Consider the following 288358-nt stretch of genomic DNA (forward strand, 5'->3'; position numbering starts at 1 on the left):
TTTAGGTGTAAATTAGCAGGACAATACTGTATTATATAGAATAAAATTGCAATTATTTAGAATGAATTGGTGATTACTGTTTCACCATGTGTTCAAAACTTTCTAGATGCTGTTGTTTTTAAGGAAAATTGGTATAAATGTAAAAATTCAATATATTGGTGAGATCAATAATTGTGATCCCTTTCAATATTTAAAAATCCATTTTCTGGGGCACCTGGGTGGCTCAGTGGGTTAAAGCCTCTGCCTTCGGCTCAGGTCATGTTCCCAGGGTCCTTGGATTGAGCCCCGCATTGGGCTGTCTGCTCAGTGGGGAGTCTGCTTCCCTTCCTCTCTCTCACCCTGTCTGTCTGCCTACTTGTGATCTCTGCCTGTCAAATAAATAAATAAATAAATATGAAAAAAAAATCCATTTTCTCATTAAATGAAAAAGGGCTGTAATTAAAGAAGAAGAAACCAGGATGATTTATATCATTAATTTTATTATTTACATTTTTTCATATTAAAAGTTAATGTTAATATCTGTAATGATAACATAGTCTTTTTCAAAAAGTCTGACTCCCACAATTACTTTTAATAAAAGCAAAGATAATAGGAAAGAAGTGAACAATGTTATGTAATTTTGTGAAAACAGAAAATATTGAAATTGTCAGACTTTTTTGTTTGGGACCATTATCTCTTTATTAATGTAATGAAAATAGTAAAAAAAAAAAAAGAAAGAAAAGAAGATAGTAGATCATCTTCTCAGAAGATCCACATGTACATACACACTAATTCTCCAATCCTTAATCAATTAAAACCAGTTTAATGTATGCAGCAGTAGTATGAAATACAGAATCCACAGATTTATGATGACCCAACATCGTATAATTATTCATTCCCTATAGTCTTCATGCTTACTCCCAAGGACTCCAAACCCCCCTTACCCTCCACTATTTGTTTTCCCTAGCACTTTCACCATCCAACATACTATTTAATTTACTTGTGTATTGAGTATTCATTGTCTGTTCCACTTCCTACAATGCAGCTTTCATCAGAACAAAGGGCTTTGTCTGTTATAATCAACAGTGCACCTAGAGCAGTTTCTGACACAAATCAGTCTCTCACTATTTCCTGAACCAATAAATAGATTCATGGAGACTGGATATCTTATACGAAGACTTGCAGTCTGAAATTTGAATTTTCAGAACCTTTCATTGAATTGTTGATCCAAATGTCCCTAACTTTATCTTTTCAAAAGTAATAGATGATACATACTTTCATAATGTTTTTAGGATGAAATAGCAAACATATAATTTTATAATAACCATATATTACTTATATGACTCCACAGATTATTCCCTGATTTAGCTACAGAACGTGGAGGCCAAAGCCAGCACTTCCCAGAAGATTATCAAATATCAGTATTAAGTGTCAGTTTGGATTGAAAGTCTCTTTAAGGGCAAATTGATTTTTACAACCTCATAATGACTAGAAAAATTTTATCAAAATAATCGTAACTCATGTATTATTATGGCAAGTAAATTATTAAATTCTGAATTACACACACACACACAATTAGATCTTTGTTCCCAGAGTATTACCCTGGTTGTTACCTAAGCTTTTTCTTTGATTTATTGACTGGTTTTCACAGTTTTATTTTGTTTTCCAGCATTGTGCCCTTTCTCTCATATTTTTGGGCCATTTCTCAAACAGAATATCCAGGTTTCATTACCAATGGTAAGATGAAACCATGGACTTAAAAAGTCACCTTAATAACCAAACATATCATGAAACATACAAGTAGGGAAAAAAAGTCTGTGGGATCACTAGCCAATATATCTTTATCACAGCTGCTATTGAGAAGACAGACTGATAAAATGTGAGAAAATAATTCAGATTGTGTGAGGAAGGAAAAAATCTTACACTTAGAGACTATTCATTAAATTTTAGTACAATGGAAATTTGTTATATAGCTGAGTTATCAGCCAGTGAGTGAAAACAGAAGGATGAAGAGTTCTGCTATAATTGTTGTAGAATACTACCCAAGACCTGTGAGATTTGGCCTGAGGATAAGTGGGAAAGAAAGAACAGTTAAAGGGAGCTCATCAAACAGTTGATATTCTTTTTGGCAGCAGGACTCTTGGTTGTCAGATAGGAGGAAGCAGGCAGATGTCAAAACTGTGTTCATCCCTCCTTCCTCTACAGTGACACAGATCCTGTTAGACACTTCTCACACTGAAATAAATGACTCTGTTCACATGCCAGTATCTTAGACTAGAACATTTATTCTCCAAGATATGACTAAACCTTAAAACCAGGGCCAACTGGCAAACAATGAGTGAAAGAATGAATGAACGAATGAGATCTCTCAGTGGCATCCACAGAGAATGAGAGTTTATTACATTTTTCTAGATAAGGGACATACTGGGATGTAAGTTTAGTTTGTTTGTTTGTTTGTTTGACCTAAACTTGTCAATTATACTCATTCACTTTCGGCTTAAATTTCATTATTATCTTCTCAAATAATTTGTTATAAACACTTAGCCAGCAAGTAACTTTGTTCCTGTGTTTTCTTGTACCACTGTGATATCATTTTTTGTTTGCTTGACCAGTCTGTGTACCCCACACACATGAGAACACAGCAGTTGAGATATTAACAATGTTAAATAATCATTTTCATTAATAGGATATATATCTTCATTGATTCAGGTCTCTTTTTTCCTTTCATAGTTTCACCATTTGCTGCATGAAGTCTGTAAATATTCTGCACCCAAATAACGACTATGTATTTTATAGCATTTTCTTCATTGTGAACGGTAGCGTATACTCTACTGTGTTTTCTGACTTGTTATTGCTATGTAGAGAAACGTGCTGATGTTTTTAAGTTTACAGAAGGCCTTGAAATGCTGATTATAACAACTGGAATTTTAGAAATATGGGTTAAAACATAGAGAAAAACAAAGAGAAAAATAGTAAATTAGACAATAAGTTTGATGAAATTACTCAGAATGAAGTGCAGAGAATTAAAGATAAAAATATAAAAAGAGATTGAGAAAACTGGAAGAGAGAGTGAGGAGAACCAGTCTATGCTAAAAAGTTCTAGAAGGGGAGATTTGAAATTGGTGGAAAATCCATATTGAAATAGTGCCCAGGAGAGCCCGGGCCTGTGCTGGTGGGACTTGGACAAGTCCAAAAGGGCATGAAGCATGGTTAATGGCACAGACTTAGGTTTGAATTAATATCAGTTAAAGTCACAACTCAGACATTTACTAAAAGAGTGAGTGGCCTTGTATAAAATACGTGTTTTCTCTAAAGCTCAGTCTGCTCATCATCCTAATGAGCATTGTGTGAGCTCCTAATTTATGATATTGTCATGGGACTCAGAAAGATACTACAAAGGTACTACTCAGTATTTTGCCTGACATATAAGCACTGAAAGAGTATCACCTGTTTTATAGGATTCTAAAAGTGTAATGTTACTTATATTAATATAAAACACTAATATATATAATAAATTAATGTAATAATATATATAATTCTATATTAATTGTTAATGTCTTAATAATATAATGATTCATATACTACATGTATTATATTAATATTAATTGTACAGAGGTACTAAATGATATTTTTAAAACCTATCATGTGGTTAAATGCAATGTTCTTGGGAGATGAGACCATTTATTGTGCATATCTAGCACACTATCTATCATCCTGGTAGTAGTATAGTCTTCTCATTTGTCAGCTCAAAAGGCTCCACTTTGGGGGTTTAGGAACTAAGGAGCTAATGTCAGGCAAGGGGGCACTTTAGATTAAAAAAATAATAAAGCTTAGATCATTTTTTCAGAATTACACAGCTGAGAGTGATAAAGCCAAGATTCAAACCTATGTCCACATCTATACACATTTCTTTCCAATAAGCCACTATGAGAGGAGGAACTGAGTCACTGAAATGCAGAATAAGTGATGGGGGAAGCCTTAAAAAATATGTTTACCAATAATGTAAGAAAGAAAGAAGGAAGGGAGGAAGAAAAAAAGAAAGGAAGGGAAGTAGGTAGAAAGTAAGGAAGGAAAAATATACTATGAATGAATTTTAAATAGAATAAGAATCTGGACATCACTTGTAACAAAAAAAAAAAAAGACTTTTTCTTTCTAAATAGATGTTTTAAAACATCTGGGAAAGAGTTAAATCAAAAGATTTATATTAGTTTCCTCTAAAAAATTCTTTATAACTTTCCATACTTTTTACCATGAAAATTTTATTACTTTTTAATAATTTCATAAAAGTGACTTTCTTAAACAAAATGCAGTAGTCAAGGTTCAGAAGAGCAAGAAACTGCATTTGGAGTTAGGATTTTGAAGAAAAGCAATAGTGTCTTATTATAATGAAATCAGAATATTTAAAAAAAAAAAAAAAAGGAAAGGACAGACTCCCACCTCCTTTCCTTCCTTTCATACTCCCCTCAGCCTTTTTCCCTTAGATTTTTCCTACAAATATGGTAGTTCAGAGTGTGTACTATATAAGGGATCCAGATTTTTTTTTTTTTTAAGATTTTATTTATTTATTTGACAGAAAGCGAGAGAGAGATTTCAAGTAGGCAGAAAGGGAGGCAGAGGAAGTTGGGGAAGCAGGTTCCCCGCTAAACAGAGAGCCTGATGCCCTGCTTGATCCCAGGACCCTGAGACCATGACCTGAGCTGAAGGCAGAGGCTTAACCCACTGACCACCCAGGCGCCCCAGGACCCAGACTTTAATGCAGTGCCAAGATAGCATTGCATCCACCAGGAGAAGATAGTTAATTCTTATTTGGTAACCTTTCTCCTCATATTTTTGCATGTTGGTGCTATGGTGGAAGCAAGAGTCTTAGTTGTGAGGCTCTCAGTACTGAGGATGTAGTGGGGACAGTGGGAGTAAAAACATGAACCATCAGCTCGTTCCCTAAGCCAAGTGGCCGCTGAAGTCCTGCATGTGTGGCAGAATATCATCTGATCTTTCTCCTTTCCTCTACTGATAATCATACCATGGACTATTCTTGTACTGAATCAGCAATTGGACAAAATACTCAAGGGTGGGGGATATTAAGCTTCCCTTTTTTTTTTTTTTTTTAGATTTCATTTTATTTGAGAGAGAGAGGTAGTGAGCAGAAATGGAGGGTGGAGGGGAATAAGAGAGGGAGAGGGAAAAACAGACTCCCTGCTGGGTCAGGCTCTGTGCTCAGTGGGAAGTCTGCTGGAGATTTTCTCTTTCTCCCTCTGCCCTTCCCCCTGCCCCTGTGTGCTCTTTCTCTCTCTCTCTCAAACAAATAAATAAACTTAAAAAAAAGAAAAGAAAAGAAAAAACACAAGATGCTAACAAAAAATATTTGTTATGGTATCAAGGAAAATTAAGGTAGGATTGTGCTCTTTATCAACACTGCTAATTTGTATTTGGCATAATATATTCTATTTAACATTCTGGTATTTCCTTATTTTAATGCCAATTTTTTTCAAATATCTCTAAATCTTTCCATCTGTTTCTTGTTCACTTGCCTGTTCTGTCCATTTGTAGTACTGAACTGAAACTACTTTCTCCACCATCATCCATGACACATCTTTCTCTCTCTCTTTTTTTTTTTCACAAACCATTGATGTTTTTTATTGTTCCTATCTCTTCAATTTCTGGCACTGTTGACTTCCTCTAGTTTTATAAAATTTTTCCCACTTTTGTTTTTGCACTTCTACAGTATTTTTGTTTTTGAATAGTTCTCTAAGGATGCATATTTCTGTAATTATCAGTTTGAACAATCAGTACTCCAAAGGGTATCATCCTAAAGCAATTTTAGGTTTTTTCCTTTCCTTTCTTGATTAATCTATGAGATTACTTCTTTATTCCTAAATGGAATTTAAGACTTCCATTGCTCTTTACTCACTTTCATATATAAAATGTTGTGAAATCAGTGTGGTTAATATGCCATTGTCAACTATAGTGATAAGCATTTTTAACTTTGTTTAAGGTTATGACTTTTTTCCTTTTTACTTGAATGGGCTGATAGCCTGCAATGGGTGTGGTCACTTTTGTTTGTCTTTGTCCACTTTTTGATTTTAACTATAATTTTGATCCTCCTCCTTTCCCTCCTCCCCTCTCCATATCAGAGCTCCTGCAGATGTTTAAGGCCTCTTCCCTCTCTCTTATTATTTGCCTTAGTTTCTCAGACACTGGGAGCTTCCCATCTATAGCTTGTTTGACACCTGTCAATGCATCTTCATTCCTGCTAAATACTTCTTTCTCAGTCCCAAAACCTGCTTTCTCTGACCCTTCCAGTTTCTTCACAGTAGAATAGTCTTGTCAAAAAATGGATCCCAATTTTATTCATGATAAAGTTTATATACTGACTTGTGTGATTTGTGAATAACTATATATATATATACATATATATATATAGCACATATATACATATATATCTATATATACTATATATATATCTTGTATTTCTGAAAGACATCTTAAATTAAGGGCCAGGTGTTTTTTGTATTTCCTTTTACCCAAATATTTAGAATGAATTTAAGTTAATAATAGTTCAGTGTATTGTCCAATTCACATACATAATCCTATTAGGTTATTTATTTATTTATTTATTTATCCACTTTTATTTTTTTATTTTTTTACCTTTTTTTAAAGTTTAAATTCTTTTCAGTGTAACACAATTCATTGTTTATGCACCACACCCAGTGCTCCATGTAATAAGTGCCCTCCTTAATACCCACCACCAGGCTCACCTAACTTCCCACCCCCCACCCCTTCAAAACCCTCAGATTGTTTTTCAGTCCATAGTCTCTCATGGTTCATCTCCCCCTCCAATTTCCCTCAACTCCCTTCTCCTCTCCACTTATTAGGTTATTTAGATACTGGTTTAAAGAATATGACCTGGTGCATACGCTAAAGTCTTATTCTTTAACCGCATCCTAGACTACATTATTTCAGCTTTTTGTTTGTTGCTGTAGCATCTGAAAGAAAACTTGTAATCAATCATTCCTTCTACATTTTGTTAGTATTTGAAAAATGAGGCTACCATCATAAATGATATATGAGGTGATTTTTTTTAATGAGGTGATGTTTTAAAACTATTTCTGTATATTAACAATAACAGTTGACCTCTCTAAATTTAAAAAAATAATGATGCTCTTTATAAAGTAAACAATGGAAAAATACAGTATGATATCATTCTTCCAAGAACCATTAAGGAAATACAAAAGGTGCCTCTGAATACTTTGTTGAATATGTAAAGGTGTTTACATGTGATACTTGCATAACGTGTAGAACACTCAGACAAGAATTATTCTGTTGGCATGCTGTTTATTTTTTATGGCCTTTATGATCAAAAGATACTCACTAAAGAAACCTTTACTAGTTCCTATTTCTAACTCATGATTATGACTGAAACATTAGAATAAGCACTATATAAATCAATACCTATTTAAGTGTAATGATAAACAATGTACACATGCCTATTCTTTTGCCCATGAATAAATATATGTACTATGGTTATTCTTAATTACATATATTTTTCCTAGTTAAATACAAACTTTTCCAAAGAGTGTGTGTGTTCATAAGATAATGAACACTCCAAAGAGAAAAATTATTTGCACTAGATGATAATAAGAATAGTGTTTTGCATTAATTCCATTATAAAGCCTATCTTGAGAACTGACAAAATACTTTAACATTGGTATCTAAGGAAATGTATCTCATTCATTTATCTTTCTATGTTTGTCTTTTTTGTTGTTGTTGTTCTGTTTTATTATGTTCTTCCTTTGTGTTCTAAAATAATCCAAACTAAACTGACAGTTTTAATGCAACAGGGATACTAAAAAATTGCAATAACTGCATCATTAGCTACTATCATTTATGTACAGATACTACAGTGCTATCCGACACTATCATGCCAATAGATAGCCAAGACTCCAAACACCTTTACTCAGGCGACAGATGTCCTAGGTCTTGGGAAGCCCATGTCTTCCTCGGTTAAGGAAAAGCATGCTGAGGTCATCAAGATGTCACTCTTTCTGTACAGTTGGTGGATGGGTGCTGTGCTGTGTTGAGGAAGGGATGAGTTGTCTAGCTGATAATTCATACCTTCAACAAAGGCTAAAGATCAGAGGAAAATGACTAAACTTCCTCGATGACCTTAATCTTGGCTCTCCCCTAGTTTTACTTCCAGGACAGAGCATCCTCTCACTTAGGAAGATTATCTCAGCTCTTGGAGGTGCTCTCTGGGAAAGTCCCCATGCTCAATCTCTTGGTATTTAGTCTCCACCTTCTTGCAATCTGGAGTGACTCCCTCCCACATCCTCAACCTTTCCGTCAAAGGTACTGCCTCTTGCCTCAAATCCTGTTCATCATATTCTCTCACAGGTGTGTTAAATAAACTATTTAAATACAAGCAACAACAACAAAACCATGTTTCCTGTTCTTTAAGGAGAAACACTGTCCAATATTCAAACCACTACAGAAGTGAGTACAGATATAATATCAGATATACATACATGTGTGCATGTACATATTTGTATTCCTCACCCTTTCTGCAGTAGAGAAAAGGAAGCTAATGTTTTTCTGTAGTCATGTTTATGAAAATGGGTGATTATACCACCACTACTACTGTGCATTCTCCAAGTGTTAATTATAGAAGTAAAAATGAAAAGAGAAAACCTTAGTTACAGTGGCTACATAGATTTATTTTATATGTATATTAATCTTTTGTGTATTTGATAAAGAGAGAGCATGAGAAGGGGGAGGGGCAAAGGGATAAGCAGACTCCCAGCTGAGCAGGGAGCCCAGCACAGGGCTTGATCCCAGATCCTGAGATCATGACCTGAGCCAAAGGCAGATGCTTAACTCACTGAGCCACCCAGGTGTCCTATTTTCTAAATATTTTAATTATCAGCATCATCATCATAGCTAATATTTGGTGAATAGTTACTATGAGTTAGAACTTTTCTGACACTTTACATACATTTTATCAGTTAATCTTTGTAATCAAGTATAAACTTTTTGTATCTCCATTTGGAGGAATTGAGTCTTAAGAGAATTTCAATATTATTTTGCAAAAGGCATATGTTCAATTTTAAGACAAAAATTTATCAATTTTAGTTTTTAGGTGTTACTAGTAAAGGTGACCATTTTATGATGCTTATTTGTCATTTGAAGCAATCCATGCCATCTCCTCTTTCTTAGGTCATTGGAGTAATATTTACTCCTAAAGATTAAAAGTGTTGAAAATTATCTAATAGTGAGAAAAAAAATACAGCTATAGTTTTATCTGATATGTGTTTAGTTTTTGATTTTTCGAGAGTAAAAACAGCACACTGTGGCAGCATATGACAGATAAACTCAGAAAAGTCTTTTTAAAGATTTTATATATTTCTTCCATGGAAAAATTAGAGATTTTTGATTACAGATATATTCACTTTTTTTGCTTATCTCCTAATATGTTTTCTTTTACAAATGTTTTCTGTTAATTTAAACCCAGTGCCATATTCTCCTTTTCTCTTATCTCTTTAAAATATAGGACAAGTAATACTGAGTTGTAGCAATTAAGACAGGTCATCAGTTTCTGATTCGTCAGTAAACCCATGGAAAATAGGATATTTCTTATGTAGTTAATCAGAGCTCTAAGACAGCATTTAGCACATAGTGTTCCAGTGATATTTCAAAATGTTTAACAGTATTAGATAGCTTTTGAGGTAATTATGACTAGTATTCACAAATACAGTACCAAGATTTATGTGTCACTGGAATTTTCTTTTTTGAATCTAAAATGCCATGAGCTATAAGACAAATCATTATTTTTATAGAACTCTACAAAGGGAAGAAAAAAAGCTAAATTATTCCATTGGGCATGCATCTTGATTTTAGGGATGTTAAAATTTGAAAAGCAACATATGGTAAACACATGTAGCAGTAATTGTTACTATTTGCAGCTATATGAAGTCGTGTTTATGAACAACGGAAATAGCACAAGCACACAGCCCTGGTGGGAGCAGAAGCTGGTGCATTCTTCCTGGAGGTCATTTTGCTAATACCAATCTGGAGCTGTAAAACCATTCATATCTTTTGACTCTGTAATTCCTCTTAACCGAAAAAATTAGTGAGTGATGTGGAGATATTTAGAAACACCTTCTACATGTTAGGTTCTGTCCTAAGCATTTGGGATTTGTCAAATAAGGGAATAAAGATCCTTGTCTACATTTTTATTTATTTTTTGAAGATTTTATTTATTTGAAAGAGACACACAGAGAGAGAGAGGATGAGAAAGGGAGAGCACATGTGGAGGGAGGGGTACAGGGAGAAGCAGACTCCCTCTGAGCAGGGAAACTGCTGCAGAGCTCCATCTCAGGACCCTGGGATCATGACCTGAGTAGAAGGCAGATGCTTAATCCACTGAGCCACCCAGGTGCCCCAAGATTCTTGCCCTTATGAAACTCACATTCTTAAAGAATATAGAAAAATGATCATGATATAGTGCACCTTGAGTAATATATATATATATATAAATATATATAATATATAATAATATATAATTACATATATCTATATATAACATATGCAATATTATATATAATTATATATAATATAAATGCTTTATAGAACAGTATTTGCTGTATGAGCCTATTTGTTAAAATACGTATTTTAACAAATAGAAACATTACAAATGCTCCACAGTGACTGGCAGAATGTATTTAACCAACTGAGTTTTATTTGCATTTGGGTTTTATTTTATAAATCTTAACCAGATTTGATTATTAAAAAATTAAATAACTTCAATGGGCATGTTTCTCTTTTACTAACCAATCTGTATGTATCCTATTTTTGTTCTGTTTGTGTAATCTAAAGTTCTCAAAACAGAGTCTTTATGGAATTCTGAGCCTTGAGAGGCAAGACTACATAACTGGGATTCCCTTTAGTAAGCACTGACTCAGTGATTCTTAAAGTGGGGTTTCTGGATCAGCATCAACAGCCATTAATAACTTTTTGAAATGCAAATTTGGGGATTTCACTCCTCACCTAATGAATAAGAAACTGTGGAGCCCTGGCCCAGATATCTGTGGATAACAAAACCATTCTGATGTGTTTGAGAGGCACTGTAGTAACTCATACTCAATTAGAAGGAAGCAAAGTGATGTTTGTTGGGCGGCTACCAAGAATCAGTCACTATAGTTGGTGCCTCAACTAAATTATCGCATATAAATTCTAACAACACACAAGAATGTATCATTAGCAGAGTCTTCTCCTAACTAGAACTATGCCCTTGAGGGAGTTACTTAGCTGCTCAGTTCCTCAGTGAATTTATCTATAAAATAGATATAATAGAAGTGCCCTATTATTTAGGGTTGTTAGGAGAATTAATTAAATTGACTAGTGTATGAAAATTCTAGAACACCTGTAATTCTTACGTGTTTGTGATCATCATTACTATCATGGTCCATTGTAGTCATTACTATTGCAGCCTCAGTAAGGAATGACTCACCAGATGCCCTACAACTAAAAGTTAATGCTAGGTTTGATACAGCCTGAAACTGTTTCTGGTTTGTATTCCTCTAAAGGAAGGCCCATTTTTCCTCCTTTTTCCTACCAGGTACAACAATTCTATTTGTACCATATATTTTGCATCCTATGTTCACATATATTTCCCTCTCCTTTGTTGTTTAACATTGATATGATAGACTGGTCTCTGTAACTGAACATCATTAGTGAGGGCTAATGCTTTATATTTCCCAAAATCTGATATTGTGTTTAGACATGTAATAAATATATACTTAATAAACACTTGTTAATTGATGACGAAGAGCAAGTCAATGGCTAAATCTTTCTTCAGATGTTAGTAAAATGGAATAAATCTGCTATGCTAGTGAAATCAGAGATTAAAGAATCATATTAAAGAAAAACATTTTCTCTCCATTGTTGATAGGTGTATATCGGAATAGCCTACATATGTAAACAAGGTTATAAACTTACATAGTATCTCACTAGTCCCTGTCATTTATCAATGTTCAACCTATCTAGTAGAAGTGATAGATAAATATGCAAATGTTCATGGATTTTTCTATTAAAAAAATAAAAGAAAAAAGAAATGGGGTATTAAGTAGTTGAAACAAAGGTGTTTTACCTCATAGAATTGTGGAAAATATGTATCTTGAGACTAATTATCTTTAATATAGTTTGCATACATTTCATATGGACAGTTGACAACTAGAAGAAATAAGAATGTTTAATAAAATATTTTCAACATTAAAATAACAAATGCTTTGGTACACAAGACTCAATCCATAAAATTACAACTTTACTACATACTCATAAGCACGTAATAATTCCCACTATGCCAATCATATTAGATTTTTTATTGTGTTAAACGTTCACTGAACCAATATACTTCTCAAATATTATATTCTTCTTTGGTGATGGGAAGCTGAGACAATCTGCCCTCAAGGCTACATAATGCAGTAAAAATGTAATTAGCAGGGTGCCTGGGTGGTTCAGTTGGTTAAGCCGCTACCTTCAGCTCAGGTCATGATCCCAGGTCCTGGGATGGAGTCCTGCATTAGGCACTCTGCTTGGTGGGGACTCTGCCTCTGCTTCTCCCTCTGCCTGCAGCTCCCCTGCTTATGCTCTCTCTTTCTCTTTCTGTCAAATAAATAAATAAAAACTTTATTTATTTATTTTTTTAATGTAACTAGTGGCTGAGTTGAGGGGTGCTCCTGCAATTGGAGTGGAAAAATGAAAAATAAGATACGTGAGACTAATAAACAAATGGACAACAGCCAGACCATATATAACAATAGAACTCTAACCAGCAAGCCGAGGAAGACAAACCACAACCTCTACAGCAACTGGCTCAGAATGGTCAGGAAAGTCCAGGAAATACAGGACATTTTCAGGAGGATAACAGCCAATTCCCTTAATTTTTACTATTCACCCTTCACTTTACGTTTCCAACTCCTAACAAACTGGAGAAAGCCAAATATGTTCCCTAAACCAATCTCATAGGATATTCTCCTTGTAATTAGTCCACTCCAGCTTTTCTATGCTAACAGGCTCCATTCAGAGCATACCTGAAGCTTTCCCTTTTATTCACTGCAAAGCTCTTTCAGCCTGGTCTTGGCAACTATTTTTTGAATAAGGACACCCAAAGCAAAAACAATAAAGGCAAAAACATAAACAAATGGGACTACATCAAACTAAAAAGCTTCTGCACAGCAAAGGAAGCCATTAGCAAAATGAAAGAGGCAGCCTACATAATGGGCAAAGTATTTGCAAACCGTTTATTTGATAAGAGGTTAATAATCCATATATACAAAGAATTCATATAGCTTCATAATCATAACTTTAAAAATCTGACTTAAAAATAGGCAGAAAAGCTGAATAGACATTTTTCTTATAAATGGCCGACAGGTACATGAAAAGATGCTCAACATTACTAATGAAAACCAAGCTACACTGAGGTATCACCTCTTATCTGTTAGAATGGCTGTATTCAAAAAGACTAGAGATAATATCTAGAGATATCTAGATAATACTAGAGATAATTTTGTGTTGACAAAAATGCAGAGTAAAGGGGATACTTGTGTGCTATTGGTGGGAATGTAAATTGATACAGCCATGACGAAAAATAATACAGGAGTTTCTCAAAAAATTGAAAATGCAATGACCATCTAATCCAACAGCCCCACTTCTGGGTATATATCCAAAGAATATAGAACTGAATGAAGCTCCAAAGCCTATTTGAGCTCCTGCAACAGTTGAAGTGAGATGAAAATTAACGTTGCTATAGTAACCAATTAATTCACTTAAAGGTTAAGCCAATCCTGTGAACTTTCACTCATTCTTACAGATTTTCCAGTATAATCATTTCCAGTAACTAAAGAACCATCATATTGTGCTGGGATTTAAATTTAATTTACATTTCTTCTCAAATGTATAGAGATATCTGTAGCATGACCACATTTTTTTTTCATTTTTTTAAAAAATTAATTTTATTTTAAATTCCAGTATAGTTAACAACACTGTTCTATTAGTTTCAGGTGTATCGTATAGTAAATGCATGACAACTTTTATGATGACATTATTATTTTTGAAGCTTTATCAATTAGTGTGGCTGAATGTTAACTTAGCAAAATTATGGTGAAATCACTCATGAAAAATTTGGAGGATTTCTTTATTATGTAACCATTTATAATTTGAGGTTATTGTTGCCAATCATATCCACATAACAGGAAACTTTTTTTTTTTTAAGAGTTTTATTTATTTAAGTAATCTCTATACCCCACATGGGGCTTCAGCTCATAACCTCAAGATCAAGAGTCGTATGCTCCTCTGAGTCAGCCAGGTGCCCCCAAAGGAAACATTTTCCATAAAAGTTCAGTGTTTTGAATAGTTTAGAGACATTTTTCAGAATAGTGATATTTGATTCAGAATATCACACATAAGGATCCACACATTTTAGATTAAAAGATTTAAGTCCCTACCGCCAAAACGGATTGTTTAATGTTGTTTCTTTAACTATTTGACACCAGAAATATTTGTAATCATTGCTTTTATACTTTATTTAGTGGTTTTTAACATTTTTGTTTTTTGTAAGCACAATGTCAAAACAGATACTCATTTAGATACAAAGTAATTAAAGGCACAGTTACCAACAGGCTAAATCATGGATTCCAGCCTAACGTATATGATCCATGTTTATTGGCAACTTTCTGTTTTTCTAATCATGAATTTTGTTATTTAGTAGTTTTCAAGTGACTCCCTCTCATGTGATAAAATCCTCACAAAAGCCCTGGATGGTTAATATCAGGTCTTGGTGTTAGTTAATTTATGAATAGCCTCTTTCCTCAGTAGACTGTAGATTATGGAAGACAGAGATTGTTTTTTGTTGCTATTGTTTCATTTTTTATTTTTTTGAAGATTATATTTATTTTTTTTGACAGAGAGAGAGACAGTGAGAGAAGGAACACAAGCAGGGGCAGTGGGAGAGGGAGAAGCAGGCCTTTCTCTGAGCAGGGAGCCGGATGTGGGGCTGGATCCCAGGACCCTGGACCATGACCTCAAGCAAAGGCAGACGCTTAACGATTGAGCCACCCAGGTGCCCCTGCTGTTGTTATTTTTAATTCCCCTAATTTCTTCAAACATGCTAATGCATAGTAGGAAATTAATAAATTCAAACAAATTTGAGTTCCAAAATATGCTACACAATATGCTATACAGTTTTCTAGCACAGTAAAATGTTTCCAAATTATTAAGAGCAAATTAGACTAATAGGGCAAATAAGGCAAACATGTTTTAAATAATACTTTATTGAGGTATAATTCACATACCGTAAAATTCATTTTTGTATAATTTTTTAAAGTGCACACTTTAGTGGATTTAGTATATTTGGCATTGCACAAACAGTAACTAATTTTAGAATGTTTTTCTTATCCAAAAAGAAATTCTGTACCCATCAGCAGTCATTCCCATTTTTTTCACTCCTTGGTGCCTCTAATCTATTTCCTGTTTCTATATAATTTATTTCTTGCTCACATTCAAGAGATAATCCTTCCAAGTCTGAGATGACACTCACTGCTGTTCAGGATCCAGTTCAGGATCCAGTCTCCTCCTATTTTAGTACTCTGCTTGGGAGTTTAACAGAACAAGGAGGTGAGGGTCATCTGTCATGATACAAAATGACTGCGGGCGCTCCAGGCACTTATTCTGCATTCTAGTGAGAAATTAATGGGAGAAAGGTCAAGGATACTCTCTACATATTTTCTACATTCAGTGACACTTTCTAGAAGTCACTCATTCTACTTCCACATATGTATTTTGCAAGAACTTGGTCTTATGGCACCAAGTCTAAGGATCATAGTCTTATTCCCATGAACCCAGCTAAAATCAGAGGTTCTCTTATTAAAAACAACATTATATGGATAGGGGAATAACTGGAATGTTCTGCCATAATATTAAACCCTCTTGAACTTAATAAAGCTTACTATGTTGGTATTTGAAAATTCTAAAGACCAATCCTTACTAAAGTGTGTAGACTCTTATGACAGTCTGTATCTAGTGGCTCTTGAGAGTGGCAACAAAACATTGTATCATTAAATATAATATCAGTAACCAGGGTATAACATCTGTGAGAATAGACCATCTTTGTATTGTTCATCACTTTAACCTCACATTCTGTTAAAATAGAGATTGACACATTGTTATTCAGTAAATATAGATATATGCATTACTAAACCTATACCACATAGTTATATATGTTATATATAGTTATGGTTAAACAACAGATTTACATAGATTATCTAATCATGGGATGAGTTGATAGTCCCAAAATCCATCATTGCCTGTTACTCCAACTTACCCAAGGTTTAAAATCTACATTGAAAGAAATGATCTAGGTACTGAAAAATACATTGAGAAAGTATGGATACTGAGCTAAGGTAAAATCTAGCACCTAAATACAGGATAGCTTTCTTCCTAAGGGCCTATCTGGGGAACATTTGTTTATTGGAGCATTTAGGTTTTCATTAGTTATTTATTGAGAGTTTAAAATATGCCAGTTTTCACTGAAACAACCTATTTTTTCCTCAAACATTTCCCCTATAATTATAACAGGAGTATGTTTCTGAGATGATAAGCTTGGCAGTCTTGAAAGAAATGAGAGTTCAAAGTGTTTTTTTTATACATTATTTGCATTTTCATAAATGAATAGAAAACTATCTGGTTCTCCAAGTAACTGTTTCTGATAACCTATACCAAATTATGCATTTATTACATGAAATTTACATATTTTGTAAAATCTTATGTATTCTCTCTAATTTATTGGCAGAAAATTTTAGAAATTGGCATGTCTAATAAATAATGCATAGTTTCAGTTTAACATTTAATGAATTAGACACTGAGAGGCTGTCACTATCTATAATTAATTATAATATATTGGCATTATAAGACTGGAAAGATTTTAATTTATTTGCTATTATTATAGATTTGTTTTTTTTTTTTAATTAGGGTGTAGTCAGAGCTCTGATTTAAGAAGTTGAAGTTTTAATTTTTTTTCTAAGTGATCTAAAATGGGAGCCTCTAACCTCTTTCAAACTTCCTCCCTATTGGAAGACAGAATCTTTATGCTGCATCACACTAATAAAGTTGAGAGAGTTTGTGTTTGAAACTTAGCTGTGCCTTTTACTTACTCTGTGCTCTTGGGGATATTTATCTTTTTAGTCAATTTTCCTATCTATGTGATGAGGGTGACCATAATACCTGTTAGGACTACTATAGGAATTAAATGAGATGAATTTACAGCACCTAACATACTTCCTGACATGAATATATTCACTAAATACTATCATTGTTATTACTTAGGATCAACCAACCAAAATGATCATCACATAATGAATGTGCAATTATATGTACATGATGCCCCAACTTGAAAAAAAAATGTAAACATGCACACTGAAATACCTCTTCTGAGAACACTCATGACGATTAAGTATCAGGTAGACTATGATGTAATACTTCACAGCACAGTCTCTGAAGCCAGAATCTCTGTGTTTAAAAAATAAATAAAAGAAAGTATAAAAAAGGGCAGCTCACTTCATCTCTAGAGATACAGTTGTAAGAATTAAATGAGTTAATACCCACAAAATACCTGACATATGGTATGTATTCAGTAAATGCTATTCATTAATATGATTCTACCCTGGTATATGAATTAATCGGGATTTTGAATGTGATTATGCTTGGGTTGAGTTTTTACTCCATAATGTACTAGCAATAAGACATTTTGCCGTTTACTCATGCAACTGTTAGCTTCCAACGTCTTTTCTGAGAATGTGGAAAATAATTGTTTTTTAAATAATAGTATTAAAAGAGAATTTAGTGATATCAATGTAGGATACATGACATAGAGTGTGGAAATATTAGCGTTGTTCTACTTATCCATTGCTGATTAACTATGATTTTCCTAAGCCCATCAAACTATCTTTAAATTTATTCACTATCATATACTATTTTTTATAATTACTTAAAATGACTTCACAACCTTTAGGTTTCCAAATCATTTTAAAATTCTGCTTCCTAACAAATAGCATGGAGGACAAGGGGAGTTAGAGAGGAGAAGGGAGTTGAGGGAAATTGGAAGGGGAGGTGAACCATGAGAGACTATGGACTCTGAAAAACAATCTGAGGGTTTTGAAGGGGCAGGGGGTGGGGAGGTTGGGGGAACCAGATGGTGGGTATTGGAGAGGGCACAGATTGCATGCAGCACTGAGTGTGGTGCAAAAACAATGAATACTGCTACGCTGAAAATAAATTTAAAAAATTTTTTTAAAATCTTAAAAAAAATAAAAAAAATAAAAATTCTGCTTCCTTCTCCTCCTCCAAAATATTGAACTCCCCTGTAAAAGTGAGCCAAGAAGAGATAAAACAGTCTAATTCTTTTTAGCATCAGAGAAAATCACCATCTGAAATACTGATTCCATGAATTTCTTCAAAAGCTGAGTCACATATCTGATAGGCACATTCATTAATAGCATTAATTAATTTATAGAAATACTAATTCAAGTACAACTGCTCAAGATTTTTGCAATACTTTGACAGCTATGGAGATTTCTGATAGGTTTAGGATATTAGAATTTCAGAATTACCCAAATTGCAATTTTGCTGAAGTCTGCTTACTTTGCTCAGCATAAATTCTTTCTGAATGGCTACCCCCACATGGACAAGAAGTACAAGTGAAAGGAGAGTATCTGATCAAATCTATTTACTAGATTCTTATCTATGAAGTAAAACTTCCTCAAATGCATCAATGATAAAACTCTAACATAGTACCAGTGTCACTGACAGTTTAATTACTGATCCTTCACTACAAGTCTTTCCCCTAAAATAGTTTTCTTATCTACATCATGTTAAGATTATTTTATCTCCTTTAATTGTGTCCCAATAGTCAGTATACTTGCCTGAGTCAGGCCATGCAAATCATTTTAAGAAAGTAGATTAAAATTGGGGTGAGCCACACTTCTGCTTTGGCTTTCTTATATGCCTAAAATCACCTCTCTGGTTTGGCTTTTGCTTTGAAGACCAACTAGCCAAATGTGTTGAATATGATTTGGAATCCCTGAATTTACTCATGGGTCATGACGTACAGTCTTGAGTGTATAATGTATCTACTCAGTATAACAATGCCCATAATACAAACAAGGATGTCTACTGGATTTACTGTTATTACCTGAATATTCACTTTCAGATATAGATAAGCATTCTAGATATAAGTGGAGGACATAAATTCTCTTATGTGTTTGTTATGTTGAAATTCTATTATTCAGTTAAAACTGTCCATTTAATATCACAAATATGCAACGTAGTACTTGTAGGAGTGGTCTAGCATCTGATAGTGCTACAAAAAATTATTATTCCTGTTTTATAATGTCAAACCTTAGATTTTGTTTGACTTTAAATCTTTAATTAAAAAATAATAATAATAACTACAAACTTTTATATATATATATATATATATATATATATATATATATATCTCCAAGGAGTTCATTTTACAATGGTGATACTTTGCTTCAGCCAAATGTAAATTTTAACACTTAACCCTTTAACATTTACTTCATATTTAACTTGATGCATCTCTTGGTAAAAAAGGAAGAGGGGGCAGGACATTATGTAATTTCCTGATTGACTTGTTGAAGTATAAGTAATCAGATTACACTAGATTCTTGGGAATGGCTTCCTTTTTATTGAGTGTCAGTAGGAAATGGATCTTTTGAAGTCATCTTCTCACTCCTTGTTCCTGCAGGGGAAATAAAAGCAGAACACAGTAGAGAATGAATAGCAGGTTCACAAGGTTAATCCCTGTGCACTGGAATTTGTAAAAGGAACGCACAGGAGACACATCTGTGGAAGACTAAGAAATAGCATCTCCAACTCAGAAACAAGGAGACCTGAAGTAACGGTCAATAACTGCAGGGAAATACAACAGGATGAGAATCAAAGACTCAGAAAGCAGTCAAGTCCTTGCCACCAGTTAGCCAATGACTTTGACCAAGAGGTCTGAGCATTCATTATTGAAAATTTTACTCCACACATGCATTTCAATTGGCAGAAAAATAAATTTTAATGTGAACGTTCACAACTCAGAGATAGTGATGTTTTGATTTCTGCTAACATATCATCAGAAGGGTATTAGAAACATTTTATTTCACTACTCAAGTAGTTCCTTTAGTGTCAGAGTCATTTTCACATATGATAATTCCTTCTAAGAGTTAAATATCATTTCTTTGGCAGACAAACTATGTCATATGTTTCCTTCAATTACAGTAGAAACTAGTTGGAATAATTTAATTCACAGTCCTTTGAGAAAAACATATCCTTAACAACAACACTACTCATTAAGGCATTACATAATAGATCCAATCTATTGTGGTTTCTCTCTTCTATTATCTTAAATTGTAAGATTGTCATACAGTGGACACCTGCTTATATACCAGTCATTCATAGTTTTCTAAAGGGTTTATAAAGGTTACTAATTTCTTCACTGATGGAAAAGATTAAATCTTCAATCTATTCTTTTGTTCATATAGAACAGAATCTACCTAGAAGGAAACAAATTCAAGGATTTAATATATATGTGTAATTGGTAGGTTACCACTGCATCAAAATATTAAAACTATTGCAAAGCACATTAACTATTAAATAATGATCACATATAATGGTAACTAAATGGCTCAATTCAAAGATGATACTAATAACCAATATGATATAGTGTCACTGCTTAATCAAATATCTTAAACAATTTAAGGTGTGCAACAAACTATGGAGTACTATGCAGCCTTTGTATTATGATAGACAATATTTATATTCATGCAAAGTTATATATTCTCCACTGATTTAAACAGATAAAGCAAAGATAAATATAGGATTGCAGTATGATAACATTTGCATTTGCATATGCATATGTGTACACCCACGTGCATAGCAACTGTGTATGTGTATGAGTGTGCATACATTTGAAACTGTTAAATGAAGGTAACTGAGAATCAGGTTCTGTAATATATGCAAAATAAATTTTGCTCGCAAATATGCCCGACACCCAGAGGTCTAGAGGAAACAAAGGAGACAGTAAAATTTCTCTACTTGTTTGTCATCCCTGCATTAAAGAGCTCAACTTAGAGTAATTAATCTTAAATCACAATAGTTTGATGTAAGCTGAGTAATGATAATGCTATTTTAGAAGAATATTGTAGTCAAAATTGCTTGTCAAATTATGTGTATACTAATTACTCATACAATGAAAAATTTTCATAATATTGAATCACTATTTAACATTTTGTAATGCTTAAATTAGAATATGATGCCAGTACTGATAGAAAATATTTTTGCTTATACTTTTCTAGGTCTCGGGGTGGTGAACTTTTGTCTGAATTCCTAACCGGTGAGCTTATGGTAAGAGTATAATTAATAAAAGTTCTTTATCCTCTTTATTATCCCTGCTTGATAATATATCAGTAAATATACCTGTAAATATAAAGGTAATTTGCATAGTTTTCTTGACACTTTATCATACTTTTACATAAATGTTGAAGAAAATGTGTGATATTTTCTATTAAATGTTTATGTTCTTGGGTAGATTATAATAACGATCATTTGAAATAGTCTTTGATAGGCTCTAAGTGAATTTGAAGGCATTGTTCAGAAAGGTAAGATTTATACTACTGAAAAAGTTCTTTGGACATGAATGACAATTTTATATATTAAAATTTTTTATAATGAGGTCCATTTGATGGCAATGAATAGAGGCAATGAGTTATTGAAAGGAAAACTTATTTCATCACCTGTCAAGACTTATCAAAATTGGATTCCTCTATGAAAGCTTAATATTGGAGCTTTAGGAAGTTGAAAGTAAAATATGTAATGATGGAAAAAGAAATGATAAGAAGTAATCAGTGACTTCTAAGGTGATATTATGGGCCTTATTAATTTGTCAGTTTCTTTGGTTAATGTATTCAATTACACATGTGAATCTGGATTCCACTTATAATTAATTACTACAGAATGTTAAGTAAACAATTTCACTTTTGTTGTTTTAGTAAGATAATTTTCAGTTTATGTCTTCTTTAATAGTAAACATAATAAAGATTTAGCTTTCAACTGATAAAAATAAAATGCAGATAATACGGGCAATTGTGTCATACATTTTATATTTCTGGGTAAATGATATCTTCAGAAACACAAAGGTGATTGAATAAACTTGTTAATTTGACATACAACCTTATCAAAATGTATCTTGAAGAAGTTTTTTTAAGAGTCTGTAGGGAATAACCACCTTGGGGCATTCTAAGGTATATGCTTTGGTTACATTTTTTTGAGACACTCAACATATGATTATTGAAGACAAGTGTCAAATAGAAGCAAGGGAAAATTCCACTGCTCTACCAAGTGGACTCTGTTAATAATGAAATAATTTTTTTATGAAATACATTATTTGGATGTGTAAAGAGCAATAATTTTAATCCAAATAGGTATTGTTAAATTGTATTTATATTTTACAAATATACCTAAATGAACTTTCCTCACAAGTTAATTCAACTTATAAAATATGTCAAAATATTTTTAAAAATTACACTTATCATTATTTATCATCTCTAATCTTGCTCATATCTTAAGTATACAGTTTCAGTAAATTTTAACGAAATAAACACACCCATCCATATAACCAGCTCTCACATTAAAAAAAAAAAGAACATTAGTATACTTTGAAACCCATTGCATAGTACTCTCTTGGTAATTATCCATGGAAAATAATCACTATATTGACTTCTAGAAGGATAGATTATTCCGTTTTACATCCTACAAATGAAGTCATACAGTAGTTACTACTTTGCCTCTTTTGCTTAGCATTACATTTGTAAGATTTTATGCAGTGATTAATCACTCATTTTTATTGCTGCTTAGTATTCAGCTGTGTGGATGTACCAAATTATGATCCTCTCTCCCATTTATAAGCATTCAGGTAGCTTCCATTCTTTGGTTCTTATGAATAGTGGTTATGTGGACATCTGGAACATGTCTTTTAGGAAATGCATGCATGTATTTTGTTGGATATACAGGATATGCATATGTTCTACTTTAGTAGAGACTGAAAGTTTGCCAAAGTGATTGTATTGATTTTTGGGAGCAGGATGTGAGATTTCTGTTGCTCCAAATATTAACTAACATTGTAGAATTTTTTATCCTTCTATTTTAGCCAAATCGGCGTGTTTATAGAAATGTAAAATAGAAATATTTCAATTTGAATACCTGGAAGATTGATGGCACTTTTATGATTATCGTATTTGTGATGATTATTTGTCATATGAATATTCTCCTTTTTGAAGTGTTAAGACTTGCCCCTTTTCTACTATACTGTGAATCCTTTTTCATTTTGTGTGTAGTGGGTATTGAACCCTCTGTGATGGAGCTAGCTCAAACTGATGCACAAGAGCGAACCATTAAAGTGTCAGGAATTTAGAGAGCTGCTTGGTAGTTTGAAAATCTGCCATGGTAGAAATTTTTATACTACACATATTGGCAAACACTAAAAAACAGGAAAGTTAGTTGTTAAACATTTTCTGGCATACGACTGGATATTTATATTTTATATTAAAGCACTTGGAGGATTATCTTAGTACTCTCCTAGTGGTGTCTTTTGGTGAATAGAAATTCTCAATTAGGTTTATTTCTTATGTGATTAGGGCTTTTTGTGACCTAGTTAAGAAATGTTAAAAAAAAAAAAAGAGAAATATCTGCCTTTGCCATGGTTGCTAAGATATTTTCCTACAGTTTCTCTAAAAGCTTTATTATTTAAACTTTTATACCTAATAATTTCCAGGTTTTAAGGATATTATTCTACTGTTAAATTGTAAGGATAGTGCTACTGTCTTGTATATTTAAAATAGTTTTCTGGTGCTCGCTTCAGCAGCACATATAAAACTAAAATAGTTTTCTGGATAGCTTCTCATAGAATAGTAATTGCTCTGTGTATTTTAACTCTTACTGTAATATGCTTAAATAAATATAAAGGTGTTGGTATTTGTTTAATAATTTAATGTTGCTATTTATAAGCAATTTGTAGGTTTTTATAATATTTAGATATGTATTTACATATTGTCTGCTCTGTGTGACACACAGTTACAATTTTGAAATAAATATTCAGCGGCATACCAAAATTAATATTTGACTTTAACCCTCAGTGTATTATGATAATTTATTTCCAGCATATATTAAGTGAAGCAGTCTACAAAATAATCTACAGAATCATTAAAAAAACTTAGAAATTAGTCTGTTCAGTATTCAAATAAAATTATTAAAATGTATTTAGTTGTCTCCAAAATATTATATTTAATAAATTGCATAAACACATAACAACCATGGTAAATACTGCCAGAAGGATTAGCTACAGAATACTATTGTATGTACTACATTGAAATATTATTTGTTTTGAGGTTTAATAAAATGTATATATGTATAACATTTTCCATGACAAACACAGAAGTGCATCACATACCCATTTTGTGTTTGATAAAAATCAGTATTATGTCTTCCTTAAAATTCTGAGTCAATTATGCAAATGTGTATATGCTTGCCACAGATTGTATTGTCCTATTATGCATGATTTTGAATTGGATGTGTTTTTCTCTTGAAGTATTCATCTTTATTTAAATATTTTCAATTGTCTCCAGAACAGTTGAAATACTCAAGGGATGTAATGAAACATAATGGAATTAAATAATTACTTAAAACAGAAAGTTCAATAATTTCATTAATTCATATATTAATTCATATATCCAATTTTGACCATTTCTTTTTAAATCTCTGGCTCCATAATACAAACTATTTCATTAACTTTGGAGTAACTCCTAACTCAAACAACAGAAGTACAAAAGCAAACCACATAATAGGTTGTTTTTAACAATCAGTTATTATTTTTAAATCTTTATAATAGTGAAAGATCTGATACGAATGTAGGGTTCATGGGTTAAAAATCCTTGAAGCTAAAGATAGTATTTAATTTATATTCAAAAATTTGGAGGGCGTGGAGTTTGCATCAGAACTGTTTAAAAAAAAAGATCATTTTTCTTTTGGGCTTCCTTGTCTGTTTTAGGTAGCCAAAGATGATGAAATATGAAGCATGTACTAATTAAAAGCTAATTAGGTGATTTTCACTTTTACTAAATTACTGATCTCCTTGGGGCAATTAGAGCAGGAAGAACAGCGGTGAAACACAGAAAGGTATCTTGAAGATTGGTACAAAGACTTTATGTAGCATTAATATGCCTGATCCTTCACGAAACATTTCAAATAGCTAAATAACAAGTTTATTAATGAGTTTATCGGTGAAAATACACAAAGTTTACACAAACACTTCAGGATTTAATATTTGAAGGCGTCCCTGGTGGTAAGTGATAGGTAAAGGGAAAAAAATGCACTTGAGACATATCACAGATAAAAGTAATTGATGCTAATTAAATATACTTGACTTCATTTTCACAGAGATGACAGAGTTTGGGGACAAATAAAGTTCAAAGACATGTAATTAATGTGCTACATGAAGGAAAATGTACAAATTGAAGAGTTATAAAAATGTAGACTGCTTTATTATGCACAGTTTGAACCCAAAATTAAAAGATTGAATAATGCAATAAAATTATAATCTGAGAGCAGGAACACTTATTAAAAAGGCCAAAAAAAGAGAGAGAATCAGAAAAAATTATATAGCTAAGTTTTGGTAACATAAATGAAGATTGAACTTGAGAATAACGTGATTAGGTGCACAAAATACTCTATTTTTTCTTTTTTGTTGACCTATTAAATGATACATTTTGTTTAACTGTTAAAGTAATACTAGGGTCCCCCCTGAAAAATATAAGTATTTTCTAGTTCCTGGGAGTATCTTGCAGTAGCAGACTTTTCTAAATTTTTGCTATATAGAAAAACCAATTGTGTATGAGCTAAACAGATTAGTGGGTTGTTTTTATTTTTGTTTTGTTTTGTTTTTACTAAATCAAACATTTGTTTCTCCACATATTCCTTTTCCAACCATTCTTCTCTCTTTCTTCCTTCCTCCTCCCTCTTTTTTCTCTCTCTTTCTTTCCATTAACTTATGAAGAACTTACTATGTGCTAGGAAAATGGCTAACTCATGTCACAATGGCAGAGTTGACAAAGTTTTTATCTTATTGATTACCTAGTTGAATGGGGAAAAAAAGAATTAAACATGAAAAATAAATCTCAACTTTGATAAATGTCCTGAAGAAAAATACTCTCAAATATAGAATAATGAGGACAGGCATTGGTATTTAAGCTAATAATTTTAAATGAAAGATGAGTTCAAGACATGAAGAATTGGAGAAAGAAAGGGGCTATAATGGGATTTCTTGGCTCTGAATTGAAGAGAAGCTTGGAATGTTCAAGAAAATAAGTTAATGTTAGTGTAGCTGGAGCACAGTAAGTAAAAAAGGAGAGGGGTTTGGAATGAGGTAAGCTTTGTAGTCCATGACAAGTATATTTGATCTCATTGTAAATGCAATTGGAAACCATCGAGTGCTTTTAAATAAAAGTGTGTGGTAATTCCATTTATGTTTTAAGATAAGTGATTGTGGAGAATGAATTAGTGGGAAGGAAGTCTGGAAGTAGGAAGATCATTTAGGAGGAGACACTTGAAGATTTCTGAGAGAGAAAGATGTGATGTCCTAGATCAGGATGGGATCACTGAGATGGATTTGCAGTCTATTGGGGGCAGAACACAAAGGAATTAATTACTTATTGGATGTAGTGGGTAAGAGAAAAAGAGACAACAAGCATGAGTCCTTGGTTAGAGCAATTGGTTGTATAACAAAACATTCACAACAAAGTTGGTCAAGATGAAATTGGGAGACAGGCTCTAGCAAAAGAATCAATAACTCCATTTGGGATTGATAATCTATTATCCTATCTTATTCAACTCAGAGTGTGATATTTATGTTACTTTAGATGAAAACTAAACTAGAAGTAAGGAATAAGGATTTAATACTGGACATTCTAAGGATTCATTCAATTCATTGGTCTAGCAACCCAGACTATTCTAGCTAATTGTTCTGGGTTGATGCGTGTAGGAGTATGTATGAATTGACACTGCAAAGACATATGGTAAACATTGGGGCCTAAGCATTGTATGGGATAAGGTTGAGGTTAAATATATTTTTAAAACAACAGACTTCAACAATATTTGGGATTATAAAATAAATCTACAGTATGATCAGGACAGTGATAAATGGAAAGGAGTAGCAATGGCTGGGATTCTTTAAAGAAACAAGTTGGCCGCAGCAACATCTTCCTAGGAACAGCGCCAAAGGCAAGGGAAGCAAGGGCAAAAATGAACTATTGGGATTTTATCAAGATCAAAAGCTTTTGCACAGCAAAGGAAACAGTTCACAAAACCAAAAGACAACTGACAGAATGGGAGAAGATATTTGCAAACGACATATCAGATAAAGGGCTAGTGTCCAAAATCTAGAAAGAACTTAGCAAACTCAACACCCAAAGAACAAATAATCCAATCAAGAAATGGGCAGAGGACATGAACAGACATTTCTGCAAAGAAGACATCCAGATGGCCAACAGACACATGAAAAAGTGCTCCACATCACTCGGCATCAGGGAAATACAAATCAAAACCACAATGAGATGTCATCTCACACCAGTCAGAATGGCTAAAATTAACAAGTCAGGAAATGACAGATGCTGGCGAGGATGCGGAGAAAGGGGAACCCTCCCACACTGTTGATGGGAATGCAAGCTGGTGCAACCACTCTGGAAAACAGCATGGAGGTTCCTCAAAATGTTGAAAATAGAACTACCCTATGACCCAGCAATTGCACTACTGGGTATTTACCCTAAAGATACAAACGTAGTGATCCGAAGGGGCACGTGCACTCGAATGTTTATAGCAGCAATGTCTACAATAGCCAAACTATGGAAAGAACCTAGATGTCCATCAAGGGACGAATGGATAAAGAAGATGTGGTATATATACACAATGGAATACTATGCAGCCATCAAAAGAAATGAAATCTTGCCATTTGCGACGACGTGGATGGAACTAGAGGGTATCATGCTTAGTGAAATAAGTCAATCGGAGAAAGACAACTATCATATGATCTCCCTGATATGAGGGAGAGGAGATGCAACATGGGGGGCTAAGGGGGTAGGAGAAGAGTAAATGAAACAAGATGGGATTGGGAGGGAGACAAACCATAAGTGACTCTTAATCTCACAAAACAAACTGAGGGTTGATAGGGGGAGGGGGGTTGGGGGGGGTTATGGACATTGGGGAGGGTATGTGCTATGGTGAGTGCTGTGAAATGTGTAAACTTGGCGATTCACAGACCTGTACCCCTGGGGATAAAAATATATTATATGTTCAAAAAAAAATAAAATTAATAAAAATAAATAAATAAATAAATAAAATTTAAAAAAAAAGAAACAAGTTGGGGGAAAGAATAGGTAAGGTTGTTTTATTAAGCAAAGAATTTCTAACTTTAACATGTCCTCTCACAGTTGAATATAAATACAAGTCAGAACAGTATGGAAGGAGGAATTCACTAGAATAAGTGGAAACTGAAAGATCTCTATAAACTTCTGTCATCATCATTATCTTCTCTGGAAAATCACATCTCTAAACTTGAGGGAATCTGATAGAGGAGAGATGAAAATGGAGCATTTTCCCTCATTAACTTGCAAAGAGGTTTCTGTACATTTGTATCTGCCTCTTTGGCAAAAGTTGAAAACATTGGAACAAAAACTTTCCTGTCATTCCTTATACCTGTTTGTCTGTGAAGGTAGGGACAGCTGATTGTCTTACAATTGTGTTTGTAGCATGTGGTCCCTGATACTTCATTTCATTTATTTAATAATAAGTAAATAATTTATTTATTTAATAGCTTAAGTATATCATAATTTATATCTATCCACACTATCATAAACTGACCCTGTATTTTCACACATTTTACCTGAAATCTTGACCTCGGAATTTTTTAGCATTTACTCCAGACTGTCCCACTCCATTTTAGTCCAACATATCCATAATTATAATCCTGAGAACAGCATATGATACTTAGCCATGATCAATAAATGCAGAAAAATTTGGCATTTAAGCATATGACTTCTCATTCAAATAGCTTGCTTTTACACATAGTAAGCATAATTTATGTCTGCAAAAGAAGAAGAATGATATGGTAAAATTAAAACCTTAATTATCTCAGAAATTTTATAAATTAATTATATGTACAAATGATCCCCTACTTATAATGGTGTGAACGCTATACACACTGAGTAGGAACCATACTTCAAATTTTGAATTTGAATCTTTCCCCAGGCTAGAAATATGTAACACAATCCTATTCCACAACCCAGGCAGCGGTGGTGAGCCACAGCTCCTGGTCAGTAATGCCATGAAAAGGGTAAACAACCAATACACTCACAACAATTCCGTAGCCACACAACCATTCCCTCTCACTCTGAGTACACTATTCAATAAATTACAAGAGATATTCAACATTATTTAAGGATTTTGTCTAACTACAGTCTAATGTAAGTGTTCTGAGCACATTTAAAGTGGGCTAAACTAAGTTATGATGTTCAGTAGGTTAGGTGTACTAAGTGCATTTCAACTCATGATATGTTCAATTTATGATGGGTTAATCAAGATATAACCCCATCGTAAATCAAGAAAATCTGTGTTGAATTTTTGTATTATGTTATGTTAGTCATGATACAGTGCATCATTGGTTTTTGCTGTAGTGTTCCAAGATTCATTGTTTGCATATGACACCCAGTTCTTTATGCAATACATGCCCTCCTTAATACCCACCATCAGACTCACCCATTTCCCAACTCCCCCCACCCTCTAAAACCTTCAGTTGGTTTCCCAGAGTCCATAGTCTTTCATGGTTTGTCTCCCCCTCTGATTTCCCCACCCTCCTTTTTCCCTTCCTTCTCCTAATGTCCTCCATGTGATACCTTATGTTCCACAAATAAATTTCAGATTCAAATAAATAAGCTAAGCATACTTATTTGAAATCCATTGCTATTTGTTATAATCATTCACTGGATAGTGAGTTTATTTCAATGTATAACTATTATACAATGCAAATATACTATCTTTAATTAAAAAAAACACTTCAGAATATGCATTCATCTCAACTATGACATCTTATTCCAATCTTGTGGGCTAAAAAGAAAGATAAGAATACCTTGTTATCTTAAAATAGGCTTAAGAGTAAAGGTTTTTTATTTATTTTGTTGTATTCAGAGAGGTAAATATATATTTTAAGTTAAATTGATAAATCTCTATTATCTACTTAAAGTAAGGTCAGAAGTTTTTTAGCTCATAAGTGAAGTGTTGTAAGAAATCACAGTAGTATCAGTAAAAACTCGGCATAGCATTTCTGTTGGCTATCTGACATTCTTGCCAAGTGCCCTGAGATGGACAATAATCTGCACCAGCGTAAAAGGGAATGGAACAAGATGGCGGGTGGGGAAAGGCTGAGGAGGTTGAGGAAATCTATTACTGAAAACTATATGTCAACTTTTAAATTAATTATTATTATTATTCTGTTGATACTTCTATTGTGCTAGATATATAGATTTATAGGAAGTAATTGTGTGTGTGTGTATGTGTGTGTTTGAGAGAGAGAGAGAGAGAGAAAGGAAGAGAGAGAGATAAAATACAGATACCCTAAATATTTTGAAGTAGCATAAATGGAATCCACCTCCCCACCACCCTTTCCTCCAAATTATAAAAACATCATTCAATAATATCTGAATTAATAGAGAAATCATAAGCTATGAACATCTGTAATTTAAGGGCAATGCTAATTTTCTTTTCCAAAAATAGATCTTTAAAATTAGCTTTTTGCCCCCTTCTATAAAATCTATAATATGAACTTAAGTAAGGTAGATTCTCTCCCTGAAAGTTTTGTATGAAATATATTAGCTAAGAGGGTCTTTTTTTATTTTGATAAGTCTCTGAAGCCAAGAAGTAAGATACTTGAGTTTATTCTCTCTTACTATAAATGATAACATTTATAATCAAGCAAAAATCTTTGAGAGGTTTGTTTCTAACCTGAAGAGGTTCTAGCATGTCTCTTATTAATAGCACTGCTTCCCCATGTTCACAGAATCTGTAGGACTACCTGGATATAAATTTGTGATAGAGATGGGTTTCCTATGGCATCACAATTTTACAATGAGTCTTTTTCCAATAGCAGAGTAAACATGTTTATCATTGTGAACATTGATTTTTTCTCACTTCATAGATTTTTTTTTCAAAATTGAAAATAATTATAACACACATATATATTTATTATATTTAAGTATGCATTTATCTATTAAGTAATCATTAAAGTAAGATTCTTTATTTCAAATAACTCATAAAATATAATTTTATTCATGAATTTTCAAAGTTCCTTAAAAGTATCATTAAGTAAGGAAGTCAATTGTTCTTCTAATGTAAATTTCAAGCATGACAGATAAAATGTTATATAAAAAGCTTACCATGCAAAATTGTTTTGAATACTATTGCTAGAGCATTTGCCCACGCATGAAATAGAGATATAACTTCAAAATTTTCAGGTCAAACTACAGCATCAGGGAAAAGGTTGAATATAAATTAAGGATGAAATTCAATATATTTGGGTGGGACTACATTTTCTTCTTGAGAAATCATAGAAGGACACAATTATTATACTTGGTATGAAATTTCTCAAGTAAAACAAAAAATCCTGACTTTGCTAAGGACACACATAACAAAAACATTGGCTTATTCAGTGTTTTATTTTAAAACTTCTGGAAATAATTTTGATTAAGGGATTGTGCCTAGTCTGAAGGATACATAATGGAGAAGGGATTTTACCAGGGACCAAGCATGTGAGATTATTCACTCCTTAACATGTTCAACGCAGACTTCTTGAAGGTAAAGTGTGCGCAATCCAGTGCTAGTCACTGAGCTACTGACTGAATTAGAGCTCTTTTTGGAACTCCCCAATAGTGAAAGGGAAGGGTGTGTGGATACATGAATTAAATTAGCTCAACAACAGTAAGATTTTTTGAGCATGCATGGTATGCCAGGAAATGTGCTAAATCACTTACAATGATTATTTCTTTTAATTGTTTCAATATCCTTGAGAGAGAAAGGGATTGTTGCTTATTCCAATAAAATTGAGATTAAAAGAAGATTCGAAACTTGCTGAAGGCTTCACAGCCTGAGAGAGGTTTACCAGAGATGATAGATCCTATTAGAAGGATATGAAATAAATGTTATAGGAGAGGCTAAAAGAAGAATAAATTCCTACAGGAGTCTGTGAAGGTATCCTACCTCACAGATGCAAAATTTGAGCTAGATCTGATAGAAAGAATGTGAGGTTTTCTAGTAGTAAAGGCAGATAAGGGGAATGTTTTCATCTAATAAGATTTTCTAGGAGCATAGCCTTTTGGCCTTCATTTTATCATTTATAATATGTGATAGTGGGACAACACGATTTCTAAGGTTTTTTGAGTTCCGGAATTTTTTGATTATATATTTGTTTACATAAAAATAAAAGAAGAGGCTTCTGAGTAAATGCTGGAGCATCAGAGACTTTTGACAATATATCACTGTTTCTCCAAAAGAAGAAAGATTTCTTTTATCCTGTGCATGGATAAAACATCATCTGTTTTCTTCAAAGACAGCTAGTTATACTTAGAACTTTTCCCCCTAAAGGAGATGGGAGAAAGTATGATAGTGACATAAGGGGGGACAGGATAGCCAGTCTGTGGTAGCCGAGAGTTTAGGTTTCTGTATTCTGTAAACCCAATTACTTCTGGTTTAGGGCTTTCTTACCTTTTTTCTAGTTACTTTGGGAAAACTTCATGTTTTAGACTTCAAAGGATTTCCTTTTGTTGTGTGAGAAAAGCCACAGTGTTTATAGCCTCTAGAGAGGTGCTGCACAGTGCTGGTGGTGACAGCCACTTAGACTCCCAGTAAAAGCCAATGGAGATGGGATGATAGCAAAGGAAACAAATACAAAAATGGCTATAATTGTATGTTCTCTTCACCTTGGCCATTTTCCTTATGGAACACTGGGCAAACAAGGTCAGGAAGATTCCTTTGTTAGGAAGGTTTACCAAATGTTTTGCAGTATCATCCATGTTTACAATATGTTAGTATAATTTATTGATGAAAAAGCAATCAGAAAACCTCTGTTCTCATTTTAGGGAGAATGTAATAAACTTACAGAAGTTAGCCCGGTGAATCAGAGCTTTCAGGACCTAAGTAACTGGAAAGACTAATAATTAATAGGGTGTCCCTATTAATATAAATACATCTGCATTTATATGTACATTAGATATCTAAAATAATTAGAATCACATACATTAAAGCAATGAAAGTGCATGGTAGTAAGTGAGAATGTTTCTGTGTTGAGAATTATTGCCAGAGTCAAAGGGACATTCTTAGACATGTATAAGTATGCTTGGTGTACAGAACTAAATATGTGCAGGTGGAATTCATGACTTTGAGTGTGGTGTTTGGAATCCTGTTAATGAATAACTATCATTATTTTTATTTTATTTTATTAAATTATTTTAATTTTAAGTATTCTCTACATCCAACATGGGGTTCAAACCCATGACTCCAAGATCAAGAGTCACATACTCTACAGACTGAGCCAGACTAGTGTCCTTAAAATCATTATAGAATGAAGAAATTTCATAAAGCTTAAACATTGGAGGAGAAATAGAAGAGCACAATATCAGAGAAATAAAAAGGAAAAAAAGTAGTTTTGCAGGTCATGGGGTCTGTGTTCAGATCCTGGTTTACCCTCTTTATCAACCAAGAGGGTTATAATAATCTTAAATGACTGTTGAGTGAATCACAAATTATACTCACAACAATCATAACATCAGGAAAAGACATTGGATTTGGCCAAGAGAAAGTCATTGCAGTCTTAGCAATTCATTTATCATATTGAGATCTTTTCTTAAATGAGTGTTTTGACAAACCGACCTATTGCCTATATGAATGTTTGTGATTATGAGGTTAGTTTTGTAGTTGTGTAATAAAGATTATTTACATGAGTATTCTATCTCTTAGCTGCTAATGATAGTACCAACAATAATACATATATAAATACTTTCTTGAGTCCCATGTACCAAGCCAAAATAATTTGAAGAAAATGTCACCTACATGTTTTTGCATTAAGTAGAAGTAGCAGTAAAAACAGTGAGAAAACCCTTGAATTCTTTTTAAGAGCTTCTGATGTTCTAATTTCAATGTTATCTGACAGATAGCATAGTTTTAAATTTGGGCCTTAAATAGTATAATTATATCAGAAAAGAAACCTGAAAAGATTTTTAGCTATATAATTTAAAAATATGAATGAGTTCAAAGGAGAAATTACATTTGGAACCAAATCATCAGAAAATAAAGCAGGAAAATAGTGAAGGAGAATGCCAGTAATTGCCTGCCCAGTTTTGGAATAGTGTAGGTTTTGCTATTTGATGCTGATGGACCACGTTTCTAATCAAAAAGCACAGCACTAATGATATCTAGTGCATTTTGGTAGATACAATACCAGAATAATAAGAACAATTCAAGACCTTTTTATGGTTTGCCTTTAACTTTTATCTTTAATCCAGGAATGGTCTAGTTAATATAATCATTATTGCTCCCTAGAACTACATTTTAAAGAAACATAATTATTTATTCTGTTATTAAAACATGTTACTGACCACTTATCAAAAAAATCAAGGTTGTATAACATTTTCTGAGAGGAGCAATCTAGAAAATTAACAGGTAATATACATTTTTGTGGTCAGCATCAATTAATTTAACTGAAACAAAAATTATTTTAAATACTGCTTAGCCAAGTGCATTTCACTCATTCATTCTAAGTTCTGTGAGCTTCCTAAAGAAAATAATTATGTAACTGAATACCCAAACAATATTCTGACACAATCTTAAAAATTTATCCTTATGGAACTAGACTCAGTATATCCATGTGTTTTCATCCACTAATAATTGAACTTGAGAGGTGCCTGGGTGGCTCAGTTGGTTAAGCAACTGCCTTGGGGTCAGGTCATGATCCCAGAGTCCTGGAATCGAGCCCTGCATTGAGCTCTCAGGTCTATGGGGAATCTGCTTCTCCCTCTGACCTTCTCCCCTCTCTTGCTCTCTCTCTCACTCTCTCTCTCTCAAATAAATAAATAAAATCTTAAAAAAAAAAAATGAACTTGTGGTTTGAAATGAGTGGCTCTTACATCAAATGAATGCTGTATTAATTCTACTATATTAAGCTGTTTTATCTCTTCTATAAAAATTAACAATGACAAGTATTCAGGAAGATCTTTTACAAATTCAAAGAAATATAAAAATATTTATTTTATTAATTTACTGGCGCCATCATTTAAATGCTCAAGTTTTCAGAGAAGAGTGACAAAATTGTCTTCTTACCCATAAATTTTGTCATTTATAATTTCTGCACTATATTAAGATTTTTTTTTTCTTTTAACATTAGGATGTAAAAAGAAAAGAAAAGATGAATAACCAATACGTTTATTAGTATTTAGTGAAAAGGAACACAAGGAATTCAGAATATAAGTCAAAAAAAAATCACAAAAGGCAGAGTCAACCATAAGTTGCTGGTGAGTACTTGAATGGATATAGTACTCTCACTACCATCTCTGCTCAGGCTGAGTTGTGAAGAGCAATTAATTCCATTTCCCACTTTCCGTTTTTCTTATGTTAAATTTAGAAATCAGCCTGCCAGCTGTGATTAAGATTTACCAGAGAAGAGGTGCTAGAACATAATAGAAGACATTTAAAACCATTGTGTAAGCATAATGGCTTAAATCAATTGTATGCAAATTTAGTGTGCACATTTCTCAGAGCAAGCTTGTTAAAACACACATTTTCAGGTATTCATGCCATCCAGGATGTCTGATTTGGTTAGATCTGGAGTAAAGCCTGGGAAGTGACATTTTCATCAAGCATCCCAAGGTGATTCTGACACAGGTTGTTTTTAGAACACCTTTTGGGAAATTGTTTTGGAAAGGAATGAAGAGCAGAGTATATTTTTATATGAAAGCACAATAGGGAGAAAACAAGGAATTAAAAATGTGAAAAAGGGGCAGTAATAAGGAGAAAAAAGGGACTCTCATATTAAAATACTTAGTTAAAATAAATCAGTTTCTATTTTATTTAATCTTCATAAAATTTCTGTGAGAGTCATTACTACCTCCATCAAATATAATGAAAGTCTGTAACTCTAAGATACCCATAACTTTTCCATATGTTACCAGCAAGATAGCCCTCAAAGCTCATGTTATTTTCACTATACCAAATGAAACTGAGGGGGTGAGTGAGATTGGAAAAAAAGAAATCATTTAAGCAACAACTCAGGGAAAAGCTAATGAGTTTTTGTATTTGTTACCTTCCTAAAAGGCAAGTGCTAGTAATATGTTAAGGACCAAGAAAGGGAAAAAAAAAAAAAAAAAAAAAAAAAGTACTATCCTTGTAACCCATTGATCATATGTATACACAAACATACCACAACTCTCCAGCCCCTGGAAGCTAATGGCTATAGATTTGTTTACAATCTTCATTATGCCGTGAATTCTCCCAGAAGGTTTTCCTAAATCCAATGCTATGTACTTTTCTTTAACACTTTGAGCATACATACTGCCAATAAATCCAGCTCCACAGGAAGTGCTCACCTTGATCTTCAGAATGTTTTATAGAAAAGACACTTTTATGTTGATCAAATTTTCCATTTATATTTACATTGTGAGTAACTTTCAACCACCTAGCTAATTATCATGAGTCAGTTAGTTTATGGAAATTCCATTAAAATTGTCTCTTTTTGAACTATGAAAGTTTAAAAACTGTCACTTCCCATACCTGAATTTAGAATGGGGAAAACTGAGGCTTGTACTCTTCTACTTCTCTTCTACTCTTCTTTTGAACTTCTAAAGTTCTTCTCTTTAGAAATTTATTAACGAGTACTAGTGTATGATGTTTTCTCCAATGAATGAGAAACACACACACACACATTCTCTTTCATTTCTGTTATCAATGGCAAAATTTTATCTCAGGTAATATACCTATTTCCTATTATCCCCCTTTTCCCTTTCCCTCCTCTCATGCAATCTTATCTGCTAGTAGGTGTTTAAATATTGCTACCTGATGATTAATATTTTAAATGAAAGAATTTAAGTTTGATATCTTTCAGAGATTTATATTTTAAGTGTGAAATTTTAAAAACAGACAAAAATTCTCAAGTATCATTTGAAAAAAGTTTTAATCATGGAATAAAGAAAAGTGAATCTGAGATTATGGCCTTGAGATTTAGTAATAAGAATACTTTTAACTATCTGATGGATGAAAACTAGTATTCTAACAACATATTTATAGTACAAAGTGTTACCTATTTCTTTACTGATTGCCATGCCAAATCTTACATCAAAATCTCTGAACTCTGTTCATTTGTTTAATTGTGTTTCAATTTTTAATCTTTCTACAACTGGAGTAGCTCATATGCCTTTTAGCCCATCTTCCCTCAAATCCTCATAGCACACATTTGGAAGCCTGAGACCAACAGAGGTCATGTAAAATATGTTAGGTAACTGGTGGTGATGTAATCCTGCATAGCCAAATTGAGCAATACATAGAAAAAAATGAAGTTCAACTCTGATTACTATTTATGAAAATCTGGTTCATTGATGTTTACTTATAAAATGACTTATCTAAATCCTTTAGTCTGAATACATATGAACTATCACCTCCTTACACCTTTGAATAGATTGTTTCTATCTGGCTAGCTCACACCTAACTCTGATTAATAAATTATCCATTTGTGAATTCTCTGGACTTAACTTTTAATACTTATCCTATATTATTTCCACACTAAATCTAGCCTTCTCCCTGCTCCCAACATGTCAGAAACAAGTAATTTAGTTGCTAAGACTTTTCCATTTGTCTAAAGGCAAACTTATCAACCTCTATAAACATGTGTGTTTTATCTTGCTCCCTATTTGGTATACCATGGATATCCAGGAAAATCAAGATTAGACTTTTGTCGATTTGACTTATTGATAATGAGGTAGTAGGAAAAGCAGTAAAGGTATTGAAGAAAAGAGCTTTAAATCATATTTAAGCTTTCTAAAGCCTTGCAACAGAACACATTTAATTCTGGTAGTAATAAAATGGATGGGATTTCATTGTAAAGCTGAGCAGAATTCGGCTTATAATATGTCAGCTTAACATGACAGATTATTAATAAACTGCCACTGTTATCACTTGATACCAATCTCTGGTGACGGCCTTTTTTAAACTTGAAACTCAAATGTATTTTTTAAAGTAATCTTACTTTGTGAACCAGTTTCTTCTTTTAAATACTTTTTTTCCTTTTGCTCTATAGAAATTATTGTGTCATTCAATTAATGGTTTCAATTTCATTATACTAATATATTCTAAAAATCACTAGGGTGTTATATGACTTCACATAGATCAAGTTTTGTATTTACTTATTTATTTATTTTTACTTGATGAAGATGAAGACAAGGCAGAGTAAAATTGAGAAAGAGGATTTACTTTAAACTTGGTACATCACAAAATGAGAAAATTGGAAGAATTCATTTTCCCGACTAACTTTCCCCAGCTTGTTTGCCTTTTTCTCTCTTTTGTTCACCTATCCCTATTCTAGATACACATTTTCTATTGTCCAGTAATTCAACAAAACACATTAAATATTTGTATGAAATAGGCATTTTATTAAAGTTGGAAAACTCTTCAGCAGTGGGGCACACCTGCAGGAAATTGACTGTTCAGAAGAGCTTACTTTAGAAAAAGTTGCAATCACTGGGTTAAAGGACAGAACATTCAATGGTGTTAGAGAAAGTGTGTATAAGGTCACAGAACAAAGAAAGTAGAAGAACTTGAAGGTGTGACCCACTGAGTTTAATCTAAGTAGTACATATCATCCTCATTGCCATAATTGGATGGTTAATGTCAAAACTGTTGGACAAAGCTGAAAATAAAGACTCGTAGTTAGTAAGGGACTCATCAGTAATTTCTGAGCACTTAGTTATTACATACCTCACTCTGCTGGATGATTTTATACAAATGAAAGAGTACTATTTTTGAAATAAAACTGAAGTATAGGTTAGTAGAATATTTGTGGACCTTAGGAAGCCTGACTCTGCTTATAATTAATTGAATGAAATCACACAAGTCATTTATTGTCTCAGGTCTTCCCCTTGTTCAACTATCAGCCAAGGTAGAGGAACACTGCAAATTTTTAACCATTTCAAGCTTTCCAATTAGTTATTCTTATCGTATATTTGGGGGGGGGCGGTGCTTTTGGCTACAAGTAATAGGAAACTAACTGTTTAAACTCTAAAAAAAAAAATAGGGCTTATCATACATCATAAGAAATTGAGCAGTTGTAATAGTTCCACAAATGATTAATTCAGTGATTCATTGACATCATTAAGGACTTAGGTTTTTCCATCTTTGCACTCTGCCTCTTGTCATAAGGTTGTTCTTGGCCAGCTTCCTTCAACAGTGAAAGATGTTGGTCAGAGTTTCAGGGTTCACACCCAGGCATAAGTTACCCAGTAAAGAAAAAGGGACTTTGCCTTCTTTCTTTGTCTTTTAAGATTAAGGAAGCTATTTTGAGACATCCCACCTGACTGCCGCCTGCTGCAAAAATCTCTTCACATATCATTGATCAAATGTGTCATATGCCCCAGTCTAAAAGAACCAAGTACAGCATGCTTAGACCAGTCATGTTTACCGTCTGCATCTGAAAATATGTCCTGCTTCCTGAAGAGCTCATGGCTGCGCAAAGGAGGAAAGAGCTTAAAAAAAAAAAACAATCACTTTAGAAAGGTGGAATGGTTCTTAGTCAGCCATGCAGTGGTATCTGTTATGCTAATTATGCTTTGTTGGTATACTTCATTCTTCCTAGATTAAATTTTTTATTTTCTCTGAGGACAAAACAGATAAACTGTGGCTCCACTTTAGAATGAAAAGTCTCCAGGAATACACAAATCAAATTGAATAGTAGATTGCCTACTAAGTAGATGATTGAAAATGACCAGATAACCCTCCTAGCTGCTGTTTGCCCATGTGGTTCTCTCAACACCACAACAATCACACCCTTAGCAGTGCCAACCCCAGCAACCAATCCTACTTGTAATTTTCTCTTGTACCTGACCAGCTCATGTATATTTATGTGCCTGACTAAAGAGGAGTTGTTCTTCCATCATCCCTTCATATTTTAGTGATATACTTCCCTTCCTCTGTGAAATATTTCACAAGTCCTCAGGTGACCTATTGCTCCTTCATTTACCCATTAATCTTGGACCATATTCCTATTAGATTGATTATTTTATTGCTTTACATTTACTTGGATGATTTCTCCCTGCACTGAACTTTACACTTCTGGAGGATAAAGCTGGTGGCCTTGCTGCTTTTGTATTTGAGTCTGTAATAACTGGCATAAGGCAAGTTATTATGTGTTTGCTAGAGTTTGTGCCTGGGCAACAGATGGTGTTAGAGTCAGTGTACATAAACCAAGCAAACAGTTGGGCTTTTTTTTTTTTTTTCTCTTTTTCCATGACAAGGAAATAGAAAATAGAAAAGTGTTTCTCAAAAATTTCCACAAATGTCAAAATGTTTTCTTACCCCAAAACTTGAACTATAACAGACAATCTATAAAATATAATTAATAACGACCTACTGTAAGTGTAAACTTTCTTTAAATAGGGTGTTTAGGGGCGCCTGGGTGGCTCAGTTGGTTAAGCAACTGGCTTTGGCTCAGGTCAGGATCCCGGACTTCCAGGAGGCTCCCAGCTCCATGGGGAGTCTGCTTCTCCCTCTGACTTTTTGCCCCTCTCATGCTCTTGCTCTCTCTCTTTCTCTCAAATAAATAAATAAAATCTTTAAAAACATAAAATAAAATAAAATAAAATAAAATAGGGTGTTTAATCTTTTAAAACCATACTGATTTTTTATTTTATAATATTTAGTCTTTAAATTCTTGATATATCTATATTTAGATCATATAATTTCCAGGATTTGTTTAGCATAAAATAATGTTTACATATTATTATGTTAAATCAATATCCAGGGAGAATCACCTTGTTTATTTATCTTAATATCCCAGGAAAATGGTTAGATATTCTCCAAACACTTGAATTCTATAATCAAGAAGCATGGATATAAGGCAATAGAGATAGAACATTTTGTCCACCATACGACTGATAATTGCTGTGTAGGAGTAACTACTTTGAACTCTATACAAATGAATAAGATCCTTATGGTTGTATTACTGTAATTTGCCTTGATATATAAAACAGTTTTGAACAGGTTAACATATGCAGATTATGTTCATTTCCTGGAATTCAAGGTTTCTAAAAGTAATTCTTTAAGACATAAAAATATCTTGATTTGTGGTATTTACTTATAAATATAAGTACTAGTAAATTATGATTATTTTAGACAAGAATTCAAAAATCCTAAGATGAAGCCACTGGGGAAGGAAAAAAATCTGCAGGGAAAAAAAAAAAAAAAAAAAAAAAAAAAAAGCCGGTCCTAACAGTGTAGTGTCTGAGTTGTCACAAATGAGGAGGCAGCCAATAAATGATTCATTCTTTGTCTATCATAGCATATTTAAAAATCCCTCTGACATGTTTGGCCTATCAGAAGGCCGAAAAATGAAATTATAGATTTCCTACTATAGATGACACCATCAATGAAGGGGTTTAGGGAGGGTTATTTGGTCATTTTCATTTATCTCATTTCTCTCTGTCCCATGCCTGACAGCTCTAAAACATACATCTTCAAAATCCCAGGAAGCAGGGCCAAAGTTTAATCCCTTTTTTTGTTTTTACCGAGGACATTTGGTTGTTTTTATAATCACACAAAAATATAAATAATATGTACAATTCTGGGAATATATTATGGTTGAAAAAAATGTAAAAGTGATTGTAAAAACAGAAAGACCCATAGTTTGTTATTGACTTCTATAATAGTTGAATCATACTTCTTTTATTTCTTCTATCTAAAAATGTTTTCATATCCTCACAAAAGCAGTTTGCAATATTAAGAACCAGTTTAAAAAATTCAGGAAAAAAGAGAACAACAAAAGGAAAGAATCCTCCTTAAATCTGTCAGCCAAGGATGCAGATTCTGAAGTATTGAGATAAACAAAATTGCATGCTTTTTGGTCCAATCCTTGTACATGCAGATAACATCATTCAAAACAAGAATTTTTTCCCAATTTAAACTCAATATTTTTACTCTTAATAAATGTATCCCTATATCTACATACTCTTAACAATTATAAATTTGAAATACTGCATATTATTTTAGTTCAGAAAAATTCCTATCAAAACAGATCAAGGCATCATTTAGTGGGCTTAAACATGTATGGTTAGAGTGGCAAAGAGAGAGGGAAATTAACAGAATATCTTTTATTTCACAGTTACCAACTTAGGCAATCCTTCCCAGTTTATAAGACTATTAATAATACTAGTAAATTTTAATCTTTGAATATTATGTCTTCATTAAACTTCTTTTTATTAGATTACATAAGGTTGAGATAGTTAACAGGAAACAGCAGAAATGAGATAAAAGCAACTTGAAAAACAGGATGTTGTTCTTTAATACTTTTAAAACACTGCTATATGTTCTTTTTTTAATTGAAACATAATTGACATATAACATTATATTAGTTTCAGGTGGAAAACATAATGATTTGATGTTTGTATATATTGCAAAATGATCTACCACAGTAAGCCTAGTTGACAGGAATTGCTATATATAGTTACAATTTGTGTGTTGGTGGGGAGAGGGTGAGAACTTTTAAGATCTATCCATCCCTCACTCTGTGCCTCTTGTAACCACCGTATCTATAAGTTTAGCTTGGGGTGTTTCATTTTATTTTTTCAGATTGAACATGCGAGTGAGATTTTATGGTATTTGTCTCTCTCTTCCTGACTTACCTCACTTAAGCATAATGCCCTCAAGGTTCATCCATTTTTGTCACAAACAGCAGATTTCCCTTTTCATGGGTGAATAATATTCATATATGTGTATTTTCTTTATCCATTCACCCATTTATGGATACTACATTGTTTCCATGTCTTAGCTATTCTAAATAATGTTGCAATAAACATGGGAATGCAGAAATCTCTTTCAGATATTGATTTTGTTTTATTTTGGATATATAACCACAAGCGTATTCCTGGATCATACGGTAGTTCTATTTTTAATTGTTTGAGGAGCCTCCATATTATCTTCCATAGTACCTATATCAAATTACATTCCCACCAACATTGCACAAGGATTCCCTTTTCTCCACACCCTTGCCACATTTGTTAAGGCTTCCTCTTCCTAATAGCCATTCTAATAAGTATGAGGCAATACACCATTGTGGTTTTGATTTGCATTCACCTGATCCTTAGTAATGTTAAGGACATTTTCATGTACCTATTTGCGTATCTTCTTTGGGGGGAAAACCTACTCAGGTCTTTTACCCATTGTAAATCAGATTATTTGTTTTTTGCTGTAGAATTTAATGTTTTTTATATATTTTATTTTTTTAAAGATTTTATTTATTTGAGAAAGAGAGTGAAAGAAAGCATGAGGAGGATGAGGGGCAGTGGGAGAAGCAGACTCCCTGCTGAGCAGGGAGCAGAATGCATGGCTTGATCCTGGATTTCCAGGATCATGACCTGAACCAAAGACAGACACTTAACTGACTGAGCCACCCAGGCACCCCTAATGTTTCTTATATGTTTTAGATGTTAACTGTTGTGTGCAAATATTTTCTCCTTGTCATGGGTTGCTTTTCATTTTGTTGAACGTTGTGCAGAAGCATTTTAATTTAATATTATCTCACTTTTTTTTTGCTTTTATTGCTTATAATTTTGCTGTCGTATATAATGTATCATTGCAAAGACTGATATCAAGGATTATTTTCCCCAAATTCCACTACATTTTCTTCTAAAAGTGTTATGGTTTTAAGTCTTCATGTAAATGTTAATCCATTTTGAGTTAATTTTGTAAATGAAGTAAAATTCAGTTTCATGTGAATACCAGTTTTCTAAAAACCATTTATTGAGGAGACTATGTTTTCCAAAATGAGTATTCTTGGCTCCTTTATCAAATAATAGTTAACCATATATGTGTGGGTTTATTTCTGGGCTCTCAGTTTTCTTTCATTGATCTATGCGTCTTTTATACCAGCACCATACTGTTTGTTTGTTTGTTTTTCAATACCAAACTGTTTTGATTACTATAGCTACGCAGTATCCTTTGAAATCAGGGAGTGTGATGACTCCACCTTTGTTCTTTCTTCAAATTGCTTTGGCTATCACATTTTAGATTAATAATTATTTTAATACATGAGCATGGGTTATCTTTCCAATTTTGTGTTTTCTTCTATTTCTTTTATCAATGTCTTGCAATTTTTAGGACACAGACTTTTATCTCCCCCGTTAAATTTTTTAAAGTAAATTTACTATTTTTGATGTTGTTGTGAATGGATTTTCTTCTCTTTTTTTCAGGTAGTTCTTTGTTAGTGGATAGCAGTACAATTGATATCTGTATGTTGACCTTATATCTTGCTACTTTACTGAATTCATTTATAAGTTTTAACAGTTTTTGGAAATTTTTTTTAGAATTTTCTATAAGCCATTTATCAGCAAATGGAACAATGTTACTTTTTTTTTTTTTTTTGTCAAATATGAAGGTCTTTTATTTCTTCTTCTGGCCTGGTTGCTCTGACTAGGACAACCATACTATTCACTATGGTGAATAGGCATAGTGAGACTAGGCACCCTTGTCTTGTTTGTGATCTTAGGGGAAAAAATCCATTAACCTGTCACTGTTGAGTATGTTATTATCTGTGGTTTATCACATGGCCTTTATTATGATGAGGCTCATTCCTTCTATATCCAACTTATTGGGAGTTTTTATCATGAAATTACATTTTATTTTGTCATAGATCTTTCAGCATCAATTGAGGTAATCATATGATTTAAAAATGTTTTTCATTCTACGACTGTGATGGGACCACCTTAATTGATTTATATATGTTGAGCCATAACAGGGATGCACCCCAGGGAGTAATCCCAACTTATTGTAGTGTATGATTTCTTTGAATGCCCTGTTGAATTTGGTTTGTTAGACTTTTGTTGAGATTTGCCTCTATATTCATCAAGAATATTGACCTGTAGTTTTCTTTCTTGGTGTTTTGATTTGGCTTTGGTGTGAGGGTCATGCTGGCCTCTTGAGTGAGTTGAGAGTATTCCCTCCGTTTCAATTTTTGGAAGATTTTGAGAAGGATTGACATTAATTCTTCCTTAAATGTTTAGTAGAATTCATCAGTGAAACCATCTGATACTGGGCTTTTGTTGCTGTTGTTGGAAGGTTTTTGATTACTGCTTCTATTTCCTTAGTCATTATTAGTCTGTGAAGGTTTCCTATTTCTTCATCATTCAGTCTTTATAGTAATATATTTCTAGCAAGTTGTCCATTTCTTCTGGATTATCCAATTTTCTGGCATATTATTTTTCATAGCTATCTCTTGTATTTCTGTGGTATCACTTGTGATGTCTCCTCTTTCATATACAGTTTGATTTTAGTCTTCTCTCCTTTTTTCTTGGTTAGTCTAGCTAAAGATTTCTCTATTTTATCTTTTCAAAGAAACAGATACTTTCTATTGTTTTCCTGTCTTTATTTCATTTATTTCTGCTCTAATCTTTGTTATTTTCTTCCTTCTCTTAAATCTGAGTTTAGTTAGGTTTTTTTTTTCTCATTCCTTGAGGCATTAAGTTGTTTCTTGAGATTTCTTTTTTCTTGATTTATGCATTTATTACTATAAACTTCCATCTTATTATTCTTTTTGCTGCATCCCATAAGTTTTAGCATGTTGTGTTTTCATTTTCATTTGTCTAAAGATATATATTTTTTAAGTTTCCTTTTTATTTATTTATTTATTTTTCAGAGAGAGAGAACAAAGTAGGGCAAACGGCAGGCAGAGGGAGAAGCAGGCTTCCCATTGAGCAGGGAGCCTGATGATAGAGTTTATCTCAGGACCCCCGGGATCATGACCTGAGCTGAAGGCAGACGCTTAACTGACTGAGCCATCGAGGTGTCCCTAAAGTTTCCTTTTGATTTCTTTTTGATCCATTGGTTGTTCAGGAGTATGCTATTTCATTTCCACATATTTGTGAATTTTTAGCTTTCCTTCTGTTGCTGATTTCTAATTTCAAACTTCGTATTCACTAAAGGTACTTGATATAATTCAAAACATATGCATTAGTTTAGACTTGTTTTGTGGTCTAACATATAATCTATCCTGGAGAATGTTCAATGCACAATTAACAAGAATATGTATGATGTTAGTTCTGTTGAATGGAATATTCTGTATCTATCTCTTAGGTCAGTTTGCTCTAAAGTGTTGTTCAAATATGCTATTTTCTTTTTTATTCTGTCTAGATGATTGGTATTCATTATAAAAAGTAGACTATTAAGTCCCCAAATATCGTACTGCTATTTATTTCTCCTTCTAGCTATGTTAGTGTAGTGTCTAAATGAGGTGTCCCTCCAGATCAGATGAGGGTCCCCAAATGTGGGATGACTATTGGGTGGAGGTCAGTGGCCTGGGCAGTGAAAGAATTCCCCTGAGGTGGAACAAAAGAGATAGAAGAAAATCAACACAGATATTTTATACATTAGTAACCTCCCTCTTTTGAAAACAATGGAATATTGTATTTTAGTTAAGGCATGGACTAAGTATCTTTCCCCTTCCACATTTCCCACTGTAGTTATGAAAATAGAAAAAAGGTACTCTCTTTTATTACTTGAGTATTATGTCATTTGACTGTGAAAGTGCTATTTCCCCCAAAATACTATGATGAAAAATTAATGACCACTTATTGAATGGCAGTGAAGATCAGACAATGTGCTGGAAAGATACTCCATCTTTCACTTGTGGACATCATCATATCTTACACTCACAACCATCATTCAGTCAACGTTTTGTGGATAAAGAACAGAGTCTCAGAGAGGTTAGGTATATTATCTAAGGTACTCGAGTAAGGAGCCAGTGCAATCACCAAGTACATCTTAGTTCAAGCCTTTGCTTTTCTTGTAGTAGAATTGAATATTTCATCTGAAGTTAGAATAGAGTTCTAGTTGCTTAGCTTTTTCTGGTAGCTGAGAGACCTTCAAGGCATTAAGCGTATCTAAGGCTTTACTCCCCCATTATCAAGATGGTAAAGTAGAGAATTCTCAGTTTCTTGCCAGGAATCATATTCTGAGGCTTGGATTTAGTCTGACATGCTCATCATCTAAGTTATGATAGTCTCAGGTTTTGTTAGCTCTCAGAGAAATAAAGATAAAACTATATACTATCTATTCATCTAATACAAGTCCCCAGCAACAATAACTAAATAAAAAATACAGATTATTTACAATATGGCAAGGCACTGGGCAAGAAAATTGGGGGCAGGTTAGATTCAAAGGGTGAAACATAATTTTTAGCCCTTCAAGAGTTTGCAGTTTACCCACAATTTTTGTGAACAAACATAATATAAGGCTATATAAAGGAATAGTTTAGGATAAAAATAATAAAGTAGAAGACAGAATTTTTGTTCATTTAGTTTTCTATATGTAAACTTTTCAGGCATTTGTTAGTTTTGCATTTGTCTTTATTTTTTAATATTATCAATGTTAAATGTCATACAGCAATCACATTTGGGTTTATTATTTTCTCATACAATGCAATGAAAAATATCATTTTATACCTAAAATTTTCTCAAGTTTTATCTGTGTACTTGAAAACATATGGATTTGGGATATATTTTGTAACCTACATAACAAATGCAAAAGACAATTCCTTATGTATACTAGGACCATAAGATATTGAATTTAGCCTGTTCCTAAAATAGAAAGCAAACAGGGAAGTAATTAGTTGATAAAGATGTTTCCATCTCACAGTGTTGCTGAGCTATTGTTATAGATACTACTTGAAATAACATGTAATATTGTGTGTGTATATGTGTGTGTGTGTGTGTTAGCAAAATTGATGGGACCACAATACATTGAAGTCAAACTTAACGATTTCCCTATAGGGTTGTTCAAGATTTGTACCAATCTGTGACTGCCAACTTTCTCCCTCATCCTAGTAAGCCCACTCAATAATGTGTAGTACTGCTCAAAAGGTGAACTGGATCAATGAGAAAAGGGAAAATTTAGGTTCACGTACGTAAATAATGCAGGAGACACAGTCATATATCTGCTCTAATAAAATATTTTACTATATTAAAAATTATTCTAGATGTATAAGAAATCGATATTTCACACATTGAATGTCTTATAGAGTATGAACACAATATATTTATGAAACATTTATGTTGGCCGTGTTACATATAGTTTCTCTTTAAAATTTACACTCAAAACTGTGAAATACAGCATAAGTATATAGAAGTATGTTCCTTTTTACAGAAACACTAAAAATCTCAACCCATGTTTGACCGGGTTATAGATACAAAGTAAATTTGTAAAATACAGAAAGTACAAGCTATAAGCAAGGAAGTTAAATTAAAATCCATATTTTCTGACTGGTTTTATTTCATTGAACAATTAAATATACATTTTTCTTTGGCTTGAAATTTATGACCTTATTGGCCTGTACTCATACCTTCATACTGCATGTGTTATGGAGCAAATTCCATTAAATCTAAGTTTCCTGCAGTTAAGAAGCGCTGTTGTTTCCTCAGCGCTTCTTTTTATCTGTATTTCTCAGTATCTGTGTAGAGATTCTTATTCATTTGAAGACAGTGGAGCTGAATTCTAATGAGTCAAGCCCCAAGTGTTCATTTCATGGGTAATTTCTTCAGGTGCCAAATATCGACCAACGTTTTCAGGTGCCAGAGTGGGTATGATTGTTCATTTTCTCTTGGGTGGTGCCAGAATGCATTTTTTTCAAGATATTTAACCCTACACTATTTACTTGACATGCCCCCTTAAAACTCATGATTTTTTTTTCTAAATAGCTACCAGTGTAATCTAAAAAATGAGTGACTTGGATCAAAGAAAAAAAATTAAAACAGAATCATTTGTCACCGTGTGCTCTAGTAAATAAGTACTCTGGTCTCAATAATGTTGGGGAAGGAGAATATATTAGCCTCTATCCATTAGTCACACACTCATCCATAAAATGCTCAAATATCATTCGGATGGACATTCTCTGGCATGTGGACTAGAAGAAACCACATCCTTATTGGCATGGCATTGAAGATAAATTATTTGGTAGTGTTTCCTGAATTTCACACACCCACATGAGCAAGTTAATGGCATTTGCAATTAATATTTTTGGATTTTTGCCCACTTTTCTTTTGAAATCTTGTAATATGAGAAAGTGGAAGTTGACTTTAGTTTTACTACCTAGTCTATACAGAATGTTAAAAAATGACATTAATCCCAGATGTCATGTTCCTATTAGGGTCTAGTTTATGCCTTTAAAAAGTCATAGAATCAGAAACAGGCAAAATTCCCATGTGTAAGCTCTGTTTTTTGAAGTTATGTGACTAAAGCTGTCAATTATCCTTCCTCGCTCCCACAGGGGTCAATAATCATCAATCACATAATTGATACATGTTGAGAAGTTGTGAGCATTATTTAAACTTTTTAGTCTAGCTGTAATTATTGAATTTTGAAACATATTAAGCTTTGCCTCATTTTTCTAAAAAATACTCTGGGTACTAATGGGTCACACCATGAATATTTTGGTAGAAAGATCCTTATATTATTTGGTAATATTATTTGGTATATTTGAATTTACTTGATAGCAAAAGGTATTGTATGCTCTCTTGTCCAACCTCATAAGTTCAGCAAACTAAGAGTATCCACAATCTCATTTAGAAGTCTTAGAGCACTGTAGAAGGAGCATGATCTTTGAAATTCCAGCCTGGGAAAAAATACCAGTTTTCCACTTCTTATTTATGGCACTTGAACAATTGTCTTAGTTCTTTGAGTCTAAATAGCTTCATCTGTTAAGTGGGAATGAAGTCATTTGCTACCACATGGCAGAATGTTTCTGGAAATTAAATGACATTATTTTCTCCAATATTTGCAGAATGGTGTGTTTAGAAAGTGTTGTTTAATAAGGTGTCTTTAATAAGATGTGTTAACAATGACTATTATTCTTAAATAAGAAATTTGAAAAGAATTAATTTACCCACTCAGTAAATTTTAAATGCTTAGCAGTTGTTAGGTATTGTTGTCTATGTGCAAATCAGTAAAAGAATTTCCCAGAAGCAGACTTCTAAGAATTAGATATTAAGTTTTGTCTATCAATCCAGTGGTTTCAAATTGTCAAAGAAGATCCTGGGCAAAGCAAAAAGTTGCAATGATCTATTTTATAAACTCTCTTCCCAGATATTAGAAGTGTTGGTATAGTTTGTGGCCTTAATAAATACATAACTTAATAAATAAGAAACCTAAGAAATTGTTGTACTACCACAATGCAAATTTGGCCCCAGTGTTATTTTATTTTCTGAGATGGGAGAAGGCAGTCCTCTCAAATTGGCTTTTGAAATCAGACCAAATGCTCCAGATGTTCTAGCCCTGCCAGCAGAGCTTGCCTGTGATCCATGTCAGAACTACAGCTGTCAACACAAAAGCACACCTGCCACTGGTTTACTGTCAGCAAATGACTTTTCAATTGTGTTAGGAAGTGAAGCAAACTGCCGAATGAAGCATTCACCTTTGAAAAGAATCTGTGTCATAGTATGATTTTGCTCCATAAAAAATGCAGAATCTCTAGAGCCTTCTCAGGCACAAACCTTGAGCCTGGGCAACATCAGAAAATCAGTAGATAAATCTGAGTGTTCTTAGGTCATTAGATAGAAGAAGCTTGTCGTAGGCTCATTGCAGAGAAGCAAGAATTTGCACATTAATTAAGGAAACCCTACTACAGATTGGCACAATTCACTTCATAAGCAGAACTAAATTGTAAAGTAGAACTGAGTAAGACTCTCACTGTTTGGAGTAACAAGATTTTAAACATTTTTAGGTTTTAGTTATGTTTTGAGATATAAATAAACTTGGAAAATGGCAAATGACAATGAAGCCCATTCCCAAGTGCAAGTGCAGGAGCAATGACTCTTTGACTTCAGATTAAAATCAGCTCCCTGTTTTTGCATGCTCCCCATATATTGTTTCCCTTCCATTTTATTTTGTTTTTGAGGTTTCCTGGAGCAATGGAGAGGTCATGTGTTTTGGAGTCAGACTAGGCAAATGAAATAAACTGTTTGAGTGTCAGTTTCTTTTTTTATAAAAATGAGACACTTGGCTTACATGAAGAGTAAATGAAATTCTAAATATTGATGATTCTGAGACTTAGAGGAGATTCTGAGGTGGGGCATATAGATCTATGCACTTAGAAACCCTTGCAGGTCATGGTGATGAGAAGTTAAACTTATGCATCTTTATAATTTCTGTGTATTTGCTGCTTCTTCTGACTCATGGTTTCAGTTTACTTTCTCTCTCCACTTCCTGCCTTTGCTACAATGACAGCCATCTTTCTGCCTGTCTTAAATTCAATTTTCTTGAAGGATGATCCCAATGTTCCACTTAGTTCCTCGTCCCCTTTTGATTATCATCTTGCAATACCAACTTACAGGGCAAAGGCAAATATATAAATTGGCCTGAAGCATTGTGCCTCAGCCTGGTCGAGGCTGGTGTTTGGTGTGGTTGGTGTGGTTGCATGGTCAACTTTCTTAACGACAGCTTTATTCAGTAGGATGGTATTCACTGACCATTAAAATAGGGGCTACAGCTAAATTTCAAAAAATCTTAATGAAAGGAGGGCAGAGGGTACAGTGAAAAGTCTATAAGGGCCAAACATGAATATAATACTCTCAGCCTGTTTCTTATATCTTCATGTATCTTCATATCTAGTTTCAGAGAACAATGCCTCAGAATTCCAAAAGGTGGATGTAGAGTGAATTTCCTTACCTGATATACTTTTGTAAATGTTTTTAAAAAGATTTTATTTCTTTATTTATTTATTTGAGAGAGTGAGAGAGAAAGAGAGAGAGAGTGAGAGCACAAGTGGGGGGAGGGGCAGAGGGAAAGGGAGAAGAAGACTCCCCACTGAGCACTGACCCCCCCCCCCCAATGAGAATTGTTGCTAATACATAACTGTATCTATGCCGGACTAGTCCGCTTACATATTATCGTGTGTAGAAGAAAGTACTTGTGTTGATGGAGGACTAAAGACAAATAGTGCTGCTAATTACTACTATTGGAAAACTGGAAGTGCACTAGCTTATTGAATAATTACATACCCTTATTTTGAATACTATATTTCTAAAGGTTATTAAGTTTTGATCTCAAATTGTCAGCTTTATGAAATTTTACAATTAAACATTTAGTGCTTTTTCTATTGTAATTTTATAAAGTTTATGAAAGGTCAGCTTGGTTATCATTACAAATGATAACCTCTACCTTATTCCCATTCCTTGAAATACCATCAGATTAGACATATAAAGAATACTGACTTGAGGCTCTACTCAAAGATAACTTACACTTTAGAGCATGTGTCTATAGCCACTCAGGGAGCTAACACTATGTACATTTTACCAAAACTAATACCCTCTGGGGACATTGCCATTTACACTCTCTATTGTCCATTTTGTTATGTGCCAAGGAAGGGAAATGGGGCTGCTGAGTATAGGCTGGTTAAAAAGAAGCTATTTTCAAAAACATTATGAAATCCATAACATTATTTGAAATCCTAAAATGAATCATTTTGAAGAAAGTCTAGAAATTGACTAACTTTAGAATCTTTGACCTACCATGAATTGGAAGAAAAGATTCTTTTCCAATCCATATGACTTGTTTTCTCTAAAGCTGTACCACCTTTCTCAGGAGAAAGACAAAGATAAATTTAAATATAATTACAGTTGAAATGAGAAAATGAGAGTTAACACACACAGACATACATGACTCCAAGCTTTTGGATATTGTCTTTCTGCCTAATACATTTTTAACTTATTTTTTAAATATTATTATGAATTATACAAATATCAGTTTTTGTATGCTTTTAAATCTAGAAATAATTTAAACACAGTGAAATCTTCATATTTTAAGTACACAGATGAGTTTTGTCAAGTGTGTATACCTGTTTATTTCACATTCTTGTCAAAATATAGACCATTTCCATCAATCTGGAAAACTTCTTCATTTCACTTCCCAGGTAATCTCTGCTCCTCCAAGAAACAACCACTGTTATCCTTTGTATCATCAAAGATTAGTGTTATCTGTGAATGAACTTTAAATGAATTGAATCATTCAACAGGTACTCCTTTGTGACTGGCTTTAGTTGTTCAACATAAAGGTTTTATGATTTAAACATGTTTTACATGTATTATTAGTGTATTCTCTTTCATTGTATGAATATATACAATTTGTATATCAATTGTGTCCAGTTTTTTACATATTATGAGGAAATCTCTTGTGGTCATTCTTGTATGTACATTTATTATTGAAACTTTTGTTGAAATAATTGTAGATTCCGCATACGGGTGCAAGAAATAATTCAAGTTTCCTTGTACACTTTGCTAAGCTTCCTCCAATATCCTCCTATATTTGCAAAAATATACCATAATATCACAACCAAGGTGTCAGCCTTGACACAATCTACCTACTATTCTCAGATTTTTGCAGTTTTATATGTACTCACATTGTGTGCAAGTGTGTGTATTAAGTTATGTGCAATTTTATCACCTGTGTAGGTTAGTGTATCTACCACCATATTCAAAATACTCAGCAGTTCCAACACCACAAGCAACATCCCATGTTGCTCTTATATAACCAGACCTACATCCTTCCTCAACCTACCCTCTATCACTTATTAATACATCCTTCACTACTAACTTTTGGCAATCATTGATCTGTCCTCCATTTCTAAAATTTTGTCTTTTCAAATGTGAGATAAATGGAACCATAACATTTTAAGATTGGCCTTTTTCATTCAACACAATTTTCAGGAAATTCGTTCAAGTGATTTTGCATATCAGGGATTCATTCCTTTTTATTGCTCAGTAGTGCTACGGATGTTTTTAAAACAATGTTTTTAACCATTCACCTGTTGAAAGATATCTAGGCACATTCCAGTTTGGCACCATTTCAGATAAAGCTGCTGTGAAACATGCAAAGTTTTATGTGAATATAAGTTTCGTTTTTTTATTTTTTTTTGTTTTGTTTTGTTTGTTTGTTTGTTTGTTTCTGGGATGTACAAGGATTTATATATTTAGTATAATTGCTAGGTCTTTTATATTTGTATGATTCATTTAAAAGAAACTGCCAAACTAATATGTAGATGATTGTAGCATTTTACATTCGTATTAGCACTCATTTATGAGTGGTTCAATTTTTCAGGTTCCTTGCAGTATTTGGTATTGTCACTAACTTTTACTTTAGCCACTTTGATTAGTGTGTAATGGTATTTCATCATGGTTATAATTTACATTTCCCTGATAGCTAATGATAGTGAACATCTTTTCATGTGCTTATTTACCATCTCTGAATCCTCTTGGGTGAAATGTTTGTCTTTTGCTCAATTTCTAATTAGATTTTTTTTTTTTACTGTTGATTTTGAACAGTATCTAAATTACATTCAATAACAGTCCTTTGTCAGATATGTGACTTGAAAACAGTTTCCTCCAGGATGTCACTTACCTTTACATCCTCTTCATGTAAACATTCAGGGAAAAACTTTTAATATTTATGAGATGTGTATAAGTCAAGAGTCTCTAGAGAAGTTAAACTATTAGAAAATATATTATGCATGTGTGTATATACACTTATGTATATATACATATTTATAATATATAAATGTATTTCATAATATATATGTGTATGCATATGTACACTTATGTATATACATACATATACACACATATATGTATGTGTGTGTGTGTGTGTGTGTGTGTATATATATATGCAAAGAGAAATTTTAAGGAATTGGCTTATGTGATTGTGGGGCTGGCAAGTCTGAAATCCGTAAGGCAAGCTGGCAAGCTGGAGTTTAAGGGAAGAGTTGATATTATAGTCTTGATTCTGAATACTTAGACTGTTGTTTGACCAAACAACTGGTTACCAGACTTTAGTCATGTTCACACCAAGAGTTAACCATCACAGGTTCAATTTATCATTTATTTCCTTATATCAGTCATGCTTTTGTTGTCATATCTAAGAAATCTTTGTCTAGTTATAGATCCCCATTCTGTGTTTTTTTGTTTTTGTTTTTTTTTACTTGAAAGTTCTATACTTTGTTTTATACCTAGGTCTATGCTGCACTTTGAGATAGTTTTTGTATATAATATGAGGCTTAAGTTGAATTTGTATTCTTTACCTATCGATGTCTGATTGCTCCAGTGCCATTTGTTGAATAATTCCAAATTGAATTTATTTGATACCTTTGTCCAAAATCAGTGGAGCATATTAATTTGGGTTTATTTTCCAAAAGCATTTTTGCTTCATGTTTTTATCCTTTTTGGGTGAACACCATGGCATGGAACATGCTGGAACATGCTAGATCATCATTGGTATTTAACACATTGTCACAGCAGTTGGTCATATCAGTCTTAAAGTGTTTGTTCATTCACATTGGATGTTTAGTGGCGTTTCATTATGACTCCAACTTGCATTTCCCTGAGGATGAATGGTCTTGAACACTTTTTATATATTTGTTGGCTTTTTGAGTTATCTGCTCAGCTTTTACTCATCTTAAAAATTGGGCTGTTTGTACTTTGAATAGATTGTAGGAGATGTTTATATATTCTGAATGTAAGCAGAATTTTTAAAAATTGATGCTTTTTTTCCCCAGATTTCTTTCTTTTAAAATTTCGTAATTTCTGTGTAACATTTTTTTTTTTTTTGCCTGCCCCAAAGATATTCTAAAGTTATTTGGTATAGTGTTCTAAAAATATCAAGTATGTCAAATTGTTTCATAGTATTGATCAAATTGTTTATATTTCAATTAATTTTTCTGTTAAGTACTGAAAATTGGCATAAAAATAAGTTCCATGAGTATGGTATTTTTTTTTTCTCCATCTACTGTTGTCAATTTTTGCTTCATTTATATTTAAAGCTCTTTCTTTTTTTTTTTTTTAAGATTTCATTTATTTATTTGACTGACAGATCACAAGTAGGCAAGAGGCAGGCAGAGAGAGAGGAGGAAGCAGGCTTACTGGTGAGCAGAGAGCCCAATATGGTGCTCGATCCTAGTACCCTGGGATCATGACATGACCCAAAAGGCTGAGGCTTTAACTCACTGAGCCACCCCGGCACCCCATTAAAGCTCTCTTTTTGAGTGCATATACATTTAAGATTTTTGATATCTAACCATTTTATTATTGCAAAACATCCTTCTTTACCCTTGGCAATGTTTATTGTTTTGAAATCAGCTTTGTCTTATACATCACCTCCAGATTTCTTATGAATAGGTCCTGCAAGGTGTAATTTTTTTCCATTGTTTGCTTTTAACCTATTGGAGTCTTTATGTAACAGTGTGTGTTTAAACAGTAAATAGTTGCAACTTGATCTGTCACACACTGATACTTTTTGACTTTTAACCAAGAGTGCAGCCTACATTTTAGTCCATTTTCATTTAATATAATCATTGACAAATGTGAGTTTAAGTGGATAGTTTTGCTATTTGTTTTCAGTTTGTCCTATAACTTGTTTATTATTTGCAGCCCTTATCTTCACACATATAGATTCTAATTTTAATCTAGCATCATTTCTATTCATCATGAAGAATTCCTTTTATCATTCTTTGATGTACATAGCAGCTAATGACAAATTATCTTATATTTTATTGCTCAGCAAATGCCTTTATTTTACTTTTATTTGGCTAGATAAAGTAATCTTGGATGACAGTGGTTCTCTTTTTTCCTTTGTCATTTTAAAGATGTATCCTTGTCCTCTGGCTTGTTTTGTTTTTGAGAAAAAGTCAGGAAAAAAGTCTTATCATAGTTGTTTGCTACTGTAATAAACCTTTTTCTTGAGTTACATTGAAATTTTTCTCATTATCTTTCAGTTTGAGCAATTTGTTTATGATATATCTTGGGCTGTTTCTCAATATGCGTGCACATACATGTGCATAAGTGCATGTGTGTTTATCCTGCTTAAGGTTCCCTCAGCTTTCTTGGATTGGTGGTTTTATAGTTTTCTTCAAATTGGGAAAACAGGAAAGTTTTGGACAGTATTCTTCAAATATTGTTTTTTGTTCTAACCTCTTCTTTTTTCTTGTACTTTAACTGAATGTTTCTTATGTCACATGTTATGATCTTATGTGTATCTGAGACTCATGTCAACCATTGCTTCTCTGTCTTCAGTTTGGACATTTTCTATTACTTTGCTAATGTGTGGGTGTATATGTTGTATTATTATATGATATGATGTGATATTTTTATATTACATTACAGCTATATGTATTATTCCCAACTTTTCATTTATTTATTTTTAAAGATTTTGTTTATTTATTTGACAGACAGAGATCACAAGTAGGCAGGGAGACAGGCAGAGAGAGAGAGATCAGGAAGCAGACTCCCTGCGAAGCAGAGAGCCCAATGCGGGGCTCCATCCCTGCACCCTGGGATCATGACCTGAGCTGAAGTCAGTGGCTTTAACCCACTGAGCCACCCAGGCACTCCATCATTTATTTATTCTTTATAGTCATTTCTTGGTGAGAATCCCCAACTATCCATTTGTTAAATGCACTTTTCCTTAAAATCATCGATCACATAATATCTGTTTTAGAATCCTTTTCTGACGATTCCAACATGGCTATTCTTACTGACTTTTTTTTTTTTTTTCCTGGATACAAGACATATTCTTCTGCTTCTATATATGTCTAGCAGTTTTTATTTACTTGCCTATTATTTCAGAAAGTGATATGATTTGGAGGACACAGATTATGTTATCTTTTTAAAGATTATTTAATCCCATCAGTTAATTTCTTGGTGGCTCCCTATGATTTTGTGGGTGTAGAGTTTAGAATTTATACAGTGGGTAGACAGTACTTCTTTCTCTAAAGCAGAGTAGTTTTACTCTTAAGTCCTTGTCTTTCAGGAATCTCTGTTAAATGCTGTCTTGTTCACAGTGGTGTCTGCACTCTGAGTGATCAGAATTCTACTTCCTCTCAGTGTGTGACCTAATGAATCTCTATGCAGTTCATAACTCCAACATAGCTATTCTTGGCTTTCCATTTTCTAACTGTGCATAATTCATTTCTATACCCATTTTTCTTTCTTTTCAAGGATTATTCATTTTTCAAGTAAGTCAGGTAAATAAATGGAATGCTATGTGAGTTTACTGGAAACAAGCCCTATTTATCAACTGTAGTATTTTTTAAACACCAAATTGGAATTTTTAACTGGCCCATGAATGTTTAAATACTTCATCTAAGCCAGCAAATAAATATCTTTACTTGACTTAGTTCTTGATGTTGTATCTTAAAGAAATTTCAAAATTGCAAAGAAAAAAAAAATAAAGTAACAATTAGGAGAAAAAAGATAGTTATTTTTCTTAGGTCGTTCTGGGATTCCTCATTGGAAATGAAAAATAATGTAGCTATCTAATTCTAGTCATTAAATCAAAAGAGAAAAATTCAAACTAAGAGCAGTTCTTTAGGTCACCAAAAGGATTAAATAAGCTAAAACACAAGGTGAATATTTTTGTCATGTAGATACTCCAGAGCATGCCATTCTAAGGCTGTAACAACTTTTACTTACTGAGCCCTTACTGGTTGAGTGTCAGTCACTGCACCAAGCATTTTACCTGTGTTTAATCCTCAAAACAGTTTAAAGTAGACTCTGTTATTATTCATGTTTTAAAGATGAGGTTTCTGAGAGTTTAACCTAGTTTTAGGGCTAATTAAGCCCTGGAATAGGGTCCAAATGTAAAATTCATTGAATCCAGATCATGGGCTATTACCAACCATTAGCTCATTACTTTTTAAATAAGATTCCCTTATTTATTTGGTGTTTTCAATGTTTTTTCACTGAGAAACAATGTTTTCAAATATCTCAAATATCATACTTACTCAGATTATAAATATTCTATGAATCTCAAGGATTTTAATCTTTCATTACAGATATATGATAATACATGCAAAGCACTTAGCAGAGTAATAATAGAAGTAGCAATAGAAGTAATTGTTATTATAGACTTAAAGATAGAATCTAGTGCTAAAAGGAAGAGCACATTCAAATTTAGACATTGCTGTCAGCATTTTAAATATAAAGGAAATAATCTTTAAAAATAATCAGCAATTGGGAATACCAAAGAGCTAAAAAGTAATACTGAAAGTTAATATAGAATAAACAAAGAAAAAGGACAACAATGAAATTAAATAAATGAAAGAGATTATTTCAAAACTGTCTAAGGAAACTATAAAAGGACATTAACTAGAGAAATTTAGAACTATAAAATGACATTAATTAGAGAAACTTAAAACATGAATTAAATAAAAATTTAAAGCAGATAAAAAATAAAATAAGTGAAAAATAGAGAAGAATCTGCAACAAATGAAAGAGCTGGCATTTGATTTTGCTTTAAATAGCATGAGATTCAGGTTAGCTGAAGCTTCCAAACTTATTCAGGGCTAGTCAAAAACCTCCCCTAATTAGAAATGTGAACTGTGGGCTAGAATTTGCTTCAGGGTCCCACTTTTTAATTTCCTATCATAATTAACCTATGATAAAGTGATAAAATAAAATACTTAAAATAAAAATTTTAAATAAAATTATAATAAAATGTCTAAAGATAAGTCCTATTGGACTTTCCTGTACACTAAATATTTTGAAGTGGATGATCCAAAGTATGTTTTATTAAAATGCATAGAAAATAGTCATTTCAATCTAATTTGCATAAATGTTAAGGGTGCACCAAGATATTAAAATTATATTTTTGATTAAAGTAAATTATTATAAAACAAGGTTATTAATATTCGTTGTGCTTCAAAATAGATCTAAAGGCAATTTCAAGATAAGTTCCCAAAACATTCTAGACTTAGTTGGGTTAAGTGTATACCAAATAAAGAGAATATTTTGAAAGAAATATTTCCTTTAAAGATTTTATTTATTTATTTGACACAGAGAGACAAAGCGAGAGAGGGAACACAAGCAGGGGGAGTGAGAGAGGGAGAAGCAGGCTTCCTGCTGAGCAGGGAGCCAGATGTGGGGCTCAATCCCAGGACCCTGGGATCATGACCTAAGCCGAAGGCAGACACTTAACCACTAAGCCACCCTGGTACCCCTGAAAGAAATATTTCTTAATGGGGTATATAAACCTTAATAAATCAAGAAATTTAGTCCTTTTGGAAAATTTTATAGAATAAAAGGCATTTTCAGATAAGAGCTTTAAAAAAAAAAGCACATTTAATCTAATCAATTAAAATGTCATAAACATTTGTTTTAGACATAGCCAATAATACTTGCTTCTCATATATTTGATTTTTATGACTTTTTATATGATAAAAGTTTTAGGGAAAAAAGTTTAGGGAAAAATAAAATCTGCAAGTTTAATGAAATAAGATGAAGTACTGTTTTATAAGAGACAGTTTGGTATTGGTTTGGTATTAAATAGGCTTTCTAAATGTTTCCCATTTATCAGTAAGCTTAATTCAAACCAAGGTTATTTTGAAGTATGTCACAGAGATACGGGCAGTAGCTTAGATGCATTTCCTACAAGAGAACAGATTAAGTCCAGTTTTTTGAAATTTGGAATAGCTTACAAAATTGAAGGCACAGGTTCTAATCTGACAGTTTCCTGATAAAATGTGGACTCAAAGCAAATTTTGCTAAGAGCTCTGAAAAATGGTAGTTTCTAATAATATGCATTTAATAAACACAAATTATTCCAAAATATTTGAATACATATCCTTCTGATTCCATTATAGCAAGTACTTTCAAGTTTTAAGGCAATAACCCTCTAGCAAAGTTAAGCATACAGTACAATAAAAGGGACTGGATTACAAAGAAGAAGCCCCAAACCAAAATCCTCTTATCTGACTTATTCCTTTTTGTTTTTCCCCTGTAATACTCATCCTGGCTCTATCTATGACCTAAAATGAACTCTGGTACTTGGAAAATTCTCGGCAAGTTATTTGTATATCTTTTATCCATCACCAAAGAAGTGTATGATTAAATATACACTTACATGGAAAAACAATGGAATTGTTTGTCAATTAAATTTTTAGGCAGTTAGCTAATCTTTATTAGAACATAATTTGTTTAAAATAAAATTTAATTATATGAACAGTTCTGTATTGATATAATATTAAGTCCAATTAATTTGGTAATTGTATATTCCCTTGGGATTGCTACCTAAAGCAAAACATAGAACATTTGCAACCCTCCAGAAAGTTGTTTTTTACAAATTTCCAGTCAATTCTACATCTCTAGTACCCACCATTGGCAAACTTTTTCTGCTTTCTATTGCCATAATTAGTTTTGCCTGTTCCTAAAATCCATGTACATGAAATCTTTTGTGCCTTTTTTTTTTTTTTTTGCTCAGATTAATATTTTTGAATTTCATTCAAAGATTGTGTTTATCAGTAACCCATTCCTTTTTATTCCTGGGTAATGATATATCACTATATGGATTCATCACAATTAGTTTATCTATCTTGTCTTTAGTGTGAAGAATATTGTCATACAAATCCTCTTGTAGACACATGTTTTCATGTATTGGGGATAAATGCCTATTAGTGGGATTGCTCGATGTTAAGACAGGTTTATCTTGAGCTTTATTACTTCTCCAAAATAATTGCATAAATTTATACTGCTGCCAACGTAATCCTTAGCATTGTATATGAATTCCAGTTATTCCTGGGGCACCTGGGTAGCTCAGTCAGGTAGATGTTTGACTCTTGATTTTGGCTCAGGTGATGATCTCAGGGTCATGAGATGGAGTTCTGCCTTGGGCTCTGCAGTGGGCATGGAGCCTGCTTAAGATTCTCTCCTTCTCCCTCTGCACCCCTCCCCCACATTCTCAATCCCTCTCTCCCTCTATAAAAAATGAAGGAAGGAAAGAAGGAAGGAAGGAAGGAAGGAAGGAAGGAAGGAAGGAAGGAAGGAGAAAGAAAGAAAAAGAAAGAAAGGGAAAGAAAATGAGGGAAGGAAGGAAGAAAGGAAGGAAGGAAGGAAAGAAAGAAAGAAAGAAAGAAAAGAATTCCAGTTATTCCACTTTCTTGGTAACATTTGGAATTGTCTATATTGCTGATTTTTAGCCATTCTAGTAAACTGAACTGGTATCACATTGGTTCTACTTATATCTTTCTAATGTCAAATGATATTAAGTACCTTTTCATATATCTTCTTTTATGAAGTGTCTATTCAAGTCTTTTGTCCATATTTAATTGGGTTGTTTGTCTCTGTAGTGTTGGTTTGTCTGTGCTCTCTGTATATTCTGTATATAAATCTTTATCAGATATAAGCACTACTAATATTTACTCCCACTCTGTAGCTTCACTGGCTTGTTTACTTTCTTAATGATGTATTTTGATGGGTTGGTTTTTTTTTTTTAAAGATTTTATTTATTGATTTGACAGAGAGAGATCACAAGTAGACAGAGAGGCAGGCAGAGAGAGAGAGAGGGAAGCAGGCTCCCTGCTGAGCAGAGAGCCCGATGCGGGACTCGACCCCAGGACCCTGAGATCATGACCTGAGCCGAAGGCAGCAGCTTAACCCACTGAGCCACCCAGGCGCCCAGATGGGTTGGTATTTTTAATGTTGATGAACTTCACTTTAATATTATAACCTAATATGTTTTTATGGTTAGTATTTTTATGTGCAGGGTAAAAGAAATGTGTGTTCTGTATAAGAAATATTTGACTAATACAAGTTTTAAAGATATCATCCTATATACTTGTAGCTTTTACATTTATGTATGATCTACCACAAATTAATTTTTGGTGTTAAATGAGAAGAGTCATGCAATTTTTAAAGCAATCTGTTCATTTTATCTGAGCTATCCAAATTGTTGACATAAAGTTGTACACGATATTCTCTCATTCTTTTAATGTCTATAGATTTGATGTGATATCTACTCTTTCATACCTGATCGTAGTAAATTGTATTAATCTCCTTTTCTCATTCTGTTTTAGTATTTCCTTTTTCTTGCTTAGCATAACTCAGACTTTATCAATTTTGTTGATCTTTTCTAAATTTTCTACTAATTTGTCATTTTTCTATTTTGTTGACCTCTCCTATTATCTATATTATTTCTTTACTTTGCTCTTTTTAATCTGTTGTGGTTGTTTCTTTTAACAGAAACTTAGCTCGTTAATTTTAGATGCTTCCTTTTTCAGAGATTCCTTTTTCTGCCCCACCCAACCTTAGCTTGACACTGATTTACACTCACTCAGAGCCCTGAATTCATCGAGTATTGCATCATCCCTGCACTATTGTCATTCCTCAGCTGGCATCAGCTTCCATTTGGGAAATACTCCACTTGCCTCAGGGGGACGCCCTGTAGCCATCAGCCTACCACTTCTCCATACTTGGTGAATGCCCTTCACCAAGTGTGTGGCTGGATTCACACTTGTTCTGAAATAAGCCACCCTGTCAATGTAATTCAGCAAACCTGCCACAGTAGCAATGTGAAAGTTTGTTAAATTTGAAAGTTTGTTAAAAGTTTAACTGGTTTATCAGTGATTTATTCCTGTTTAACAAACTACTCCAAAATGGTAGTTTAAACGTCAACATTCTTGGGTGCCTGGGTGGCTCTGTTGGTTAAGCATCTGCCTTTAGCTCAGGTCATGATCCCAAACAAAAGCTATACATGCAAAGGGTCCTGGGATTGAGCCCCGCATGGCTCCCTTCTCAGCAGGGAGCCTGCTTCTCCTTCTCCCTCTGCTTTCCACTCCCCCTGCTCTCTCTGTCTCTGTCAAATAAATTAATTAATTTTTAAAAAATCTTAAACCTTAACATTCTTTATGATTCTGCTTGGTGAGGCGGTTCTACTCCCCATGCTCATTTAGATCACTCATGTGGCCTCAATGAGCTGGTAGCTAGGCTAGGCTAGAAGTTTCAAGATGGCCTCTCTCCTGTTTCTGAAGTCTTGGTACAAAGACAATTGTCAGTCTGTGCCTCAGTTCTTGACGTGGCTGCTGTATTCACATGGCGTTTTATCTTCCTGGGCCTCTCCGTATGACCTCTCAGCAGTATAACCTGGATTTCCTTCTGTCATGGCAGACAGATTCAAATAAGGAACATTTTAAAAGGAGAAGCAACAGTATGCAAGCACCTTTCAAGGTTGCTTGTGTGACAATTCTAACTTCCTCAACCAAAGCAAGAGCTGAGGAAGATTGGCTCATCTAGACCACCATGGCCATGTGTTCCTTATTCCTGATGATCTGTGGCAAGTAGATCCTCCCACCACTCAGCAGGGAATGAAAACAAATAAAGGGAAATATCTTTATTTTCTTATTTCATCTTTTCAGGTTTCTTTGTATCCTCAGCTATCTGAGGAGTTAAACAAAAATAAAAGGTATGATTCTGTAGATTATATATTTGTCTTTAGAGTTAACTTGGAAGTAAAAATTTCCTGCAACTTTGTACATCCAAACTCTGAGTGCAACCAGTGCCCACTGTTTGTATTTCAAACTTTCTCGCTGTCCTTAGTACTTCAGGACCCTGTAGCTTTCCCCCTTAAGCTAAGTAGATAATCTTATCTACTGATGGCACATCAGAGGAAACAGAAGCCAGTAGAGAAGGTTTTTACCTCATCTTTCTCTCACCAGGACTGTAAATGCAACTAATATAATATAAATAAGTTAATAGAACTTATTTTCTCACCACCAAGGCTTTTTCTTACACTGTACCTAGGAATCTTTTTTTTCTCAAGTTCCATTTTATCTGCCTTATTGCTAACTTTGCTTTATTGCGTTATTGCTGCCTTGTTGCCTCTGATTTTTAAATATGTATAGGTACCATTCCTTGCTGTTTCTATTGCACTCAATTCTTCTTCTGGCCCAGATACTATCACTGCATAATGCCACTTGACTACTGGCCTGTCTGCAAACCCTTCCATGGCTCCACATATACATACCATCCTAGACCATGACCTTTGGAAGGTAGAAATTGTATCTCTTTACCTCCTGATTGTACACCCAGTTCAGTGCAGTGCCCAGCACTAAATGTGTACACAATAAGAATGCGTTCAATACATGGATGTGTGAATAATGTATCTCTCAACTGATCATGTGACACTAGCATGTTGCAAAACCCTGGCTGGGAGATACTGGCCTAATGATAAAGCAGTAAGCGGTCAAAGCTTTAAAAACAAAAGCTATACATGCAATAGCAGAAAGTAAGGAACTTTCTTTAAGTTAATGACTTTTATTTAGTATAATTAGTAACTTTAGAAGAATGATTCTTGTGGAAGGAGAACAAAAAGGAGTCATATTCCCCGAAGAGGAATCGTATACCAAAAGGATAGCAAATTATTCAAATGCCTTCATGGGGTAATTCCCATTTCACCTTTAGGAATATTACTAATAGGGATATATATGAGACTGGCATGACATTTTGGAAAAGACTAAAAAACATTGATTCAAAAAAATGGATTCCTAAATGTAAATTGATTCTCTATATTCTATATATGCCTCAAGTTTAGCTAACTGGAGATGCTTTTTCTAGTCACTGAAGCAAAACAACAATTTACTAAGTAGCATCCTAACATCCTAAAAGAGTTTAATGCAATTTCCAAAAATGGACAACACTCCCAGTTAATGGCAGTGAGCACTTTGGGAGAACTGATTTTACAAATACATTTTTATCTAGTGCTTTAAAAACATTCAGTGCATTACCAGCACAGATAGAGGCTTTAACTCTTTTAGACAAGAAGTGTATGTTTCTAAATGCCAGCAATGGTTAATGTGAGTGAATTACCAAAGAATACCTAGCCCTCTGGAAGTATTTCAACAGAATATTTTTGATGTGAAGGGACTCCAAAGATCAGCTCATGATTTATGAGAAACATAAGACCCAAATCAGTTAAGTTTTGCCTGTACAAGAAACAAAAGTAGTTTACAGCGGAAGCCTTTCATCTTGTCAGGATGTCTGTCTTCTTTCCACTATCACCTTCCCTTTCTACTCTCCATGTTCGAGATACAAAAGCTTGCTTTCTGCAGTCGAATATTCTAAGGTTATTCCTATTTAAGGGCCTTTGTACTTGCTCATGATTCTGCAAGGGGTGTTCTTTCCCCATATTTTTTCATGTGACACTTCTCCATTCAGGTCTCAACAAAATAGGTCACCATGAGTACTCTGCTTCAAGTAACTCCTTTCACTCCCCTCATTATTTTATTATATCACTCTGGATTGTTTTCTTCATAGTACTTATCTGAAGTTATCTTATGCATTAATTTAATTGCATTCTTTCTCCCCTATCTTGAATCAAAACTCCATAGAGTAACATAGCTGTCTTACCTGCTATAATGTCATCAAAGCGTAGAACAGCACCTGGTACTGGAGAGCATTCAATAAATATTTGCAGAGTGATTGAATTATTTAGCCATATATCTGTGATGCCGGTCTGGTTACAGTGTTTCAAAAGGAAAGTAAAGTAAAGAGTAAAATAAGAATATGCATTTAAATGTGTGTTCAATTCCAGTTGACTTTTTAAATCAAACCTTTTTAAATAATCTCTCTTCAGGGCATTTGTTTAGAAAATGAAAATGATTCTGTAACTTTTCATTGACATACATGTATCAATATCAATTTAAAAGTGCATCAATATTCTTATTCAGGTCTCCCTGCATTAGTTCATACACCACTACTCATTCTGCTTCTTGGCATCTGCTGATTCCAGATTTTCTATTTTGCAGCATAACATCATTGAGTTTTGTGCCATATGGCTGCCCTTCTTTGGTCCAAGTTTTGATCAATCAAGTGATGGCAGACTGACTCATGCCATTTTGAAGAAGAGAGGGATTTGATCTGGAGGAAGTCCACTAAAAGATTTCTTATAGAAAACTGTGTTCTAAGCATCAAGCTTGTGGGGGAGGAATAAGCTCTGATATTATATATAAGTATATAATATCACATATATATGCATAAAATCATATTACATAATATATATAATATTACATATTATACGTATAATGTACATATATGTATAAGAACACTTTGTACTTAATGGTTGTTATATATTTATAAATGGAATCACTTTGTACTTAATGGCTATCTCATAGACAAATTGCCAGAAAACTTGTTTTATCTCTAAAAGGAAATGCTCCTTCCAAAATTCTAACTGGTACTGTGCTCACGTGTGTGACTAAAATTATTCTTTATCAACAGTACTAAGGGCTTTTATCCCCAGAAGTTGGGTAGTCTATTCTTTTCCTGATAGCAATCTGAAAACCCAATGTTGCGGTTTAGTGATTTGAAACGCCACCAACAAATACTTTGAAAGACAAGGAAATACTTTGAAAGACGTTCTGATTTATGATCTAATGGTATAAAAAAATGTATCAAGAAGTCTGGTCCACATTCTTCCTCTGGCTCCAGTCCAAATTCTGCTTAGTTATTTATTGATAACATATCTTATTCTCAAAAATGATAGAGGCAACTATAATATGTTCATAATGACATGGAATAAATGTTGAAGGGATGGAGAAATTTTTAAAAACATTAAAATAAAACCAAGGGTAAAATTAAGATTAAAAAATAATTTCCAGAAGTTTGTAAAACTGGATAGTAAACTTGGCCTTGATATTATTAGTGGCTAAAGTAGAAATGACAAAAGGTTTTTCAGTACCTATGAGATACATAGTTTTTAAATACCAATTATTTAAGAAAAATAAAACTTCTAATTAGCACCGATATTTGAGGAAAAAAAAATATTTGTTCTATGGCAAAGAAGACACTCTTCTTGACTGAATGTAATATGCCTAATGACAATTATCAGGTCAATAGTGGGAATTCTTTTGAACTATGCCACACAATAAGAGGCACTAGTGCAATTCTGAAAAACAGATTTTAAAATGTAGTATACTTTTGTGTTAGAAATTTGCAATACGCTGAAGTTTTCTGAATTGGTTTTAAGTGCAGGGTGTTGGATGAAAGTGTTGGATGTAAGTAAAGTGTACACCTGAAACTAATATTACATTGCACATTAACTAACTGGAATTTAAGTATAAGCTTTAAGATAAGATACCTAAAAACAAATTGGTCTTAAGATAAAAGACAATTGGCTATATAAGTTTCACAAACTTCATTTGAGGAAAGTGCAAGGGAGAAGCGCCATTAATTATGTCAGTATGTTGATGTTATCCGTAATTCCCCCCTTTTAAATTTTAGCAACATTGTAGCTATAAACAAGGTAAGCAGGGCGTATTCGAGCTCTGCCCCTCAAGAGCTATGTGACCATACAGAAGTTACTTAATTTCTTTACTCATGCATTTCTTGTTCTGTATAAACAAAACATGAGAATAGTCATATCTGTATTATATGTCTTAATGGAAATGAAATAGCACATGTAATATTTACATGAAATAACAAGGATAAGAGTTCCCCATCCCCATCCCTCTACTGATAGTCCCTGGCCCAGGCAGGTACTTGGTAATTGATACATTATTCCCCCTTTGCCTTCTTAGACCATGTATCAGAAACACACACACACACACACACACACACACAACCACACATTAATCAAATAAGAGTTGTATTGAGAGAAAGGATCTTTTCAGCAACGTGAGTTTTAGGTAAGAGTTTGTTGAACTGTAGGAACCGCAATTAGTGTATGAAAATGGCTGATATGTACTTAGCTGTGACTAGGCCATCTCTACACTGTACTACTGTCTTTTCCATGCGATTCCATAACTGACTCAAAAAAAGAAAGAATATACCAACTTTTCTCTCGCTACAACAAAGTTTTAATTGAAAACCAGAGTGCTGGGCTGAATACAGCTTCAGCAGGTTCTCAGTTAAATTAGAAGGGGCTTTTCATTTAAGTCCTAGTGTTGATATGTCACTATGCTCTGTCACTTTGAAAAGTGATAGTGCTTTGTTATCAGCATGGAGCCCTGGCAGCCTTCTGATGTAGACTTAGACTAAAATAGAATGCCAGAATGATGAAGGCGCTGCTTACCTTCGAACACCTCCAGGCTCTGGATGTGGGCAAAGGTGCTGACATACTGCTCTGTCCAGCTCAGTGGGTTTGAATAATCTCCAACTGATCATTCTCACATTTCAGATTGTAATATGAAATTTTATAAGGGTTGATAGGTTTTCAACAGAAGCGCAAATGTTACTGATAGTATGTGATTTATGCCATCTAGAGACTTAATTTCTTAGGCAAATTATTAATAATTAATTCTTGCCCTTTAACTTGTAAATTCTATTTAGAAAGTCTTTAAAGAAAGAAAACTGTACTTGGTGAGTTATAGAGGAAGTTGGCCTGACAATAAACATAGTCATTTCTTAAACATTGTGTGCCAACCTTCTGCCAAGCACCAAGGTAGATGCTGGAAACAGAAGGACAATTAAGAGTACCCATCCTCAAGCACGGAGACATGTACAGCGATAGGTAATTATAAGATAATGCAGCAAGTGAAATATTATGCATAGAATATTACTGAAGCACAAAAAGCAATTATCTTGATATCTCTCAGGAAACAAGTAACAGAAATAGTGCATGTCTAACCAGTATCCTTGTTCCTAATTACTAGATCAGCAAATTCAATGTATGGCTGAATATTTATATTGATATGACATTACCGTTCCTGGCTAGGAACAAGATTTCTCTTAGGAACAGCTGAACACACATATTCAAATTGAATATGTTATAGGAAAAGTGGAAAGGTTTTAGAGGGCTTAGAATTAGTATTCCTCCTCCCTTTTGCCACCCCGCCCCCAAACACACACACAGTTTAACTGTCTATACACTGAAGTGTCCCATGCCTTTTTGGTTTTGACTGCATAGAAAGGAAGTCCTTTCTGGAAAAACTTTGCTCTAGCACTTCCTGGCTCCTTTCTATGGGTTCACTTTTCTACTCAGCATGTTTCTCCACATTCAACTCTAATAGATATAAGACACTTGTATAGCTAAAGGGCATTTGAAAAAGTTTACTTTGTGAAAGGAAAAATAGAGGTTTTTGCAACATTTATTGCTTTTTAAAAAGTAAACCTCTTTTTGAATGTATTTGTATAGGATTTTCAGAGCCCTCTCCTCTGGAGTAATGTTTTAGCAACACAGCAGTGCAACTCTGAGCTTTAATCACTGGGTATTTGTTTTTTCACACTAATTTCAAACCACAAACTAACATTCAAATTGAAAACGGTAATAGGTTCACAGCCTTTCAATTGACTTTCAAGTGTCATGCTATCTTTTCAGAGCATCTGATCAAGCTTAACACTTTTGAATAGTTTAAAACTCGGTTATAATAATCTACAGCCTCAGAAATATTTGACTTCTACCTAAAAGCAAATAAAGGCAAAGAGTCTCTTATGTCCTCAATAAAAGTTTTCAAAAATGAATCGGCCACAAGTTTGAGTCCCATCTCTGTGAGCAAATTCCCAGAGTAAGTCATTTCTGGGCTTGGCTGAATTCCAGAGTGGTGTATGTCTCAGTCCAGAGGGCTGCATGTATGCAAATTGGCCATTCAAAGTTAAGGAAATACCTATTTTCCGTATTTATAGATGTTGCCTAGTATATTTTGCATTTTATTTGATCATTTCCTTGTCCACCTTAATCTATTAAGTTTGTGAGGGAGGGGATTTATTCATTCTATTATTCACAGCTGCCGCTCAGTACCTACAGACCAACCGTAGGCATTCAACAAATACCAGGGAATAATCAGGTACCTGTCTTTAGGGGACTGAGTGAAAAGCCGGACTAGAGTTGTACCCAGATGTTAAAGATCATTTCATATATACTGATCCCTATCTCTGAAGGCAAAAATAAAAACGATAAGGAGGGCATGAATCACTAAAGGTGATCCTAGATGAGTATGGCAAAGATTCTAGGGCATTTCATGGACACCTTCCTCTACCTTATTTATTAACTGGCATTAAGGTGGGAATGCATAACACAGTGCTTTCTTTAAGCAACAAACTTTCAGAAGTATTGCTCTAAGACAAAACTCAGATAGTAAATAAAACGTAATGTCTTAGAATGTTCTTTAGGACCTGCATTTAAAATAGGGCTCTGGTATCTAACTTGTTCCTAACTAATAACATACACACACACACACACACACACACACACACACACACACATGTATTAGCATGTATGTATGCATAGTTATATATATAAGATAAATCAATATGTCTATATACAATTGATACGTATATATATATATGGGTATACACATATATCATGAAGTAATACATTATACATGTTTATAAATATATATTATATAAGTGATACATATATAAAATACAAACTTATTTATTATGCAAGTCATAACTATCTTATTAGCTATTACCCCCTGTGACAGTAAATATCATCTCACTTGGTCTGGCTTACTCTCTATTTCCCAGCTGGGATTTGGGGCACTTGGTGAGGGAATGAGTTGATTTTACCTCTCTAAACAAAGCCAAATGAAAAATGGCTTTGATGCCACTGTGGAGGTAATTGAGGATGCCCAATTTCGGTAAATAAAGAACATGTGACTATTTTGCTGTGTCCTCATTCTTTCAGTATTGTATAAATAATATTCTTAAAATGTCAAACAGATCGTAAGAATATCTTACAATATTTCTAGTCCAATTTTATAGAGAAACACTAACAAGTTGTAGCTGTCAGAATGATCCTCCTTTCTAGGCAAAACAACTAACATAGCAACAAGATGTATGAGGAGATCAACAATTTATAAGAGAACTACCTTTTGCTTCTATTTTTAAATTCTCTGCTGGTTCAAACTATGACTTCATGGCCATTTATTTAATGTGTGTCTGTGTGCATAGGTCTAGGTTTTCTTTCTTGTTATGTTATGAGTTTATTCAGCAATTTTATTACCATTTGACAAAAGTTAAGAATTTAAGATATTTTATAACAGAATTCTTTATTATTAATAAAGTTTCATCTTAAATAAAGACAGTAGAAAACTATGAGTATAGACAAATACATTTTAATTTTTTCAAGATATATTAATCAAAAATATTCTGAATCTGTTTTCATTCTTCCTTTTTTGTACGCTTCTTCCCTGCAAAAAAAAATGCACATATATACAATTATTTTATGTAATTATTAAGACAAAATTAATATCATTTTATCAGAGTTCAAGTATGACATTTGTTAATTTATATGGTTGGTGGCTGAATGGTAACATCATCATTAATACAAATGCAGTTTCTTAGGGCAAAGGAACAAAAAAAATTGAATTAAATATGACAAATAATATGGAATTAAGTATTGTTTCAAACATAGTTTTGTTTTGTTTTTGGTAAAATCTGAAGGTCATTCTGCATTATTCACTCTGTTGAAAGGAAAAGCAACCTTGAATAGTGTATTTTAAAAATAAGCAACATTAATTAGAGGAAAATTTTTAAACAAACATAATAAAACAAAACACCCGGAGTATGAAAATCAGAATAGGAAATTATAACACAATAAAAGATAATCAAATAATTCCTTTAATCATTCTGATAAAAAAAACTAATGTCAGTGTGGTAAGAATGAGCCCATTATAAATAGCATATTGTCTGAAAATGGAAAGAAAAGTTGATACATGGCCTGAAAATCAGCACTAGAAACATTAAGACACCCAGAAATTTCATCTTAATTCATTCATTCTTAATTAATCTTTATCTCTCACCAGTAGGTTGGACTTCTGTGGTGTTTGGGTTAAAAAAAAAAATGAATAAAACACAAGACCTCCTTAAGGATCTTTCATTCTATCAAGAGAAAGAAAAAATAAAAATAAGTAATAGCAATGCTATCTATCTGAATACAAAATGCTCATAGATATTACCTATTCATTATATACCCATGTCAAAGTTTGTACCCATAAACCATGCCAGGGATGCTGGCCACCTCTTTGCAGTTCTTCACGATTTTCACCCAGCTCTTCATTCTTATTTGATAGTTATTAAACAACTGAAGGGAAGAATGTAGTAAAAGAAAATGTCTTAAGTAGTCACACAGTGGCCATTTTGAAAGAGATTTTGCTAGTTCATAAGCCAGTCATATAAATTGTACCAAGTTATTTTGCAGCTGATTATAGAGCTGTAAGTACTTTTTCAGTAACTGCACCAAGAATGCTAATATGTACTTCTGGGTTGGAGGATTGGGATGCAGTATTGAAATGGAAGGCATATTTAAAATCCATCTGCCATGGGTTTCAACTCCACCAGTCTGTAAAATGATCTGAACCACATAATCTACTCTAATATCCTCTCCCAATTTCATAGGGAACAGTAGCAGAGAACCAAAGTTGCAATGAATTGGAAAACCTTTTGATGTAGCTTTCCTGAATCATAAGGAAATTGAGCCTCTTAGTTTGAAAAGAATCTTCCAGCCACTACTACCTCTGTGCTTCCGTCTGGGTGGGGACCTAACAGAAGCATGACTCCATGTTGGAAACCAGCAGCTAGAAAGGCCATTTCTTAGCTTCAGAGGGGATTAGGCAGGACACTAGTTTGGATCTAAGTTCAGTAAGGACAATTTGCTAGTTTACTTCTAGGTTCCAAAGCAATCCATCTTTCACTTGCCCCAGGTCTTGATTTTTTTGGAAACTTGGCAATAGAATGATCTAATTGCATAGATCCTCTCCTCATATAAGTCTCTTCAGATCTGAAGACCGCATAGATTTTGTCTTTTAATTCTAAACACATAAAAACTTTTTATCTATCCCATTATGGATCAGACTCATCTTTTGTTTCTCCCTAGCTCGCCTGTATTTTTTTCTGTATTTATTTAAATTGATTTTTTAAGGCAAGACCACATATAAGGTTGCCTTATTTATGTTCAAAGCCTTAGTGCTTAATACAAAATCTGGCATATAGTGATTAATACCACTAATAGTTGATTAATACATATTAATGGAAAAATATTTGCTACTAACATAGATTACTTTTCAGTCCTATCATGTTATACATCTATATACACGAGTATACATAAATATGATACAGATATCTCTTTATGTCTATACAATCTCTATCAGTTTCACTAAACATAATATAAACACAGCAAAGAATATTTCTTAATAAAAAGACTTATGATCAGTAAATTAAACAGAATGACAATACGACCCAGCAATTTCACTCCTCGGTATCTGCCCCCCCAAAATTGAAAATGGTTACTCAAACAAAAACTTGTACATAAATGTTCATAGCACACTTCACAAGAGCCAAAGAAACAATGCAAATGTCCCCCAACTAAAGAACAGGTAAACAGAATGTGAAGTAATATGTATAAAGAATATTATTCAGCCATAGAAATAATGAAGTCCTAACACATGCCACAACACTGATGAAGCTTGAAAACTTTATAATAAGTGAAAGAAGCCAGACACAAAGATAACATGCTTGTACAAACATGTGTTTTCATTTTGGTTAGGTAAATGCCTGTAAGAGGAATTGATGAATCGTGAGGGCAGTTATGTTTAATTTTATGAAAAACTGTCAAACTATTTTCCAAAGTGGCAGTGGCATTTTTCATTTCTAACAGCCATGAGTTCCAGTTCCTCATCTTCAGCAAAACTTAGTATTATTGATCTTTTTAATTTCAGCCATTCTCCTGAGCACGTAGTGCTATCTTATTGTGATTTGGTTTGCATTTTCTTAATGACAAATGATTTTGAGCATTCTTTCTTATTTTCCATTCATATATCTTCTATGGTGATATGTGTAAAAAATCAAAACACCATTTAATTAAGTTACTTGGTTTCATATTAATGAGTTGAAGATTATTTAGATGTTCAAAATACATGCCCTTTATCACATCTATATATTTCAAATATTTTCACTCAGTCATAGGCTTATCTTTTATTACTAGTGTCTTTTGAAGACTAAATATTTTTAATCTTGAAGAGTATTACTTTTTAATGTATGGAGCTTTGCTGTCCAGTCTAAGAAACTGTCTAATCTATGCTCACAAAAATTGTCAAAATTTCTTAGGTGACAGATCTTTTTTTTTTTTTTTTTTTTTTTCTGAAATTATAAAGATGTCTTCTCATGGTCTTCTAGTTTGGATAGTTTCTGATGAGACACGTTCTTTCCCTTCCTTCCTCCCTCCCTTGCTTGCTTCCTTCCTTCTCTTTCTCCTTTTCTTATTTGCTTTCTTCCTGCCTTTAATCTGTATTCAGTGTTTCTTTTTTTCTCATCCTACTTTAATATTTTATCTCTTATCACTGACTCCAATAGTCTCATTATGCTATTTCTTGGTCTGCTTTATTTATTTTAAAAGATTTTAAGTAATCTCTACACCCAGTGGGGGGCTTGAATTTATAACCTCAAGATCACTTCCACTCATTCCACCAACTGAGCCAGCCAGCCTCCCCAGACTGCTTTATTTTTTTACACTGCTTGGGGCTTCCTCCCCCCCCCCCCTTGAATATGTGTGTGTATACTTTTCAGCAACTTGGAAAAATCTTGACTATTAGTTACCCAAATATTTTGTTCTTACCTCGTGTCCTCCATCTTCTAGCAATCCAATTACATAAGTGTATGCTCTGTTAATATATTAAGTCCTTTGTTCTTAAGCTTTGGTAAGGAAGGTCTTGAGATATTTTTATTCTTAAGCTAATTTAGCTTCAAAACTAAGGCAATATTCCGAAGACTCTATCTGATGTCCTCCCTATGTATCATTCAGTCTTTCCATGCTGACAAGTTGAAACATGAATTATCTTCATCCCTGTGATAGTTCCAGGAACTTTTCTAGTCCTTTTTATGGCTCTTTCCATGGCCTCTGATGGTTTCCTTTCATGAAATATACTCAGTGACAGAACTGGGGGATTCCCTGAGATTTTACACAGTTGTCTGTCTCCTCAGCTCCCTAATCCTCTCTTTTATTCTGACCTGACAAATTTAGTTTCCCCAAGTTCCACAGAATTTTATCTCTATCTCTGCACCTTGGCAAGATGGCTTGATTTTGTTACAGCTAACCCTCCTGTTTTGTTTGGTACAATTGAAAAGATCATCTTTTTTTTGTTCTCTTATGCCAGGGGTCATAGTTCTGTGCTGCTTGCTGTCCAGTGTTTGAAAAAATGTTACCTATATTTTGTCTGCTGTCTAGTTGTTTAATTCAGAAAGTTTTTGTTATTTTATCCTAGCCAGAGGTCAAAGTTCTAGTTTGATTCAACATGCTGAGTTTAAGGGACTGGTTGAACATATAGCAAGAAGTCAAAAAAGGTAAACATGGTCCTTAAGGGGGAGCTTATTTTTTATATGAAATTTACCAATTATTTCTGTAAGTATAAAATTGAAAGTAGAGAAGTAAGTGATTCATTGGGAATTACTATATATTATATCTGAAAAGCAAAAGACTAAAGATGTAATTCTTGGGGAGTTATACATAAGAGAAGAAAGATTTATAAAAAGAAAATTATACGTGAAATAAAAACTGGTACAATTTTAAGAAATTTGGAGTTATTCTGAAAATTGGTTGGTACTTAAAAGAAGAAATTTGTCCTGATGTTTTTCCCTAAAAATTCAGCAAGTTCTTGATTGAAAAATTTTAAAAGGGATATTATTTTTCAATGAAGTAACAGTTGGTATCAGACATTTGTGCCTGCTGACAAGACAGAGACTTGGTACCACAAGTGCCTACGATTCAAATGGTGTCTAGACAGGAGGGATCATTTTGAACTTTTTATTTTTCACTGTCATTGAGTCTGTATCATGAAATACACTTTCTTTTATGCACAGTGATTAGGCATAGATTTCACACAAAGGAGCCTAGAGGGGATAATATGGTAGCATACTATAAATAATCAGAGAAGTCAGTTTATTTAAGTAGATCAGATGTTCAAGAGAATAATCTACAGTTCTTTCATAAGGGTAGACTCAAAACTTTGTACTGTGATTTAATTCTTTGAATATATACATACACACACATATGCATGTATGAAATGATTGAAATATGATACTAAATGAAAACATCTGTCAATCGAAAAAGAATTTTAATGGAGTAATTTATTGAATATTCTATTTCACTTAGCTAGGTAAAAATATTGTTAAAGAGATGTGAAATGGAGAACTTTTAGTTTTTATACATACATTAAAATACATCCTTGATGCAATTTTTGATTGATAGTTCACTGGAAGATGAAAGAATTTTATGGTAAAAATATAAATGAACATCTGAGTTTTAAAAAAAAATGTAGCTTTCTGGAGCATTGTAAATTATACTTAAATTGCCAAATTTTAAGTGATCGGAAATCATATAGAGCTAATCATGTTAATTATTCTTGAAAAGTTGAATAATTATCTAGTTAAGCTCATTTGGAAATGCTGCAGAGAAAAAATTTTAAATGCTCTAAATAATTTATTACATCTTTTTAGAAGAAAATTTCTTGCGAAAGTATATTTCAAAGATATAAGAATAAAACCATCAAGTCCTTACTAATTTATTATGGCATTAAAGCCATGTCCAATTATAGACTAACTTTGTTTACACACTCCTGAGAATTATTCATCATCCCTCAAATTTAGATTAACTTATAGCAAAATATCTGCAAAGAAAACTGTAGTCTGTATTTTAAAATATTTTCCCTAAACTTATAGTAATTTTATGAAGCAAAAATAAAACATTTAACTTTAGTTTATATAATGCTATGAAACCAACACTTTGGAAAGCACTTTGGTCTTAATCTATGTAAGATTGGAATAGACATAAACTGTGACATACTCTATTTAAATGCCCTTGAGAAAACCATGTCCACATGCACCCAAATGTCTGTATACCAATTTTCATAAAAGCATTGTTAATAATAGTTTGGAAATAAAGGGTAATGTCCAAACATTCATCAACAATAGAATGCATATATTGAGGGTTTATCATTATAATATTATATTATAGACTTTTAAAAATAATTTAACCATGATCACACTCAAGAACTATATCTTACAGATATAAATTGTAATAGAGATGTAAGACATAAAAATACATATAGTGTGATTTATTTTTAAGTTTTAAGAACAGGCAAATCTAAACTTCATTCTTTCAGATGCACACCTAGGTAGTAAACAAAAAGAAGGGGATAAGGAATTATTACTAAGATTGGGTTCTTGCAAGGTGAAAGGAGGGTTTCCAGAAGTTTTTCTAGGGCTTTTTATTCTTTTTATTGACCTACATGTTGTTTATGTGATCACATACATTTTAATTATTAAACAATTGCTTGTTAAATCTGTGTTTGACGTACTTGTTTCTATGTTTGTTTTTCACAATAACAAAAATTTTTCAAAATATAAAATTTCACCAATGACTGACCTAGCAATATTTGGTATATAACAGGTTTTCAAGGTCTTTACAAGTTTCTGTCTAATTGACTTTTTCCTCTACGTCAGTTTTATCATTTGCTTTGTAAATATTAAGCATCTTCTTCATATTTCTAAGCAGATTAATCTGTGATTTAATCTTTTTTATTTGAACAAAATTTGTTTAACAAATGCAGCCTTGTCAATTTCCCCATATGTTGCTTTCATATTTCGCTATGAATAATTTATCCCTTTCAAATTAATATGGAAAAACATGAATTTTATTGATGATAAATCTTCTGATTAATTTGAGAAACATCACTGTGATTTATGACAGTTGTGTTTTTTGTTATTTACTTGTAATTTATTAAGATTTGCCTTTTGAAAGGGGCAAGTAGAACACATTATATTGTTGCTAACAATATCTGATAATCACTAATCATTCTCTGATTAAAATATAAGAATCAGGAATGGGATACTTATATCTTTTGTGAGTAAGGCAGGAATATAGGCTGAAGAAAGAAGGACAGAGAATTCAGGCCTATTAGATACTTAAAGATGAATGTCTGAAAGAGGTCCAGATACCCATATATTACAAAAAACTGTGACATGAGGATTTTGTGCCATACGTAACTTCTGTGAGAATTCCTATCCACCAAGTAACAATCCAAAAAGCTGTAAATGATGGATAGGATTGAAGTTCTTTTAGTTGCCTTCTTAAAATATAGATGGCATAAAATCTAAAATCATTAAAATAGCAACAAAATATCAAAGATATGTCAAGGAAGAAGAATGAAGACAAAAATACGAATAGTAGTTATCCTCACATATCAGAGACCAATTTGGTCTCAGATTTAGTTTCTAGGAAAGCCATCTAGTAATCTAGCAGTTTCCAGTGAACAAGTAGGCTTGCTAGTTGATCTTGGATAATTTGTAATAAATCATGCAAAATCAATAGGATTTTTGTGCAATTAAATGTGTAGTTTATGAAAAGCATCTAAAACAGTGATTGCTGCATTGTAAAACAGAGTAAATATTGGTGTAATTAATAATATTAGTTCCACTATAATTTTCACTGGAGTATCTTGAAATTGGCTTCCTAACTTATTTCTATGATGATCAAAAAATTTTTGAATTCTAATTTGATTTCTTCCATCTAAATCAGGAAGCAAAGAAATGCACTGGTTAGGAATTCAAATGCTTAAGTTAATATTTCTGGCCAGGAAAGAGAGTAGATCGTCAAAGAAAGCCCAGAAGTTGAGTGTATTGTGGAGAAGAAGGGAAACTCACATTACTTTGGGTTAAGTTACTTTCAGAGACGTGTGATAGATCCAGCTAGAGACGTTGGATAGATAGGGATATACCTAAAGGACAAATATGACAGAAAAGTTAAGTTATCAGTGTTAAACAGTAATCTCTGGGAATTATGGGGAATATTTAAATAAAAAAATAGAACTTGAGAAGCAAATGGCTAAGGGTCAAACACAGGCATGTTTGTTGGACTACTTTGATTTTTGAGATTGGGAGAAAAGAAATGGGGAGAGGGCACAGAGGGAGACAGAGAGGAAGGAAAGAAACTATTGGTAAGTGAAAAACTTGGCACAGCTTTCAAACACAGCTGGATTTGAGGGCTTTTATATGAACTTCTGGAAACTGACTCCCGCTCCTGCCCCCCATCCCCCTCCCATCTTCCAGTCAGACTTTTCTTTTGCTGGGTCTTTCCAAATTGTTTCTTTTCTCCTGCTGACATACAGCAGATCCTTCTTGGCTCATGTTCAGAGGAACCAACAGTTCAGACAAATACCCTGATCCTGTTTCACATTCACTGTCCTGGATCATTGGTCCATCCATGAATGACTGATGATTGTGATGAAGGAGATTCAGTGCTCTGGCTGGCTCATCTTGGGTCACCTGCTCACTCCTGAAGTCAACCCCTCTAAAGCACATGGACTTTAGACAAGTTCAGTTGAGATGGTTGCTAAAGAAAGGGCCATTGCCCATGCCTTGTTGAGAAATAACAGAACGGAAATGTAGACATCAGAGAACAGATAGAAGGAAACTAAGAGATAAGCTGTCTCCAAAGTTGAAGAAGAAAATCTGAAGGAGAGGGCAGTCAAGGGTGTCAAGCGCCTCAGGTAAATGAGTCCAACTGAAAGGAGTTGTTCCAAGTTTGCTTTGGAAAGTCAAGTACTTTAACAAGAGCAGTTTAAGTGACGGCAGAAGCCAGAATATTATGAAAACAAGGAAAAGTCCTAAGAATTGTAGATAAGCAAAAGAGATAAATAGTAGTTAGATAAATACGTTGTGTCAAGGAAAGATTAAACACAGTAAATATATATTTATTTGCTACTAAAATGCCCTTAGCAAATTGCATTTAATTCATGAAACTAATGTTTGTTCTTGAATCAAATCAAACATCTCCTTTACAATTCACAGGAGACATAAATATTTAGCAACTGTGACTCTTCATATGCATGTGCTAACTGCTTTTTTTTTTCAATAGCATATAAGAGAATATCAAGCAGGAGATAATAAAAATTAGTAATTAAATATACTCCTTGCCTAAAGTAACAATTATCCACATATGTTATTTTATTATAATATATTGTCCTAAAAAAGAGTGCATGTACCTCTTTAAGATCATAAAATTCTAGCCCCCAAACTTAATTGTTTTTCTGGATATTTGCCTATTTCAGGATGTTGTGGAAAGATTTGTGAGAGGTCTGTTTTTAACAACACGAATAAATTGTAGCTAATTCAGGCCAATTTAAAAAAAATAGTGAGTAGGAGCGTTATTTTCCATATGCACCCTATCTTCCGTTGACCGAAGTTGTGCGCTTAAGTTCCTCTCCTTCCTTATCAAATGTTCCTTTGTCCAGTACTGAACTTTGTCCAGTAGCTAAGTTTCTAAAGTTCTAAGTGTCAGGGAACATGCTTGTTGGAGGAAGATGCACAGCTGGACTAGTCTCTGCTCCACAAGTATTTTGCTGCAGTTCACTCTAGCAAAATCTTCAAAAATCTGAGGAATCTCTAGTTTCAGAATTCAAAACTCTCAGCTGAGTTCCCTTATTTTAAGGCATTCACTATCCAGTGAAAGTTGTTTTTCTTTTCTATGAGTTAGGAGGGCAGGAAATTAGACCGACGGGGAAGATGGGTTTCCCTCTGCTTTTTTCTTTCTTGTTGCTCAGGCACTAGCATAGAATTCAGATTCTTTTGCTTTTGTAGATACTTATTCTTCAGAATCTATTATTATTTGATAGTAAAATATGAAGCCATTTGGGTTGCCTGGCAACACAATCAGCAATGTCCTTTTAAGCACTTACTGTAGCTGGACTTACCAGTTTTCCTTCTGTCTGTTTAAATGGGTTCTGCTTCTATCACACAGGTGTATTTCCCTTCAGAAATGATTCTTGAAAGCTCCCTTCCAACACACACACACACACACACACTGCACACCCTCCCACATATTACGTGTTTTCGCTAAAAATTGAACTTTACCTTTATCTCATTTGTATACTAGTCAAACTTACAACAATATTTGAAATGAAATAACAAAGATCTAACTCAGAGATTATTGAGTTTGGGCTTAGCATGCAACATTATTTGGAATAGACAGACTTTGCTTTTCGTGAAAATAAGCCTCAAAACAACACAAGACAAGCTGGTGACAGTTATAATGCCACAAAATAGCAACAGTTTAGTACCATAGAATAGCTATGTTCGGGACGCCTGGGTGGCTCAGTGGGTTAAGTGTCTGCCTTTAGATTAAGTCATGATTCCGGGGATCTGGGATGGAGTTCTGCATAGGGTTTCTTGCTTAGCAGGGAGTCTGCTTCTCCCTCTGCCTGCCACTCCCCCTGCTTGTGCTTTCTCTCTATCTAGTTTTCTGACAAAGAAATAAAATCTAAAAAAAAAAAAAAGAAAGAAAGAAAGAAAGAAAGAAAGAAAGAAAAAGGAAAGTCATGTCCCAGTAGCTATAGAAATGATTGTACTATTCACTTTGCTAAGCTTCCTATTTGAGTAGAATGATTTATATGCTTCTCTGTCACTTATAAGGGATAGATCTCTCATTTTTAAAAGAACTATGCTTTTCCTTTGCCCCTTACAGTACCTCTTTTCAGGCAAGTGGTGATTTCATGCACAGATCCTTGCTTTTAACAAAAGTGCATTCCTGGGAAGAATGCTAAGGTTTCTCCCAGCTTCAAGATGCAGATGGCATAACTGGGAAATTTTGAAGCAACAATGTGAAAGTTTCTCTTGCCTTTGCCTTTTCAGAGTCTTTATCATTGACAAAAAGTGGTTAAATGGATGACGGATGACCTATAAATGTTGACAAGGAAGCACCAAAAGAGTAGAGATGGAATGTGGAGTAAAAAGAGACTGAAATATGCTGGAATTTAGGCTATGATTTGAATGTGAAGAGGTAAGGCATCTCTCAGACCTGGTCACCCATTGCTATGGCAGGCTTCTTATTTTGGCAAAACCACTTTAATCAGAAACGTCTCTCAGGCAGCCAGAGCACAGATTTTGGGTTTTTGGATTCTCGAGTAGTTATGAAGAAATTCTACATCTCCTCTTAAAAGGTAAACTGAGACATATTAAAACTTTTAAGAGTTTATTTAAGCAAAAATAATTGGTTCTAATTGAGAAGATCAAACTGGAAATGGTTTAGGTCCATTTCCACAAACAGGAACAAGGTGAACAACTCTAATAAAGTACAGAAGCAGAGAGGAAATCATTTGATTGGCTTAAAATCTAGTCAGCTGTTTGTGATTGGTGGGCCTTCGAAGTTGAATTTCATAACCTTGAGGTATTTGCAGGCTTAGATTTTGGTTTGGTTACTGAGGCTGCTACAGCATTAGAGCCAACTCAGTCTAATGGTGTCCTTATTTAACTAATTTAACACTCCCAAACAAAAGGTTAGAGACTGGATTCTGAAAAATTAGTGTGTCAAAAAATCAACTACGAAGCTTTTTCTTTTTTATTTCCTAATTTTTTTTAATATATAAACATATAATGTATTATTAGCCCCAGGGGTCCACGTCTGTGAATCGCCAGGTTTACACACTTCACAGCACTCACCATAGCACATACCCTCCCCAATGTCCATAACCCCACCACCCTCTCCCTACCCCCCAACTAGGAAGCTTTTTAAAGGGATTTTTTAAAGATTGCAGTTCACCATCTAATTTAGATGTGAGCTATACTTTTCCAAGCTTCCCAGTTGGTCTGAGACTACACTTTGAGAAACACTGGCAGAGGACCTCACAGATTCTTTTTTTTAGGTCAGAGACAGAGCTTGCCACCTGCTGATAATTGTTTAAATAGTACCAAATCCCTGACTCTCTGACTTGTACAATGCTTTAATGAAATTCATTTTTTCCCCCCTAATACATGCTGATGTTGGAAGTTTTATTGACGTTCAATTAAAAGGAGAGAAATTGTTTGCCTATAAAAAGTTTTTCCAGCTGCCAATTACTTTAAGAGAGTAGACTACACCAAAAAACAAAAAAATAATTTCTATCTTGATAACTTGGGGCCAGATTTTTTTTTCAAAATTAGTCTTTGAAAGTTATTGTGGAACAGATAAGCATGAAATGATAAACAGCTGAGTTGAAAAGACACTATTTCTTTGAGTCAGGAAAATACAAAAGATGCAGTATGCATGGGAAAATGTAAATTAACCTGAAAAATATCCTCCTCAGCTTAATGGAAATGTATTTTCCATATGTTGTTAACTATTCATGTGCTGTTCTCGAATAGGTTTAAATACATATAAAATCCTATATATAAATACATAATTTAAATATGTATAGAATTCTATAATAGTATTTGTATATGTACAAAATTCCCAGGTAATGATTTATTTTGTAATATGCATCATTCTTAGAAATTTGTACATTTAAGTATAAAAAGGTCTGTGCTCTGGGGCAGAGGACATTATATTAAAAATAAATGTGAAGCATTAAATTTCAACAGAAACCATAGCTGTATTATAAAGTAGATTGAAGTGAGAACAGACACGTTTGCTTCAGTTTTCTCTCTTGTATGGTTAGGTACAAAAAGTAAATACTTAAAAAAATTTGTTGAATGTCTGTTATCTTGAATAAGGAGAAATCAGTTGCATTTAGGAAATCAAAGGTACACAAAATGCATAGCTTTTTGCCAATAATAAAAGTAACTGCATATTTGAGAACTTGGATAAGCCCCAGTATCATGATATGTATTTTATATTCTTGATTTCATTTAATCTTTATAGGAAAACTATGAGATGAGTGGAATAATTTTTCTCTTGTAGATATTGAAACTGTAATAAAGTTTGCATAAGTGACCCAGGATCATGTCACTGAAAAGTAGCAGTACTAAATTCAAGTTCAAGAATTTCTTTTTAAGATTTTATTTACTTATTTATTTATTTTAGAGAGAGAGAGAGAACATGCACCCACAAACACATGAGCGGGGTAGGGGTGAGGAACGGGGGTTGGGGGAAGAATCTCAAGCAGATTCTGCACTGAGCAGGTAGCCAATGTGGATCTCAATCCCATGACCCTAAGACCACCACCCCAAGACCACAACCTCAACCAACCACGGGTTGGTCATTCAACCAACTGAGCCACCCAGGCACCCCAAATTCAAGTATTTCTAACTAAATATGACTGCTACAATGTGTTTCTAATAAATCTAATTATTATTTGTTTCAATTCTGCCTTGAATGTGTTTGCATCTGTCTTGTTTTGAGCACTTGCCCACATTTCTGTTTGGGAAGGATTACTCAATTACTCGGTCATAGGCTATGCATATGTTTGTTTCAGTAGATAAAGTAGATAAAGTTTTCCAAAATGGTTGAACCAGTTGTGTAGGTGTGTTCTTATGGCACCACACATTGAGCAACTGGAAATTGTTTTGTTTTAAAAATTGAAACATTCCTGTGGGCAAATAGTTGTATATTAATGTGATTTTAATTTGCAGTTTTCTGACTTATAGAAAGATTAGATACATTTTAATTTATTTATTGGCTATTTGGATATCTTCTTTTATGAAGTATTTGTATTTTTCCCATTTCTTATATGCAATACCTATTTTTATTATATATTATTTTCTAGGCACAAATTTTGTTATGGTTATAGTGTAAATAGCTTTTCTTTTCACTTTTATTGTTGCATCTTTTGAAACACAGAGTATCTGAATTTTGTTGTAACCCAATGTACCATTTTTTCTTTAGTTATTTTGCTTTTTAAGAAATTATTACACCAAAGTCATGAAGATATTTTATGTGATGGCCTAGAAGAGGTTTTTTTTTTTTTTACCGTTTTTATTTACATCTACTACAATTTGTAATTAATTTTACTTGTGATGACATAGGCATTACATTTCTTTATTTTTTAAGGTGGATATGCATTTGCTTCAACATTGCTGTTCCCTTGTCTACCTACTTTTCTGCAGGGTCAACTTTTAAATAAAGTGTCTGTATATACATAGGTTTATTATAAAGCTATGTATCTTTTCTTTACTTGATCTATTTTTGAGCCAATATATCCTTCTAATTACAGTAACTTAATAGTAAGATACTATTATCGGTAGAGCAAATCCTCCTCCAGCTCTTTTCCATTTCCATTTAAATTATAGATTCTATTGTTTAGTTTCAGAAAGTTATTTCTTAGGATTTTGGTTATGTTTTATTGAATGTATAGATAAGTTTGGGGTAAATAAACATTTTTGTATTGTTGAATCCTTCAAGCCATGAAGCATCTTATTTAACTTCATCAATTACGTATTTTTAAATTCTTCTCAGTGTTGGGGCTACTGAGTGGTACAGTTGGTTGAGTGTGACTCTTGGTCTTGGCTCAGGTTGTGATCTCAGGGTCATGATCTCAGGGTGGTGAGTTAGAGCCCCACCTCAGGCTTTGGACTCAGCATGCAGTCTGCTTAAGATTCTTCCTCTGCCCCTCCAACTCGTGCTCTCTCTCTCTCTCTCTCTCTCAAATAAATAAATAAATCTTTAAAAAAAATAAATTCCTCCCCATCTTGTATAGTCTTATATGTCTTGATTTTTATTCCTTTTGTAATACTTATTCCAGTTTTTCTTAGTCTGGTATGTTGTGACTTTTCTAGGAATTTATTTATTTCACCTAAGTTTTCCAATTTCTTTGAATATGTTTCCTCATTACTTAGATTGTGCTCTTCTCAATGTCTGCAGTCTCAATAACTAGGTCTCTGTTTCATCCTGGATATTGATTATTTTTGCTTTTATTCTTTTTTCTTTTCTTTGGCCAGCTTTGAAGGGTTTTATCAGTTTTGTAAGTCTTTTCAGTAAATCAATCTATAGCTTTGTCATTTCTTTCTATCTTTGGTCTGTTTTTTTACTTGATTTATTTCTGCTCTTCATTGTTTTTCTTCTACTTTCTTTAAGTTTACTATGTGGTTTTTTTTGTCCTTTTTTTTTTGAGATGCTTTATTTTCAGCCCTTTTATGTATGGATTTAAGGCTCAAAATACCCAATAAGCCTGATTTAACTACATTTCACACACCTACGTAGGTATTATTTAAGTATCGTATGATTAAAATATTTTTAAATTCTCAGTTTTTTTTTTTACATCATAGTTATTTAGAACTATCTTAATTTGCATACACATCGGGACCTTTTTTTTTGGTCTATGTCTAGACTAACTACACTGCAGTTGTAGTTTATACGATTCCAATCTTTTGAAATTTGTTGAGAGATGATTAATGGTATATATAGAAATAACGGTTCATGATAGAATATACATGCATATATTTATTTCAAGCATAGATAAGACAGCAAATTAGGCAAGGGAGGGACACATTGGATAGACCTCTTTTTTGCTGTAACATATAAACTAGAAGATAGAATAGGAAGCTACTCCCTAACTTCCAGGTGCATCTTTCTTACCTGACAGTCTTCGATTGAATAGTATTTTTGTTATGCTTTCTTTCCTCTTTAGAACTCTGCTCTTCTGTCATGTCTATGCTAGTAAACTGACACACAATATGCTAAATATCTATTATACAAATCTGCCTTATTTAATTTTTTATAATGGAGAATTATGTCTTATCTGATGAAAGTATTTAATATCCCTTCAATTTCCTAATCTTTACTATTCCATCATGTTGGAGACAGGGAAGTCAATGATACACTATTTTTCACTCTTGACTGTATTGACAGAATATCAGTTTCCATGTTAACCAATCCTACCATGCCTTATAAAGTTGCTCTGTGAACTTTTACACATTTCATTATATAACTAAAATTATAAGGCATTTATCTCCTATTCATGTACATCTATATTATTATATCCACTTAAAATTCTGGACAATGTTGCTATACTTTCACCAATATGAATAAAATCTTCCCCTATGTTATCTATGTTAAAAAGAAATACTTATCTCATCATTTTAAGGATAAAGTTCAAACCTTATAACAGTACGTAAATAGACTTTTGTGATTAGCTTTGTCCCTAACTTATATCTATAATTCCACATTAGAAACAGACAGGAGATGCCAATTGCCACCTAATTTGATACTGTAAGGTAAAAAATCTCAGATCAAGCTCTTGTGGGAAAATTTTAATTCTCTGTAAGCAGAGTCATTAATTTCACAATATCTAATTCATAATTATGAAAGTATCAACCTTTATAAAAATAACAAATATAGAGAGATATTTAGTATAAAAAGGAATACTTTGTAAATATTAAAATTTAGTAAAAGTGATCTTAAAGCATTTATATATATACATAACAAGTTAAAATTTGTATAACTGTTTAAAAACATTGTATTGAAGTCTTATTTTTGGGGTAAATCTTTCTATAACAAGCATAAGCATTGTCTATTGACCTCCAGTGCTTTCATTTACTCTTTCTATTACATGTGTAGGGTCACATGTCCTGAAATTTGTGATTAGCAATTAATATGAAACCATGCTTACAGAAATATTTGTATAGTAAATTCCAGGGAAAAATTAAAAGGTGATTTTTTTCAGTCATTGCTTGCTCCTTATTTTCAGTAATATCCTTGCTATGCTTTGTAAACGGGATTCTAAAATTTCAATGGAACTATCAAGCTACAAGTGTTTCTAGTATTTCAGGTGTTTTCAGTATTACTGTGGGTGTTGGAATAACTTTTATGAAGTTTGTTCATTAAAGTGGGGGTTAAAAAAGTTGGAGTTGTGAATACTGAATCATTATTTAAAAGGGTCACATTTAGTCAACTCAAACTTTTCTTTATCTCAGTGGTTTTGCATAGGTTTTTTGCTCTATCTAGAATTTCCACAGTACATTCTCTCACCTCTACACAGAAAGTTTATTCCTTTATAAAAGTTTTTAAAAGTTTATAAAGTTTATTTCTTTAGTAAATATTAAAATTAGGCACCACTATTTCTGGAGACTCTCCTACTGCATACAAACAGAATTATGTGGTAAGCATACTTTATTGTCCCTGTTTCCTCAACTATACAGTTAGGTAGCAGCTCTCCTTAGGAATCTATTTTTCCCTTCACCTAGTACAATGTCTCACAAATTATGTGAATAAATTATAAATTTTGATGTATTTCATAATTTTCGTAATAGCATAAATTAGTATTCTTCTAATGTGTAACATATTAATATCTAATTATTGAACTAATATTTTTGTCTACTTTAAATGCTTTTAGATTATATTCATTGTGTTGTTTTGTGTTATTGCAACTTATTTCAAGTTACAGCATTTACTTATTTGCATCCTTTACTTTTTTTTAATTTATATTTTGACCATCTTGGTTGATGGAGTGATTATAAAGCTTGCTCTTTAATTTTGTCTGACACTGTAACTGTTCTCATTTGTTAGTGGAGTATAAATAGACTGAAATAATTTAATTTTCAGGGTCCTAGAAGAATATACTTATTGAAAGAGGTTTATAACCTTATAGATGATATCCCCCATACAGTTTGCTTCCATTAGATATTTTTAAAATCTTTTACATAAATTGTTTGACTACATACTGTTCTTTATAAGGTTTATGCAAAGGAGTGATCATCATAACTGTCTGTGTGTTTAGAATAATGGGTCATTTTTTGCAAAAGGACAAAAGCTGGACAATGTTATACCCCAAATTGGAACATCTCATTTTGGCTGAAGTTAATTATTTTTTTTTAAAGATTTTATTTATTTATTTGACAGACAGAGATCACAAGTATACAGAGAGGCAGGCAGAGAGAGAGGAAGGAAAGCAGGCTCCCTGCTGAGCAGAGAGTCCCGTGTGGACTCTATCCCAGGATGCTGAGATCATGACCTGAGCCTAAGGCAGAGGCTTAACCCACTGAGCCACCCAGGTGCCCCGGCTGAAGTTAATTATAAGTAAAAGTTAAAGAAAAAAAAAAAATAGGGGCTCCTGGTGGCTCAGTCGTTGGGTGTCTGCCTTTGGCTCGGGTCATGATCCCAGGGTCCTGGAATCGAGCCCTGCATTGGGCTCTCTGCTCAGCAGGAATCCTGCTTCTCTTTCACTCACTCCCCCTGCTTGTGTTCTCTCTCTCGCTGTCTGTATCAAATAAATAAATAAAATCTTCAAAAACAACAAAAAAAAGTTTAAAAAAATAGATTGAGTATGAACATATTTAAATGAGCCATAAAATTAACTTTTCTGTTTATAGTTGGGTACTCTTTTATTTATTTTTTCCCCCCTTTGGAACAAACTAAATGATAAGGTGCAGTGGTGCAAGGAAACTGAGAGGGAAAATCAATTTTAATTTTAAAAGATTAGAGGTGGAGTATTGTCAAATTATCCCAGGAGCCATGAAGGCCAAGCAGAAAGCTAAAATGTTGTATATGACAGTTGAGTGTTTGCATTTGAGTACAGATAAATTAATTCTCCCTTTTCAGCATTCAACTAATTATTTGGAATTTAGTCTTCCAAAAGTCAAAAATAGTAAGTATCCTCATAATAATTAGCTGAAGGCAATACTTAATTTACTTGTATTTATCATTTTGTTTTTACTAATTCTTTTTTTCTTTAATTTTTAATTACCTCACAAATAAAATTATAACAAAAACAGAGGTCATATAAGGAGCAAAATAACCCTTTTTTCCACTCTAGAATATCAAACTTTTTCTTTTCTGTTTTCTCTCAGTCCTTGATAAATATGTGTACCTGTTTGTATAACTATTAACTAAGTATAGACGTAATTTTATTTTGCATTATGGTTTTTAAGATTTACTGTTACCTGATGCAGTTCTTCATATTGTTCTTAAATTTTTTTTTAAAGATTTTATTTATTTATTTGACAGAGAGAAATCACAAGTAGGCAGAGAAGCAGGCAGAGAGAAAGAAGCAGGCTCCCTGCTGAGCAGAAAGCCAGATGCCTGGCTGGATCCCAGGACCCTGGGATCATGACCTTAGCTGAAGGCAGAGGCTTAACCCACTGAGCCACCCAGGTGCCCCTGTTCTTTAATTTCTAATTACAGATGTTGAGCCTGTTTAATTTATTTTGCAACCTGCTCAAGAGAACACTCTTCCATCACCACCATTCTCTCAGATAGAGACAACACAGAACAATTCTGTGCAGATAGATTCCCCCCCCCAACCATAATGCATTTTGAAGGCCTGCTTATGGAGGGAAGACAAGTCTGGAAACTAAAAATTAGTTATATTCATGCTTTGCTTGGGCATTCCACACTCTTAAGATTAAAATTGAATTGAATTTGTACATTTATTCTTTTTTTTCCCTTTTTTTTTCTTTCATTCTTTTTTTTTTTTTGATGAACTTTTAAGGTTTTATTAATTTTATGAGTTAGGCATTTTTAAAATCCTACAGACATTCAACCATATAGACTAAACAAATGGAAAGTAAGACATGACATTGCACATAAACAGAGGGATGAACGGTGTTAATATGGTAGAATGTGAGGAGGTACTTACTCATAAGAGCAGCAGGTACAGTTAAAATTGAAATGTTTAGAAAATACTTCTGTACCTGCCCCTCTACCACAAACAATAACAACTCACCAAATTGGTTAATTGAGATTGTGGAAGTGGGGGGATTTCAGTAGCTTTCTGTACGAGAGAAAGAAAGCTGACCAGACTTTGGCTTTGATAAGAATTACCCAATGTATGTAGGCAATGTTGGAGTGGAAGTCAATAAATGATATAGTGGTTATGACCACTTGTACAGAAGAAGGTTTAGGCTGATAAAAGTGCCTCCAAAATAGACCGTGTTTGGATAGTTTACAAATAAGTATTTGTTTAAGTGTTAGGCAAAGCAATTTACTGGGAAGCCACCAGTAGGAGACAACTGGGCACAGTGGAGTTCATTCAGAGGTGGGGTCATTTCTTATGGATATGCAAAGGCCATTAGAACTTCAGAGTTAGGATTGTGAGGAACAGATTAAGAAAATCCTTAGAGAAATTTACCAGTGATAGACTGAGGAAGGCCTTAATATTTAAATTGTGTGTGTCAGTTGAAAAATGAAAATTGAAGTACCTAATTATATCTCATTTCTCCTTAAGAATATGATTTGGCAATTTTTGCTAAAAATAGAATATATGAAGGTTAATGGGATTTAGCGATTTTGACTTGGGCATTTATCATTTGAGAACTTCTCAGATGGCAGAAATTTTCTCCTGTGTTGAATTTTGGCCCTTTTGGTCCACTTAAACAGCAGTTAATCACAGTGTGTGTGATTGCAAGTAGTTGTATTTTAGTATTTTAGATACTATCTCCAAACAGACAACCTCCCCAGTCATTTGTAGCTATCCATAACCCATGTGTATCCAGGCTTCCTGTATGCCGTAAAATGTTTCATCTATGTGTGTCATTGGGCCTCAACCTAATCAAATGTATAATCAGTCATGCTGAAATTTAATGAGACTGATGTGGCACACTTCTCAGGACATAATTTTTATTCCTGACAGGAACAGTACTTTGCTAATCCAAAAAGGAAATCTCTATTCTCTCAACTACCTAAAGAAGGATAAGAGAAGCTTTGGGGACTTTTCATAATATCCAAAACACACATACAAGGGACTTTCTGTTTTGGGTCCTTATTACTGACTCTGACTTGACAAAGAGCTCCAAAGTAAGCTAGTTTGTTTACATGGCATAGATGGCCACAGCTGCATTCAGGGCCTGAAATTGCTAAGAACTTGACTCCCATCATATGCTTTATCCGCAAGATTTTGTTTCTACAGTCTTCTGCCTTCAGCACTCATCTGCCTTTAACACTCCATCTTAATTTGACAAGGAGACACTAATGAAACTGACAGGTGTAAATCCTTAAAGGAAAAAAAAAAAAGGAAAGAAAAGAAAAAAGAGAGTGTAGTTTGCTTTTCCCTATCAGTAAGATCTTGCTATTCCTTAACTTAATTGTAGATCATCTTCTCTTACAGATTTTTGGTATTATGTATAGGATAATCGTGTTTATTTACTTCAATTCTATGTGTCCCCATGTGTTTCATTAAAGACTAGGGAGAGAGATACAGCAACTTCAGGAGAAATCTTAACCTTTAAGAAATAAAACCATGAGTCCTTTGCATTATTTTAGCTTTGACTTTTTTGTTATACATCTTTATCAGGTTATTACTGAGTACTTGGAGATTAAATGCAATATATCTGAATAGTTTTTGCACTTTTAAGAAAAAATGAAATGTCAGCTATATTAACATAGCTGATAGGTTACATATAGCAAATATGTAATTTATATTATGATTGTTTTCCAGAAAACACTTTGAGTAATAATATCTTCTTTTTCTTTTGGTGGTCTTAATATAGTCACATAAATCATAATATATAGGAAAATAATCAATTTAGCAATGTACAGAAGTAAAAGAAAAGTTAACTATTAACATAAACTGTGGACATTTAATTTATCAAACTATGTAAGATATTTTAGTACTTACATATTTTTATCTATAAATGTCATCACTTTGTTTTATAGTTATTTGAAGCTGGTTGAATTTTATGTAGAGTTATATATCTTGGCCATTTACTGATACTGTTTAATAGGAAATAAGTCAGACATATATTATCTTGTTATTTTAGTGGGTTAGAAGGAAAGTCCATCCGCTGGGATTTATAAGATCACTAATTAAAGGTCAGGAGTAGATGTGTTGGCCAGTAACACATCCATGTCCTGAAAGGAAAATTATATTTGCCAAAAAGAAAAAAAAAATTTCTTTTCCTGAATTATTATTGTCATTGGAGTCTAGGATAAAAATCTTTTATATTCCTCATTAGTGATAATCAGTAGTGATTATTACTGAATTTTATTTCTTCACCATAGAAAATAAGATATCTGATCTTGCACTGTAAAGAGAATAGCACCCAACTTTTAGCCTTAAGATGGATATTTTGGCCCTATTGAACGATTCAATTAAATTATTTCTGCAGCCTCAAATATATTCTATATGTCTAATCTCCAGGGGTAGAGTAACAGTGGAAGCTAATTCATCTCCTAGAATTTAAAATTTTAAAGAAAAACTTCTAGGAGTACAAGATGCAGTGATTTTTATTGTTATTGTATACATTTGGCAAAAAAGAGATTAATGAAATAAGAAAAGATAGCTATTAACTTTTTTGATTGGAAAGTGAAATTGCATTTTTATCACTGAAATGCCTTAGATGTTCTCTATAAGCTAAGAGAAATAGTGACAGCTTACTAAAAAATAAACATCTTGATTAAAAGACTTATTTACGTGAGGATAACCCTTCTATCTTTTTAGGGAAATAGTTTATTGCTTTAGAAAGATTTTTTTTCTTGCTAAGAAGCTTTTTAAAAATAACCTTTTACCTCTTCATCTAGGTACCCAGAAAAATAGAAATAATCACCTGCTCAATCATCTTTGATTTCTACATTTATTCTGTCAGAAGAAAGCTTGCATGCTAATTAAAGCGGTGGCTTTTGTGTTTTCAATAGCTAATCATGTAATTATGTCTTTCCTAGACACTGTTGGGCCTATTTGAATAAGAGAGAGCATGAGTTCAATAAGTCTTTAGCAGTTTCTCTTGTTAAACTTCTAGTGAGATGAGATGAGATGAAATACACATCTCTGTAGAAACTAGACTGAGAATTGATTCCAAAATTTTTCATGATCAGTTCTACTGGATGGGAGTTTCATGAAGGTCACGTTTATGATCTGCATTCTAGATTAAGTGTCTTACACCTGGTAGAGAGGGATAAACAAGAAGAAAGGAAATGCCATTTTAGGTACTCCAAGTTAAATTTGATCACTGACCACTGGGGGAAAACATCAAATTGTTTAGAAATGGTCTAACTTCGACTTTATGACAAGTGTCTTTGAGTATTTGGTCTGCTTTACAGAAATGCCTGAGAAAATGAAATGGGTGTTAGTATTAAAGGTAACTATCTCAGTTATACATCATGGCAAATTTAAAAGTATTGATATATATTTAAAGATTTAGTAAGCATATGGGAAAATTTTTAATATGTGACAACATAACTCCTTATGTTTTTCTTTATGATAATTCAACTCATACTAAATTAAAGAAAGTAAAGCAAGGAGTTCACTGTTGTTATACTTGTATTTTACTCATTTATTTAAATTTTGATACCTATAAATTTTCAGAAAAAAAAGTATTGTTTTTAATTGATCACAAAGAATTATACCAAACTTGATTTTTATGTTGTTGTTGTTGTTGTTGTTGTTGTTAGGAAAGGCAAACAATATGCATTAAAATTTTCCATCAACTTAGATATTCAATATATAAATAGTAGATCATCTTGCCACTTGATAGCTGAAAATTTGACCTATATTTGGCTTAACATCAGCTATGTGCTTCCTGGCAGTAGCTATATTGTAGTTCTATTAGATTCTTTCTCATATTAAAAGCTTTGCATTTCATGTTACCAATTTGTCAAGGCTTATGAAGTGTTCAACATGGCCATCTATACCATAGAAGATGAGAGTGTTTGGAAAATATTTCCATCTCTTTTATTCTTTTATATACAAGAGCCTTGTCTGTGTTGGAATCTTGCTCCACTTTATTAATTTTGGCAGAAATGTTGCTATTTGTAGTGTCTTCCAGGGGTCTTACTGCTTTCATCTTCCATCTTTAATTAGAAAAACAAAATGGAGAAAATTAAAACCAAAAAATGATTAAACATTCTTTTCTTGCTCTGGGACATATTTGTCAATTAAGCAAAATATGTAAAAATTTTAGGCCATTTAGTTTGCTTTTAATATATTAAAAAAAAAAAAGTATGCCCCCATTTTATCTTATTGCTTACTTCAAGAATGTCTAGGTGCACCCGAAGAGACAATGCCACTTCTCAAATGGATGGGCAAAGCCAATGGGGAAAAACAAATAGGAATTGTTCTTTCTAGATAAAGAAAAGAAAGTAACTTTGTATTTTATTAATGAATAATAGTAAAATATTAAAAAATAAAGGACCAACTGCTTATAATATCAGGACATTCTTTTTGAGACTGAATATTTATAAATGACAATGAATTACCTTGACAAATACTATTATCATTTAAAAATAAAAGTAACTAAATATCTGTCTTAATTTAAATATTTATATTCTTATTCAGAAGTTTATGCTTTTGCTTTATAAAGCATAACTTGATTCAACACACATTTAGTGTTTGCCTAATATATATCAATAATTATGTTCAATGTTGGAAAGACTGAAAGAATAAGGCATCTTCTGCTTTCAAAAAAGTTTTTAATTATATCTTTCAGGATCTGGTCAGTATAAAATGATGCTATCCAAGGAATTTCCTACAAAAGGACCCTAATATAGGAACATGTCATAAAAAGAAAGAGCTGAGAAGCCAAACATGGGTTGATGAAGCAACTGGATTAGTGAAAACAGGAAGCTACCCCACTTCTGGGGACCAATATAAAGATTTCCGAGCAGGAAGTAGAGGTGATTTCAAGGGAAATGGAGAACCAAAGTAGATAGAATAATTCCCTAGTCACTTGAAGAAGAGACAGGGAAATTTTTCTGATTTAATTTCTTTTTTCTTTTTCTTTTCTTTTCTTCTCTTAATTATTTCTATTTTTATTTATTTATTTGTTTGAGAGAGAGAGAGAGAAAAAGAGATTGCAAGTACATGGGAACTGTGGGGAGGGGCAGACAGAGAGGGAGAGAGAATCCCAAGCAGGCTCCACGTTTAGTGCAGAGCCAGATGTGGGGCTCTATGCCAGCTCACCATGGAGCTCATTGTGGTGCTCAGTCTCATGACCCTGAGATCATGACCTGAGCAGAAATCAAGAGTCAGCCACAACCAAATGACCGATCCAGGTGCCCCTCTTTTTTCTTTTTAATTTCTATCAGTACCTCTCAGGAAGTTGTTGGTAAGGGAACCTAGAAAATGCAGTTCCTGTGATATAGACCAGAGAGAATGAGGCCAAAGAATAGATCTAAAGCAAATAGACAAATGATCTGGGAAATTGTTGGGTAGAACAGGAAAATATGTAAAAGAGTTAATTTCAGTAAACAGATAAATGTCAAAAGGATGATACTCAGACTTTTTGAGAGTACACAGGAAGACCACCCACTGATGCCTTGTCAATGATGGATAATTCATGATAGGTTTCACTCTTATTAAGGACTGAAGAATAGGAGAGAGCCAGGCAAAAGGAGGGAGGCAAGAGCAAGGAACTTGGTGTGGATAAAAGTTATTCCAGGTAGAAGGATCCACAAGTAAAATGACTTGAAAAAAAATACAAAAAAGTACTTTTTGGAGTTCAGAGAAGATTTAAAATGGTGGGAGTAAAAGGATCAAGAGATAGTTTATAAACTGTAGGCTTTATCTGGAAAGCCTTGGTCAGTCATCAAAAATTTAAGAGGAATGATATGATTAGATTTAAATACTGGCAAATTTGGCAAATAGAATATGAGGGTTATATATATGGAGGAAAATCCATTCTGAATTGTTGGGTCTCATTTTTTTTCTCTCAAATATACATACATTTATTTATTTCTTTATTTTAAAGACTTTATTTATTTATTTGACAGACAGAGATCACAAGTAGGCAGAGAGGCAGGCAGAGAGAGAGAGGAGGAAGCAGGCTCCCCGCTGAGCAGAAAGCCTGATGCGGGGCTCGATCCCAGGATCCTGGGATCATGACCTGAGCGGAAGGCAGAGGCTTTAACCCACTGAGTCACCTAGGTGCCCCTCAAATATACATACATTTAAATGCATTTTTTTATTCTATAAAGCAACCTTAAATTCTTTTTTCAGCTGCATCTTACAGTGAATATTTCTTTTTTTAACTTTATTTTTTCAATGTTCTAAGATTCATTGTTTATACACCACACCCAGTGCTCCATGCCCTCCTTAATATCCATCACCAGGCCCTCCCAAACCCCCATCCCCTTCCCCTCCAAAGCCCTCAGCTTGTTTCTCAGAGTCCACAGTCTCTCATGCTTCATCTCCCCCTCTAATTTTCCCCAACTCACTTCTCCTCTCCTTCACCCAATGTCCTCTGCATTATTTCTTTGGTGTGAGACCATTTGACGTGAGCAGGAAGTAGAAGAAATGGTACATGGGGAAGAAATATGCTAACTCCTGGCTCTTTCTTTCCTGCCTACCTATTGGTTATCAATGCCAGCAGCCAATGTGGCAACTGCTTATATAAAAAAGTAGAAAGGAATAGAAGGAATGTATAAGCGGAGTTCCAAACCACAAACATAAAAATTAGCTTGACAAGCACAACTGTTGGCAAATTTGCAAATACATGTGCGTGCATGCAGGGTGTATGTGATGGGCAGGGCATGTGGGGCAGGGGAGAGAAAGAGAGAGATCAAGAACTAGAGACCAATGACATCAGTACAAATACTGAAGTGTGAGTTTGCTGAAATTTCTTACAAATTATTAAAACACCATACAAATTAAAATACATTAGTGTTTAGTCAAATATATATATTGAGGCTTTGAATATATAATAGTGTAGAAATATTGGGCTATAGGTACAATTATGAAGTATATAGATTTAAAGAGCTTATTCCCTCTCCTCAAATGAGATTTATATTTTTTCAGTTTGGAACTTTCCTAGACAAGAATGATAAAAATCAAATAGACTTCAGTTTAGGAAGGCACAATTGGGATTATAGTTCCCATAGCAACCAGAACAATGAATCTATATCTAAAATACATTTCTATAAACAGTTTTTGATACACATCTGGATCAGAATGGGTATTCACTATGATTATAGATGTTTACTTTATAGGGTTATATCATTCACTGTTATAGCAGAAATAACCCAATTGCCTTTACTAATGGTGGATTTTTTTTTTAACAACTCTGTAGAATTACAAGACTCATTATTTTTCTTCTTTATTCATAATCCTAGTGTTTTCTGTATCCCTCTTTCCACAAAGGTATAGAATTCTTTAGAATTTGTCTTAGAATTTGTCTTATCTATGGGGCATGTGGGTGGCGCAGTCAGTTAAGCATCTGACTCTTGATCTCAGTTTAGGTCTTGATTTTGGAAGCCTGAGTTTGGCCCTGGGTATGGACCCTACTTAAAAAATAAATAAATAAATAAATAAATAAATAAATAAATAAAAATAGTTTGTCTTATCTTGATTTTTTTTCCAAACAATTTTTAGCCAAGTAACATTTTTCTTATTACCATTATGTTTTCTTCTTATGGAGCTATACATCTATTGTATACAATTCAGAAAATCCAAGAAAGTATACAGAAGCTAATAAACACCTTTAATCTTGTTACCCAATTAGCCCCATAAATTTACAGCAAATTTAATACAATCTTCTGTATTTGTACGACTGTATTTTTGTCTGTATTGATGGAAAAAGTTAGTATACCTTGTGCATCTTTGTTTTTTGTTTTTTTAAAAATTTGGGTTATAATGCTTAAATCTACTATTTATTAGCTAATATTACAGTATGATCATTTTCTTAATGTCACTGCCATTCTTTAAAATTTCACTTTTAATAATTTCCTAAAATTCAGTCATCTAGATAGAGCAAAATTTGTTCAGTCATTTCTCTATTACTGGGCATATATATTACTTAAATATTTTGGGATTGTTACATGATTCACCGAGACAAATATTCTTTTGCATGATATTTGTGTGCATCCTTTAAGTTAATTTCTAAAACTAGAATTACTGATTGTTCAGCTTACTATGGTATTGAAGCTTTATTATTTATTTTCTAACTCCTTTTAAATCTGTCTTGGTTTCAGTTCATCATAGTCCTGTGACTCTTCTGGCCTATTATTTCTCGGTATCCAACTTAGAAATGCTTCCAAACAACGCTGGTAGATGAGGTCACAGCCAGAGGCATATAACTTTCATTGCTCCTGATAACTTCTTAAAGTGTCTTACTGCTAAAATATATGGATTTCCTCAGCTTCGATCTAAGTTATGCTAAGCCATTTCAAATTGTGCATTCCAAGGACAATTAAAGAAAAAAAAAAGGAATATGCTGAGAAAGGATGATGGGAGACAATCTGATACATTTATCTCCAGGACATTTCTGTTATCTTCTAGATGTTATCTAAATAAAAACCTTCCCATTTCTTCAACATCAAGAGGTCCACAGAAGAGGGATAATCTTAGAATCACATAGCTGAAAGGACATAAAGGCAGGACTCAAAGTATTAATAGGACCTATATCACTGGAACTAATCTTCAAGGAATAAGATATCCCAATTCTTATGAAAGTATTTTTAACTATGTAATAAACGTTTCCTCCCAGAAGTTGTCCCTTTAAGATAAAAATTTCCTGATTTCTTCTATAATCTTTTTTGTTTTCAGTATGAGTGGAAAAATTTGGAAACAAATCACATAAAAATAATTTATTATAAACATGGAGACAGTTATGTAAGTTATCATGTGATTTTTTAAAATCTCTGTGGGTTAAATACTTTATCAAAAATCTATTCAAACCTTTTTTTTTAATTTAAATTCAATTTAATTAACATATAGTGTATTATTAGTTTCAGAGGAAGAATTTAGTGATTTATCAGCTGCATATAACACCCGATGCTCATTCCACCTAATGCCCCCTTAAATCCCATCACCCAATTAATGCATCCTTCCACCCACCTCCTCTCCAACCCTCAGTTTATTTCCTATATTTAGTTAGGAGCCTCTTATGGTATGTCTCCCTCTCTATTTTCTTCTTATGTTTCCTTCCTTTCTCCTATGTTCATCTGTTTTATTTCTGAAAGTCCACATATGAGTGAAATCATATGATAGTTATTTTTTCTGATTGACTTATTTCACTTAGCATAATGCCCTTTAGTTCTGTACATTTGTTGCAAAATGATAAAATTTCATTCTTTTTTATGGCTGAGTAATATTCCTGTGTGTGTGTGTGTGTGTGTGTGTGTGTGTGTGTGTGTGTGTGTATCCCATCTTCTTTATCCATTCATCTGCCGATAGACATCTAAACTCTTCCTATAGTTTGGCTACTGTGGACATTGCTGCTATAAACATTGGGGTGCATGTGTCCTCTCGAATCAGTATGTTGGTATCCTTTGGATAAATACCTAATACTACAATTGGTGGGTTATAAGGTAGTTCTATTTTTTACTTTTTGAGGTACTTCCATACTGACTTCCAGGGTGGCTGCACCAGTTTTCATTCCCACCAACAGTATAAGAGGGTTACCCTTTCTCCACATCCTCACAAACATCTGTTGTTTCCTGACTTGTAAATGTAGCCGTCCTGACTGGTATGAGGTGGTATATCCTTGTGGTTTGATTTGTATTTCCCTGATGACCAGTGATGCTGAATATTTTTTCATGTTTCTGTTAGCCAATTGTATGTTTTCTTTAGAGAAATGTCTGTTCATATCTTTTGATCATTTCTTGACAAGATTTTTTTTGGTGGGGGAGGGTGTTGAGTCTGATAAGTTCTTTATAGATTTTGTATACTAGACCTTTATCTGAAAAGACATTTGCAAATATCTTCTCCCATCCCTGTGGGTTGCCTCTTAGTTTTGTTGACTGTTTCTTTTGCTATGCAAAAGCTTTTTATCTTGATGAAGTCCCAATAGTTCATCTTTGCTTTTGTTTCCCTTGCTTCTAAAGATGAGTCTGGCAAGAAGTTGCTGTGGTCAAGGTCAAAGAGATTGCTGCTTGTGTTCTTCTCTGGTATTTTGAAGGATTTCTGTCTCACATTTAGGTCTTTCATCCATTTTGAGTTTATCTCTGTGTATGGTATAAGTAAATGGTCCAGTTTCATTCTTCTGCACGTAGCTGTCCAATTTTCCCAACAGCATTTGTTGAAGAGAATGTCATTTTTCTACTGGATATTCTTTCTTGCTTTGTGAAAGATTAGTTGACTGTAGAGTTGAGGGTCCACTTCTGAGTTCTTTATTCTGTCCATTGATCTATGTGTCTGTTTTTGTGCCAGTGCCATACTATTCAAGCCTGTTTTGAAAGCATAGCAAGACTAGATACATTTTAGCCCAGTTCACCTTCATTCAGAGATAGTCCTCCCATATAAGTTTAAAGTCATTTTTTAAACCATTTAAGCTCTTATGTCTTGAATCTATAAAGTTGGACCTATCTCCTTAAGTGAGACAATTGCCCTATCTCACATTTTATCCCTACCTACTTAGAGATGAGAAAATATTGCAGATTTAAGAGTTTGATGTTTATTGGTAAGTATCCCTTTAGCTTTATCTCCTTATGTTCTAAAGTTCTATATTGTAAAGAAAAAAAAAATATGCTTATCCTGAAAATGGGTTGTTTCTTGGGAGCCTATGAAAATTTAGAAGGTCAATCAATTATAACTTGATTTTCTTTTATTTTTCTTTTCTTTTTTTCTTGAAAGATTTATTTATTTGAGAGAGAGAGAACATAAGTAGGCAGAGGGAGAGGGAGAGAGAGACAATCTTAAGCTGTCTCCATGCTGAGTGCAGAGCCTGGTGCAGTGCTCAATCCCTAGACCCTGAGATCATGACCTGAGCTGAGACCAAGAGTCAGACGATTAAGTGACCACACCACCGTGTGCCCCGTAACTGCATTCTCAGAAACATTTTTAACTTGATGAACACACCCATACACAGCATTTCTCTGGGATAATTGTTCTATTTTTGTTTTGATTTCTTGTGGAAGTGTACCTGGGTAAAATCTTGCAACTCATCCTGGAATGAAGAGTGAGGCCATTGATTTCACAAGATATGCATCCCTTGTTTCTTGAGCCATTTCTAAAATAAAACTTGTTAAGTATTTTATCACTTCAAATAAGAAGAATAGCTGCAAATATCTTGGATAATCTGTTTGGTATCAAATTTATTTCAGAGTTCAGAATATTTTGTGAGGCTGAGAATTTCTGACCACCAGAGTCCAACTGCTTAGACTATATATATATATATATTGAGCAACTAATCTGGATCACTTTTGCCAGAGGAAAATAAAAATCCTGATGCCAAGGTAGACTAAGATGACTGAAAAAAAAAAGTAAAGATAAAAAAAAATGACAGAATAGGATTAAGAAATGGAGGTACTGCTGACTAATTGTATAATCTATGAGGATCAGCTGCTCTAGCCTTGGATGAAGTACCTTTGGTAGTCCAGGGTGTCTGAAAAGAGGCCACCACGGAAATAAACATTTACAGATTTTATTAGAGAAAATACCTATATGTAAGGAAATTGGGAGGAAGTCAGAAAAACTAAAAAGAGGCATCATCCTGGGAGAAGGGGAGAAGCTTATAGGATAGAAGCAACTGTCCTGGATTGCCATCTAATCTTAGACCTTTTGAGCTTAACTCTGTCAAGAAAGGAGACCTGAATTTTCTAGGAGTTGGATTTATTTATTTATTTATTTATTTAATGTTTTCTTTTCTTTTTTTTTTTTTTTTTTTGTCAGTCAGTCATTGACTCAGTGCTGTGTTCTCATAGCAAATCGAACAATGGATTTTAAAGACCAGTAGTTGGACCACTTTGTCAAAGGAAATCCCTGTACTTAGAGCCTATAAGGTGCATTCTTTAAGTGCTATAGTTACAATACATGGACTTGTATAAGGTGTGTTTGTCCATGTTTAGGTATGGGTATGCATTTAGATGGCAGAGTAAGGCAGCAATCACCTACTAAGGGAACTTCAGAAGATAGGCTGCAATTTCCACTGTATGTGTTAGGGTAACACAAGCCACTCTAGCCAATAAACTCTAAAATATAGATTGTCTTAAACATAATAGAAATGTATTTCTTGTCATATAAATTATGAAATGCATGTTCCTAATTGATAGGTGCCTCACTATCAAGTGGTGATTTAGGGATTAAATCTTCTTCTACTTTGTACCTCTATTAAAGCTATCCTATGGATTTCACTTCTATGCTCTTATTTGTACAAAGCTGGCTGAAGGAAAAAATGGTGGAAGATAGTGCATGAGAGAACATAATGGACTATGCCTAGAAGTACTTCACTTCCTCACATATTCTTTCTTCTAGAAATCTGACACAGGACCAAACCTAACACAGAGGTTTAGGGAGAGAAAGGTGTTGGTCAAAGGAAAAAAAGAAATGGGTTTGGTTTTAACTAACAGTTTTTGCCATATGTCATTAATGTTTACTTCTATGATGTATATTAATTCACAGAAGTTCTAAGAGTTTTAACTTATTGACATGTAAAATTGAGAAGATGATGGTAATATACCTACTTTAAAAAGAACATATTGTAAGTAGACCTGGTGATATTTTTAAAATATTCTAAATCATTATTATACAACTGTAGAATGGTATTGTTATTGAGACTAATTCTTCAGTTGACTATTTGATTATATGTCATTGCTTCATAGACATTTCTTCTGTTTGCCTACAATTATTTACTCAAGAGCCTATGTATGCCTATCTGTGCCAGTGAGGACAGAATCAACCTGGTTTCTGTCCTATGTACAAGGGTGATGCTTTTAAGAAAACGTATTGGTGGAGTGACAGAACAATGTTCCTCAGATGAAAAGCTGAGGAGACAAGTATGAAAATGTGGACCAGGTATTGTGAAGAAACTTCCAAACTGAGAGAAAAAATAAATTGGAGCCTCAGAGAGGAATATTTCATCATATGAAAAAGTATTGCTGAAGCTAAGCAAAAATGTGTTGGAAAATGGATTTGGAATGGAGGAAACAGGGGTTATATGATTCAGTGCCTTTTAGGACATCATATAGCTTATAAATTATCCACAAAGTACAGTGGGAAGTCTTATATTCAGATTTGAGCAATGTATCTTAGGTAAAGGCATTTTATTTCTTATTTGTTTGTTTGTTTATTTATTTATTTATTTTGAGAGAAACAGAGTAGAGTGGGGAGAGAGAAGGGAAGAGAGGGAATCTTAACCAGACCCCACACCTAGTGCAGAGCTCGATCAGGGTTCCATCTTATGACCCTGAGATCATGACCCGAGCTAAAAACAAGAGTTGGTTATTTAACCTACTAAGTCACCCAGGTGTCCCTTGGGTAAAGGCATTTTTTTTTAAAGACATCTATTTATTTATTTGACACAGAGAGAGAGAGAGATCACAAGGAGACAGAGAGGCAGGCAGAGAGAGAGGTGGAAACAGGCTCCCTGCCGAGCAGAGAGCCCGATGTGGGGCTTGATCCCAGGACCCTGAGACCATGACCTGAGCCGAAGGCAGAGGCTTTAACCCACTGAGCCACCCAGGTGCCCCAGGTAAAGGCATTTTGAAACCCATTCTGATTAAATGAAAATATAGATATCAAATTTTAAAAGACAATAACTTGGGGGAAAAAAACACAAAAAACTTTTCTCATTTGGAGCCATCTTTGTAAATTTTAGAAAAATACTTAGACTACACTCTACCTTAGTTTTCAACTCTACCACAGTCCTGCTACAGGATTCCCAAGTTTGGTGCTCTTATAATCCTGTTGGTTCTTATGCAGTATTTACTATGAAGGTTGAATTAATCATGATAACTGTGGTAGAAATAGTAGTATGTAAAAAGATTTCTACATCACCCTCTATATTTCTGTTTTCCTTAAAGTCATGATAAAGTTTTATAGCTAATTACAGTGCATGAGCTGTGAGTAGAACATATGACATGTGTTATCTCTGGACCAAGTTATGAAATCCCCAAACTCTCTGTCCCTTCTGTGACCGAGGAAGTGAGGTCCTGATAGGATAGCTTCAAAACTGCATGCAGCTTTAGTCAGCCTGGATGTCTGATTCATTAAAAAAGTACAAGTTAGGGGTTCCTGGGTGGCTCAGTAGGTTAAGCCTTTGCCTTCGGTTCAGGTCATGATCTCAGTCAGGGTCCTGGGATTGAGCCCTGCATTGGGCTCTCTGCTCAGCAGGGAGCCTGCTTCCTCCTCTCTCTGCTTGCCTTTCTGCCTACTTGTGATCTTTCTCTCTCTGTCAAATAAATAAATAAAGTATTTTTTAAAAAAGCACAAGTTATTCAAAATAGTTTACAAATAAATAAAGTAGCTTATAATTTTATACCCTCAGAAGGAATATATAAGATTTCCTGTTGCTCTCTCTAAATCACTGCTTCAGAGGCACCATTACAAATTTTCTGTATGTGTGTGTGTGTGCTATTATTCACTTTAATATTTGTATTTTTCTTTATGATTTCTTTTTTGACCCATAGGATATCTAGGATTATGTTGTTTTATTTCCAAATATTTGAGTCTTGTCTGATTTCTTGTCTTCATTCATTTATGACTTGGTTATATTGTGGTCAGAAAATAAATTCTATAAGATGCAATTTTTGTAAGGCATTGAGGTTCATTGACCAATATGCAATCTACTCTGGGGAATATTTCATGTTCACTCATGGAACACAGTATTATATATATGTATCAGTTATCAAACATATATTTACTGATTTTTTTGAGGAACTAGTTGTTTTATAAATACTAAAAAAAGTTAAAATCTCTACTGTTAAGGCTTGTTATTTCGCATTTTAATCTGGCTATTTTTTTCTTTATATTTATATGCATATTATATATACACATATATGCATATATAGTCATATGCATACATATATGTATATGTTATATACATACATACATACATACATACATGAAAATTTGTTATTGGGTGTATATATATATATATATACATATGTATATATATATATATAATAGTTATGTCTTCCTGGTGAATTGAACTATTTAAAAGATTTTACTTTTATATTTAGTACTAATTCTACCTTTTCTGATTCTACTTGCTATTTGCATTGTGTACCTTTTTGCATCCTTTTACTTTTAATCTATTAGTGTTTCTACATTTAAGGTATTATCTTGTCAACACAGAATGTATTTGAGTGATACTTGTTTGTCCAATTTGACAATCCTTGGCTTTTGATAGAAATGCTTTTAATCCATTTACATCTTATGCAATTATTCATATAGTTAGATTTAAACCTTTTATCTCACTATTTTAATACTTTTTGTCCCTTCAATCATTTGTTTCTCTGTTTTTCTTGTCCTGCATTGGCTTGGTTAGTTAAATACATTTTAGTAATGCATTTTGCTTCCTAACTAGCTTTGTATCCAGTTCTTTTGGTTCTGTGTAAGTTGTTAATGACTCCTGCACAGATTATAAGACATCTCTTTAACTTATCAGTACATATTTAAGATTGATATTGAACAACTTCACATAAAATATAAGTACTATAAAACAGTATCACTCCATTTATCATCATCCCTTGTGTTGTGGCCAAATGTTTTCATTATAAACCTGTTATAGCCTTCAAAAAATAACTTCATTATTTTTCCTTTAAATAATCATTTTTCTTTAAAAAAAAAAAAACTAAGAGAAAAAAAATAGCCCTCTCTAATTACCCATATAAATATAGATCTTCTTATAGATCCACATATCTATCTGTAATATTCTTTCTTCTGCTGGGTGAACTTCCTTTAGTATATCTTGTAGTGAAGATCTGTTTATTTTCTTACAGGCCAAAGACCCCTGATGTACCCACAGATTCAGTGGTACCATAAGCAGAGATCTGTGACCCAAAACCTTGGTCAGTAGAATCCAGTGACCTTAGCAGCACCAAATCCAGTATCTCTCTTCTCAGCTCAGTCATATTTTAGGGGGCTCTACCTCCCTTCACTGCTTTTAAGAAAGAAACTCAAGGAAATGTAGAATGGCCTTTCTGTTCTTCCTCAAAACTTATGGTCTTGGACTGCATATTGTCCAATGCTTAAAATACATGCTTTGTGTGACTTGTGCAATTTTATTATTGTTTACACCAGGAGGACAAACTCAGTACCACTTTCTCTATCGTGGCTAGAAGAAGAGTTTAAATTTTAATATTAGACGGTTGTATTTAACATTTTATTTCTTTTCTTCGTACTTTTGAAAAGATTTTATTTATTTGACAGAGAGAGATCAGAAGTAGGCAGAGAGAGCGGGGAAAGTAGGCTCCCTGCTGAGCAGACAACCTGATGCAGGGCTTGATCCCAGGACCTTGGGATCATGACCTGAGCCGAAGGCAGAAGCTTAACCCATTGAGCCACCCAGGTGCCCCTTTTATTTGCAGTTTTGTTTGCACTGTTTTATGAATAGCTTCTGAATGAAAGGTGTTTGAAAAATATCAGGAAGGGAAAAGCAAGTGGGAAATGAGGAGAAAATGAGTTTCTGACGGGTTTGGTTTTTTTTTTTAAGATTTTATTTATTTGACAGAGAGGGATCAGAAGTAGGCAGAGAGGCAGCCAGAGAGAGTGGAGGAAGCAGGCTTTCTGCTGAGCAGAGAGCCCAATGTGGGGTTTGATCCCAGGACCCTGAGATCATGACCTGAGCCGAAGGCAGAAGCTTAACCCACTGAGCCACCCAAGTGCCCCATTCTGACAAGTTTTTGAAGCACTACTCAAAGAGTTTGGGGAATTTCTTTTAAACAAAACTGTGCACATTAGAATGAATATTCAAGGGACAGGCCAGGAATTGTTATTAATGCACAGTTTGCTCCTCAATGTTTATTGCTGAAGTATCACTTCTGCCTGGTATGGATCGTTTTCATCCCAGCTTATTAGCAATCAGCAGTTATTATTTGGCTCTAGTGTTTACAAACTATAATTCATTACCTTCTTATCTTTTATTTATGAGGTAGTGTCAAATGAAAGCAGCAAATCATGCACTGTTCTTCATTGGGAGAGTTCTGTACCCTGGGGTGTATTAACACTATGTGTTAGTGTCTTGTTTAAATTTTGTTTTTTTTCCAGGACTCTTGAATGGGAACAGATTTATAGTCTGAGAAAGACTTAGTTGTTGTTTGCTGAGTGCCTGCTGTCCAGTGTCTGCCCATACCTATACCAGGCTGACTCAGTAAGAAATGATACTTAATCCAATACCATCTAAAATAAGCTAATCTCACTCCAAAAATAACATCTGAATTTTAAAATGTATGAAGATGCATGAGTTTTGTTAACACATACAAACACAACTAAAAAACATGGGGTACTGTCAAGATTCTAATAACAGCAAATGATTTCCATTGGATGAAATAGAATTTAATGTATTTGGAAATTTTTGTCTAATAGAATATATAAGAAGAGAAGTGTGCTGTAGTAAAAAGTACACAGAGCTAGATGTTGGAATTCAAGATCTCCCATTGCTCCTTGCAATGAACACATATTTGAGTAGGTTATTCAATTTGTAGACCTGTTTCTTCATCTACTAAAAGGGGATACTATTATGCCTTGATTATATCAGAGTATTTTTGTCAGTGTGATGAGAAATATGTGAAGCACTTTAGTATCTGAGTGCCATGGTTATCATAGAAGACAAATAACAGGATTTTTCTTCTAGTGTACACTCAATATTGATTTACTAAGTTGCCTTGAGAAAGAATTTAGCTATGTTGACTGAAGTCTTAAATGGTGGTTATAAAACCTATTCTTTTGAGTTCACAGGAAAACAGTTGACAGGGAAACAGAGAGCTGGAACATAAGCATAAAAAATTCAAAACAAAATATTTATAGATCTGAAGGTATTATTTTAATTGTGGTTAGGTGTGGGTTGTTTTTTATAAAGGACACTTTCAGATTAGGCACAGAGATATGTTCTAATTGTCTAATCATTGTGTATTTACCACAAAGACAATTTTCTATCATATAATTACTTACTACATTTTAGTGTGCCCATATTCATTACTCTATTTGTGTAACATCTTATTGCTCAAATCATGGCATAATGTTCCTGAATGACAATTGTAATGTGATATTTAAATCTGTCCAAATAAATATTTATATAAAATTCTGCAATTTCAGAATAATTTCCCTTATACTATATTCGTCATTTAAAGAGATTTTCCCCCTCAGTAAATCTGCCTGCCACAAAGGCCAAATAAGGAGAATTTCATATCCACTTCTTAAATACTGTTTACTGAAATGTCAAAGAAGAGCAAATAAAAGTCTCTGGAGAAAGTTCCTTTGAGCTGATATATGATAATTTATCAAATCTAAACTAAACCCCAGGTGGAGTCCAAGTTTATAACCTGGATTTAAGTTACACCATTGATTTACTTTTTATCTTTCTGGATCTTTAGAAGTCACAGCTCTATTGGTGACACCTGTATTTATGCCACACATCATTTGTGTCAACATTCATATTTGGCTTACAAGATTGCATAATACAGGAGGGATCTTAAGCAATAAAATCACTTCTCTTCTTGTAGCATGCCACTTCAATAGCCTACTTCTAGTTTTAATTTGAAATCCTAGACCTGTACCACTGAAAGAACTGAACAAAGATAAACACTGCTGTAAGGAAGGAGCTAGGAGACTAAATTTCTCTCAGTAAGTATACTGTTTCTTGGCTCCATCATGGGCTTCAGTAAGAACACTTAAGTCTCTCTTCAAATGTGCAAAACTGAGAACTATTATCTCAAACAAACAGATGGTGTTATTTATTAGGTAGAAATAGAATATTAGTACTGAAAGGGATGTATGAAATCATCACAATTAACCTGCTCAGTTTACGGAAGCAAAAACTGAGTCCCAGGTATGTGAAGTCTTTGGCTGAGAAAATCAGTTACTATCTGATTGGGCCAAGACAGTATTCATCCCAGTGTTCTCCCTCCATCTGGCTACCACTCTTAGGATCAATTTTACTGCTACCGTGACATACTACGACATAGATTAAGAGCTGGCTACGTCAGTGCTTTGTAGTATGCTAAATCATTCATGCTATCTGTTTTAACAACACCAAAACAAAGAGGTATTATTACATCTACTTGGCAGATAGTGAAACTGTGTCATAGACAAACACTTGGGCTCCGTGTATTTAATTAAAGACTTAACATTGGTTGGCAGTTCATCTAGGTTTGGGGGTTTCATTGTCCTGTGAACTCAGAAAGCTAGCTGAGGGTGTGGAGAAGAAATAAAATTCTTCACTTGCTTCCCAGTACTGCCAAAGAGGAAAATCAACCTAATGGCAGTAGCTCTCAGTCTATACTAAAAAGTATAGCATCAAAATGAAGGGTTTAATTAGGCCTTTTGACGAATGGCAGGGTAGTTTTGTTACCATCCATTAAACTGTGGAATAGCTTCCAAAGAATTACTGTACAAGTACTTATATTCCAAAGAGTGACAAGATGTGGAACAATGCCTCATAGTGTAGCAGTGAGAAATATCTTATAGTATAGTGGAATGTACATAAGGCATGGCACTGAAGACTCAGGTCTGAGTTTAGCTATGGTCAGTGTTTTCATTTGTTCTGCAAAATGAGGATAACAATAATGGTGCATTGACCTATTTTACAATGTAAGAAAATCTACCTCAAAGTTCACAGCAGTAAAGTATATATATATATATATATATATATATATATATCATGGAAAAGCATCTTTTTTTAAGATTTTATTTATTTGTTTGACAGATAGAGATCACAAGTAGGAAGAGAGGCAGGCAGAGAGAGAGAGGAGGAAGCAGGCTCTCTGCTGAGCAGAAAGCCTGATGCGGGGCTCAATCCCAGGACCCTGGGATCATGACTCAAGCCGAAGGCAGAGGCTTTAACCCACTGAGCCACCCAGGTGCCCCTGGAAAAGCATTTCTATACATGCTAAGATGTTACTTAATCGTAAGGTATTATTTAGGTAAGGACTCACTTTCTATTCCAATTTAGAAAGTGCACGCAAATTTTGTCATCAGCTTGGTCAGGCTCTAAACTGTGGATATCAAATAGTAGGCATTAGAGACAGTTTGCAAGATCAGTTAGTTTTGAACCTGAACAAAACCGGAAGCTGAGAGCCATTTTATAAGGGAATGGACCATGTCTATACACAATTGTAGCTGGAAATGTAACCATACATTGTAAAGAATCAAGATTCCATCATTAACAGTGGAAGGAAATATGCTTGCTGGAATGGGCAGTTTTCAATATTCTTTTACTGATCTATGTTTATTCAATGAATGGCTATTACTTTGAGAAATAATGAGAATTAAAAGATACCAATCTTATCTATGTTTCAATAATGAAAAAATATTTTTAGATTATTGGTCAAATATACCACAGTTATATACTTGCTTAATCTTGAATAAAAATATAAATTCATTTGAGGATTCATTCTGTTATATACTTTTGTAGTATTCTAAGACCAGAACCTATTCAGATCCCATTTAGCCCTACATAGCGCTACTGTGAATTTTAACAAGATATTTCTCACTTATAAAATAAATATATTCATAAATATATATGTATTTTTATAAGTGCACATATAGATTATGTATAGTATATATTAAACATATGTATTTATATTACATAATATATCATTATATATTATATATTATATATTATATATTAAATATAATACATATATATTTTTGTTTAATTTAATATTTTCCCAACATATACTAATACCATAATAAAGAAATACCAAATATATTATATATTTTCTGCAATTTATTGCAGTTTCTATGACATTTTTAAGAATTAAAAAAAGGGAACTAAAGGTCACCTTTACTTAGAACTTTAGAAGGGAAAATCCTAAATAAAGTTTATGTAAACTATAATAAATATATTTTTTAAATACTTTAGGGGCTCATAGTTTATTTGGATAACAAAAATAGTTTGATATATTAAAAGATGTTAGAATACCAGTAATCAAATAGATAACATCAACATTACACATAAGAAAAATACCTAATCATTTCGGTAAACGTTGAAACATTCAGTAGGTGGTTACATTCAGCTGATAGGATTTTTTTTTTTTTTTTTAGGCATAAAATCTTGAAATTAAAAAAAAAACAACAAACAAAAACAAAGACCTCTTAGGCATACCTGAAATGTATACTATTTAGCTTATCACACTTATATGAAAGAATAGGTCAATATATCTCAGATAAGTAGCATTAGCAGACCTTATTGATGCCCTGCTAGTATCAGCTTGACCTTACCACTTCAGTGTGAATGTGTCCCATCAGCAGCCTTAAGAGCAGTGATTGATAGAACTTAGTGTGTAAATACATGCCCTCCTTCACTCTCTGATGAGACAGTTCTGAGGCATGTATTCAATACTGGCTGCCAGGTTTTCTCCAGTAAGATTAAACTCCACTTGCCCAGCCATTAACTTTTTGATTAGACACCTTCTATTGGATTCTTTCGCTACCCTGTCTCACTTCCCCACAACAAAACTATGGTTCTTTCACCTCTCAAATAAACTATTTTGTCTCATCCTTGTCTCAAGGTCAGTATCTTCAGATAGTCAAACTAAGATCATCAATAAGCATATTTAACAGAGAAACCCTTTAGAAATTCACAATTAAAGTTAGGTATGAATTAAGGATGTGTCCTAATATTTTTATGTAACATTATTTTCCTATTTCTGCCCAGTGCAATGATTCTTAATAGTAAAGGGTACCCTATGTGATAAAGATGTAAATTTATCATTAGTTCCCCATAATTTGATTACCTTTACCACCCTATCCAAGAGAATATACTGTGAAGCCTGGATTAAGTAAGGGAATTCAGCAAAATTGCTGTTTTATAATCATGCTCATTATTGAACATTTCCCTGTATATTAGGCACTATTTAGGCTTTTTTAAGACATTGATTAATTTAATTCTTATAACAATCCTGTATTATATACCTTTTTACAGGAAGTTAAATAATTTATTTAAACCTATACAGTTTGTAAGTAGAAAAGCTTAGGGAAGTTTATCTGGGAAGTTTAGCTCCACCCATGTGTTCTTTTTTATTTTTAATTAATTAATATACAATGTATTATTTGTTTCAGGCTTACAGGTCTGTGATACATCAGTCTTATACAATTCACAGAGCTCACCATAGCACATACCCTCCCTAGTGTCCATCACCCAGCCATCCCATCCCTCTTACCCTCCTCCACTCCAGCAGCTCTCAGTTTGTGTTCTTAAAAATAAAGCACTATCTTATCTATAGAAGCAAACAAAGTATCTCACTGGCAATGTAATGAAAATATAATGAAAAAAATCCCCTTCTCAACAACAGCAAAGCCCATAACATACTTTTTTAAAAGTATTAACAAGAGATGCATGGGGCCTCTCTAAAGAAAATTCTTGCATACTTACTGTGATATGAAAATCATAGATTGGGGCGCCTGGGTGGCTCAGTGGGTTAAGCCGCTGCCTTCGGCTCAGGTCATGATCTCAGGGTCCCGGGATCGAGCCCCGCATCGGGCTCTCTGCTCAGCAGGGAGCCTGCTTCCTCCTCTCTTTCTGCCTGCCTCTCTGCCTACTTCTGATCTCTCTCTGTGTCAAATAAATAAATAAAATCTTAAAAAAAATTATTAAAAAAAAAAATAAAAAATAAAAAAAAATAAAAAAAAAAAAGAAAATCATAGATTAATGAAAAGACACAATCTTGAATGAGAAAATGAAATGCTGTATCCTGAAGGTGTCAATTGCTCTAAATTAGTTTATAGATACAGTGAACTTCCAGTCAAAATCTCACTGGGTTTGGTTAAATGACTTGGAATATTTATCCTGAAACAAATCCAAAAATGTAAATGAAAAAGTAAAATATTTTTGAATTAGAAAAGTGAATGAGGTCTTATTTCTATATATATATTTTTTTATTAAACTATTAACACTTAAAATAATATGGTACTGGCACTAGAAAAGACAAATGTCTTTTGACATTTTGAGTACCTGCCATCTGGAAGATACTGTGCTAAGTGTAGGAGATACATGTAGAAATGAAAAGCAGGCATGATCCAAACTTCTACAGAGCTGGAGAGGAAAATGGAAGATACAGACAAACGATCATGAAATTACAATACAATATGTTAAATGTCATAATAGGGGAAATATTACATTTTAAGAGAGCTTATGGAAGATGTACAATCCAGATTCACAAAGAAGAAATGTTGGAAGAAGAGTTTTTGGAAGTCTTTTTGGAAGAAAACTTATTTATTCTGAGAGCCGAGGATAAGTGCAAGTTATTCAGGTGAAGGTGGATTCTGGTGCTGAGAGAGCCTGGCAGATAGAGATATAATTCTGAAGCTTACAAACAATTAAGAATTGCATACTTGAGAAAGAAGTAGCAAAAAAATTCTTAAGAAGAAATTTTTGCATCTTGAGTTGCAAAAGAAAATCCAAGAGAGTGTACTGCATCTATAACCAAAGGAAGGGGGCACGCCAAGGTGGCTCAGTCAGTTAAGCCTCTGCCTTCAGCTCAAGTCATGATCCCAGAGTCCTGGGATCAAGCCCATGTCTGGCTCCCTGACTGGGATGGGGGGAGTCTGCTTCTCCCTCTCCCTCTGCCCTTTCTCCCCACTCATGCTCTCTCTCTGTCAAATAAATTTAAAAATGCTTTAAAAAAAAAAAAACTAAAGGGAAAAAAAATCAAGGATAAAATTGTTCGCAAGCAGAAAATAATACTGAAAATCAGAAGGATAAGTGAAAAAAGGTTTATTCAGAACAATAAGGAGAACAGTGGTGGCTTGGGAAGAGTGATTCCAGTGAAATGATAGGGGTGGAAGAAGAGATTGCAGCAAATGGAGAAGAGAAACTTGTGTGAGGACGTGAAGGTAAAGGATGCTAACATATATATTCAAGAAGATTTTCTATAAAAGGAAAGCAAAATGGCAGTGGGGAGATCACAAAGCAACTTGAATCCAAGAGACAGTTTTAAGGAGGGAGAGATTTGGGGAGGAGCAATAGAAAGAGCAGTAGAAAAAGGGATATCTGGAATAGGTAAATTGAGAGTAATCCATTGAGTGACAGGGAAAGGGAGGATTAGATAGGTCTACAGTAAGGTTGGGGAAATAAATCTTGTACCTGAATGACACTACTTCAGAAAGAAAAAAGAAAATGCTGGGTCAGGCGGGCAGAGGGGGGAAGTAGGGAATTTTTTGGATTAACGACAGAAGGTTGAGCAAATTCTTATTTTAATTTTATTGTTAAATAAGAGATCACATTATCTGCCAAATAACCAAGAAAATTGAAAGTTGGAGAAAATAGAGTGAATATTATTATTTAACTAGCTATACTTTTGTATATTACTTTTCATTCTAGAAGAGCTCTTCTGACTTTAGCAAATCTGATACCCTAAAGTATAAACTCTCTCTCTCTCTCTAGAGTGAGAGTGGGAGAGAAAGTGTGTGGGTGCACGCACAAGATGGAGGGGGAGCAGGGGTAGAGGGAGAGAGAGAATCCTAAGCAGGCTCCACATTAAGCAGGGAGTCCTACATGGTCCATGATCTCATAACTGGGAGATCATGACTTGAGCTGAAATCAAGAGTCAGATGTTCAGCCAACTGAGCCACCCAGTTGCCCCTAAAATCTATTTCTATTTAGGGCTTATAATGCCATATTTTATTACTTTGTAAATCGTGCTGAGAGATTAAATCTAGAATAATGGATTTTGCTTCAGTTTTTTTTCCCCCCATAATATTTGTTTTCAGGACATGTAAAAGTGTTCTGATAATGTAGTATAGATTATTTCAAAAGTAGCTAGAGAAGTCCTGAAACAACAGCTGTTTGACACATTTTAACAACCATTGATCTTTCAAAAACTGCAACAAATGGCTTATCTTGAATGCATTTTGGGGAACAATGTGATATTTACAGTTAAAAGCATTATACATCCATATGTATAATTCATAAACTAGAGATTATTTAAAGCCCAGAACTCCACTGATTGATAGTTTTTGCTTTCAAGTGCCATTACTTTGATGCTTCTAATGACTTTTTCTCTACACAACTCTGTTGCTGCCTTCTATTACATGAAGCTCCTCTACAAATTGACACCAGATTTATTGGAACCTGATAGAAAAAAACAAGATAACTTGGTGGTCAAACTGTAGACTCTGAACTGGAGAGTTTGAATTCTGATCTTAGTTCTGTAATGCTCTAGCTATGTAGCCCTGGAAAGTTTTATAACTTTTTTATACCTCCTTTCTCATCTAAAAATTAGACTACTCACCGTGTATTTATCATGAATTGTTGTGAGGAATATAGTAAGTAGTGCATGCAAATACTGAATAACTATTAACCAAGCAGGAAGTTATTTATTCTGTTTTGTTTTGTTTTATTTTATTTTATTTTTTTATTAATTGAGGTATAATTTGGGTTCAGGAAAATACATGAATCTTAAAGTGTACACCTTGACAGATTTTACAATGTGCACATGCATGAAACCAACGCCCACATGAAGATCTATTATATTTCCATATGCAAAAGAGTTCCTTTGTCTTCTTTTGCCCCTCCCCTGCTTTCCTGAGATAACTACCATGCTGATTCTATCACCATGATTTATTTTTTTCTGTTTTTAAATTGATATAACTGAAATAATCTTTGACTTCGTGACAATCTACTTTAATTCAACATGAAGTTTTTAAGATTCATCAGGTTAATTTAGGTACTAGTAAGTTTGCTTTCTTCTTTTTGTTGTGTAGTATCTATTACATGGTTACACCAACATTTTAAAAATTCAATTGTCTACCAATGACATGTGGGTTGTTTAAATTAGACTTTTCTTAACCCATTACTTCCAGTGCTTGAATACTTTTCTTCATAATAATATAAAATGTAACTGGTTATTATTTTTTTTAAAGTGTAGAAAAATCACTTAGCCAGGGAAAATAATGACCATAATTTTTGTTTGTTCCTTTGACATAGAAGACCTATAACTAGAGTTTTTAGAAAATATAACAGCCTAAAGTAATACAACAGAAACATAAGAAAACATGAAAGAATTTTTGAGTTGTTTGGTTGTTTCTGAACCTCAGAGAAGTGGGTGGTCCTTATACGTAGCGAACAGAAAGCAAATCTTTACAGACCACATTATAGTGTGATTAAAAGAATAGACATCACTCTCTTCTTTGTCTGTAAGTCCACAAACCCAGGGAATGAATCATTGATTCCTTGAGCTCAGAACTCCTAGTCTTCTATATTCTTGGGTGTTATCATTGCAAATACCAGCTATTGAGGATTCTGAAACACCTGTAACCAGGAAAAAAGACCAAAATGTCATGTCTTTTTCCCCATCTTCAACCAAAACCACAGCAATATGCTTTTTCTTTTTTTTTTTTTGCCTAGTTTTTTTTCTTTAGACCACAGTGATTTTAGCAGTAGCTACTAAACTAATGCCTAAAACTTCAATATCCATGATTACCTTGTTCATGCTGCTCTTTACCTCTAAGTTAACAAAGATGATTGGCATCTAATTTTCCATATCCGTTGATTCCCTTCATTGTAGTGTCTCAAAAGGTGAAGCTACTTGTCAATCTACAAGCATCCTAAATGACTCTAAATTGTGTTCTGTAATGTCATAAGGGCAACATGTTTGCTCTATGAAATTACTAGTGACAGTTGCTGAGGAAAGCAATGTGGTGAGATAATTAAAAATGCACCTGTGATCATATTATCAATAAAAATTAAAGTGGTGTGTCTCTGATGACTCTCTGCTGTCATGTTCTATGCATGAATTCTAAGACAAAGAAGCATTCGTTGTGCTACAATGCTTTTTAGAGGATGGTTCTTACTTGATATTGATATATTAGGAAGCATTTAGTCATACTGAGTGAATGCAGATTTTTTTTTCCTTATCAGAGAAATACAGGCTGTACAATCATTTTTTTTAAGTGGAGAAAATTCAACTTGTAAATATACAGTTTGCCAATTATTCTACTGACTTAAGAAACGATGAAAAAGAGAGTGGGGTCCAAATTTCAGAGGCACTTGACAGTTGAACTTCCTTACAGAGTACAAGAGTAACAATTTTTTTTTTTTTTTGAAATAAGTGCAGCATTGTTGGTTAAATTTACCCTCAACAAAGATACAGAAGGAAGACACATGCTATCGGAGCATGTCCTAAGGAGCTGCCCTTATTTTATCTTCACAGTCTTAATGATTTTACATAGATATTTGAATTTTCTACTTATGAACAAACATGCTAAGAATTACAGATGGGCAATGTATGCCCTGGTTGGAGCTATTTCCATTTAAAAATTGTAGCTAATGCCCTCAGAAGAAAAGAATTGGAAATAAAAATTTGAGCTTTTGTCCTATTTATATCTCTGTACCAAGCTAAATCTTTTTTTACTTGTGGTGCTTCTTAAGCTTTCCCCTTCCCAGACCAACGTTCCCTCTACTCAAGCATTTGGTCAATGAAAGAGAAGAACATGCTGCAAATTCTCCAAAAGGGAACTGTCCCTGGGATGCTCTAGAGCCATGTGCACATGCTGGGTGGGGGCTATTGTGACACCAAGAGAAGGCATGCAGAAGGAACCAAGGTTGACAAGAATGAGAGCCTCTTAGAAGAACTGAGGTGTTATCAAATGACAATAGAAACAGAATTTTAATAAGATTTCTCGTGTCATGTACCTGGACACACTTAAATAGTTGAGGAAAAACTGAATGAAACTTAAAATGACTATTTAAACTGAATAACTTTAAATATGAAACCTCTTCCAACCTGGGATTCTGGGGTCATGGTATTCTAAGCATTATTTTGACCAAACACAGCTTTTCTTTTGTTTGCTTCTTAGTCTTTAAATATTTAATTGTATGAAAATATTGACTGAGACATTTCTGTTATGATGAAAGTGAGACCTTGAATTTGTATGTGATGATTGAGGCAAAATTTATTGATGACTATTAGTTGTATCTATTAGGATCATTGGGTTGCAGAAAACACAATGAAAATTAAATCAAACAATGAAAAGTATGTTTACATATAACTGCATGGACAGGGGCTGTTGTGTTTCAGGTGTGGTTGCATCAGAGGTCAAAGTCTGTGTTTCCATGATTCCCATGGCCCATTCTCTTCTGTTAACTAGGTGTAAAGGGGGCAAGAATAGAACTGAGCACCAGGCCCCATTATGACTTGTGTGGGCCTAGTCATTTTGTACTGTGGAGCCTTTTCTTTATGTACACTAAAAATTATACTACAACTGAATTTTTATAAAAATGAATGTCAAACTGGTTTATTTTTATATATTTATTACTATGTTCAATATTTCTTCTGATTTTAGAAGAAATAAAATTGGAACTCTTTGTGTAACTCTAAATGTATTGTTGGCCCTAAGCACTATGCTACTACAATGGCCCTACCTACTCCACCTAACATGTAAATTAACCTGGCTAAACAAAACAGATAGTTTTTGCTGTTTTTTCACATAATCTTCAAAATATTTCCATGATGGAAGTGTTTCCATCCATTCCATGATGAGAAAAGTATGGATCAACTACACTAATTAAATTGTTTGTAACACAGGTAATGATAATTATGAGAGTTAAGAATGAAATATACCTGTGTTGGACTATGATACTTTCTTGACCAAGTTCAAATTTTTTTCTTGGTAGTAAATATTTAAAATCTTCTATTATCTTCTTTACTGTCTACTGACCATTTTTCCCACTGTCCTGTCTTTCATTTCATGTTTCACTGTTTAAACGAATCCTGTCATCATCATCTTCATTATCATGGAAGTGTGTACTAAGTACATATTCAATTTTTATACCAACTTATTTACTCTTTAAAATAAAATCTGTCAGGTAGACATTACTATACATCTTTGAGAGGTAAGACACCAAGGCCCAGAGAAATATAAAAACTTGCCCAAGTTGACTCAGGGAGCAAGTATTAGACTCAGAGAATGACATACAAAGGAAGCCTGAAGATATCGTGAATAATCTTCTATTCTAACACCTAACAGTCTTTTCTCAAGTGTTATATCACAGTCTGTGTACTACATGTTTTAGAATTTTGGCATATGCTTTTTGTTTTTCTCTAATTATTGATGGATGTTAATCTTGTCTCCTGAATGAGACTGCTAACATCTTGAAGACAGGTTGATCTCTAATGCCATAGCACTATGTATACTTCAAGCACATGGCATATATTTCTATGTATTATAAAGAACGTCTTCCTTGAATAACATATATCACTACAGCTGGAGCGATGCAGGAAATTATGAAAAGTAAAAGGAAGCACTGCAAATATCATGGCCTGGCATATTTCTAATATGCAATGAATCTTTTATTATGTCCTGAGATCTGAAAGAAAATTCTTTTAAATTTGAAAAGGAACTTATATTTCAAATATACTTTCAGTTTTAATGGAGTCTATGTTTTCTTTTGAGAGGACAATTTTAGCTCTTCTCCCTCATGAGCAACATCTCAAGCAGAAACACTTAAAAGAGAAAATACACTTATTGTATTGTCAGCATAAGATTTAAGAAAAGTGTGAATACCACCAATCACCATCTCCTTCACTATCAAGAGAATGATTCACATTTTATTCATGCACCCTTGAACTGATGGATTTAATCTCTGAAGCATATGAATGTCCTTACTCTCTCAATGTGCACAGGAATAAATTCTGTGGGCAATACCTTCATGGCATTTTTGATAGCAAAATTCTGTGGTAGGACAATTGATCCCACATTCTTTTGCCATCAAACTTGATCATTATTTTTGCTCATGAAAGGATAAATAATTATCTTTGTTGCAGTCCATGGTATGGCAGGTTTTTGAGGAGCCTGTCAGATTTACTATCATTGTTTATATAGATCTATACCAAGTATCTATTCAGTATTGTCAATTTGTTGAATTCTTCAGTAGTCTTTATGAGAAGATTTACATTATATTTACTTGTGTTTAAAACTACAGTGTTTTCCAAATAATTTGTTCTCTTTCTAAAGAGAACAAATGAGGGAATTCAGGAGGTTTATTTTCAACTTTGCCACTCATTCCGTACTTAAGGCTTTCAATCCATAAAACAAGAACGATTGCCATCTTTTGTTACCAATCAAATAATCTCTGTTCTTTGGAAGACCTATGTATAATAGTGTTGTCCCATGTTTGAATTCTAAATAGACAAAGTGAATTAACTCAATTTGCTAGAGCATTTTTACCACTTATAAATTTGGCATAGCAATAATGCTTACCTCTTGATGGTGACAGAGAATTAAATAATATAATGTTTGTAGAGTCAAGGGTTCAATAAATGGTAACTATTATTTGGAAATGATTCTGAGTTAGTTTTCATAAAATCCACTAAAAACATGAGTATTTTTTAAATCAGTTATCACATTTTATTAAAGGATTGAAATGTTTTGATTAGCTCTTCTGAAAATAGAGATGAAATGTGCTAGAAATGTTTCATGATACTAAATGTGAAAGGGATGTGTGTGTGTGTGTGTGTGTGTATGTGTGTGTGTGTGTGACAGTTACTTGTTTATTTTCTCCTATAAGGACTATTTTAGGATGATAAAAAATGAGTAGTCCTCTCAAGGGGAGAAATGTTTTAAAGACAGCGAGCATAGTACACATTCCCATAGAAAAAAGCCTAAGGAAAAATACAGACCTAGGACCCATTGTGTGAATATTTTCCGTGACTCCAAAAAGGTAAATTAAACTAGCCTGTGTCTTTATATCTCATGATGTAATTATCTTTCAGATTTTAGGTTGTATTTACTATGACAGACCAGGAGTTAAAAAATAATCATTCTCACTGTATGGAAAAATGGATGACAGATGAACTGCTTAAGCAAATACCAGATAGAATTTACCTGCAATTTTGGTTTACTTCTAGTAGAGGCAAAATCCTGAAGATTACATTCAAGCATCATCTTTATTTCACAACAACAATAACAACAACAAAACAAATGTGAACTGTTTTTTTTTAATCTTTTTGAATATTTCAGAGCATAGCATAGCATTTTCACAAAGATATTAGTCAGTGGTCTATAAACAACATGTGTTGTCATTAACTCTTAAGAAATGGTTAACTATTTGGGGTGAGAGAATAAAGATGGGGTAGGAAATTAACTGTCAGACTTGAATTTAAGGCAAGATCCATTGTTCACTAGCTGTATGACCTTGGACAATGTACATAGCCAGTCTGTCTTCAGTTTCTCATTTTCAAAATGAAAGTTTGTTACAAGAATCAGAGATAATGCATGCAAAGTACTTAGCACTATGCCTGACATATAACATGGGCTTAATAAATGATAAATGACATTGTTTTGGTTTTTATTATTGTTGTTATTAAGCTATTAACCTCTCAGAATGTCAGAATCCAAGATCTTAAAGGCATTTCCAGAACTAAGAAGATGCTCTTCTTTTACTCCTTTCTTATTGCCTGGAGTCATTTAACCTTGATTAATCATTGGTGCCCTCTTTGTTACACAAGCTGTTAATCTATAGAGTAAATCTCATCAATATTAGAGAGGCCCCACACAAAGGTCTTGACTGTCCAAGTTAAGTAGTTTACTCACTGCTAAGGCCACCACAGGTCCAAAGATTATTTACATATAACCCAAGAATGAAATCTAAAAATTTCTGAAACAATGGAAACAAACACAAATCTAAATTTTTTTAGGAAGGTAAATTTTTTACATGATACAGATGTGGTACTAAGGTAAATGTTATGTTTCTATTACTGTGTTATTAATTTTTTGGACTAGCAATTATCAAACTTTTAGAAATTACACAAATCGATGCTCACTATAATTTTCTTAGTACCATTATAGAAGAGGTTATAAAATCCAACTTGATAATCACTGAAGACTGAGAAACATCTGTCCACTTCTTCTAAGGTTTATTTCTGGTGCAATTTTTTGGAACACATCTGTAATGAAAATGTGCAGCTCTAATAGCATCCCTTCCACAGTCTTCATTCGCTTCCTCATATTCTTTGCTCTACACAGTTTGTGACCAAAATAATTTTGTGGGTGGTGGTATTATTATTGTTATTATTATTCTGGTAGTGAGAAATAAAGATATGTTTCAGCTTCTGGTAGATCATTATACAATGCCAGTGCTTTCACTTACTAATCATTGTCCTACTTGTTTTGGGCCTCAGTCCACTCAACTTTGGAATGAAGATGAAAAACACCTGCCTTACATCATTGATAAAATAGTAAAAGGAATGGGCCACGAAAATGAACACGTGGAGACTTAAAATCTTAACCCCCTGTTGCTTTCCCTCTGAGTGGGATAATCATACCTACTCTTCTGCCTGAGATAGACTCTGTTTATCCTTATTGTCACGGCATAAGTATAACTCCTCCTTTTACCCTCAAAAAGTGCCAGTGTGTAAGATAAATTATATATGGATTCTACCTATGAGGCTCATGGGAATCCTCAGAAAACTGCTTTAAATCTCAACATATGTTATATCCTCATAGACCTGTCCCTACTCCATGGTTTGAGGTAAGCGCGTATCATAACCAAAGGTAGTGGTTGGCGGTGACTATTTACATTTGACTGACACTTTACTGAGGAATAATTTGGTGTAGTGGATAAAATGAAAACTTGACTCCTGGGTTCAAATACTATGTCTTCCAATAATCTACATTCTTGAAACATTCACCCAATCACTCACATAAAAACTGCAGGTAAACGATATCTTTCTTGCATTACCACTACTGCTTAGAAATAATAAGTAATGATAAAAAGAATCAGTAGTTATAATGATTTATTATATGCTTCTTACATAAAATGCCAAATTCTCATCTGTAGACTGATTACTATGAACAAAACAGTTATATGTAGGGAAAAATGCAACAAACATTCTTACACATGTATTATATTCTAGAGGCTACATAGTAGAAATGAGGAAAACAAAGATAATTGCTTTCTGCTCCTCGCTATCAATGAGCTTCCTATCAAGCTGACAGAACCAATGTGTAAACTACAAGGAAGTCTATTTAACTATCCCCTGCCCTCAGTTATTCCCTTAACACATCACTTTATTAATTTTCTCCACAAAACTGATTATAGTCCTCCATTATCCTGTTTGTTTATTCATTTCATTGTATATTGCCACTCTTACCCTCCACTACCTCTAAGAACAGGCCCCTGGCTTGACTTGTTCAGATCTTGTAATTCACAATTTTAAAAGATAAAAGGAACAGAGTAAACAAAAATGTTTTCTTGATGGTCTTCAATTTTCTCAAGATTCATTTAAAAACTATATATGGAATGAATTTATGCCTCATGAGGAATGAGGAAATGGATACATTAGGAGTTAATAGATCATTGGAAATACTATTCTGAGTGCTAACGAATTTGGGGTAATCCTCTGTCCATGGTTTCATCGAAAGATGAAAGATCTAGATATTTCCAAGTTATTTCATTATTTTAATTATAGTTCTAATATGCATAGATTTCCCTTTTAATGTATTAGTATGGGGCACCTGGGTAGCTCAGTTAGTTAAGCATCTGCCTTCAGCTCAGGTCATCATCTCAGGGTCCTGGGATCCAACCCCACATAGGGTTCCCTGCTCAATGGGGAGCTTGCTTCTCCCTCCCCTTTCTGCCTTTCTGCTTGCTTATGCTCTCTCATTTGCTCTCTCTCTCTCTCAAATAAATAAATAAAATCTTTTTTAAAAATAGTGTATTAGTAGGTATAATAAATCATCAGTGGACTCTGTTTCCCTCTAATATACTGGAATTTCACAAACATGTCACTTCATGAAATTACTCTGCTTTAACATGTATGAAACTACCACTATGGAAAGTAGCACTATATGTGAAGTGTAGGAGAAAGTCCTTTCTAGGGCAATATGTTTTCCTTCATCTTCATCAGAGGAACCTGGAATGTGTGCTGAAATTTCAGATTCCCAAATCTTACCCAAGACATAGTGACCCCAAGTCTTCATAGAACATTAGAATAATTATTTTATTTTTTTTTAAGATTTTATTTATTTATTTGACATAGAGAGAGAGAGAGAGAGAGATCTCAAGTAGGCAGAGGGGTAGGCAGGGAGAGAGGGGGAAGCTCACCGCTGAGCAGAAAGCCTGATGCAGGGCTTGATCCCAGGACCCTGAGATCATGACCTGAGCCAAAGGCAGAGGCTTAACCACAGCGCCACTCAGGCGCCCCTAGAATAATTATTTTAAACAATGAAATATTCTAATGATATTATTCTAATGAATAGTCTAATGAAAACCAACATTTGGGAATTATTTGTCCAGAACCTAACAAGTCAAGGGTATCTTGAGAAATGGAGGTAACATACCCACCATTTTGTGCAACTGAGAATAAATCTAACACAAAGGTGGGCAAGACTGGGAGAGGGAGAGATAAAGATTGAATCCTGATAACATTGTTTGATCCCTTAATCCAGCATGTGTAAAACTAGCACTATTCTGAGAGTTATAAGTCAACAAAAATCTACCTTTGCTTGTTCTAATTGCCAACTGCAAATGTCTCTGCTAATGCAGACTTTTGGTCAACATCTTTCACAGAAGCTGGTCTTCCTATAGAGAGATTTGCAAAAAGAGCAAGTCTATACAGGTTATTTACGGTCATTCTGTCTTACTGATCACTGACTTTCTGATACTTGTTTTGAATGATCACTCTTCATCCTACATTAAATATTAAAGTTTTTAAAAAATATTTTTAGTATCAATCTTAATTAATTGCAAGTTTTATATTATTATAGCTATTGCTATCTTCTCTGGTGACTGAGAAAGTGAATTAATCAATATATTGTATTATGCAATGGTAATACTTGGGACATGTGTTAAGGAAATCATTGTCTGACTTAAGTTGATGGAATCACCTCTGAAATATTTTAGAGTCTTGAAAACAAACAAACAAAAACCTTCATGTTTAATCTATATTGGCTGGTCTAAGTGTTTTCTTAAAAGTGAGAGGATGGAGAAATGAGCTGAAAAATCCCCGTTAAGCTTAAAACTTCCAAGATTCTAAGCTGATTAGGAGCTTTGAACTAAAAAAACCAAAATTCTAATGGAATAAGATGGAGTTGTTTTGCAGGAGTGTGTAAAATGATGTGTAGTACCTGCTTTGCAGTGATAATTGGTCACTGCAAGCATTATTCAACTTTATGGATCATTATTGAAATTAACATGAAATGTACCAAATATACTTTTTCCCCCGAACTTTGCAAAACCTTGTGGAAAGCTGCTCACTAAGTGATGAATATTGGTCATCTCACAAGTGTGAGATTGAAAGTGGTTAGAGGTTAAAGTAAGGATAGAATATCATGTTTTTAAAATACCTATATATTATTTAACTTGCAAAGGGACACGTACTTTTCTAATTAAAATGTTGAAGTAAGGTAGCAAATTTAAGTTAAAATCTAAGTACCATCCTATATCTGTCAGTATATCAGATAAGTACATAAAATATTTGATACATAAATATGTCAGTGATCTACATTTTATGAATAGAATATTCTGGTAATTGTACTATGCTTATCATTTATAAGAAACATGATTTTAGATATAAAACTATGATAAAAATATCATTAAAGTATAAATCTTAAGACATATTTGTCCCTTTAAAACATGAAACATGACAATTTAAATGCTTAACACTAAAAATGTGCCTGCCATAATGCTGTCTAACTGAATCTCATTTTTGCATGAAATATAATTTGTGAGTGTCTAAAGTGTTCTCCAATTAGACTAAAAGTTTGCTGAAGAAAAAATGAAATGGTTCAAATGCATTGAATTTTTCAAAATAGGTACATGGAAATAATATATTTCTTACAGTGGAATTTGAAAGTCAGAAACTAATGGGATTAAAAAACTTGGTCAGAAATATAAGGACGTAATAAGGGCAATTATAAAATATAACAATTTTGACATTTCTTTTTTGTTGTGCCTTTTTTATTAAAGTAATGTATTATTTAATATTCATTTAAAGGAGTCTCATTGATTTAGGTAAATGTCAACAATTTGATTTATTATTAAAAATTGATGTTTTATGATTCTGGTTGTCATCGTTGAAATATGATTGGTTTGTGGAGTGCTCCATAAGAAGTTCTCCTTTTGCCATTGTCACTACTAGTCTATGAATAGCTCAGGTAAAGGAGAGATCCAATTGTCCCAGTTAGCCTTTATAATATAAATATCATAGATATACCTATATATACATGTGTGTTGGCTGAAGTATATATATATATATATATATATATATATAGTCAATTTGTGAATTAAAACACGTCCATGGCAATAACATATTACTTTTCAACTATGTGAGCAAGGAAGGATTAAAAAATACAGATACTGAAGCTCAAAGGACTTAATACTTTAAATGTTATATATTTATTAATCCTCCTGTTAGACTCCAAGACTCCAATATTACATATTACCATATTTCACATGGTAATAGATGACTGCACCCATCTGAATTCTGGTCACACAAAAAAGATCCAGATGCTGTAGTCTAAACTCCTATCCCACCAATCATTTATGACAGAAGAATAACCTTTTCACATTAAATCTATACAGTTTGATCTTGCCTAATTGTAAACTTCCCCTCATGAACTATTTAGCTATTTGAGACAGCATGGCACCTTCACATTGATTCTAGTCCCTTGACACTAATGATGAATGAGACTTTTGTTGCATCTATTTCCAATTCCTATCTCCCGAATACCAACACAATCTATATGGCAATTTACTAAGGGAGTGGAGAATGTAGCCACACCCTGTTCTTCTTTTATTTGAATTGAAAATTGGGGTTAATATAGTTCCACTTTAATCAACATGGAGTCGAATCTTTGGAACAGAGGACAGCTTCCTTGAGTCAAAATGAGTATCTTCTTTTCCACTACACGAATAATGTTCGAAAAAACTTCCCTTTCAACTCTATCATTTGATTAAAACAAATTCTATTTTAGCATCTGTAACTAATAAAAGCTTTAAATTATATTTAATGTTTTTAAGGAACTCAAATTTTGTGCCATGAACCTTAGCGGACATATGCCACCACTAAATCTGATTTTTCATTATATCCAAAGCACCTAATCCAGTCAACTTATATATAACAAGGCATAATGAAAGGAGATAATCTTCCTTTCAGCAGCTTAGACTGAAAGTTAAGCATGCAAAAATCTTAAAAAGGAAACCTAAATAAGTTAGCACCAACCTCACATTTTTCTCTACTGTGCATCAACTATGATATTTAGTGAAATAGAACTTTATTCAAACTAGTTACCAGCAATCAAAACACCTTTACCTCTGTTATCAATGAACCACTTTTTTTCTACTGTACACTATCATTTGGAATAGGAAATATAGTTATAAACCATCACTTGGTAGAGAACTTCTGTCTCAAGCTCCTGAGCTTTTTCATCCATGAGACGTGTTTTTAGTACCAACTAAACCTGCCATGCAATAGTCAGTTAGCAATTTTGAAAACTCTGACCTCTGAGCGTCTGAGAAATATTGGCAATCTTATTCTTTAGATCATGGTGCCTAAGAAGACAATAGAGTTTCAGTTTCTTTCTAAATCAGCACTGCCCAGTAGACAATGCAAGTCATGAGTATAATATAATTTTCTGGTAGCTACATGTAAGAAAGTAAAAAGAAGTGTACAACATTAATTTATTGCAATGTATCCAGTATATTATGATTTTGACTTCTACATTATATTTTAAGATACTGATAAGATTTTTTTCATACTAAGTCTTCCAAGTGTGTTGTGTATTTCACACTTTTAATACATCTTAATTTGAGCCAGATATTTTAAGTGGTAAATAGTAACATATGCAGCTCTTAATTGTGTAACACTATTACGATGAACTCATGAGCAGCTATTCGATGAATGAAGGGTAATGTTCCGCATGAGACTGACATAACCCTTTTGTGGGGATATTTCACTCCAGATACAAATGACAATATGTTCTAGCTCTCAGGTGTATTGTAGATCCAAAAGTTAAAAAAATGACAAACTTAAACATGAATATGAGCCTCGAGGATAAGCTTCCCAACGTGTCTTTCTCTGAAAAAAATAAATAAAATAAGAACTTAAATTCAGAAATATACAAAAATCTTCTTTCAATATATGTGGAAACTAAAATATATATTTATTAAACAAATCTATGAGTGAAGAAAAATTTAATTATTTTTTGTTATTTTGAACTAAAGAAAAAAAAAAAACAAAAACACTAGGGCTATACACCCAAACAATAGTTAGAAGGAAATATATTAGCTAAATTCATGCATAGGAAATAAACAACTGATTATTAATCTATATATCCTATTTAAGTTAGAAAAAATAATAATAGCATAAGATTAAAGAAGGATGAAAGCAAGAAATAGCAAAAACCTAAAGATAAGGATGAAGAGAAAAGATAACTCATGCACATATAAATATGTTTGTGTATATGGGTACAGTTATATGTCTGCATACAGCTATACACAGAAATAACTGTAGATATAGTAGAGATTATTTTTTGAAATATAAAGAAAATATTATAAACCAGTTTTAGTCAACATACTTGAAATCTTAGAAGAAATGAAATTGCTAAGTACACTTAAATTTTGAAAGTGATTACAGAAAAAAATCAACATTGTTGCAGAAAATAATTTGGGTAGCTTATCATTTTATATATACTTCAATATTTGTATTATATATTTAGATATATATTTTATATATTTTCCATATTTGATAGTAAAATTGGACCATTACAGAAAAATAAAAGGTATAGGCCAAGCTTTCTTTATATATATATATATATGTATATATATATATATATATTTACATGTATATACATACTTATGTGTATATATATATATAAAGTTTTAATTTAAAAATTGCCCTACCGGGGCACCTGGGTAGCTCAGTCGGTTAAGCATCTCCTTTCAGCTCAGGTCTTGATTGATCCCAGGGCTCTGGGATGAGCACAATGTCAGGCTCTCTGCTCAGTGGGGAGCCTGCTTCTCCCTCTCATTCTACATGCCACTTCTCCTGGTTGGTGGTACTCATGCGTGCACTCTCTCTCTCTCTGTCAAATAAATAAATAAATAAATCTTTAAAAATAAATAAGTAAAAATAAAAATTGCCTTACCAAATATATCAATACATCTTAAAATGAATATTTATTTACCAAATGGTTTTGGAGAAAATTAAGTCATTCAATTTGATAAAACCTATTAATGTAATTAACCACACAAAATAATGAATGAAAAAATAGTATATTGTTTTCTAAATGCAGAAAAGTCAATATGTATTAAAGATTTTTAAAAACTTTATTAGAAATTTAAAATAAGAAAGAAATTTAATGAAATAAAAATCATCTGCTGAAATTTACAGGAAACATTATACTTGTTTATGAAATTTAAGTATTGTAATACTTAAATTGTATTAAATTGTATTGTATTATTATTGTAATATTGTAAAAGTTTTGTATTATAATATTGTAATATTGTAATATTGTAAAAAGTCAGGCAAAGCAAAAAGACAAAAGAACTATGAAATATTAGGTTTTGCAAATAAATAAAACAAAACAAAACTTTTCTGTAGTTGAACTGATTGCCCACATACAAATCCAGGAAGAGTGGTAGACACATCAACATACAATATTCAGTAGTGTTATTTTATATCAGCAACAACCAATTGGAAATATAATGAGTGAAAGGGTACTGAGAAATATATTTAACAAAGTTACATGACACTATTATGAAAAAAATCAAAATGTTATCAAATGATATAAAAGATTTCCTAAGCTATTTAATTCAGTGATATGAAAAGACATATCAAATAAGGAGATGAGAAGACTCAGGAAAATATGAATTTAATTCTTTCACCAAGCTAATCAACAAATTCTATGCAATTCCTTTTGATTTCCTTTTTTAGCTTGGCAGTGCTAAAAAGTACTAAACTTTACATGCAAGAAGAAAACTGTAAATTAGCAAAGACCATTTTGAAGATAAAAAAGAATGAGGAACTGGAGAAAATGCATCATAAGTATTTGCAATTAAAATCAGTGAAGTGTTTGACACAAATAGACTGATGGGGAAAAAACAGAAAATAAAGACTTGGGAATTATTTTAAACAAAAATAGTATTCTAAACAAGGAGGGGAAATGGTAAACTTGAATAAATTGTGTATTGACTGATAGGGGAGAGTCCTACCCCTTACTATATACATTTCCTAAAGAGGAAAATGTACAGGGCTTGGTCACTGGTATCAAAAATAAGTATGAAACCAAGGTTTCTGTTTTGAGTACATTTTCTTAATTAAGTGAAAACAACTCATCTATTATAACCTTTGGTTCAATTAAATTATATGAATTTTCTAATTCACCCCAAATGTTGTTCTTTACAGTAATTTGTACTCTGCAATTTCATTGCAGATGAATGTTATTGAATGTGTGAGATATAATCAATACCAGTAATTTTATTTGGAACATTGACTTGGGAAGAAGAGCTGCTAGGTCTTATGTCTTAGTATAACCTATACATATGGCACAGAATTTAATAATGTAGAAGTCTTTGGAAAAGAGTGTGATTTGTAGTCACTATGGCTGGTTTTTATTGCAATGGTTGCAATCTAATGGGAGCTCTGGAAGAAAGTCACCAAAATCCAGTATTCTGCCAACACATCACTCCCTAACCAATAATATTCTGCCTTGATTCGGATAGAAGGAAATTTCCTCTAGGATGCTACACTATAGTTATTATTAAGAATGACAGTTTTAAAGGCTTTCATCAAGCAAAATCTCAAGGAACCAAGTATTTGGTCTCTTTTTTAGAACCAGAGTCTGCTGGAGCTTGGTGTAGATGAGGACAAAGTTTAGAGGATGGGGGAATACTGGTGAATTAGGACTCTAGAAATGTATTCAAAACTCTCCTATAGGGAATAGGAAGTTTCATTGTCTTTACATGGTTGAAATCTAGTGTGCATCATTCTATATAGATAATTTAATTTTTATTGCTCTTAAGAATTAATGCATTACTGATAAGTATGGTTATATACCTGTGCATTACTAATGGTCTCACCTCACTCGATCAGTGTGCCATTTTCATTTTTGGCTGTTATCCTTAAGAAACTTCATATTGCTTATGTCCAAGAAGGGTTTATTTTATGTTCAAGCAAGTTCACTGTACATTTTTCACACACATCTTAAAAGTAAAGTATATGCTGCTTTTCTTATTTTGAAATTTGGAAGTTCTAAGAGTTGTACTTTTTGTAGTTCATTAGCTGTTGTTTTATTGAAAGAGGGATTGGGTCTTTAAAGTCAAATAGACTTTCAGCTGACATCCTGATAATCACTTGGTACAATTCTGTAGCTTGTTAAACTATATAGTTATCTGTTAGCATCTAAATCATACAGAGAAGGGGGCCTGGGTGGCTTAGTTGGTTAAGCATTTGACTTCGCTCGGGTCATGATCCCAGGGTCCTGGGATCTAACACATCATTGAGGTCTGTGCTCAGTGGGGAGTCTGCTTTTGCCTCTTCCACTGCCCCTTCTCCTGTGCTCTCCCTCGCTCTCCCTCTCTCTCAAATCTATTAATCAATTATACAGAGTCTAGGGCAAACTGCAGAAAGGCATAAATGGAGAAGAGCCAGACCTTAGTCATTTGGGGCAGATCTATCTCTAGTCAGTGATGTTTGTAAACATGACGGAAAACACCATTAAAACTAGCCAAGATGCAATCATCTCACCAGAAACTTCAATTTAATTTGTACTTTAAGTTCCTGTCTTAAAGTATGTAAAATAAGTACACGATGATTGAAGTCACAACTGTTCTAGATACTAGCAATAGACCTAGTTCGTTAGCATCCCATAAGGCAAGCCAAAGAAGTCAGGAGCATAGGTCACCTTTTGCTGCATTCAAAAGAACTGGATAAGAAAGACCATATAGAACACTGGAAGAATAATCATGGAAAGATAGCGGCTGCTAAAAACCTCTGTTTGCTATGGTTGGGTTTTATATTTGGCTGGTTAATGAGATTCCCAGGATGGGAATCAACTAACAGATGGAATTTGATAGAATCTCCAAAGTTAAGGTGATTAGACCTAAGAGTTGGAAAAAAGCAGGAATGACATGGGAACTTTCATGAATTCAAGTAATAAAACATGCTAATGCATGTGTCTTTTGCTCTAACATAAACTTCAGCTAATTCATGCAAAAGACAATTTTAAACACAGAAATGCATATAGAATCACAAAGGAGCTAAGTATTAGGCAAAACTTTTTTTCTATACTTCAACTGCTTAACATTGAAAAGAAAGTAAATATAGTAGGTAAAAACAAGTAGTAAGAGGATCAATCACAATTTTTTTTCACAAATTTTCATTTTTATTATATTCTCTTTTGATTCTAAATTTTCAGTCTTCTCTCAGAAATTAAAGGAAATCGATGACAGGAAAGAGACTTCAAATCCCATTGGTGCATATTCCGTTGTTTTAGGTGTTTTTTGTCTCTTTTGCCTGCTTCCCCACCTCCAATGCAAGTCTGTGCACATGCACATGTGTGCGTGCGCGCGTGCGCGCGCACACACACACACACACACACACACACACACTTTTTTTAGAGGAAAGAGAAAAAAGATATCACAGAGGAAAGTCTGGACTTTGTAAATGTAGCCTCTGCTGTTTTTTGTGGTCTGTGCTGTTGCTTGTCTCTCTGATTTTACATTTCAAGGATTCTGTGATCCCTAGCTACCTCCTCAAGAAAATTTCCAAAGGAATGTTGCAGTAATCCTTCAGCCTAATCACCTCACAAATGGGATACCCAAGGCAGGAAGCTGAATTAATATCAGTACCCATGGTTTAATCTGAAGGGGCCAGAGAGGCTTCTACTCCCATTTAATATCTTGGAAATTAGATGACAGAAATAATCTTATTTTTTTTGTAATCAGTTCCTTAAAGCATAGTATCTGAAAATTGTATTTAAATCCCTTAAACAGCACAGGGGATAACAAAGAAAACTAATACAAACAGTCTTTCCTCATTGCTGGGCTGACAGGAAGAGGGGGTGGAGAAAGGAGATGTCTCTAAGTGTTTAGAATTCACAGGTCCCAGGAAAGCAGCTAAATTTCCATCTGTGTTCGTCATCTGCTGTGTCACTTGATAGACTTCTAATGTGTGTGGGGTGTCATTCCTATTAGGCTTTTAGAGTCACAAACCTATTTTTGAGATAAAAACAAAACAAAACAAAAAAAACAAAAAAACTTCATTTAGGGAGATGGGAAGGAAAGTGGGAAAAAAAGGCCTAAGCATATGAGGGATGGATCTGTAGAACAGATAGTTAACTAGCAGAAAAGTGCCCTGAAAGAATGATGTGCATAGTTTCATTGTTGGGTTATTTTGTATCTACTTTTGATTAAATTAACAACTTTAGGGGGAAAATCCTGACTTAATTTATCCGTATTATTCAATCTAAAATAATTTCAAATGCATACTAGTGGCTTTAAATATATCATTTTATAATGATGACTACTGGTGAACTATTTATTCCCTTTCTGCAAAATATTTTAGTTACAAATGCATAAATATAAATACCCAAGACTATGACAAATGAGGACTATTATTTCACATTTCATGTTTCTTCCTTGACAACAAAATTCACTGGCAGAAATTACTAAAATTCTAGAGCTCTAGTTCTAAGCTCTTTTTTTTTTCCTCTTCCAAATCCTAAAAGATGTCTAAAGGTGGAATTACAGAAGATATTTAGAAGTCCTTTATAGTTCTGTTTTTGGGAATCTTTTTTTCAGTCTAGCAGATAATTATTGTGAGTCTACTATTTGCAGATCACTGTGTCACATATTGGATAATAAACAAGATGGAGGTGGTATAGTTCAAGGGGACAGATTATAGAGAAGTAAAAACTTAGTAAACTGTGATAAATATAGTGATGGCTAAAATAAGATAATTTGGTTTAAAACTATTTACGGAAAGAGGAATGAGGTGAGGGTTTTAATTTATATATGATTGTCAGACAGGCTGAGGAAATAATATTTAAACCGAGAACTGAAAAATAACTGAAAACCAGGTGACTAACATTCAGAAAAGCCTCAGAGTCCTTGCTGTAACTTCATTAAAGTAACATTTGTTAACTAGAGCATGGGTTTATCGGATGTGAGCCAATGTTCAACCAAAGATCAAAAGGGAAAGTGACATAGAGTTTATTACTAATGGATCCTGGAGCTGGTATATCCACACCTTGAAGGGCCACACTGGGAAGTCAAGGCAAAATGCAGGCAGAGAGAGAGGAAGGACCTGGGCCACATGCTTTGAAGAGAGTTCTTGGTGGAGAGTATTTTGGCATTCTGGGGCTAAGGCCGGATTGGTCAATTTGGACTGAAAGAAAGGAAGGTTTGTTGAGATTCAGTGAGGATCATGGTGTTTTATTTTTATTTTTATTTAATTAATTAATTAATTAATTTTTTTAGGATCATGGTGTTTTAGAGGGCACTAGGACAAGGTACTGATCACTAAGTAGAACTTCAGGATAGATAGTGAGATGGAACTATAGGTCTGGCCCTCTGTGGAGAAAAATTCAACATCATTTTATGTATAAAACCTGGGTCTCTCACTCAGATTTTTACAGGAATGTGTTTGATTTGTTGAATTTGGCCCACTTAGTTATAGGGTGGAGCAAGGTCATTGTGTACAACAGGGAGGATCTTGTGTGGAGAGGGGAGGAGGTAGAAATTTGGGGTATGAAAGAGGTGCCTTGGAGGTGGTGGGGATGAGGAGAGTAGAGTCTGCATCAGGTGGAAAGCAAAATCTTGAATCTAGTACATTAACAGGCTGCCAGAGCACCAAGAGATCTGTAACCATGAATCTGAGTAGGTCAGCTAGGGGTATTGTGAGGAAGTGCTTTACTGTGGTTAGTGTGATTTAGAATACATGGCTTGGCTTTCGGTAGGAGTGAAATGGTATCTAGTGCTTGCCAGGCAGTCATCTGGGACCTTATTCAAGGTTTTGCAAGTGTTCTTATAAAGGCTAGGTTCAGAAGCAAGAATTTTTGCCTCTTGGCCTCCAGGATGACAGTCACCACAGCCATTTCCCTCCTGGTTCAGAAGCACTGGGGAGTGGGGAACAGAATCCCAATGTACACTGAATTTGGTTTATGTCGTCACCTTCCTTATTCTCTTTGGTGTGGCCTCACCTCTGAGATGCAATCATCTCTAATGGCGAGCTCTTGGGCGAGAGACCCTTTGTCTGAGGAGATGTATTTAGGGGTGATGAAAGCCAGTCAGAGGTAGGGTGGCCTTCCCAAGTAGAGATCCATAAAGGGTAGGAGGGGCTTGCTGATGTTAGATTATAAGCATGTATGTTAGAGGCCTGGCTCAGGACTGAACTATAAGTATTTGTTCTACTCTTAGTAGAACAAATCTAAGTTCCATCAAAATATCAGGGATGCACCTTGCAAAGGAGCTCAAGATATCTGTGAGCTTTATGAGGACTCCCTCCATAATGCATATAGATTCAGGCCACAATGATGGCCTAATTGTAGGGACATTTTGTGGATGGTAGCTTTACAGTCTGGAGTTGGTACCATTAAGATTGTGATAGGATCATTATAACACAAAGCTCCCTCCCATTCAGATGAGGCTGATTTGGTTACACAGGGAGGGCCATTTGGCCTGGGATATAATTTGAGAGAAGGAAAGAGAAGGAAACTCATTTTAAGAATGGCTTCTACTGGCATTATTAAATGTAGAGGTATATGAGTTCTGGGTCAGATCCATGCCCAGAAGCATGCCGGCTAAAGCCATTCTGACAGGGCCTTCTGGCACCTAACACTCAGCCTTTGTATGGTGAAATTGCACATCTGGCTAATTTTGTTGCAGCCTTCTAGTAAGGCCTGAGGGGTATACTAGCAACCCTATTATCCAGGCTGTATACAATAAGAGCAATGGCCACAACAGAGGAGAACATTTGCATTTGACTATATTATGGGCCTCCTTAGGGGTAAGCCATCTGGATATTGACCAAAGGTATTGTTTTGGGAAAAAAAAAAAAAAAGGCCCTTTATCTCTTTGACATGGGTAGGGAAGAGGCTTGGTCTGCATCCCCTCATACTGATCTCTGGATTCTAGGATTCCTTTGTCAATTTCATTTCCTAATATGACTAACATTCATTAGACATTGAGCCTCTTTCCTCTGAGATCCACACAATTCCAAAAGTGGATCCTGCAGCTATAATTTTAATCTCCAAAAGAGTTTTCATGAATTTGGTTTAATTAATCAGTATTTAAAACCTGAATGATAAGACAAAGTTGACGGCTTTTTTTTTCACCTGTCTCTGGGCAAATCAATGGGGTCAATAAAGTCTGTGTAGTTCTTGTGATTTGGTAGGAGCAGTTTGGTAAGAAGTTGTCCCCTTGGGCTCTCTATTATAACACAATCATATTTGCACACTCCTGTATTTTATACTTTATCATTCTTTAGTTTTGACATCCAACCCTCACCTTAGGTCTGGATCTTTGATCTGGGCCAAAAATTCCTGCCCTATAAAATAGGTTAATTTTGATGAAGCTGAAAAACTCTAGAAATAACATACACATTTGTAGTTCACAGAACTTTTGGATATATGTGTATGGGTATTTTTGTAGACCAGAGCTCTGGCTCTCACCACGTTCTCAGATGGTTCAGATACCATTAACCACTTAAGAGTACTTTTTGTACCAACTCCCTTCTGCTTCCATTTTTACCTTGCATTAATTCTTCTCCATAGACTACTTGATTTGAGAGGGGTTGATTTGGCTATAGCAATTAAAAGTTGTATTTTGGCAATAAAGAATATAAGCAACTTCTTTACATCTAGAATATTTCAGGATTTTGTTTGAAAATTTTATAATTTTCCCTCCTGCCACATAATATTTTCTAGTTTCTTATACAGTATGAAAAAAACTCATGTGCATTTGATGTGAAAACTTAGTCTAAAAATAAAATCTTATATCAAAATCATTTACATTGTTTGGGCAAACATTTATGTGGCACTAGACTGGATTTATAGCTGATAGTTTAATCCTTAAACTAGAGGAACACTTATTTTCTTTATTAAAATGAATGTAGGAAAAAATAACTTCTCCAATTTTATATATATTTGATTATTCACCATATACTAAGGTCTCATATTATTACATACCTTTTTTTTTTTTAACCAAGAATCAGAGCTAGATGGTAACTTAAAAGAACTAACATATTTCGAAGACCTTGTAAGGATTAAGTGTTTGCTAATGTATGTTTTTCAAAATTTTAAATGAATTCTGGCTAAAGCCACCAAATTCTTTGAAAGCATGATTTCCCCCCACATTTTGTAGATAAGCAATAATTGTAATCGTAATATGATGCATTGTTTATTTATTTGTCTATGAAATAGTCTTCCTTCAAAATTCATATTTACAATGAGTTTTAAATATGTGTTATTCTGGAAACACCACCAATAATAGTAGTAAGGATATAATTTACAGTAACAGTGGCCTGTTCTGTTTTCTCTGGGAAAAAATTTCCCTGGGATGGGATGGAGAGGAATGTTTTAATTTTAATCTCAGTAATGACTCAATTTGTCTTAGCCACAACTCTCCCACCACCCCCATATTTGAGGGAAAGAAGTTAAAACTATATACTTGGAAAACAAGTAGATACCTAGAAAAGCCGAAATGATTACTAAATAGAGTTAGATATACATATTTTATACAAAAGGCAGTTTGTATAGAAACAAATCTCTAAAATTCACATCATAGTAGAATCTTTCCCAAAAATAAAAATAAAACAAAAACAAAAATGAGACCCCACAAAATTTACCACAGAGCAGGAAGTAGACTGTGTTTGAAATATGTGTGTAGATTCCTTGGTTGTTCTGATATTCAGAATGTTTAGTTTTCCATTCTTGGAGCCTGAAGACTGAGATATATAAACGAAATTATATTTTTTAGTCAATATTAAACATTCAGCTCAATTCTAATACTGAGTCAGAAATTAAAATGTGTCAAGGAAAGCACTTTGATAATGTATTTTCTGAATCTTAGAACTGAATTTAGAGAAACAGATTTAAGTGGTCTCTTTTGAGGTAAAAACTTACATGCGGTGCACAATTTTAAATTTTATCAAATTATAAAAAAATCCTCCATTAAACTTACACATTAATCCATATTTGCATATCCTACCTTCAAAATGAAATTCATGACCCTATTGTAGTTCTTATTTGATTGGACTAGTTACAGACCCTAGAAAATGGTTCATTGACTTTACACAGTTGATGTGAGCCTGGCAATACCATTTTTTTAAATGAAATTAATTTTTTTTTCATCAAAAGTCTACTCTTTAATTCCCAAAACCTATTCCACCCATCTTCCTACTCATCTCTCCTCCAGTAACCATCAGTTTGTTCTTTATAGTTAAAAATCTGTTTATCGGTTTCTCTCTGTTCCTCTTTTTTCTTGTTCATTTGTTTTGTTTTTTAAATTCCACATGAGTGAAATTCTATGGTGTTTGTCTTTCCCTGATTAACTTCTTTCACTTAGCATTATTTTTTCTCTATCTCTATCCATGTTGTTGTAAATGGCAAGATTTTATTCTTTTTTTTGTCTGAATAATATTCTATTATACATATATACCGCATCTTCTTTATCCATTCATCTAATGAGGGACATGGGCTGCTTCCATGGTTATTACACCTTGCAATAAACATAAAGGTGCATATATCCCTTTGAATTAGTGTATTCGTATTTTGGGTAACCATACTACTGGATCCTAGGGTAGTTCTACTTTTAATTTTTTTTTTTTTTTGGGAACCTCCTTACTGTTTTACAAAGGGGCTACACCAGTTTGCATTCCCACCAACAGTGCAGGAAGCTTCCTTTTACTCCACATCCTCACCAACACTATTGTGTCTGTGTCTTTGATTTTAACCATTCTGACGGGTGTAAGGTGGGTATCTCATTATACCTGTGATTTGCATTTCCCTGAAGATGAGTGATGTTGAGTATATTTTCAGGTGTCTGTTGGTTTTCTTTATGCCTTTGGAAAAATGCCTCTTTAGGTCCTCTGCCCATTTTTAAATTGGATTATTTTGGGGGCGGGTGTTGAGTTGTACCAGTTCTTTATATATTTTGGATCCTAACCCTTTATTCACTCCGTCATTTACAAATCTCTTCTCCGTTCACTAGATTGCCTTTTAGTTTTGTTGATTGTTTCCTTTGTTGTGCAGGAGCTTTTTGTTTTGATGTAGCCCCAGCTGTTTTTTTTTTTTTTTTCTCCTCTTTGTTCCTTTACCTCAAGACACACCTAAAAAATGTTGCTAGTGTCGCTGTCAGAGAAATTGCTATCTGTGCTTTCTTCTAGGATTTTTATGGCTTTGGGTATCACATTTAGGTTCTGAATCCATTTGAATTTGCTTTTGTGTATGGTGAAAGAAAGTAGTCCAGTTTCATTCTTCTGTTGAAGAGACTATCTTTTTCCCATTATATATTCATCTCTCTTTTGTCAAAGATTAATTGGCCATGTAAACATGTGTTTATTTCTGACTTTTCTATTATATTCCATAGATCTATGCATCTATTTTTATGCCAGTACCAAGCTGTTTTAATTACTACTGCTTTGTAATACAAATTTTAGGATTTTTAGGATGTAATTTTTAAATTACTTTTTTACAATTAAATTTTTAAATTTTAGGATATAACACAAATTTTAAGATTTTTTTGTGTTGTTCTGTGAAAAATGCTCTTGGTGTTTTGATAGGGATTGCTGTAGTTAGTATACACATTTTAACATTATTTGTTCTTCCAACCCATGAATCTAAAATGGCTTTCCTTTTCTTTGGATATCTTGAATTTCGTCAGTGTTTTATAGTTTTCAGAGTATAAGTTTTTCACCTCTTTGGTTAGGTTTATTCCTAGACATTTTATTGCTTTCTCTAAACTTTTAAATGGGGTTGTTTTCTTAATTTTACTTTCTGTTGCTTCATTAGTAGTGTATAAAAATGCAACAGATCTCTGTATATTGATTTTGTATCCTACGACTTTACTGAATTAATTTATCAGTACTAGTAGTTTTTTGGTGGAATCTTTAGGGTTTTCTACATATAGCATCATGTCATCTGCAAATAATGAGAGTTTTACTTCTTCCTTACCAATTTGGATCCCTTTTATTTCTTTATGTTGTCTGATTCCTGTGGCTAGAACTTCCAGTGCTATGTTAAATACAGGTGGTGAGAGTAGACATCTTTGTCTTGTTTTCGATCTTAGGGAAAAGCTCTCATTTTTTCACCATTGAATATGATGTTGGCTGTGGGTTTTTCATATCAGGCCTTTATTATGTTGCAGTATGCTCCCTCTTGACATACTTTGCAGTTTTTTTTTTTTTTTTTTAATCATGAAAGCATGTTGTACTTCATTGAGCACTTTCTGCATCTATTGAAATGATCATATAGTGTTTATCATTTCTCTCATTGATGTGATGTATCACATTGTTGTTTTGCATCCCAGGAATAGATCCCACTTGATTGTAGTGTATGATTTTTAAACATTCATGTTTGCTAATATTTTGTGTAGAATTTTTTCCTCCATATTCATGAGAGATATTGGCCTGTAGTTCTCCTCTTTTGTGGTATCTTTGTCTGTTTTTGTTATCAGGGTTACACTGGCCTTCTAGAATAAATTGAGAAGGTCTTCTCCCTCTTATATTTTTTAGAATTGTTTGAAAAGAATAAATATTAATTCTTCTTTAAATGCTTAGTAGAATTCACCTGTGAAGTCATCTAGTTCTGGACTTTAGTTTTGGGGGTTTTTGGTTACTGATTTAGTTCCATTGCTGATATTTGGTCAGTTCAAATTTTTTATTTCTTTCTGTTTTAGTTTTGGTAGGTCACATGTTTCTAGAAATTTATCCATTTCTTTTGTCTAAGCTGTTGGCATATAGGTTTTCACAATATTCTAATTGTTTCTATTTCTGTGATGTTCATTATTTCTCCTCTGTTATTAGTGATTTTGTTTATTTGGGTTATCTCTCTCTCTCTTTTTATCAAATCTATCTAGAAGTTTATCAATTTTGTTGATCTTTTCAAAGAACCAGCTCCTGGCTGCATTGATCTATTCTATTTTTTGCATATTTGTCTTATTTTATTTCGGTATCATTTATTTCTGCTCTACTTTTTATTATTTCCTTTCCTTTCCTTTATTTCCTTTCTTCTTTTCCTAGCTCTTTTAGGTTTAAGGTTAGGTTGTTTACTTGAGATTTTACTTGCTTCTTGAGGTAGTCCTGTATTGCTATAAACTTCCCCCTTAGAACTGCTTTCGTTGCATCCAAAAGGTTTTGGACTGTTGTGTTTTTATTTTCATTTGTTTCTATGTAATTTTTGATTTCTTCTTTGATTTCTTAGTTGCCTCAGTCATTGTTTAGTAGCATGTTCTTTAACCTCCATGTATTTGAAGTCTTTCCAATTTTTTTCTTGTGGATGACTTTTAGTTTCATAGCCTTGTGGTCAGAAAAGATGCATGGTATGATTTTGATTTTTTTTTTAATTTATTGAGACTTGTTTTGTGACCTTATATGTGATCTATTTCGGCAAATGTTCCATGTGCATTTGAAAAGAATGTGTAGTCTGCTGTTTTAGGATAGAATGTTCTGAATATGTCTGTTAAATCCATCTGTCCAGTGTGTCACTCAAAGCCACTGTTTCCTTGTTGATTTTCTGTTTGGATGATCTATTCATTTATATAAGTGGGCTGTTAAAATACCCTATTAGTTCTGTATTACCATCAATTATTTCCTTTATGTTTGTTATTAACTGTTTTATGTTTTTGGGTGTTTCCATGTTGGGTGCATAAATATTTACAATCATTGTATCTTCCTTTTAGATTTTCCTCTTTATTATTATATAGTGTCCTTCCTAGTCTCTTGCTAGTCTTTGTTTTAAAGTTTATCTTTCCCAATATAAGTATGGCAATGTCATTTTGAACAGTTTTCCAAATTTGTCATGCTGGTATTACAGTAGTTCTGTGATATATCATGCTGTTTTGTTCTTCAGTACTTTTTTTTTTAAGATTTATTTATCTATTTATTTGAGAAACAGAGATCACAAGTAGGCAGAGAGGCAGGCAGAGAGAGAAAGGGGGAAGGAGGCTCCCTGCTGAGCAAAGAGCCCGATGCGGGACTCAATCCCAGGACCCTGAGATCATGACCTGAGCTGAAGGCAGAGGCTTAACCCACTGAGCCACCCAGGTGCCCCTGTTCTTCAGTACTTTTTACTAAAGTAAAGGATTCTTGTTTCTTTCCTTCTTTTTTCTTACTTCTTTCTTTTGAAAATATTGTATGTTGCTAAAGAGTCAAAGATCTGTAATAAAACATTAGAGGCTCCAATTCTGACCCCTAGATTGACCACATATGTGACTTTGGGCAAGTTACTTCTATTTCTCCTCATCTTCATCTATCAAATGGAAATATCAATTTTATCTGCCATTTAGGGATTTACGAGGATTACATGACAAAAAAAAAAAAGAGAGAGAGAGAGAGGATTACATAGACATAATACAGATACTTCATACAGACATAGCTGGCACACAGTAAGCACATAATAAATGTTAGCTATTATACTCCTTATTAAAGTTTGGAGGTGATAGAGATCTAATGCCACTTCAGAGAAGCATTCAAACATATAAGTAATATATTTCTAACCACATTCTTTCTTTCATTTAGTTTGGTTTTATTTTGTTTTTAATAAAAATAAGTGAGAACAGGGAAGCTACAGATAAAAGGGGAACAAGATAAAACTGGCTTTTGATCCCTCTGTCATTAACAAATTTGTTAGGAAGAATTGAATTTTAAAGCAATTTCTATATTTTTCCAATTTTTGTTTTTATCCAGAATTACTCATTTGAAGCAAGCAGACTTAAAAAGCATTAACAACAAACATCTCTTCTCATGATAAAAATAAATTTTAAACAACTGAAGAACATTTGGAAGAACCAATTTTGTTAAAATGCCTATTACCCAAAGCAATCTACAGGCTTAATATTATCCCTATCAAAAAAAAAAAAAAAAAAGCACATTTTTCACTGAAGTAGACTAAATAATTTTTTGTATAACCACAAAAGACCCTGAGCAGCCAAAATAATCTTGAAAGAGAACAAAGGTGGAGATATCAAATCCCTGATCTCAAGATATACTACAAAGCTGTAGTAATCAAAACAGTGTGCAATGGGCACAAAAACAGACATATAGATCAATGGAACAAAATAGAGTCCAGAAATAAATCCATGATTTTAGTCGTCAATTAATCTACAACAAGAGTCAAGAATATACAACTGGAAAAAGTCTCTTCAGCCAACAGTATTGGAAAAACTGGACAGCTACATGCAAAAGAAAGGAAGGAAGGAAGGAAGGAAGGAAGGAAGGAAGGAAGGAAGGAAAAAGAAAGAAAGAAAAAGAAAGAAAGAAAGAAAGGAGCACCTGGGTGTTTCAGTGGGTTATAGCCTCTGCATTTGGCTCAGGTCATGATCTCAGGGTCCTGGAATCTAGCCCTGCATCTCTGCTTGGCAGGGAGCCTGCTTCCTCCTCTCTGTCTGCCTGCCTCTCTGCCTACGTGTGATCTCTGGCAAATAAATAAATAAATAAATAAATAAATAAATAAATAAATATTAAAAAAAAAAAAAAGAGAGAGAGAGAGCAGAAGAAAGAAAGAAACTGGACCACATTCTTACCCTATACACAAAAATAAATTCAAAATGGATTAAAGACCTAAAAATGAGACCTTAAGCAATAAAATTCCTAGAAGAGAGCACAGGCAATAATTTCTCTGAATTGGCTGTAGCAACATTTTTGTAGATGTGTCTCCTGAAGCAAGGGAACTAAAAGCAAAAAGAAACTATTGGAGCTAACATCAAAATAAAATCTCCTGCACAGCAAAGGAAATAATCAACAAAACTAAAAGGCTACTGGATGAGAGAAGATATTTGCAAATGACAAAGCCAAGAAAGGGTTAATATCCAAAATATATAAAGACTGATACAACTCAACACTAAAAAAACACTGCTTAGTCTGATTTTAAAATGGGCAGAGGACCTAAAGAGACATTTTTCCAAAGAAGACATACAGATCGCCAACAAACACATGAAAAGTTGCTCATCATCATTAATTAGGGAAATGCACATTAAAACCCCAAGGAGGTATCACTGTATGTCTGTCGGAATGGCTAAAATAAAAAACACAAGAAATAACAAGTGTTGGTGAGGATGTAAAAAAAAAGGGACCCTTGTGCATGATCAGTGTGGATGCAAATCGGTGCAGCATATATATATGTGTGTATACTTATATACACACAATATATACACACACATATACATGTATATATACATACACATAAACACATACACATATACATATAAATGCATATATATGTGTGTGTGTGTGTCTGTGTGTGTATACACACACACATGCCCATAACATAGAGTATCACTCAGCCATAAAATATAGTGAGATCTTGCCATTTGTAACAACATAGACATACCTACAATGTTTAATGTAAGTGAAATAAGTCAGAAAGACAAAGGCATATACCATGTGATCTCATTCATATGTGAAATTTAAGAAACAACACAAACAAAATTTTAAAAGAGAGAGACAAAATAAAAACCAGACTCTTAAATATACACAGCAAACTGGTGGTTGCCGGAAGAAAGTTCGTTGGGGGAATGGGTCAAATATGTGCAGGGGATTAAGAGTACACTTATCTTGGGGTGTCTATGTAGCTCAGTCAGTTAAGCGTCCAACTCTTGATCTCAACTCAGGTCTTGAAGTTAGGGTCATGAGCTCAAGCCCTGTGATGGGCTATACACCTGGCATGGAAATTACTTAAAAAAAAAAAAAAAGTACAAATATCTTAATGAGCACTAAGTAAGTGTATAGAATTGTTCAATCATTACGTTGTACATAGGAAAGTAATAGAACACTGTATGTTAATTATACTTGAGTAAAAAAAGAACAAATTTCTTGGAGATCTATGCTTGATTTTTTTTATCGCATTTTTTGTAGATTATTATCAGGTTACTCCATTCCAAGTCCTTTAGTTTATTATTTCATTATTGTTTGAAATAAGGAGATGATTAAACTGAGTTTTGGTCTTCCAGTGTGGCTACATGTGCACTATTTGCCATAATTAAGTTTCCATTATATGCTTTGCTTGCTTTGGAAATATATTCCATTTTTAACAGGTGAACATGTGAGGTTTTAGACTTTATCACTTTTTTTAACATTTGTTGGAGACTTCACTTTGGCAGCATTTGCCTAATAAATATAAGAAGCGGTGACAAAGAGTTAAATGGATCAGTCAAGGTTGGCCTTCGTCAACAGGCAAAGAGCGCCCTTAGGGAGACCTGCCGGTTAAACTCTGCCTGGCTCAGTTCATTCATGCCCGTCCTCTTTTTCCCCTCCAGTAGCATCCATTTAACGCTAATTTATTCTGTTTGAACAGGAAGGAAAATTTTTTTCACAGTACTTATCATTTTTACAACATTTAGTATACTGAAGGTTTAAATAAAATTTGTATTTTTTTCCTGGACCCACACCATGTTCTTTTAACATTTTATAGTAAAAGCTAGAAAATTCAGGATTTTCTTTTTCTTCTCCTATGAGAAAACTCCAAATTACTGATTCAGTTATTGGGATCTTCACTGATGCTTTCAGGATCTACAGACTAATGAACACAGCTGGGTAGTGAGAGTGTTGATCTTGATAAGCCTCTTGGGGAGCAAGGGGAATGTAAACTCCAGATTTTTGAAGTAATCCTAGGAAGAAAAGGTCACCCATCTGTTATTGAACCTAATGTTTTGCAAGTATTGTTAATGTTCAGCACTATTGATATTGTTACATACACATAATACTAAACATAAAAATAAACATGAAATTAGAGGAACTTGCAATCATTATCATATGTATGTGTTCAATTTTTACTCATTTCATGCCTCTTATGTATGCTGTATATTGTTTTATTTTAAATAATAATGAGACATTTCTTATATGAATTCTAGCAAAAGATCTAATTATGTCACTTGCCCATCTATATATGTAAAGTCACCCAATGTAACTAGTAAACAGAAAAAAGGCTGCTCAGAATATCAACTCTAAGTTAACTATTTCCACTACTGCCAGATGTTATTGCATTTATGAATGTGAAGCTTTTGAGAACCATAGATGCTTAATACCCTCATTTTTTAGCATTGCTCATTAAAACTCTCATTAACAAATGGAGAAAAAGATGAAAAATGCAATATATGATCTTTTTGTTGGAATACATTTGTTTCCTAGGGATCGCTGCAAGTTTTTCAGTTAGACAATTATTATATAGATTCTATTTAAACAATGAAAGATTTGCACTATAAGCATTTAAACGTCAATAGCATGCAAAATGTGTGTGTGTGCATGTGTAAGACATTATTTTATATATATAAATTATATGTATTTATGCATATAATACACATAACATTATTTATACCTGTTTCAGCTTTCCTTTCCAAACATCCTGCACTGGAACATATAGTAGATGTTAAATAAATGTTTGTGGAATTTTGAATTTCACAACACATTTATGATGCAGAATGGCTACACAGGATTCACAGTTAAAGATAAACCATATATATAATCAACATACTAGAATTGTATAAATATATTTTATTTGTTTGTTTTTGGTTTATGGAAAATTGTAGTCGGCCATTCAAAATGCCTTGCAATCCTAAAAACCTTATTTTGAGCATTCTTACTAAACTAAATGGAACTAAACATTTAGTTCCTTGAATTTCTGATTAACAGTGAGGAAGTCAGTACAATTGTAAATTAAACAAGAGTTTAATTATGAAGTTTTATTCAAGACATAATAGCTTAATCTTTTTGTATAACTATAGTGCCTGGGGAGTCGTCAGAACCGTAGCTATTTTATGACAAAATACTGCAGTGGTGTGTACTGTACTGTTAAGTTGCTAGCATCTCTTCCCAATTCCATGTTCTACAACCTCACACTGAGAGTTTGAAAATAGCCACATTGAGAATATTTCCTCATGGAAATGGGCAAATGTTCCAGATTAGGGCTTCCCCCCCCACCCATCAAGTCAACTATCAAACATTTGCCACTTCACATGGAAATACCTAATAATCCAAAGATGGTTAATTTGGCTATGCTTTTAAAACTTGATATTTTCATTTTTAATCTTTTACATAATAAACATTGCCATATATATTCATTATTTTAATATTTCTGTAATATATTTCTTCCAGAAAACATAGGTAATGAAAACATAAAAAATTAGTAACTGAAATTTCAAAGAAAAGAGAGGTGATATGGAATAAAACAGACACAGAGGAATGAAGCAGCAGGCAGACATTTTCAGCAGTGAGTCTTATGTAGAATAACACATGGGAAATGGAGCAATGATGGACTGCAGACTCGTGGCATGCACAAACTTATCTTCTCACTTTCTTTTAAAAGCCCATTTAAGCCTTTATATCTTCTTAGAAGCATCACTAAAAGAAATGTTTAAAATAAATTTTTGAAACCTCCTTCTCCTTGGAGTTCAGGTTTCAGATTAATACAAAGAAAACTTACTTTTTAATGTATATCAGTCTACTTAAGCTAATTGAAGGGGAAAATAAGCAATCATATACCAGTCATGTATATGACTCGATTTAGATATTAAGTGCAGTTTTCTTTTTTTTCCAGGTTGGTAGCTAGCAATAGTTGTCTTTGGTAATAGGAATCCCCTTAGACTGTAATCTAATAAGGAAGGCTGGTCCCTACAGAATATTTCTTTGCAATATTTACTCCACATGAATAGCTCTCCAAGCATAGATTTGCTTTTGTCCAAACTAAAGAAGGGAGGGCAGGAGGAGAATGAAGTAGAATTGAGAAAATGCACTCTTATTATTATTTTATCATTTTAATCTTTTCAGAAATAAAAAGATAAAACAAAAAAGTTTTATCTCTTTTTGCATGTCCCCCTTTTATAAATGCATAGAAGAGACTATATATGGCTTCAATCATCTTTGTAAAATATTATTACAAAAAACAATAAAATAAATATTATAACATATTGCCCTTTGAACTTTCTAAATCATTTGGCAGTCTAAAGTACCCTGTTTTAATATTTACTTACTAATGAAAATGTAATAGTCTCTGAATATACAACCCAGTGTAATGATTAAAATGAGGCTGAACATGGAACAATGTGAAATAAATGGCTTATAAAGATACTTGAGTAGTTGTTCACACCAACAAGTGTGTCCTCAAAGGATAATTTAGCTTTATAATGCAATGTCTTAAGGAAAAGCTGTAGCTAACACTGAAATTTAATCCATCTACTGAATTTCTTAAATCAATTATTTTTCTTTCTAAAATATCTATTTGGTTATTTTTAAGTGTACTTTATTGATTCAGTGCTCTCTATTTTCTTGCAAATTATTTCAAGTTTTTCTTGAAATAGAATCAGTTTGGTTTGTTAATTTTGATAACAAAATTCTTTGTAAGTTTGATTCTTTTATCATTTATTTCTACTTGTTTTCTTTCATGCTGCCTTGTTTCTTTGTTTATTTTGTAATTTTTCACCACAGGCTCATTTTCCTGGGCAACATTTTCTAAGCAAATTATTTGAGGCCTTACTGAAATTACATTTCTTCAGGAAAAATTGGCAATGTTGTCATAGTTACCAGTGAACCCCACCAAACTCTATCTACTTTATATTTTTCTCATGATGTTATATGCTCAAACAGGTAGCATGAAACCTAGAACACAAACTGAAAAATTGCATGCATGCCAATTTGTAATTATGAAATTTCTATTAAGTTTCTCTTGTTTTAGTTTTGGCTTTTTCAATCTTTCTATTTATTGCCAAAGTCAAGACAGGCAAATTTCTTCTTGAGGAAATCTGTTTATTTCTCATTAAACATTATACTGAGTTGCTATTCTTTAAGGTCTAAGCTTTATTTAAGTTTTTTTTTTTTTAATATCCTTTCTATATGGGTAAAACTTGGGCTTTATCTCCTACCTACGACACTTTGGCAAAATAGAAGCTCAAAGTTATCAAGATTTGGAGATACAGAGAAGTCAAAAGCTGACTTTGGCATTTGCAAACCTTCCAGGATTTCTGCTTTTCACTTGAGTTTTTACAAGTGCTGAGTCTTTATTTCTTGCCAGCTCAGAGATGTATTTAAAATATATATGTTTGTATATGTGTGTATGTCTACACACACACACATCCATACACACATATGACATATATATATATACACTTAACATGTATTTGAATATATATGCTTTCATCCAGCTTTATAAATGGCTTCCATTACAAGAATCATTCAAGTTATGAAGTCTAACATGCTGTGAGCAACAAAACTCTGGAGGACACTTCTGAAATATAAATGCTTAAATCTCATGCCATATCTACTCAGTCAGAATATTCATGTCTAGGATAAGAATTTACATATGTCTTTTTTATACCAAACCCCAAAAGTAATTTTAACTTGTACTTTTGGTTAAAAGCAACTGTATAAGATGTACTTGAAGCTATGTCTGAATATAGATAAAAGGAAACTACATATATACACACACATATAATATATATGTACTGAATCTATCATCTATCTATACACATAACACACACACACACACAAACACACACACACAGCATTCTAGCCTTAAGTTTCTAACCCATTATAAATACGAAAGGTGAAATCCCTCTAATTCTACCCTATATGGTTGCAGGGGCTCTGGTTCTAGACAAAGAGAGTAATTGGAAGACCTCATAGAAACTTTGATGACTACTCTCACAAAAGCTGTAGCCCATCAAGACAGGTCCCTTGTACCCTCTCTGTTTCCCAAACCATGATGACTAGCTATTTACCAGGACAGATCCATATGGCAGCTAGAATTCAGTACTAATAGCTTGGAAAATTATAGCTTTTCAAAGTTCTTTTTGACATATTCCATTTGGGGAAATAAGCAATAGAGGGAATTATTGTAATCATTAGATACTCTATTGATAATCTTCAAAAATAATCTGATTATTAAAAACAAATTGAGTTGCTGAAGAGTTGCATATAACACCCAACTCAAATAGAACAATAGAAGTATAATTCCATTATGGTAAGATATTTTTCCCCCTGTAGTTGTTGTTCTGTTTTGCTTTTATTGTTTTTGCTTTTAATCTGGTGAAGAAAGAATTCACTGTTCCGGAATTCTGGAGAAGAGACAGTTATTGCCAGTGGCAGTATAGAAGTAAAGATAATTTCAGACAACAGCAGGCTTTCTTGCACATTCTTTTCCATTTCATTAATAACATGGTCCATAAAGAGACATGCTTTGCGAAGCTGAAAGTGGGAATAGGAATTCCTCAGAAAGAGCAGACATCTGTGCAGATGATTAACATTTTTTAGATACTCCATTCTCCTTTTTCACTGGCTTCTTATTGAAATGCTGACAGGAGATGAGGCAGTTATTAGCAACATCATCTACTCGCCACTCTTGTTTTTTCAATCACAACCTATGTCACTATGTGTTTATTTCTTTTTATTTCCCCCATTGAAAAGACTAAATTTTCTGAACATCTCTGAACTATATTGAGACTGTTAAAGCTGGCTTACGTCTTAAAGGACTTCATTAGATATCAGACTGACGTAAGTAATGGCTGCTCTCTTTTCTTCCCTGGTGGATGTCTGGTTCTTACAAGGGTGTCTGGGATCTAATGAGTATTTATTAAATTCTTCTTGACTAAATGATTTTTTTTTTAATTTTACCACTTGTTACTGCCTCCAATGCTACTATCTTGATTTAAGCACAAAATGCTCCCACCTGGCCTCTGAGTTTCACCTTTTCATCTCCCTAGCCCACACTATCACAGCAGCAGAATGATCTTTTCTTTTATTTTTTCCTGTGGTTTTGTTTGTTTGTTTGTTTGTTTGTTTTTTAAGACTTCATCTATTTATCGACAGAGATCACAAGTAGGCAAAGAGGCAGGCAGAGAGAGAGGAGGAAGTAGGCTCCCTGCTGAGGAGAGTTCCCCACTGAGGAGAGAGCTGGATCTCAGGACCCCAGGATCATGACCTGAGCCAAAGGCAGAAGCCTTAACCCACTGAGTCACACAGGCGCCCCCAGAGTGATCTTTTTAAAACAAAATTCAACTCCTGTTACTCTTCTGCTCAAAACTCCTCAATGGCTGCCTCCTTCATGGAAATAAAAGTTAATGGAGCCTGCCAGTGCTTATGGTGCCTAACCCCTGAGCATCTCCCTGACCTTACTTCTTACCACAAAACCCTTTCTTTAATCTCCTTTAGGGGTACTGACCTCCCACCTGTTTCTTGAGCAAGGCAGGGACTTTTTTTTTTTTTTTTTTTTTAAGATTTTCTTTATTTTTTTTTTGACAGAGAGAAAAATCACAAGTAGGCAGAGAGGCAGGCAGGGGTTGCGGGGGGAAGCAGGCTCCTCACTGAGCAGAGAGCCTGTACAGGGCTCCATCCCAGGACCCCAAGATCATGACCTGAGCTGAAGGCAGAGGCTCAACCCACTGAGCCACCCAGGCGGCCCCAGGCAGGCACATTCTTAACTCAGTTCTTTATTTAGATCCATTTTCTCCTTTCCCTAGTACACCCACCCCCCAGATTCCTAGCTCTCTCACAACGTTCAGGTCTTCAGTTAATTTTTCACTGAGTCCTTCCTTGACAAACGTATTTAAGAGTGAATCCGTACCCCATGCCATCACTCTATGGCAATTGTCACCAAATGACATGTTTTATTTCCTGACCTGTTTAGACCTGTTCCTTTCCAGTAGAAGTCCCACGAGGACAGAGAATTTTACCCATTTTGTTCTCTCTATGCCACCATTGAAAACAGGATTGGCTGGATGCTCAATAATAGGCTCTCAGTAAAGAGATTAGAGGAATAGATAAATGGAAAAATAGAGGCCCAGATGGGTCGAGCAATTTGCCAAAGAGCACATTGATTGCCAATGTTAAAACCTCATGAAAGTCCGAGAGGGTATGAAGCAGGTTAGACACAGGATTGACCTAACGTCTTGAAAGTGGGATTTCTTTCCTCATGGATATTTTAAGTAAGTTTGTCACAGGGATGGGTGCAATGGGAAGATAAAGTACTCTCTTCTCTATTTTAGCTGGGAAGAAATGCTATCTTAAGGACACTATTAGAACCAAAGAAACCAGGTTCTTATGAGGTTTTTAGGTATGTGAATGAAATTTAACATTAACATTACTCTAAGAAAATTTTAAGTGCAATCTTTCTCAGACTTTGACTTTATTGACATAGTATTCTATTTAGTTTTGCTTGGGGAAACATCTGAGAGGTACCGTGCAAATATCAAACAAACAAACTCTGTACCATTCTTTGCAAACTTCCTTTCATAAAAGGATGTTTTAAAAGTCCTAAATAAATAAAGTTAAAAAAGATAGTATCTGAAGTAAAGAATAATTAATTATTTATTTCTGAGGTATATCTTTCTTCCAGCTTTGTGACATATAATTGATATGTAACGGCATATAAGTTTAAGGGGTAAATATGTTGATTTGATAGACTTGTATATTGCAAAATGATTACCACCATTCATTAGCTAACACCACTATCAGGACACATAGCTACCATTTCTTTCTTGTGGTTAGAACATGTAAGATCTACTCTCTTAGCAAGTGTCAAGTGTATAATACTTGTATTGTTAGTTATAATGCCCATGTTTTAAATTGGTCCATGCTCTATAAGTTATTCATCTTATAATTAGAAGTTTGTAGCCTTTGACCAACATCTCCCTGTCTCCTTATGTCCCCCCCACCCTCCCACCCATCCTCCAGCCCCTGGTAACTACCTCTTTACTTCTGTTTTTATGAGTTTGGTTTTTTTAAGTTCTGAATATAGGTGATATCTTATACTATGTGTCTTTCTCTCTCTGCCTTATTTCATTTAGCATAACACCCTCAAGTTTCATCCATATAATTGCAAATGACAGGATTTTCCTCTTTGTCATGGCTGAATAATATCCCATTATATGTGTATACCATATTTTCTTCATCCATCCATTGATGGACACTTAGGGTCTTTACATATACTGGTTATTGTGAATAATGCTATAATAAACAGGAAAATACAGATATTTATTTGAGATCCAGTTTTAATTTCCCTTGGACACATACACAAAAGAATAAACACACACACACACACAATTATTTTTTTCAGTAATGTCCATACTGTTTTCCATAGTGTCTGTCCCAACTTATATTCTGACCAACAGTGCTACACATGGGTTCCTTTTGTCTACATTCTTATACACATTACTTATGCACACAGTAGTTTTCGCCTCTTGAGTTTTTTATGGTAACCATTCTAACACATGTGAGGTGGTCTTGATTAGCATTTCTCTAATAATAAGCGATTTTGAGCATATTCTCATGTACCTGTTTTCTATCTGTCTATTTCTATATTTAGAAAAATTTCTCTTCAGTTCCTCTGCCCATTTTTTAATTGGCTTTTTGGCATTTTGCTATTGAGTTGTAGGTGTTCCTTATATATTTTGGATATTAATCTCTTGTAAGATGCATGACTTGTAAATATTTTCTCCCATCCTGTAGGTTGCTTTCTTTTTTCTTAATTGTTTCTTTTGCTATGTAGATTTTTTTTTTAATTGCAGTCTCACATTTTTTGCCTTTGTTGCCTACACTTTTGGTATCACACGTAAAAATATCATTAGCTGGGTCAATGCCAAGGAGATCTTTCCTTATGTTTTCTTCTAGAAGTTTTACGACTTCAGGTCCTACATATAAGTATCTAATCCATTTAAGGTTCAATTTTGTGAGTGGAAAAAGTAGGTATCCAATTTTATTTTTCTGCATGTGATTATCCAGTTCACCCAACACCATTCATTGAAAAGATTATCCTTTTCCCACAAAGTATTCTTGGCTCCCTTGTCCAATGTTAGTTGGCTATTTATGCAAATGTTTATTTCTGGGCTCTCAGTTTTGTTCCATTGGTCTTTGTGTCTGTGTTTATGCCAGTATCACACTGTTCTGATTACTTTTGTAGTAGAACTTGAAATCAGGAAGTGTTATGCCTCCAGCTTTGTTCTTCTTTCTCAAGATTGTGTTGGCTATTCAGAGTCTTTTGTGATTCCATATAAATTATAGGACTTTTTCTGTGAAAAACTCTGTTGGATCTTGGATCCTTTTTTTTTTTTTTTTTTAGATTTTATTTGTTTTTTTGTCAGAGAGAAAGAGAGCACAAACAGGCAGAGACAGAGAGAGAGAGAGAGAAGCATGCTCCCCGCTGAGCAAGGAGCCCAATGCAGGACTCGATCCCAGGACTCTCAAATCATGACCTGAGCTGAAAGCAGTGGCTCAACAGACTGAGCCACCCAGCCATCCTCTATTGGATCTTGATAGGGATTGTATTCAATCCAATGAATGGCTTAAGGTCATATGGACATTTTAATAATATTAGTCTATTTCATGAACACAAAATATCTTTCTATTTGTTTATGTCTTCCTCAATGTCTTCCATTAAAGTCTTATAGTTTTAGAGGTGCAGAGTTTCCATCAGCTTGGTTACATTTATTTCTAAGTATTTTATTATTTTTGATGCTATCGTGAATGAAATTACTTTATTTCTGGGGCTTCTGAATTGTTCAGTTGGTTAAACATCTGCCTTTGGCTCAGGTCATTATCTTAGCGTCCTGGGGTCAAGACTCCATCAGTATCCCTTCTCAGTAGAGAGTCTCCTTCTTTCTTTCTCTCTCTTTCCCACCTCGTTCTTTCTCTTTCTGTGTCTCTCTCAAATAAATAAATATAATCTTAAAAAAAGGAGAAATTATTTCATTTATTTTTCAGTTTGTTGTTAGTGTATAGAAATACTTTTTTTTTTTTTTTTTTTTTTGTATTTTGATTTTGTATCTTGCAATTTTACTGAATTTGTTGATCAGTTCCAACAGTTTTTTTGGCGGGGGAAGTCCTTAGGATTTCCTATGTATAAGATCATCTCATTTGGAAACAAAGACAATTTTATTTTTTCCTTCCTGATTTTGGTTGCTTTTATTTCTTTTTGCTTGCCTGATCTGGCTAGGACTTCTAGTACTATGCTGTATAGGTGTGGTGAGAGTGGGGACCCTGTCTTGTTCCTGATCTTAGAAGAAAAGCATATTATGTTTTTTAATTGAGTACGATGTCTGTGGGCTTGTATATGGCCTTTATTGTGTTGAGATATCTTCCTTATGTACTCAATGCAAAGAATGTTTAATCATAAAATAATTATGTATTTTGTCAAATGTTTTTTCTTCATCTATTGAAATAATCACGATTTTTATCTTTCATTTTGTTAATGTAATGTACAACATTTATTGGTTTGTATATGTTGAACCATTCTTGGATCTCCAGGTTAAATTTTGCTTGATCATAGTAATGCTCCCTTCACTGTGTGGTTAAATTTGATTTGCTAATGTTGAGAAGTTTTTGCATCTATATTCATCAGAGATATTAGTTTGTTGTTCACATTTCTTATAGTAGCTAAGGGGTAGTTTTTTTTTTAATTCATTAGAATTGAGTTTATGGAAAAGTTTGCTAAATTAAGCTTATTTTTCTAATTTCCTTATGTCCAAACAGTGGTCTATACACCTATGTTAAGAAATGGTTTTTCACAAATTTGATTTTTTATTCAAATTTTTATTCAGGCACCTAAGTTCCTGACACTAAAAGTAATATTATTTCACTGTACCTCTCTGCTGCCTAAGATCTCAAGAAACTATATGAAGCTAACTGAGAATCCTGCCTCTAAGGATTAACCATCTATGAGGAAAAAATGTGAGAAAGAAACAGATTCCTCAATGATATACCTAACAAACTGCATTAATTGGTATTGTTCATATGCAGGGATAAATGTGAGATAGACAAGCTAAGTATGATCAAAGGCATTAGCACATGGTTCTAGGATTATTATAAAGACAAAGATGAATGGGCTACAGTTTGACTTACTCATTTATCACCCAGTCTCTAATTGAAAAACTGATACCAATTAAGATTCATCAACTAAACTTATAAAATATTAACCAGTGCAAAAACTTACCAAATTGTCATGCCAAAAGCCAATTCATTTATTTATTTGTTTGTTTGTTTCTCATTCATTATTTAATTTTATCCAGAAGTACTTTTAAAAAGTTTTTAGAGATACATGTAATAAAACAAGAAAATTATGTTAAAATTGTTTTATTAAATGGTATGTAGAAAACAGAAAATAAGTTCAAAAAGCAAGATAAATTTGCATTTAATCTCCAACAAGAAACTATTCCTTAAATGATCAGCCTGACATTTGTGTAGATCAAATTCTTGTTTACATGCAACCACCATGAATTAAAATAAATATATAGGTAATATTATACATATTTTATATATAATATAAATTCAATATTATAATTATATGTATAATTGAACAGTATCAGATTTGTTATCTGTTTTTGATCAAAACTTAGTCAAAAAGTAGTTAAATCATTTCCTTGATTCAAACCACAGTGAAAATAAATTCTACATGATATTATTTTATCAGTATAATTAAAGAAACTGGCATAATGTACAGTGACCAAACAAGTTACTATAAATTCAGAAACACAAATATATGTATGTGTATGTGTGTGTGTATACATGTTTTGTGTGTATATATATATATACATACACATATATATACATATATGTGTGTGTGTATATACATATATATATGTGTGTGTGTGTGTGTGTGTGTGTGTATATATATATATATATATATATATATATATATATATACATGTTTTGTTTTACTTCCAAAATTGTTTCAGTTATCTACTACTGTGTAACAAAATACTCTAATGCTTAGTAGCTTTCTCCTGATGACGAGAGCCAGAACCTCGAGTCTCAGCTAAACCCTTCTTCTGCACCATGGGTGCCATCTACAATCAGTTAGGAACCAGGCTGGTCTAGAAGATCCAGAAAGACTTCATTGACATGTTTGGCATCTTTGTTGTCAGCTAGAAGGTGAAGATAACCTGGATCCCTCTCCCTTTTCATGTTTTCTCATGACGTCTCTATACAGTCTTTCCAACATGGTGGTCAGACATCTTACATGGCAGCCCAGGACTCCAAGAGACCAAAGCAGAAGGTACTAGTCCTCTGAAAGACTAGCTTTGATCTGCCAAAGCATCGTTTTGCCTAATTCTATTAATCAAAGCTATCACAGAACGACCTGGATTCAAGGAAAAAGAAAATAGACCCAACCTTTCACTGTGAGGATTATCAAATAATTGTGACCATCTTTACTCCTCTACAAAATAGTAGTAGCTCATGGGTTGTCTTTGAAATGATTTTAAAACAGAGTACATTAAGTGATCCTAATTAGCAGTAGGGAACGGAGTATAAGTAGAAGTCATTAACGCTTTGGGATCTTGTCCATCCCTATTATTTGTTCACTTATGCCATATGTTTGGTCCAGTTTTTGCTAACCCATCTGACATTTTCATCATCTTTTAATAACTGGTCAAAATTTCTTAAAAAGAGGAGAAGATTGCAGTCTACAAAATGATCTTGTTATGAAAACCCATTTTATATTGAGTTGTTTTCTTCTACGATACAGATTTTGTATCATAATTTTATTGGTAGCACCTTTTGGAGGGTTTATTTTTAAAATCATTTTAAGAAAGAGTACTGTCATGAAGCAAAAATAAATTTATGTGTGTGTGTGTGTGTATACACATGTATACACATATGCATGACTATACATATATAAACACAAACATGTAATTGTGGGCATATAAATAAAGACACACAGATAAACCATACAGTGGATAAAAATATTTTAAAAAATAGTTATGCCAATAATATTTTATTTCTTTATATTTATATATAGGAGAAAACACTAAATAGAAACATTAAAAGCCCCTCAGAAGAGGGCTTTCCCAATGCAGTTAGAGATCCAGTTTTTTGATCAGAGCTGTTATTGCAGCTTTTGATTTATAGCTTCAAATAGGCTTTGAAAAATATAATAGAACATCTTTAATTAAATCCCCCAAACTCACATTCATGGATAAATAATAATCCATCAGCTATTTTATTTTCTACCAGTACCCCAGAGAACTTGACAGTCTTAATCACTTCAGCCATTTATACCTTCATTTTGGCTTTATTTCAGTCAAGCCATTTAGTGGAGTTTAAATTACTGTATCTTTTTTCTTATCACACATTCAGAGCTGTAACACAGAAACTAATTTCAGGTGCAAAATAGAATATCGCAGAGGCCCAGACATCAGTAGTACAGGCGCATTAGAATGAAAAGTTACCTGTCACTAACGGGTATTTGTCTCTGTAATGAGCTGAAGCAAAAGGAACTGTGGCTATAATAAAATTAAGAGACACCAGTAGCATTGCAGAATCCTAACTCTGAGAGAATATATGACTTCTGTGTTGAAGATCTAGAAGTGAGTACATTTTCAGTAAAATATATTTTGAAATGTGTTCCTCTACTTATTTTAGATAACAGAGAATCTCGAACACAGAAAGACACCCCTGTCTTTGCTAAAATATCATGACTTATAGGTGATTGTTTCAGCAGAAGCAATTTAATCACTTTACAACGTACTCCTTAATATGACACTCTCAGAAGGTTGAGTGATACTTAATAGTACTGTATAAAATGACATTTTTTGCACAAAGTTATTAAAAAGTGGTATCGACAAATTTATGCATTTTGGAAAAGAAGATCCCCACTCTCACCCCATTTTAACTTTAAATCATTCCAAAGTCACCAGATTCAGATTTCAAAATAAAATGTTAATGCTCTTTCCCTTATATATAAATAAATAAATATATATATATATATATATATATATATATATATATACACACAGCTTAGTAATCTTGAAACTATTATCTCATTTATAGACAGCAGGGAATGGGTCATTCACTTTGTCACCTTGGTTTCTCTCTCAGACATCACCTCCTTGCATTCTCTGTTCTAGCTAAACTCAAATACTTTCTGTTCCCTTAATATAAACCATCATCTTTCCTGTAGAGAATTTGAAGTTTACTTTTTCTTTTGTCAGAAAGTTTATTTCCACCTTTTTTACTTGACTTCTTACTATCCATCTTTCTAGTTTAGGCTTAATTTCCTCTAAGAAGCTTTCTTTTTTTTTTTTCCCTTCTTTCATGGTCTCCTACACATAGTTCTCTTAGAAACTTGTGTGACAGAATAATTTATCAGCCAGACTCCCTTTAAGGAAGGACGTGGTGCCCAGATGCTGGGAGCCCTGTCAGGAGGCAGCCTTCAGCTGACAACATCTTCAGTATCATGTTAGCTCCAGAGAAAAACCTCACTCAAGGTCACAGTCTTTCCAAGGTGAGGTGACCCATACCCAGATGTAATTACAGACTGAGGTGACGGTATAGGCCTAAGACTTTTCTTCTAATAAGGACAACTCTGATAGGATATTTTAGCTTGAGGGCTCCCTGCATTGGCTGAAACTAATGCCATGCCCACAAAATAGCTTGACTTCACCTTCTGTCCAAATCTGTTACTTTTTCTCCCTTCTATAGTTACTGATCACCAGGACACTCCCTGATATATATTCTGCACTCTAAACTCTGACTCACAGAAACCAACATGCTAAAATATATTTATTCATTATTTTACCTTGTTCTTGCCATATTATTGAAATTAAAATGCAATATTGTGATTCTGTTTGTCTCTAGTTCCCACAAGAAGATAAACTTCAAGAAAACAGGCACATAATAGATGCTCAATAAATATCAAATTGATTCTCTGGAGGATTAATATAGAAATGAATCTCTTAAAGAACAGATTTTTGAGATAATACTGTTTTAAAGAAGAATAATATTCTAACACTGATAAGTATATGTTGCTGAATCCATCATTCCCTGGTAACTTTAAAAATCTATCTGAAATTTTCTTATCAACGGCAATTGCTGTTCTACACCATACTCACTACCTAAGAGATAAGTATGAAATATTGACCTTGCTTTATTGCAAATTCCATTGACTCTCTTGCACATCCTCTTTGAACTTGAGTCATTGACTCCTTTTTCCTTACCATTCCAATTAATTACCCTTTTCTACCTTTCCACTTCCCTGAGCAGCAATTTACTATGTAAATAGGACTGAGTTATAGAGAAGGAAATAAACAAAGCAAAATAAGTGAACAAACTAAATAAAATAAAATTTTTGTGTCTACACAAATTGAATAATGATTCCAAGCTACATCTTTATAAATTAAACTGAAGTTAGTGACAAGTTAGAAACTAAAGCAATAACATTGCTTCTACTTTTCATTAGCTCAGACTGATGATTTTGATTTAATCTTTACATATAATGATATAGTCATTGAGCTGTAGTAAAGTACATAATTCAATGAGATTAAATTGAAGGGATTGTATGATTCCCAGACTACATGATAAGATAACTTTTTACTTGTGGATTTTGGAGGTGTGGACTTGTAGTGACTTTATTGTGTCATGAGCATGATGTTCAGCAAGTTGGGTTTTGGCATCTAACTACTTGGTTTGGATTCTTCTCTGCTACTGACTTGCTGCATGAATTTGGGCATGTTAGTCAGCTACTTTTTTTTTTTTTAAGATATTATTTATTTATTTGACAGACAGAGATTTGACAGACAGAGACAAGTAGGCAGAGAGGCAGGCAGAGAGAGAAGAGGAAGCAGGTTCCCTGCTGAGCAGAGAGCAGATGTGGGGCTCGATCCCAGGACTCTGAGATCATGACCTGAGCCGAAGGCAGAGGCTTTAACCCACTGAGCCACCCAGGCGCCCCAGTCAGCTACTTTTGAACTTAGTTTCCTCATCTATAAATTTGACTAATAATTATATCAACTTCCTAAATTATCGGTTTACAAACAAAGTAGCAGTCTTAATGATCTTCACCTTCATAGTTACAGCTTCTGAGTAGTGGAAGTAAGTATCTCTGATGTTTTAAGTAGTCTTACTCAAAAGCTGATCTTATCAGACATTGAAGTAGAGGATCTGAGTGCATTTAGCTTTTCTAGCTTTTTAATGGAATTAAAGAGTTCTCAATTTGAGACGCTGAAAAGGCTGATGAATTTATTTCCTATTGCGTTTACTCAACATGCTGTAGCAAGCTTGTTATAAATGGTCTTTCTTCATCAATCTCCTTTTCAATAGGTTGTCCCAGATTGAAATCAAAACAGCAACTGATATCAAGGAGTTTATTGTTCTACCTTTTCACTAGTATTACCTGATAAACTGTTAGTGAGTGAAAGCAAACATGCCTCCCAGAGTTCATTCTTTGTCTGTTTGCCCCCTGCATCAAAGTAGCTTTATCAGAGCACACTGTTCCTTGCTAGAACTTTCCAGTAAGAGGGGTGCCTTGGAAAATTGTATTTATGGAGTGGTACTCTTTAGCATATTTCTTATATTTAAGGTTTTTTTTTTTCAACTGATTTTGAAATTCTGATGTCCTTTCATGTCTTATTTTTAGACTAATCACATTATTTTTTATTTTGTAGCTGTATATATCTTTGTGCTAGTTTATATTCCTTAATGAGTTTTCTTTGGAGGAAAGGAGAGAATGAAATGTGTTTTATGAAATGATCATGAGGTTTCTGGGTGGTTCAGTTAATTAAGCGACTGACTCTTGATTTCAGCTCAGATCATGGTTTCAGGGTTATGAAACTGGGCTTGCATCAGTCTCCATGCTCAGTGGGGAGTCTGCTTGAGATTCTTTGTGTTCCTCTCCCTCTGCCCCTCCCCCTATTCATGTGTACTCTCTCTAAAAAATGAGTAAGTAAACGAATAAATAAATATTTAAAGAGAGAGAAATGGTCATGGAATATTTCAAAGAAATATTATTTATATGTTATTTGAGTATATCATTTTTTAAAAAATGTTAACTTAGGTCCATGTTCAAAACTGAAGACTAATAATCATGGAGCTGATATTTAACTGTTGTTCTTGGGCACACCCATTTCCTATCTAACACATGACAAACTTTAAATTCACAAGCATATGGTACCTCATGTACTTTACTCATAATGTAAAATATTTCATTTATAGTTTAAAAGCAATTATTATATGCATACATTCATTATTTAATAGTATAAGAATTTTGATGTTCATATCAGCATATATAACTTTGTTCTTAAGTTGCAATTTAGAAGACCTATAAGGATGAAGTTTAATTTTTTAAACACTAATTTAAAATGCCCAATATTGACTGTAGTGGACATGAATGTTCATTCTGATGAAACCACACATCACATTTCCAGAGGCTCAAAGATAGAGATGTTTGGGTGAGTAACTACTCCACAAATTAATTCATATAATTTGTTAACACCATTTTTTAGAATTATCTTTGAACTGTCTGCATATATATTAATTATTCTTATCATAAGAAAGTTCCACAAATGCTGTCATGACCATTGCATAGTGCAAATTTAGAAAGAAGGCCAAATGAATTTTATTCCAGTAAATATTCTATAACTAAATGAAGTTTTTTGTTCCTTAGTGGCACAGAACATATCTTCCTCACAGTATGTCCCTGGTTCCAGCATGATGCCAGGATAAATTATTTAAAAAAAAATATGTATTAAATGAGTGGCTGCCTTTGGCCATGGGCACTTGTTAATGGTTGTATTTTGTGCCTCAAAAACTCATATGTTAAAGTCGTAACTCTTAAATCTTTAGAATGTGACTTTAGTTGGAGATAGGGTCTCTACAGAGGTATTCAAGTTAAAATTAGTTCATTAGAGCAGATGCTACTCCAATATGACTGATGGTCTTATAGGAAGAGAAAATTTGGACATAGAGACACATGTACAGCGTGAATCTCATATACAAATGAGGACAGCCGTGTACAAGTCAACAAAGCAAGGTCTGGAACAGATCCTTCTCTCATAGCCCGCACAAAGAATATACCTGATGACACCTTAATTCTGGACTTCTAATTTATGGGACTGTGGGACAAGGAATTTCTGTTGTGTAGGCCCCTCAATTCGTAGTACCTTGTTATGCTAACTTTAACAAGCTAATACAGCACTGTAAGAAGAAGCAACAATTCTTGAAATGGGTAAATCTATTACCAAATCTTCATTGACATCGACAGACATTTGCAAGTTGGGAGGCCAACAGAGGTCTGGCCTTCCCCACCTTTCTTACCTGCTTTACCTCAGGTCATCTGAGAAGTTTGTACCTAAAGCACCAAGTCTCAACCCTCAGTCACATCACGTCACCATGAATCATGGGTTGCAGGGACTATCACAATTTACTTTCATTAAAAATATGAGTCATAAGTTGGTGAAGGATTTATATTTTATTTTATTTTATTTATTTATTTTTAAAGATTTTATTTATTTATTTGACAGACAGAGCTCACAAGTAGGCAGAGAAGCAGTCAGAGAGAGAGGAGGAAGCAGGCTCCCTGCTGAGCAGAGAGCCTGATGCGGGGCTCAGTCCTAGAACCCTGGGATCATGACCTGAGCTGAAGGCAGAAGCTTTAACCCACTGAGCCACCCAGGCACCCCAAGGATTTATATTTTAAAAGAAGTTCTAAAAAGTGTGATACTCTCATTCCCAAATGGAACAGAATTCAAGCAGGGCTCTTTAAACATAAAAATCTGCCTAGTAATAAAGAAACGAATAGAGAAAATTTGAAATGTAACTCTTGCAAAACTCAGCAGTCGGGACCCTTTGACATAGGGATAAAAATCTGACATACTTCATTAGTTGCTGAGGACATCATTGTGATTACAATCACCCAGTCAATAATTTCTAGTGACATTACCATCAAAAATTGCAAATTGTATTCAGCTTTTTTTTTTTTTTTTTTGTGAAAGACATCAGTAAAATAAGAAATAATACATTTTGGAATGATTTCCAAGAGTACATAAGAACAAAAACCTAGCATTTCAAAGAGTAATCTTTAGTTATCTAAGTCTGCCTTGTGGAAGAGCTCATTCCCTGATGCTTTCAGGTTTGTCTTCTGCTTTTAACATTTCCCTTACAGTTCTCTGCCAAATAAAGGTAGAATCTGCACAAGGATGCGGAGCTCCAGTGAATCTGGCTGCTCCAAAAAATATTAGTGTTTATTGTATTGCTTTAAGAAAGTGAGACAATCTTTTCCAATGAAAGAAAAAAATCTGCATCATACTATGTGTAGTAAAAAGAATAGATAAAAGGCTGAAGAAAAAAAGCAGATAGCAGTTCTGTTGGCATTTTTCCTCTTTCTAGGTTATTGCCAAGATTTAGGTACCACAGATAGGCTTTTCCTGTCTTGTTGCATTATTGGGTCAACAGACAGAAAAGGGCAGATTCACCAGCCCCAAATCTATAGGAACCAGCATAGAAAACCCTGCTGCCTAGATCTGTATGACTGAAAATGTAGGCATATGTGCTGTATAAAATTAATGACTCTACTAAATATTTAAATGCTAACAAAATAGTCTAATGTCTTCTTCCTTCATGTAGAATGCTTAAAAAAAAAAAAAAATCCTGAAACCTTTTGTTTTGAGCAAGGGGACAACATACATATATGCTTTTTATAAGAATTCTCCTTGTTAACATATTTTTGTAAGTATAAAATTTATTAACATAGTCTCATTTTACCAAGAGAATTAAATGATTTTTTTTTTAATGCTTCAATGAACTCCATCCAAAGATTAGAAATGGAATTTGGGAGGGTTTAATTCTTATCAGTGAGTCTATATCTAACCAGTGTCTGTTAAAAACTCTAATTAAAGGGTTCAACATATCCAGTGCTTCAGTCTTGAAAAATCAGAGGCTAAGAATAGGTTTAAGTGCAATTAGTTTATATTGGGATATGGCCACAGAGAAGAGGAAGTGGAATATTGGAAGGCGTGAAACTAGGAAGGAATAAAAACCCACTGAAGGGTGAGTTAACCCGGTTGTCAACACTTAGAAAGGACAACAGGGCCTTATCACAGTGAGAACTTTTAAAGATGTTCATTCAAAGGATAGGAGAAGAAGTTTTATTTACCAAGTTCTGTCCCCACCCCCTAAACCCAAGGCCATCCCCAAGAACTTTTCATTCCCTTGTAGTTTTAGATTACACCTGGTTGAGAGCTAGGAGGATTAGGAAGTCAATGGCAGAAGTATGGCTGAGCAAGAGGTTTTCGAGGTATGTACCTTCAGAAAGTGGATTGGGCAGAAATGAGATGAGGTATGATTAGACTGTGAAAACTTGATTTCTGCATCATATTTCTCATGCCTAAAAACTTTCTAGGCTTAGATGGGTAATATCAATGATATGATAGACAATAAGACAATAAAGATCAGTGACAACTGTGGCAAATCAAACGCATATGCACTATCCAAAGGTTTGTGCTCCTTATCTCTAGTCCATCTTTAATAGGTGAGCACAATGGCTTTTTATTGTCACATCCTGATAGGAAAGTCTCAAATCTGAACTATAGGTGAAATTTCATGATTTTAAAAATAAGTCTAAAAAGAAGAAATGATTTTTAGCCTGGTAACCACACATATGTTGCCAATCACTGATCTCAAGTTTAAAGAAAACTGAATATTAATAGTAAACTTTTAATTTTTCAGTTATAAACATATTTTTCTTTACTCCAATAATTCAAAGAAAAATAATGATTTTTTATGTACATTTTCTTCTTGCTTACTGGAAAATAATTATAAAACATGCTTGACGGGGAGCCTGGGTGGCTCAGTGGGTTAAAGCCTCTGCCTTCTGCTCAGGACATGATCTCAGGGTCCTGGGATGGAGCCCCACATTGGGGGGGGGGTCTCTGCTCCATGGGGAGCCTGCTTCCCCCTCTCTCTCTGCCTGCCTCTCTGCCTACTTGTGATCTCTGTCAAATAAAAAAATAAAATCTTAAAAAAAGCTTGAAAATTTAATAAAAGTAGTCTATACCTTGACAAAAGTGATATAGTCTATTGAACCAAATTTTTAGCCCTTTGAGTCTACTAATTAGGTAAATTAATATATCAATCAATAAATAAAGCAGTCCTGTAAAGAAAAGTCCAAATTTTGACAGATATCCAGGAAATAGTTTAAGAAAGGTAAAGTCCTCTGGATCTAATTATGAGTTTGAACTACTCCATAACATAAACTAAATATTTTTCAATTATCTCTTAATGTTCCCTCTCTTCAGTGACAAGAAATTCTGTGAAGAAACATGTTATTATTAAATTCTTATGAGAACAGGGACTAGCCTCAATCAGAGCTCTCAGTCTGCCCTTTGGATTACAACAATGACAATTACTAGACCAAAGCTGAGTAACCCAAATAAAATGTTAATAATTAACATTGTTTTTAAAGAAATCTTTGGAAACAGGATCCCCAGGATTATGTTTTTTTTATTAGTGAAGTTCACAGAAATCTAGGCAGTATGTACATAAAAATTAATTTAGAATGCTTAATCCCTGTTCTTGTTGATTTGATTCTTCCTTCTGGACACATATTTCAATATACAAAGCCAACTGTTGACTGTGTACTCAGGAGAGTATAGTTTGAGTATATGCAGAACCAAAGACTGCCAAAAGGCCCTCTGTAAAGCAATATTATAGGGCTTTTGCAATTATAATTTCTTTTGTCTAGGCAAATAATTGTAGTGATTTCTCTTTAGCTGACCCATGTGAAAAAATAATGTGAACTGATTTTTGGAGCTTATTAGATAAAAGTAATCAAATATTTTTGCCAAGTGAAATTGTTGAAAATGTTGGAAATTGGCTCCATCAGATTCAGGTTTGACATTATAATTTCCAGGAAGAATTTTTCATTTTGGGACTTGATATGCCCTCAAGTGCAGTGGAGATTTTAGTACTGAAATTAAAAAGGCATACTTTTCTTTTGCTGCTTATAAATGTTCAGAAGTAATCAAGAAGAAAGTTTTCTATGACTTTGAAGGTTTTTTTTGTACGAAGTCATTGTGAATCTTGTCTCAGAGAATAACAGAAATGATGCTTTCGATTCTCACTAACTCTCTGCATTAATGGATAATACATATGACAGGTGCAGCGTTTGATGAAAAAAAAAAGGAACTTTGTCACTGTTAATTTTTCCTGGATTGGGGGAAAATTCCAAATCAAAAACACGTTTTTACTTATAATATGTAAATATCCTACATTTGGGGGATTTTTTTTTTTTAAAGTAAAACCAAACCAAACAAGGGTCCCTCCTGAACTTCTTTGAATGAGCAACCTATGTGGAAAGCCTTTTTAGCAAAGCCATCCTAAACTAAACCAGGTTTCTGAAAAGTGGTCCTGCTTTACCCCTTGAAAATCTTCAACATAATTCTGATCCAACTTCACTTGTGTCAGTTCAGTTCTGAAAAGAAAACTGATTTCCTGCTGATCCAGGATCAACAATTCAATAAGCTTCAATAAGCTTGTGCCTGCCAAGATTCAAACTTGCTTTAAGCATATAGGCATCTTAAGTCCTACAAAAAAAATGTCAGTAAGATGTCTGGCAAAGTGATGTATCTCTAGGGATAAAACATGTTATTTTGTGTGTTCTCGTGGTCTTTCTTCATTTTTCTCTTTTATCCCATACCCTTCTTCTACCTTTTCCTATCTTTTGGGTGTACTACCCAACACATACGCACGCGCACACGCATGCTCGCACACATCTTTGCTTGCACGCAAACACATATTATGCTCCTCTGATTATGCAAAGGTGACTGTTTCATTGCCTGTGAATTTGAGGGATTCCCTTAGTGAACATCTGAAAGCAAAACGTTGTCTAAAACTGGAATTATAGTGAATTCCTGGTCTTGCTAAAACTCTACTTTCTCTCTTCAATGTTCGCTGTAATCCTTTCTTTGTTATGCCACAGGAAATATAAGAAATCAAATTAAATTGATTCCTTGAAATATTTGAAGGCTTATACTTTTCTTAGATTTTAAAGGGGCTTCATGATTCATTAAAGGATACTGTCACAATTCCATACATATTACCTGTATTGTGAAATCCTAAATATGATGGCTAATTTTTATTTGAACAAAGCATTTCCCCTTCAGGCAGAGGCATGGGTCTGCACTGTTGGGTTTATTTTTCAATGCTATTCAAAAGAACAAAATATCCTCTGAGAGAGATTCAAAGTAAATAAAAAAGCTCTTCAGTAAATCACAAAATTGTGCCTTTTCTTTTAGGATCAATATTTTCCTTTTTCAGACTGAGGTATCAGGCTACAAATACTAATACATTCACCCAAGTGTTTAAGGAATCATTTTTTAAAACATGGTAAGTTTGTCTCTTAGCTCCATAGCCTCAACATGTTAACTATGAAAGTGAGCTACATTGTAACCTTAAAGGAAAAGGGACAAACTCATGGTCACTTGACTGTATACATTAGAAACTGACTTGCCTCAGAAATAGTAAGTCAATGTCTGTCTCTGAAAGCCTTCTTCTCTCTACTGCTAGATTGCTACATTTCCAATCCCATTCACTCTCTACTTTTGATTCAAAATTAATTCAATAAACACTGTTTCATGATTAAAGTAGTTCAGACAATACATGATATATACCATTTGCTCTTTCATTCTTTCAATATCTCTGTGTTAGTTTTCTTGGGGGGTGTTGTTAGTTTTACATAAAAATAACAGTAGCATTTTAATATCTGCTTTTATATTAGTGGTGAAGAAATTCCAGTTTTACTATTGGTTCAAGATAAAGATCTTTCTAACCAAACATAATTGAATTTATATGTAGAAATACTTCAGGAATCTTTCTTTGTTAAAAATTTATCTGGGGGCACCTGGGTGGCTCAGTGGGTTAAGCCTCTACCTTCGGCTCAGGTCATGATCTCAGGGTGCTGGGATCGAGCCCCGCATTGGGCTCCTTACTCAGTGGGGAGCCTGATTCCCCCTTTCTCTCTGCCTGCCTCTCTGTCTACTTGTGATCTCTCTCTCTCTCTGTCAAATAAGAAAATAAAATCTTTAAAAGAAATTGTATCTGCATTACTCAAATATAATTCCAAATATAAAATTTAGTGATTTAAATTTACCCTACAGTTGACTCTTTTTTACCTATACTCACTTTTATATTGTTAGGGGTTAGTTTCTAAGCTCCTTTGTATTTAACTATATGTATACAGAACATGCACACACTCACACAAATGTAGTGAGTTATAAAACAGCCGTTTTATTGCCCAGGATTCTGTAGGTCAGGAGTTTCAGCTGGCCCAGAATATTTGGTTTCTCTCTCCTCCTGATGCCAGCTGTTGTGGTTCATCTGGGATGAGGATGACCTCCCTGGGGTCTAGATGCTGGCTGTCCTATGGGGTATGCTGATTCCCCTCCACATGGCCTCTCACTCTCTCCATGTGATCTATCATCATGAGGCAGTTTAGAACAAGCCTCTATACTTGGTAGATTACATCCAAGAATAAATACAACAATGTGCACCTTGTAAAACACTTAAAAACACTTTCTGTTGCATTCTATTGGCCAAAGCAAGTCACAGATCCAGCTCAGATTCAAGTGGAGGGGAAGGAGAGTCTAATTTTTTTTATAGGAAGAGTGCATACAAAGATAGAGAAGTTGTTGGTAACCATCTTTGTAGGCGATCTACCATTAAATATACACTGTATATGTCATTACATCTGTAATAAAATATGCATATATTTTGTTTCTTGAGTGTTTTTTGCAAGTATGTAGAAATACAGTTTTATATTGACTTTGTACCTAGAAACCTTGGTAAAATTATTATTTAATTGTAATTAGACAGGATAGATAATCATATAAAGTCCTCTGACTTTCATCTTTGAGTAACTGGTGATTAATCATCCTCAATCTTCTTTAAACACAATTCTATATTGTGTTATTTCTACTTAGCAGAAGTTTTCTGATCTTATTATTTTTGTAATTAGTGCTGCCTCTAATTCTCAGCATCCTGAGCTACTGTACTAGTATCCCATCCCAGTTTACCAGCAAACATTTCCTCTGCTACAACTTGCCATAGGCTATTTTATATTTTACATTCCACCAGTGATGGATTTCTGTTTGCAGCCAGTTGATAGGTGATTCAACTGCCAAATAATTGTTTTGGTGTCTGCTTTCTGGACGTTCTTTGATTCAACTGTCTTGGAATAAATTCTCCAGCAAAAAGACTCTTGAAATGAGGATTTGAGGAGAACCCTCAAAACCAGCATCTGTGGCCCAAGGAAGTATGAATAGGCAGAGAGAGGAGTAGATCTGTGAGGAGTGGCATGAGGCCCCAGCTGATTCCATGGGGCATTCTAGAGCTGGGACATCCTTTCATGCAGGCCAGACATTTATTCCTTCCCATCAGCCAGCCATTAGATGTAGGCAGCCTTCATAGAGCAGGAGTGACTCTGGGCAGAATATGTCTCTTTAGTTCAAGGAAATTTCTGGAGCAGGATTTAGCTAAGAAATTTGAGTTGCCAACACTTCCACCACCTGGAAGAATGACTACACTAGGACTGAGGAGGAGAACTGAGTTATGCATGCAATAGACACTACCCTAGATTCCAATTACAAGTGTGTTAGACCTATTCATTGTGCCTTATATATCTCTTATACTCTCCTCTGTATTTTTTCCCGAGTACATTAATAAGGATTTTTTTACTGACTTATCTTTGAAGTCACCTATCCCTTCTTCTATCTTGTCCAGTCAGTTATTCAACTTAGATTTAGAATTTTTAATTTTAGTTATTGTATTTTTTTATATTTTAGAATTTTATTGGATTATTTTTCATAGTTTTCATTTCTCTTTATGGTAATCTTGAATAATTTAATCACATTTAGTTTAAGTATATGTCTTAAAATCCCAGTATCTAGATGACTTCTGAGTCGGCTTCTATTCTGTCTTTGTGTTTTTTTCCCTTGATATACCCAATGATATTTGATTTAAGACAGCATTTTTTTTAAAAGATTATTTATTTATTTATTTATTTGAGAGAGAGAGAGAGAGAGAGCATGAGAGGGGGGAAGGTCAGAGGGAGAAGCAGACTCCCCATGGAGCTGGGAACCCCATGTGGGGACTCAATCTCAGGACTCCAGGATCATGACCTGAGCCAAAGGCAGTGGCTTAACCAAGTGAGCCACCCGGGCACCACAAGACAGCATGTATTAGTCAGCTTTGGCAGCCTTAAGAAAATATCATAGAATGAGTGGCTTAAACAGCAAGAATTAATTTCACAATTCTGGAGCTTGGGAAGTCCAAAATCAAGGTGTCAGATAACTCAAATCCTTGGTAAGGGATTTCTTCCTTAGAGAATTTCCTTTTTACCATGTCCTCATAAAGTGGAGAGAAGGAGCTCTGGTCGTTCTTCCTCTTCTTATAAGGACCCTAATTGCATCCTGAGACCTCTACACTTATAACCTCATCCAAACCTAAATATCTCCTGAAGGCTCCACCTCCACTCATTACATTGGACTTTAGGGCTATAGCACATTAATTGCAACGGGGGGACACAAACATTCAGTCCATGAAACTGGACATTGTATAAAAAGTTATGGAAGTTGCAGAGAGGATTTTCTCTACTTTCTAGTAGGCAAGTAGAGTAGAAACAAGACTGCATAGACTAGATGATGGGGTTCAGATTGTATAAGTCTTGACTTGTCTCTGATTCTTCTTTACTTTGAAGTGTATCCTAAGAGGACCACAACTAAAACCTAGGGTATGTATCTTAATGGCATCTCAAATCTAGTTTTTATCTCTTTTGTAATGTAAAACTGCCAATAATTTCATTGAGCTTTCCAGATACTTATTTGTTTGGCTTCTTAGGTTCTTGCCTTGTAAAGGTTAATAATTGAAAAGGTGTCTTTCTATAATTTGGCTATTGTTGATAATGCTGCTATAAACATTGGGATGCATGTACCTCTTTGAATAAGTATTTTTCTATCATTTGGGTAAATACCTAGGCGGGCAATTGCTGGATCATAGGGTAATTCTATTTTTAAATTTTTGAGGAACTCCATACTGTTTTCCAAGGTGGCTTCACCAGTTTTTGTTCCCAGAAACAGTCTAAAAGGGTTTCCCTTTCTCCATATCCTTGCCAGCATCTGTTGTTTCCTGTGTTGTTAATTTCAGCCATTTTAGCCATGACCACTGTGAAGTGGTATTTCATCATTATTTTGATTTGGTTTTCCCTGACGCTGAGTGATGTTGAGCATTTTTCATATGTCTATGGGCCATCTGTATCTCTTCTTTAAAAACTGCCTGTTCATGTCTTCTGCCCATTTCTTAACTGGATTATTTGTTTCTTGAGTGTTGCATTTGATAAGTTCTTTATATTTTGGACACTGGCCCTTTATCATTTGAAAATATCTTCTCACATTCCATAGGGTGTCTTTTAGTTTTGTTGATTATTTTCTTTGCTTTCCAAAAGATTTTTATCCTGATGAAGTCCTAATAGTTCATTTTTGCTTTTGTTTCCCTTGCTCCAGAGATGGTTCAGTAAGAAGTCGTTATGACCAAGATAGCATCTCAAAGAGATTGCTGCCTGTGTTTTCTAGGATTTTGATGGTTCCCTGTCTCATATTTAGGTCTTCCATCCATTTTGAATTTGTTTTTGTGGATGGCGTAAGAAAATGTCCATTGACTGATGAATGGATAAAGAAGATGTGTGTGTGTGTGTGTGTGTGTGTGTCCAACACACATGCACAATATAATATTACTCAGCCATAAAAAAGATTGAAATCTTACCATTTATGATGATATGGATGGAGCCAGAGTATATTATGTTTTTTTTTTTCTTAGAATTTTATTTATTTATTAGAAAGAGAGAGAGAGTGCATGAGAAAGAGAGCAGGGCAGAGGGAGAGAAACAGACTCCTTCCTGAGCAGGCAGCCTGACGTGGGACCTAATCCCAGGACCTTGGGATCACAACCCGAGCCAAAGACAGATGACCAACAGACTGAGCCACTTAGGCATACTCAGAGTATATTATGTTAATATGCTATATATTATTATTATATATTATTATTATATATTATATATATTTATATAACATATATTATGTTAAAATCCTAGGAAACTCAGAGCTCCTCAGTACTTTTAAGAAGATGCTTTCTTGTACATGTTTATTTTTTTTTAAATACAGATGTTCTAGTAGTTCTAAAAAGTATTTATATTATAAGCTACTCTATCATGGATAGAAATAGAAATGATTCAATTCATATTTTGACTACCCTCTATCACTCCTTTATTTACAGTAGAGTAGTGGTTAAGAACCAAGAACCTATCACCATGCAAAACTGTTCTTAGTTGTGTGACCTGGGATAAACCATTTATCCTCTTTGTGCCTCAGTTTTCTTTCCTGGAAGATGAGGATAATAAGTGCACTTACCTCATGTGCTTTTGAATACTGAACAAAACAATGGATACAAAGCTATCAGTACCATGCCAAACACCTAGTGCATGCTCAATAAACATTTCACATCTTATTCCCAAACAGGTGATTTAAGTGCCTCTTCTTAATCATCAAAAACTTTCATTTTTTTACATTCCCCACTATTTATCTTCTGCTTCAACGGTGGTGTCTTTGAAATTCTTTTTTTTTTTTTTTTCATTTTTTTCCATAGACCTAGATCAAACATGTGTCAGGAATGTTCCAGAATGACTGGGTGGCCAGAGTCAAATTGTATTAGCTGTAATATCAAGTGAACCATTTAGTAAGAGCATAACTGGTTGTGTTTATGAATGTTTTCATTAGTTTAGCATCATTTTCACATTTTAACCAATTGAAAGTCCACTATAAAATTATGTGACAGGGCGCCTGGGTGGCTCAGTGGGTTAAAATTATGTGACAAAAACCTATATGAAAAAGAACATTAAATCCCAAGCCGTATATTGCTGAGCCAGAGGTGTGGGTTGTATTCCTGAGCTCCAATTATCTTTGGGCCAGAACAAAGAAAGATAAAACATTTTTGTGCCATTTGAAATTGGTAGTATCACAGGTGACACACACAATGACATTTTCAGCAATTCAAATTTTAGCTACTCATGTTCAGATATATTTTATGGCTTCCCAGTCTTGGAGACTTTCCTCTATTTCTAAGAGAAGGAAAGAGGGAAAAGTTTGAGAATTATATAGTTAATGTTTTATTATTGTTATTTCAACATTATACACATGCTTAGTATTTCTTTATCTTCTATATAAAACTGTTGTAAAATTTTTTACAAGGAAAAGATAATTACTACTTTGGGATATTCTTTGTTTTTTAGAATCAAAGTGTTTTGTTACAGAAAAGTATGTTAATTACTTTGTAAAAGCATAATGAAGACCACACCACTGTGTATGACTGTGGAGGTTATATATGGGACATTTCTAGGTAGTATCATCAACTGATTGCTTATTTCACCAAACTAAGTGCATATATGGAAGAGGACTTCATATGTAGTAATGTATAAATACATAAATAGTATCATTACAATTTGACATACTGATTCTTTTCTTAATATGTCATGGGCACATCCCCATGTCATAAATACTAAGCTGCATCATTATTTTAGCAGTTATGTTGCATGTCATTATATGCATGCAGAGTTGCATACTTTATTTTCTCAATCTCCCATTGGTTCATACTTGGTTATTTCCAGGTTTCAGTAATATAAATAACCATCCACTGAACACTAGTGTATGCACATATCTACATTATATAGTAACATCTTAATACAATTGTTAGATCAAAGTTATTCGCAAATGTAAAACTTTTTTTTTTTTAAGATTTTATTTATTTATTTGACAGACAGAGATCACAAGTAGGCAGAGAGGCAGGCAGAGAGAGAAAGGAGGAAGCAGGCTCCCTGTTGAGCAGAGAGCCCAAAGCGGGGCTCAATCCCAGGACCCTGAGATCATGACCTGAGCCGAAGGCAGAGGCTTTTACCCACTGAGCCACCCAGACACCCCAGCAAATGTTAAACTTTTAATGTATGTTGCCAAATATCAGATTCTGTACTTTAAAACATGACAGTGGTCAGGGCACCTGGGTGGCGCAGTGGGTTAAATAAAGCCTCTGCCTTCCGCTCAGGTCATGATCCCAGATTCCTGGGATGGAGACCCACATCGGGCTCTCTGCTCATCAGGGAGCCTGCTTCCCCACCCCACCCCCGTCTCTGCCTGCCTCTCTGCCTACTTGTGATCTCTGTCTGTCAAATAAATAAATAAAAATCTTTAAAAAAATATAACAAAAAATAAAACATGACAGTGGTCTAGAAGTACTACTCTAAAAACCATCACAAAAATGTGATAGGACCAGGGTGCCTGGGTGACTCAGTTGGTTGAGTGTCAGACTCTTGATTTCAGCTCAGGTCCTAATCTTGGGGTCAGAGGATCGAGTGCCACATTGAGCTCCATACAGCACAGAATCTTTTTGTCCTTCTCCCTGTCCCTCACACCTCCCCTCTCTCCCCCTACAGTGTTCTTTCACACTCTCTTGTTCTAAGTCAATCAATAAATCTTTAAAAAAACTGTGATATAGCCTATCATGATAACAAATATGCGAGGTAGTACTAGTTGTCAACAAAATTGAAATTCTTTCATTCCTCAGTTTCAACAATGAAGAAATATGCTTTATATTAGAAAACTTTGCTAAATATTTTTTGTTCATTAAGTAAAGCTAATACTGGTGTAAATGAAAATAGTTCGTATGTCATGTCTACTAAATATCAGGTGACATTTTATTATGTTTATAACTAATAAAAATTGCAATTGTTTTCTATAATATTATTAGATGTAATAATGATTAAATTGCTGATCACTTTTGGCTCAACTGAGTGAGGAGAAATTTGCTGTTTTTTGAATTTTACATATATATTCATAATCTGTATCATAAGGTTTATAGTAATTAACCTACGCCTATTTATTTATTTATTTATTTAAGATTTTATTTATTTATTTGAGAGAGAGAGTGAGTGAGACAGCACAAGCCAGGTGAGGGCAGAGGGAGAGAGACAACCAGACTCCCTGCTGAACAGGGAGCCCAAAGCAGGGCTCCATCCCAGGACTCTGGATCATGACCTGAGCCGAAGGCAGAGGTTTAACTCACTGAGACACTCAGGCATCCCAACCTATGCATATTTTAAAAGAAAAATTTAACCTGTTTGTGGTCAGATTTACTGCAAGAAAAATCTCTGTTTTCTGTATTTTCTTTTTCAAAGAAGTAAGTACCTTCCCTTTTCATCAACATTTATATGTTCTGTAGGAAGCCCTTATATCTGTGCTGAATCACATACAGTCAGGATTATTTTAATGACATATCATCTTAAGTGGTATTTATAACTGCATGTTGTTGATAAAAAAGAAAAGCAAAATGCTTTTTCCACTCCAGAACATTTTTTTAAATGTAAATTTTATTAATGCATCTTTTATGACTTTCAAATATAAACACCTCTTGAAAGTTGTCTTATTTGCCTTACGGTCATCTTTACAAAATATTCTTTGCTGTAAATAAACTTACTGGTGACAAGTTACTATTTGTGCCAGCATGGGTCTATCCATAAAAAATCATTGGCAATTCCATTAGCTAAATAAATAGGACTTCTTGTTTGTTAATACCACCAAAATCATGAACAGAGAACGTGTGATGTATTACTTTTGTAAGAATTTTTAAACAGTATGCATATTGGCCTTTTTCTTAAATATATTCATTTCTAGGCAGAATTATAGACTTCTTGTGAACCTTCCAAGTTTTATGGGACTGATTTTACTTTGATTTTTGTTTCTGAAATAGATGATAGCATTATTTTCACTTATGAAGGTACAGAAAAATAACTACTGAAGAGTGATTAAGATACCTTACAAAAATCAATGAAATATGAGTAGACAACTAGATCATAAGCTAATTTAAAACCAACTACTATTCCTATTTTATTTTTAAGGAGTAGCTTGATTAAATATGATAGTTTCTAATTATCTCAATATATTGCTCTGTTTTTACAGTGAGAGTAAGTTTTTCAATTTTCAATGTGTATGTTATTATGTTAGATGAATGATAAAGGCAATATTTGCTCAATAATGTAATATAATATATATGCATTATAAATATATAATATTTATAATATTATGATATAAATATATATAATATATGCATTATAAATATATAATCCATATATTTTGTATGTGTATGTGCATATATTTAACATGTATGTGTAGCAAAGGGCCTATCCTTAGAATTCATAAAGTTAGGCTTACCCAATTTTATAATAAGAGTCCTCTTGTATTATCTTCATCAGTCTGTTCTCATTAGATTTTTAAGCAAAATGTTCTGAAAAGCCAGGACCTAGTGCCCATTATTTGCTTATCTGGAAGCTTCTTTCCTTCTCCATCACATTCTTTCTACTTACTAGACCAATTTTGCTCATCAAGTAAGCCGCAAATCAAACGGTTCTTCTTCTGTCATATCTCTTTGTCATACCTCTTCTGTCATGGAAAAGTAATAATTTCTTGCCTTGTACTCCTACATCAGTCTGGGTGAAACATACCTTCATTAGTACTGATCAAATTATATCCCCGACCTCACTTTAGTCCTCAAAAGTAAGGACTATATTTAATCCATCTCTGTGTACCCAGCAAATGAATAAATGAATGAGTTGCTTAAGTACTCTCTGATACAGATACTAATGACAGTTATGGCCAATAGTATATATGCACTATTTGTAATAGCATCCTACTTTTATAGAGAAGAAAATCAGACCACAAGATAGGTAACTTTCAATACTTGCATGGCTTATAAGTAGAAAACATCAGACATTAACCTAGGTCAGTCTAATGCCAAGGTCCCTATATTTATGAATGTCTCCTATTGAAGACTGATCTTTAGATAAATGCTCTTACTGTTAAAAATGAAAAGTGCTAGCAAAAGTTGAACAATTATACAACCAGTGAAATATGCCTGTTTTCTCCTGTATTGGTTAATCTCTACATACCTAATTCTAGGCTAGATTCATTATAGGCAAAATAAATTATATCCTATGAATAACCATCAAGATCGCTAAATAGAAAATCTAGTCACCCTTCCCAAGGAGTGAATGAATCCATTCAGCAATTTAGTATTGATTATGTCTTTCGTGCTCTGAATAGTGCCAGGCATCTAGAGGCAATGTGAGAGTAGTTCTGTCTTAAAAGACTTGCCAACTGGATGCAAGTAGCAAGTCTAACATTCATGGAATGAACTTGCAAAAATTCTTTTACACAAATTTGAGGAAAGGGTTTTTAGATGAGAGAGATAAGTAAGGGCTATAGATTTTAGGAAACATTTCATTGATGAAATGAATTTTTACAGAATTTTTGTGGAGAGCAGAAAAAAGAACATTTCAGGTGAGGCAAAAAATTCAAGTGACAATCTGAGAGAGGACTTAAGTGATATTTTTCTAGCACTTGAAAGAGAGTTGAAGGGTTTATGTCTTTTGCCGAGTATGAAATGATGTCACATTATATTTGATTTGTATGTATACATTCAACGTGCTTTGGTACTGGCTTTTTCACTTAATCTTCACACAAATTTTGAAGCGTGGGCAAGGTTGACACTGTTGTTTTCATTTCATAGACGAGAAAACTTGAATTTTGTAGAGGTTAAATGAACTCCTAAATGCAACTGTTTTTTCCTCAAGGTTTTATTCATTTATTTGAGAGAGAGAAAACAAGCGTGAGCTGGGGGTAAGGCAGGCAGAAGGAGAGAGAGTCTCAAGCAGACGATCCACTGAGCAGGGAACCTGATGCAGGGATCTATCCCAGGACTCTGAGATCATGACCTGAGCCAAAGTCAGATGCTTACCATCTGAGCCACCCAGGCATACCTCAATTCTGTTCAAAATGGAGAAGCATATCACACAGCACCATAAATATGTACCATTTCCAGATAGTTCCATGTGTTGTTAATGAAGTTTTGTGGTATAATTTTTTAATCCAACTTTCCCTCCAGATCCTTCCTTCCTTCCTTCCTTCCTTCCTTCCTTCCTTCCTTCCTTCCTTTATCTCTCTCTCTCTCTCTCTTTCTTTCTTTCTTCTTTCTTTCCTGTGAGTTTCTAAGTATAAATCACTTGTTATGGTTAATTAGAAAGCATGACTGGATTTTTCTAGGAAGTATGAACCGGATTTTTCTCTAGGAATGGAGACATCAAAGCTAAATTGCCTCTTCTTCATAAGAACATTCAACTATTTTTTTGCACAGAACCAAAATAAGAACATCTGTAGTATCCTCTAAGGTTTTTGCTCAAATCTTTTTGAATGTGAAACTGGGATTGATTTTAACATAATGGAAAATTATTGATGTTTATGGAACGAATCTATAACAATCTGAATTTGCATTAGCCAGACTTTAAGATTAAAACTTTAATTTCACTGAACAGATTGACATTCCATTTAAATTTATACTGTGATTGCTTTCCCCAAATGCCTTAAAAATGACAGTGCCTCTTCTATAGCACCAAGTTTATGGTTGATACTTGAAAATGACTGCCTCAGTTTTCCTCCAAAGAATGGATAGCAGCCCATTAACCCAAAGATAAAAGATTATTTTGGGGAAGAGTGGGTATGTCAGGCTTTTGTTCATGCATTTTTTGTCTGCTTTCTGATTTTAGTTGACATAAATAAGCTGTCAATAGAAACCAATATTAATTCACAATCAAGGGAAGAAGACAGAAATGGTAAGGGCAGAAGACAAAGTACATATTTTCAGAATAATTTTATTGAGAAAAAAAATGACTTTTCTCCCCAGAGAGACTATCTGACATTTGTGAGACAGTAAGTAGAGGGGAATGAGCCCAGGATTTGAACCACTACAAATGGGTTTAAGGACTATATTCTGATATTCACAGTGTGACTTGGAAGAAGTCATTGGAGCAATGGCGGTCTGAGTTTTCATGCTTAGCAAGTGGGAGTAAGTGCAGTTGATGAAGGAATGAGGAGATGGGTAATGGAAGAGAAACATCCCTGGGAGAAAGCATAGCACATTACTGTCCTGGAGATGAGGGATAGCATGTGATGCAAATGAATATTTTGAAAATAAAGAATCAGCCAGGGAATGACACTAGTGAGAAAGCTAGAGGCGCACTTCAGGTCTTAATCCCACACCAATGATTTTTACTTTATCCTGACACAGTTATATTTACTGAGTGCTCTTTATGTTAACCAGTGTTACCGCTTCATAGACATTATTTTATTGAATTTTCATAACCACCCTATGAGGAAACTGAGGACCAGGCAGGCTAAGAAGCTCATTAACATGGCACAGCTGGGGGGTGCCCAGCTGGCTCAGTCAGTAGAACATGCAACTCTTGAACTGAGGGTCATGAGTTCAATCCCCACGTTGGGCACAGAGCTTACTTAAGAAAAAACAAAAAGCATAGCCTAGTGGGTAAGTGGCACAGCTAAGATGCAAATCCCATTAAGTCCGATTTCAGAATCAAGACTTGTCCAGTCACAGTATTACATTGAAATAGTTCACTCTCAACAGCAGCATGATAAGATTTTTATTTTAGAAAGAGTCCTCTGATTGCAGAAAGAACTGATCTGGGGAAAAGGCCTCATTAGAGTCAGAGAAACCTGTGACTAGAAATGAGATGATCACAGCCACAAGGTAGAAGCAGTGTACTTGAGATACTTAGAAGACAGAATCTATAAGATTTAGCAATGTATTTGGTGAAAGTGAAAAGAAAAAAAAAAAAAGGAGCTAAGAATGCACTCTGGTGGCTTTGTTTGTTTATTTGTCTTTGTTTTAATGTTTTCCTACATCCATCCTGTAGAGTAGCTACACTTAAACATTATTCACTGTTACCCTCATAAGCAATCTGCTTGTCTGCAAATTATGCCATTTCCTCTGTCTGGAGAAGTTCCCTTAACCCACCCTACCCTACTAAACTGTGGCAGAGAGATACCCTACATCTCCTGCTCTTCAGAACTTCTCCTATTGTCCCAAAGCTTCTGTGGTATCTTCCACTTCTGGAATCCTCATGTCTCTGAATGGCTTTCTTGAGAAGCATATGGAGAGCTACCTGCGTATCTTATATTTCTACTTCATATATTCTGGGGATAAGAACTGTGTCTTACTATTCCTTAAAGAGTAATGTGGTGGCTTCTGAATAGCTGAGGTGTAAAATCAGTATTTTCTGAATTTGAATAAATAAATTTACTGTCCTGTCAGTTTATGAAATCCACTAATTTAGTAAATATCATAATTCATGGTTCATAAATGGCCTCATCAGAGAGGTCTTTTTTGACTCCTATCTAAAGTAGTTTTGTGATCATGACCCCTCTCTCTGTCTTATTATTTTCCTTTATTTCCTTTATACGACTTAGTACTATCGAACAAGACTGGCTACCTAATTAGCAGAGTTCAGATAATGAAAATGAAAATGCAGTATCTTTTTAAAAAAAATTATTCAGAATTTCGGGAAAGGAGTAGCTGAGCCTTAAACCAACTTAAACAGAGCCTTCAACTGCACAGGTCATATGGCCATGAGGCCAGTCATGGGTTCATATATATGTTTCATCTCTCTCCTCCTTTCCATTAAACTCTAGGAAGGTAGGAATTATCCCTGTCTATCCCCACTTCCCAGAGGGGGTAAAAATGGCAGATGATAGCTACTTAATGAATACTTTTTTTGAATAAAGAAATGATTTTAGATTGGCGTTCCATGTTTTGAAACTTTTGTGGGTGATGGTCCTGACAAAAATGCTTTCTCTCTATGTAATTTCATACAGTGGTTCCAATCTCCGTGGCACGATGTATCCTGAAGAGGGTGACAGTGATTTTTTTTTTTTTTAATTGAAACCAACACTTACCATGTTGAATAGCTCTAATTATCATCCCTGGGATGAGTCCATAAGCTGAATGGGCCAAAGAGACTCAATTACCACCACTCCCTTGAGACAGTCCTTCCTAAATGTAGTTGAGATTCTGAAATCGCCAACAATTTCAAGAATATTGTGACTTATTCTAGTCGGTACCTATTTTGTGACGTAGACCTTAATCCTTTGTCCCTGCCAATCTTGCTTCTTTCAAAAGCTTTAAATTAACTTTTATGAAGGAAAAGAAAGAATCTGACTGAAGGCAGTAAGAGGTTAATGTAAGCTATTGTTTCTGTGACATGCTACTGCTCCACAAAGCGTAATAACTTCATCAGAGGGAATTCAAAACTTTAGAGAAAAAGAATTATGGCCTTTCAGGTACTCAAAATACATTTTGAGATGTATGTAAAAAAGATAATTGAGGAGTTTGGATTGTCTTTTTTTGAGATGATGTCGGATGATAGTTTAAATCCAATCAAACATTGTTTTAAATAATATGAGGTGAATTCTCAATAGAAGTATGCAATACCCATTTCTAAAGAAAGGGGAAAAAGAATGTTGTAAGGGAAAATTCTATTCTTTCTCTGGAAATTTTCCCTTTCAGTTTTATAAATGTGGATTTTTCTTCTGAAGTCCGAAATCACATAATATTACTTTCAAAGGACAAGCTCATAACTAAAATGTAATAAGACCTCTCATTTATTAAGTGGCTGTCATGTGCTAGACGGTGTACCTAACTACTTCAGAAATTTTATCTAATTTAGCCCTCATGACAATGCTAAAGGCAGTTGCCCTCAACCCCTTCTCTCCCCCATTTTACTAATAAAGAAATCAAAGTTTAAAGAAATTGAAAACATTGACCAAGGTCACAAGTGAAACAAACAAAGGAACAAACAAAAAAACACCACAATTGCAATTAAATTTCAGTTGAAAAACAAATATGACATATGGCCATTCCGGCTTATATCTGAATTGAGAGTTTATATCTGGGATAATTTCTAATTCTGCTTTATTTTTCTATTGTTTTTGTTTTAAGACAATCATGAATAACCTTGTCATAACTAAAATTCTGCCAGCATAGTCTATTATAATATGGTTCTATTTCATTTGTGTATTTTTTTAATTGGTAACCAACTAAGTAGGGAAATGTGAGTTAAGACTAAATGTTTCAAGACATTTCATAACTTGTTTGCTCAAAATGACTTTTCTCGTCACAAATGGCTGCACAGAGTTATCACTATTACATAAAGATGGAGTATCCGGGGCTTTCTGGTATCAGTTGAGGTGTATTGCTAAGCCCCACTGTCAAAACTGTACCCTGTAACTGGTCTTTCCCTTTTGGAAAGATACTATCCTTCTGACGGATTCTTAACTTGGTCCATTCCTTGCTTGAAGGTGCTGTGTTCAGAAAACTTGGGAGAGTACAAAAGTGGACTCAGAGATTGCTAACACTGTTGTCCATCAGAGCCCAGCTATTTGTTAGATTTTTTTTAAAGGTTTTATTTATTTATTTGACAGACAGAGATCACAAGTAGGCAGAGAGGCAGGCAGAGAGAGGAAGGGAAGCAGGCTCCCCACTGAGCAGAGAGCCCGATGCGGGGCTCGATCCCAGGACCCTGAGATCATGACCTGAGCCGAAGGCAGAGGCTTTAACCCACTGAGCCACCCAGGAGCCCCGTGTTAGTTTTTTTTATTGTCAAAAATGTATGTGGTAGGGCACCTGTGTGGCTCAGTGGGTTAAGCATCTGCCTTCAGCTCAGGTCATAATCCCGAGGTCCCCCTTATTGGATTCCCTACTCCCAGGGAGCCTACTTCTCCTTCTTTTCCCTACTTGTGCTCTCTTGCTATCTCTCTCTCTCTCTCTCTCAAATAAATAAGTAAAATCTTTTAAAAAATAGGTTATAGCAAAAGATGGGTATTGTTTGCAGAGGGCACAAAAGAACAGAGAAATCTGTGAGGTTGTCTGAGAGCAGCAAGTGTGAGAAAAAATATATCCAAGAGGGTGATGATGGGTGTGGATGAAGATTAATTTGAGGGTGGATGTTAGACTTGGGTGAAGTGAGAGGTGCCAAACTGTCTTCCTGTTGTGACAGGTGATCAGGGCCCATGATGTAGGAATGCAGAGGCGGGGGGCAGGGTGGCAAAAGAAGAGATTAGGTGTATATGATAATAATCACATTAAGGAGAAAAGAGTGTATGTCTTTACTGAGCCTCTTAAAGGTTAGATGCTGGAAAGGCGGCCATAGGGGATGGGGTCTTGGCAATAAAAACGTGATAGGAAGCCACAGGCAGAGCAAATAAAGCAATGATTACAGAAGGCCTGGTTATTTGATGTGTTGGGTGGTACAATATAATAATTGTCCCTTGCTGCAAAGCCACAAATATCAAATTTGAAAAAATTAATTTGTTATAATGTGAAATAATGTATAAGTATTATGATACGAAAGTGGGTCAGATTTCTATTTATAAAACAGAAATTGATTCTAGTGATTCTACCAAAGGCAGGGGGAAGGTAGTATCTGCATGATTTGAGGGTAAAATTAAGTTGTATTTGAAGTTTGGCTGTGTAATCCCCCTTCTTTGTATTTGTTGCTTGTCCAGAGAGCCAGGAATAGCAGAGAAAGAAAATTACATTCACTCTGTGGACCTGTTAGAGTTCACACTTACTTTGCCCTCAGTTTCTTCACCTGTAAAATGACACTTATGCCTAAAATGATTCCACATGTCCCTTTCCCCTGTGGGGTCATCAGTTCATTGTAAATTTAATATTTTACTCCCTGGCCTAGAGAATCTTTTCAAAATCTTGCATTTAATTCCCTAGGGATCTTTTTTCTGCATAGTGTTGAAATGCTGTATGTTGTGAATTCCCTAATTTAAAATATTAAAAGCAATATTGTCAGTCTCACATGCAGGCACTCTAACCATTTGCCACTTTGATGGTGATGGAAGTTGCCTGCCTAACTCCTTTCCTGAGGCATCAGAAGGCAAATACCCCCTTTCAACTTGGCAACATAAGATGATTTAGTTCTCATTTTAGAAACGTTAGCAAAAGGCTATTTCTGCTTCAGGTTTAACAATCTCAGTGATGTCCATGTCGTGAGTGGCATTGTACTATGATACATATGTCCTACGATACTTTAGAGAAAAAGTGTAATTTGGCAGCTTCCGTTTACATAGTTCTAGATACTGATGATGACATTCATGGGAATTATTTCTATACAAACCCATAGAAATTGCTCACAATTCTGAAGGGAATAACATATGTTGCTAGCTTAGAAATTATTTTGTGTTTGAGTGTTAATCTTCGAAGACACAATTCTGAGACAAAAATCTTTGTTCTCACCCCTGTCCTGATTATCATGAAAAGGATGGGTGATGCCACATATCCTCAGGGATTTTACAGTGTCTCAGCAATTGAAAAGGAACACAAAATATGTCACGGTCTGGAGTTTAATTTGTAATCCATTTCATGTCTATTTTGATAGAAACTTACTGTATGGTTCATTTATTTTTCAGGCTAATGGTATATTTATTTTTATAGTCAAACACACACACACACACACACACACACACACACACACAGAAGGAGCTTTCTCAGCTTTGATGAAAAAAAGCAAACACATGTATTTGGCCTACTTTTTTATTTGATTAAGGCATGCACGCACCTACATTTATTCTAAGTCCCCATTTAGGTCACTGAACATTATTCAGTCAGTTCATGACAGCAGCTTCTGCTTGTAGCATGACTGTGGTTATAGAACTCTGCGGTATACGTCTGTTCTGTGTATGTGCGTGCGTGTGGGAGTCCATGATGTGTGGCAGTAATAGCTTAGGTAGATAACAGTAAAATAATGATAATTATTCAGTCCTTGTGTATTGTATGTGTGTATGTGCATACACATATACTAAAACATAACTTCAGTTAACCACACTAAGTTGTTTTATGGCATATTTTCCCAATTAATAATCCTTAAAGCTCTCTGCTTTCCCCCTACCCTGTCACTTCTGAACTCTTCTGCCTGTCCATCTAGGTCCTTGCTTACCTGGTCTCATCAATTCTACCTTCCCTCATGTGTGTCTGCACCTATGGTCAGACAGATTTGTCCCCATGACACAGCACAAGGTGAGTTCGTCACGTGTTACTCTAATAAGTGGTTTACATATTTGTTTGTATTGTCAGACCATGTGCTCTTTGAGGGAAAAACAAGGTCTTCTTCATAGCTGTATGCTTAGAGCTGTGTACATGATGGGGCTTAATAATTAATTTGTAGAAGGAAGGAAAGAAGAGAAGGAAGGAAGACATAAGGGTGGGGGACATTTTTTCCTATTTTTACCTCTTGTTTGTTGTGCAAACTAGATGAGTTTAAAGATGCATTTTATTCTCTCAGATGATTCCTGCACCCACACTAATCTCTATACATAAAGTGCCTTTCCAATTTCCTTGATACCTCTCAAAATTCTATCCTTCCTTCATGATCCTACTAAAGCCCCATTTGTATCAAGAAATTTTCTCAGCATCACCTCCCCAGAATTGGCTGTTTCTTACCTGAAATCCAGTTGTAAGGATTTTGGGTGAATGACCGTGCATGCGCACGCGTGTATGACTTTGTATCTATTTGATCTCATCACATAAGCTTCCTTTCATGCTGTGTATCTTGTTATTCCTGGAAATATACCCCTCCTCATCCCCAAATACCTCTTGATGCAGTTCAGGGAAGGCCTTCCAAAATATATCACTCTGACATATTGATTATTTGGCATGCAAACTTACCTAAGAAACAGTCAGTGAAAGAAGGTCATTCTGACCTTCCTCTGTTCCCCCAAAAGCAGGCAGTAAGTTCCCCATGTGAAGGATACCCTCCCTGCACCTGGAGGACTGATGACATCCTTACTGCGAGAGACAAAGAATTCAGGGGCAAGAAGACTATATGAACAAAACTTGACATTTCTCATTAATTTGCTACTACAAGCCCAGACTTCCTTATTTTGTCAATTCTTCACAAATTGTTTCTTTGTCTAAAAGGTTTAAAAGCTGCTTACTTTGGTCACTTCTCGGGGACTCATATCTTTGGGGCTTCATACTTAGAAAATTAGATTTGTTTTTCCCTGTTAATCTGTCTTTGTCAATTTAATTATCAGGCCAGCCAAAGAACCTAGAAGGGAAAAAAGGAATAGTTTTTTTTCCCTGCACTCTCTACCAAGCTTAAGGCTTTCTTATTCAGATCTGGCTATTCTGGATTTTTTTGTTTGTTCATATATATATATATATATATATATATATATATATATGATTTTATTTATTTATTTATTTGACAGAGATCACAAGTAGGCAGAGAGGGAGAGAGAGAGGAGGAAGCAGGCTCCCCGCTAAGCAGAGAGCCTGATGTGGGGCTTGATCCCAGGACCCTGAGATCATGACCCGAGCCAAAGGCAGAGGCTTTAGCCCACTGAGCCACCCAGACACCCCAGTTTTTACATTTTTAATAGAGTTCCATGTGTGGATTTCTTCCCAGCATAGAATGCTTGTGTACTTTAAAGGCAGTCTGTGCAGGGAAAGGAAGACGTGGAAAAAATCCAATTTAAATTGGACAGAGGAAACAAAATAATAAATTATGAATGGCAATGACAACCATTTTTCTTTTGACATATATTTCTAAAAGTATCTTATTTTTTGGTGAATATTTCCATTGATTTCTGAGTTCAAATCACAGAACTTTCTTTTAATATATCTTCTGTCTGGGATTTATAGCAAAGGTTCATACTGATTTCAAGCACCAATTATTGAAATACCATATGAACAGAATGCATATTTTAGCATATTCATTTGTGCCAGTAACCTCTGCTCTAGAAGTCCACTTCATTTATCTAAACAATGGATGCTATCTGTAAAAAAATCTAGCAAGTACTGACTTCGCATAAGGCTGCTTAGTGAGCCTTTCTGTAATTTTTATTGTGGTATATTACTTCACAAATGTGTTTGACAACAGACTTTTTAAGGAGCTTTTTTTTTAAATATTCATAATATTCTCTTGCAGATAACAAAAGATGGTGGTCAGTAGGATCAAGACATTATGTTTCAATCATTCCATACTTTTACATAAAATATTTGATTTAGAACAAGTAATAGGCAAAAAGTTATTTTTATTTCAACTATATTATGTATACCAAATATAAAATTTTTGACAACAGGATTTGTGGGATTTTTCTGTGTTTTGTTCTTGTTTTTCTTTTTACCTGAAATATGAGTTTATGTAATGGAATAAAATCTTTGAAGTCAGTCATCCAGTAAACTTGAAAATCAGCTTCTTTCCTAGGTTTCTATTAGGTTTTGAAATAATAATCATACCTTGGGTTTTTTTTTACAACTTCTTGGAATGTTGATTTTTCTACTTCCTGCTTCTGCTGATTCTTTCTTTTGGTGGGGTCCTTTACTCCTGTGGGTTTGTAGTTTTTATATTGTGATCTCATTCTCAGTGAAAGGTTCTTTTTTATGGAAGTTTTATATACTGTCAGCTAGTTGTAGCAGTCTACTTTCAGATGTTTTTGGAATTTGCTTCTAACTCATGTGATAAGTTATTGGTCTTGAATCAGTCTAATATGTTTTTCTGGCTTCTAGAAAATTATACTTAACTCAACATTGCTTCATATTTGAACTGGAAAAGGATTTCCGTATCAGGTGGTAGTGATCTAAGAACATAGTTTCAGCTTTGATAAAGCTCAAAATACATTAAAACATTCAGATACATTAAACAAACAAACAAACAAAAACCCTAAAGTCCAGTATGATAAGTTCGATGATGAAATATAAGTTAAAAACTGCTTTTGGGTATTATTATAGATGACTATATCTATGGCAGAAATGGACCAGTACATAAAATACTATTATAGGTGGAATAAATAACTTTATAAAAATACTTCTGGGATAATATAATGAGATGAGTTCAGTATATATAGAGAGTTCAGTATGTATATATATATTCAACTCTGTATTAAAACCAGAAAGCAATATGACAATGATGCACATGTATCCTTGTTAGCTAGGAATATTGTAATGGAGTAAAGATGAATTTCAGAAAAGATGTAACAACTGTGTATAAGTTTTAGTTAAATTGTAGTCTCCTACTTTCCTGATAGATACTGATTTAAAAGGCCTTAATAATTTTGATACATATTGAATGATATCAAAAAATTTTCTACTTAGTCCAACAAATAACAAAATTGGGAAATTTCTATTACTTTAAAGGAAATACTTTAATACTAGAGTGATAAGGGACAGAAATATAATATCACTGAAAACCAATTTTGTGCCAGGCATTGTGAGGCTGTTTCATGTTCATATTTAATACTCACAGTCACCTTTCTACAGATCAGGAAACCAACTCAAAGTAAAGATTAGTAAACAGTGGTGTTGATTTTCAAACTAGGCTCCTCCTAAAATCTCAAATCTCTGTTCTTTCCTTAGTATAATCTCTCTTAATATATTGTTTTTACATTTCAATACAGCATTTACTAAGAATTGGAGGGAAATTGTTCTTTTGTTTTCTTTTAAATATTTATTTACTTAGGGCACCTGGGTGGCTCAGTGGGTTAAGCCTCTGCCTTCTCTTCAGGTCACAATCCCAAAATCCTGGAATTGAGCCCCACATTGGGCTCTCTGCTCCACGAGTAGCCTGCTTCCCCCTTCTCTCTGCCTGCCTCTCTGCCTACTTGTGATCTCTGTCAAATGGATAAATAAAATCTTAAAAAAAATAAAATAAAATAAAAATATTTATTTACTTACTTGAGAGATAGAAAAACAGCACAAGTAGGAGAGGGAGAGGGAAAAAATCTCAAGCAGACTACTTGCTGAGCTCACAACCTGATGCAGGGCTTAATCTCACAAACCTGATATCAGAACCTGAGATGAACGCAAGAGTCAGATGCTAACTGACTGTGTCCACCCAGGCATCTCTATTTTGCTTTCAATTCTTAATTGAAATGAATCCCCAAATTGACAGTGATGTTAAGTTTTCATTTTATTATAATGTTCTAGGACTCTGAGCAAACAAGCAACACAGTTATGAATCTCAATAAGAACACATTTGTAAATATAACACATACCTTTTAGAATCATAAATGAGCTATATGGTTGGAAAAATTGTTTGTCATATTTGGCAGTTTTCTTAAATGCCTCCTTATACATAGTAAATTGTTTGTTTTAGATTTGGCTGGTTCAGTTGCATGCAGTCCTCAGCTAATCCAAAATTTTAAGAAAAAGATACTCAATCTGCACATATAATCAAATTCTTATGAATGTTAAATAACAAAAAATAGAAACATAAGAAGCATTGGTAATGATTCAATCAATACACTTATACAGTAAATTCTCCACATTTTTCTTCTTTCTGCTGCCATTACCCTAGTGGTTTTGGTTCAAAGATTTACAGCCCCATCTCTAAGTAACTTAACATAAAGATAGTTTGCTACTCTGTGCTATGTCAATAAAAATTAAACATCTTTCTGATTGCTCCAGTATATTTTCACTTTGAATTTCTATACTGTAAATTATTCTATATATCTAACCCAAATTTTGCAAGACAGATATTATAGGAGGAGAAACAGTGTCCTCTTATCATAAATATAATAATACAATTCCAAGAAAAACTTACTAAGTAGTTTTTGCCAGAAACTGGACTGAATTTACATGTGATATGTAATTTATTCCTTGCAACAGTTCTGTGAAAGAGATATTATGATTCCCCAATTTTACAGAAGAACAATGAAGAAATGGAGCTTTAGCAAGGTTAAGTAACATAAAATAAAAAATAACTAGTTAAATTAGTAAAATGTATATAAAATAAGAGGGAAGAAGTAGTGATACTAGAATTTGAATCGGGCTTTGTGACACCTGAAGTCATATTCCAAATAACTATGGCATACCAATTTTCAAATTTTGTTTTTGCTGTAGGAAACAGGATTAGGCAAAAATTTTCTTATATTCTACCACCCAGCAGTAACCATCCGTATTTCAATAAAGATATTTTTCTTTGTATTTAATGTTTTTTCCCTTCTTTGTTTGTGTGTGTGTGTGTATATATATCTATATACCTAATAGATCTATGTATCTTCACAAAACATGTACAAATGTGTTTATAGAACCATTATTCATAATCATTCTAAAGTAGAAGCAACATAAATACCAACAATAGAATGGATAATAAGTCTTTGTATATTTGGATACTGGAATCCTATACAGCAATGAAAAATATATATATATATCATCATCATGGTTGATTCTCACAAACTTAGAGTAGAAAAATCCAGGCACCAAATCAGTCTATGACTCATTTATGGAAATTTCAGAAACAGACATATCAGTCTGTGGTATTTGAAGTCAAGTAAGGATGTCATAAACTAACATCACAGTGGTGAAAATGAAGAGATAGTACAAATTAAACAAAAACATGAAGCTGTTCGTTCTTGTATGTGGGTGCCAAAAGAGAAAGAGAAGGCTGGCTTTGCAATTTTAAGTTGGAAGGTGACAGAAGTAACAAAATTAGGGAAAACCAGGAGAAAGTCTGCTTATAGGGTAAGAATACTGACTTATGACTAGTTGACTTTGGGTTGGCATGTCTGAATGGATAAATCCCACAGAAAGATAAAAATAAAGATTAGGAAAAAAGTTTTGGTGAGAGCTGTATGTAATAAGATGTCTTGTCTTTGTAAACAGTTGAAGCCATTGTAATAGATAAAAATGCTATAGAAATGGCTGCCAAAGGAATCTGAGATCTTGGACAATTCTTATTTCTTGTTTGGGGAACAACAAAGAGGTGTAAAAAAAAGAACAAAGGATATTAGAAAATGTTAGACATGACAATTGGAGGAAGGAAGAGAAGGACAAGGAGGAAAGGCTGAAGAACAGCATGGTGCATAGTTTATAGAAATGCTCACAAGCCAACTCTATGCTAAGTTTATCTAATTCATGCAAAATCAGTATTTTCTGAAATAAGTACCATTATTCCCATTTATAGATGACAGGACTGAGATCCAAGGAAGTTAAATAATTTTCTCAAGATTAGGCAGTTAGTGGCCAAGTATTAACTCAAATCTAAAATTTCTAGCAGCAGGGATCAAGTTTTTAGTATTACAGTGGAACAGAAGCAGAAAAATACTTTTGCTTTGATATAAAGAAGAGTTATCATGAAATGATATATTTAATCATTTAAAAAATCCTACATCGAGGCACATTAATTGAGAATTTACAATCATGTATTTGTTAGTCATCAAATTGGCTTAAGACTTTCTCTGTAAGAATGAATGAAAAGTAATGGGGACATTTCAAAGTGAAGAGAAAAGAGTATATCAGATATTTTTTAAAGGTCACTGTTCCTCAGCTCTCTCTCCTCTTATCTCGCCCCCAAATTTATACCTTAATCTTTTCCTATCCCTAAGGACACCTTCCGTAAGTATCTAGCTTTAGCAAAGTCTTTCTTATATCACAAATTCTCTTTCAATTCTGCTACTGGTTTTCTTCTCTCACAGACTTGCTTTAATCTCCTTTTTTCTGGGAGTAGTATTAAAAATGAAAATATATCGAATTCTTCCTCTCCTCCTACTATTTTGGAATTATGGAGAAGGTATCTTTATGGAGGGAAACTTCCATTGGAATGAGTGAATATTGCAAGTAGTGTTTTGGTTTTTTTTAATTTTAGTGAAAAGGTAGAACTTTGTAGAAAAGTTGAGTTTATTCACAATAGAACAGAGGATAAGTCAAGAAACCACACCAAACTCTATGGGAAACATTGCCCTACATACTGAAACATTTGTCCTTGAGTAGAAATCAGGGAAATAAGAGATTCTCTGAATAAAGATAGAGTTTGCAGTAATGAGGAACTATATATCAACTGTGGACCACATGCTAGGGAAGTAGATAAGAGTGGACAGAGATTCCTGCTGGAATATTTGCATGTTAGTACATTTCTGTAATTTGCACCAAGCAGCTAGCTTCTGTAGCTCTAATATGGGGAAACTGAAGAAACAGACCCATGGACAAAGTCAGGAGTGCAAAACACTAGGAATGAATTTATTTGAAAACCATTAATTTCTATGTTATAAATTTTCTTGTTACACAGAATCATAATTTTCTTAATATTATTTAATGTTCATATTTTTAACCACATAGCATTCTTCTCCCATCTCCTCTATTCACAGTTTATATACTTTATTAAGTGTAACCCATAGCTTAGTGTCTGTTTCAAGTTTAATGTTCTAAGGCTTCCACTTAAGAGACAGTAAGAGCACTGAATTTGGCTGCCCCAGCCCCAAATCAAAGCAATGGCAGTGACTGGTCCTTTTTTTGTAATGGCAATTTTTAGAGAATAATTTTAATATGCTTCAAAAACAGATATCTTCTTAAGTATGTGAAAATTCTCCCTGAAATCCCTTTTTAGCTATTCAATCTTCTCAATGTATTTTACTCCTTTAAATAGAATGCAATGGTAGATTTTACATTAGCACTCCATATTCCAAACATAAGTTATCCAAAGTATACATTTTTAATGCACAAGGGAAAACATAGCAAAATTAAATAGCAAATTCACTACTTTTTTATGACATAGAGATAAAATTTGCAGAAAATATGCAAAGCTGTAGTGTTTACAGTGTGTTAGCAAATTAAAAATAATCTCAAGAAAGAGAAAATCCAAAGAGCAAACATCAATACAATTTTCAAAGGCTATGTAAAAATGATTTCAGTATTGGAAAAAAAAAATATGTGGAGACAATGGTGAATATGGGAGAAAAATGCATATTTTAAAGCAAGCGTCTCCCCAGAGTCACAGGATAAAAATTTAATTTTGAACCAACCATGTTCAAGTCTTCCAGAGATTATGTTTCTTTACAGCTCTATTTTGCCATAAGAAAGAAAAGCTTAACATTGCACAAAGCCAAAGTTTAACTTTCCTACAACATAAATACTGAATTTACAATTGTATTAATTGAAACAGAAGCAAATTGGCTCAGGCTAATGTTATAAACCGTGCCCTAAAGCAAGAAGTTGCCTGTGAAATTTGTTTCATGTTTTATCTGTCTACATATTTCCTTTGGGATTAAAGAAATTCTGATGATTTATTTTTATTTTTACATTGTTTATTCAACTGGTGTTAGATACACATTGTTGCTTTGCCCATTGTTGCTTTGCCTGCAGTTTCTGTGGTGGTTGGTAACACTCAAGCAATCTGAGTCCATCACTGTAATCATTCTTCCTGAAGAAGCCATTGTGATTTTCCATATTGCTCAGTTATAACCTGAAAAAAGGGGGGGGGGCAAATAAAGTAAATAGAACAATATTAAACTGTAATTTCGTTGTGAATTTATTTTATCTCCTTTTCCTGAAATGTGTAATGCTAGAAAAAATAATATCATAATGCCATTTTTTTTCCTATTGAATTAATATGTGGGTTTTAGATTTTAAAAGGAATTGGGAAGAAATGGGGAGTGGTAGTTTTAAGAAATGGTTGGTACTGGAATAAGCCACATGAGGCATAAGTCAATTTTGTTTATTGAGTCATCTTGTACAGAATGTGCTGTTGAGTAGGTACTTGGTAAAGACTGAATTAAATCCCTCTCTCTAGCTAAGCCCCACAGAACTTGATTGTCATTTCCTGGAGTTCTCACTCTTAATATTGGGATTCCTTGGACTCTTGCCTAAGCCTTACACTCTGCTACTGACACACACTCCAATCCCCATGACTTTAGATACTATCTCTATGATCATGATTCCCAATATGTATCTCCAGACTTAATTTCTCCTCTGAGCTACCGATTACTACATCCATCTCCCTACGTAACATTTGTAGTACATAGTTAAGAAATACTTCAACCAAAAATGGCTAAAATAGAATCATCACAGCTGATACACACATCTAACTCAACCTATATTCTCCACCAGTCTTGTCCCTTGCAGTAAATATCAACATCCATTCAGTTACTAAAATTCTAACCAGCAACCATCCTTTATATCTTTCTTTTACTCATGACCCACATCAGTAAATTCTGTTGATTTTACTTCTGAAATGCATCCTAGATCAACCTAGAGCTATCCAGTATTTTAGCTTGCTAAATATACTTTAGTCTAAATCACCACAAGTTCTTTCCTGAGAAGTTTCAGAACTGATCTCTCAGTTTTTACTCCTGTCTCTGCTTTTCATTTTCCAGAGTACCCATAGACATATTTCAAACAAAATCAGATAATGTCATTACAGCTTAAAACTCTCCAGCAACTTTCCGTTGCCCTTAGAATGTAATCTAACTTCTTAGCAATGGTCACCGGACAATGTGTGACATAGCTTCCCCACTTTTCTGATGTGTCTTTGCTAACCTTTTCTGCTCACAAGATTCCAGTTACAGTGGCCTTCTTTGTTGCTTGAATGTAAGTTCACACAGGCCCGTATGTGTTCAGTTTCCCTTTACATAAACATTTTATCCTCTTATCTTACATGACTGTCTTGTTCTATTAGGCCTGATTTTCCAAAATATTCCTCCTGTGAGCCACATCACTTATTTCATTTTCTTCATTTCACTAATTGTCCAAAATCACTTTTTTTTTTTTTGGCTTTGCCTATTTGATTATGCCCTCCCCCTACCCACTCCTCCATGCTGCAAGAATGCAAGTGGAAACAGGTCCACTTGGCCTATCCCCAGTGAGAACAGCACACAACACAAAGTGTGTGCATGTAGAGCCTAAAAATACTTGTTTAATAAATGTTAAAAATAATTATTGAATCTAGAATAAAGAAAAAAAAATAAAGTGTAAATTGTTCCATACTCATTTTAATTCACTGTTTTGTTATTTGCTTGATATTGAGCAACAGTAGAGTCATTAAATTTATCATGTGGTTAAAACATTTTTTTGTAGTGTAAAATATTTAAATAAGAGAACAAGGAACACCAGGATAGTAGCCTTTTTTTTTTTTTTTCTTTTTTTAATGGAAGTGCTTGATGTTATGTAGAGTGACCAGGCAGGGATCTCAAAATCTAAGTGTAAAAATGGATAAAAAGAAGGGACAAAAAAGTCAAAATTACAGTCCTTTGTATTCTGGAGACATAACACATAACAGATGCTAGCTGAAACATTAGGAAAACCAACAATACTTTATTCCCTGGGACTGTCAGGGGTGTGGGGTAGATACCTTAGGTTTGGTAGTTTCAGTTTTAAAACTAGGGCAGGTTGGCCATCCTTGTTGAAAATAAGGACTTTTTCTCTTGCTATTTATATTTTCCATATCTTCCCTGCTACTTGTTTCCTATCTACGTCTGTAAGTAGAAGTCCTTAGAAAACTGTAAGATAGCTCTATTGGTTTTGAAAACATACAAGAAAGGAGAACAGATGAGACTGTCCTATTCTTCCATAGAACAGGGAGGAAATCAAGTAGATGCTGCTGGCATGAGTGGTGGCTACTTGAGAAAGTGAATAGGTTGGGTGATCAAACCTGGAAGGAGAGGAAGAGGAATATCAGAATTTTCATCCTTAACTAGCAGTTGAGTTCACTAACATTTTGTTCGAGGAGGTCATTGAGGACCATGACCACCAGTAGACCGATGAGCTGGATTCAAGCAGTTGGGACTCCTTACCCCTCTCCAGTCCTTGGAATGAACTTTATGTCCACTTTCCTAAAGCCAGAGTTGATTCAAGAACAGAGCCTTGACAGAGTGATATATTGTTGAGATCATCTGGGCTATACATGTGGCTAAACCCTGTTAAACCTCTATTTATACCTTTAAGTTCTGTCAGGCAGGCACAGAGATCTGCTCCCCCTGCAACTACCAAAACAAGCCTCATATGTAATTTCACTTGCTAATTTGAAAACCTGCCACCTACTCGTCTGGGTGATCTGCCTTTTTCTTCAGTCTCTCCGTGCCCTCTAAGTGGCCAGTTTCAGATTTCACTTGGAGAACTCCTGAGGTTGTAATCCAACACATTTATTGTGGTTATACTGATGTATTTGTATTTATTTGTTTTGTTGTGTACTTTTAATTTACTTAGATATTTCTGTGCATGATATTTCTCCCTTTTTTGTAGTAATTTCTTTTTTTCCTTTTCCTCCTCCTAATCAAGTGGATAGTATATCTTCTTTTTTTTTTTTTTCTGGGTAGTTACCTTTAAGTTTTAATATTGATACCTCACTTAACAAAGCATAAAGCTAGTAAATATTCTTGTCCTTCTTCCAAATAATATAAGAGCTTTAGCTCCTCCAACCAAACTTTTGAATATGATGGAGGTCTAGTGTTTCAGCCACTGTTTAATTTGCCCCCAATTGATCACTAATGTATTATCATATTTTGTACATTATTAATATTACTATATGTCTTATATTACACAGTGATTTTTTTTTGCGTTTACCTATAAGAATCAGTGTCTTTACTTACCATTCTTTCTTACATTTTTCTTTCTGAATTCAATTTACTTCTTCCTAAATTATATCTTTTAGATTTCCCTCAGTAAGGGATGTAGTTAGAAACTAATGATTTTTTTGTCTGAAAACATCTCTTTTAACCTTCATTAATAAATTAGTGTAAATAAAATCTTTAAAAAAATTAGTCAGGTAAAGGCTGCTGTAATATTTATTCTCACTTAGCACTTTGGAGATATGATTCTTCCATTTTATATGTTCTACAATTGCTGTAAACCTAATCTACTTCTGTCTAAATATCTATTTTATCTTGTAGCTACTTTTAAAATTTGTGTTTATGTTTATTTGTGAGGTAGATTTAGTTGAATTTATCTTGAGATCCACTTAGCTTCTTGAAGAAATAGGTAAATAGGTAGACCAACATAAACAGATTTATATAAATATACAGATACATATTATAAGTTATATATATTAATATCACAATTCTTGAACATTTTTCATGTATTACTCCTTTAAGAGTACTTCTGCTCATTGTCTTTCTGGCTACTATTAGACAAATGTTGGACCATCTCACCCATTTTTTTTTTTTTTTAAATGTCTTATAAGCTCTTTCTTATCACTTTTTCCCCCTTTTTTCCTCTGGTAATGTTATGGACAATCTATTCAGCTCTGATTTCCTATTAATTATTTCTTAGCTATATTTAATATATCTGTACTAGTTTTAAAGCTTATATTGTTGCTTATAAAATTATAATTGGCACTCATTGAAAATGATCTTTTTTTGATAACATCTTGTTTATTTCATATATTTTCTCTCCATCTTTCATTTTTAATTATTTTAAATAATTATTTTCTAATCTATGTTTAGTAATCCCATTATCTGAATGTTTTATTTCTAATTTTGATCTTTGATCTTTCTGTTGACTCTGATTCAAAATTTACTCATTTGTTTAATACTTATGGATTTGAACTCATGCTTAACAGGTTTTATATTCATAATCTCTAAATCCTTTGTTGAGAGTGTGTCCTTCCAGAGAATTTTGGAGACTGCATAAGTTACTAACCCAGAAGTAATTTTTTGTTAAAGCCTCTCTGTGGAATTTCTCTGTTTTTATCAAAAGTTTAAATTTAAGCCCCATACCTGTTAAGAGAATTTCATTCAAGGCTTTTCAATTTCTTATCCTTGAAAGCCCAAGGCTCTTGATAGAGATTCATAAGTGTCCTAGAGAACCAGAAGGTCAGTGATTCCATATTAGTCATTTCCACTTTTTTCCTCATTTTGGTCACTGAAGATTTCCTTAATATACTTCTCTGAGTTGTATTTGCCTAACGTTTGACCTAATTGTTTATGTTTATCCTTTCCTTTTTTATACATATGCCTACTCATAAGACTATACTGGATTTTGGGTCAGGAGCCATTTATGGAATATATGTCATGAAGCTTAGTCATACCAATTCCCTTTCATTCTTGCTTTCTTTCCCTGTTAACACTCATCTTGTGCCACTTCAGCTAAAGTCTCAGACTTGCTCATGACTGATACGAGAAATGAGGACTAGAGTGGTAGTGTAAAGAAAAGGAAATGCCAAAAGAAAAAACTCTGATAAAATTAGAAAAGAGGAGAAAGAATGACCACATCTACATATATCTATATCTGTATGCATGGGTGTGTTCTTGTCAGAGAAACGATACACACAGTATGTATGTATTATATATGCACGTATGTATTTCAGTGATATTGTTGGAACTCAAGAATTTCATTACTAAAATAATTTTCTATGCTGGGTGAGTACCTATTTGCATTTGTTTTCATAATTATTTCTATAATTGGTTCTACAAGTATATGCAGAAATAGCTGCTTACTCCTACCACCTGCTTAGTACAGATATACAGAGAAGGCAATAATACATATTTAATTTATTCTTCTTATTTTCCAACAAATAGTATAATCACAATATTGGAATGATATCCCACTTAGTATTCTGTTCTTGCATTCAAACACCCAGGTTCTTTCATAGAAAATAGATACTCTTTATGAGAACTAAATGGTCAAATATAGAGAGGTAGATGGCTAATTGCAAATGCTATTTGGATAAATTTGCATATGAAAGGACTTAAAAATTATTTTAAGAAAAAAAATTTGTAGGTGCATGTGCTATCCATAAATCATTTTATTTGAGATGACTCTTTTTCTATACTCATGCCAGCATCTCTGGAATCAAAACAAAAGCTCCAAAGTTTTTGATAAGATCTTTCTTGTCTCTCAATCAATTGGTTATCCAGTTATTAAGTTACCTGTTTCTTTCCATATGAAAGAAAGAAAATATGATTTCCATATTTCGTAGATGGCAAGAATAAAGAAAAATAAAAAATTTGGACCAATAAAGATGAATTAGCTAGATGAACATTTTAGATATTCTAGATCATTAAAATATTTTGTGTTACTAGAACTAGAGGTTTTGATTTGTCTTATTCTTTGACAATTCCAGTCACATGGAAGAGAATCTCCAATTAAATGTCCCTAGAACAGATATTGATTAAAACGTATTCTGCTTCATGTTTCTTTCTAATGGGATATTATTTGTTAACTTTTGATTGCCTTTTGAGTGATAGAGTAGACCACCATGGGATCACTGCTCTCAGAATGCCAGGGATCTCTGAAGTCCCTAACCCAGCTATGTTTGCACTACCTCTGACACAGAAATGCATAGCAACAATAAATTCAGAGGTGCTTAACACTGATTTTTTTTTCAGCTTTCTTACATACTAGTGTCATCCTCAATAAATCAGTACTTAGAGTCCATACTCAATTTTTTTGCCCAAATCCAAAGTAATATAGATGATTTTCAGATTTTAATAATTATACCTAAAACTCAATGATTTGTTTGTATTAATATTTATGAAGGTGCTCTCATAAGGATAACTGATTACTCTTGTTAAAATGTTTTGGAAATTTTAATCCTTGTTAAGGAAAGTGCCCACCCATGACCAGGTTGTAGACTCACACTATCAACATATATTAAATTAGTTGTATTACTTCACTTTAAGAACTTCTGGAATTACACCCCCCCACACACAAGAGTTTTATTATTCTTTATTGTGTGTTAGATGCATATTCTTTTTATGAGAATTATAAAAGTTTAGAATGAAGAAGACATAATCAAAGAAGCTACAGGTTGAAATATCATATTCTAGGTTTAGGTACAAAGACTCTAAAAAGTTCTCCCTCTCACCAAATTAAGAAACATTGCTACTATTTTAAATATTCATATAAATCTTTAAATCTATTATTTAAAAATTTGTTATTCAAGAATACTTTCTCTTTTTATAAATTACATGTAAATAGTAAGAAGGTCTTTTAAAAATGGATGAAGAGATAGCCAATTTATAGTTATCTAAGGGAAAAAAATGATATGAGTAATTGCACAAAATTGTTTAACGTTTTGAAACTTAAAATAATTATGGGCCCAAAAGAAGAATGAAGAATAAGACATTGTAAGTGTGGAATGCACTTGCATGCTTTATATAAGCAGTGTTTGCTCTGACATCCTTGACTTGGCCAGAAGTATAAAATTACAAAAGGCAATGTTATCATTTCATTCTCCTTAAAAAGATAGAATCTCTTTTCTAAGATGAAGCTACTAATTTCAGGCTTGTTGCTGGGGTGACCATGTTAATGGCTCAAGGCAAATCTGTCACTATTCCTCAAAACACTAATTTCAAACATATGCTGTGCTAATAGAGGGCCAGGAAGTATTATCACCTTTCCATACAAAATTCAAGCTTGCAAAATAATGATTTTTTTTTAATTTTTAATATTTTTTCAAAATCTAAAAATAAAATAAAATGTATTTCCATATGATACAAAAAACATCTTGAAGAACTTGCTTAAGTAGCCATTTATCAATAGAGGAAATTTTTTTAAATTTGATTCTTTAATTTTTCATGAAACTAAAGATTTCATTCATAATAGATATTACTATTCCTTTAAAATTCAACTTATTACCAAAAATTGATTCAATACAACAACACTTTTCTCTTAAAGGATGACAGATGGACATAAGAAAAATATGCAACATATTATCTCTGTTTTAAATACACTGTTCTCTTTAGCATCATCTTTTGGACATCTCCCATGCCAAAGGCATATCAGGAAGTCTTCTGGGTAGGCAAAAATGAACAGGGTCAGGGCATAAATGCCCAGAGAGAATCTGTTGAGTATTACAGTACAGGTACAAAATATGTTGGGAACATCTAGAAAAAGAAGAGTAATTCCTTCACTTGGTGTCAAGTGAACTTCACTGAGACGTAGTTAGTTGAGGTAGCCCTAAAGAATGGGTAGAAAAAATATGAAGATGAAGAAAAAGGGGTGGACCAAAGTATTGCTTAAAAAGAAAAAAAAAAACGTTGAAGATATGACTTGAGTATAGGACACGGAAAAATGGTGGGAGATAGACTTGAAAGGTAGAATGAGGACTCACTAGATAATTATGAGAGAGGGTCTTCAAAAGGTAGAACAGGAGCAGTTGACTGGAGCAATTGAACATTATGCTATATACCTCAGCTTTTTGTGTATAAAAAAATAGAGTGAACTTTTTTTTTTTTTAACTGAGCAAGGTGATTTATATGTCATCATCAGGACTGTGTATTATGATAAGATTTCATGACTGTGTTCATGCCCTGATAAAAACCGTATTATGCAGGATTCTTTGTACTTTGAAACTTGAACATCAAAATAAAATATGGTTACAAAATATACATTTCCCAGTTTGCATATGCAAAAGATTTTCAAAAACAACCAGTTATCTAATTTGAATCTAAAATGGTGGGGATGAAATACTTTCATATGAAATAACTAAATGATTGAAATCAAATTATGTATCTTTATTGCTTATTTAATTTTACTTCTGTAGATAAATTCACAATGTGTTTGAAGACAATTTGAAACTCTTTGGTAGTTTTTATGATTGCAATATCAAAATATATTTTTGTTGTTTCAGATGATGGTGCCTGTCAATTAACTGAACAACTGTGGTAAGTTGATTTTTTTTCCTTCTCAAATCTGCAGAGTGTTTTTCTATTATTCAAGAGGATTTATGTTGCCTATGAAACCTGTAAAACCATTAACACTGAAAGTCAAGCATACCATGAAATAGGGTCTATTTTTTTTCCCCCCAGGGACTTAACCCTTCCCTTTTCTCTCTGAACTGAGCCAAGAATGGAAATCAGAAAGTGTCCTGTACATGTACATCCAGAGTGTAGGAGGGACACTATTATCCAAATGTTTTCCATTAAATGTGCACCATTTATTTGCCCCCAGGGATGACCCTGAGAAAATACCCAAATGTTCATACCACCAAAGGCAGCAAATGTCTTTTAAAGAAATATTTTTTAAACTAATTTAAAGTTATATAGGCATTTGGTAAGAAGAAGCAGATTTTTCTTTCTTTTCTCCTCTTATTTCATAGAGGTATTAATGATCATGGCCATGATGTATACACAGGCTGACTTTCATGTGTCCAGTTTCATAGCTGATTAAATCTGACTTTGCATTAGTTGAGTCATCATACTGGACAGCAGAAATCAAATGGCAGTTTCCTATCTTTGCTATGAACATGCTTGTGGCTGCTTTCATGGGCTTCTACTGGGTAATATTCTATGTGGGTAAATGAAATGTGGTATTAAATGTTTTGAAAAATAATAGTGATGGTAATAATGACATATATGTGGCAATGGTGTGCCCTCCAAAGGAAGGAAGGAAGAAAAAGTTGAAAGATTTTCTCTGGCAATTTGTTAGGAATTTAGGCTTTTTGTTTCTTCTTTTTCAATTAAAAGTGAAAATTTGGTTTTTAACCAGATTATCTCAATGGAGTGTTTTTTTTTTTCACGTATGCTTCACATATTCAAACTTTCAAAATCTCTCAGTCATTTAGAAAACTAGCATCTTATTGTTAGTTACTGTGTAAGTAGATACGAAGAATATCATATAGGGTTTATACTGATAGTAAAACACCCAACACTTACTGGCATAAATAATTACTTTTTTCTTTATTATTCTTATGAGAAGTGAAATCAGAAAAATGATTTATATGTCTTGCATATTGTCTTGGATTTTTGTGATTGATTATTCATTGAAATCTAAAATAAGTGGGAGTAGTTTCTATCAATCTCATTCATCTCTGGAGAAGTTGGTACACTTTTACATCTATCTTTAGAAAGCAAACAACATATTCCTGTGCTTTTACAATACTGGGGAACTGATATTTTCATGGACTATATTCTCATTGTCAGATTTATGAGGAGAGGACATTGTATTATTATCCATTTTATTCCTTGAGAGTTTAGCAGTTTAGAGTAGATAGAACATGTCATTCCTTTCTTTCTTATTCAACTTCAATAAAGAAACAGTTCTTAAAAAGTGCATTTGTTTAGTGCCCTGCATCTATGCATGGACTAGGCTGCTTGGAAAAATAAGAGATGTGCAGAGATGGAAGTAGTTAGAGGAGAATAACACAAAGCTTGGAGGTATGTGAAAAGTTTATCAAGAGTTTGGATAAGGAAGAAGAATAGACTACTTAGATGTGAGTTAAGGAAGGACAAATGTTTCAGGGGAAAAAAAAAAACTGTGAGTTTTACTGTATATTATATGAGTGCTTCTCAGATTTTAATATGCTCATGAATCCACTGAGCTATCTTGTTAAAATGCAGGCTCCAATTTAGGAGGTCAAGAGTCTGCATTCCTGCCAGCTCCCAGGTGATGTCAAAGCTGAAGTTCAATGGCCATACTGTGAATAGCAAAATATTATATAAATGACTTGTTCACTTTGCCTTTCAAGTAATAAATTTCTTCCCAAGCATTTGACTTGAATTTGATTCTTAGTGTTTTTACTTCACTGCGTAAAGATCAATCTTAAGACTTGAGAAAAAAAATGTCATGTTTTAGTTAAGCCACATACAAAAGACAAAGCAACAACAACAAAAAAACTGGGTCTTGCTAGCTCCCAAGGTCTGCATTCCCCTCATTAATTGATTATAAGGATAAACTGTGGGGATCAGAAAAAGCCAATCTGTTTGAATCAAGTAATTTTCAATTGTACAAGATGTAAGATTTTACAGAAAGTAACTGTGTTTTTTTTTAATATTACAATCTATGCAAAGGCAATCATATCATCACCTTGTAATAGTAAAAATATAAAAAGCAATAGTAGTCATGGGGATTAGAAAATTTTAACTAAAATATAAGTAAACATTATCATTATTACTATGCTTGAAAACGCTTGATTTTTGTTTTCAAGTGTTTTGAAACACTGGTTTTGTATCCTGTTCTCATTGACATTATGAATGTTATCTATTTTAATCATTAGGTTTATTCAGATTCTGAGGAGATTATCAAGAAGGCAAGATAGAAGTCAAACTAGGCTGGGTAGGTAGGTAATACTAAATAATGAATCTAAGAGGCCTTAGTCCAGTCATATAAGGAAAACTGAAGGGTTTTCTAGAAACTGGATTCTCCAAGAGCCTGTAGAATGCTATGGAGTAGAAGTTCTAAAATCAATCTGAAGTTTTCTGTTCAAACCTTTCCTCTAAATGAATGTTTCTTCACCCAAACTGCATGTAAGAATCACCTGGGTGTTAAAAAAAAAAAAAAAAAAAGTTATACCAGGGCTCCACCCAGAACAATTAACTCAGTATCTCTGGGTGGAGCTTAGCATGATGTTCTAGCTTCCTGGTGAGCCCTTGGGCAAGTAGAGTTGAGAGTCAGTGCCATATATTAGGGCTTGAAATTTACATTTGTCACGGGTTCCCAAGTGATATTGATATTACTGCTCCACGGACCACAACTTTAGGTAGTTAGGGCCTACCAGCTCCCACAAGTTTTTCCACATGTTTCAGGAGGATCAGTATTACTTGGGAATAGTTATCTTTTTCAAAGGATGAGGAGAATGGAGGAGAATAGCAGAAAGGAGAAAAAGGAAGATCCAAATGGCACATGGTGTGGACCTGGGTAGAATATTCAGCTCCCCACATGATTGAATTTGAAGAACAATGAAAAATTCCTGCATTCCAAAATATCTCAGCTCATGAAATAATGTGGTGTCTGCATTTGCACTATTATAATTCATTTGATTTTAGTTCTTTTCAAACCTGACTGTGCAAGCATTATTCTGTGAAACAACTATTACAAATATAGAGGATCAAGAAAGAGGGTTAGAGTTGGCAGGAATCTGAATTTTAATAATCATCCCATATGATTCTAATGAAGAACGGAGCTTAGAAATTAACACTGTTTAAATGACCATACTACCCAAAGCAATCTATAAATTCACTACAATTCCTATTAAAATGCCAATAGCATTTTTTTGTGTGAACCTGAACAAATAATTCTAAAATTTTTATGGAGCCACAAAAGATCCCAAATGGTTAAAGCAATCTTGAAAAAGAACAAAAAGAACTGGTGATATCACTACTCCAGGTTTCAAAATATACTACAAAGTAATCAAAGCAGTATAGTATGGTACTGGCACAAAAAAAGGCACACAGATCAATAGAACAGAATAGAGAAACCAGAAAAACCCACACTCACATGGTCAATCAATCTATGACAAAGGAGGCAAGAATATGCAATGGGAAAAAGAGCATCTCTTCAACAAATGGTGCTGGGAAAACTAGACAGCTACATGTAATAGAATGAATCTGGACCACTTTCTTATACCATACACAAAATTAAACTCAAAGTGGATTAAAGACTAAATATGAGACCTGAAGCTAAAAATCATAGAAGAGATCATAAGCATTAACTTCTCTGATGCCAGCCTTAGAAACATTTTTCTAGACATGCCTCCTAAGGCAAAGGAAACAAAAGCAAAAATAGACTATTGAGACAACATCAAAATGGAAAGCTTTCGTACAATGCAGGAAACTATCAACAAAGCAAAAGGCAACCTACTGAATGGGGGAAGATATTTGCAGTTGATATACCCAATAAGGGGTTAACACCCAAGATATATAAGGAACCAATACAACTCAACACCAAAATATAAATAAATAAATAAAAACGATCTGAATAAAAAATGGACAGAACCTCTGAACAACATTTTTTTTTCAAAGAAGGCACAGAGATGGCCAACAGACACATGAAAGGATGCTCAACATAACTAATCATCAGGGAAATGTAAATCAAAATTACAATGAGATATCTCCTCATACTTGTGACATGGCTAAAATCAAGAAGACAAAAAATAACAAATGTTGGTGAGGATGTGGTGGAAAAGGAGCTCTTGTGCTCTGTTGGTGGGAATGTAAATTGGTGCAGCCATTGTGGAAAACAGTATGGAGGTTCCTCAAAACATTGAAAATAAAAAATACCCATAATCTAATAATTTCACTACTGGGTATTAACCCAAATGACACAAATACACTAATTTGAAAAGATGTGTGTGTGTGTGTGTGCACGCGCGCATGTGTGTGTGTGTATAATTTCCCTATATTTATTGCAGAGGTATTTACAATAGTCAAGATACCCGTACAAAAATACCCATACCCATACAAAATACCATGGGTACAAAAATACCCATAATCTAATAATTTCATTACTGGGTATTAACCCAAATGACACAAATACACTAATTTGAAAAGATATGTGTGTGTGTGTGTGTGTATACATATATATATATTTATATATTTATCGCAGAAGTATTTACAATAGTCAAGATACTGAAGCAACCTAAGTGTCCACTGATAGAGATAAGGAAGATGTGGTGTATGTGTGTATATTGTAGTAGCATTGTATGGTGACAAATGGTAGCTACAGTTGTGTTGAGCATAGCATAACTATAAAGAAGTTGAATCTCTATGTTGTATACCTAAAACTAATGTAAAATTATGTGTTAGCTATACTCATATAAAAATATGTAAAGAAAAGAATGGAGTTTAAAAGCCATTGTTTTACTACCTTTTTCCTGGTCTTCTTTTAATATATATATCCCTCTTCTTTAAAATACCATCATATATATATATATATATATATATATATATATATATATATATAATTCTATATATTAATAGGGATCAATATAACAGCAAAATAATAATATTAGTTAAGTTACAGGGTGCTTACCGTTTTGTCAGGCACTGTTCTCTAGAATAACCCTAGATAATATGTACAATTGCTATCCTCATTACATGTAAGAAAACTGGGAAACAGAAATGTTAAATTGGCTAAACTCACATAGCTAGTAAGTGGTAGAATGGGATTCAAACTAAGATTTTAAATCTTTTTTAATAATGCATCTTTCTGAAGTATTTGGCTCTTGAACCCACACTTCAGTCAACTACCAACCGTCAATTGCCCACATATTCGACAAATGTTTCTGGAGCAGCTTCTATACACTGAGTGCTAAGAATGGAGCAGTAAGCACAATGAAATGTATATTTTTATGGAGATTACTTTCTTATGGGAGATGCAGGTTTTTGTTTTTACAAAGCCAGAATTTTTTAAAAGAGCTTAAAATTCATGGCAAGAAGACACAAGCTTCAAATATAATCATTCCATTTGCTTTCTGAGTGACCTTAGCAAATCTCTTTACCTCTTTAAGTAATCCAATGAAATAATATGAAGGGATATCTAAATGAATTATTTTCATTACTTACATAATCATTGACTATAATGAAAAATGTTTTGTGTGTATGTTTGGCTTAAAAATTGTCTTGGATGAGAAAGATTGATTTCCCTATGGCAATAGACAGCATGATGAAAGCACTGGTTATCAGGAAGGTATTGGGGGCAATATTAATGGTATTGGTGTTAGTAGTGGTGATGATTGTCATAATGGTGGTGATGGCTGACATGATGCAATTGATGATAAAACTACCATTCATTATCCACTTACTATAACTCAGGTGTTATACTGATTTTTTATGTTTACTGTTTTATTTAATCCATTTCACAATCCTATGAAGTAGTACAAATATTGTCTGTAATATAGAGCTGGAAAACAAAAAAGGTTATAAAATTTAAACATCTCATCCAAATACTTATATAGCTATTTAACATAGCTAAATAAGTAATGGAGCCTTGTATCAATTGTCTATTGTTGTATAATAAACTTTCCTAAATCTCAGTGGTGTAAAATAACCATCTGATATTCCTGATGAATCTGTGAGTTTACTGAGAAGTTATTCTGCTCTACCTGATGTTGGCTGGGGTTACATTTGAGGAAATTTATTAAAGAAGATTCAATACTGAACGGATGTTGAGGCTTAAAGCTCAAGAAATCAGAGGTTTTGAAAGGATCTCTCCAGCCCGATTACCAAATACAGACAAGGCATAGTTGCCAAAGTTCTGAATATTGACACATTGGATTTCTATTCTTGCTCTAATGTAAGGTTCCATTTTCATAAGTACACATCTGTATGCAAGTGAGCCACAGGAAGGTCAGCAATGCTATTGTGTCTACCTAGATTACCAAACTGGGTCTCCGCTGAATCTTCAATATTGACCTCAAAAGCATGCAGAAAGGGCATGAAAGATTCAGAAGGCAAAAGGCTCCTGCTGTTACCAATGAACCATCTAAAATGTAGGGACACCTCTTAATGTGAGTTTTTTAATAATTTTGGATTTTGAACAGCCTTGTGTCTCAGTGGGCCTGTTAAACTGAGTTAGTTACAAAACAAATACCATGCTTATCCAGAACTTTATCATTGTGGTTTTCAGTTTTGCCAGCCTGTACCATACAACCCTCACTTAGGCCAAGGAATATCTCGATTATCCAACAAGACCATGGTAGTATAGAGTTTTGCCTCCCTGCTTTTCAGACTCTTCTTTTTCTTTTTCTTTTTTTCTTCTTTCTTTTCTTTTCTTCTTCTTCTTCTTATTTTTTTTTTTTTTTTTTTTTTTTCCCTCTAGGAGCTCCACAGAGAACATCTGTCTCTAGGACTATAAATTTGGTACTTTTTACCACCTCTAAATTTCCTCTATTGCTTAAGAGTAGTAAAGATCAACAGCTTACTCCCATCATTTAGGGAATAACAACGTGGAAAATTGAGTGAACTCAATATGATCACCCCTCAAGAGTTTTCCCTATGAACCAAAGTCTTATTTAAATTTTGAAATAACTTCCAAATAAGAAGTCAGAAAAGAACAAAAGTGTGTGTGAGAAAACATGTGTTTTGCTTTTTGTTTTTCGTTGGCACAAGATAGAAGTGTAGTTCCTGCTGTCATGACGGGAAGCAGGATCCATTTCTCATGTTCTTTCAGGTAGTTCTGTTTTATTTTTTTTTAATTTTAAAAACAATTTTATTTATTTAAGAATAAAGTGGTAGTAGTAAAAGGCTAACAAAAACTTTCATTTAGATAAAAGAGATTAACAGACCATTTTAAACATGCAAAGTGACTTAATATTTTTCAATTTCATTACTTTACTAAATTAGTTAATCCAAGGTTACACAGCATGCAGAGTTTAGGTATGAATCGGGTCTCAAGGCTCCCAGCAGAAGTCCCCAAAGTTCATTTTCACTTTTGTTTCCCTTGCCTTTGGAGATGTGTCTTGAAAGAAGTTGCTGTGGCCAATGTCAAAGAGGTTACTGCCTATATTTTTCTCTAGGATTTTGATAGATTCCTGTCTTACGTTGAGGTCTTTCATCTATTTTGACTTTATCTTTGTGTATGGTGTAAGAGAATGGTTGAGTTTCATTCTTCTGTATATAGCTTTCCAATTTTCCCAGCACCATTTATTGAAGAAACCGCCTTTTTTCTATTAGATATTTTTCTTTCGAAGATTATTTGACTATAGAGTTGAGGGTCCATATCTGGCAAGGAAAACAAAAGCAAAAATGAACTTTGGGGACTTCATCAAGATAAAAATCTCTGCACAGCAAAGGGGTGTTCTATTTTAATAGTCAATAAAAACTGAATCCATATTGCTGGAAGAGAAAATGAAAGAGAATTAACGCCCCAATATATCAGATAGGGATTTCTAAGTTGCACCAACAAAATAATTGGGAGCATGTACAAATGAGGATTCACATGTACAAAATTCAAATTTTGTGTATGCAAATGAGATAATTATGCAATCAAACAAGTGCCTTTGATTAAAATCATTGTATATGCAAATTTGTCACTTGCCGAAACAGTCATATTTTGGCATGTGCATACATGATTACTGGTTTCTAATTTAAGGTAATTTTATGGCAGAAATAGTCTTACCTATTGGATCTCATGTTTTACATATTAGCCAAATAATATTTTCTTCAATTTTAAAATTTTCAGTAATCATATTACCACATTTTAAAGATGAAATGCCATCTTGTATCAATAACATTTTAACATTTCTGAACACTGGATGGATTTAAAAATCACTTAGTTATTTAATGTAGTCTCTTATTTGTCCTTAAAGTACCCCTTCACTTAATGGTATATCTGATAATAAAGAACATCTTATTATCAAGATATTTTGACAAATATCATCTTGCAATCAATACTATCTTATTATAAGCCTCAATATATTATCAAAAAGAATAAAAACACACACTTACATTGGCCTATTATATTTTAGGCACCTATCCTTCACAACCAGCCTGTAAGGCAGATTGGCTGTATTTTACAGATGAGGAGGCTGAGACATAGATGACTTTCCTGGGTCACACAATAACTGCATAGCAAAGTTAGGAAACTCTGTGCTTGATAAGACTATGGCTGTGATCCTCCCCAGATGTAATGCTGACTCTGCTTCCTGAGTCACTCCTTTAAGGCAGCTGTGATGGTCTGGGAAGCTATAATGAGACCTACAGAAATTAGCTCCTCTCCTGCTTCTCTCCTTTACCCATTCTCTTGTACCTGTGCAAATTCAAAACCTTTCCTCTTTTCTTTCCCCCCACCTTCTTGCTTATGTTTTATCTGTCCTCTGAAGACTCTGGAACAGCATAAAACTGGTTAGGGAGCCTGGGGAAACTTGGTAGAGAATCTTCCCTTGACTGATACTGGGCTAGTATTTCAGGGAGCTCAGGAATTTATTCTCCTATGTCTCTTGATAACTGTATTAAAAGCAAAAATCTGGGGCGCCTGGGTGCCTCAATGGGTTTAGCCTCTGCCTTCGGCTCATGTCATGATCTCAGGGTCCTGGGATGAAGCCCTGCATTGGGCTTTCTGCTCAGCAGGGAGCCTCCTTCCCTTTCTCTCTCTACCTGCCTCTCTGCCTACTTGTGCTTTCTCTCTGTCAAATAAATTTAAAAAAAAAATCTTTAAAAGCAAAAATCTGAGCATCTGGACACCTGGGTGGCTCAGTCTATTAATTGTCTGCCTTTGGCTCAGGTCATAATCCCAGGAGTCCCAGGGTGATACCTGCATCATGCTCCCTACTCAGTGGGGAAGTCTGCTTCTCCCTCTGTTCCTCACCCCACTCTTATGTTCTCTCTCACAATTTCTCTCAAATAAATAAATAAAATCTAAACAACAACAACAACAAAACCCCACTAAATATATGTATTCTAATTCTGCTTGATCTTTGTTCAGAATGCCCAAATACATCCTTAATCTTACTCAGAATGAAGATCAAATTCTTATCATGTCTTTCAAGGTTAGCCATGACCTGGCCTCTTCTCTCACCTGTCCCTTACCTCCTTTTCCCTCTGCCGCTTGGTTCAGACTAATCCTGCTTCCTTGTTCTTTCTGGAATCTGCTAAGCAGTTGCATGCCTGAGGTCTTCTGAGCTTGCTTTCTTTGCCCAGAATACTTTTCCAACACTACAGCTCTGTGGCTTCCCCTTGGGACCATAGAGTCTCTGCTCAAACATGATCTTATCACAGTGCTCATTTGCCCATTTGCCCATCTCTGCTTCTTTCTACTCCACTTAATGTATCTTCTTTTGCCTCCAGGGTGCTTACTCACCATACCTATTATAAATGTGTTTATTCATCCAGCTTTTCCTACTGTAATCTACAGAAGCTATAAGAAGGCAGTGGCTTTGAACAGGGTGTTTCCTGCTGTACCCCCAACTTCTGTACAGGGTAAATGCTCAGTAACTAACTAACAAGGATGAATTAACAATCCAATGAAGGATACAAACAAGTAAATGAATATTCTAGAATTCCTATCAGGATTCCCTACTTAGCTGTCATTAGAATGATTACATGTTGGTACAACACAAAATTATTTCTTTACAGCATTAATACCCGTAAAGCTATATTAATGAGTTTATCAATTGTTACTAAATGTCTTTTATATGAAACCAAAAAACAGGTGGAACCAAAAGTTATTACAATTAAAGAAAAATTATTGGAAACTGTACTTAGAGTTTTATTATTTTAGGGAACTCAATAAAAGCAATTGTTAACCATTATAAAAACTATGCATCGTCCCTATTTCACTTGTTTTCCATATATTATGTAATTTAATTATCATGAAACTTGTAATGGAAGTACTATTATATCCATTTCATAAGTGAGGAAACAAAGGCACAAAATGCTGAAGTTGCTTGCCTAGAAGTCAGAAAATCCTATGGAATCACATTATAAACTTTATAAAGTTTATACACACACACACACACACATATATATAAAATATATTTTACACTTTGATTTATTGTTCAATACTAACTCTCCCTAATGATTGTGATTAAGGTTCCTACTTTGAAATATTTTTTTTTTACACAAGAATGGCAATGTTATTGCATCCCTTTATACTCATTATCTCAGAAAGCATGTTTTTAATTTATTCTTTCTGAGTGTCTCAGAAATTATCTTGGAGAAATGAACAAATGCATTAGTACACACATGCTACACATTTTCTTGGACTAATATGTATAATTATAGGAATAAAAACATTTCATTTTCTTTTCTTACAGCAGTTTTAACCTGGCATATTTAAGTCTTTCCTGTTAGACTGCATTTTTTGAATCATGTTTCTTCATAAACTCATAAATTAAAACAAGCCTGTGATTGAAGATTAGTTTTGTAATGAAGCTTTGAAATAACTTATTATCACTTTTATTACCTGATTGATATTTAAAACTAAAATAGCTATACATTCTAGTTTATTTGAACAGTCCCAATTCATGTGTTTTCCCAGCATTATTATTAATATATATAGATAATTAATAATATCATGTACTTTCATGTTCAAAATGATCTCAAAGTTGTCCAGCATGGACAACAAATTTTATGTTCACCTATTCAAAGCAGATATGCAATATTTATGGAGTTTTTACCCAGGGTGTAAAAGGAGGAAAGACGAACTTTCCTCAATAATTTTATTTCAATTTTAAAAGAAATTACTTAGTTAAAACTAGAGAAAAAAAATACATGATCACTGAAATGAGACACATTCGACCTGAACTATTCTTCTATTTGCTTAGTAGAAATTTTTCTCAACAAATCTGATAATCCAACTTGAATTATTTAAAGAATCAATCTTTGTTTGAAAGGGTAAAACATTTACTTTATTATTCTAGGCCTCTATTAGGTTTCATATAAACATGTCTTAAAAGCATTAGAGAAGTGGTGGCTGAAATATTATGTTCCATTTACTTTTCCAGCAAACTTATTCAAATGTAAGCCTTGTCTTTGGCCATGCTGGCTAGTATGAAGAAAAGAACAAATTCCCAGTCTTCCTTTGCACCTGCATTCATACCCAAAGTCTTCTGTGCTTCCTGGAGTTCAATAAGCACACAGCCAGAATGTCTTCTGTAATTTCTGTTTAATTCTATTGAGATACAAATTCCTGGAAACCCCAACTTGTAGACTTTATATGAAGAGGTTTTTCCTTTCTTCTTTAGATAAAAGAAATCTCTGTGTTGGGGCTCAGGGCCCAAGATATTTTCTGAATATTACTTATAATATTCCAAAGAGCCAACTGTCCACCAAGCTTCAGACCTAAAACCTATTTCTACCTTTTTTTTTATTTGTTTTATTTTGTTTTGTTTTTGCATTCAGTGGGCCTAATTAAGAATCAACATAGAAATGTTAATCACATTTGTGTGATTTTTTTGCATGTAAAATTTCAATTTTTAGAAAATTGAGAAAGATTTAATTTTTTTCTGATGTCTTCTTATTTCAAATGCATTTTACTCCAGCTCCTTCCCCTTTTTTCCCCCAGATTCTTACTATAACCACTGCTATAAAATGTTTGTCTTCAGAGTAGTTGAATGCTTTTTCAGAGGAGTGAATTCTCTCAAAGAATCTCACCACCACCTTCTGTGAAGCTGCCAATAAGGCTGTTGCAACCACCATTCTTTTTCTCCACACATATCCTTACTCCTCAGTCTGTTTTATTTGCCAAGGCCTCTCTTCAAAAATGTATTGCTAGATCTGAGAGGGAGATTTGGAGACGTTGCCTCAGTGGCACACTTCTTCAATTCAAAGTGAAGCAGATTAGCAGGTCAACAACCCTAGGTGATAAATCTCCATGTGGTGCCTGAGCCTCGAAGTTGCTTGTGAGAGGCTCACAGACTTCATAGCAGTCACTTAGACAGGATGAGGGAAATCTGGAAGCTTCCTGGCATAGCAAATGTATGTTGGAAGTTACCTTGTAGCTTGATTTACAAACTAGGGTCCCTGTAAGTCAATTTCATCTAAGTTCAGGGCAGACAAGCACTTACTTCTTTTTTTAGCTGGACTCTAAAGTCTTTCCTGAAATAAGTTTTTTCTTATAACACAAAGAAGTCCGCATTTGGTTTCTGAAATCTCTTAAGATAGCTGTCCTAGAATGTCCTGAATAAATATGGAATTAAAACCACAGTAGGTGGTTTTAATTGTTTTATGAGACAGCATATTTTAAAAAAGCATAGGATTGGAAATATGGGTTCAGATTGTACCTCTGCTGTTTACTTTCTGTGTGTATCTGGACAATTCACTTCAATTACAGGTTGTGTCTTCAAATGGGAAATGGAAATCAGAAGTGACGTTCCTCCAAAATTGTCTAGATTAAAGGGGTTAAAGTAGATAAAAGGCACAGAAAGGTGCCTGATTTAATGACTTTTCTGTTATTCAGTGTACTGAGAAAAATTGTTCTCCTTACCCATATTCATATTCACTTTCCTGAAGTTTTGACAAGTCTGGGGGTACATACACACAACACATGCATACACAGGCATAGAACTATGCTACAGAGTAGCTAGTTGCCCTGTGGGTGAAACGTGAGCTCACTGAAAGAACCAGTAACTTTACTTCATGCGCTTTTCTGAAAATATGTGTGAAAGGATTGGTTTGTTGTATTACTGACCTGGGTTAGGCTTAAAGCAAAGGCAGAATCTACAACCATTTTGAGCTACTTGTATGCAATTGTCTAGAACTTTACTTTTCTCTTGTTTATCTCGCTTTCCTCTCGTTTATCTTATTCTCCGGGATTATGTCTGAAGGATGTTGATCAAAGAGAGTGAGGGGGGGAAAAAATCTATATCCTCAGGGAAAAATTGTGGAGAATAAATGCTTGTCTGAAACCTGACCATCTCCACAGTGTTGTGAGTCCAGATGACAATGGGTGAAAATGCCAAACAAATTTAAAGGCTTTCAGACATGAAGATGCTTGTTAAATAGATACTGAACATGTGGATTTATTATTCTTTTTTATGTTGATATTATGTCTACTTTACGGTGTTATGTTGGAAGACCTGTGTTTGTTCAACCTGTGAAATAGCTTGACTCAGGAAATAAAATTCTTCACACCCAGAGAGCACCTGAGAGAACAAAATAATATAAATAATTCAATTCTACTTGAGAGTTTCAGGATGCACAACTACTTTAGAGAGACTTTATTTTTTAATGTGGACATCAATGTGGACATTTTTTCCCAACAATCATCAAATAGAAAAACTAGTAAAAATCTGAAAGGTAATAGTGGAACATGACAAAAACAGTGATGAGAGAATTTATCATACTGGAAAATCCAAATTGTAGTACTTAGTGATCAAGAAGTTCATTTTATTGCACAATATTAGCAAACAACCTACACCTACAAGTTACAAGAAATAGTAACAATCAGGGTGAAAAAGCAATCAATTTTAAAATGTCAAGGAAACTACTTATTTATTTTCTAGGAGTGGGCTTAATTAGAAAAGTTGTTGTAAGTGTCAAGACCCTGGAAGGCACATATTTTACACATTAATGGGTATGTGGTAGATTCTTACTGCAAGAACTCAAAGACTTGACTTAACTGTACCAAATGATCATTGCTGAAATTATACACAGATAATGTTTCTGCATTGAATAAGTTCTTTGGATGGAACCGTTTGACCCACAGAAATCCCTAGCCTTTTGCTCAGATATTGTCTACCAACATAAATCTTTTCATGCCCATGGTAAGCAGGATACAGAATCTTAGAGTAGGGAGCATGGGGAATTGAAAATCCAGATAAACCTAGGTTTAGCTATCATTTTCTATACTGACTACACAAAAGAACTTGGACAAATAGACCACTGAGAATATATATATATATATATATATATATATATATATGCCCCCCACAATACACACACACATATATGTATATTTTAGATTTTATTTATTTTACAGAAAAAGACACAATGAGAGAGGGGAACACAAGCAGGGGTAGTGGGAGAGGAAGAAGCAGGCTTCTTGCTGAGCAGGGAGACTGATGTGGAGCTCTATCCCAGAACCATGGGATCATGACCTGAGCCGAAGGCAGACACTTAACAACTGTGCCACCCAGGTGTCCCGAGATATATGTTTTTTTTAGTTGTTGGTTTTGTTTGTTTTTGGTTTTTTTTTGACAGAGAGAGATCACAAGTAGGCAGAGAGACAGGCAGAGGGGGAGGAAGAAGCAGGCTCCCCGCTGAGCAGAGAGACTGATGTTGGCCTCAATCCCAGGACCCTGAGATCATGACCTGAGCCGAAGGCAGAGGCTTAACCCACTGAGCCACCCAGGCGCCTGAGATACATGTTCTCTATCTGTAAAATACACATTATGTGTTTATCATGTTTATCGACAAAAATATAAATACATGTAAAAAGTTTGTAAAGTATCTCATACTTTGAAATAAATGTAACAGGTAGTATAATATGGTTGTTTGCCAAATACATCTGTTATGCAGTTTTATACATAGTAGACTTTTTGTGAGTGAGTGGGATGTTGTGGTTAGTTTTGGCTAATACACTGCAAGCAATGGAATATCACTTTGAGGACAAGTATTTAATTGCTGTTACATAACACCTCAGAGTGTTTGCTTCTCTCTGGAACAATGTCTGTCAGTATTTAAGGCAGAAGTTACTCTATCAGTGACCTTAAGTGAAAGAAACATCCTTGCAGACTGACTCTGGAATTATAGCACGAAGGAGAAATAAATATTTATTTGTGAAATGGACCTGATTGTTACTGCAGCATAACTTAGCCTATTCTGACCAAGAAATATATTAAGGTCCTCCCTAAAAGCTTGTGATAAATTCTTCATAAAAATAAATATAAATATTAAGTATAAAAAAGTGTCAATATCTGAATTTGTAGTTTATTCTTAGCTGAGTCATTTGACACTAACGATGTGTTATGTAAGACATTAATAGGTTCCCAAACATGCAAGTGCCTCCTTCAAATACTCAGGATGATTAAGAACAAGTTACTTAAGGGGCGCCTGGGTGGCTCAGTGGGTTAAAGCCTCTGCCTTCGGCTCAGGTCACGATCTCAGGGTCCTGGGATCAAGCCCCGCGTCAGGCTCTCTGCTCAGCAAGGAGCCTGCTTCCCTTCCTCTCTCTGCCTGCCTCTCTGCCTGCTTGTGATCTCTGTCAAATAAATAAATAAATAAAATCTTAAAAAAAAAAAAAAGAACAAGTTACTTAAATTCTTTGGTATTCTTATCTTAAAATTGCTGATTTTACTTGCTATTTTTGTTTGTTTGTTTTGTCCAAGTTCTTTTAAAGATATAAGATGGTGAATTCATATCTCCAAGGTACACACCTGAGTTTGAGAAGAGTCTGGTTTGTTACTTTAAGCCATCTGTTTAATTATTTTGTGTTCAGAAATAAAATCAGAATCTCACATATTTATGAAATACTTAACATGCATAAAACATTTGATTTGGGTCATTGGGAAAATATAAATAAAATAAAGGTGTTTTCCTTATCTTTAGAGAGTATATAACCTAGTTGGGGAATCATGCCAGAAATACATGAGTTATTCAATAGCACAAGAATCTGAATCATGCCAAATCAAAAAGGAAAATATTAGTGCTGCATAAAAAGTTATTTTGATCTAAAACAGCAATTCTCAGATTCCGGAAATATAGAAACAGAATCTGGTGATGACTTGGCAGGGAATTTTAAGAACAAACTAAACTGGTAGAAAGAGCAGTGTGCATGACTTGTAAGCACATTCTTATTTCAAGTGGATGAAGTTAAAAAATTTTTGAAAATTTTGCCTAATAGTTGCTATCCCAATCTCTCATCTCTGCCCCCCCCCACTTTATTTACCTTCATCCCCTCCCCACTTCTGTTTACTTCATCTATCCTTAATGCCTGTTCCTTTAAGTGAGTTGCTGTCAGTGACTGGTGAGGCAATATCTGAAGAGATTTTGCATAGCAGTCAGTAGCAAAGGCTCTGGAGTCAGAATGTTAGAGTCAAACCCTGCCTCTGCAGGCCACATGACCTAAAGCAAATATTCCAATTCTCTGAACCTTTTTTTTTTTTTTTTCTCCATATTAATGTAATAGAGTGGTGTCATGATTATGGAGTGGTATTTTGAAAATAAACTAATGTATGTATAATACTGAGCACATAGTAAGTAGTCAACAAATTAGCTAATTATTATTTTCTCTGATCTTTGTTAGTTTACAAATACTTGCATTTATTATAATGTGCTTGCTTGATGAAAATAATTTGTTGGGAATCATAGAAAAATCATCTTATTTGTGGCATTTCTGATACCAAGAAAACCTAGCAAGGGAAATACTTTATTACTCACACAACAACATCTAGAATGAATGCACACAGACACTGAGTTCATTTAGATGTATATATGAAAGTGTTGCTGTATGTATGTCTGATTAGTTTACAAATAAAAGCATATAATTGGGTCAGATTTCTGTAATTCAGTTCTTGAATTCAAGAACCATGTTGACATAGTGCAATTTTCTGACCAAATTCTTCCTTTAGTTTGAGATTTAGAAAAAAAAAAATTTTTCACATAAAGTTCTTCTTAGTATGTACATCTGAAATTAGGTCTCCTTACCCATTTAAATTTTTTTTTAGTATCTATTGAGATGAGTTGCTGAAGTTATTACTCAATACTGAAGTATGTATATTCTGTACATTATGTTCTATGTATAATGTGATGTTTCTTTGGAACCTGGCTTTCTCTTTTCATCTCAAATCTGTGAGCAAAATGTTTTACTACTTCATAATTAGATACACAAAGAGTTCTATTTCAGTCTTACAAGCCTATTAAAGTCTTTTGAACATGACTCTATTAATTTTTCTCCCTTTTAATACTAGATTCATTTCTAAGACATAGACTGTTTCATATCTTAAAGCTCTTTGGTGTTTAGGAAATGTTTTCCTTATTAAATGCACTTTCAGTAGGATATCAGCAGTTCCATACCTACTGCCAAATTTATTTTAAGCAGAGTTAATGGTTTTGAGCTCATAGGTAAAATTTAATTCATAGTCCTAAACATTATTTAAGACAATACATTTCATGAAATAATTACATACATATTGTAATTAAAATAATTTGATTTGTGGAGGAAGGTCTGATTTTTAGTAGTCAGAGATGAAGTTGTCTATATCTGAGGAAAACTCTTACAACTGGGTAAAACTGAGGCACTTCAAACCTCAGAGAATCCTCCTGCCACTGTGGTGTGCAACCATTTGATTGCTGGGAAGAACACAATCTTAAGTATCTCATGCATGTAGTTAGAGTAGAAAAAAGAATTCTGCTTGAAGACTTTTTTCACGTCTGTGCACTGAATAGAGATGAAAGGTTTTCAACAATGAAATATGTAATATAATCAGGAGGAATCACAATGTAATAAAATGTTAAGATCTAATAATAAGATCTTCTCTGAACAATTTTTCCTTTATTGTATATTACATTATGAAAAATTATTTAATGCCACTTCCTTTATAAGGAGAGTCTCTTCTCAACCCTCACAGACATTTTATTTGTATTGTAGTACTATATATATATAACATAAAATTTAATATTTTAACTATTTCAGTGACATAAAATGCATTGACACAGTTGTGCAACTGGATCACTACGCATCTGCAGAACTTTTTCATTATTTCGAACTTGATTCCATTCACATTGAGCAGTATCTCCTGATTACCCCATCTCCCCAGCACCGACTAACTGACATTTTACTTTCTGTTCAATGAAGTCGACTATTCTAATTACCTCATATAAGTGGATTCAAACATCATTTATTCTTGGCATCTGGCTTACCTTGGGTAATGTTTTGAAGGTTCATCTATACTGTAGTATGTTCAATATGACTATCTTCATGTGTTCCCCTTAGGAATCTTTTCCATTTTTAAAAATATGTTTCTAACTTTTTTCCACTTTTGCTACAAGATATTAAATCTTGTGTCTTTGAAGGTTTTTTTTTGCCTGTACTCTAATTTTTTTTCCTTCTAGTTAACTTTTTCCTCACCACGATTTATACAAACTCTTTCTGATTTTCCCCTGTAGAAACTTGAAAAAACACTTTATCCAAATACAATATTTTACATAAAGATATAAAAATAAAAATAATACTATAATAATATTGGTTATATTAACTTTTCTATTCATTTACAAGCCAAATAACATTTTCTGTAATTTCTGTAATCTTTGTTTTGAGAAACATAGACATCTGGGAAGAGCTTTTGAATATAACAACTTTTAACCCAGTGAGTTGTCCTTTTGGCTGTGTTGGCCATACTACACTTTAATCAATGGAATTTTACAGTTTCCTCAGCTAAATAAAGTAGGCAAACATTCTCATCTGAGGAGAACAATTAGGAAATTCATGAATTAGACAACTTTTACATTTTCATAATATTGTGAAGCAGTTATTTCTTTGCTTGTATAAAAAAATCTTCAGTCTTTGTTAAGGCTAATAGCATCTGTATATGAATGATGATGTATTTGGATTTACACATCTAAAATGCCGTTTTTAAAGTGTGATGTTGGACATGAGACTTAGTCAATAGCCAGTATCTTCAGTCATATAATAGAGACCTATGATCTTAAGTTGAGTATAGCCTTTGCCTGAGCATGTATTGTACAGTGTTCTACAATTCAGTATATGGCAATGACATCCTTAAAGTTTCTGAGGCCAAAGAGTCATCCTTGGTTCCTCCCTCTCTCTTAGATATTCACATCCAATCCATCAGTGAATTCTGTGAGTTAAACAATCAAAATCTAGAACTTAACCTCTTCTTACTTTCTCCACTGTAACCACTTTGGTCTAAGCCATCGTGATTATTGTGGCTTATCTGGATTATGGAAAGTGCCTTTTACCTAATCTCTCCTTCTGCCTTTGTACCATCCACACTGGATATTGTTTACAGCATAGGCTGAAACTTTTAAACTGAGATCAGATCACATCACAGATCACATCAGATTACATTTCTCATTTCAAAACCCTCTGCTGCACAGCTCTCTGAGGATAAAACCACAATTTTTATGGTAGCTTATAGGGGCCTATTTAAGAGGAATTATTCCTCCCTCACTCTTCCTTAATCTCTACTTCCCATTCTTCTTCCTACACTTCAGTGACTTTACCTGTTTCTTCTGTTCCAACCATATCCCACCCTGTGCCCCTGCCACTCCAGATGGTCTCCCAACCTACAGCTTCTTCTGCCAAGAATGCTCTTCTCTTAATACCTGCATGGCAGGCTCCCTCATCTCTACCAAAATTTACCATCTACCATGGTTTTCCCAACCACGCTTTTAAGATTTATAAATACCTATAACCCCAAATTCATTCCCCTCTCCAAAATTTATCAATGTCAGACATATTTTTCTTTCATATTTGTGTGTGACTCCTTCCATTAGAATGTAAGCAACTTTGGAAAAAATTTCATTTCAAAAGTTTTGTTTATTGTTATAACCCAGTGGATGGAATAGCATCTGCCATATGAATTATGGATAGAATATAGTTCTAGGCAGATATCACATACATACAGAAGTATATTAGGTGGCTTATTCCACAACAGAGAAAAAATAATCAGTTTAGTAGTTTAAAAAAATCTACAGTTCTATTCCCAAAGCTAATTACACATCAGTTCAGGAGAGAACATAGAGGCAAAGTTCAGCACATGAAATTGTTGTAAAAACATGTTGGTGATACGAATTAAGATGTAACATAAAATCAGTTGCCAATGAATAGTTACCACAAAAGGCCCTGGGCTAGATACTTTGGGGACTGAATGAACTATAAAGAATAGTTTTTTTTTTTTTAATATAATTTAATTAATAAGATAGAAAAGAGTGTCTAGCCTGTAATACATAATAAATAATTAAATATTGACACCAAACAAGTTGTTTATTCTCACTGGACCTTAACTCCTTCACCTGTCAAATGTATTTGATGGGGAAAAAAAAGTCAACGATTTTAAAATTTTTGCTTGTTGAGATTTTAAGAACCCTTAAGAACTCTTTTAAAAACTTTCTTAGGGAGGTGCTTGGGTGGCTCAGTCAGTTAAGCATCTACCTTTGGCTCAGGTCCTGATCTCAGGGTCCTAGAATAGACCCTCAGGCTCCCCGCTCAGTGGGAAGTCTGCTTCTTCCTCTCCTCCTCCTTGCCCCCCCCCCCCCCCCCCTTGTGCTTTCTCTTAAAAAAAAAAAAAAAAAAAAAAAAAAAAGCTTTCTTAAGGAATCTAGTGTGGTTACCTATAGGTGCTGCTGAATACCTAAGGCTCTAGACCCTGTCTATATGTCAACACCACCCCCTTCCACTACATGAGCTCTACATATGATTTTCACCTATTGGACTGACACTTAAGATCTGTTTGAGCAAAGAAAGCCAAGCCGCACTTCACCTCCAAATTACAGTGCTCCAGAAATCTTTAATTGGTAAAGTACGTCTTCGATAAACTTTAAGAATTATGAATTCATCATAGAAATTTATGGCTGGTTTATACTATTCCTTCTAAAAAGAAGTAAATTATACCTGATAATAACACATTTATTATCCTATCAAGGAAGTCTTAATTTACAGATTCAAAAATTATTACACATTAAAAAAAAATAATGAATGGAGATACTATTGACAAGCTGTGAGCACATATTGACTCATTGGGAGTTAGCTAAAAATTGTTCCTGAGGGTAAGTGAATTTCAAGAATAAAGAATAATGTCCTTTAGTATCCATCTGAGACCGATAAATCTTTTAGAAATGAAGTATATAGGATACATTAGTTGATGTTTCTCTGCCAGTGCTGACAATGAAGTACCAAGAGGGACCCCATTCTTGCTTTCACACATGTCATCCTTGAACTATATGATCCCTGAACAGCAGATATCACACTGTGCTGTTGTTTGTAGCTGACTGATATTTTTAAATATAGTTGCTGTCTTTTAAAAAGTATATGGAATAACCATAAATATATTTTCTAGCATTTAATATCTACTTATTTATTTTTTTTAATAAAGACTTTATTTATTTGACAGACAGAGATCACAAGCAGGCAGAGAGGCAGGCAGAGAGAGAGGAGGAAGCAGGCTCCCCGGTGAGCAGAGAGCCCAATTTGGGGCTTGATCCCAGGACCCTGGGACCATGACCTGAGCTGAAGGCAGAGGTTTTAACCCACTGAGCCACCCAGGTGCCCCAACTTATTTATGTTTTATATGCCTATACATTTACTTATGTCAAAGGAAGAATTTGGTGCTATTTTTTCTAAAATGTATGATCAAGGAAGCTTCTGAAGAAAAACTATAGAAATACAATATAAGTACCTAACATAGCTTTTAATTCCCAAGCATATATTTGCCCTCCCTTCATCTGTTCATGCTATGAAAGTGTAACAGTTTTCCAAGTGGCTCAGTAATAGATGTTTGAGTCTACTCAATTTTTAAAAATTGAGATGTACTATGTTCTCAGCAAATCTCTCTGTGGTTGAACTCAAGAATGACTAATATTGGCTCTTTCAAAGGTGTTTATGAATTTTATGGTAAATGTGCAAGTATCCAATATACATGAGGGAAATCCAAGGTAATAAGGGGTTTTGATTCTTGCCCACTCCTCTATGCCTATGTCTAAAAGAGTGTCTCACACATGGTAGGCACTCAATAAATAATTTTGTACCGTAGAGCTGACAAAATAGTTACTATATAAACAAATACCATGGGATAAATAAAATCTTCCATGCTTATATGAAAACAATTTACACTTAAGCTCATCTTTAAAGATCTACACTAAGACTGAATCCAGCAGAGAAGAAATAAGATGTATTTTAGAAAAAAAAATGGAAAGAAAGAGGTCAAGTATGAAATTGAGGAATTGGAGGAAAGGACAAGATACTGGGCCTATAAAAGCATATTACTGTAGGATAAAATTATATGTGGCCTTAAATATTATGATAAGGGACCACTGAATATTAGTAAGCAGCAGCATGACATGATCAATGGGTATTTGTCAGAGATATCTCTGGTGATAATGTGGAGGATGAACTGAAAAGAAGGATGACTAGGTATCTTCAACCATGACATTATATGAAAAAATGCCATAAGCATTTACATTCCCACCAAAATTTAGTGGTAAGCATTTCATCCACAGTGTGGCCCTCAGATGATTTTTTCCTTCTCATGAAAGAGAATAAAATGCATTTAAACATAACATAACTGGCTATATTTTTTCCTGGAAATGATCTCTTTATTAAAAAACAGTTGAAAACCTCAGGACTAACAATAATATTTGGTCAGGTGTCCTAATGTCATCCAGGTCCCTCCATTCTGTATGTAATTCTTTCTGGTAACTTCATTTCAGTAGACTTTAGGGTAATTTCTAACTATGATTTATACATGTCAGTTTAGTGCTTTGCCTTAATCTGACTTTTCCTGTAACCAAGTAAAAGACATTAATAAATAATAGCTTATCAAATCTGCTTTCTCACATAACATGATAGGAGTCTTTTCCTAATATTATGTAGTATTATATCTATTATTAAAAATTGTAAAGTTATCATTAATCAAGTAGTAATTTGTCATTATCTACAGAGAATACACATACAAAAATAGAAAAGTAACATTTACCCTTTTATTTATTTTTTTTTAAGATTTTATTTATTTATTTGAAACAGAGAGAGAGAGAGATCACAAGTATGCAGAGAGGCAGGCATAGAGAGAGAGAGGAGAAAGCAGGCTCCCCGCTGAGCGGAGAGCCCAATGTGGGCCTCGATCCCAGGACCCTGAGATCATGACCTGAGCCGAAGGCAGAGGCTTAACCCACTGAGCCAGCCAGGCGCCCAACATTTACCCTTTTATATTAATTTTGATATATTGGCTAGATTGTTTTTGTACTGCATGTGAACTTTATTGCATTACAGTTATTTCATATCTTTTGTATTCAAATTGCTAATTTTTAAAACACTTTCCCCACATCTATTTTACTTTAAGATCATTTTCTAATTTACCTCTTTTAGAGATATAAACAAATTTGCACTTATATTCCTATCAGGCCAGACATGAACTTAACCTTGTTAAATTTGTAATTAGTACTTCAAGTAGTCATTTTCAGGAAAAAAAAATTACAAAACATCCTCTTAGAAAGTGAGATTGTACATGCCTAATCTTGCTTAATTTCAAACTAAAACATTTCATAGGTTTAGATTTTTTTTTCCTTTTATCTGTTCCTTGTTAAACTGAGGGAAAGGTTTGACCAATTTTTACCTTTTCTCTCTTATGGCTTTGCCAATCATCTTTTTCTCCCTCTATCATACAACTGTCAGTCCACAGGAAATAGTCTTCTTCAGCTGTCTATTACCTAAAATGAGAAATATCAAACTGTCAGATTTTTAGAATCGCTTCCATTAAAGGACAATTTAAAACCTAAACACTTTATACCTACCATAAATATTAACTTTGAAAACATAATGATTTTTGTTATGAAACTTGACTCCTTCAAGAAAACACACACAGAATTTTTATTTCATATAATGTACTGTAACTTAATCAGTAAAACAACCTTACTTAGAGACTATCTGGAAAATGAAAAATGGAAAAAAAAACATTTTTAAAAAGTTATGATTGTGTTATGTCAAAATGGAATTTGATGTATATCTCCCCTGGTCTGTAAGAGTTGTGGAATTAAGGATCTATGATTCTTTCACTCTTTGACCTAGCACATTCTTTCACCTAGCACAGAGCCTAGCACACTGCCTCTACATGGTAGGCATTCAATAAATGAATGAGTGGATACCTGAAAATCAAACTGAGTCAGATGCCATTAAAGCCATTATCAGCATCAAATGGAATCTGATTGGGAAAGTCATCTAAAGAAAATGAGCTTAGAAGCAAGTTAGGAGAAGGTATATAATTCCAGAAAAAGCTGACTGGGCTTGGGAATTCACAGCACATTTCCATGGGAATAGTGACTAGGTTTAGTGAATTTCAAATTCAATTTAATTTTGGGAGGTAATAATGGCTGCATCCCATCTATACTGCAGAACTGTTCGTTAGCTATGTCTTTGCCAATTTAGCTACATGTTTGCAAACAATGTTTCTGTGAAGATCAGGGCAGAGGTGAAAAGGGAGATATTGTCAAATATCTTCACATTCTCTTATGAAGGGCCACTTTTATAGAAATTGAATGTAAAGTCATGCATACCATTAAATCCATTTCTTTCTAGTCCCCTAGTGTCCTTTCCTCTCCTTTAGAGAAATCATAAATAGCTCCAGCTAATACAAATAGCCCAAAGCCACATTTAGCTTAATGCAGCTTAAATGAGATTTTAACCCTGGACCTTTCTTTTTAAAAAGCTTACTTTCTAATTGGATAGTGAATTTTATAGAAAACTGAAGGATATAATGTTGATTAAGTTCATACCATGAAGGAAAAGTTGCCACTCTAAGGTCAACATCTGTTGACTCTGAAAATGACAACCAGTATTCACAGTTTGAGATAATGACTGTCTGACAGGGGTCATTAGCAAATCTACCTCGTAATTTCCAGAAAATTCATAATAAATGCAAGTGTAGCAAAATCTGAAGGAGCTGGTTTTTCTCCCAAAGTGCTTTTTGTAAGTCCTGCCCACACAGCTTGTAGGTTAATAGAGGTGCAACAGTAAGGTTGGACGTAATCAACTTTGATTGTGGTCTTCTCGGAGCTGGTTCGTTTTTGCCTTGAATCTCCTACACAAGAATGCAATTAAGAAACAAGCAGCTTATTGCCATTAATGATTGGTACTCAGACTGCGAAGGTGTTAGATTAATCACAAAGTCTGAATCTGATTCAGGGACCGGCCCTTCTCCGTATGTACTTTTCATTTCTACTGGTCTCACTAGGTCTTTGCAGCGATTCCTGAGGTATAGAGTGGCTAATAAGCTTGTGGACAAATCTGTTTGTAGAGCACGGGAGCCAGTCAGTTCCTTTGTGATGAGTGGCATGGTTAACAAGTAAGCACTCAGGGTTACAACTAGAAAGGGTCTCTGTGAAGGCAAAAAGTTGACATTTATTTTAATTCTGAGCTCCTTTGAAGCTGCCTTTCCAAATTCTTCCTGGATGAACTGAAGTTAAAGTGTTTCTTGGAATATTTGTTAAAATATTATAGATATAGATACACATACAAACATTTGTATATACTCTGTGATTTCACTTTATGAAATCACATAAAATAATAAAATAAAAAATAATGTATGCTATTTGAAATAAAACCATTTAAAACCATTTTAATATCTGGACAAGTAATAAGCACATAATATAAATAATTTGGGGTATCTTCATTTTTATTTATTTATTTTTAAAGATTTTATTTATTTATTTGACAGAGAGAAAGCAAGAAAGGGAACACAAGCAGGGGCAGAGGGAGAAGCAGGCTTCCTGCTGTGCAGGAAATTCCATGTGGAGCTCAAACCCAGAAACCTGGGATCATGATGTGAGCTGAAGGTAGATGCTTAAAGACTGAACCACCCAGGCACCCCTAGAGTATCTTTATTTAGAAATAGACAACAGATTGAATTTAACCAGTTCAAAACAATATGGAGAAAAAGTAAACATGCTTATTTAATGTCTTTTTAAATGCTACAAATGCTTTGAACAACAACGCAAAGAAAAGAAACATATACTCTTTCAGAAAGCTCTTCAGATGATAGATCTTCATGTTTCTGTGGTCAGAAACATGTTTTCATCTCTTATCTATAAAATGGCAAAAATAAATCCGTACAGAAAATCTTGTACCTTTTTGCACAGTCCATTCACAGAAAGAAGGAAGAAGAAAGCTTAGCAGTAGTTTATCTGTTAGGAAAGTGAAAAATTTCAGAGAATCACAGAACAGAAATGCAACAGCAAATAGAGTACAGAGCAATAGTTGTTGTAAAGATGTTACCTGAAAAAAAAAAAAATTGAGGAAGACATAACTCTCAAGTCCAATCAATAAATATATTTATGATATCTTTATAATGTCAGATATATTCCAATTGCTTGATACAGGGTCATCCTAAAATACTCTGCACTGTTGCCCTCTTAACTGTGTGATAGTTTTGTTTTTTTTTTTAAGGACTATCGAGCACATCCTCTGATTTAATAGTGATATTGCACTACCTTTGATAAAAAAAAACTACATTTAATTACTTTGTTTCTTTCCCTCATTCATTTGTTACTTAGAACTGTTCTATATTCCTCTGCTGTCTTTGAAGTTTTTGGCCACATTTTAGGTCTTCTGGAAGCTGCAAAGAGACCTATATGTGATTTCCCAGGCATAGGACCTAAAGCCATTTGAAGTATTCACCAAGCCCTAATCTTGCCTCATTTCAGACCTAATGAGAGCATGTAAGTTCCTCGTGTAACACAAAGTCAGTGGAAATCCACAGACATTGGCAGGCAGGTAAACTGAAAATAATTTTATTTGGTTTAAGTCCGGAGCTACATGAGCAGAAGCAAGAACTTAAATTTCAACACAAGATTAATATCTGACATGCCACAAATCCTCGTGGAAAGAAAATACTTGGTTCACATCAGCCTCTATTCCAGTTACCCATATATTTTCACAGTATTTATAGAACCAGATTTTGCTGGCATCTAAATCAGCCATTTGCTGGAAAACTAGTAACATAAGAGACTTCCTAATTCCAAGGCTCTCAAATATATAATCAGAAAGGAATTCAGGCACAAGAAAACTGAAGTCTCCTGATGCATTAGCAAATGAGAAGGAGGAGCAAGGGAGAGGCGACAAAGTGCAGCTTGAATTGAGAAGCCACATCCCCTCTGGGTGCTTACTACCTGTTATTCTACCTTAGTTTACACATTTATTTGCCTCTCATTTGCTGTTAGTTAACTGTGACTTCATCTGCCTCACTAGGTGCTAAGAGCTTTATATCTTATCTCTTACACATAACAGGAATTCAGAGAATGTTTTTGTATTGAATTTATTAGAATGGATCTTAGAGATCCAGTGTATTTATTTGTTAAATACCAAAAATAAATCATAAAGATTTTGTCTTTGTAAATGTAGAAAAGCAGGTGAGTGTATCTGGGGACCAAAACTGAGTTTTCTGACTCTTAAACCATGCTTCTTTGAGATACATATAATATTATTAGCTTTACTAATATTCACACTTCTTGCTACCTATCCCCCCACTCCTTTCAATGTAACTCACATTTTCTACATGTGATTGAAATAGAAAATGACATCTGGAAGTCAGTTGTATTTAGTAAAATCGATGTGCAAAGAGTAGCAAGCACCAACGTGATTCATAATAAAGAATGCTCTGAGGAATTTAAATGTTTGTTCTTATTTAAATTGGTTTGTTTATTATAACATAGGCTTGGTGGTTATTGATAGGCATAAACAACAATAAGGCCATTGTTACTATGAAACAAGAATAATCTACATTAGATGTTCCTCAACCACTTGGTTAAAGACATCGTTTTAACAATTCTCTTCTCTATGCTACATCAATTTTTCATTTCTACTAGATTGTTTCCATAACCATGCAAACATGCTGCTAACTTCTCCAAGATTAAAAAAAAAATTGCAAACCTTCCATTGACCCTAATTTTTCTGTCAGCTGCACCCTCCCCATTTCTTGGCTCTTTTTTCACAGTGAAAATTCATGAAATAGTTGTTTGCATTTATTTTCTGCCATTCCTCTTCTCATGTTCTCTCTTAAAACTGTCCCAGTCAGGCTTTTATGGCTATCATTCTACCAAAATTATCAATGTAACCATGTATTTCAAATTGCTAAATCCAGTTCTCCAGGCTCAGAGCACACTTCATTTAATATTACTGGTGGCATTTGGCACAAGTGATCATTACTGCTTTCTTTTTACATTTTTTCTTGGCTTCACATGGTCTAGCTTTCCTTCTCTTTCACTGGTTTCTTTTGCCATTTCCTTTTACTCATTTTTCTTCTTCTTCTAGATTCTTAATGTTGAAGTGGTACAGTCATTGGTTTTCTTCTATTTTCTGCCTTTACACACTACCTTCTCATCATCTCATGGCTTTAAAATACCTTTTTGGGGAGTCTTTTAAGTGAGTCCCAAATTATATCTTCATGCCAGATCTCTCTCATGAACTCAGATTTTATGTCCAATTACCTACGTTGACTCATCCACTTGGATGTCTAAAAGACATCTCAAATGCAACACATCCAAAAACTAAGTCCCTGATCCTCTCACTTTTTCTATCATTTTCTTCATATTATAGCTATTCCATTCTATTCAGCCACAAAAATCCTTGGAGTCCTTCTTAACTCTTCTCTTTATCTCCCATGTTACATTTGAATGCAATAGAAATGCTATTAGCTCTATCATCAACATATATTCCGAATCCAATTCTTACCACCGCCACTCCTAAAACCCTGGTCTGAACCACGTATCTTTGCCTGAGACCTCTTAATAGGTCTCCCTGTTTTTACTCTTGCTTTTACTTTCACACATTTATTTGCCTTTCATTCTGTTAGTTAATTGTGACTTCATCTTCCTCACTAGGTGCTAGGTGTCGGCTTTATATCTCACCTCTTACACATAACAGGAATTCAGAGAATATTCTTGTCTGCCTTTATTTTCTGCCATTCCTCTTCTCATGTTCTCTCTTAAAATTGTCCCAGTCAGACTTTTATGCCTATCATTCCATCAAAATTGTCAATGTAACCATATTTTCCAAATTGCTAAATCCAATGCTCCAGTCTCAGAACACACTTCATTCAGTGCGTAATTAAATACACACATTTATGTGTGTAACTTTACTTTTGCTCTTCTGCAATGTGTGCTTAATAGAGCAGCCAGAGCAGTCCTCCTAAAACATAGGTCAGGCTTTCTTCATCCTGCAATGGTGTTCTCTTTCATCAGGACTCTACAATGGCAACACCGCATGTGCTTTATCTCTTGGCCTTCACTGTTGTTTCCTTTTTTTTTTTTTTTTTTTTTTTAATTCATTCCATTGCAGTTATATGTTCCTCCCTGCTTTGTTCCAAATAGCCAGGCATGGTCTTGCCTCAGGGTTATGGCTCTTGTTCTTCCTCCTGCTTCAGTTATTTCTCCCCCAGATATCATGGACAACTCTATCCCTTCCTTCACATCTTTACTCAAATCTCACCTTCTTGGTGAGGGACACCCTTGATATCCTATTTCCCTATTCTGTCCCTGATATTCCAAGCCTTCCTTTTTTGATCACTTTTACTTTTCTTCCATAACATGTTTCCCCTCTTATACTTAATGTTTTACTTATTGAGTATATGTATTATACGTTATCTCTCTCTTTCCAATAAATATATTCCACAGGGTCAGGGATCTGTCTTTTATGCATTGATGAATCTAAGCTAGAAGAGAGCCTAATACAATAAATGTATATATTTTATTTTATTTATTTTTTAAAATATTTTATTTATTTATTTGACAGACAAAGATCACAAGCAGGCAGAGAGGCAGTCAGAGAGAGAGGGGGAAGCAGGCTCCCTGGTGAGCAGAGAGCCCGTGTGGGGCTTGATCCCAGAACCCTGAGATCATGACCTGAACTGAAGGCAGAGGCTTAACCAACTGAGCCATCCAGGTGCCCCGGTAAATGTATATATTTTAAAATTCACTGGGAAGTTAATAAATCTTAGAGTTTATTTTAATATCATAAGGCTTTTTGGTATATCACTTCTATCAGAATGCTAAATTATACATTGAAATAGTAGAAAAATCATGACCACCACAAAAGGAACTAAAATTTCCCTTTCACTGAGGTGTTGCTAAGTAAGAAAATTATGTGGTCGTGGTAGACAGAAGTCTAAGATGGATGCCAATATCCATGCACCTATACATTCAATATACAATTTCAGAATGTGTAAATATGACTGGATAATCACTCTCATGATTAGATTCGTAGATGGCACAGTTGATTTATTTTTAAAAATTTATTATTATTATTTTTTACAGTTGACTTTAAGAAGGAGAAATTATCATGGGTGAAGCTGACCTATGAACATATATATGTACAAACCCTGTGAAAATATATAAGTTTTTTGTTTGTTTGCTTTTGTTTTGTTTTTGTTTTTGTTTTTGTTTTTGTTTTAAAGGAACCAGGCAGTTTCTAAAACAGAGTTGAAATGTGGGAGAGATTCAGCAAAAGAGGGTTCTCTAAAGCTGGCTTCGTAGATGGAGGGAGCCACCGGGCAAGGCACTCAGAACAGCCACTGGAGCTGAGAGCAACCTCTAAGCAGAATCCAGCAAGAAAGATGAACCCTCAATCCTAGACCACAAGAACTAAATTTTGTCAGCAAGCTGAGTGAGTTTGGAAGGTTCTTCCCCAGAGCCTCCAGATGACACAAAACCCCGCCAGTACCTTGATTTCCAGCCTGTGATACCCTGAGCAGGAAGCCTAGCCACACTGCCTGAACTGCTGACCTACAGAATTGGAACTCATAAACGGGTGTTGTTTTAGTTGCTTATTTTGTAGTAATCTATCACAGAACAATAAAAAAGAATGTATTTCTTATTTTGGTTTTGCTTCCTATTCCTCTGCTTTACTTTTAAATTGCAAATCACTTGATGTCCATGTCTTAACTTGGAAAAAAATTTTTAGAAGTAATATTTTTTAAAAATCATGAAAACAAGTTTAAATAAATATAAGTAAAAATCCTATGTATAGGAAGTAGAAAAATAAAACACATAGTTAAATGACCACATTTTTTTTTCCATAGCACTTGACACTGAAACATGGAAATGGTCTCTAGCCCAGCACTCCTGATAATTACTCTGTGACCATATGCAAAGCATTTAACCTACCTTGACCTAATTTTCCTTATTCATTAAATGAGGAAATTATACTAAATTACCTCTAAGATTTATTCCTTCTATAAAATTCTGTGATTCAATAATTCTGTGGGTCTAAGATAACTTATAATTTTCTATATTTTCTATTCAAAACATAATTATTTTTCTGTAAATTTAAATATTAAATTCTACATGTGAAATATCACTTTATGAGTTTGGCAGCAGACATTAAAGTAGACTGTCACTTTGTCACCTATCAATTGAATCAATATACTATAAATATAGCAATTTAAAATAGATACCAAATAAAGTTTTGTAATTTCAGTGGTAGTCTTCCTCTGACCAACCCTGAACTTCTCTTGTGAAAATTCAATGGCACTGTTTTGGCCACCAGAGGGCCCTCATATGATTTATCCTTGCATTAGTATTTTGAAGGATTATTCAAATTTTATAATTGGTCATTGGAATGCTGAAGATACAGTAGTATATCACAAAGTGATATAAATAACAAGGGATTTTATTTTTTGTGTACATTAGAATTATACTAAATTTATTTTGTAGAAAAATTATTCTATAAAAACTCATTGAATAAAGACTCAAATCTTTAAAGCCACAGAGAATCACTTTTAACCTTTGCATGCATGACTTCTCAATCCTTTCCTACAGACTTAGAGAGAGATTCTACTCCCAGACATTTATAACCATTAAAAGAGTAAGAAGAGTCATGATGCTTCTATGGTTTCTGGTACTCTAATATGAAAGATACAGTCACGATTCATAGCAATCATCAATCTACTATGTTCAGAAGAAAGTTTCTACATTTACATTTAGTGAATTATTCCAAGTTGGCTATATTTTTTTCTCTGAATGTTTTAAAAACCTAATGAGACTTACAAATAAAAACCAACCAGCCCTTTTGTGTGAAGACAAGAGAGTGAGGAGTTTGCCTCCCGACTGATCCCAGAAGCCAAATGAATTTGAAATTTTATAAAGACAAATGAGGTTCTTTTTTTTTATTTTTAAGAAAAATTTTTAATAAATTTGCCCTAGGTATTGAATATATATTACTGGGGAAATTTAACGGATAACCTCACATTTGAGAAATCTGTTTTATCCATTGAGAGAAACACATAAAATGTCATTTGTACATGTATCGGCTTTTATCTGACATCTGTAGTAGTTAAGCAACCTTCAGATGAGTGTGGGATTTAACATTATTAAATCCTTAATTCAGTTTCCTTTAAATAGTAACTTGTGGGGTAATACTGTACTGAAGTAACTATGCTCTGTTTCTTGATATCAGTAGGCTTCCAGTGTATATTACGTGCATGTGTCTAGATTTGTGTCTTTCTGTGTGTAGATTAGCCCTAGGAAGAAAGAAATATTTTGGAAGTGAGAGAGAAAGAGATGTTTCTACATTCAGGTTATTAACTATTCTTGACTCTAAACATATCATAAGATATGATAATGATGCTTGAAAATTCTTCTGTGGGGAGAAACAAAACAACTAATTTTATAAAAAACATTATTTTTTCCATGCTTATATATTTTTTAAGTTGACAATAACACAATATTTTATAATCAAAGCATTGTTTTCTCATAGCCAGCGTAGAAAAATCAAGTTAGAATGTTAATCAGTCTTTAATAAATTTTTATACCACCAGATTGGCAAAATTTAAAGCTTGGATAATTTCCAGGGGAAGACATCTTAGATTTTGTTGAGAATGTAGATGGAGGTTTAATTGATAATATGTCCTTGGAGGGCATTTTCACAATGTCACATTTTAAAAGGCCCATGTTCCTGATATAGAAATTCTACTCTAGGAATTGCCTTCAGAATTTTTCAAAGAAATATTCTAAGTAATGTATAAATAGATTTTTTTTGCATACTATTTGTTTATCACCTATCAACACAACCTAAATTTCTAACATTAAAATTATTTATATGAATTATTTTACATCTGTATCTGGGAATACTATGCAACATTTAAAAAGTAATAGTGCTCTGAATGCACAGTTTGGGAAAGCTCCCAAAGATGTATTATTATCAAGGGACAAAAAGCAAGGTGCAGAAAAATATGTATAGTATGGAGTTTGATCATTTTGTGCAAATAGTTAAGAAAATGTATAATAGCTATTTATATTTTATTTCTGAAATACCTCATAAAAATTTGTCAAGGAAAAGACGGGAAAATAGATTTTACTTTTCACTTATAATATACATTCTGGTTTGCATTTTTATCTGGAGGGCATATATTACCATTTTTAATGTTTGATTATTTTAGTTGTTTTCATTTTATTATCAAGAATTATCTTGCCTTTAGGAGTATTGGATATTTTCTCTCTTTTGTATTTCAGCAGTAAGATAGCATTCTAATATGAAAAATAAGGTTTTCACTTATCAAGCTCTTATTATCTACAAGACTAACTCATTTAGGACTCACACAGCCTCATGGGCTATGTGAGGTAGTCACATTATCCCCATTTGACAGATAGAGAAATGGAGGCACAAAAAGCTTAAGCAACTAGTCTACAGTGACAGGTGGAGCCATACCAGGAACCCAGATGACCAATTCTAAAGCCTATACTCAAGCTTTATAATCTGTTTCCATACATGCATTAGAATGCATTTTTCAGATGTTAGCAGCCCACATGTCTTGTTTGAATTGAAAAGAAAACATATTACAAGCTTATCAGTGCTCTTTATTCTCTGGCTAACACGTGTCTTCCAAGGTTGCTTGGTTTGTTCTCCTGACCCAGTAATATATTTTTTTTATAAACATATAATGTGTTATTAGCTCCAGGGGTACAGGTCTGTGAATCGCCAGGTTTACACACTTCACAGCACTCACCACAACACATTCCATCCCCAGTGTCCCAGTAATATTTTTTATGCTAGTGTTACTAGGTTTTAAATTTTGCCTCCCAGATTAATAACACCTATCTAATGAGTATCACCTGAACACATCAAAGTAGGTTCACATAGTGTGCCCTTTGTAATTTGAAGAACTAGAATACATAGGAAGCATAGTTATTGTTCTCTTTCCCAAGCAGTGCCTTCTTCCCCTCCTTTCCTTTCTAGCAAACTCATTATATGTTTATTAATCAATTTGAATATTTCTAGTGCGTGTCCTAATACAGGATACACTCAGAATTTCAGGTGCCAGTTTTTCTGTGTTGGTTTACCTTTGTTTCCTCTCTTCATGTTCTGTTTTTAACAAGGTATCTTTAGAAATTTCAGTTTCCTCTGTAAGCTTGCAGAAGTGAAATGAGGTACAACTCAAATCTGTACATCTCTCTTCTTGTTAGCAGCCCTCCTAAGAAAAGCTTGGTGATAGGAGATAGAGAGAGAAATGGCTGAGGGATGTCTGAAAATTGTCAACAAATGTCCATGTAATCCTATCACTCATGCCAAAGGTAATTGAGAATTGACTTTAGAGTACCAGCTGTCCTGTGAGCTTTACAGAAATGACTTGCAATCTTAATTTTTTTTTCCAAAGCACTGAAATTGAAAGATCATCAGAGTTCATTTTTTATGACAGCTGGACATTCACAAAAAGAGGATCTTAAAAGATTTAAATTGGTGACCTAGTCATTTGAAGGATATTTTCCTTTTGCTACTTTTATATGACATTTATTATTGTTTACGATGATAATTTTTGCTCAATTTAGATGATACTATATTGTTTTATTTAAAGTTCCTTTTCAAATCTGTCATTTCAATTTTGCATTCAAAATGAAAGAGTAATAATCAGAGTAAAGCACAGTGCAGATTCTTTTCTGGTCACTCTCTGAGACAAATGCACTATAGATAATATAATATCACCAGAGATATACATGCCCAGAGATATTCATGGCCAGTTTATATTGGAATTAAAATACAAGAATGAGACCATGACACTTTAGTAATCAGAAGAAATTAGACTATTATTGACACAAAAAGGGAAGCAAATCATTTGGGATTATATTGTTTATTTGAATCCCAGGTAATTACACAAAAGTTTTGGAGAATCTTACTAAATCATTCATACAATACAAAAGGATGCATCAAACTATTGAGAAAGTCAGCATAAGGGGTAACAGTACAAAACTAAAGTCCAAAATAAAATTAGTATTCATATATTCATATCACTTACCTCTACACTTTTAGGAATTAAACAGTCATTTAGTTCTGAGTTTTCTAATTATCCAAAGAAAGATCAGAACATCTCAGACTTCCATCTAGGTTTTATTCTTTCCATATGATAAAAATTAACTTCCTGTTCAGGAGAAGCAGATCTTTCATGATGCTAAGACCAAAGAAAGCGTTTGCCGAGTGTTCTCATAAGAAACCTTTATGGTGGACATTATCCATGGAAGCACTTTTACAGTGATACCTAACAAGTTTCATATGGGCTCATTTTTATATTTCAATATAAGTCTCTTTGTAGGAAAAGGGTATTTCCTCATTTATAATGATAGTTATGAAAGCTTTCATCAGAACATTTCTTCATATTTTATCACTGAGATTTTTAAAATATAAAACATTGGTCATCTTACTTGGCCAACCTTGGTGTGCTAACTCCCATCATTGATCTGTAGAATCAAGGGTCCTGGATAGCATCTGACAACACACAACTTTGCTTTTCTTCCCAGTAAATTTTAGAAGTGCCTTCTATGATGACCTGTCCTGTAACAGTGGCAGCCTGAGAGCTACTGTCCTGACTTCAAGATGAAAGTGGGTTTCCAACACAGGATTTCTAACCGTTCTGCTCCCGGACCCCTTTTAACCTCCACTCTCTTATGCATTTGTATGGCTGAAAAGAGCCTTCTTTTCAGAAGAAGGCTGAACTCATTGCAAAATGAGTTGCAAGGACCAAGGTGACACCTAGACATGCTCTGTAGCCTAGACCTCAAGATATCTCTTCATTTGAATGTCGAATACAGAGAGCACTGCTTTTTCATTTTTCTGTGGTCATGGAAGGTCTTTCTACAATATGCTAGACTCATGGCTAAGTACTGCAGAAAGGATAATATATGAAAGATGCAGATCTCATTCCCATTGGTGATGAAACATATTTGCAAGTAATTGTAGCACAGGAAGCTATGTGATAGGTGCCACTTTAACAATATAAACAAATTGATCTAGAAATCAGGGAAAAGAAAGATCATTACCACTGGAGGTGATGCGTATAGGTTCCATGAAAGAAAAATAATTTGAACAGAGCCATGAAGCAAAGATTCTCAAACTTTAGTATGAAAAAAAATCAATTATGGAAATGAAAAAAAAAAGAATCCAATGTCAGGGTTCACCCCACAGAAAGTCAAATATACTATGCTTTGCATGGGGTTCCAAAGTTACAAATATAAACAAGTTAGTTGATACTTCTCTGCTATTCTAACAGTAGCAGTGGTCCAGCTGGGAGGCAAGGGGACTTGTTTTAAAGTTTGTTTGCAATGTTCCCTATATTAGAGAAAATGTCAGTATATGGTCCATTTCCAGGATGGGGAATAAGAATGAGGTGGCTGATAAGTCTGATAATGCTTTGCCAAAGAATCAGTAGAACAGTAGATTTAAGCTAGCCATTGACAATTCTTGTTAATCAATGTTAAGAAGCACCTTACCATTCTATATTGAGGACTTCTGAGGGTTTTTAGCAGAAGGCAGGGAGTTCAGTAAATAAGATATTGAAGGAGAGGGGTGATATAATCAGATCTGTATTTTTTTCTTAAATGTATTTCCATCCCTACTGAGGTGTTATTTTTGCATAATGGATCCCCTTTTCTCAAGGTTCTCTCTGATGTCTTTACTTCCTCTACCACTGTAACAGTGATTGGCTACAAAATACAGATGACAAATCTCACAGTGAATATCTGTACTTAGACACCTATTACTTCAGAAACCATTTCCTGTCGAAATAGGTTTAGCCATCTGAATTGATTAGGATTGGAGAAAGAGAACCAGAACACAGGTTGTCATATTACAGAGAGTTTTTCACAAGTGCACCTTAATTAGGGTGAGTGAGGATCTCTCAGAGCTAATACAAATTATGTGAACCTACATTACACAAAAACATTGGAGAGAGGCTATGGAACACACCAAATGACATAGGAAATTAAATTACATGAGAGATGTTATTTAATCTAGAATATGCTCGAATATTCATTTTCTGGCTTCTTACTTGGTAAAGCTCTTTACCACAAGTCCCAATATACAGTGTATTTGACTGAAGTGAAGAAAACATGTGCTTCTTCCACTTCAAATGTTGGCGGGGGGAGAGGTGATTTTCACCCACAGCATTTGTTCACCCACCCAGCATACTAATGCACTTTTTCAGTTGGCAAGTCCTTTATTCTTAACGCTACTGTTTTACTTAAGAGATAATGTCAAAGGAATTGAACGTTGTGACTGGATAATGGTCTCCTGCTGCAAGATAAATGCTTAGGCATTTATTGAAAATAAATGTTGGAATGAAGCCAAGACATTTATTTTTAAAGTAGGAAACTATTTTCTAGTCACAACTTTAAGTGCCAGAGACATTACAGCTATCTTACCAAATGATTTTTTAAGTAAATTGAGATCATCCAAAGAGAGAAACAGAATACCTGATTTGTTCTCACCAAATATATAACAGGTAATATTGTGGTTTCCTTTCAACAGATACCAAAGCAAATTCAAATATGCTGTTTATTTGGTGGGGGACATTGAAAGACTGCATTAACAACATATTCAATCAATTCTCCGGCTTGATTATACAGACATGGTTTATGTTTTTTTAAACAAAGTGGATTTGAATATGCATGCTGAAACAGAAGTATAAAGTTTTATGATGCATTATTGAACGTTTTTGCCACTTTATAGGCAGAAATGGTTACTGATCTCCTTACGATGTGTCTGAAAAGCACGTAAGTGGTAACCTGGAGAGCTTTTAGCAATAATGCTAATGAGTTGTGATCTAAGGTAATGATGATTTTGATTCTTCTAGTCCTTGTGGAGTGCCTTCACAGAGTGAGACCAGTAGAAGTGAATTTCAACAAACACTACTTACACTTTCCCTCAGTGCTGAAATTCAAAAGAACACTATTGTAACCTACTAGTTATTCGTGGAATTTAGGTGTACCATGAATCAAATTCTCACCCTCTTCCCCATACCTGATGCTATACATTTAACTTCTAGTTACATTTTTCTGGTGATATAAAGTAACTCCATAGATATCGCCTTTTGTTCCCTAGCCATTCTCTGTAACAACTAAAGAAAAATGAAAATTTATGCCTGAAACAGGCTTAATGGAAACACAACATCTGTATCACCTGTGAATAGTATGGGCCACTAGGTAAATGATTTTACCCTGAGGGATAAAAAAGAAAACAAAAACATATTTTAATATAATGTTGAAATGAACAGAAATTGTTATTCTTCATTTTGAAGATGGTGTTATAAGAATGTCATTTAGGATAATCATGTGTGTGTGTGTGTGTATGCACATATGTGTATGTATATATATGCACATGTATATCTATATATATCTATATATAGATATATAGATATCTACATATATGTGAAGAAAAGAATAAACTTCTCTGAAGTATATGAAGCCTGATGTTTCTAGAGAGATGAATAAATAATATATGCAAAAACAGTTCACATGTAAAATAAAACCATAACTGTATTTTGTATGCTTTCACTAGGGGAGCTATGTTAAGATTAAAGATTGAAATACATTAAATAAAATATTATAAATAAAGAACATAAGACATAGCTAAGGAACATAGAGTTCTTTATATGTATACATGTATGCATAAGAAAAACCCAATAGTTACATACTGATATGATACATCCCTTTTTTTTTTTTTTAAGATTTTATTTATTTATTTTAGAGATAGAGTGTGAGCCGGGGGTGGGCAGTGGCAGAGCAGAGGGAGAGGACAAGAAGACTCCATGCTGAGTGCAGAGCCCTATGCAGGATATAATTCCATGAGTCTGAGATCACAATTTGAGTCAAAATCAAGAGTTGGATGCTTAACCAACCGAACTTCCAGGCACTCCAGGGCTGGGTATTTCTAAGTAACTTTAAAGAAGTCTTCCATCTTTTCAAATTTTAGAAATAAGCATCATTAATTAATTTATACCTATAATTATATTATAGATTTGTTTAATGGTGTTAGTAATTTTTTATGATTATTATGGTAATGGTTTTACATAGTTTTTAGACATCCCTCTCATTAATTTTGGTTGCTTTTCTTTAAATTACTTCTCAAGATCAAACTTGAAATGGGAGTCATGTGATTATTGACTCTCCCAATATTGTTATTATATTGTAAGCTTATATCTGCTGTGTAATATCCTCTCTTGAATATTTGGAAGATTTTTTTCTTTCATTAAAAATGCCATCTATAGATAGCTGCATTTGTGGTAAGCACGGCATAATGTATTGACTTGTTGAATCACTATTCCATACGCTTGAAACTCACACTGTGTGTCAACTACACTTCATTTTTCTAAAATGCCAACTGTATAGTCTCCATGTTAGTAGAAGAGTAGACTCCTTTAGCCACCTTAGGAGGTGATAGCTAAGGAAATATATTTGACATTTCAGTTATCCTTTTTTAAAATAATTTATTTTCCACCTCTGCTGTGGGGAGCCAAGGGATTCCATGGCAATACATGTGGGAGCTTTCAAAACATAGCCCCTATTCTAAGCTCTTCAAGAGTAGAACTTCTTTTGTATATTGGATTTTCACCTGAAATTTTACTTCAGGCAAGTGTCATTCACTGCTAATATAATGGATGGGTTCATGTATAAAGAAATACATTGAAATATTATAAAACCACTGTTTAGGGACAGCTGGGTGGCTAAGTCAGTTAAGTGTCTGCCTTCGGCTCAGGTCACAATCTCAGGGTCCTGGGATTGAGACCCTCATCGGGCTCTTGCTCAGCAGGGAGCTTGCTTCTCCCTCTCTGCCACTCCCTCTGCTTCTGTGCTCTCTCTCTCTGATAAATAAATAAATAAATAAGTAAATCTTATTAAAAAACCACTGGTAGAGAAATAGTAGAAATATTTATGTAATGTTATGAACCAGGGACTTTATCAATTTTTATGATCCTTCAAATAATCTTCTGAGGTTGATATCATTATTGTTCCCATTTTATAGAGGAGAAAATCGTGGAAGTGAGAGTTAAAATAACTTAAGATCATACGATAGGAAGGTGTCAGTCTAGGGATTTGTATCTAGATAATGTGTCTTGGAATCCATGATTATTTTAGCCACAGTACTAATCCAGCCAGGTGGGATGGCCCTGGAGATTATAAATAATTGTACAAACTCATAATAGAGCAGCAAGCTCTAAGAAACAATTTTTTAAAGTATTTATATAATGAAATTATTAACCTAAAATCTATCTTATGGGGAAATATAGAAGTCAAAATCACAGCCTGATATACGAGCCTAGTGCCTGACCTCTGGACCATAGCTCAGACTTGAACCTTTGCCTTTATGCTTTTGCTGTCCAAGACTCACACAGCTTAGCTTAACAAAGACTTAGTACAGTAATCCCCTGAGGATGCTTACAGAGGAGGGAGCTGGGCTTAGGGAGGTACCTCATGGATTAGATAATATGTCATTGCTAAATTAACTGAGTTCCATATTAAGTGCTGACAGAAGAGTATATCTCTAAATGCAAGCTACTATCAGGAAGGAAAAGAATCTGTATGACAGCCCACCAGAAATTAGCTTGGGTAAATTTCCATTTTGAGAGTTGAAAAGTCTCAAGAGACTTGCTTGATGATTCATTTTCCTGTCTAGAAAATCAGTAGTCGATTGTGATTCCTAGTGTATGGTTGCTCAATTTCCCAACCCAAATACATGAATACTAGGTTGTAATTTTGTCCCTTATCAAATATTCACAAACAATACCCCAAGTACTACTAATATTAATAAAGTCCCTATTTCAGAATATCCTCTGATTCTAGCTAATTCTTACAAAGATTTTTTTTCATTGATAGAATTAACAATATACATTCATTGTCCTCTGTAAATAACAATCATATGCACATATCGTATTTTTCCCCAATTATGATGAATTACAAATATGTATTTTTTTTTGTTAAATAACACTTGGCTTCTTGAATAAGATGTGAAACTTTATCAGAATAAACAGTATTAGATATACTGTGGTCACTGGCTGGCTGTGTCTTGGGTTATAACTTTTACATAAAATATTATTTAACTTTTTAATTTTTTAAAAGTTAAGCTCATTTTCTGGATTCAAAAACACGGTATAGAAACCTTCCAGATATCTTCTCTCTAAATTTATGAATTTTAGGCATCAATACAAACTGAATACAAGTATCACAATGTGACATATATACATATTTTTTCATTAAAGTAAATTTCTTCATATAAGCTGTTCAGATCTTCATATAAGCTGTTCAGATCAGTTGCCGCTGTAATAAAATATTCTTAATAGAATTAATGCACTTGCTCAGTTGAGAGATGGGTAATTTCAATGTATTTTGTTATCTAGAAGATATTTATAGCATCTTAAAATACATTCCATTGATGTATACAAGCTCAATTAGGAAGAAATGTGAGGAGTTTAATTTTTAAGGGAAAGTTGGGATGCTCTCCCAAGAATTTTAGATAACCCATCTCTTCTCATTGGAACTGGGCCATAAATAACTTCACACAGGAAATGATCATTAGCTGGAAATTTGGAGAAAAGAAGAGCATCCTTTCCCCTTTCATTTCTATTTTTAAAGGGAGTATATTTGTTTCACTTCATTTCACTGTAGGAGTAGGCCTGCAATCCTCAAAGGGGAAAAAAAAGATTTTTCTGTTCATGATTTTCCAACGGACTTTTTCATAGCATTGCTTGTTTGATATAATGTTTTAGCTGATTTTATTGACTCTGGAAAAATACTCTGATAATTTGGAGATGGTTGTATTATTAGGTTGTATAGATTAGAAAATTATTTGAAAAAAAGTCAGAGACTTGCAATTTGTAAGTACTATGTTGATAGATACTCACATAACCAAAATTTGTTAAATAACAGATATTCTGTCAAGATTCCTGGGAAGTGCTTTCTCTAGGACTCAATATTGCCCCCAAAGTTGTACTTTTTCTTTAAGCAACAAATCTCCTATTTCTTCTTGTATACAAGCCATGAATCATGTTTCATCCATTTCTTTGACCAAATTAGAAAGCATAGCCAAATATGCTTCAGTCTCCTCCCCCCAGAGAGATTTTATTTACTGACATTACTCCTCTTTGCATTTTCTTGTAGCTTTCCTTTTCAACCATGCATCATTATCCTTAAAAAATAAATAAATAAAATAAACGAATTTGTTTTCTCTAGCTTTCCCATCTCTAAGTTTCAAATAAAATGGCATAAAACAAGCTGAGACCCAGGCTAACACTACATAGAAGTATGATACAATAAAATGTATGAGTTCTAAAAGGCAGCATAATATTATTTGACTACACTTGATCATGATATCTCTGATCCTTTTCATTATTCACAAGATAGTGTTTGATATTCCTACTACTGAAAGATCTATCTTCCTTCCATCCTTCTTTCCTTCCTTCCTTCCTTCCTTCCTCTTCTTTCTCTTTCTCTCTCTCTCCTTCTCTCTCTCCTTCCTTCTTTCCTTCCTTTCTTCCTTATCTTGGAGTGGTTCCTTGAGAATTCTTCCAGTTTACACATTACCATTTTTCTTTTCCAAATATAAGCAGGTATCCATTAATCCAGGAAGGAATACAAGTAGTGATCATTCTCAAAGTCAGTTTCCAAATCAGAAGATCACTCCAAACTCAGGTTTCACACAAGCACTATTATCCAATGACTAAACTCAGCGTCCAAAACCAGTAAGTCAATTCAAGTGGGTCAGCAGAGCAGGAAGTGGAAGACCATACCCCTGAAACCAACAGATGTCCATCTGACATCAGCAGACCAAGTGCCAGAAAACCAGTCTGTTAGTGGGTATTTCAGAGTATGAGCACTGAACGAGGTTGTATTTGGAGTTCACAGGAGAGGAGATGAACAGAAGCAAATGCCTGAGCCTTTTGGGGAGGCATGTACTGAGGTCTGAGTTGACAATTTCTGAAAAGGGGCTTCTTTTAGAGACCATTGGCTAAAGCGTCACCCACCTCAGGGCCCTGGGTCAAACTGAACTAGAGCTGGAGGCCAGATGGAGCAGGTATAAGGGTGAAAGTCTAGAAACACCATCATTTACTTAAATAGTCACAGTCTACAAGTATAACATATGTTTTGTGATATATTGACTTACTATAGTTATATTGTCCCTTTCTTGATTTGAAAAACAATGGACAAAGAATTTTAGTTTTCTTTAAAATCATGTTTACGTACATCTTTTAAAAGAAGAATATTCCATATGTGGCCCCATTCTGTACAGAACAGAATGAAATTTAAACCTATGTATTGCTAGAAGAGTTGAATGCAATAAGCCTCAGAACTTGCTCCTGTAATATCACCATTTTTTTCACTAGTGGTTTACAGTCACGAGTAACCAGGTCAAAGAGCTGTATTTTTTATCCAGGAATCTACTAATTTAAGAAAAAATAATTTATTTGTCTAAGAGATATTTATTTATCTTTGACATGTTGTTTTTTACTTTGAATGTCTACAGTAGATTTGTGTTTATTCTTTTGGTATTAATTCCTATTAGTAAGAAAATATAATGGTTTTCCCACAATATGCCTAGCAGCTTTCCAGCTGAGGCCAACCCTATTTAATTCATAATTCTTTAGACCTAACAGATATTGAATTCTCTGTTATGTATTCACTCGCAGCGTGATCAGACACCCACCACGTCTCCAGCAGTAATTAATATATTACATGAGGATAGATCCCATTAACTGAGTATAACTGAGTAACGTATTTCAGGTTAACTACTACCCTCAGCATCTTGTGCCATTCCTACATTTGAGTTGTTTCTTTGTGATGCATGATGAATATAATTAAAAAGATTAAAAAGATGTTTACACATTCACAAAATTATATAACCGCCTCTATAGCAATCATAAATATTCTGAGAAAATAAATCAGTGTCTTCATATTATGGTCTTGATTTTTTTCATTCATTTTCTTATTGACGTGTAGCATCATAGACTCCCTGATGTAACATCTATTTTCCTCTTTGAATGGAAGGCTTTTATTCAAATATTGATTATTAGCTGTTAATTTTCTTCCATCTTGATTGATCATCCCTCATTCAGTATCACTTTATAGTCTTCAGTGGATTTTGGAATGCCTTAGTTCAAATTAAATCTGTTGCTTTTCACTTCTTCCTAGAGTGGCATTTATCTCTTTCTCCTTGCTGAGTGAGATTTTCTATTGGAATGACTTCTCACAGTCACTGTCATTTTAAAATAAATTTATATATAATTTACTCTATGTATGTCAGTTACTGAATGATGGAGGGCTTCCAAAATAGAATAGCAATTTTTGAACTTACATTTATGATTATATATTGATATAAACTGACCTAAAACAAATTATATTACTATATCCACTGTCCTCCAATCTGGTAATAAATCTTTCATGAAGATTCTTCTCTTCTGTGGCCTCAAAATGGTTAGTGTTTTTCATTCTGAGTTAATTAATTGGGGTGACAAGCAAGAATCCTAAGATTTGGAGTAACCAACCATTCAGTTAACTAAGTAAGCTATTATCAAGTGAAGTGCTTCCTACTAATCCAGTTGATATAAATAATTGAGCCAAATTACTAGAACATGTGATAAATACCTTTTACTTATTTATTCAGTAAACATGTATTAAACAACAACTTTATGCCAGGACTATACCAGGCATTTACAATTGGATATAGAGATAAATAGGACACAGTGATATTCCTTAAATTAACTCCTGCTTAAATAATGAGAAGGCATGTGTTCAAAAAGAACTGCAAGTGGAGCAGAAGGGGGTAGGGAGAACATGAAAAGCAATTGGGAAGATCAGAATTATTAGATAATACAGAAGAAATTCTGACCAATCTATTGCCTAGTGGAATTTGACCAATTGTTTGCCTGTCAAATTATGTTTTAATGAGTAAGCCAGCCTCCGGTTTCTAAAAAAAGTTATCAGTCTAAACCAATAAAACAAACTATGTATGTAGATATGAAAATCCTAATGTTTTATAAGTCATAATTTCAAAACCAAAATAAAGTTCTTTAAACTAAAGCATTTTGAAAAGGAAACAGTTGACAAAACCAAAAGACAACCTATGGCAGAATGGGAGAAGAAATTTGCAAATGTCTTATCAGATAAGGGGATAGTACCCAAACTCTATAAAGAACTTACCAAACTCAACACCCAAAAAACAAATAACCCAGTCAACAAATGGGCAGAAGACATGAACAGATGTTTCTCCAAGGAAGGCATGCAAAGAGGCCAACAAACACATGTAAAAAGGTTCCACATCCCTTAGCATCAGGGAAATACAGATCAAAACCACAATGGAATACCACCTCAAATTAGCCATAATGGCTAAAATTAGCAAGTCAGGAAACAACAGCGTTAGCAATGATGTGGAGAAAGGAAAAACCTCTCACACTTTTGGTAGGAATGTCAGTTGGTACAGCCACTCTGAAAAACAGTATGGAGGTTCCTTAAAAAGTTAAAAATAGAGCTAACCTACAACCCAGCAATTGCACTACTAGGTATTCACCCCAAAGATACAAAGGCAGTGATCTGAAGGGACACCTGCACCCCAAAGTTTATAGCAGCAATGTCCACAATACACACACACACACACACACACACACACACACACACACACACAGAGAGAGAGGAATATTACTCAGTCATCAAAAAGAATGCAATTTTGCCATTTGCAATGATGTGGACGGAAAGAGAGGGTATTATGCTAAGCGAAGTAAGTCAATCAGAGAAATTATTATATTATTTCACTCATATGTGGAATTTAAGAGGCAAAACAGAGGAGTATAAGAGAAAGGAGTGAAAAATAAGACAAAACCAGAGTGAGACAAACCATAGAGACCCTTAATAATAGGAAACAAGCTGAAGGTTGCTGAAAGGGAGGGCATGGGGACACGGGGTGACAGGCATTAAGGAGGGCACATGATGTAATGAGCCCTGGGTGTTATATACAACTGATGAATCACTGAACTCTACCTCTGAAACTAATAATACTATATATTAATTAATTGAATTGAATTTAAAAAAATAAAAATAAGACATTTTGAGATTCCTTTAGTTTTGTTCTGTTTTGTTTTTTGTTTTGTTTTTGGAGGGCTTTCTTTTAAGCTAAAAGTAAAGTCATCATGAAGCTGAAATATATTATGGAAAAAAATTAAAGAATGTCTGAAAATTACATCCATGTGTCTGTACTTCTCACTATTGCCCAAAGCCAGGAACCATAACTTCCTTTTTCTTGTTTGGTGTTATGGAGAGTGAACATTCTGAAGCCAAAGGCGAATCTGCTGCCAATTCATAGACTGATTCCTTTTTCCTGTTTTGTTGAAGGAGATGTTAAAAAACGAAAAATGTTCTTTTTAGTATAAAAAAAATGTTCAATTAGAAATGATGAAATGAAGACTCCTTAATATGTATAAACTTTCAGTATGTTCCTACATATTCAACCACTAATGTTACCTCATCCAGTTCTTCACATGCTGACTCCATTCACACAAAAAACCTTTTTAGTTTATTTTCAGGTATAGATTGTTGTTTTCATGCCTTTGGGAAAGAACTTCCCAATGCCACTGGCAAATTGGCAGAATTAAAGTGCATTTTCATTTATAGCTCAGAAGAAGAGGTGATCCTTTATCCTTAGCTTTGTCAACATAGTTCATCCTTGAAGTGACAGGAAACAGTCCCTTTTGCTAATTTAGTATCTTTGACAAAATACCCTTGAATAGTAAGTTTTGAAAACAAATATACAAATAAATAATGAGGAAGTTTTAGATTTCCAAAATTTGAAAGAATTGCTAAAAAGCTTGAAAATTCAATTTAGTGCCAACAATTTTGCTAAGAATCCTTGGATCATTTGATTTTTCTGTTAATGTTCTACCAGTTTCTCCCCCCAAAAGAATATTTTCCAAAATTAAAATAATTGGCAGGGGGAAAAAAAGTTTCTTTTTTTCCCCTAAAACCCTAAAATAATTTTATTTAGTGTCAGAGCATTAATAGGAAAATTGAAATGTCTAAAATATACTTATCCTATACCTATTTTAAATATTTGTCTTGCTACATTCTGAATTAGAGCAAAATACCAAAGGGACAACATATTCTTAAGAATGAAATTCTGAGTAAAGAATAAACAACTATGATTATATGCTATTGTGTACTCAATATAATGCAACAGGATATTTAACATAAGAGTAATTCATTACACTAGTTCTGAGCATTACTCCAGAGGCTTTGATGATCACTAAATAAACAGGAAATTAGCAGTTTTTCTGTAATGACTCTTTGTTATTGTATGAGAGTATTTTTCTGATGCACTTTTTCACTTGAATGGAGCAATTTGTGCATGAAACAAAACAGTCTTCTGAACAAATACATAGGATGTTGTTCTGATCAAAGTTATTTGCTTTTAATGCATCTGGTTTTTTTGGCAAAGAGAATAATATATTAAGAAAGGAAAATCCTGTAGCTTTAAAATTACTTGTGGCTGCATTTTATTACATCATAACAATGCTTAGCCATTTATTTAGCGCCTGTTAAGAGCAGACTACAAATGATGAGGCAGCTTCTACCTTTGATGGAGAGGCTTATAATATACTTGGCAAAGGATGTTCTATATGGAACGATTTCAATGAGAAGAGATATTATCCAGGAAGTTGCTTGTCCTTAAGGAAAGCCAACTGGCCATGCAGAAAGTTCTCCAGAGAGTGGCATTTTTCAAATTTTTTACTTTTACTTTTCATTTTTTTGGGTAAAATCATTGCAGGACAAGTCCTGACTCTCGAATTTACAGGTTCAGACATTTCATTTGTTAGGGAGTCTATCAGTTATGGGTAGATTCATATTAAACAAATTCAGAGACTATATAAAACCAATACTTTATTACTTTAAGAGTATGAGAAATGAGAAATAGATTATAAGGAAAACTTCCCTGGCTATATAGGGGAAAAATCTATAACTGGGAGAAGAAAATTCACTGCCAAGACATGGCTGGGATTTTTCCCTTTCCTCCATAATCACTGGGGACCAAATTTTGATAGATGATACATTGTTTCTGTAGTTACCTTGGTTGGGGAGTGATGTCATATTTTGCAACTCAGTTATGGTATCATATATTTCTGTCCCAATCCCTTATTTATTTATTCCATACTTTATTCTTTGAAAATGTTTTTCTGTCCTTATTTCCAGGTTCTTTAGGAGAAAGATAAAGGAAAATTGCCAGTGACCCCCAGAGCTGCCTATTATATTATTTTTGATAGATTTTTTTGCAGTGTATCTTGTTTAGAAAACAAAACTGTAACAATATAACTTATAAATAAATCTTTATATGAAAAATAATTACTAGTTTATTAAGGATACCAATAAAAAGGTCTATCTATTATAATGTAACCTAAATATCAAAGAGCAATATAATAATAGCTAAAGTAGTTCATAACGGAAACTATCACTGAAAAATATTTCACTAAAACAAACTATCTTCAAGATAAGTTTCATAATCAAGTAACTTAATCATAATTTATGACACAATTGTTAAAATGTACATTTCAGAGTCATTTTAAAAGAAAGCTTACTTTTTAAAAATAAAAGAGAAGGGGCAATGGGTGGTTCTATCAGTTAAGCATCCGACTCTTGATTTTGGCTCAGGTCATGATCTCAGGGTTTGGGAGATCAAGCCCCATGTCTGGCTCCATGCTGAGCATAAAGTTTGCTTAAGATTCTCTTTCTCTCGGTCTCTCAAAAAAAATTAATTAATTAATAATAGCATTTGAATAAATAATAAATAAATTTTTACTAGGCAAATATAAGGTAAAGCAATTATTATATATTACCATATTATTTCATAGATATTTATTATTTTGAAAGGTTGGCATATTTCTATCTGGACCAAATATGCTGTGAGTGTATACAACATGATTATCCTCATTTACTAACAGCCTTTATCTGTCTGCCAGTGTATATATAGTACAGGTTGCTTAATACAAGCTGAAATAATTATTTTTATTCTGTAAAGATTGGATAAGGCATAGAAATTGGTACTGTAATGAAGAACTATTTAGGCAACCTATCCACGATCATTGCCTGATTGGACACAAAATTCAGTGTGCAACAACTCAGGCCATATTCCCCAGGAATACTTCTGAACTGATACTTTCTAGTTAGAAGTGCATGAGTTGCTAGAGTAACATCCTTCCCTAGGTAACAAAACAGGTGGGCAAAGGATTCTGCTCTTGAAAAATTTGTGTTATTTTCATTTCTGTATAATCACACCCTTACATTCTTTTCAGAAAGGTGCCAAAGCCAAACTTTTGTAAACCTAACTGTAGGAAGAAGATTTAGAAAACATGTCAAAATCCTGACTTAGGATTTTTCTTATGAAGAGGTTACAGAAGTTATATCTTTACATTTCTCCTGAGATAATCAAAGTCACAAAAGATGTGTGTGTTTTTTCTCTTTTTTTAATATACATATTCTTCTACTAAAAACTTAGAAAATAAACTTACTGTTACATTTTTACCTTTTCTGTAGTTCACTTTAAACTTTGAAATTCCAAACTAGATTCCAAGCAGTCTGCTAGAGTTAAATTTGTAGGAGTCTTCTCCACAGTATCTTGTTTTTGAGTTTGTATTTTCTGCTTTCCAAAGTTCCAAATTCTTTAATTTCTTATTTTTTATGAAATAAATTTTATCCACATTTATAGGATCCCCTATTATTGTATTCAAGTATTATGTTATCACACTCTTGCCAATATGGATTTGGACACATTAGATTTTATTGGACACTAAATTGTATTTTTTGTAACAAAAATCTAATTTGCCTTCAAGACAAATTAAGGGCCTATTTTTTTTCTCAAGTTTCTGTTGCCTTATTTGTAAAAAAAGAGAAGATCAAATTAAGTTATCTTTAAGGTGCAATTCATCTCTATGCTTTTTGTGCTAAAAAGGAATGAGAAAGAGATAAAAAGTAAACAAGAAGATGGAAGGACAGAAGGAAGGCAGGCAGGAAGGCTGAATATGTGATTGCTATGCTTAATATTTGATCAAAATAATTTATTATTTACTATAACTATGTTAAATTCCTAGGACCTCTATATTGACTGTTTAGTTTAAAATAAATTCCACATTCAAAAGACTATTCCAGGGGAGACCAATTCAAGAAGGCTTAGTAGGAAAATGTCTTAACTGAAGATAATGAGTGAAAGGATGAGTTTGTTGTTCTCTATTATAGACTGTTTATCCATTAAAAGCACATAGCAAGAAATAATTTCTATGACTATAAACTAAAAACCCTAATGATAGATTCCAAAATTGCCTTCCAACCTGTTCTTTGTTCTAAATCTAGTTTTCTGGTATTAATATTCAGAGTTTATCCTTCACCAAAAGAGTCTAATTATGGAAGAATGATCAGATTGGTGATGAGTAATTCAACTGCGGATGAAATTCTACAGGTAATGTAATATGAACTGCGATCAGGAATGACAATGACTTTTTAAGGCTTTTTTCAAACTGCTTATTTGAGTCTAAAATAGCAAAGCTAACACAGAATATCAGGCAGAAACCAAATTTCCAGTTGACGCAATTTTGTCATTTGGGGAATATTAATATTATTGTAGGAACTGCGGTTGACTGCAAGATGAGCACATATTAAAAGCATAGAAGACTAGTGAGCCATTACTTTTGAAACAGATGCCTTTTACTCATTATGTAAGCTGAAACATAAGATTACATTTCCAATTACTGTGTCTTCACAAGGGTTTGTTTTAAAATGATTATCACTACCTTTTTGACTTCTGTGCCTATACTGGTAGACATCTAATGTTGATTTCTCATCATAAGTGGTGTCATGTATTCATCCTTAAAGACACTTTGGAGAATGTATGTTTTCTCTGCAATTTTCAACAAATTTATGTTTTCTCTGCAATTTTGAACATGGGATGAGAATAGTAGTTGTAGTAGTTGTCCTCATCACCATCACCATCATCATCATCGAAGCTATTATGTTTTGAATGTTTTCTGTGTGTCAGGAGGCGTGCTTAGAGTTATGTGTGTATTATTTTTTTATACCTGACGATTAAGAAAGTACCGTGATCAGATCCACTGTATAGACTGAGTAAACAGAAGCACAGAGATAAAGAAACTTATCCAGAAGAGGTCAAGCAAGGTGGCAATATAGGAGCCTCCTGAACTCCACTCCTCCCACAGACACACCAAATGTACAGCTACGCCTGAAGCTCTGAAAGTAATCCTGATACCAGCTGGGTGACTTCTCAATGGTGGGCAAATGAGAAAATACAGAAAACACCTCCATCAAGTTAGGTAAGAAAAGCTGAGACACATGTTTTCCATAAAACTCATCTTCAGCACAGTCCAATACAATTGAGAGGGAACTCCCAAGACCCAGCTTCTCCCTATAATGTTAAGAGTTTGAACTCCACATTTAACACCCCTCATTGTAGGACCCCCACCCATGGGGTGGGTGCCCAAAACATCTTGCTCTGAAACCCAATGCGCTTGTGCCCATGTGACCCACAAAACTGTACCAAACATGGGAGCGTAATTAGCAGGTGTGTAAGCCCTATTGCTATGATACTCGGGGTCTGAGTCCTAGATTATCACTTGTACCTAACATACACACATATTGCATTGGCTCCTTCAGTGTTTTCTTGTGTTTCTCGGTTAATTCATTTACTTAAGTAATATTAAGTAATAATTAATTACTTAACTGTAAGTTGCTGAAATACAGATACATTTGGGAGTATGTGAATTTTATTTTTTAAGCAACTATTATTGAATTATCATATTGGAGTGAGATTTTAATAAATTAAAAAATAATGAAACCTAAATCAAAGTATACACTATGGGCATATGCACTTAGGCAAATTCTTTCAACACATAGCAAGCAAGTGAAGTACTTTCTGTGGGCTAGGTACTATGGGGCCCTAGAAGAGTTTAGTCACAGTTCCACCCTCTCATCTGGCAGAATGCCCAACTGAGGATTGAAAGGACTTCAAAATATTCTAGTTCATCAACACTTCCTTTCTTTCACCATTAGATACTCAGGTACTAAAATAATAAGTGCCATTTCTCTTGAAAGCTATACATGCCAAACTTTTAGAATCTCGTAATTATCTTAGTCGCTGTAATCATTTTCTAGGCACATAACAAATTAGTGTTTTTCTTCTGTTTTGGACATCCTAAGAGTGTATAATAAAATAGATGTAAAGATTAGGGTTTAAAGCTTCCATCAACTGTCTGTGACCTAAGGAACCAAGGGGCATGTTCAAGATCATACAGCGTGTTAGTCAGCTGGAATCACATTCTAGACTTTTGTCATTTTCCAGGCTAGAGCTTTTTTCATTTTGTGACAAGTCCTGGCCCCACCCCAATACCTGTCCACTTGTGATTGCATTGTTGAAGTTTATACATACCTCTTGGTTTCTCAGGAGCCCATATAGAACGAAAGTTCTCTTTGCAGCTCTCGCTGAACACGGTCCAATGCACACCTCAGTTTCTGCCTGGCCCAACTTCTTATTTGTCCCCTTAAAATGTCATGCTTTCCTTGTCTAGATTTCATCATCTTCTCTTCTTACAAACATGTTCTCTGTTTTTGCTGCATGGACTTTATATGATACATCCCTAAAAGGTTTTTGTGTTAACTCTATATCCACTATTTAAAGCCCTTATTCTATCTTCCCAACAAAGACTTATTATTTCAGCCCACACTGATCTTTCTCTTCTAATTATCTGTGTATTTATATTGTCCCTCTTTCAGATTTGCTAATCTTGCCTTCTTAAGTATATTTCAAACACTTTGGTAACTAGAAATGTGTCCATCCCTAAGAACTCCTGCATTTAAGAAAAGGTGGGCCCTGGATGGCTCAGTTGGTTAAGCGACTGCCTTCAGCTCAGGTCATGATCCCTGAAATCCCTCATCGGGCTCCCTGCTGAGCAGGGAGTCTGCTTCTCCCACTGACCTCTATCCTGTTATGCTCACTCTCTCTCATTCTGTCTCTCTCTCTCTCAAATAAATAAATAAAATCTTAAAAAAAAAAATTGCTGAAGGTGTGCCATGGTGCCTTGCCTTGGTATGATGTCTTATGTTTTTATGATATAAAAATATCTAAAAATCACTTTAGGTCACTTTTGTTTCCTTAACATTAAACTTTTGAATAACAAAAGAATTCTTTTAAGAAATATCATAACACATATACCCTTGCAATGCAAATATCAGAAATTGAATTTCCACATGTAATTTATTTTACTTACAGCAGTTTGGGTTTAATTTGACAACTTTCTCATTACAACTACCAAAAAAAAAAAAAGAAAAGAAAAGAAAAACCTTCTTCTGTACAAATGTATTTCCATATTTCCATCTCAGTATAAGCACAGCTGTGAACCAATTACTTCAAAGTTCAAGAGCTGGTTGTTTCTATCCTTAGCATTGCTAGAAAATTTTGAGCATAGTCCTGAGGAGAGACTCCCAAGCTCAGTACAAAGAAGCTTTTTTTTTTTTTCAATTTCTTATTTTCTTTTGTTGCTGTTTTCATATCCAGCACAAATGAGACACACTTTCTTTCCTCTACTATTGCATTTATTTTCTATATTTGGTGACATTAGGTATCTCTTTTGCATACTTATTTGAATATTTATATTGTTGTTTTTTAGTTATTGATAGCTACTATATAAAAGGACATATATAAGTGGCATATAGAGCAATCTGCTTGAGGAATAAATACTTTTTCAAGCCATCTGTATTGTGTGTATTGTGTGAATATGAAAAACAAATATGCATGCTTTACCTGCCCTTTCTGTAATTAATTATACTCTCACCCTCTCCCCACCTGACCAACTGAATTTCATTATCTCCGAGAAAGAAAATTTAAAATATGCTGATACAAACCTATACTTCAGATATCCACACTCTTACCAGTTAGTGTTTTCAGCATGAACTTACCCTCTGCATATTGCTCTCTGTCATTTTCCTTACTAGATCTCTTGATCTCTACATATGAACAGACTATCTGTCATGCAAACTCCACAGAGAGGGAACAAATACGTATGTAATTAACATAGGCTTTTATCCCCTTCGTTGACAGAAAAAAAAGAAGGAGAGGCATCAACTAAAGGTCATATTAATTTTCCCCAAACCCCCTTCTGGTTTCCTCAGGAGACATTGCAATGATGTCAGGCATATCAGAATGAACTGATTATTATGCATGTGCGGCCTGATGGATGAGCTCTCCAACCCCAGCACAGCCCCTGTTGTACATGTCTCTCTTCTGCTGTGTCACTGCACCTACTTATTTGAGATGATTTGATTCAGTGACTGACAGTAGGTGTGAAAGAGGTGGGAAGTAAGGAACAAGAAGAGAATTCTATTTTGTGAATGTTATCCATATGTGTTAGATAGCCATGGTTATTTGGTTCAGTTTAAGAATCTGAGCAAGGAAATATCTTCCGTTTTCGGATTTGTATAACATACCCCTTTTATTGATCAGAGATTAATCCATAGTAATTTGTTTTCCTGAGAGACATCATACTGCCTGTTCTGGCAATGCTCTCTTTTAAGGGAAATTTGACAAAGCACATGATCTACTCCTCCAGTTTTAACTGGTGGGATCAGACAAGCATCTAATGCAAGAAAATCAATCTATACATAGTCCTGCCAATGGTGTATGACCCATGGATTGCCAAAAGAAAAACAAAAAAAGGCAATTTACTAGAAGAAAATTTTAATTAAAAAACAGAAAAACTGAGTCAGTTGGAAGCAGGGGTAGAAGAAAATGGAACACATCAAAATTTCTATAAGATATAGAGCCTGAGAGATGGTAGCAAATCTGAGCCACATGTAAACTACAGCTAGAAGGAGTTATAAGTATATGGAAGCCAGTTTTAGAAAGATAGAGACAGAACACATGTGAGGAAATTTCAAGTGTCCCCCAAGAAAGATAGACAAAGTAGTTTGTTATAGGTACTCTCTCAAGCATGACAGTATTCCAGCCCAAATCCTGGTCTTGGTGTTTTCTTAGGCTGTTATATTAGCTAGGTTGGCCAGGTTATCTATTCCACGCAACCAAATGACCCAATGTGTTCTTTTCACTGACATTTATTTAGCAACTGATACAGGCAAACCTTTCCCCTAATTACTATAAGGGAATCAAAGATTATTTTTAAAGTGCCTCTCCCCTCCAAAAATGCTCTTGTATGATATTTTCTATAAATCAATATTACTAGAAATTCCCGTGTCTCTTTCTAGAAAAAAAGTGAATTAATATTTTTTAAAATTCAGGTTATGGATAATTGAGCTTTTTCCCCTAAGCAAAAACATAATGACTTTTTCCTCCCTAGAAATCAATATCATATATGAGTTTGGTTCTGTTTAAGGGTATTGATTATACTAGGGCAAAATTAATTCTTTGTCAAAGTTTAATAAAAATGGATCAATGTGTATTATTAATGGCCTCATCATACATTTGTACAATTAAAGAGTAAAGATGTACTGACCAGATTTTTAATAATATTATATTGTATTTACTATTTGACTATTGGTTTTCATATTGAATACATGTTTCCTCCTTAATATGGCCATATATTAAAATTATTTGATGTGAAGTCATAATTCCAATTACATATATAAGGTATAAATCACAAAAGCTACTCTACTTGATTTTATTGAAAGAAGCCTTTTTGGAAAAACCTGTGGCAGGTGGGGAGGAGAAATATACATACATATATATACTTATACAGCTACTATCAAGAGTTCCTCTTCAAAATTGAACTCTTTCTTTTCTTTCTTTCTTTCTTTCTTTTTTTTTTTTTAAAGAAAAATAGTTTCAGAATAGAAGGTAGTCATTGAGCAAGTGGCTTGGATGGAGACAGTAAGAAAACTGATCCACGTAAGGAATGAACATGTATTTTGAATATCAGGAGCTCAGTTAAGAGAGCAGGAAAAGAAAATGGAGAATGAAATCACACAACATGGCAAGATTTTACAGCAACTCGAGGCAAATGAAAAATTCCAAAAAGCTTTTCAGTCAAAGGGTTTTAGTAGCATGGAAATCTGATGTTCATTTAAAAATTTTTTTTTCAGTTCTCATGGTATAAACCTCCTCCATCATCCTAAATTTTCAGCAAAACCTGCTTAATACACAAATACTCCTCGAGAGAATTGGTGGAGAAATCAAGGAAAAGCGACCTTTCTGTTACCTTTAACAGGAATTAGTAGCTAGAAGTGACTTGGAAATGTAGGGGCCTCCATATTCATCAGTGAAGGGACTTTGTACAGTACATGAAGAAGTGGGTTCAGAATTTGTGTTTAAACCTCAGAGTCCAAAAGAAACTTAACAATAACCCATTTGTATTAATACAGCTTTAGTCTTAAATATGAAGTCTTCTTTGAAGATGAAACCACCAACCAGAGATAAAACCTCTAAATCATAGTGGGATAGTGGATGTTTATGGAGTTAATTGTAGAAATCATGTAATCAATATTGTTATCATTCTGTCATACTCTCTCTTGCTGCCTTCTTGCTTATTTCCTAACAAGATATAGAAGGTTGTTTGTATAGTTTTAAGTTGATAACAGGCTGTGGAGGTTGGGCTGAGAGAGTTGCTTTTAATTATCCCTGTTTCTGGTCTTGTGTATATCCAGCCAGAGAATCGCAATGATGGTAATCATATTTAACTTATTTTAGTTAAAACCCAGGGTCATCATGAGAAATGTTTTCTCAGGATATAATCTATCATTATTTCAGAGTTAAGAGCAGGGAATCTATGTTCTCCTAGCATTAATAAAATTTATTAAAAAAGCTCATCGGAAAGAAAAGATGAAATGAGGTAGCATAGACTATCATCAATGACTGAACCATCTCTTTTGGGGAAATACAGATTTTTGCACATATTTTTCTTGACATGAACTTACAAACAAAAAATAGCCAGCCATATTATTCTACTTTGATTCCAAATAGGAGAGCTCTTCGTCTTATCATCAGGTTTTGCTGAGAGATTTTTCTTTCACAATTGAGTGAGCTTTTGTGAAGAGGACAGCTGAATTTTCCCACAGCTCGCATTCATTATTCTGAGGGATTATTCTGAGGGATGGCCTCAAAAAACAAAAAGGGAAAGAAAAAAAAAGTCACCCCTATAATGTGAACTCGTACCCTATCTTTAAACCCTCACCTTATCACTTTTGCCAAAGTGAACAAGAAATTTGAAGAGCTTTGCGTACAATTTCCCTGATATTTCGGTATGAAGGCATATGCTTAATTGGCAGATATAAAGCCAAGGACATGTTGAAATATCAAGAACACAGAACAGAAATTTTGTTCAAATATACAATCAGAGGTTGGAATGGTTGTGTTGTCTTTTTATATTAAACTACATTAAGCTGGATCTAAAGAGCCTGAAGTAAAATGACACATAATAGATATAAGAATGGATCATGTAAGTGAAACATCATTCTTCTCCCCCTCTTCATAAGGAAGACTTCAGTATATATTATTCTCCATCCTCTTGGCAACATCCTTCCCTCCAAAATTTCATCATCCAATTTATTTATAATTAGCTCTACTAATAGAATATAAAAATTAAGTTTTAAAACTCGATTTTTTTCTAACTTACTTTTTAATTAGTCATATTGGAATCACATATTCACCTAAAATTCATGGGCTTTAGATTAATATTAAATGGGTTCAACAAAAACAGCATATTTTCACTCGACATAAACTATAAACATTATATACAAACTAACATACATTCTATGTTGTAAATATACTTAACTGAAATATACTATCTGCTGAAAATAAAAGAGTCATCTAACTCTATTCCTCAATTACAAAACCACATGGAAGTATTATTATTAATCATTCATTATCATTAAGAACACACACAGTGAGGGGCAGGGCAGAGGGAGAGGGACAAGCAGGCTCCCTGCTGTATGGGGAGCCTCACATGGGGCTCTATCCCAGGACCCTGAGATCATGACCTGAGCTGGAGTCGGATACTTAACCAACTGAGCCACCCAGGGACCCCTCATTAATTATTATTATTGCTGAATTTCCTCATTTTCTGCCTTTTCTTAAAGTAAAATGCTTGCGGTAGGAAAAAAATTATAATAAATACAAGATATTACTGTTATCTATCATAGATATGTCGATTTTAAAGTGTTTTCCTTTCATATTCTAAGCTTCACTACATTTATTTTCAGGCAGTTCTTCCAAATTTCTGTGAAAACGTTCATAGTTTTACCATTTAGTGTATTGGGTTGTCCCATGAATGTAAATTCTTTAATGAGAAAATGCAAGATGGGAAAAAAATCACTGGAGCAAAAGTCAAATAACCGTTTCTGTTTTGATTACTTTAGATTCTGCAGCGAGCGTATTTAATACTTTGATTGCTTATCAAGAAAAATAGACCAGAACAGGGAATATTCCAAAAGAAGTGGCGGCATTGAAGGACTCTGCTAGAGGCAGATTTAATTTACATTCTTGCTGTTTACATGTGGGACCTCTTTTTTTAATCTTTCTGCTTCTACTCAATATAAATGGGTCCATGCCAAGTGTTTAATAATTTACCATGAGTTTCAGTAAATGGTTGCATTTTATGCCAGCGAATCTGTGTGAGATTGTTCTTGCTAAACTGTAGAACAGCTTCATGCTTTGAAATCAGTTGACCTCTTCAGTAAACATAGGTCCAGTCCCTTTTACTTTGTCTGTTTAGCCTTGTGACTTATTTTCAAAGCCACGTACCCCTCCCACTCTCATAGTGACTAAGCCACTGCTACTTGGTGACAGTCCTTGATGCAAAAATGATTAGCTCCTGGGACAAGAGAGGTGGGGTGCTCATGGCGATTAACTCCTTCTCAACTGAAGGCTGAATACTTTTGTGTCATTATAAGATGAAATGCTATCTTTGAACAGGTCATTTATGAAAAACTATTTCTATTTTTTCTTTACCTTTTGGGATGTCTACTTATTTCTCTTTTAGTTTCTCCTACTTTCTCCCCCCGACATTTATTCTTCAATTTACTTTATTTCAGGATTCAATTTATCTTTATCTTACCTTCTCACTTTTTGTTTTTTAGTACTTCTAGTGCTTCAATGTTTCTTTCTTTTTATTTAAACATTGTTTCTACAATAATTCATATCTATTTCATTGTTTCTCTTGACTTTATATTTAGAAGATAAAAGATCCAAACATCTGGTATTTAATATTGATTTTCCCTCTATTTATTAGCTTTGCAATCTTAGGAAAATCATTCAATCCTCCAAATCTTAGTTTTCTAATTGACGAAATGAGCATAAATGTAGAGCTGTATGCAGGACAAATTTTATTGTTTTAAAGATTTCATTATATTTCAAGGGCTTATTTTTATTTAGTACCCTCTTGATAGAATGTCCTTTAAGTGCATAAGTAACTTTATAATTTCCAATTATCTGTTATTCAGATGAATTATTAGATATTATTATTGTCAATAAAAAGATTCTTTCAGTGAGTTACTTAGAGTTTTATGAGTTCACTTAAGAAAGTGAGTATGGAATTACCAAAGTGAAATCAGATGTCCTCACTATCACTATAATTAGTATGAAAGAAATACATTTGGTTGAAGGGATGGGGTGGGTGAAGAATAATATAATGATTCTTGAATTCACTTGAGATATCAATATTAGTTAAAAACCTTAAAACAATTCTTAGCAAAATAAATTGTTAAAATGGAAACACAATTTGGAATTAAATGACCCCACCTGAATCAGATTTAATTTATTAGTACTGAGTATGTTACTTAACTCTGCTTGGTCTCAATTTTCTCACCTTGACAGAATTCTAATTCCGTTCATCTCCTAGCGTTGTTTTAAATTTTGTTTAAATTTTGTTTTAATTTAAAATGAAATTTAAAAAGGAATAAAATAATAAATGAATGATATTTGGGTAAAAGTAAATCTCAGTGTAGTTTGTAAACATTATTATCCTTATTTTTTTTTAAAGATTTTATTCATTTATTTGACAGAGAGAGATCACAAGTAGACAGAGAGGCAGGCAGAGTGAGAGAGAGAGGGAAGCAGGCAATCTGCTGAGCAGAGAGCCTGATGCGGGACTCGATCCCAGGACCCTGAGATCATGACCTGAGCCAAAGGCAGCGGCTTAACCCACTGAGCCACCCAGGCGCCCCCATTATTATCCTTATTGATCTAACCATATAAAGCTTTATTTTCCTTCTTTTTTTTTTTTTTAATAAGGCAGGTTGACTTTCTCATTTGTTAATGCACAGAATAAATATTTGAATGGTATAATGAGGAAAATCTTATTCAAATCTTGATCTACAGTATCATAGTAGTTTCACAAGGATGATGCTTTCAGTTACACTCAAAATATTTCAATTTAATGCTAAAAATAGTACAATAAAGAGTAACTTGGTGGTGGGTATTAAGGAGGGCATGTACTGCATGGAACACTGGGTGTGGTGCATAAACAATGAATCTTGGAACACTAAAAAAAGAAAATAAAATTTAAAGAAAGTAAATTTCAGACCAACTCTAGTAATTTATTTTCTATTAGAGAAAGAAAACTTACAGGGCATCTGGGTGGCTCAGTCGGTTGAACATCTTACTCTTGGTTTTGGCTCAGGTCATGATCTTGGGGTCTTGAAATTGAGTCCTATACTGGGCTCCAAGTTCAGCAGGGTGTCTGCTTGAAAGTCTCTCTCCCTCCTCCTCCCCATCTGCCCGTTCCTTCTGCCCTTTCCCCTGCTCATGCTCTCTCTCTAAAATAAATAAATAAATAAATAAATAAATAAATAAAATCTTTTAAAAAATAAAATCTTTAAACAATAGATTGCTAGAAATCACTTGATCCAAGTATCTGTGCACAGAAACACTGTAGAATAATGTATCAAAATGCTTGTGCTATTTTAGTTAGGTGTCCTCATTTTCTTTATAACTTGTTCTTACATGCAGTATAGTGGGATATATTTTAATTTTCACCTTAACAAAATTACAAATTTTTAGTGTCCATGGACTTTGAAATCTCTATAAAATAGTTGAAACTGTAAATGTTAAATTCTTCCAAACCAAGAACCTTCTTCATTTATTTAGCATTGCACTGATTTACTTATTTAATAAGACAGCAGTGATCCAAATGATATGGCTGAGGACTTGCTATACACAGGTGTTACTCTAAGACCTTTGCTGCTATATGCATATGTCCCTTGTGTAAGATGACACCAAGTCTCTCAAATGCAGAATAGATATTTGAGAGGTGGCATGATACAGTTAAAACTATGATCAAATTCCGGGTTTGCTCTAGCTATGTTACTTGGAAACATATTTAGATTCTCTGGACTATAACTTTCTCATTTGTAAGATGATACTTATACTCTTCTGGTAGGAAATTGTGAATGAAATGCAGCCATGTATGTAAAGCATTAACATGATCCCTGGTCCAAAGTAAACACTCAGTAATATCATTTTGAATTTTAATAGCACATGAAGGCAACAGATTTCACTGTTAAAAGTCATAATATTCTTTATTGGTACATAATATTTAAAAACATCTTTCAGCTATAGTATCTTTCATACCATTTTGTTGACTGAATTCTGAAGCATGTCCATTTTCCAGGTCATGAGTTCACCTGAATACCTAAAGCCTTGCATAATTAGAATAACTGCTTAACTATTCATGCCTCAGGAAGTCAGGATTTCCAATGATTTGGTGATTATTTATGGCAAATACTTTTAATACTGTAATACCTCCCAGAGTGCCTTGCCAATAAATATTAGATGATGGATTAATGTATATTTTAATGAGGCCATAAAGTGTCTCAATCAAAATCAAGTTAATTAGCTATTACCATTAAGTTAGTAAAATAGATGACATATATTAAGCATTTACTGTGTGCTAAGCACCTTACATGAATGATCTCATTTAATATTCTCAACAACCATATAAGACAGACCTTGATACTATTCCCATTGTACAAATGCATAAACCAAGAAAGAGAAAATAAATTACTTTGTTATTATTACATAACAAGTAAATACTGGAAAACTGGAATATGAATGTAAATGGTCAGTCTTCATCTGAGGCTAAAGATTTTAAACCACTATATTTAATTTCTAACTATGATTTTATGTCAGAATCAAATACTCATATATTGCATTTTAATAAAACAGAATCCTCATTTGAATGACCTCTGGGTTTTAGAAATACGTTTTATATTTCTTTAGGGTCAGAATAGGGTCAGATTAGTGTATGTGCAACATAGAGTTAGAATCATGAGGAAAAAACATAAGAACATGTAGTTGGAATTTTATACTTCATATCATACTTAGATTTTATAAGATGATATCTAATTCATGATGTCAATTTGTAACTCAATGTTGAGCACTTAGGAATTCTCATTAAATACTTTTCACTGATACTGTGATCACTGGCTAAATTTCTTGAATATTTATGACCCATATTGTTTACTAACAGGTATTAAAGGCAGTCAGTGTCTTTTCACTTTCTTGGTTAAACAAGAAGCCTCTTCGGGTAATTCAGATAAACAAGAGTCTTATTTGGAATATTTCTGGCTTTTGAAAAAAATAAAATTTTTGAAAAAAAATATAATTGCTGTCTAATTAAGAGAAAATAGTTGAGAAATAGGAAGCTTCCCATACCTCCTCACAAATGTGATGTGTAGGTAATATAAGAGAAGAAAATCTTAGACACAGAGTGATGTGCTGTCCTATGGAGATGTTTCCCTGAGATGCTGATTGTGCTAAGCAGATGAATAATACAATAGGAGAAGTTTAGGTCTCTATGCTTTACTGTCTTGTTACGGTCAACAAGTGGCATAAATTCTTCCTTCAAAGGCCTTTGTGGTGTATCTTCAAATCCATATATTACATGCGTATATATGAAACTTGACTCTCCCACTTTTGGAAAATATTGTCAAAAAAGATTTTGCATTATGGGTTTACTTAAAATACTTATATATAAAAATTGCCACATATCTACCACCCTGAATATATAAGGATGAATCACATATGATCATGCTCATTGGCCATGAGGAAAGTCTATCCAAGCCATGCAGTATAAGAAGATCAGGAAGATCATGCAAGATAAGTGAATGAGATGGTGTCACTCAGAGGGCAGGTATAAAGGACCAGTGTGTCCTAGAGATGTCATATAAGTGTGGTCAGGACTAGGAAGACTAACCAAACATTTGTAGCAGTATTTGATTTTCTCTTCTACTTTCCTCCCTATCTTATGTCAATAACATTGTGGGTGCTGTATTTTTAATGGGGATTCTCATAAATAGATTTATCTCTAAAGATAAGTTTTATCCCCACTGGGTGGGACTCTCACCAAACATAGCCTTTAAATAAAAAAAAACACCAACCCCACCTCCTTTCTTTCTCACATTGTCCATGGATGACATAGGTGAAGAAAAGCAGATTATCAAAAAATAGTCTTTGTATTAAAAAGACTGTTAAAAAATAAGAACAAAAGGGAAAAAAGTAAAAGAAAATATTGCTTTCTTAAATCCAGCCCGAATAAAACATGTTTTTAGTTTAAAAATTATGATTATATGAAGATTAAATAAAAACATTTATTTACCTAAATTAGAGCCCATTTCTATTCTGTTCTTTCCAATAAAACTATTTGGCTAAAAAAATGAGGTCACTTTCTCAAAACTTTTCAAAAGTTAGACTTGTCATATAAATATATTTTAGGAAGTTTCTTTTTTAGTGTCAGTGATATAATTGAAGTGAAAATGCTACTACCATTTTTTAAGAACTTTATACAACCATGCAGTTTCTTAATTCAGATTGCTTCAGGAAAAAAAAATTGTTATAGACTTTGTAAAATTAAATATGAACGATTACAACATGCTCATATCAAGATGTTATGCGGTGTTTGGGATTTTCTTGTCTTAATTTCACTGATGCTAGAAAAGATTTTAAATGCTTTTGATAATTATAAGGCTCTTGTGCCTCCTTTCTGGAGTTCTTGAATACTTACAGCAGACTTCTGAACTACCTAAGGGGTTCCCATTAGAAGAGGATTTTTAGACTCTACTGTACACTTAGTATGGTATGAAGAATAGAGAACTGATCCTCTGTTTTAATAGCACTCTATGGTAGACTTTATCAAACTAATTGACCAATATTGGAATTCCAAAAATTTCTAGTAATTCAGAATCCAACAAAAACTGTGTGTCACTTCGGTATAAAATGTTCTTCCTATTTTTCTTGCTGAAATAATGGCCATGTTTTGTGTGTTCTTACCTTTTATTTTTATTTTAGCCAGCTAAAGAACGTTTTAGTGTTAACCTTCTCATTACATAATGAAGAGAACAACAGAGTTAAAATAACAATCATAGCAGATTAACATTTAATCCCTGATTGACTGATGGAGAAAACAAGATGAAATACCAGACCCTCTCAAACACTGGAGTTTATCAAGTAATCTGAACAAAGAAAATGCACAATTGCAATCTGAGTGTATTAAAGGAAGAAAGACAGTATTAGTTCATTCTGCTTTCAAGGGTGAGTCATTCACCCTGTGCCACTGCTGAAGTGAAGCATTTTTATTGATTTGCAGATTAAGAATCTATTTAAAAAGTGATAAATCAATCCCTCTCGTCAAGCCTACTGCAGCCTGTTCAGGAACTTGAAAGCAATCACTGATGTTTGAGGAAAGCTTACTTAACTTGTGTTTCTTATAATGATAGAGAAAACTATAGTTCATAATGAAGGCACTGTATATTGAACATCTTGATGAAAAGTCAGAAGATTGAGCTGGCATAAATCAACACATGATTCTAGAAGCCTGCAGGTGGAATGAAGAGAAGAAAGTTTATCCACCTTGATTATCATTGCATTTGAATGTCAGGAGGTGCTCCCCTCTATCATGAACTCCTACATATATGTAACTTTTATGCATGATTTTTCTTATATCCTGATAGAGTAAAAGACATTAAAATTAAAAACTATCTGGGTACTGTCTGTGTTGCATTAAAAGAGTAGACCATAATCAGAAATCCAAATATTTTTAATGAAATCTTGAAATTTAAGTTTGTGTTTATAAAAGGGGAAAGCAATTTTATTGCCAGGAAAAAAAAATTAAATCAAAATGCAGTGTTTTACAAGACAGATCTAAAATATTTGCATATGAGCATTATTACATTTCTGTAATATTTGGTCTCTTTGTACAAATTAGTGCTTGGAGGTGAGAAGAGATGAAATTATGTTACTTCACCAAACTCTGAGTATTTTTTGAAGCTTTAGAAACTTGCTTGTCAACCTTATTCTACATTAACAAATATTGTAGTAAATTCAGTCTGCTATCCCCTAACTTCTAAATGACAACACTGGAAAGCTATTTAACATTTATATACCTTGATTGTGGCATACCTCTTTTAACAAGTATTAAGGCAAAGTCACTTTTAACCCCAAGTTATGAATCATCTCAGATATAACATGTAACTGATCAAGATGTGTAAGATTACTAGTTTTTTTCTTACCTGAAAGATGATTATTATGAAAATAACTTGGCTTTGTTTCAGTAAATAGGAGGTATTCTTAAGATAGCATGGTTTGCTTAGAAAAGTATGCCATAAATTATCTTACTTTAATTAAATAAAAACATTTCTGCACTGTTTTGTATCAATGTCATAATCTTTAAAAGCCAATATCCTAGAATCAGTCAACCTTCCAACTCAGAGACATGTTTACAAGTCAGGTTTTTGTAGTGGATCAAACCATAGAGGCAATATTCATCTAAATTTTCTAACCTTTTATCAACAATGTGATCCAAAGGAGTTAAACTATGGAAATAATAAAGAACAGGCAAAAAATTATATGCCCTAAGTTATTAATGATTGCTTTGTGTCACTGAAAAGTTAGGAATGGAAATTCTGATAATAAGAGAATGAGTTAATGATGTTCTATACTCTACGTGTAATGTTATACAGCTATTAAAATTTATATTGACTACATTATGGAAAGAGCTTTATAACACAACTAGATTGAAAGCTTCTAAATGACAGGGATTCCATTTGACTTGAATCATTTCTGTCTCTTGTATTAGTTAGGATTACACTGACTATTATATATAACCCAAAATGTTAGTAATCTAGCACAATACAACTTTATGTCTTCCTCAATTAACTGCTCAATGTGGTTGATCCTTATAGGCAGACAGCTTGTCTCCATTCAGTGTCTCAGGAATTTAGGCTTGTTTCATCTTATGAGTTTGCTTTACCTTAGAAACTCCTTGTTCTTTGCATCTGGCCAATTGAAAGAGGAAGGACATATAGAAACCATAAGGATCTTTTAGTAACTTGACTCAAAAGTGACAGATGCCAATTTCACTTCCAATCCATTGGTGAGAACTATGATCTGATCACACTAGATGCAAGATGCAAAGTGATTATCTAGTGACAGTTCTGGGCTACGGAAGAAAAAGCACATATTTTGGTAGGCAATATGCTGTTTCTGCCACATTTTATTCAGTTACAGAGTTTGGTTCTATGAATGTTGGCTGAATGCATTTTGTGCCAAGGATAGCTGGGAAAATAGCATGAAGACATGAAATAGCTTGGTTCTTCAGAATTTACAAGTCATTCTTGAAAAAGGCTTGTAAGGCTGAGGCCAGATTATATAGAGACTTGTGCATTATGTGAATAAGTTTATACTTTATTCTACAGGTATTGAGGATGTATCAAGGGGTTTAAGAATGGGGAAAAAGAATTGCAATTTTTCTAAATATAACATTAACAGCAATGTGGAGCATAAAGTCTAAAGAGTTAAGACTGGATGTAAAAATACCAATCAGAAGACTAATTAGTGCAAATGATAAATGCAATAGCAATAAGTTATGAGGGGAAAACAGATGTGAACTTAGTCAGTGGGATGAACAGAATTTCATTCCTAATTATGGAAAGGTGGTAAAAGAAAGAGAAACATAGAGGATCTAACTCCTTATTTAAACTTGGGGGACTGTATTCCCCAATGTTGGGAATTCAGAAGGAAAAATAGGGGTTTTAAGGAAAAAATAGCAAGTTGTGTTTTCGAAATACTGAGTTTGATATGCATATGAGTCTTCAAGAGAAAGGAGATACTCAGCAGGTGGTTGACTCTATGCGTTTTTATCTCAAACTACTGTACTGCAAGCTACCAGTAAAGAGGTAAATGTTGAAACGTGGCATGAATGATGCCACCCTTGGAAAGTCTATGGAAGTAGCAGAAGACAGAAACTGGAAGAATACCAATTCTGGAGGAGTAAGAAATCTCAGATATTGAAGAAAGAAAGGGCTTAGTGAAGAGGAAGGTTGTAAAATTATTACTGAGATAGAAAATAAACATTGGATGAAGGTTCTAGATTAATATATATGAATGAGGAGAAACCAAGAGCAGTGGAGCAATTTGTCTTGAAGAAAGAACGGCCATCTGTTTTGTCAACATCATAGACAAGGAGATGAAGGCAGATTCAGATGTAAATGAATGTAATTTTACAAGCAGTTTATTCTTGATGACCTCAATATGCCCAGTAAAATAAGAGACAAGAATATTTGCAGAATCACAGAGGTCACTCACCAAAGATTCATAAAAGGATTGTTGTGTAGTCCCTGACAGCCATGGGGATTTGTTGACCTTACTGTGACGATAATTTGGAAACTATATCTGATTTATTATATCATTTTATTTAATGCTCTTTTATTTAGATATAAGGCTGAACATAATTCCATGTATCCAACTTTGCTGACTTAAATTCTTGCTATAATTCTTGGGAAGTAACTGGCATAGTTGTTTCTGTAATTTTACTATTAACATATTCCTTCCCCATAAAACCACACTAGAAGATTAATGCAAAGGTAAAAACTTGCCTTGTGTGTACATGTCTCAAAAATTATTTGGCTAATAATGTTCTTTTTTTATTTTTTTGGATCAAGCGATGTCTTGTTTAACTTGTCTATAGATCACCTTAGTAAGTCTTATTTTCAACTTGAGGTTAGTTTTGTTTTAGAAGCTCTATATGCATTATAATTAAGATTTTTTAATAGCAGAATTTTGAAGATTTCTAACCTGAAAAAAAAAAATATCAACAATCCAATTGATTGATGTTTGAGGGAAGTGTTTGCTTGTCAGATGTTGTCTTAAGGTAGCACAGTGACTATCAGAGGCTGAAGGTGGGGGCCCCTTATTAGTGTAAGACACTCATGGACTGAAAATTTTATGCAAAAATATGCCTCATAAGGTTACAGAATTATAAATGTAGGGTATTTAGACAATACCCTACATTGTAAGATAAACAAATCCTGACCATCAATATATAAAGTTTTTTTTCAAGATCATTATAGACCTAGGGGTGAACCAAACATAAAGTTTTGTGGTAAAAACCGTTTATCGGTAAACCATATTTTGTTTATATCAGCACCCATAACATTCACCTGGACACACACACACACATACACACACACACAATATATACATGTCAATTAATTGGAATATCTTCTCCAAATATTCAAAGAAAAGTTACATGTGTGTGTTTTGACTGCTCTTGTGACCTTCAGTAGTTCATTTGTAACAGCAGAGGTGTCTGTTACTATCATACAGAAAACTATCTGAAGCATGAATGGAGCAAGGATTCTACCTAAGGTTCACTTTGTTCTTGGAGATATTTCTTCCTTTGTTTTTTAGACAGTTAAGGACTGGGAAAGACTATTCTACAGTAATAAATATGTTTATGACTTTAACAAGGTAGAAGTGAAATATACCTAGTATTACCTATAAGTCCAAAAATCAATGTTTGAGGAATCAAAAATGCACTGACCAAAAAATGGACTACACCAGATTAGATTTCTATTAAGCCTTATTTTAAAACTATATTTGAGTTATTATCTTGGTATAGTTGAAAGAACACAGACTTTGGAATAGGATGGGAAAGCTCCTAGAATTCCGTTTTTATATTTTGTTTTGTTTTGTTTTTTGTTTTAATCTGGTGATCCTGGATAAGTATTTAACATAATTTGATTTCCTAGGATAGAGATATTGTGAAATATATGTATGTGTAATAATAGATACATCTAGATATAATTGGTTTGGTATAGTACAATTCAATAAATTCAAAAAATTACACTTTCTCTTCTAATTTAATTATATATCTAAAAGCAGAAAATACTGTGGGTAATGATGCAAGAAGTTTCAGGACCTAGATCTTACAATTAAGCAAGCTTGATGAAGCCCAGCCCCTATAATTTCTTGCTGCTAAACAGGAATACAAAGAAGAAAAGGTAAACACCATGTTCACTATAGAATAATGTGGTATTAAGATCAATAATACTCTAAAAGTCAACTGAAGTTTAGTTAGCCTTAGCTAAGATTTGGTTGTAAAAAATATATAAAATCTAGATAAGCTGTGTTATAAATATTTAGTGGTAAGCTTGTACATGGAGCTGGAGCAAGGAGAAAGATCAGGAAGCTGAGACTGACAACGTAAATCACTGTAATAAATGCAATTGGTATCTGGAGAACTAAAGAACAAAATGGAAGATAATCATGGTCCTTTGTGCTTATCGTATCTCATCAGTAATTTCAAACATATTTAAAAATAAATAAAGAAAACAGAGTAAATTGCCCTAGAGATATTTTAGATTCATTTTGTTAAGTTAGAAAATGAAAATAAGAACCATTCGTTTTGACACTGGTTCAGAGTTTATAAACAAATTGTTCAGTCAGATTGTAAATCAATCCCATTGCATTTTAAATTCTTCTGCTTTAAATGAACAGGCATTTATTATATTTCTACTATAAGCAAAACACTACACTAGGCACTGCAAAAGTGAGTGAAAAATGAGAACCTGTTTACATCTCTTGAAAGTTACCTACTGCTCTACATTTATTTGATGAAATTGTGTCAAGCTGGGACATATGCCATGAAATCATGAACTACCAAAAACTGGGGGAAAAATAAAATCACCTGCATTATTTGATGGGGCTTTGCTATTAATTTATATTCATTTAAATTCTGTCCATGTGTTGGACACCACAAAACTGAAATTTTTATATACCATCTCATTACATGAGTGATGTAAGAACAGAACTTGTTTTTTCAACGCAGTCAGCATTCTAATGAACTCAGAATACAAATTTTGTTCTATTAAAAATAATCGAATCTCCCTATCCCACAGCCATTTAAATGTTTCAGAATGGAGCCATCCCTTTTTTATTCCAGGAGAGGTATACAATAAATCTCATTATGAAAATTACCATATTCAGACTATCTTAATAACGCACATGCCAATATCTCTACCACCTTCAAACAAACAAATAATGGTTGAAAATTATGCTAGTACTGACAATGGTTAGGAAATGTTATTGAAAAATAAACTATTTTCCTCTTATTTGTTAGAATAAAACAGCTTCTTTGCTCATTTAACTAGCTAAATGACATCTAGATATTGAACATTGTAATGTATTGAGTACAGGGAAAAGTTCTACAGAGATAGATATGTGTCATGTTTCTATGCATGCATGTTTGTTCCTGCATATACGGAGAAGACAAATAAAATCAAATCTTAACAAATTTTGTATGAGGATTAAAGAGATACAAAAATCTTCCTACACTGTCACAAACACTATCTGAATGGGTAATCAGCTGACGTTCCATTGCTGTTCTCATTAGATTGAAGCAACAGTTTGAGTAGATTTTTACTGGAGGCCCTTTCAGAGATTAAATAATCAAAATATATCCTATGCCTGCCCTGCTCTCAGCAAAGCACTTATTTCTAGATTACTACCCTGGGTAGGTGCCTATCCCTGTATATCTTAAGAGAGACTTAAGGAGGTTGTATTGTGCACTGAACAGCTGGATTTAGGAATCTAACACCACTAGAAGCAGAAGCAGGCAAAGAATAAATTGCATCATTGGCTGATCCTGCAAAATCTCTCAACATTTTGCTGTGAAAAACCAGAGGTCAGATTCCGTGTTCTGCACCTACTACTCATATTAATGTTTTATTTCCAGGTATAAGACTTATTTTATAAGTGCAATTTATGACTTCCCAGAAGGGTTTTCTTCTGAATTTACTGTATCTCTATCCTCAAGTGCTCCAACAGGGACATCATCTATACACATTTCTACACATTTATGTCAAAGGACCATATTCTTCTCTCAAATACAATACAGAGGCCAATCTCTGTGATGACTAAACAACTTCTAAATTTCTCTGTTTTCTGACATTATTTTGTTCTTATGCATTGAATACACATGGCTTTGGACTTGGACTTCAGTTGCAATTCCGGATGCTCTAATATCCTGGATAGCTTATTTAAAATTTCTCATCCTCAGTGCCTTCAGTTTTATAAATGGGCATAGTAAAGCTGTTCCTTCACATCTCATTTCACTGTTTTAAGGATCAAATAAAATTTTTGATCCAAATGAAAGCAAATTTAATGTTTGTGATATGAAGACTAATTAAATGTAAGGGAGTTTAAAGATTTTAATTGGAAAACAGATTTTCAGGGTACTACACTGATACTTCCTTTGTTGGAACAGGACTGGCAAATTAAAATTGCAATTTATTTTACTACAGTTACCCGCAATTTATAATGTGTTTTTAAACTTACTATTGATGCTGGGATAAAAAGTTAATGTGCAAGGTTAGGATTATTGTTTACTGATTATAGTTTATTAATTGCTTTATACATTCTATTTTTATCTACCTAGGATACAGTCAATGAACACAATCGTTTGCAAAGTACAGGTCAATGGGTATCAGTGATCTGTCAAATGAAGAATGAGAGTTTTGATTGTGCATTCTATTTAAAACAATGGTGGATCTCCAAACCTTAAATTTCTGTAATGATTACAGCTTACATTAAGAAACGATTTGGTTGTCAGAGATAGAGGAATTTCCAATCTCATTTTTACAGCTAATTATGAGGTAAATTTAGAGAATCACATGCAAGGAAGAGCATCCTACTAAACTATCCTTAAGTAAAATGAAACTTTCCTTAGTTTCTCTGCCACAGAGGTTTTTGCGAGAATCTTGTCAGGACTAGAGAACATCCCAAACTAAACAACTGTAAAAACACTGGAGTGACTGCTTTGTTTCTGAAGTCTTTGGGTGATTTTGCCCAGTGTTGGTTTTGTTGTTAACATGCTTGCAGTTGTACATAATATTCAGACCTCTCCTGGGGATCTATGCATCTTTTGTTATATAACAACATAACATAATGATTTAGTGTTTGACATGGGATAAAATGTTTGCTCAACCACTTCTTGGCTTTATGACTTCATACAATTTATTTATTCTCTCTGCACTTCTAGTTCTTTTGTTTGGTTTTGGATTTTTAAATTTTTATTTATTTATTTAGGGGTTGGAGTTAGAAATGAGAACATCTACTTCTTAGTGTTGTTTTAAGTTTAAGTTTAATTTAACAAAAGCAGCTAAAACACATAATAAATGCTAGTAATTGCTGGCATTTGCCTTTTCCTATTTCGCCCAGTGCAAACTTGGAATCAAATAGACAAGTGTTTGAATCTGAATAGTGATATTTATTTGCTAAGGTTACTAAATTATTTACTCTCTTGTGGTATTAATTTTTATATCAAACATGGGCCTTCCTCCAGAGTAAAATGTGATAAAATATGTGAAAATGCTATACATGTAGTAGATGCACAGTAACTGTCCATTAGGTAGACTTTTTTTTTTTTACTTTTCTGCTAAAGACATAGTTGTTAAATCAAGTTTGTTGATTTCTGTTCAAGGAAGACGACATATAGAGTATCAGTTAACTTTGACACATTTCATTTGCAGACAATACAGGCCAAAGAAGGGAGGATAGGTCAGGAACAAGGAGAGAAACAAAAGGCAAGGCCTCATGCTGTGAATAGCTTTGTGCTAGGGCAGGTGTGAAAACCAAATAAAGGTCCCAGTACTACAAGGTATGCATCTGTGGTCATGCTATTTTGACTGTCCTCACTATGGCACATCCTACCATGCTTTGTTATTAAATCCCCAAATATTTTTTCTGTCCTCCTACTTTTTCTCTAAGCACTACTTCAAAAGATCAGCAGAACCAAAAAAAAAAAAAAAAAAAAAGTAACCACCTGTGTAAGGATGTTGCTTTGGTATATGCAGTTTGGAAGAAATGAGACTTAGGAGGAATCCCAGGTGATAGTTGCTTTTCAGAGTAATATTTTTTTCCCAATCCATTTGCAGAAGGCTATGATAATAGGGAAGGTTTTTAGATACACATCCAAACCCATAATATGAGTCCAAATTAAATTCTATATAGGATAAAAACATCTTTCCTTTGTAAGAGGGAAATCCATGAACCCTCTCAAGAAGACAAATTTCTGTTTAAATCATGTCATATTAAACTTAAGTTGAATTAAGAATGGAAACTACAGTTCCCAGATGAAAGAGAAAATGATAAGATGGGCAATCCTACATTTTACAAATTTACTACTGAAATCCAATTGATATTTTTGATCACTTACTATATAAGAAAAGGTGGCCATACCAATGACTGGGTCAATGAACTGAATAGCATAGTGTCATGTTTTGTCTTCAAAGACCTTCTGTAAAAATTCTATGAAAAAGCATAGACAACAGGAAGTATCAGAGATTCTACTTTGTGATGTAGTTGTGTTCTTTCAAAGGCCCTCTTGGATATGCTAAGAGAGGCATTTTCTAAAATTCTGTAGTGTTAAAGAAATATGTTCTGACTCTATGAGTCCAGTAAAGAAGAAAAGTTTGGTCTTGTTAAAGACATAAATGTTTCATGACACTTGTTAAAGATGGTAAGGCAGACTGTATTCAAGGAAAGCTACTTTGGGGAGAGAAATTGGAGTCAACTCTAACAAGGACAAGCAGGGATTTATTAGGCTGGGTGAACAGGCTGGGGGATAGTGGATGGAAAGTCACTAAGAGGAGCACAGGAGTGAAGGAGATTCTTGCTTGTTGCACTCAGCAGAAGTCTTGCTCAAGATAGGCCACAGTGATTAAATATTGAGGATTGGGGATGAGGAATTCAATCAGATACCTAAAATGGTCAGATGCCAAGAATGGGGGTTTTCATTAGCTTACTTAGGATTCTTGTTCAATGTGGATTCTGTAAATACAGAGGGGAAAGCCCAAAGTCAGATCTAATTCAACAGAATGCTCAGAGGAGACCGAGGAAAGGTAGATCAAGGAATAGTCTTTGTCAGACCCAAAAACTATCAATGATAGAATATACCTTGTGAGGCAAAAATGTGTATCAATGAAATAAATAAATCTAGGAGCTGGATAATTTTGCTTTATTGATACCACATAATGTCTTGTGATCTTCTGCAAGCTGATATTCTGCTACAAGTTGTGTTTCTTTTTCAAAGCAATACTAACAATAATTTGTTGAGGATTCATCCACACTTTTTGGGAAAGTGGAGTGTTTGTGTTGTGTTTATGGGGGAGCAAGGAAAAAAGAACAGACAAGATACAAAACTTATAGGTCAGGTAAGAACAAGGTACCAAGTCATCCTTAGGGTAGCATATCAAAAACATGAGCTTAATGAGAAAATAATAAAGATAATAACATTTGTTTAAAAAAGAGCAAAGACATTCAAATAAATTACAGCTTCTTTCTTTTCACTTGTGCTTTTCAGAAAGGCTGAGAAGAAAAATAAAGTGTTTTATTTTATGATTCAGCTTAACTTATATCACTTATATCATGTAGCACTATTAAATGATATTTCTGGAAAATGTGCTAGTACATAAATCTTACCAAAATAGTTTGAAAGCTCTGCTTTAAATAACATGTAATGATATTTTTGCTCTCTAATGCTAATTAACCCAGCATGCTTCACAGTGTTTGAGAATTTTGTAGTTTAAATAAATTCATGTTATAAAAATTCAACACAAAATATTATTTCATCTGTAGAATATATTATGCTTTAAATTGCATCAAATATCCATTTTAATAACTCTTTAATCTACAAAAATAAATGTCTAATTATATGTGTATTTTAATCAGATGCAGGTACGTAGAAGATAAAACTACTCTCAATTCATTCTTTGGATTCTTTCCACTGATAAAGCTAAGACAGTAAATAGCAAGTCTAGGTAGCAAATGCCAGTCTAGTAGATTGACTTTCTTCCTGGTGAGAACAGGTGAGGAATGACAAAAAGAGAATCTCACCACAGAGTCCACTTCCTGATCCTCTTTCCTGTGATTTGTTCTCAAGTAATGGTGCTTCACTAAGCAACATAACATTACATTGTGCGGAATCCTATTGGCATTTTGACCACTCAGGGTAAGTAAATATTTAACATTTAACAGCAATATTCTCTCAATTCTCATCCTTTAAGATCTATCTATAAATACATATAAAATTTTCCATTTAAATTACACTTCTAGGATTTTCATTATAAAATCATGAATGATTTGAAAATGACTTTGAGCTCTGAGCCATCAGTTGGTGATGTTACTTTATTGCACTTTGAGGCTTAGAAAAATATTTTCCCCAAATCACACAGATAGCAAATGGTGGGGTTGGGACACAAGATGACTGATTCCAGAGGACATGCTCCTAAACATTATTCTTTACTACTATGGATTAGGGATTGCATTAAAAACAGTCTAACACAAATTAAATCATATATGTTAAGGATGAAATATACTTAAAATTGCTAGTCATTAAGTCCATTTGTTCCATGTTAGAAGCTCAGATATTAAGCGGGCTACCTGGCTAGACTAAACTAGACAGCTGACAAACCAACTGAGGAGCTGACAAGGGAATGGAATTATGCAAGAAAACTTACTGCCAGCTTATCAGACATGATGGAGGAAGGTAGCCCTACTTTAAGGGAAGAGCGTTAGTGAAGACATGGTGGAAACCAACAGAACACGCCCTCAGGTTTTGATCTGATGGTTTAATGCAATTAGAGAAACTGAAAATTATGATCAGGTCTTGGGAAACAATGTTGAACTATAACAAGCACTATATCATAAATGGCTTTTGTTACTAGGCTAAAGACTGTGAATTTTATTCTGCAAGTTTTAGAGAGCACTAAATGATTCTTAAGCAAGGCTTAACTTGACCAGATTTGTAACTCAGAAAAATCACTCTGGCCGCAATGTGGAGAATCATCTGGGGAGGATCATATTGGAGACCACAGGGGGAATGGGATTCTGCCTAGAGCAGCAGTGGTTAAAATAGAGAAAAGTCAAATACATGAGATGAATGGTTTAAGGGCTCAGCGACTGATTAGGCATTAGGCATGAATGATAGCTATGGAAGACTTTCAGTTTTCTATTTTTAATTAGCATATTTCAGTTTATTAAGAAAGGGAATACAGAAGGAGGCATGGACCTGGAAACAAGCTAAAGTTTAGTTTGGGATGAGGGTATAGGATTTTAGAAGAAAATAAAAAAGAGACATTTCAAAAGCTTCAGAATGTATTGCTAGTACATACTTGGCCTCCAAGAGAAAAACTGAAGCAAACAGTTTTATTCTATATTGTGGGTTACTCAAGTGGAAATGTTTGCTCTTACAAGTGATGAATGAAGTCGTTTTCTTCTCTATCCAAATAGTTTTCAGCTAACTGCCATGTGTTTGCAACTATAGTTGGTTTCAACAGTTTAACTTCCCTAAAGATTCTGATTAACTCTAAAAATCAGATTGTAAAACTTACTTGAAATATCTCAGGAGCATTAATTCTATATTGACAGGTTGGTTAATTCATATGTAATTGCTGAACGAACGTTCACAATTTGAGTTTTACATCACCAGAACTTTTCATCTTCAAAATGTCTTTAGAATTTGTCAAAGAAAATTTGTCTCTTTTTAGACTTCAATTTCTTAAACATTCAACTCCTCTTCTAAGACATTCAAAACCCATTACTCTTGCTTTAGCTAAAATAATCTTGGTAACAATTTGATTATAATACTAAAATAGAGTACTTCTTTAGAAGTTACTCTCAATGTTAATGAAGTTATGAAGTCAGCCTAAAAGTAATGAGGACATGTCTATTGATATGAAGCAAATTCATGAGCCAAGAATGTCTTGCAAGAACAGTGATTCTTGTGTATTGTCTATTCTTCATTTTTTTCTTTTTAGTCGCTAGTTATGATATATTAACTCATAAAATCTATTTTTTGTGGTCCTCCTCTTTAGATTTAGATCTTTCAGAAATGATTCTCTGTTGTTAAATGCATATGCTTTTATTTCCTCAAATATGTTCAGAAGATATTAAGTGACTATTTTTGAGAAAATATGTGATTTAAAATATGAATGTCTAGATGTGCTCAAATCCTCACTTTAACTATATCTGAAAAATAGTCCTTAAATAATAGGGAGCTTTGTCCATGTAGTTTAGTGACATCAAATACATTTTTACTTGTAGAATTTCTACACTACCAAAGATAAATGCAGAGGTTTTGCTCTTTCCTGGTTTATATATGGTGAACTCTGTTCAACTCTCACACTTTTACTTTATGCTGGTGTTATGACACATACTTGTTTCCTAAGACTGCCGTAACAAAGTACTGCAAACTGGGTGGCTTAAAATAACAGAGAATTATTATCTCGAATCCTAGGGACTGGAAGTCCAAAATCAAAGTCTCAGCAAGGCCATGCTCCCTCTGAAGACTCTAGAGAAGTACCCTCCCTTGCCTCTTCCAGCTTCTGTTGCCGCAGAAGTTCCTTGTTTTGCAACTGTGTTACTTCAATTTCTGACTTTATTGTCACATGGCCTTTTCCGCAGGTCCTCTCTGTGTCTTTATATCCAAATGTCTGTCTACTTTCTCTCTCTTTTTTTTTTTTTTACTTTTTTTAAAATTATGTTCTGTTAGCCACTGTATAGTACATAATTAGGTTTTGATGTAGTGTTCAATGATTCATTAGTTAAGTGTAACATCCAGTATTCATTAAAGCACATGCCCTCCTCAATCTCCTTTCTCCTATAAAAACACCAGTCATTGTATTTAGGACCCATTCTAATCTACGATGACCTCATTTTAACTTGATTACATCTCCTAAGATCCTATTTCCAAAGAAGACCATATTTTTTAGACTCTGGATAGACATGGATTTTGGAAGGTGCTGTTCCAAATCATATATATATATATATATATATATATATATATATATATATATATATATAATCATATATATGTACCAATACTAGTACATGGTATTTATCAAACTGATTTGAGTTAGGATTATATGAGAGTGCATTTTTCTCACACTAAACTCTGAACCTTGGCAGCATAGTTATCCTGTGTTAATAATTTGTCTTCCCAGTAACACCTCACACCCAGTAACAGTGCCTCACACTAAATTGTTAAATGCATTGTACTGACTTCTGGTTAAACATGGCAGATTGAATTTATGTCTATCGCTATTCCCTGGGGTACATTATCGGCATTACTAAAAGAGAATTTTTAAAATGTAAATGTCTACAATAACAGAAAATGAAATTGGGCTAGAGTTATGAATGTAATTTTGGAAGACAAAACTTGGTCTCAGCTATGTTAACTGAATTAGTAAAACAGAGAAACTGAAATGTGCAGAAAGAAAAGCTAAAGATGACGAAGAAGTTGATTTTCCAGATTACCAGGAAGGCCCTGGAATTGAAGGGACCCAAGAACCTGGAATGTTTGAGTAAAGTTTGAGCCTGAAAACAAGTGAACTAGTAGAAAAATCTGTTTAAGACACAGTTAAACTCCTAGGATCCATGGTTCTATCCCATGCAGGCATGTGACAAGGCCAACGCAGATCTGCAAGAGGGAGATATTCTATCTTCCCCTCATGGAGAGATTATTGGCAACGTCCCTGGATACAAGGACACCAGGAACATTGAAAGGTGGAGATTAAATGAAAGTTTGTGTATGATTCTCATTAGAAGGCCAGGAGCCATGCTTTTTTCCAAAACTCAGGAGATATATAAATATAAATAAATAAATAAATAAATATATATATATATTTTTTTTCACCTAGAGAAATTGAACCACCCTAGAGATAATAAAAGATGCTAATATGGGGCTTTCCAATAGAATAATGATTGGCTCCTTTAACACCCTAAAATGAATTCTACCAACCAACAAGATCTACCCTTGTACACAGAGCATATAAAATGCTTTAAGTTCTTTACTATTAAATCCAAATGAATCTTTAAGAATCAATAGGTATTTAAGAGAAGTATAAAATAGGAAAAATAGTGAATAAAAGAAGCAAATGCGCAAAGTACAAGACTTCTAAGGAATTATCCAAATTGCAACTCCTTTACTTCCTTCAAGTGCTTGTTCAACTGTCATTCTTTGAAAGGTAACCTTGATCACTTTACTCAAAATTTTGATTGTTTTTTTATTTTGTTTTGTTATTTTGTTTTGTTTTTATACCTCCAGTACTCTATGCTCATTTTACCCTATTCATTTTTTTCTTTTTAGTTGCTAGTTATGATATATTAACTCATAAAATCTATTTTTTGTGGTCCTCCTCTTTAGATTACAGACTCCACAAGGGCAATTGTCTTTGTTTATCTGTTGGCTGATTTGTCCCCCAAACATCTATAACAGTGCCCATGGTAATAGTTCCTTTATTCTAGATACCCGATATATCCAAGATTATAGTAATACAATGTCATAACTAAATGAAAGTTCTATCTATACCAAACCCCGTTTCTCAATGCATTAAGCAACTGAGAAAAATATATTAATGTTCAATCAAGAGTAATATTTAATTAAGGCAATTTTCAAGGGGAAATGACAATCATAAGATTCAAAGTGGCCAGTTTTGTAAATATAGAGCCATAGTGAATGTGAATGAATAATTTCATCATTGTCACAAAATTTCCAAAGAAACAAAATGCATCCCACCTCTATACTTCTCACTGATTAGTTCCAGTTCAGTCTAGTTCTCTGCCACCATCTTTATAGTGGATCTTGTTGTCATGGGAATCATTGGGGATGTTTCCTCACTAATGAGCTTAATGCTGTAAGTGAATTGCCTAATGAGTGAGTTGGCATACATCTAGATTGGCAGTCTCTGGCTAAAAGTAGTCATGACTTCTACTTTGACAGCACTTGATTTGTTGTCCAAATTCAGTATAACCTCAAAAACTGAATCTTGTATGGTGTGAAGGAATTTTTTTTTTTAAGATAGTACTTCTAAAGACATTTATAAAATTGGGCTTATGATAAGATTTAGTAATTTTATTAGTTACTGTGAATGATCAAAGGTTAATTAGTTAATCACAATAGTCTTAAATTATACTAAGGAATTCTGCGTTTAAGCCTACTTTGTTCCAGATACTGGTTTAGGTCCAGTGAGACAGAGTTGAATGATACTGATAAAATGCTAGTGACTTGATGAGTTTAAAGTCTAGTTAGAGAAGCATATTATTCAAATGCTCACAAAATAAATCGATAATGACATATTATGACTATATTCTGTGAATAACAAAATGAGAAATTAATGCAGGGGCCCCTAAATTTAAATTATCAAAGTCAGAGAAAGCTTATATGAGAAAATGGCATCTAGGCCATAATGATGGAGAGGAGCTGTCTTGGAAGAGAATTCAGCATATTCAAATCCTCTAAGGCAGGGAGAAAAAAGTTAGTGTCATCAGTGAACATTGACCAGGGAAAAGGAGCTTGAGTCATGAAATATCACTAGAGAAACAAGGGTTAGATCAGTTGGATTCTCTGTAGATAATTTTTAAGAATTGTGAATTTTATCCCAAATATAATGGAAATTACTTGAGGAATTTAAGCAGAGAGTGGCATTTGCAGGAATTTTAAAAAGACATTCTAAGTGCTATGTGAAATATGGATTTAAGTAAGGCAAGAGATGAAACAAATCTAAGACAATGTTACACAGTGGCCATAGAGATGGACAGATTGAACAGATACATAAATAAATGTTGCTAAGTTTAAAAAAAAAAAGTGTGTGTCAGTAAAAAAAGGCAAGAAGACACTCTTTTTTTTTTTTTTTTACGCTTTGAACTACATGCAAAAAACATCATTTGTGAGCACAATATATATAGTGGAGGAATATTTAGACCTATAGTTCTGAAATAAAATAGAAATGAAAAAAAAAAGGTTCATATTTGAGTTTTCAGTTAGGTTGACAAATGAACAGTTGTTGCTCAAGGACATGGAAAAATAGGTTGTCCTCACCACATGTTATGTGTTTTTCCCAACCACCATCCTATCTTCTTGAAAATATGAACTGGAGAAGGTAATTAGGCCAAACTAGTGTAAATTGGTCTTTAAACAAAAATATGTTGGTCATTATGTCACTGATCTCATAATTTTATCATGTTTAAGACATGTAGGGATGGTCTTGCCCATATGACATTTAACAAGAAGAAGGAGGCCTTTTAAAAGTTATAATTGCTTATATCTGCTGAAGTCCATGGAAATATGTAAATGGTCCTAACTAAAGAAAATTTAAATAAAAACAACCATGCTGGAAATTAGAGTTTTCCAACCCCAGCACATTTTTGCCAGAATAAGTATTTGTTATAAATGCTGACTTGCACATTGTAAGGTATTTAGCAGCACCCTAACCACTACCCACTAGATGCTGGTAGCAACTCCCAATCCCCCAAATCATGACAATTATCAAAAATGTCTCCAGATACTGGCAAAAGTCCCTCTGGGGGCAAGATCAACTTTGGTTGATAGAACTGCTATAGTAAATCTACCTTTCTGCATATTATTTTTTAGCCATTAGCTAATATTGAAATAAGAAAATCTGTGTCCATTACCAAAATTAATACACTATACATTTGATCAATTTGCTATTCTAATTGGATGTACTGCACACCTCCTTATATTTGCTGGAGGCCCAATTAGTTTTTCTCACCATCTATAATCTTAATCTGCCAATAGTCATGATCTACATTATCATTACAGTAGAACCTGAAATGATTAGGCTAATAATGGAATTGGCACAGAAACTGTGAAGCTTAGTCAAAGTATATTAATTAGCAAACACATTTAAGTCCTTTATATTAAGGGATATAGACTCCTTTCTGTTTCATGCTCATTGTAATGGAAATTTTTTAAGCTGGTATTTCTGGCAAGATTAATAACTATCTTCTTGTCTAATCATATTTTATAAGTTTTTATGATATACAAACTTATAATAGCCTTCTATTGAACAGGTAATGGTTTGGCTTCTAATTATATGGTACGTAAATAATTCAGGACAATTTGGAGAAAGAGAAGGATTAAATATAGACAACTCCTTGCTAAGGGAATTTTTCTTCTTTTTAAAGGCTCCTGATTACCTTCCATAATCCTTATCTTTTCTCTCCTGCTTCAGCTTCTTTATTGTTCCTCTACTGATTTGGTTATCATAATCTTTGCAGCACCACAAAACACTTCAAGTTCCCTCTGCAGCCTTCCAAAAAAGTCAATGAAAATGGCTATTAGACATCTCTTAATTAACTATTCCTTTAACTTCTCTGTCCCAGTTAAGCCAGTATCTTGCCTTTTACAACTTTTGACTTTTTCTATGTATGTTCTATCCACCATGGAAGTTAAAATGTACAGAAGAAATTGAATCTAGTTTTTTCTTTTAAAAAAGTTATAAAGAAAAGATATGTCTCTGAGGATTAGAAAGACACAATCCCAGTAATCAGCATATATCCCAATCTCCTTGTCTATGAAGAATATTTAACACTTTATGAGATGCCATGGAGAACCAAAAGAATTAAAAGATAAAACTTTGCTCACATTTGGTTTTCTTTAAACTGTATTTCTGCAGCCTTTACATTAACAGCTTGTTTAATACCAAATTTATCCATTTCCCAAGTTCAAACTTGCTGTAGTCTTTCTGTCATTAGCATCACTATTCTCCCCATTCCCCGAGATTAAACACTGGGGCTTGACTTTTACTCATCCATTGTTACTCACATTCTAAATAACTAATTTATTTAATCCTGTCACTAAGCATCTACTAAGTACCAAGCATAACAACCTTAAGGTAGTTTTTAAATTCTTTAAAACAGAAGAGTGGGGCGCCTGGGTTGCTCTGTGGGTTAAAGCCTCTGCCTTTGGCTCAGGTCATGATCCCAGGGTCCTGGGATCGAGCCCCGCATCGGGCTCTCTGCTCAGCAGGGAAGCTGCTTCCCTCTCTCTCTCTGCCTGCCTCCCTGCCTACTTGTGATCTCTGTCTGTCAAATAAACAAACAAACAAAAATCTTAAAAAAAAAAATAAAACAGAAGAGTGTTTTATAGGGCATGTAACTGACTAACTGACTAAGCTATTAAAACTGTAATTGAGAAGATAGCTCAATATCCCACTGTCAGCACCTTATGTTAACCCTAATCTAACTCTTATATTAATCCTTTATTTTCATCTCTTTACCAATATGTCTTCTTATTCTACTTACTGATGAAAGGAAACATTCTAAAATTCCCTACCCAGACATCAATATTGAATTTTATTATCTTTTATGATAATGAAGTATTCTGGTGATAGTTTGCAATCATGAATATCTCTCACTTAATACTTCTATTATTAAGGTTAATGATTTTTATACATTTCTGGGGGAGCTGGTAGAAACAGCTCTGTGTTCCATTCGTTGAGATTTTTTGGTAGATGTTCCCTAAAATACAATAACCACAAATACGAGATTAGCTTTGGCTACATGTATTTGGATTTCTGTACATCTGTTATTTCACCTTTTAACCCATGCTGTGGATTAAAAATGCTCATCCTGAGATAGTGAGAGAAGGCAAGACATTGCCCCTCTTCTGATTTTTTATTCATCTTGTTCTACTTCATTATGCTCATAACACCCCAAACCATATGCCTGTCTCTGCATATTCTTTCCTGTAAAGATAGCAGAAAGATGGAAACTTTTTTTTATTATCTTTTTCCCATCAAAAATCTTGATCTGATTCTGGGCTTACAATTAACAGTGAATTTCTGAATCTTTGGTAAGAGGCTAAGGAGGCTCTGGAGGTGAAGGGGCAACTCGTGGAGAAATTTGGAGAGACTGGCAGCTGACTAATATCCATGTCATTACAGTCTAAAACCAGAAAGAGCTACTAACATGCAGTAGATTTTAACTCTTGTAGAACTATTTCAGGAAGAAATATGTTCTCAAAGTCTGTGTGCTTAAAGGTGCAGAGGTTTGAACATTTATGAAAGTCTTAAAGCCTGC

The 288358-nt window shown here is 33.8% G+C and overlaps 1 long non-coding RNA gene across 1 annotated transcript; it reads left to right on the plus strand.

Moving 5' to 3' along the window:
- The first annotated feature begins 21409 nt into the window (after positions 1-21409).
- LOC116881032 lies at positions 21410-222103 on the plus strand. Its single transcript, XR_004385328.1, has 5 exons — positions 21410-21439; positions 21660-21693; positions 203718-203751; positions 220908-220950; positions 222038-222103. It is a non-coding gene; the product is annotated as an uncharacterized LOC116881032 (long non-coding RNA).
- Positions 222104-288358: the final 66255 nt, after the last annotated feature.

This window comes from Lontra canadensis, unplaced genomic scaffold, assembly GCF_010015895.1.
Source record: "Lontra canadensis isolate GAN:19392208 unplaced genomic scaffold, GSC_riverotter_1.0 scaffold70, whole genome shotgun sequence".
NCBI lineage: Eukaryota > Metazoa > Chordata > Mammalia > Carnivora > Mustelidae > Lontra > Lontra canadensis.